We start from the raw sequence: 266,210 nt of genomic DNA, 5'->3' as shown, positions 1-266,210 counted from the left end.
ACACTTGCTCTCTTTTTTAAATTTCTTTATTGATTAAGGTGTTAAGAAAAAAAGAAAAGACTTAGTGAGCTGTTTTCCTCCACAGTGCATTCTCTTCTTTACCAGTAGGAGGAGCTGTGATCCCTCCTCCATCTTTCCATGACCTGAGAAGGAAAGAAGTGCCTATGTGAAGCCTACAGCTGGAAAAGCTACCTTCCAATAGCAGAGCGCCAAGGAAGAAACCCTTCTTATGTGTACCAGTACTAGGGGAAGGTGAGGAAAGGGAGAGGCACGTGGCCTAAGCACTTGAGACAAGTCGCAGCGTCCGCATTACCTGTCCTGGGCTCAGTGTAACCACATGTCTTCGAGCTTTCTGGAACTGAGGGAAACGTTTTACATCAGGATTGACAACATTGACTTTACTAAACACACTAGATTCTTCATAAGGGATTCTAGTTGGATAAAGGAGAGGAGTGTCTTCAGGGGGAAAGAGATGCTATCTTTTCCTAATTTAAACAAAGAAGACATAAATTAGTACTCTGGACTTGAGACAAAACATGTAAGAGGGCCGCAGTAAATATTGGTTTTTACTCATTTTCATTCAATCCATAAAGCAATAGAGGAGCAATGTCAGTAAGTGCTGGCATCTCTGCTGAACCTGGTGGAGGGAGGGCGGGAACAAAGGAATAATCTCATGATGCCCTGCGGCATCCCTTTCCTGGGACAGGATCTAGTTTGAAAGGTCATTCTTTCTTATCCCAAATCCAAGTCCTCATAAATTGTTCCCATTCCTCATTCTAGAGCAGTGATGGCGAACCTATGACACGCGTGTCAGCACTGACACGCGTAGCCATTTCTGATGACACGCGGCCGCATGCCGAGGATGAAACATTTGCTGCTCCTGAGGATGAAACATTTGCGACTAGAGTCTTGGAGTTAGTTTTTTCCTCAAAGTGACACACTACCTGAGTTATGCTCAGTTTTTTGGCGAAGTTTGACACACCAAGCTCAAAAGGTTGCCCATCACTGTTCTAGAGCTACTCAGAACAATCCCCACCCTTTCAGATATCTGTATTCTTATCTTGTCCAGAGTAACCACCTGTAGTTTTATCCTCCAAGTAGTTTCAAGACTTTTTCCTGTTTGGGTTGTAAATTTTTTAAGTTAAACATTTGTTATGTTAATCCATTAAGGAAGACAAATGCATAAATGATGCCACATAATTAATATAGTATAGTATAATAGAGGAATTTTCAAAAAGAAAAAACTAAGAAGTTTCAGTCACTTTAAAAATTTTTGAAAAACTGAGATGATAAATTTTAACTTCTACAACACCAGACACACCCATACTTTGAGCCAATGGAGGGAGGACATGGGAGGTAAAGGAGGAGCAAGTGTCAAAAAGGAAGAGACACACAAATACACTGGTGGGGAAGCAAAGAGAAAGGTAGAAAAACACACCAAGTTCTGAGAAAAGCCCGAAGCCCTCTCATGACCCAATGCAGTTCCACTGGGGCCATCATGTCCTTTCAGAACTGGGAGCAGCCCTAGCTGGTTTGGCTCAGTGGATAGAGCATCAGCCTGTAGACTGAAGGGTCCCAGGTTTGATTCTGGTCAGGGGCACATGCCTGGATTTCAGGCTTGAACCCCACTAGGGGACCTACAAGAGGCAGCCAATCAATGATTCTCTCTCATCATTGATATTTCTATCTTTCCTCTCTGAATTCAATAAAGATATATTTAAAAACAACAACAAAGATCTGGGAAGCAGTTGGCTGCCATTTTCAAACTAGGGAGTGTACACTCAGGTCTCATTTTGCCTTAGAGATGATAAAGCTGCTCCATTCCACTGTACCTATGACCAGTTTAGAAAAATGTTGGGTATTTAGTATGATTAGAATGTTGGAAGGACTATTAAGAAATCATCAGTCTAATTTCACTTGCAAAGTAGTGGTATTGTGGCAGAATGCACAGGAGAATGATCAGCCAGAGCTCTGAAGGAGGAAAGTTAACCTTTATTCCCCAGATCTGCTAGTCCAGGGGAATTCTGGATCCAAAGCCTGAACTGAACTTGTGCTGAGGCTCTGACCTATATATCTCCTCCTGTGGTGGACCCCTGAGGATCCCCACACCTGGCTGGGCCCTGGGGGTAGGCTCTGCAGCTCTGCCCAGGTCAGAGTGGGGAAGTAAGACTACAGTTTTAACCAGATACTGAACTAGGTTGCAAGCCCCGCCCCTCCATTTTCCTTTTCATTCCCCCCTCTTGTTCCACAAGCTATTCTTAACCTTGGGGATTACAAAAGACTCAGAAATTGGGGATAAAGTTGACGACCACTCTAGCTACTTTGTGCTGAAGGTGGGGGAGGGAGGAGACGAAAAAGGGGGCTCAGTATCTGGTTAATGCTTGTCTTGAGATAAATGCACGTGTGTCTGATTCAATGGTTACCTATTAGATCACCAGGAAGGATCTTCATTTCACACAAATTTGGAAAGATCTAGTTTATTCTGGACTCTTCTGTAGAAGCCTCCCTCCACTTCCCAGCCAATGGTAGTATTAGTGAACCTAAATGACTTCTGTGGGAACATGTACATGAGGAATTACTGTACTGGCAGAGTGAAATGTCTGAGGACTGAACTTGGAGTGGTAACAGACAGGGCGGCTTACTTCACTTCTTCTAAAGTCACATCCTATTCAGGGGACCTAGGCCAGGACTTTCAGGGACAAGGACAAGAGGTGCTCACAACTCGCTGGTTCAGAACAGATGGGAAAACCACCCTTTCCCAGTGTACATTGCAATGGGTGAAATGGGGAGGGTTTGGAAAGAAGTCTATTGAGAAGTTGAAAGGAGCCTGATGCTAGAAGTTTGCAAAAGAGAGAACCTGCAAAAGGAAATTTAGATGAAGCAGGGAAAGGGAAGTTTAGCTCAAAAATGCAGCTGTAAATTTGATATTAAGATCAGCTGTGGCTCCCAGTTGGCGTGGCTCAGGGGTTGAGGGTTGACCTATGAACCAGGAGGTCAGAGTTTGATTCCCAGTCAGGGCACATGTCCACATTGTGGGCTCAATCCCCATTGTGAGGTCTGTAGGAGGCAGCTGATCAATGATTCTCTCTCATCACTGATGTTTCTATCTCCCTCTTTTCCTATCTGAAACTAATAAAATATATATTTTAAAATGATCAGCTGTGGCTATGAGGTGAAAGGAGAACCTAGATCAGCCATGTGAACATGGCCACTCCTATGTTGGAGGGCCACCGTCCTCAGGCCTGGAGTGGACCCTTGCTTCCCTGGAAGGAAATGAGTTTCAGGAGGTAGACACCCGTTGGAGACAGAGAATTGAGAGAGGATAAGCACTGTGGGAAGGGGGAGGGTGAATAGGTTCAAAACAACTTAGGAGAGAAGACAAAGTACTTCAGGGGCTGATGACAGTCAACAACTTCCTTCTTGTAGAACTTCCTTTCCTTGGCTTTCAAGACCTGCCCTCCTGGTCCTCTGTTAGCTTTTGCCCAATCCACCCAGGGATGATGAGTGGACCTGAGTGGCGAGGCACACTGCTGATAATGAAGTAAGTCCTTGAAAGAAAAACAGAAATGGATGGTTAAAACTTCTACTGGGCAAAAAGAAAAACTATTTGCCCAATTCTGGCACCCCAAATTCTAGTGAGAAGAGGATGTTGATTTTACTTGTGACTTGGGGTGAGACGCCTTGTGGGGAATCAGTCACTGCTGTGTGGCTGAGAGCTATGACCTGCCCTTCTGGGCCCTCCCCATTTCCTGGACTCTGGACCAAGCTGGTTGGAACTGGATGATGAGCACCACCTGCAGGTAGAAAACTGGAGGAAAAAACCTGAATACAGTTCAGCATTCTTATGGATCAGAACAAAAGCCCAGTGAACTCTCTTTGGCCCATCTCTGAAATTTAGTTTCTTTTTGACTAGGGGACAATATGTCAGGTCCAGTCTTGTAAGGGAAAGCAGCCCTAATTTTGGCAGAATCTGAGACACCTCACTACCTCCTTCACAGAGGAAATAGAATCCACCAGGGAAGGACTTCCATACCAACAGTCATTCAGAATTCCCACTTCTCTACTCCATCTCCACCTGTTCCTGGTGCGTGGGAAAAGTGTCCCCTCCTCAGGTTACTACTGCCTCCAGGATTCCACCCCACCTTCTCCCACAACCTGATCTTCAACCTTCCCTTCACTTCTTTCTACCAATATTTAAACATGCCTAAGACTCTTCCATCTTAAAAATATTTTAAAAGCCAGAAAAAAAAGACTTAACAACTGCATGATCTTATAACCCCATAAACTGCTGCCTAACTCCTTTTCCCCTTCAGTCACACTTCTGGAAGAGCTGACTTTGCTTGTCTCCACTTCCTTCCCTTCCTTTCCTCCGTCCAGGGCCATCTCCATCTCCTGCCCCGACTAGGAGACAGTGCTTGCAAGGTCCTCAGCAGTCCAAGAGACACGTCTCCGACCTGATGCACTGGTAGTGTTTGAATGATAATCGCTCCCTCTCACTGGGAACACTCTTTTATTATGGGCCAAGGATACACACAATCCTAGCCTCCCTTCCACCTTTCTGGCCTCCCCTGGGTGTTCCTACCTGGTAGATGTCAGTATGATCTAGCCCAGCGATTTTCAACCATTTTCATCTCATGGCACACATAATCCAATCACTAAAATTCTGAGGCACACCAAAAAAATATTTTTTGGCAATCTGACAAAAAAAAATAGGTATAATTTTGATTCATTCACACCAGACGGCTATTGTTATGTCGGCTGTTGTCATATTTTTACTTGACAATCTAAGAGAAGAGATGTCAATGTCCCTGACTAAATACTCAGGTATTGCATGTTTTAAAAATTCTGTGGCACACCAGTTGATAATCACTGATCCAGCCAGTAGCTCACGCCATCTGTCATCCCACATCCTTCATCCAGTCCCCCAGCTGTGCCTTCAGTATGGATTTGGAATCCTACCTTTTCTCAGAAGGTGCTCCTCTGCCAGCACCCTGGTCTCAGCCACTCCCATCGCTCACCTGGGACAATACAGTAGCTGCTTGGGGGTCTCCCTGCCTCTTCTCTAGCTGCCACACAACAGCCAGTGGCTCTGTGCACGTACAACACAATGGCATGCCCTCTTCTCAAACCTCCAAGGTTATCCCCCATCATCCTTAGGCCACAGGTTACATCTCACCTCCCCATAAGCCCTCCCCAGCCTCTCCTAATTTGTTCCATTCCGTGAACACCTATGTGTTCCTTCAAAGAGCACTCATTCCGCTGTGTCCTAACTCCTCTGTCCTCTGTCCTCTGTCCCTCTGTCTGTTTTATAGTTGTAAGTACATGAAACAGAGTTTATGCATCCTGAGCTCAGAGAGGGCAGGAACTGTGTCCATCTGTTGAATCCATCCCAAGTGCATGGCACCTTGTAAATATTATGTAAAAAACCTGTGGTTGTACTGTCCTCTCCTCCAGCCCCCCATTTCTAGACATACAATATTAGTAAATCAGGGAACAAACTGCAAAGGGAGGAAAACGAGGTACAATTCAGACAGTTAATTGATTGTTGAAAGTTCCCAAATGGACCCCAAATATTCTAAAGATCCACAGTTTGATGAGCCATTTTATTTCCTTGTCAAACGTACTGTTGAGGAAAAAATAAAACTGCAGGAAATCTTTTGACACAAAGCTGCTGATTTCACCTGTGGCTTATGTGTGTGGCAAATGAGCCCTGAGTTTAGGGACCCCTGTACACCCAAATACCTGGATGGCCTTTGCCCTGGGCCCCAGAGGAAAGTGAAGACTTTGAGGGGGTGACTCATCAAATCTGGGGTTGCTATTTACAGCCAAAGGCAGTAACCTTAGAGCAGGGAGGAGTCCCCTCCCCTCCCCCCAAACGAAAGCGAAAGAGGCAAAGTTAACTGCCTTGAGCTGGGGTAGCACTAGCAGTCTCGCCTCTGAACAGGGCTGAGGATGGCTGCGCCTGTCAAGCAGGGCCCGAAGAGATTGGGAGGCGGGGAGTGTGAGGTCGGACAGGAACACCTCAGCCCGGCCCGCTTCCTGGTGCTCTTCCACCTGCTTGATGGTGAGCGGGACCCGGGCGGGGGTGAGGGGAGACCATGGGGCTCTCCCTGCGGGGACAGGAGGACTGGGGCGCGCAGCGGACCGGCTCCAGCTGCAGCAGCTGGGGGTGGGCGGGTGGCAGAAGGGACCAGAAATGCGCGGGGTCCCTGCGGTTCCTCTGCCCCGCGCTTCTAGGAACTCAGCGGTGCGGCCTCTGCCCGGAGGTGGCAGGTGGGGGCAGAACCGCGCCAGGTAGAAGGAGAGGCGCTGAGAGCCCGGGCACTCGCCTCCTTTGACAAGGCTACAAGGTGCGTTAACGGGTTAATACACATGTGCAATGGCAGCGTTGCATCTCCTGTGCTTTTGGTCTTCTGCCTATTAAGGCAGCAGTTGTAGAACTCCCCAGGTTGATGGGAACACGATTTTAAGGGAAGAGAAAGTTTCCCAGGATAGAAAGTCCAAATAAACGTTAGGGAGATACATTTGGTTGAAAATAGGTACGTTGATTCTGTTGGGAGAGACCATGGAAATCAGACCTTTGAAGAGATTCCTGCAGTTATTCTGAGTGAGGACAAGGGAGTCCTTAACAATGAAAGTCAGTGGGGATGGAAGGGACATATGTGTGTGCTGTTCTGGATTTGGTGACTGATCCTGTGGGAATGGGCAGTGCTCCATTGTGCTCCATTTGAGAGGGAGGGAGAGGGAGAGCCCCTCTTCTTCCTGTTAATTTTTAGGGGGAGGAAAGGGGCTAAGCAATGGGAGGAGTCATGAGATTTCCCCATGGGTCAGGGAGCTGCCCAGTGGTTCTGGGGTCACCTGGGGAGGGGCAGAGGCCTGCTGAAAATCACATTGCCTGGGGGAAATAGAGGGGGTTATTGGAGGGAGATGGCAGCTTGCTCCTGATCACCTATGTCTTTGTTGGAAGTTTGCTGGTACCTGTCCCTCCGTTTCAGACTGGTCCTCAGACTGGGTTGAAGGAAGTTGAGAGATTTGAGCTTTTGAGGGGGAAGTTCCATCCTCACAGGGAGTTGAGCAGCTGAGTTCTCTAGTCCCGCTTGTTTTTGCTGTTGCAGAAAGGGGAGGCCCTGGCTGGTGGGTTCATTGGTTAGAACATTGGCCATTGCACCAAAGGGTTGCAAATTCAATCCCCTGTGGATGTGTCTCTCTCACATCCAAGTTTCTTTCTGTCTTTCTCTCCCTCTCTCCCTCCTTTCCACTCTCTCTAAAAATAAATGAAGAAATATCTTCTGGTGAGGATTAGCAACAATAACAACAACAACAACACACAAAAAAGAAAGGGGGAGTACAAATACCAAACATCTGCTTGCTTAAGATACTCACTATGTTCTTTACGGGGAGGCAGGTGAGCAGACACTCCCAGAGCTCACACCTTTTCCATTGGAATCTCACAGGAGAGGATGTGGACAACCCCTAGTCCCACTTTCCTTCCCTGGATTTGAGAAGCATTTGGGCCAGAGGAGAGACAAGGAGGCTTACAAGGCCATGAGAGCAATTGGAAAGCTTTAAGCAAGGATCCTGAAAGGAAAGAGGAAACCCAGCGAGGAAAGGGGTGCACAGGTTGTGTGAAAGAAGTGAGGCAGACAGGGGGCAGGAGACAGGAGACTTGCTTGGCTCAGAGCTTTATGGAAACAAGGTACACAGTTTTCCAAGGATCAATTTCACCAAGGAATGCACAGAAGGGCAGCTGCATGATGTCAGTCATTTCCTCAAGGATGTTATCACTTTGATTCCAACTGTTAGCATCACCATGGTTCTGGCCTTTAGCAATGCTTCTTTCTTCTTTAGCATCTGACTAACCCTCAGCAGGTTAAACAGACACAGCCCAGCTTTGTCCTAGAGACTCAGGAGCCCTGAGTGTGGGTGGGTGAGAAGGCATCAGCTCTTTGAACCAGCACCCTCGGTGATTAAAGCACTGAAGTTTGAGAATGCTGGTTGTTGATGTCCCTGGATGAACAAAATGGGAGCCCATTATAGGAAATACACACAGCATAAAAATACAACCAGTGCAAAATATAATTCTGTGATGATAACATCATTCTGTTCTAGCCCTCAAAGTAGAACCAATTTCAGTCTCCTGTCAGGCTTCTTCCTTCACCTGTTCTAGCCCAGGACCCCCTACCTCCACCCCCAGGCCGCCCCAATGGCCCCTTTGTGTTACCCCCAGCACAGACATCTCATAATCTGTGCAGCTGATGACCTTTTATGGTCAAAGTTCTTGGAGAGTGGAAAATCCCAGTCAGTTTTGGTTTCCTATCCGAAGACTCTTTCTCAGCAGCAAGTTGCCAGGAAATTGCTAACAATGAATGACCTGCCCTGGCAGTCCTAGGGCAGGAGATCTTGTCTTTACAGGGAGACCCATCCCCTCCACACCAGGAAGTGGCCTCAGCAGGTGCAGGCTGGTCCTGTAACACGACTTTAGTCATATAATTCACATCATCAGGCTGAGCCCACCGCCATTTTTCTGTGGAAATTACGGTAGAGCACACACGAACTATTGAGAAGCTGCTGCTTACTTTTATATAGTTAATTGAGTTTCTGAAAAGATGAGTGTAAATTGACTGGAAGATTTTTGGATGTGTACATTTATCATCCTCTCTGATCATAATTTGGCTCCTGATTATTGTCAGTCTCTTTGGGGTGAGGAAACCCATTAATAAAAGCAAATGTGGATGGTTTGAGATGAGTGCACAAAGGACATAGGTCCGGGTGGCTGGACATCAGAGATTCAGCCTTATTCCTCCCAGGTTCACCTTTTCCTTGTTGGGGAGCACTTACTGATCTTGCTGACATCTGCCCTCTTGAAGTAGTGGTGCCCATGCATATTGCACACACAACAGGAAGGCACATTTATTTATTTTTAAAATAACTTAATTGATTTCAGAGAGGAAGGGAGAGGGAGATAGACATATTAATGAATTGGGAGAATCAAAATCCAGGCATGTGCCCTGACCTCTTGGTTCATAGGTCAATGCTCAACCACTGAGCAACACCAGCAGAGCCAGGCTAGCACTTTTATTTTATTTTATTTTATTTTATTTATTTTTGTTAATCCTTATTCAAGGAAATTTTTTTCATTGATTGGGAGGGATGGAGGAGAAAGGGAGAGAGAGAGACAGAGAAAGGAACATAAATGTGAAAGAGACACATTGATTGGTTGCCTCCTGCACTCAACCCTGAATGGGAGGAACAAACCCACGACCTATGCCCTTGACTGGGAATCGAACCCATGACCCTTTGATGTGAGGGCTGACACTCTAACCATTGACCAATACTGGCCAGGGCCAGGCTGACACATTTAAATGTGGATATCCAGATATGGATATAACTCTACCAAAGTGTGGGGAATAATAAAAGGAGGGTTTCAATCACAGAGGTCCATGACTCTGGAGAACCTGGCTTACAAAATTTAGCTTCCTCTCTGGCACTGGGTTCTTCTCCAGCCCTTTCTCAAGCTTAGGGCAGCCCCTTAGGAGTCTCTGTGAAGGTATCTTCCCTCCCATAAAGAGTGAGATTGGAGTCCGGCATTTCTTCTTATATAGTTTCTGAGGTACTGTTTCATCCAGTTGGCATCCTACCCTTCCATGGGTGGTTGAGGTGGGAAAGCTATTTAAGCCCCTCTTTTGGAAAGATTTCTATCTGTATCCTTGGCCTCATCAGGCCAACCGTATCAGAATGCAACATGGTAACCCAACATGCATGGCAGGGCTGAACTGTGAACAGTAGGGAACTCTCAAAGGTTCCCCTTCACCCTGACATTTTTGTACCATCTGACTATGTCGACCACATCTCCTCTTCTAAACTCACTCCCTATTCTCCACAGTCGGAGATACTCTAACTTTGCCTTTCTTTCTCTGCCTGCCTCTTCTTATAACGTACATTTGCATACCTCTTGTGTGTGTTACAAAATTCATTCACAGACCACTGGTTTGAGTGAGAAAACAGATGTAAGAGAAGTTCAGATAGTTTCTCAATGTCACTCATCTAGAGTTGGAATTCTAATCCAGATTTTTGAATGCTCATGTTCACTGTTCAGTTTGTTTTTTTTTTCACTACAGCCCAGTTGCCCGATGTGCTATTTTTTAAAAATCTCTCTATCCATTTTTTCCTTTTCCTATCAGATGTGAGGCTTTTTTCTTCACAAGTTAAGGTTTTGATTGAAAAACTTTTAAACTATGCTCCTGGCCATTCTGCTCCTGGTTAACTGAGTCACCTTCCTAAAACATGGCTTTCATCATGCCATGTCCCAGCACCCAATTTCCACTGCTCACCATGACGTAAACGACTTTATTTCCTTTACTGTGCAATAAATATCACTCCTTTTCTTAGTGCCCACTGAGCATCAGGTACTATACTAAATTCTTTATGTTTCTTCAATTTAATCCATGTAACACCCACATAATACAGTCTTTATTAATTGCTTATTATACAATAAGACTGAGGCTTTAGAAATACTTAAGGTTAAAAAAATAAGTTTAAATATAGAATTCAAATTCATGTCTGCTTGCTAAACTTTTCTATTTATTTTTTTTTTTACCACATAAGGCCTCTCTTGAGGAAATGACTGAGTAATCGATGAGGACAAAGCCTTGGGAAATACAGAATAATTTTGTGAATAAATATTGCTTGACAGTTCTCTTTCTCCTCCTTCTCCTCCTCCTTCTTCTTTTTTGATATTTCACTTCTGCAGAACGTTCTGGAGAGAGAGAACCACGAGTAAGAGAGAGAGAAAAAATAACAGGGATTTCCCACCGACCACCACGTACACTTTTCAGACCATAAGGGCCCCTTTCCCGGGATGTTCTGGACAGAAATACATAATGTCTCTCAGAGCTTTATCTCCCTGTGATGCCACCATGGAGTTCTGCAACTGGCGCCACCTTGTGGGCAGGGCTGGATTTAAAAAAATAAATATGGAAAATAAGGAAGATCCCTGCCATACACTTCAGCTCACAGGGCCCCCTTTTCTCAATCCTCTGGCCCCACGCAGGGATCCTCTGAGTGTTTTGCTGCCTGTGCTCCTTGTGCAGTTCCAAAGCTGGGAGAGACAAGAGGAAAATTTCAAAACTGCCCTCTTTACAGGTCGCCTCTTCAGGTTTTGACTCCCTTCCCCAATCTGCCTGCTGTTCTTACTTTTCAGTCCTCAGTCAGTAGATATTGTATTTGCCCCTTGTTTTAATTGTACTCAGTTGGAGAGATAGGCTCTTGTGGACTGACTTCACCTTGGCCAGCACCAGAAGCCCACGTTTGATATGTTTTGTTTAGATATTTTTATTTATTTATATATATTATTTTTTTAATATAATAAATCTTTATTGTTCAGATTATTACAATTGTTCCTCTTTTTTCTCCCCATAGCCCCCGACACCCTGTTCCCACCCCACCCTCTGCCCTTACCTCCCCCCCGACTGTCCTCATCCATAAGTGTACGATTTTTGTCCAGTCTCTTCCCGCACCCCCACACCCCTTTCTCACTGAGAATTTTCAGTCCAATCCCTTTCTATGCCCCTGATTCTATGATATTCACCAGTTTATTCTGTTCCTCAGATTTTTAATTCACTTGATTTTTAGATTCACTTGTTGATAGATATGTATTTGTTGTTCATAATTTTTATCTTTACCTTTTTCTTCTTCTTCCTCTTCTTAAAGAATACCCTTCAGCATTACATATAATCCTGGTTTGGTGGTGATGAACTCCTTTAGCTTTTTCTTATCTGTGAAGCTCTTTATCTTACCTTCAATTCTGAATGATAGCTTTGCTGGGTAGAGTAATCTTGGTTGTAGGTTCTTGATATTCATCACTTTGAATATTCCTTGCCACTCCAGTCTGGCCTGCATAGTTTCTGTTGAGAAATCAGCTGACAATTGTATAGGTGCTCCCTTGTAGGTAACTAACTGTTTTTCTCTTCCTGCTTTTAATGTTCTCTCTTTGTCTTTTGCTCTTGGCATTTTAATTATGATGTGTCTTGGTGTGGTCCTCTTTGGATTCCTTTTGTTTGGAGTTCTATGCACTTCCTGGACTTGTAAGTCTATTTCTTTCACCAGGTGGGGGAAGTTTTCAGTCATTATTTCTTCAAATAGGTTTTCAGTGTCTTGCTCTCTCTCTTCTTCTGGCACCCAATTATTCTGATGTTGGTATGCTTGAAGTTGTCCCAGAGGCTTCTTACACTATCTTCAACTTTTTGGATTCTTTTTTCTTTTTGTTTTCCGGTTGAGTGTTTTTTGCTTCTTTGTATTTCAAATATTTGACTTGATTCTTGCATTCCTCTAGTCTGCTTTTGGGTCTCTGTATAATATTTTTTATTTCAGTCAGTGTATGTTTAATTTCTAGTTGATCCTTTTTCATATCCTTGAGGGTCTCGCTAAATTTATCGGCCTTTTCTAGAAAATTCTTGAAAAACCTTATAACCGTGGTTTTGAACTCTATATCCAGTCGTTTGATTTCCTCCATTTCTTTCATTTGTGATCTGTTTCTTTGTCTCCGCATTTTCGCTGCTTCCCTGAGTTGGTAGGGCAGCTTTGTGTGCTAGGTGTCCTATATGGCCCAGTGGCTCAGCCTCCCCAGTTACCTGAGGCGGACACTCTTGGTGCACCCCTTTGTGGACTGTGTGTACAGCCTTGTTGTAATTAAGTCTTGATTATTGTTGGTATCACTGGGAGGAATTGTCCTCCAGGCCAATTGGCTGTAAGGATCAGCAGTGACTACTCTGGAAGAACTTCTGTGCTGGAGACAGCCTTATGAGACAAGACTTGCAAAACTGCAAAAGCTTCTGTGTTCAGCTTGGATGGGGCGGAGTCTCAGGGCTGAGCAGACAGTCTTGGTTTCCCGTCAGCCCTGCCCTCTGAGGCTCCTGGGTCTCAGTGTCCCTCGGTAATCGCTGCAAGCACCTCTAAGAGTAAGCCGCGCTCGAGTTTTGCCAGCTGCCAGACAGTCCAGTTTCTCTTCCAATGAATCTGGATTCCCAGATTATCGCCCGGAACTGGAGTTCATCGCAGTGGGGAGCTTCCGTTTCCCACCCGCTAGAGAAAGCCAGAAGTACACTCAGCAGTCAGTCCTCTCTTCATGCACTCAAACACGTGCTTCCAGACCTCTGCCTCTCACAGCTCCCCTGAGTTTCCGCCTGGCAGTCCAGATTCCCCCCCATATAAGCCTGGGTCCCCAGAGTCTCACCCGGAGCTAGGGTTCAGTGCAGTCAAAACTGGGGTTCAACATAATCGGGAGCTTTTGTCTCCTTCCCGCTAGAGAAAGCCAGCCAGGCACTCAGCCGCCTGCGCGCATGTCTCCATACCTCAGCCCTCTGATTCTCTGTGTGCTTTCCTCTTTCCTTCTAGTTGTAGTGTTTCCACTCAGCCAGCTTTCCTGTGGTTCTGGATGATGTTTGTTTTGTCTTTTAGTTGTAGTTTTGAACTTGTTGTGCGAGGCAGCAGTTTAGGTGTTTACCTATGCCGCCATCTTGGTTTCTCTCTATATTTATTTATTTTTATTTATATATATTTATAAATAAGTGACTGTCTGACCATCCAAACGGTAGCTATGATGTGCAAAATGACCACCAGGGGGCAGGTGCTCATTGCAGGAGCTACCGAGCTGCAGTGACTTGGCAGTGTTGGTTCTCAGGTGACACACCCCACCTGGAGCCAGAGAAGAGGGAGCCCTGATTCCGGGGTGTGTCACCCAAGTACCACCTTCTCACAATCTGGGACCTCTCTTGGGATGTGGGAGAGCTAATTTTGGCCCAATCCCCGCAGACCAGGCGGAGGGACCCACCTACCAAAGGGACCCCGCTCACTCTGCAGATGCCCTTCAAGTCACAGCGCTGCCCCAGGTGTGGCTGGCCTGGGAGGGACCTGGGGAGGTTGGCTCCAGGGTATGTACAACCCATCTTGCCCAGTCCCGCCTAGCTAGGCTCCTTCTAATTAATTTCCTTTCAATGTGAACAAATCTGTGCACCAGGTAACTGGTATTTTATAATGCTTTTTCAGAAACAGACCATCCTTGAGGCTAAGGGTCAGGACCATGTCAGAGGCTAGAGATACAGGGTTTGGTATGAAGAGGGAGGAAGTATGGGAGGGACACATGTGAGGAGCATGAGACTTAAGTCATTCTTGCTATTGTTAACTTCATTATTAACTCCATTTTTTTTTCTTTTCAGGTTTGTATGGGACTGTTACCAGCCCTGCTTCAGGAGTGCATGAAATGAAAATTGGCCCCATCACCTTTCAGTTGGCCACTGGAGATATAGCTAAGGAAGAGGCAGATGTGATTGTAAATTCAACAACAAAGACATTTGATCACAAAGCAGGTACTTTACTTTTAGGTTTTTTGCTACAGTAATGGTCGCAGTAGATCCCATGGAAGAGGGTTTCTTTCTATAACCAAACTATTTTACAGTTACTATAGCCAAACCGGTTTCTACAACTTTGGCTTAATAATATGAATTAATAAGTTTAAAATTATTTTGACATGGTTTCTTATAATTGTTAACAGATATTTCATGAATTTTTCTTCCTTTGATCAGAAATGTCCAGGTTGTAAGATTCCTTTAATGATGGGGAAAGCATTTAGATAATGAGGCAATCATTCTGATCCAAGTGTATTGTACTGAATTTTTACTCATGTTTGTAAATATGTTGATGTTTTCTTGTAGGGGTCTCCAAAGCAATTTTGGAAAAGGCTGGAGAAAATGTGGAAATAGAATGTTCTCGCCTAGGTAAGGCACAATGCTGCTTTTCAGTCCTAAAGTATAAGTGGAAGGCTGAATGTGGGAGGCTGTAGAGAGGGAGACAACATATTAATCTTAAAATCATACATTTTACTAAAGAATTCCACTCATAGAGAATTAGAAATGAAGAGGAGTGAAAAGTGAGATCATGGCTAAACAGAGAAGGTAAGCAAGAAAGATTCATCAGAGGTAGTATTTCAGGAGTCTCTGATTGGCACAAAATGCTTTATTTGCCAAAGCAGACATTTTGCTTTGTAAACAAACAGTAAGTTCAGCATCTGATTTTGCATCTTTTTTTTGTGTGTTTCTTAGCTCAACAGCACATCAATGGTTATATAATTACTGATGGTGGAGCACTGAAGTGCAAGAATATTATTCATGTCCATGGTGGAGCTGATGTCAAGAGATCAGTTACCTGTGTTTTGAAAGAGTGTGAACAACGGAATCACTCGACCATTTGCCTCCCAGCCATTGGGACAGGTTGGTGGCCTCTCAAGGCTAAATTCTTAGGTGTCCCTTTTCCCTTTGATCTCCTGCTGACCTGAATGTAGTTGATGCTGAGTCTGAGGAAGGGCATCTTCCTCACCCCAAGGCAGTCACTGAGGGAATGAGCAAGACATCTGCTCTCTAATATGGAGGGGAAGAGAGGAGAAGAGAAAGGAGCAAAGAGAAGGAATGGCCATCCCTCCTCTTTTCACCTGTTCCTTTATCTTTTTTCCATCTCCTATATACCCCCATTATTTAGTACTTAACCTTCCCCTCCATCCCTCTTCAAGGAGAACATCAGTGCATCGACTTCTGACTGACTCCCAGGTGAGCATTGCCAAGCCTCTTCTCTCACCTGTTGAGCAGTGGCTGTGCAGGTTGGCCTTGGGGCATCTCTGCACAGAAACCTTTCAATCACCTTAACCCAGTGGGTTCTAATGGGTCAGACACTCAACTCACCACCTTGCTCTTCTCAGCCTACTTTCCTCTTTCTAGTTTCCTGTTTTCCTCTGACTATATAATGATTGAGTGATTGATTCTCCATATACAAAGGTGTTCTTTGGGTTTATCATTACTAAGGTTGTGTTCTTTGAGCTTTTTTCCCTGGAATCTGAGATCTACTAGTATGCATTGAGTTCTATGCATTGATTAGGAATTTTTGCTTGGTCTCCCTTAAGAGAGCTGGTCAGGGGAGGCAAATTCCCTCAGGCTTGATGTGGAATGAAGCTGACTGGTTCCAGAGAGGGACCACTCAGCACTGGATTGATCATTCCATTGCACAGGAATCTAAGTTTGAATGTCTGCACTGGCCTGGTAGGCCCTCCAATGAAAGTTTAGCCTCAGTAAATTCACCCATCCTTGTCACATTCTGGACCTTCTTCTAATCCCGTGTCCCACGTTTTGATTTGTGTAATTCCTCTTAAAGTTTCCAAATGGAATGCTACGTCTACTCTATTACTTTCCTATTTCTAAAAGTATAATCTATTGCCTTTTTATGTTTTCATCCCCCTGTAGTGTCATCCAACCCTAGCACACTAGCCAACATGTTATTTATTATCTATCTATCATCTATCTATCTACTATCTATCTATCTATCTATCTATCTATCTATCTATCTATCTATCATCTGTTATGTCTTGTGGAACCCACTAATGATTCTCTAGTCTTTGTCTCCATTTGCAATTTCCTCTTTATTCTGGTCTTGTGTTTGTATCTTAACTTTATTTGGGCCAAAAAAGCAGGCAGCCCAGCGTTAGCATAGACCTGCCCAAGGGAGTGCCCAGGTAGAGTAAAAAAAGAAACAAGGAAATGAGGCTGGTGTAGATTTGTATACATATGTATGCATGTTTGAGTATTTCTGCGTTACTGCAAACCTTTTGTTTCTTCTATCGACCTGATGGCAGTGTTGTTCTGCACAAATAACTGCACATTCCAGGTTCTCCTTGCTTATCTTCTTTACCTATCTCTATCACCACCTGTGCTGGTTCTTAGACTAATGGATGGCGATGCTTTCTCCCTTAGTTGTGTTTATGAGTTGAGTTTGACTGGAAGGGATCAAGACAGCTTCTGGCTGTAAAGGAAGCCCTCTACCTAGTACCTTCAGATATCTGCCCTCAGGGAGAGAATGGGTGGTCAGTGATTCCTGCAAGCACCTCAAGTTCAATGAAAACTCCAAACCCAATTCACTGCCTTCTCCCCCAAAACCTCCCGTTCCTGTTATACCGCTGATTACATCACTTTCTACCTAGAATCCTTGACTCTACCCTCTTTATCACTTCCTTGTTTATTAGTCTCTTAATTAGTTTGATTAAGTGTTTTCTGAGTGACTGCCATGTGCCAGGCACTGTGCTGAGGCCTGGAGGATAGAAAGATGCCCATGAAAAGGATCCAGTCCACAAGAAGCACCTAGCTCATTGTGAGACAGACATGTAAACAAACAACCGCAGTACTGGGTGCCCGTGATATACACACGAAGGTGTGTGGGTGAGAAAAGAAGGTACATGTATACTTGAACAAAAGGTCAAGTATACAGGCAGTTGGTCTCTCGCTCCTGCTGGCTTTATTTCCTAAATATCTCATTGCTCTGGCCTCTTTTTCTTCAATTCTTGTCTTTGCCTAACTTTTTATTATAGCCTCCTATCTAGACCTGCGCTCTCTGCCCCAGTGCCTCCTATCCCCCCACCACTGGCATGGTAGGCCTTGCAGACTTATTTTTCTCAAAAACAGATCTATTTCCCTGAACACACCAGGTGAGCTTGCACATATCACACCCCTATTACACAGTTCTAGGCTTTCCCTCAGTTTTCCATACTTCACCTATTGAACACCATTTGTCTTTACATATTATATGCCATGTGTTCTAAGTACCTAGATGAGCTTTTAGCTTTTGATGGGACACATTAAATATTTGTTGAAAGTGAGTTACTATATCTAAACACTCCTATTTAAATTCTTCTAGCTATCATGAGATAACCATAGCTTTGCAAAGGATAATTTCCCTCTTTCCCTGCTCATCTCATTAAAAACAAAACCAAAAAAACAGAACAAACCTTCTTGGTTAGTTTTATGTGGGGTTTATCTACATTCCCACAATTGTCCACGGAGCCAAGTCTATCTTATTTCTGCGATAATGGTGGGCACCATCAATGGGATAAACCTAGTGGGCCCTTAGTCTGTCACACCAGGTTTGTCAGGGGACTTTTACTTTGTTACCTGCCCTTCCCCACCCACTGTGATAGCTGCTGATCATGTGGGACTGCTTCCATGGTTTTTCATGAGAATTTTCAAGGAACTTGCCATGATCTTACCAAGGCAGTAAGCTGGAGTAAAAAAGGTATGGAGCATGCTTAATTAGGAGACGACCCGCTCAGGTGGTAACCTTGAATCCTGATAGTCAGCTAAAATCTCATCAAGTGTGGGAAGAAAGACTTTCTGGAGGTTCAAGGATAACTTGCATGTAAAAAAGTATAGATGATAACAAATAGCTTAGAGCTCTAGGTGTCTTACAAAATTATCTTAGCATAAATCAAGTCCCCAAAGAAAAAGGACTTTGGGTAGAGTCAAGTGATGATAAAGCAAAAACCAACCAAACATAAAAAACAGTTATTGTCTTTAAAGAGTATGATAACTCAATATGTATTAGTATCTTTTACTTTGGGTATTTTGAGAACACTAGTGAGCCAAAAGGATGAACTGTGCTTTGTAACACAGAGAAACACAATGAGCTGGAATCTGCTAAATAGAGCAGATATGAACGTCAGACATCAAAAGTTAGATTTCCTTTTCTCATTGTTGGGCTGTTGGCTTCTTGACATCCTGGAACAAGAACTCTCCACTGCATCTAGGGCTTCAAAAGTGTTTGCTGATGGATTGTTAGAAAAGTCCATGGAGGTGAAAAATTTGGGGTGTGTGAATTCTTTCTCTGAGACTTGGAATCCCTAATTTATTCCTCAGCCCTTTCCAACTGGATCCTTATTTTTCTAGTCATTTTTGTTTGCCTTTCCAGGAAGTGCTCAACAAGACCCAGACAAGGTTGCTGAAGCCATAATGGATGCCATTGAAGACTTTACCCAGAAAAGACTTGTACGGTTTGTGAAGAAAGTTAAAGTTGTTATCTTTCAGCCTCAAATAATGGATGTTTTTTGTGCCAAAGTGAAAAAAAGAGAAGGCTCCCAGGCTCCCTCACAGTCTATAATGTCCAAAATTGCATGTGAGTTGTTGATTTTTATGAAATGCATGTTCCTAATATTGAGGTCACATGAGAAATAGCTAAAATTCTACATTATTTTTTGTGGTTTTTTATTAGCTTCCCCTGGTTTTATTGGGATATAATTGATATACATCACAGGTTAAGGTGTACTGCATAATAGTTTGACTTTACATATGTTACTGCAATATGTTTAGTTAGTATCCATCATTCTCATACATCTCTTAAAATGACAAAGCAAAATGGTTTTTTTTCCCTTGTGATGAGAACTTTTAGAATTAAGAGCTTTTGTGTATATTATACAGTTATGTTAACTATAGTCATTATGCAATACATTATATCCTTGGTAATTATTTATCTAGCAACTGTAAGTTTGTACATTTGACCTCTTTTTTTCAATTTTCCCTTCCCCCATCTCTGGTAACCACAAATCTGTTCTCTCTGTGAGTGTGAGTTGTTGTTGTTTTTTTAGCTTCCACATGTAAGTGAGATTTTTAAAACATATATTTTTATTGATTTCAGAGAGGTAGGGAGAAGGAGAGAGAGAGAGAGAGAGAGAGAGAGAGAGAGAGAGAGAGAGAGAAACATCCGTAATGAGAGAGAATCATGGATCGTCTGCCTCCTGCATGCCCCCTACTGGGGATCGAGCCCACAACCCGGGCATGTGCCCTTGACTGGAATCCTCTGGGGACCCTTGGTCTGCAGGCTGATGCTCCATTCACTGAGCCTAACCGGCTAGGGCTGCAAGTGAAATCTTACAGTATTTGTCTTTTTCTGTCCACCTTGCGTCGGTAATCTTTAATGAACTATCAGAAAGAAAAATTAAGAAAATAATCCCATTTACAATTGCATCAAAGAGAATAAAATATCTAGGAATAAATTTAACCAAGAAGGTAAAACTGATAAGACACTGATGAAAGAAATTAAAAACGACAAAATAAATGGAAAGATATTATGTGCTCATGTATTGTAAGAATTAATATGTAAAACTATCCATACTTCCTAAAGCAATCTACAGATTCAGTGCAATCCCTATCAAAATTCCAATGGAATTTTCTCAGAAATACAACAAACAATTGTAAAGTTTGTATGGAACCACAAAACACCCCAAATAGCAAAAGCAATTTTGAGACAGAATAAAAAAGGTAGAGGCATCATGATTCCTGATTTGAAAGTGTATTACAGAGCTATAGTAATCAAAAAAGTAGGGTATTAGTATGAAAACAGACACATAGATCAATGGAATAGAATAGAGTGCCCAGAAATAAACCAATGCATCTATGGTCAATTAATTGATAACAAAGGAGCCAAGAATATACAATGGGGAAAGGGTAGTCTCTTTAATAAATAGTGTTGGCACTTACTTCAGTAACACATATCTATATAAATAAAAGTCTAAGTGACCATTATGACTGGTCCACTGAATGACTGGTTGACCAGTTGCTATGGTGCGCACTGACCACCAGGGGCAGACGCTCAACACAGGAGCTGCCCCCCGGTGGTCAGTGCACTCCCAAGGCCAACCTCCTGCAGTCCCTCCCTGCGTCTGGCCTCCCCCATGGGGACCGGCCCCAATTGGCCCCGATCAGGACTGGGTGAGAAGGCCCTGATCGGCCCTGATCGCTGGCCAGGCCAAGGGACCCTACCTGTGCATGAATTCATGCACCGGGCCTCTAGTGCTAAAATAAATGGTGTTGGGAAAACTGAACAGCCATGCAAAAGGATAGATCTGACCACTATCTTACACCACACACAAAAATCCACTCAAAATAGATTAAAGACTTAAATGTAAGACCTGATACCATAAAACATCTAAAAGAAAACATAAGGGGTAAGCTTCTTAACATCAGTCTTGACAAGTGGGAATATATCAAACAAAAAAGCTTCTGTAGAGCAAAGAAAACCATCAATATTTTTCTACAGAATGGGAGAAAATATTTGAAAGTCATATACCAGATTAGGGGTTAATATAAAAATATATGTAAAGAACTCTTACAACTCAATAGGAAAAAACCCAAACAATCCAATTTTAAAATGCACAGAGGATACGAATAGACAAATTTTTCCCAAAGAAGATATAGAAATGGCCAATAGGTACATGAAAAGGTGCTTAGCATCACTAACCATCAGGGAAACGCAGATGAAAATGATAATGAGGTATCACCTCACACCTGTTAGAATGCTGTGATGGAAAAGACACTTTTGGCTCGCAGGAGCCCATTCTCTAGGCCTCTCCCCAGAGACAGTGTTCTCTTGGCGGTTAAGTTGCCTGTTGTGTTGCCGCATAAGTTTGTGTGATCAGGGTTGTCCTTGGGCAAAATGAAGAGAAAGAAAAAAGAGAGAAAAAAATAACAGGGATTTCCCACCCACTGCCATGTACACTTTTCTGACCACAAGGGCCCTTTTTTCCGGATCGTCTGGACAGAAATACAGAACGTCTCTAAGAGCTTTAACTCCCTGTGGTGCCACCATGGAGTTCTGCAACTGGGGTCACCTTGTGGGCAGGGCTGGATTTAAAAAGATAAATATGGAAGATCCCTGCCATACCCTTCAGGTCACAGATATTGTATTTGCCCCTTGTTTTAATTGTAATTAGTTAGAGAGATAGGCTCTCGAGAGCTGATTTCACCTTGGCCAGCACCAGAAGCCCACATTTGATATGTTTTCTCTATGTATGTAAAAGGCTAAGTGCCCATCTGACTGTGTCTGACTGGTAGCTATGAAGTGCAATGACCACCAGGAGGCAGGCGCTCAGCGCAGGAGCTGCCGAGTTGTGTTGACTTGGCAGCGGTGGTTCTCCGGTGACACGTCCCAGAACCAGAGACGAGGGAGCCTCATTCCGAGGTGTGTCACCCAAGAACTGTCCTCTCACAATCTGGGACTCCTAGGTAGATGTGGGAGAGCTAGTTTAGGCCCAATGCCCGCGGGCCATTCCGAGGGACCCCACCTATTGAAGGGGCCCCTCTCACTCTGCAGATGTCCTTCAAGTCACAGCGCTGCCCCAGGTGGAGCCAGCCTGGGAGGGACTTTGGGAGGTTGGCTCCAGTGTATGTCCAGCCCAGCCCATCTCGCCCAGTCTTGCCCCCCACCCCCCACCACCTTCTAATTAATTTCCTTTCAATGTGCACAAATCTGTGCACCAGGGCACTAGTGTTTTATAATGCTTTTTCAGAAACAGACCGTCCTTGGGGCTAAGGGTGAGAACCATGTTAAAGGCCAGAGATACAGGGCTTGGGACGGAGAGGGAGAGAATTATGGGAGGGACACATGTGAGGAGCATGAGACTTAAGTCATTCTTGCTATTGTTAACTTCATTATTAACTCCATTTTTTTTTCTTTTCAGATTTGTTTGGGACTGATACCAGCCCTGCTTCAGGAATGCACGAAATGAAAATTGGCCCCATCACCTTCCAGGTGGCCACTGGAGACATTGCTAAAGAAGAGGCAGATGTGATTATAAATTCAACAACCAAGACATTTGATCACAAAGCAGGTACTTTACTTGTAGGATTTTTGCTACAGTAATGGTCACAGTAGATCCCATTAAGGAGGGTTTCTATAACCAAACTATTCTACAGTTGCTGTAGCCAAACTGATTTCTACAACTTTGGCTTTGTAGTGTCCCATATAATAAAGCAGTAATATGCAAATTAACCCTCATGCCCTCACAAGATGGCTGCATATGACCAGGCTGGCTGGGGGGTTAGTGAGGGGCGACCAAACGACAGAACAGCAGGCTGTATGGGGCGATGAGGCTGGCAGGGGGGCTGTTTGGCGCGAGCAGGCCGGATGGCGGCCGCAGTTGGGGATGCAGTTGGGGGCGCTGAGGGGGGGGCAGTTGGGGGCAATGAGGCTGGCGGGGGAGGAAATAAAGGGTGACCAGATTTGCCGGGTGGGGGGCAGTTAGGAGTGACCAGACCGGCAGAGAGGCAGCAATTGCTGGAGACCTGGCTGAAGGGGAGGGGCAGTTAGGGGTGATCAGGCTGGCACACGGAGGGAGTTAGGGACTATCGGGCCAGCAGGGGGAGCAGTTAGGGGCATCCAGGGAGGCAGGCAGGTGAGTGATTAGGAGCCAGCAGTCCAAGATTGTGAGAAGGATGTCCGACTGCCGGTTTAGGCAAGGGGTCCAGGATTGGAGAGGGTGAACGTTGGGCTGGGGGACCCCCTTCCGTGCACAAATTTTGTGCACCATGCCTCTAGTGAATTATTAATTTTAAAATTATTCTGACATGGTTTCTTATAATGGGTAACAGTTATTTCATGAATTTTTCTTCCTTTGATCAGAAATGCCCAGGTTGTAAGAATCCTTTAATGATGGGGAAAGCATTTAGATAATGAGGCAATCATTCTGATCCAAGTGTATTGTACTGATTTTTTACTCATGTTTGTAAATATGTTGATGTTCTCATGTAGGAGTCTCCAAAGCAATTTTGGAAAAGGCTGGACAAAATGTGGAAATAGAATGTTCTCGCCTAGGTAAGGTACAATGCTGCTTTTCAGTCCTAAAGTATAAGTGGAAGGCTGAATGTGGGAGGCTGTGGAGAGGGAGACAACATATTAATCTTAAAATCATACATTTTACTAAAGAATTCCACTCATAGAGAATTAGAAATGAAGAGGAGTGAAAAGTGAGATCATGGCTAAAAAGAGAAGGTAAGCAAGAAAGATTCATCAGAGGTAGTATTTCAGGAGTCTCTTACTGGCGCAAAATGCTTTATTTGCCAAAGCAGACATTTTGCTTTGTAAACAAACAGTAAGTTCAGCATCTGATTTTGCATCTTTTTGTTTTGTGTTTCTTAGCTCAACAGCACATCAATGGTTACATAATTACTGATGGTGGAGCACTGAAGTGCAAGAATATTATTCATGTCCATGGTGGAGCTGATGTCAAGAGATCAGTTACCTGTGTTTTGAAAGAGTGTGAAAAATTGAATCACTCCACCATTTGCCTCCCAGCCATTGGGACAGGTTGGTAGCCTCTCAAGGCTAAATTCATAGGTGTTCCTTTTCCCTTTGATCTTCTGCTGATCAGAATGTAGTTGATGCTGAGTCTGAGGAAGGGCATCTTCCTCACCCCAAGGCAGTCACTGAGGGAAGGAGGAAGACATCTGCTCTCTAATATGGAGGAGAAGAGAGAGGAAGGGAAAGGAGCAAAGAGAAAGAATGGCCATCCCTCCTTCTCTTTTCACCTGTTCCTTTCTCTTTTTTCATCTCTTCTATATCCCCCATTATTTAGTACTTAATCTTCCCCTCCATCCCCTCTCCAAGGAGAACTTCAGTGCATCGACTTCCACCTCCCTGTAACTGACTCCCAGATGAGCATTGCCAAGCCTCTTCTCTCACCTCTTGAGCAGTGGCTGTGCAGGTTGGCCTTGGGACATCTCTGCACAGAAACCTTTCAATCACCTTAACCCAGTAGGTTCTAATGGGTCAGAAACACAACTCACCACCTTGCACTTCTCAGCCTCCTTACCTCTTTCAAATTTCCTGTTTTCCTCTGACTATATAATTATTGTGTGATTGATTCTTTATATATAAAGACTAGAGGCCCAGTGCACGAAATTTGTGCATGGTGGGGGGGGGTCCCTCAGCCCAGCCTACACCCTCCCCAATCTGGGACCCCTCGAGGGATGTCTGACTATCCAATGGGATCGGGCCTAAACGGGTAGTTGGACATACCTCTCACAATCCAGGACTGCTAGCTCCCAACTGCTCACCTGCCTGCCTTCCTGATTGCCCCTAACCTCTTCTGCCTGCCAGCATGATCACCCCCTAACCACTCCCATGCCAGCCTGATTGATGTCTAACTGCTCCCCTGCCAGCCTGTTTGCCCCAACTTCCCTCCTCTGCCGGCCTGGTCACCCCTAACTGCCCTCCCGTACAGGGTTAATTGCCTCCAACTGCCCTCCCTTGCAGGCCTGGACCCTCTCAACTGTCCTCCCTTGCAGGCCTGGTGCCTCCCAACTGCCCTCCCCTGCTTGCCTGATTGCCCACAACTGTCCTCCCTTGCAGGCCTCGTCCCTCCCAACTGCCCTCCCCTGCTGGCCATCTTGTGGTGGCCATCTTTAGTCCACATGGGGGCAGGACCTTTTACCACATGGCGGCAGCCATCTTGTGTGTTGGAGTGATGGTCAATCTGCATATTATTCTTTTATTAGATAGGATAGAGGCCTGGTGCATGGGTGGGGGCCAGCTGGTTTGCCCTGAAGGGTGTCCTGGATCAGGGTGGGGGTTCCCTTGGGGCGTGGGGCGGCCTGAGTGAGGGGTCTGTGGTGGTTTGCAAGCCAGCCACGCACCCTGGCGATCCAAGCATAGACCCTGGTATCTGGAATTTATTTACCTTCTACAATTGAAACTTTGTAGCCTGGAGCGGAGCCAAGCCTCCTGCTCGGTCCGTGGTGGCAGCCATTTCTGTTGGAATTTATGTATCTTCTACAATTGAAACTTTATAGCCTGGAGTGAAGGCCTGGGCCCGCCAGGGTGTGTTGAAAACTTGCTTTCCTCCATTGCCAGGGAAGCCCAAGCCTCCCTCCTGCTCTCTGTGGCGGTAGCCATCTTGGTTGGGGTTAATTTGCATATTCGCTCTGATTGGCTGGTGGGCGTGGCTGGTGAACATGGCTGGTGGGTGTAGCGGAGTGATGGTTAATTTGCATATTACTCTTTTATTAGATAGGATGTGCTTTGGGTTTATCATTACTAAGGTTGTGCTCTTTGAGCTCTTTTCCCTGGAATCTGAGATCTACTAGTATGCATTGAGTTCTATGCATTGATTAGGAAGTTGTGCTTGGTCTCCCTTAAGAGAGCTGGTCAGGGGAGGCAAATTCCCTCTGGCCTGAAGTGGAATGAAGCTGACTGGTTCCAGAGAGGGACCACTCGGCACTGGATTGATATTTCCATTGCCCAGGAATTTAAGTTTGAATGTCTGCGCTGGCCTGGTAGGCCCTCCAAAAATTTAGCCTCAATAAACTTACCCATCCTTGTCACTTTCACATCAGCCAACATGTAATGTATCATCTATCTATCTACCTATCTATCTCTCTATCTATCTACCTATCTATTTATCTCTACCTGCCTATATATCATCTGTCAAGTCTTGTGGACAGCCATTAATGATTGTCTAGTCTTTTTCTCCATTTGCTATTTTCTCTTTGTTCTAGTCTTATGTTTCTATCTTAACTTTATTTGGGCCAAAAAGCAGGCAGCCCAGGGTTAGTATAAACCTGCCCAAGGGAGTACCCAGATAGAGTAAAAAAAGAAACAAGGAAATGAGGCTGGTTTAGTTTTGTATACATATGTATGCATGTTTGAGTATTTCTGCATTACTGCAAACCTTTTGTTTCTTCTATCGACCTGATGGCAGTGTTGTTCTGCACAAATAACTGCACATTAGTAGGTTCTCCTTGCTTATCTTCTTTACCTATCTCTATCACCACCGGAGCTGGTTCTTAGACAAATAGATGGTGATGCTTCCTCCCTTAGTGTTGTTTATGAGTTGAGTTTGACTGGGAGGGATCAAGACAGCTTCTGGCTGTAAAGGAAGCCCTCTATCTAGTACCTACAGATATCTGCCCTCAGGGAGAGAATGGGTGGTCAGTGATTTCTGCAAGCACCTCAAGTTCAATGAAAACTCCAAACCCAATTCGCTGTCTTCTCCCCCCAAAACCTTACCTGTTATATTGCTGATTATATCACCTTCTATCTAGAATGCTTAACTCTACCCTCTTTATCACTCCCATGTTTATTAGTTTATTAATTAGTTTGATTAAATGTTTTCTGAGTGACTGCCATGTGCCAGGCACCGTGCTGAGGTCTGGAGGATAGAAAGATGCCCAAGAAAAGGAACCAGTCCACAAGAAGCACCTAGCTCATTGTGAGACAGACATGTAAACAAACAACCGCAGTACTGTGTATCCATGATATATACATGAAGGTGTGCGGGTGGGAAAAGAAGGTACAGGTATACTTCAACAAAAGGTCAAGTATACAGGCCTTTGGTCCCTAGGTCTTCCTGACTTTACTTCCTAAATATCTCCTTGCTCTGACCCCTTTTTACTCAACTCTTGTCTTTAACTAAGCTTTTATTATAGCCTCCTATCTAGACCTGGGGTCTCTGCCCTAGTGCCTCCTATCCCCCCACCACTGGCATGGTAGGCCTTGCAGACTTATTTTTCTCAAAAACAGATCTATTTCCCTGAACACACCAGGTGAGCTTGCACATATCACACCCCTATTACACAGTTCTAGGCTTTCCCTCAGTTTTCCATACTTCACCTATTGAACACCATTCGTCTTTACATATTATATGCCATGTGTCCTAAGTGCCTAGATGAGCGTCTATCTTTTGATGAGACACATTAAATATTTGTTGAAAGTGAGTGACTGTATCTAAACACTCCTATTTAAATTCTTCTAGCTATCATGAGATAACCATAGCTTTGCAAAGGAGAATTTCCCTCTTTCTCTGCTCATCTCATTAAAAACAAAAACAAAAAACCTGACCAAACCTTCTTGGTTACTTTTATGTGGGGTTTGTCTACATTCCCACAATTGTCCACGGAGCCAAGTCTATCTTATTTCTGCGATAATGGTGGGCACCATTAAAGGGGATAAACCTAGTGGGCTCTTAGTCTCTCACACCAGGTTTATCAGAACTTTTTCATTGTTAACTGCCCTTCCCCCACCCACTGTGATAGCTGCTGTTCATATGGGACTGCTTCCATGGTTTTTCATGAGAATTTTTAAGGAACTTGCATGATCTTACCAAGGCAGTAAGCTGGAGGGAAAAAAAGGTATGGAACATGCTTAATTAGGAGACAACCCGCTCAGGTGGTAACCTTGAATCCTGTTAGTCAGCCAAGATCTCACCAAGTGTGGGAAGAAAGACTTCCTGGATATTTAAGGATAACTTGCATGTAAAAAAGTATAGATGATAACAAATAGCTAAGAACTCTAGGTGTCTTACTAAATTACCTTAGCATAAATCAAGTCCTCAAAGAAAAAGGTGTTTGGGTAAAGTAAAGCGATGATTAAGCAAAAAAAAAAATTGTTGTGTTTAAAGAGCATGATAATTCAATATGTATTAGTATCTTTTACTTTGGATATTTTGAGAACACTAGTGAGCCAAGAAAGATGAACTGTGTTTTGTAACACAGAGAAACACAATGAGCTGGAATCCGCTATATAGAGCAGATGTGGACATCAGACATCAAAAGTTAGATTTCCTTTTCTCATTGTTGGGCTGTTGGTTTCTTGATATCCTGGAACAAGAACTCTCCACTGCATCTAGGGCTTCAAAAGTGTTTGCTGATGGATTGTTAGAAAAGTCCATGGAGATGAAAATTTGGGGTGTGTGAATTCTTTCTCTGAGAATTGGAATCCCTAATTTATTCCTCAGCCCTTTCCAACTGGATCCTTATTTTTCTAGTCATTTTTATTTGCCTTTCCAGGAAGTGCTCAACAAGACCCAGACAAGGTTGCTGAAGCCATAATGGATGCCATTGAAGACTTTATCCAGAAAGGACTTGTCCGGTTTGTGAAGAAAGTTAAAGTTGTTATCTTTCAGCCTCAAATAATGGATGTTTTTTGTGCCAACATGAAAAAAAGAGAAGGCTCCCAGGCTCCCTCACAGTCTATAATGTCTAAAATTGCATGTGAGTTGTTGATTTTTATGAAATGCATGTTCTTAATATTGAGGTCACATGAGAAATAGCTAAAATTCTACATTATTTTTTTGTGGTAGTTTATTAGCTTCCCCTGGTTTTATTGAGATATAATTGATATACATCACAGGTTAAGGTGTCCTGCATAATGGTTTGACTTTACATATGTTACTGCAATATGTTTAGTTAGTATCAATCATCTCATACACCTCTTAAAATGAGGAAGCAAAATGATGTTTTTCCTTGTGATGAGAACTCTTAGAGTTAACAGCTTTCATATATATCATAAAGGTGTGTTAACTATAGTTATCATGCTGTACATTATATTCTTGGTACTTATTTATCTTGCTCATGTATTGTAAAAATTATTATTGTTAAACTATCCATACTTCCTAAAGCAATCTACAGATTCAGTGCTAAATTCAAATGGAATTTTCTCAGAAATACAACAAACAATTGTAAAGAATGTATGGAATCACAAAAGAACCCAAAATAGCAAAAAAATTATCCTCTTTAAAAAAAACCAAGTGAGAAGCATCACGATTCCTGATTTGAAAGTATATTTCAAAGCTGTAATAATCAAAACAGTAGGGTATTGGTATAAAAACAGACACATAGATCAATGGAAGAGAATAGAGAACCCAGAAATAAATCCAGGCATATATGGTCAATTAATTTACAACAAAGGAGCCAAAATATACAATGAGGAAAAGATAGTCTGTTTAATAAACCATAAACCATCTAACATCAGTATTGACAATAATTTTTTTTAATTTGACACCAAAAACACACACACCAAAAGCAAAAATAAACAAGTGGGAATATATCAAACAAAAAAGCTTCTGTAGAGCAAAGGAAACCATCAAACTACTGAATGGAAGAAACTATTTGCAAGTCATATACCTGATTAGGTGTTAATATAAATAAAATATAAAGAACTCATGCAACTCAATGAAAAAAACCCAAACAATCCAATTTAAAAATTCGCAGAGGATATGAATAGACATATTTTTCAAAGAAGATATACAATTGTCCAACAGGTACATGAAAAGGGGCTTAGCATCACTAATCATCAGGGAAATGCAAAACAAAATAATAATGAGATATCACCTCACACCTGTTAGAATGCTATTATGGAAAAGACAAGAAATAAGTGTTTACAAAAATGTGCAGAAAAGGGAACCCTTGTGCACTGGGAATGTAAACTGGTACAGCCACTATGGGAAATAGCAGGAGGTTCCTAAAAATATTAAAAATATAACTAACACATGATCCAGTAGTTACACTTCTGGGTATTTATCTGAAGGAAATGTAATCATTATCTCTAAAAGATATCTGCTCCCCCATGTTCATTGAAACATTATTGAGATAGCCAAGACATAGAAACAACATACTGTCCATTGGCAAAATAAATGGGTAACGAAGATGTGGTATATACAGGGTATGGCAAAAATAGGTTTATAGTTGTGAGTATGTGAAAGTGAAGTTTATTCTTGCATTATTACTTATAAATTATGGTATTATTTTCCATATGAGCAACTGTAAACCTTCCTTGGCCTGATCCTGCATTAATGATGGAATATTATTCAGTCATAGAAAAGGACATCCTGCCATTTGCACCAACATGGATGGTCCTTGAGGGCATTATGCTAAATGAAATGTCAGACAGAGAAAGACAAATAATGTATAATAAATCTAATATGTGGACTCTAAAAAAACCTGAATTCCTATACAGAGAATAGATTGGTGGTTGCCAGAAGTGGGGTGGTGGGAGGTGGGCAAATGAGTGAAGGTGCACAAAAGGTACACACTTCCAATTATAAGATTAATAACTCCTAGAAATTCGATATACAGCACAGCGACTATAAAAGAAGAAAGAAGGGAAGAAGGGAGGGAGGGAGGAAAGGAGAAAGAAAGGGAGAAATAGCTAAGAGCTAGATTTTTTTTCCTTTTTAAATCCAAAACAATTGTTGCATTCCCTTGTGTTCCTTTTTTAGCATTTTTGGGCTTCTCAGGGCAACCTCCCTCCCAAACGAAAGCCTTTGGTTTTGGAGAAGAAAACAGAATCAGCAATTTTTCAGGTGAGTGGTGAAAATGAAACATGTGTACAAAACTCCATTTCCTGCCTACAGAATCTGATGGAAAGGAACAAAGCTTTTACACCAGTGCAGAGGAATGTATGAAAGACTGATGAAAAGGAATATCAGGAATTGAATAAGCTGCAGAAGTACTTGAATATTATTTTGGTCTTGGATCATCAGAAACCTTTGATTAAGGTTTCAGGAATTAGCAGAGATGTGGAACAGGCTAGAAATGCAGTTGAGGAAATGATCAAGACAGTTAGATCAGCCAAAGAGCAGGAATCCAGAGCAGATTGTATTACTGGCTTTGTAGAATGACAATATGACAACAATAACACTTTTCATAGTTTTGACAAATTAACCAATATGAAATTGAAGGAGGCAAGAAAAAAAAAACAGGGAAAAACAGTTGATGTCTAAATTAATAATGAGCACTACACTGTAGACATGAAACATGCATTGCTACAGGTGCAAATGGACACAGTTTACAACAAATTCAGTGCATCACGAAACCTCAAGGTGAGTCACACTTTCACACTTGTTATCCATTATTTTACACTTACTTTGAGCTAACACTATTTTGTACATCTATCAAAATTGTAGTCAAGTAGATAAAATTCAAGTAACTCTTATGTATTAAGATAGAAAATTTACGGAGTTGAGTTGAAGATGGCTGCCGATGGGAAGGCAGACTGCAAGATAGTGCGAGAGTGAGAGAAGGAAAGGAGAGTGTGTGGTCACACAGGGAGTGTTTATTTGTGAGTCGTGGGAAAGCCATATTCCAAGGGTCTGTAGGGGATTGCCAGATGGGGTTCCCCTGACAGGCAGCCTCCACTACTGCTGAAATCCCTCCCGGAGCAACCGGCTCTGATGTAGAGACTGCACCATCTTGATGTGGATGCTATCGGAAGCCTAAAAATCCCGGGAATCTACAACAACACCACAGAGTGAACAGCTGCAAACCCAGGAACACCGGTCCCCAGGCAGTGCGAACACGCGGATTCCCTGCACCTCCTCACGAAAGGTCAGATTTTGCCTAGGATAAGGTGAGGTCTGTGATCCAGGCAGGAGAGAGAAAAGCACACAATGGGAGTTAGAGGATCCAGGGAAACTGTGCCCAAAAAGTTCCGCGGCTGTTGGGGCTAGCATGATCTGCAAATGTGGAAGGGGATCTGCAGGGCTGCTAACAGAAGGGAACTCTGAAAAGCAAACCATAGCAGAACTGGGCGCAAAAGGGCAGCCTATAAATTTTAACAGTGTGCCGGCTGCTTAGACTCAAGGGAAAAAAGACTGCACAGACTTGTGCACAGCACCAGAATTCACGCACTTCCTCTGGCTCTTTTTTCTTTTATTTTTCCTCTTTAAATACTTGCCCAATACATAGGATCACCCATTTGGGGACACACTAAGAGACTGCAGGGAAAGTTATTTTTGTGGGACCTGGGGATCAGAGCAGGGAATAACTATCAGAGAACCAGCTCTGGGGCAGCAGCCCATTCCCCCAAACCGGTATTAAGTGCCACAGGGAAAACAAAACCTAAACAGTAGCTAGAGAGGACCTATAGACCTGGAGGTCAATCCAGAAACACTGCCACCCAGGGGTTGAATCAAAAATTGACTCTTGTGTAAACACAAATAAAGGAGTATAAGAAACAAAGAAGTACTGCCTGCTTGAAAATCAGGACTGTGGCCTACAAAACTGAGGAGCAGTGGAACGCAGGGAGCTTCAATACTGTCCTGACTAGGAAACAGATGTGCCAAACAGAACAGTAGAGGAAGTGAATGACCTTCACTACAGCACTTTTTTTTTTCATTTTTTACTTAAGAAACTAATTTTTTTTCTTTTTTCCTCACATGATTTTACCTTTTTAATTATTACATTTTTTATTTTTAATCAGTATTATTACTACTACTATTTTACTTTTTTTAAAGTGTCATTTTATTTTCTCTTTATTTTACTTTGGGATTAGTGTTCTACATTCTATTTTCATCTTTCCTTTAGCCTCATTTTACTCTATCTCAACTTTACCTTTATGCCAACACTCTCTTCCTCACTTTTCCCCTTTTGTTGTCCTGTTTCTCTTACCATATTCTTGCTTTAGATTTTCCCTATTCCTTCTTTTTACCCCCTGTTAAATTTCACCCTACTTACATATCTAATTTCCAATCTCCTGCTCTAAGTCCATATACACCTCTCTCTTCTCTTTCTTCACTATCCAAATTTTTTGCCTCTCTATCCTTTTGTTGTTGTTTGCTTTATTGTTGATTAGATTGTTTTTTTAAGCTTGTTTGTGAGATTGTTTTGCTTTTTCTTTTTTTTTTTGTTTGCTCTCTTTTTGTTTGTTTTTTGCTTCTGTTTTCCCTCGCCTCACTTGATATTAGTTGTTGTTTGTAGTTTGCATTTATCTCTAGGTATTTGTTGCTTGCATTTGTTGGGATTAGTGGCTGTACTATTGGAGTGTTCTCCCTATATAAATACTTTTTTCCACTCTTCTTTTTTATTCTCTTTCTTTTTTCTCTTACTTTTTTTTTTCCTTTTCCCAATTTCATTTTTGCACTCTTTTTTTTCTTTTTTTCTTTCTTCTTCCTTTCTTATCCCCTAATTATCTTTTCCCTGGTGGTCACCTTTATATGGGGTTATTAGTATTGTGAATACATTTGTGTTCAGTGCCGTGTGCATTGTGCCTTGTTGTGTTGTATTTTGTGCCTTTAAATCAATGAAGGAGAGAGAGAACTACATAACCTGACACCTGGAGAAGAGATATGTTGGGGAGACAAAGAAACAGCCCACATATGAAAGAAAAGGAGGCATCACCAGAAAAGGAAGTAAACAAAATGGAGGCAAGCAACCTGTCAGAGAAAGAATTCAGAGAAATGGTCATAAGGTGATGAAAAGAATGGAAGGAAAATTCAACAATATGTGTAAGAACCAAGAGGAAATGAAGAAGATCCAAGAAGAAATGAAAAATGACATTGTTACTATAAAGAACTCAATAGAAAGATCAACAGTAGACTAGAAGAAGCAGAGGACCACATCAGTGAGCTAGAAGACAAGGTAGGAAAAAATACCCAAGCAGAGTAGCTTCTAGAAAAAAAAAAAATTAAAAAGCAGGAGGAGAGCCTAAGGGAACTTTGGGACAACACAAAACAAAACAACATCCACATAATAGGGGTGCCAGAAGAAGAGGAAACTGAGCAAGGAATAGAAAACTGGTTTGAAGAAATAATGACAGAAAACTTCCCTGATATAGGGAAGAAAAAACTCATACAAATCCAAGAAGCTCACAGAGTCTCAAACAAAATGACCCCCAAAAGACCGACATCAAGGCACATTATAATTAAATTGGCAAACACCAACGACAAAGTAAGAATCTTAAAAGCAGCCAGAGAGAGAGACAGAAAGTTACCTACAAAGCATCCACCATTAGACTAGCAACTGATTTCTCAACAGAAACACATCAGGCCAGAAGGGAATGGAATGAAATATACAAAGTCATGCAAAGGAAGGGTCTGAATCCAAAAATACTGTACCCAGCAAGGCTATCAATCAAAATTGAAGGTGAAATCAGGAGCTTCACAGACAAAAAAGACTAAGGGAATTTATTACCAACAAACCAGCAATGCAAGAAATGCTAAAGGGTCTGCTATAAAAAGAAGAAATAGGAAACAAAGAAGGAACACAGAGGTAAGGAATAAAAATGGTGACAAACAAATACCTATCAATAATAACTTTAAATGTAAATGGATTAAATGCCCCAATCAAAAGATATAGGGTAACTGAGTGGATAAGAAAACATGACCCACATATCTGCTGTCTACAGGAAATCTACCTCAGAAAAAAAAGACAGAGACTGATGGTGAAGGGATGGAAAAAGGTTTTTCAGGCAAATGGAAATGGAAAAAATCTGGGGTAGCAATACTTATATCTGACAAATTAGATCTCAAAGTGAAGGACATAAAAAGAGATAAGGAAAGCCACTTCATAATACTAAAGGGAGCAATTCAACAAGAAGAAATAACTCTGGGGAACATATACGCACCCAATACAGGAGCACCCAAATACATAAAAAAAACTTCTGCAGGATATCAAAGGAGAGACAGCAATACAATCATAGTAGGGGACTTTAATACCTGACTATCACCATTGGACAAATCCTCTAAACAAAAAATCAGCAAAGAAACATCAATTCTAAATGACTCACTAGATCAGATGGAATTAATTGACATCTTCAGAACATTTCACCCCAAAGCCACAGAATATACATTCTTCTCCAGTGCACATGGGTCATTTTCAAAGATAGACCATATGTTGGGTCACAGGCAAAGTCTCTTCAAATTCAAGAAGATAGAAATCATATCAAGCATCTTCTTAGATCACAGTGGCATAAAACTGGAAATCAACTACCATAAAAACCATCCAAAAAAATCAAACACATGGAGACTAAATAGCATGCTATTAAACAATGACTGGGTTACCAGAGAGATCAATGAAGAAATAAAAAACATCATGGCAACAAACAACAATGAATACACCACAATCCAAAATCTATGGGACACAGCAAAAGCAGTCTTGAGAGGGAAGTTCATAGCTCTACAAGCCTACTGCAAAAAAACAAGAAACAATGGTAATAAATTACCTAACCCTACAACTCAAAGAGTAAGAAAGAGAGCAACAAGAAAAGCCCAGTGTAAGCAGAAGGAAGGAAATAATAAAGATCACAGCAGAGATAAATGACATAGGGACCAAAAAAACAATACAAAAGATCAATAAAACCAAGAGCTGGTTCTTTGAAAGGATAAATAAGATTGATGAACCTCTAGCCAGGCTCACCAAGAAGCAGAGAGAGAGGACCCAAATAAAAATCAGAAATAGGAGAAATAACAACAGACCCCATAGAAATACAAAGGATTGTTAAAAAAAAAAATACTATGAACAACTCTATTCCAACAAACTGGACAACCTGAAGGAAATGGACACATTCTTAGAAAAATACAACCTTCCAAAACTCAATCAGGAAGAATCTAGACATCTCAATAGGCCAATAACTATGGAAGAACTTGAAGCAGTCATCAAAAAGCTTCCGGCATGTGGATTCCTGCAACAGAGAGGAATTGACAAGATTGCTCCAGCCATGAAGACAGAAGAGAAACAGTCCAGAGATGGAAGACGCTGACCATACCTTGCCATACTAGCAGTCAGCAGATGTGCGTCACTGCGGATTGCCCAGGACCAAACCAGAGAGGGCCGGACCTGCATTACCACCATTTGTCCACCATCCAGAACTGAAATGTCATTGCTGTTATGTACACATAAACAACTGTTGGACATAGAAATCGGGACTCAAAAGAACTGTTGGGCCAGAAAGAAACTCACTATAGACTGATTCATTTGCCTCTCAGCATAACCATTATTGCTTGTCTCATTTTCGGTTCCTATAAGTGTATTCCTAGTATCACATGAGCTCACTCATCTAGGGGAAATGATGAACAACATAGACTGAAGAACAAGAACAGCATTGATCAGACTGTCAGACCTCAGAGGGAAGGTAGGGGAGGGTGGGGACAAGGGAGATAGATCAACCAAAGGACTTGTGTGCTTGCATATGAGCCTAACCAGTGTTCATGGACAACAGGGGGATGGGGGCATGCGTGTGGGGGGGCTTGGGATGGGAATAGGGGGGGGGGTTGATGACAAATATGTGATACCTTAATCAATAAAGTAATTTTTTAAAAAAAAGCTTCCGGCAAACAAAAGCCCGGGGCCAGATGGCTTCACAGGGGAGTTTTACCAAACATTCAAGGAAGAACTAAAACCTATCCTCCTTAGACCAATCCAAAAAATTCAAGAGGAAGGAACACTTCCAAGCTCCTTCTATAAAGCCAGCATCACCCTAATACCAAAACCAGATAAAGACAACACAATGAAAAAGAATTACAGGCCAATATCCACCATGAACATAGATGCCAAAATCCTCAACAAAAATTCTCCAAATCGCATCTAGCAGTACATCAGAAAGATCATACACCATGACCAAGCAGGATTTATCCTAGGGATGCAAGGATGCTACAATATCCGCAAGTCAATAAACGTGATACATCACATAAACAAATTGAGAGATACAAACCAATTTATGCAGAAAAAGCATTTGACAAAATCCAACACCCTTTCTTGATAAAAACTCTCAGCAAGGTGGGAATAGAAGGATCATACCTCAACATCATAAAAGCCATATATGACAAACCCACAGCCAACATCATACTCAATGGGCAAAAACTAAAACCATTTCCCCTAAGAACAGGAACAAGACAAGGATGCCCACTCTCACCACTCCTGTTTGACATAGTACTGGAAGTATTAACCATTGCGATTAGACAAGAAGAACAAATAAAAGGCATCCAAATTGGAAAAGAAGAAGTAAAACTGTCCTTATTTGCAGATGACATGATATTCTACATTAAAAAACCCTAAAGACTCTATAAAAAAAACTATTAGTCTTAATAAATGAATTCGGCAATGTAGCAGGATACAAAATTAACGCCAAGAAATCTATGGCATTTCTTTACACCAATAGTGAACTTACAGAAAGAGAGACTAAAAAAGCAATCCCATTTACCATTGCACCAAAAAAATTAAGATACCTAGGAATAAACTTAACTAAGGAGGTAAGAGACCTATATGCAGAAAACTACAGGACACTGAATAAAGAGATAGATGAAGACATAAACAGATAGAAGAACATAACATGTTTATGGATTGGTATAATCAACATCATCAAAATGTCCATAATACCCAAAGCAATCTATAGACTCCATGCACTCCCCATTAAAATACCAACGACATATTTCATAGACCTAGAAATAAATCTCCAAAAATTCATCTGGAATAAAAAAATACCCCAAACAGCTGCAGCAATCCTGAGAAAGAAGAACAAAGTAGGTGGGATCTCAATACCAGATTTCAAGCTGTATTACAAAGCTACTGTTCTCAAAACAGCCTGGTACTGGCACAAGAACAGACATATAGACCAATGGAATAGAATTGAGAATCCAGATATCGACCCAAACCACTATGTTCAATTAATATTTGACAAAGGAGGCATGAACATACAATGGAGTCAAGACAGTTTCTTCAATAAATGTTGTTGGGAAAATTGGACAGATACATGCAAAAAGAAATGAAAATAGACCACCAACTTAAACCATACACAAAAATAAACTCAAAATGGATAAAGACTTAAACATAAGACGGGAAACCATAAAATTACTAGAGGAATCCACAGGCAGCAAAATTTCAGACATATGCTGAAGCAGTTTCTTCACCGATACCGCTCCTAGGGCAATGGAAACTAAAGAGAAAATAAACAAATGGGACTACATGAAAATAAAAAGCTTTTGCACAGCAAAAGAAACCATCAACAAAACAAGAAAGCCCACTGTATGGGAGAACATATTGCCAATATTATCACCAATAAAGATTTAATCTCCAACATTTATAGGAAACTCATACAACTTAATAAAAGGAAGATAAATGATCCAATGAAAAAATGGGCAACGGACCTAAATAGAAACTTTTCTAAAGAAGACAGAAGGAAGGCCAAGAGACATATGAAAACATGCTCAAAGGCACTAATTATCCGAGAGATGCAAATCAAAACGACAATGTGGCACCATTTCACACCTGTCAGAATGGCAATCATCAACAAACAACAAGTGCTGGTGAGGATGCGGAGAAAAAGGAAGCCTCGTGCACAGCTGGTGGGAATGCAGACTAGTGCAGCCACTGTGGAGAACTGTATGGAGTTTCCTCAAAAAACTAAAAATGGAATTCCCATTTGATCCAGTAATCCCACTTCTAGGCATATATCCCAAGAAACTAGAAACACCAATCAGAAAGGATATATGCACACCTATTTTCATAGCACAATTCACCATAGCTAAGATTTGGAAACAGCCTAAATGCCCATCAGCAGATGAGTGGATTAGAAAAATATGGTACATCTACACAATGGAATACTAAGCTGCTATAAAAAAGAAGGAATTCTTACCATTTGCAGCAGCATGGATGGAACTGGAGAGCATTATACTAAGTGAAAGATGCCAGGCAATGAAAGAAAAATACTACATGATCTCACTCATTTATGGAAAATGAAGAACATTATAACCTGATGAACAAAAATATACAGAGGCAGTAAAGCATCTAACAGACTGTCAAATTACAGCGGGAAGGCTCTGGGAGTGTTGGAGGGGGGTGGGCGGGGGTTGGAAGAGATCAACCAAAGGACTTGTATGCATGCATATAAGCACAACAAATGGACACAAGACACTGGGCCGGGGGCGGGGGGGGGGGGGGGGCGCGGAATGAGGGCACGCGACACGGGGTAGGAGAGGCTGGGGGAAGGTCAATGGGGAAAAAAAAGGAGATATATGTACCACTATGTGTAATACTTTAAACAATAAAATAAAATAAAATAAAATAAAATAAAATAAAATAAAATAAAATAAAATAAACTTAGGGAGTTTACATTAAGGTCGGAAAAATACAGCCTGGGTGAGCCCAACATCCTGAGGATGGCCATCTTAGTGGTAACATAGCCAAACCTTGCCTTTTTGTAGTTCACAAGCTCCCTAGAGCCAGTTCTTCTAGGAGGTAATGGCTGCTCCAGTCAGGAGAGGGACAGCTATGGGCTTTAAAGAAAAGGAACCCAAGGTTTTATTTAGAACAAAAGGGAGAAGACAGCCTGTCAGAAAGTGGGCACTTTCTGCCTCTGTGATTGGTACCCAGAGAGGCCCAGGAGCCTGCGGGATCTCCCAGAAGTCATTTCCTCCTCTGCTCTGAGAATAAAGTTCCTAGACACACACATAGGAAGCAGCCTCAGATTCTGTGACTGGATCTGCTTCCGAGAAGGGAATGCTTGTCTCCTATGGAGGTAAGATAGACTTCAAACCACAGAAGTCCCCCACTGAAAACTAGTAAAAATGGCTTCCCTTTCAGTACCTTCTCTTCATCTTTTGGGAGATCAGTGTGAATGAATTCCTCACACCCCAAGCAACCGTGGGGCAATGAGAACTCAAGAATAAAACTTTGTTTAACAGAAGAGGAGATAGAGCTGCCACCACAAATTGCCACATAACAAAACTCATCACCCACTAAACTCCTAAGGATGTTATGCAGAATAACAAGAGAACCGATGTGGATGGCCTTGTGGTGGGAGCTCTAGCAAAAATCCATGCATTTGTAAACAAGACAATGCATTTGTAAACGAGACAAATAGTGACTATTTAAAACATCATAGGGAAATAATTGATTGTTAAATTATTGAATTATTACAGATTAGACACTGAGCAGAATATGCAGTCCAATCACACTACACCAGCAGTTCTCAAATCTGGGCATGATCAAAACTTGTGAAGATGTAGGGACACAGGTTCCACCCCTGAGGGATTTTGATTTGATAGATGTGTGTGTGTGTGTGTGTGTGTGTGTGTGTGTGTGTGTGTGTGTGTGTCTGTGTGTTTTAATAAGCATTACAGTTGGTTCTGTGGTGGTCTGTGGTCCACGCTTTGGAAAACATTCTCCTAGAAATATAAGAAATATATTTAATACGTTGAATCAGGAGGTTGTAAAACAAGAACACACATGTTATTCTGTTTTTTTAAGCATACCAGGGAGGGGGACTGTGTAAATGAGCCTTCCCGGGTACAGAGTGTCCTCAAATGTCTACTTTGCAGTTGAGATCCCTAGACACTGGAGTGATATGAAGCAGCAGCGTGTCTGTCTGGTTGAGCTACAGCCTGGTCAACCAGAATACAGCAAAGTGGCAGATGCCTTCAATCTGACCTGCTCACAATTCAAGATAGAGAAGGTAAGCATTCTGATGACATGGCGTTTCTTAATGGTGGAAATAAGGGGTATCGTGTTCCTGGAATAATACAGTTATATTTACTTTACTTCCTAACATATTTTAACCCAGAATTAGAATATTTCATGGTAATTAGATTTTATATTCTAGATTTTACTTATCTCCCCATAATTCCTGAGACATTAAGACTGAGATTTTTGAGTCAGTTATTACAAGACTAGAGGCCCAGTGCACAAAATTAGTGCACTGGGGGGGGGGAGTCCCCCTCAGCCCAGCCTGCACCCTCTCCAATCGGACATCCCTCTCACAATGTGGGACCACTGGCTCCTAACCGCTCTCCTGACTGCCTGCCTGATTGCCCCTAACTGCCTCTGCCTGCCTACCTGATTGCCCCTAACCCCTCTGCCTGCCTGCCTGATCGCCCCTAACTACCTCTGCCTGCCTTCCTGATCGTCCCTAACTGCCCTCCCTTGCCAGCTTGATCTTGTCCCCAACAGCCCTCCCCTGCAGACCTGGTCACCCCCAACTGCCCTCCCCTTCCGGCCTGATCACACCCCCAACTGCCCTCCCCTGCCAGCCTGATCTCACCCCCAACTGCCCTCTCCTGTGGGCCTAATCGCCCTTACCTGCCTCTGCCTCGGCCCCCACCACCATGGCTTTTTGGAAGGAAGTGGGACATCTGGAAGATGGACAATCGACTGGGTCTAATCTTTTATAAGTGTAAATAGATTATGTAGGACTAGAGGCCCAGTGCATGAAATTAGTGCATGGGGGCAGGGGGGTGTCCCTCAGCCCAGCCTGCACCCTCTCCAATCTGGGTAGGATCGGGCCTAAACGGGTAGTCGGACATCCCTCTCACAATCCAGGACTGCTAGCTCCCAACTGCTCGCCTGCCTGCCTTCCTGATTGCCCCTAACCTCTTCTGCCTGCCAGCATGATCATTCCCTAACCACTCCCATGCCAGCCTGATTGATGTTTAACTGCTCCCCTGCCAGCCTGTTGGCCCCCAACTTCCCTCCTCTGCCGGCCTGGTCACCCCTAACTGTCCTCCCCTGCAGGGTTGATCGCCTCCAACTGCCCTCCCTTGCAGGCCAGGTCCCTCTCAACTGCCCTCCCTTGCAGGCCTAGTGTCTCCCAACTGCCCTCCCCTGCTTGCCTGATCACCCACAACTGCCCTCCCTTGCAGGCCTGGTCCCTCCCAACTGCCCTCCCCTGCTGGCCATCTTGTAGTGGCCATCTTGTGTCCACATAGGGGCAGGATTTTTGACCACATGGCGGCAGCCATCTTGTGTGTTGGAGTGATGGTCAATCTGCATATTATTCTTTTATTAGATAGGATAGAGGCCTGGTGCATGGGTGGGGGCCAGCTGGTTTGCCCTGAAGGGTGTCCTGGATCAGGGTGGGGGTTCCCTTGGGGCGTGGGGCAGCCTGAGTGAGGGGCATGTGGTGGTTTGCAGGCCAGCCATGCCCCCTGTTGACCCAAGTGGAGGCCCTGGTATCTGGAATTTATTTACCTTCTACAATTGAAACTTTGTAGTCTAGAGCGGAGCCAAGCCTCCTGCTCGGTCCGTGGTGGCAGCCATTTCTGTTGGAATTTATGTATCTTCTATAATTGAAACTTTGTAGCCTGGAGTGGAGGCCTGGGCCAGCCAGGGTGTGCGGAAAGCTTTGCTTCCTCCATTGCCAGGGGCAACCCTAGCCTCCCCCTCTTTCCAGCTCTGTGGCTGCCACCATTTCTGTTTGGATTTGTTTACCTTCTATAATTGAAACTTTGTAGCCTTGAGTGGAGGCTTAGGCCGGCAAGAGCAGGCAGAAAGCTTGTCTTCCTCCATTGCCTGGGAAACCCAAGCCTCCCTCCTGCTCTCTGTGGCTGTAGCCATCTTGGTTGGGTTTATTTGCATACTCGCTCTGATTGGATGGTGGGCGTGGCTGGTAGGCATGGCTTGTGGGTGTAGCAGAGTGATGGTTAATTTGCATATTACTATTTTATCAGGTAGGATAGGATTGCTTAAATGGGGAGGGGAAGAGAAAACATTTTTCAGCAGGAAGAGATACTCTTGGCAGACAAAAATACATAATCCCTATATCTGGACTGATAGCCAGCCATATGCACTATACTGCCAAACCGGTCATTAAAAATTGAACCTCTTTCTTACACCTTACACCAAACAGCTGTTGCCCTTAAAACCCCTCCTCAGCACCCACCTTAGGTTCTGCCTTCACACTTCACCCAAATTAGATTCTGATTGGTCGGTTTGTATGCCAGTCAGTGTCTCTGGGCCTATCTCCGGGCCTCTCTCCTGGCCTTTCTCTGGGCCTGATCTGCAGTTGCGGAGCAGCCCTTTACTCTCTCTCTCTCCAGCTGTAGTGGCTGTGGATCAGGCCCTGCCTTTCTCTCCAGGCCTTTCTCCAGGCCTGATCCATAGCCGAGGAGGCAGCGGCGATATCGTTAGGCCTCCGCCTGGCCCCGGGCCAGAGGCTAAGGACCTCACTGCACCCACCTTGTCCCGCCCTGCCAAGCCCCCTGCCGCCCCGCCCATTCCCCGCCTCCCTGCCTGTCTGGTGACCCGTCGTCTGTCTGGTCATTTAGGATGTGTTGGCCCCTGGCCTTTTATAATGTAGATGATAGATTACAATATATGTTAGTATACTAAACACATATATTTTCTTTGTGAAGCAAGCTAATAAAAATTCAAAGATGTAGCTTCAAAGCAGGAGGAGGCAGATCAATGATTCCCTCTCATCATTGATGTTTCTCTCTCACTCTTCCTTTCCCTTCCTCTCTGAAATTAATAAAAATATTTGTTAAATAAAAATAAGGATCATGTTTCATTTTCTGTATCTTGCCACAGGCACTTGGCACAAACAGAATATTTTTCCTTATTGATTTGCAGATTGAGAGAATCCAGAATCCAAGTCTCTGGAAGCAGTACCAGACAAAGAAAAAAATTATGGATGACAAGAATGGCCATATACAAAATGAGAAGCTGCTCTTCCATGGGACAAATGCTGACTCCTTGCCACATATCAATCAACATGGCTTTAACCGCAGTTATGCAGGAAAGAATGGTAAGGAAGTAAGTCACGTGGCTGCTCCAAAGGAGGCGTCAGCCATGAGAAGCCAAGCTGGCTCAGGGATCCCGTGGATTGCACTGTGTTCCCTCATGGCTCATGGCCAGGGTACAGCCAGCGATTCAGGTCAGACTCACTAAGTTTCATCCCAAAGGGACTGACTGGCCCTTTGAGGTGGAGGAATGATTAAAATTAAAAACATACTCACAAAATTTTTTTAAAGAGTCTTTTGAGAGAACTGAACATTATATTAACACTAGAGGCCCAGTGCACGAAATTCGTGCATGGGGGGTGGGGGTCCCCTCAGCCCACTCTGCATGCTCTCCAATCTGGGACCCCTTGGGGGATGTCCTACTGCCAGTTTAGGCTCGATTCCAGGGAAAGGGCCTAAACTGACAGTCGGACATCCTGCTCACAATCTGGGACTGCTGGCTTCTAACTGCTCACCTGCCTGCCTGCCTGATCGCCCTCAACTGCCCCCCTTCCCGGTCTAGTTGCCCCATGCAGCCTGCTGTTCAGTCGTTTGGTCGTCCCTCACTAACCCCCCTGCCGGCCTTGTCACTCCACACAGCCTGCAGTTTGGTTGTCACTGTTACTGTGACAGCATCCCAGACAATTTGCATATTCCTCTATTATTAGTATAGATTATTTGATTGAGTCAATACATCAAATTATAGACAAATTGAAATTCTTAAAAATGTTGTTTTTCTTTTCACAGCTACAGCATACGGAAAGGGAACCTACTTTGCTGTCCAGGCCCTTTATTCTGCCCATTATACTTACTCCAGACCAGACGCAAATGGGAAAAAGCATGTGTATTATGTCCGCGTGCTTACTGGATTGTACGCACTTGGAAATCAATCATTACTTGTGCCTCCTCCAAAGAATCCTCAAAATCCCCTTGACCTGTATGACACTGTCACTGATAATGTGAACAGACCAAGTTTATTTGTGGTATTTTATGACTACCAGGCTTACCCAGAATACCTCATTACTTTTAAAAAATAACATTTTGGCATCCTTCACTGAAGACATTTATCTACACAAGTGATTTTCAACCTTTTTCATCTCATGGCACACATAAACTAATTACTAAAATTCTGTGACACACCAAAAATATATATTTTGCCGATCTGACAAAAAAACCACCCGTATAATTTTTATTCATTCACACCAGTAGCTATAGTGTTGGCTATTGTCATTAAAAATATATTTTTATTGATTTCAAAGAGGGAGGCAGAGGGGGAGTGTCAGAGAGAGAGAGAGAGAGAGAGAGAGAGAGAAAGAGAGAGAGAGAGAGGCATCAATGATGAGAGACAATCATTGATCAGCCTACCTCCTACACACCACACACTGGGGATTGAACCTGCAACCTGAGCATGTACTTTCTCCAGGAATCGAACCACCGTGACCTCCTGGTTCATAGGTTGATGCTCGATTGAGCCACACCAGCTGGGTGGCTGTTGTCATTTTATAACTTGACAATCTAAGGGAAATGAGGTCAGTGTCCCTGACTAGTCAGGTATTGCATGTTCTAAAAAGTATTGTGGCACACCAGTTGAAAATTGCTGATCTATACTATGTATAACACGATTTAGATTTTTTCCTCTTAACCGCTTATTCAAAGATCAAAGGGTCCTTGTCACTGAAATCAGACTTTCTTCAGCTTTGCTTCCATAACTGCAGCGACCTTTTCTTGAAATCAATAAATTTGAGAATTTAAATTAATTTAGTTACAACTGTGTGTTTATGGACATCAAAGCTGTAGAAGAAGAGAACAGGTTTATATTTCTAGGAAGGGAAGGAAAGCTTTAATCTTAAAGGCCGAGGGCACAGCTATGCAATTTCAGCTGCCACTGAAGGGGACAGCTGTTACCATGTGAGGATGCCATATTACTGTGGGGAGCACAACTTCCTGAGTGAGTGGACTGCATTCTTTCCTGGGGCAGAGATGGTGTCTTATTCAATTTATTTTATCCCTGGACTGAGGTCTGAAGTCCAATGGATTTTCCAATGAAATGTTTCATAAACAAATTAAGAGTAAAAAAGTCGATCTAGTCAGTTTGGCTCAGTGGATAGAGCATCAGCCTGCGGACCAAAGGGCCCTGGGTTTGATTCAAGTCAAGGGCATGTACCTTGGTTACAGGCTCCTCCCCGGCCCAGGCCCTGGTTGGGTGAGGATTAACAAAAAAACAAACAAATAAACAAAAGGACTGAAAAGGTCTAGTCAGACTCCTATCCAAGTAGGAACCATTTCTTCTACATCCTTGACTTATTGTCATGTTGCCTCAAATCGAACAGATTCCGTGATAGGGAACTTCGTTTTCATGAGCCAGCCCCTGACAGAGGGACTGCAGTTGGGGCTCTGGGCCTGCAGTGCAGCTGGGCCCTGCCCAGCCCAGGGCTGGGGTCTGCCTTGTTGTGTAGATGAATCGTGGCCCCTGGAGTGTGCAGCACAGCAGGCCTGGCCCAGTTGGTCCTTTCAATGTTGAATCCAAATCTGCCTTCTTATCTCCCCTCATTGGTGCACATTTTGTCCCAGTGGAAACAGTAGGATAATGCCTGCTGCATTTTTAGTGTGAAACCCTCTGTTACATTAAGATGAAATGAATTCTAAGATTGTTAAATGGCATATTTTCTTTGGCAGCCTAGCTTTTGATGATTTAAAGCAAATACACGAAAGGAATGAAAATAATGCTAATTTGCTAACTCAGTATCTGTTGGACGTTAAAGGAAAGTTTCTTTGTTAACTTTTCCCTAGGTAAATTTCAGGCTCAAACACTGCTTATTGAGCACTTAGCTTGTACCAGATAGTATAATAGATGCTTTCATATACAGTACTAATTTTATTCCCCAAACAATCCTGTGAGGTAAGAATTATATCCCCATTTTAAAGCTGAGGAAACTGATGCTCAGAGTGCAAGCAGCTTCCTTGCCTGAGATCAGTCACCTAGGTAACGGCCCTCAGAGCCAGCAGAATCAGGTCCCTGTGTCATCAAGCCCTCTGCTCTTCTCATGACAGAACATGGCCTCTAGATGAATGTTACTAATCCAGGAACATCTCAGCTAATCTGCGAACCGCTTTTATATTTCCTTCACTTTTTCCTTCTGGCTCTGGTTTCTATCCTAGTTTTCATTTGAAGCTCTGTAGGCTGAGGTCAGCTGAGGCTAGGCAAAGCCTGTGCAGATGGTGCACTCTGACACCAGGGGTCGCTCTTCCCTTGCCATGGGGAACAGCACCTGAGCTTCAAGTAGAGGTAGGTGGTTGAGAGGGCCACAGTGGCTGCTTCATTAACATAGACATCTGGACATTTCTCTTGCTGTTGTTCTTTGTTTTGTAAGGGGATTGGGCACTGGCATCTCAACTAGGGCTTGACCGTGAATGTAAGAAATAAAAAAGGAGAGGCCTGCTCTCTATTGCTGTTCCTCCAGTGGTTTGGTTAACTGAGGGCAAGGCTGACTGTCAGGATGCATTGAATCAAGGTATAATGATCCAGTCAGTAAATGTTAAGTTATCCCCAATGAAGAGAAATATGTCACGTATCAGCTTTTTGAATAAAAGACTTGGAAAATGTCATTTGGTGGTGAACATTTTTATCCTCAAGGGCAGATACAGGAGAGCTTGGTGATGAACACAGGCCACTGCTGAGAAAGACCACAGTTAAATATGACAGCATCAGAGGATCCTCAGAATAGTAATACTATTCGGCTGAGCCCTGGCAGGGTGGGTCAATGGGTTCGAGTGTCGTCCCGAGTACCAAAAGGTTCCCGTTTTGATTCCCAGTCAGGGCACATATTGAGATTGTGGGTTCGATCCCTGGTCAGGGTGCATACAGGAGGCAACTGATTGATGTTTTACTTTCACATCGATGTTTCTCTCTCTCTTCCCTCGTCTCTCTCTAAAATAAATAAATAAATAAATAAATAAATTTTTAAAAATCAATAAAAAGCATATCCTCGGTTGAGGATTGAAACAAAATAGTCTCTCTTTAAAAAATAAATCGGCTAAAAATTACAGGAAGGGCACAGCGCAGGTTTAGTTCAGTAACCTGAAGGGCAAACTGACCCCAGCAAGGGGCCCCCACTGCAAGAAGCCCACCTTGAGCCTGTGATAGGTCACAGTGGCCGACTCTTGGTCAGAGGTTTTGGGTATTTAAATCACCTGGGGTGTCTGCTGAGACTGTAAATCCTGGCCCATCCCAAAGGAGTCAGATTCTGTAGCTGTAGAGGGCGCCCAGAAATCTGCATTTTCGGCAAGCACCTCAAATGCTTCTGAAACCCCGGGTTCCCACAGCCACTTAGGACTTTCATGGGCCCAGGCACTTTAGCCTTTGTGCGTCTCTTACTCTATTAAGAATTAAAACTTGTACATTGCAACTGCATTGATATAAACATGAATGTAATTGAGGATGGATTATATTCTTTTTTCTTTTAAAGAAGAAACTAAACATTTTTGTGGACCCCTAAAAGCTCAGAGACCCTAGCACTGTGCCTACTGTATAGGTCAGCCCTACTGTGTCTTTAGGCACAGGATGAGCTTGTATTCCTTAAGGAAGACAAATGCATAAATGATGCCACATAATTAATATAGTATAGTATAATAGAGGAATTTTCAAAAAGAAAAAAACTAAGAAGTTTCAGTCACTAAGAATTTTTGGAAAACGGAGGTGATAAATTTTAACTTCTATAACACCAGACACACCCATACTTCCAGCCAATAGAGGGAGGACATGGGAGGTAAAGGAGGAGCAAGTGTCAAAAAGGAAGAAACACAGGTGGGGAAGCAAAGAGAAAGGTAGAAAAACACACCAAGTTCTGAGAAAAGCCTGAAGCCCTCTCATGACCCAATGCAGTTCCACTGGGGCCGTCATGTCCTTTCAGAACTGGGAGCAGCCCTAGCTGGTTTGGCTCAGTGGATAGAGCATCAGCCTGCAGACTGAAGGGTCCCAGGTTTGATTCTGGTCAAGTGCACATGCCTGGATTTCGGGCTCGATCCCCACTAGGGGACCTGCAGGAGGCAGCCAATTAATGATTCTCTCTCATCATTGATATTTCTATCTTTCCCTCTCCCTTCCTTTCTGAATTCTATAAAGATATATTAAAAAACAACAACAAAGAACTGGGAAGCAGTTGACTGCCATTTTTAAACTAGGGAGTGTACACTCAGGTCTCATTTTGACTTAGAGACGATAAAGCTGCTCCATTCCACTGTACCTATGACTATTTTAGAACAATGTTGGGTATTTAGTATGATTAGAATGTTGGAAAGACTCTTAAGAGATCATCAGTCTAATTTCACTTGCAAAGTAGTGGTATTGTGGCAGAATGCACGGGAGAATGATCAGCCAGCACTCTGAGGGAGGAAAGTTAACCTTTATTTCGCAGATCCGCTAGTCCAGGGGAATTCTGGATCCAAAGCCTGAACTGAACTCATGGGGAAGCTCTGACCTACATATCTCCTCCTGTGGGGGGCCCCTGAGGATCCCCGCAGCTAGCTGGGCCCTGGGGTTAGGCTCTGCAGCTCTGCCCAGGTCAAAGTGGGGAAGTAAGACTACAGTTTTAACCAGATACTGAAGTAGGTTGCAAGCCCTGCCCCTCCATTTTCCTTTTCATTCCCCCCTCTTATTCCACAAGCTATTCTTAGCCTTGGGGATTACAAAAGACTCAGATATTGGGGATAAAGTTGACGACCACTCTAACTACTTTGTGCTGAAGAGGGAAGGGGGGTGGCGACGAAAAATGGGGTTCAGCATCTGTTTAATGCTTGTCTTGAGGTAAATGCACGTGTGTCTGATTCAATGGTTACCTATTAGATCACCAGGAAGGATCTTCATTTCACACAAATTTGGAAAGATCCATTTATTCTGGACTCTTCTGTAGAAGCCTCCCTCTCCTTCCCAGCCAATGGTAGTATTAGTGAACCTAAATGACTTCTGTGGGAACATGTACATGAGCAATTACTGTACTGGCAGAGTGAAATGTCTGAGGACTGAACTTGGAGTGGTAACAGACAGGGCGGCTTGCTTCACTTCTTCTAAAGTCACATCCTATTCAGGGGACCTAGGCCAGGACTTTCAGGGACAAGGACAAGAGGTGCTCACAACTTGCTGGTTCAGAATAGATGGGAAAACCACCCTTTCCCAGTGTCCATTGCAATGGGTGAAATGGGAAGGGTTTGTAAAGAAGTCTATTGAGAAGTTGAAAGGAGCCTGATGCTAGAAGTTTGCATAGAAGATTGTAGAGAACCTACAAAAAGAAATTTAGATGAAGCAGAGAAAGGGAAGTTCAGCTCAAAAATGCAGCTATAAATTTGATATTAAGATCAGCTGTGGCTCCCAGTTGGCGTGACTCAGGGGTTGAGGGTTGACCTATGAACCAGGAGGTCAGAGTTTGATTCCCAGTCAGGGCACATGTCCACATTGTGGGCTCAATCCCAATGTGAGGTCTGTAGGAGGCAGCTGATCAATGATTCTCTCTCCTCATTGATGATTCTATCTCTCTCTCCATTTCCTTTCCTCTCTGAAAGTAATAAAATTTATTTTTTTTAAAAGATGAGCTGTGGCTATGAGGTGAAAGGAGAACCTAGATCAGCCATGTGAACATGGCCACTCCTATGTTGGAGGGCCACCTTCCCCAGGCCTGGAGAGGACCCTTGCTTCCCTGGAAGGAATTGAGTTTCAGGAGGTAGACACCCGTTGGAGACAGAGAATTGAGAGAGGATAAGCACTGTGGGAAGTGGGAGGGTGAATAGGTTCAGAACAACTTAGGAGAGAAGACAATGTACTTCAGGGGCTGATGACAGTCAACAACTTCCTTCTTGTAGAACTTCCTTTCCTTGGCTTTCAAGACCTGCCCTCCTGGTCCTCTGTTAGCTTTTGCCCAGTCCACCCAGGGATGATGAGTGGAACTGAGTGTTGAGGCACACTGCTGATAATGAAATAAATCCTTGAAAGAAAAACAGAAATAGCTGGCTAAAACTTCTACTGTGCAGGGTGGGGCAAAGGTAGTAACTTTACATTTGTTTATATGGAAAAATAATAGAGTAATTAATAAATAATAATACAAGAATAAACTTTGTGATTCTTGTCCACATTGGCTCAGTAGATGGAGCATAATCTGTGGACCGAAAGGTGCCAGGTTCAATGCTGGTCCAGGGCACTTCCCTCAGTTGCAGGCTTCTCTCCAGCCGGCAACCAACCCATGTGTTCCTCTCACATAGATATTTCTGTCTACTCCTCTCTCTAAAAATCAATGGAAAAATATCCTCAGGTGAGGATTAAATCAATCAACCAACCAATCAATCAATCAATAAAAATTTAAAAAGCATAAACTCTGTGTTTCAAGTACTTACAACTATAAACTCACTTTTGCCTCACCCATAGATAGTCAGTTTTACTCTGGTTTTATTTCTTGAAAATGATGATGTGGGGAAAAAACAACAACTATTTGCTCAGTTCTGCCGCCCCAAATTCTAGTGAGAAGAGGACGTTGATTTTACTTGTGACTTGGGGTGAGACGCCTTGTGGGGAATCAGTCATTGCTGTGTGGCTGAGAGCTATGACTAGCCCTTCTGGGCCCTCCCCATTTCCTGGACTCTGGACCAAGCTGGTTTGAACTGGATGATGAGAACCACCTGCAGGTAGAAAACTGGAGGGAAAAACCTGAATACAGTTCAGCATTCTTATGGATCAGAACAAAAGCCCAGTGAACTCTCTTTGGCCCATCTCTGAAATTTAGTTTCTTTTTGACTAGGGGACAATATGTCAGGTCCAGTCCTGTAAGGGAAAGCAGCCCTAATTTTGGCAGAATCTGAGACACCTCACTACCTCCTTCACAGAGGAAACAGAATCCACCAGGGAAGGACTTCCATACCTCCATCAACAGTCATTCAGAATTCCCCACTTCTCTACTCCATCTCCACCTGTTCCTGGTGCGTGGGAAAAGTGTCCCCTCCTCAGGTTACTACTGCCTCCAGGATTCCACCCCACCTTCTCCCACAACCTGATCTTCAACCTTCCCTTCACTTCTTTCCACCAATATTTAAACATGCCTAAGACTCTTCCATCTTAAAAATATTTTAAAAGCCACAACAAAAGACATAACAACTACCTGATCTTATAACCCCATAAACTGCTGCCTAACTCCTTTTCCCCTTCAGTCACACTTCTGGAAGAGCTGACTTTGCTTGTCTCCACTTCCTTCCCTTCCTTTCCTCCGTCCAGGGCCATCTCCGTCTCCTGCCCCGAATAGGAAGGAGACAGTGCTTGCAAGGTCCTCAGCAGTCCAAGAGACACGTCTCCGACCTGATGCACTGGTAGTGTTTGAATGATAATCGCTCCCAGAAAAAGCTGCTGATTTCACCTGTGGCTTATGTGTGTGGCAAATGAGCCCTGAGTTTAGGGACCCGTGTACACCCAAATACCTAGATGGCCTTTGCCCTGGGCCCCAGAGGAAAGTGAAGGTTTTGTGGGGGTGACTCATCAAATCTGGGGTTGCTGTTTACAGCCAAAGGCAGTAACCTTAGAGCAGGGAGGAGTCCCCTCCCCTCCCCTCAAACGAAAGCAAAAGAGGCAAAGTTAACTGCTTTGAGCTGGGGTAGGACTAGCAGTCTCGCCCTGAACAGGGCTGAGGATGGCTGCGCCCGGCTACTTCCCGCTGCTGGTCGAGGGGTCCTGGGGTCCCGATCCCCCGAAGAGCTTGACCACCAAGTTGCAGTTGTACTTCCAGAGCCCGAAGAGATCGGGAGGCGGGGAGTGTGAGGTCCGACAGGAACCCGGCAGCCCGGCCCGCTTCCTGGTGCTCTTCCACCCGCTTGACGGTGAGCGGGACCCGGCCAGGGTGAGGGGAGACCATGGGGCTCTCCCTGCGGGGACAGGAGGACTGGGGCGCGCAGCGGACCGGCTCCAGCTGCAGCAGCTGGGGGTGGGCGGGTGGCATAAGGGACCAGAAATACGCGGGGTCCCTGCGGTTCCTCTGCCCCGCGCTTCTAGGAACTCAGCGGTGCGGCCTCTGCCCGGAGGTGGCAGGTGGGGCAGAACCGCGCCAGGTAGACGGAAAGGCGCTGAGAGCCCGGGCACTCGCCTCCTTTGACAAGGCTACAAGGTGCGTTAAGGGGTTAATACACATGTGCAATGGCAGCGTTGCATCTCCTGTGCTTTTGGTCTTCTGCCTATTAAGGCAGCAGTTGTAGAACTCCCCAGGTTGATGGGAACACGATTTTAAGGGAAGAGAAAGTTTCCCAGGATAGAAAGTCCAAATAAACGTTAGGGAGATACATTTGGTTGAAAATAGGTACGCTGATTTCTGTTGGGAGACACCATGGAAATCAGACCTTTGAAGAGATTCCTGGAGTTACTCTGAGTGAGGACAAGGGAGTCCTTAACAATGAAAGTCAGTGGGGATGGAAGGGACATATGTGTGTGCTGTTCTGGATTTGGTGACTGATCCTGTGGGAATGGGCAGTGCTCCATTGTGCTCCATTTGAGAGGGAGGGAGAGGGAGAGCCCCTCTTCTTCCTGTTAATTTTTAGGGGAGAAAAGGGGCTAAGCAATGGGAGGAGTCATGAGATTTCCCCATGGGTCAGGGAGCTGCCCAGTGGTTCTGGGGTCACCTGGGGCGGGGCAGAGGCCTGCTGAAAATCACATTGCCTGGGTGAAATAGAGGGGGTTATTGGAGGGAGATGGCAGCTTACTCCTGATCACCTCTGTCTTTGTTGGAAGTTTGCTGGTACCAGTCCCTCTCTTTCAGGCTGGTCCTCAGACTGGGTTGAAGGAGGTTGAGAGTTTTAAGCTTTTGATGGGGGAAGTTCCCCGCCCCCCCCCCACCCGCCCCCGCAGGCAGTTGAGCAGCTGAGTTCTCTCCTGAGCTTCCTTTTAAGGTTTACGAAAAGGGGAGGCCTTGTCTGGTGTGTTCAGTAGTTAGAACATCGGCCGTTTCACCAATAGGTTGCAGGTTCAATCCAGTGCTGATGTGTCTCTCTCACATCAAAGTTTCTCTCTCTCCCTCTCTCTCTTTCTACTTCCCTCCCTCCCTTCCACTCTCTCTAAAAATCAATGGAAAAAACATCATCGGGGAGGATTAACAACAAAAGAAAAAAGGAAGGGCGAGGACAAATACCAAACATCTGCTTGCTTAGGACACCCACCAGGTCTTTACAGGGAGGCAGGTGAGCAGACACTTCCAGAGCTCACACCTTTTCCATTGGAATCTCACAGGAGAGGATGTGGACAACCCCTAGTCCCGCTTTCCTTCCCTGGATTTGAGAAGCATTTGGGCCAGAGGAGAGGCAAGGAGGCTTACAAGGCCATGAGAGCAATTGGAAAGCTTTAAGCAAGGATCCAGAAAGGAAAGAGGAAACCCTGCGAGGAAAGGGGTGCACAGATTGTGTGAAAGAAGTGAGGCGGGCAGGGGGCAGGAGACAGGAGACCTGCTTGGCTCAGAGCTTTATGGAAACAAGGTACACAGTTTTCCAAGGATTAATTTCACCAAGGAATGCACAGAAGGGTAGCTGTATGATATAAGTCATTTCCTCAAGAGATGTTACCACTTTGATTCCAACTGTTAGCATCACCATGGTTCTGGCCCTTAGCATGTCATTAACCCTCAGCAGGTTAAACAGACACAGCCCAGCTTTGTCCTAGAGACTCAGGAGCCCAGAGTGTGGGTGGATGAGAGGGCATCAGCTCTTTGAACCAGCACCCTAGGTGACTCTAAAGCACTGAAGTTTGAGAATCCTGGTGTTTGATGATGACCCTGGATGAACAAAATGGGAGCTCATTATAGGAAATACAAACAGCATAAAAATATAACAGTGCAAAATATAATTCTGTGATGTATAACATCATTCTGTTCTAGCCCTCAAAGTAGAACCAATTTCAGTCTCCTGCCAGGCTTCTTCCTTCAGCTGTTCAGCCCACGACCCCGTACCTTCACCCCCAGGCTGCCCCAATGACCCCTTTGTGTTACCCCCAGCACAGACATCTCATAATCTGTGCAGCTGATGACCTTTTATTGTCAAAGTTCTTGGGGAGTAGAAAGTCCCAGTCAGTTTCGGTTTCCTATCAGAAGACAGCCTTCTCAGCAGCAAGTTGCCAGGATATTGCTAACAATTAATGACCTGCCCTGGCAGTCTTAGGGCAGGAGATCTTATCTTTACAGGGAGACCCATCCCCTCCACACCAGGAAGTGGCCTCAGCAGGTGCAGGCTAGTCCTGTAACACGACTTTAGTCATATAATTCACATAATCAGGCTGAGCCCACCAGCATTTCTCTGTGGAAATTACGGTAGAGCACACCCGAACTATTGAGAAGCTGCTGCTTACTTTTATATAGTTGATTGAATTTCTGAAAAGATGAGTGTAAATTGACTTGGAAGATTTTTGGATGTGTACATTTATTTATCATCCTCTCTGGTCGTAATTTGGCTCCTGATTATTGTCAGTCTCTTTGGGGTAAGGAAAACCATTAATAAAAGCAAATGTGGATGGTTTGAGATGAGTGCAGAAAAGACATCGGTCCGAGTGGCTGGACATCAGAGATTCCGTCTTATTCCTCCCAGATTCACCTTTTCCTTGTTGGAGAGCACTTACTGAACTTGCTGCCATCTGCCCTCTTGAAGTAGTGGTGCCCATGCATATTGCACACAAACAGGAAGGCACATTTATTTATTTTTAAAATAACTTAATTGATTTCAGAAAGGAAGGGAGAGGGAGATAGACATATTGAGGAGCTAGAATAAAAACCCAGGCATGTGCTCTAACCTCTTGGTTCATAGGTCGATGCTCAACCACTGAGCCACACCAGCCCGAACCAGGCTAGCACTTTTATTTTATTTTACTTTATTCTTATTTTTCTTAATCCTTACTTAAGGATATTTTTTTCATTGATTGGGAGGAATGAGGGAGAAAGAGAGAGAGAGAGAGAGAAAGAGAGAGAGAGAGGAAGAAACATAAATGTGAGAGAAACACATTGATTGGTTGCCTCCTGCATTCAACCCTGACTGTGGGGATCAAACCTGCAACCTATGCCCTTGACTGGGAATCGAACCCATGACCCTTTGGTGCGAGGGCTGACATTCTAACCATTGACTAATACTGGCCAAGGCCAGGCTGACACATTTAAATGTGGATATCCAGATATGGATATGACTCTACCAAAGTGTGGGGAATAATAAAAGGAGGGTTTCAATCACAGAGGTCCATGACTCTGGACAACCTGGCTTACACAACTTAGCTTCCTCTCTGGCACTGGGTTCTTCTCCAGCCCTTACTCAAGCTTAGGACAGCCCCTTAGGAGTCTCTGTGAAGGTATCTTCCCTCCCGTAAAGAGTGAAATTGGAGTCCGGCATTTCTTCTTATATTGTTTCTGGGGGACTGTTTCATCCAGTTGGCATCCTACCTTCCCATGGGTGGTTGAGGTGGGAAAGCTATTTAAGCCCCTCTTTTTGAAAGATTCCTACCTGTATCCTTGGCCTCATCAGGCCAACCATATCAGAATGCAACATGGTAACCCAACATTCATGGCAGGGCTGCAACTGTGAAGAGTAGGGAACTCTCAGAGGTTCCCCTTCACCCTGACATTTTTGTACCATCTGACTATGTCAACCACATCTCCTCTTCTAAACTCACTTCCTATTCTCTATAGTCGGAGATACTCTAACTTTGCCTTTCTTTCTCTGCCTGTCTCTTCTTATAACTTACATTTGCATACCTCTTGTGTGTGTTACAAAATTCATTCACAGACCTCTGGTTTGAGTGAGAAAACTGATTTAAGAGAAGTTCAGATAGTTTCTCAATGTCATTCATCTAGAGTTGGAATTCTGATCCAGGTTTTTTGATTGCTTATGTTCAGTGTTCAGTTTTTTTTCCCCCACTACAGCCCAGCTGCCTGATGTGCTATTTTTATTTTTAATCTCTCCATCCATTTTTTCCTTTTACTATAAGATGTGAGGCTTTTTCCTTCACAAGTTAAAGAATTGATTGAAAAACTTTTAAACTATGCTCCATGCCATTCTGCTACTGCTTACTCCAGTCACCTTCCTAAAACATGGCTTTCATCATGCCATGTCCCCGCACCTAATTTCCACTGCTCACCATGATGTAAACAACTTTATTTCCTTTACTGTGCAATAAATATTGCTCCTTTTCTTAGTGCCCACTGAGCATCAGGTACTATATTAAATTTTTTATGTTTCTTCAATTTAATCCATGTAACACCCATATAATACAATCTTTATTAATTGCTTATTATACAATAAGACTGAGGCTTTGGAAATACTCAAGGTTAAAAAAATAAGTTTAGAGGAGAAACCAAGATGGCGGCATAGGTAAACACCTAAACTGCTGCCTCGCACCACAATTTCAAAACTACAAGTAAAAGACAAAACGGACATCATCCAGAACCACAAGAAAGCTGGCTGAGTGGAAATTCTACAAGTAGAAGGAAAGAGAAAAGCATATTGAGACTCAGAGGAGCTGCAGAAGGCTGAGGTATGGAGACGTGCGCATGCGGAGAGGACTGGTAACTGAGTACGCAGCTGGCTTTCTCAAGCTGGAGGGAGACAAAAGCTCCCGACTGTGCTTAACTCCAGTTCCAGGTGAGACTCTGAGGATCCAGACTCATACGGGGTGAAACTGGACTGTCAGGAAAGAGAAAAGCACACTGAGACTCAGAGGAGCTGCAGAAGGCAAGGTCTGGAGGTGCAGGCGAGGAGAGGGAGGGCAACTGAGTATGCAGCTGGTTTTCTCAAGCAGGAGGGAGACAAAAGCTCCTGACTGCACTGAACTCCAGTTCCAGGCGAGACTCTGGGGACCCAGACTCATTTGGGGTGAAACTGGACTGTCTGGCAGCGGGCGAGACTCGAGGGTGGCTTTCTCTCACAGGTGCGTGCAGTGATTACCGCAGAACACTGAGACCCAGGGGTCTATTAAGGCAGGACTGACAGGAAGCCAAGGCTGTCTGCTGCACCCTGAGATTCTGTCCCATCCAAGCTGAGCACAGAGGCTTTTGCAAGTCTTGTCTCATAAGGGTGTCTCCAGCACAGAAGTTCTCCCAGCGTAGATACAGCTGATCCTCACAGCCAATTGACCTGGAGAGAAATTCCTCCCAGGGACACCAACAACAGTCAAGGCTTAACTACAACAAGACTGTGCACACAGCCCACAAAAGGATGCACTAAGAGTGTCCACCTCAGGTAACTGGGGAGGCTGAACCACAGGGCCCCATAGGACACGTAGCACACAAAGCCACTCTATCAACTCAGGGAAGCAGCCAAAATGCGGAGACAAACAGATCACAAATGAAAGAAATGGAGGAAAGCAAATGACTGGATATAGAGTTCAAAACCACGGTTGTAAGGTTTTTCAAGAATTTTCTAGAAAAGGCTGATAAATTTAGCAAGACCCTCAAGGAAATGAAAAAGGACCAACTAGAAATTAAACATACACTGACTGAAATAAAAAATAATATACAGAGATCTAATAGCAGACTAGAGGATCGCAAGAATCAAGTCAAAGATTTGAAATACAAAGAAGCAAAAAACACTCAACTGGAAAAGCAAAAAGAATCCAAAAAATATGAGGATAGTGTAAGGAGCCTCTGAGACAACTTCAGGCATACCAACATCCGAATTATGGGGGTGCCAGAAGAAGAGAGAGAGCAAGATACTGAAAACCTATTTGAAGAAATAATGACAGAAAACTTCCCCCACCTGGTGAAAGAAATAGACTTACAAGTCCAGGAAGTGCAGAGAACCCCAAACAAAAAGAATCCAAAGAGGACCGCACCAAGACACATCATAATTAAAATGCCAAGAGCAAAAGACAAAGAGAGAATATTAAAAGCAGCAAGAAAAAAACAGTTAGTTATCTACAAGGGAGCACCCATAAGGTTGTCAGCTGATTTCTCAGCAGAAACTATGCAGGCCAGATGGGAATGGCAAGAAATATTCCAAGTGATGAATAGCAAGAACCTATAACCAAGATTACTCTACCCAGCAAAGCTATCATTTAGAATGGAAGGTCAGATAAAGAGCTTCACAGATAAGAAAAAGCTAAAGGAGTTCATCATCACCAAACCAGTATTATATGAAATGCTGAAAGGTATTCTTTAAGAAGAGGAAGAAGAAGAAAAAGGTAAAGATAAAAATTATGAACAACAAATACATATCTATCAACAAGTGAATCTAAAAATCAAGTGAATAAAAAATCTGATGAACAGAATAAACTGGTGAATATAATAGAATCAGGGGCATAGAAAGGGAGTGGACTGAAAATTCTCTGGGGGAAAAGGGTGTGGGGGTGCGGGAAGAGACTGGACAAAAATCGTACACCTATGGATGAGGACAGTTGGGGGGCGGGTAAGGGCAGAGGGTGGGGTGGGAACTGGGTGGAAGGGAGCTATAGGGGCTAAAAAGAGGAATAATTGTAACAATCTGAACAATAAAGATTTATAAAATAAAAAAATAAGTTTAAAGATAGAATTCAAATCCATGTCTGTTTGCTAAACTTTTCTTTTTCTTTTTTTTATCACATAAGGCCTCTCTTGGGGAAATGCCTGAGTAATTGATTAATGATGACAAAGCCTTTGGAAATACAGAATAATTTTGTTAATAAAGATTGCTTGACAGTTATCCTTCTCTTTCTCCTCCTTCTTCTCCTCCTTCTTCTTTTTTTGGTATTTCAGTTCGGCAGAACGTTCTGGAGAGAGAGAACCACGAGTTAGCATGGCCAGGAAAAGGAACCTTGAAGTTAACCGTCAAGTTGCCTCCAGCTCCAAATGAAGTCCATGATGCCTCTAAGGAGAAAATTCCAGCAAATGTAAGTAAAGGAGCGAGTAGCCAGGAAGTAGGCTGTTCTCCCAAGGTGTGTGGGATGGGAAGCACAATGAGGCACACCTGGTGGAACAAAAAATACAAATCAAACTGCATGAGAAATGCAACTTACAGATGTGGTGGGATAGGTATGGGATAATGAAGGAGGTGGCCCTTTTTCTTCGATGTTAGACACTTTTGGAAAAGTCAAGATTTGGCTTTTATAATAAGGGAAGTTTGAGACATAAAATTTTGGGTTGCTCTTAACCTGGAACTTGCTGTATTTGTTTTAATTTTACATTGTTTTGAGGAGATAGCAATTCATACTGCATGTACTAAATATTTCCTAAAATGGTATAGTAATAGTATCTACCTTGTTGGTTTGTAGGATTGTTGTGAGGGTTGGATGAGACAACCTGTGTAAAGCAAATGGTACAGTGTTCATAGGAAAGACTCAATAAATGTTAAATGGGGGAAAGATGTAGATCTTACCCCATGCCCCGGACACTTGGTATACATTGTTCTGAGTAAGTGGAGGTGCCACTACATCTGGGGGACATTCAAAAGCATTATTGCTGGATTTTTTCACTATTGTGTCTGTTGACCCTATATCTCCATGCTGGTCTCAGGCACATTTTCTTAATATAAAAAACTTTTGCATTATTGGTAATTTATTAATGCTACTTTATTGTTTGAATTTCAGGAATCCAAGACCAAAGAACATGCCAAAGAACCAGGTAAAGTCTCAATTGAGATGACTGGCCTTCACGAGGCAGTTTTGCTTTGATTAAAGATGGCACTTGTAGACATCATCCTTATCTTCTTTACTTCACCAGGCAGGTTTTCCTCAGCTTGGCGATGGCTTGGGATGCATCCTCTTTATACAGTACTCGCAGCCACTTGAGCTAAGGCTCAGGTCAGGAGGATGGAAACAGGTCTCTCTGTGGGGACTGGGAGACAACTTGCAATTGAGGGGAGGGCCAAGAGATGCCTGGGGGAAGGTGATGAACTGACCTTTAGAACCCCTTGTGCCCAAGCAGCTATTGAGAAGCAAGTACATGATGTATCAGTGGGTGCTGTGTGTGGCTAAGTCAGTTTCTGAGCACTGGGTGTGGAAAGTGCTGTCCTCAGGAGCCACTACAGGAAGGTGTGGGTCCTCCATGGATAAAAGCTTCTGATGCTGGGTGCAGGTTGGGGTGCAACCCTCCAGACCAGCAGCAGCTCTTCTGTCCCATCTGCTGTAAGATAGAGCCCGACACCTAGTGGCTGTTGTGGAGTTTGTTGCTTAACTAGTGTCTGGGTGTTAGCCTGTAGCACCTGACATTTACTAAAGAAGCCACTGGTTTTCTGGGTTAAGCATGGTGTTATAAAGGGGAGGAAATGGTGAAATGTGTTGAATGGCTGAGCAAGAGAGATAAAGTGATACATATTCAGATCTTAGGGAAAAGAAAATTCCAAAAAATGCGTAAATATGTTCTTCTAAAGTGGAAGTTGTATTGAGAACATGTTTAGATTTTTGCAACTTCCTCTTTTTGAAAATGGCACTCAGATGAGAACATGGGGCCATTGTCAGGGCTCTTGGGGCCATTGTCAGAACTCTAGAAATTCATTGGAATGGTGAGCAAAATGAGGGTGGAGGGTGGTTACCTTGTAGGTCCCATATCTAAGGGATGAGGAGAGCAGAGGACACAGCACCATGAAGGCACCAGGCATGCCTGAAACCCATAGCTTCAAGTTAAAGATTGACAGGCAGTGACAGAGCAGGGAAAGGCACACACCAGCATCAGGGGATATGAGCATTAAGCCAGTATCCTGTTTCAGGCCAAGCTGATCTGGGTTGGGCCTCAAAGGTGGAAACCAGCAAGTGGAAGAACTAGAAGAAAAGAGACGAACAAGTGCAGAGAAATGCTGGTCACATGTGTTCAGCAAATTCTGTTTATTCCAAGTCTGTATTTCAAGCCTGGACCCTCTTCTAAATCCCAGAGCTGTGTCTGACCTTTCTGTTGGAAAATTTGTTAGCGCCAACGTGTCATCTGCCTCCAAACCAGTGCCCTCTTCTGTCTTTTTGACTTCTCTTCAAGTACATAACCAGTTTGCCCATCACCTACTAGAAATTTGTCTTTTCTTTAAGCTTTCACAAATGTTGGTCTCATTCATTCCTCCCTCTGCCCAGGCCGCCATTATTACTTTACAAATCCATCATGGCAGGAATACCCTGCTTGGACTCTCTGTACCTGATGTCCTTCTCCTTAAATCTGACCAGTCCTGTGTATTGCTGGATATCTGGTCATCTTTTTCACAGAAACCTTCCCTGGCTCACCTTACCACCAACTGCAAGATAAAGTCCAGACCACATTCTGGCTGAAGCTGACATTTCTGGCCTCATTTTTTTCATCTCTGTACATGAGAGCTCCTTGAGCTTTATTGGTCAGATCACCATTTCCTAAATAGTTTGGCACAACACCATACTCTGCCTGTACTCTGTTGCTCACAGTACTTACTCTCTACCCCACTTTTCTCTGCCTAAATTCAATAGACCCTTCAAGATCTACTCAGATTCCTCCGCTTCTCTAAAGCCTTTCCAAGCCAGCCAATCCCTTTATCTCTCTTTCCTGGAATGTTGACTTAATTATTGGTGCTGTTTATATGGCAATGCCTCTCTTGTGACAAAGTTTCTAATAGGGGGATGATAAAACTATATTGCTAACAAGGCTCTTATCATTCACTCAATCCAATAGTCTCATTTTTAAATTAAGAGCTGTGCCCAAGGTGACTTGGCTAAAGAGTGGTGGAGTCAGGGGTTGAACTCATAGAGACTCACCCCCAGCCTAGTACTCATTCTGGTTTGTCACACCTGTCTCATTGCATGCTAGTTTATGTTGCTATTGAATCCTCAAGCTATTTTTTATTTGGCATGTGTGTGTGTGTGTGTGTGTGTGTATTTGTTGGCGTGATCTAACTGCTCTAACTAACAACTCCCCAGATCACAGTGCAGTGTAGTTGGCAGCTAGGGTGGTGGGTGGCATCCAGAGTGCTTTATGCAGTCATTTGGGAATCCAAGGCTCCTTGACACATGGCCTCTAAGGTCACTGCAAGAGAGAATGGAGATTGGGAAGATGGCTGCTGACTGGAAGGCAGACAGCAAGATAGTGCGTGAGTGAGAGAACGAAAGGAGTGTGTGTGGTCATACAGGGAGTGTTTATTTGTGAGTTGAGGGAAAGCTATACGCCAAGGGACTGTTGGGGATTGCCAGACAGGGTTTCCCTGACCGGGCAGCCTCCACTGCTACTGAAATCCCTCCCGGAGCAACCAGCTCTGATGCGGACACTGCGCCATCTTGGAGGGGAGAGTGTTTGTTATCAGAAGTCTAAAAATCCCGGAATCTACAACAACACCACCCAGGGAACAGCTGCGAAACCAGGGACACGGGTCCCCAAGCAACGCGAATACGCAGACTTGGAGGAGCTCTGCACCTTCTTATGGAAAGGTCATAGTTCACCCAGGAAAAGGTGAGGCCTGCGATCCAGGCAGGAGAGAGAAACGCACACAATGGGAGCTAGAGGATCTGGGGAAGACTTCGCCCGCAAAAATCTGTGGCCATTGAGGCTAGTGTGATCCGTAAGTGTGGACAGGGATCTGTAGGGCTGCTAACAGAAGGGAACTCTAAAAAGAAACCCATAGCTGAACTGGGCACAAAATGTCAGCCTAAAAATATTAACAGTGTGCTGGCAGCTTAGAGCCAGGGGGGGAAAAGACTGCACAGACTTTTGAGCAGCGCCGGAGGGTAAAAGTCGCGCATTTACTCTGGCTCTTTTTTCTATTTCTTTCTTTTTTCCCCCTTTAAATCCTTGCTTTTGATTACTAAGCCCATAACATAAGATCACCCAATTGGGGACACTCTAAGAGACTGCAGGAGAAAGTTGTTTTTGAGGAACCTGGGGATTAGAGCGGAGAATAATGATCAGAGAACTAGCTCTGTGGCAACCCATTCCCCCAAACCCATATTAAGTGCCATAGGGAAAACAAAATCTAAACAGTAGCTAGAGAGAACTTATACCTGGAGGTCCACCCAGAAACACTGCCACCCAGGGGTTGAATCACAAATTGACTCTTGTGTAAACACAAATGAAGGAGTATAAGAAACAAAGAAGTACTGCCTCCATGAAAATCAGGACAGTGGCTTACAACACTGAGGAGCAGTGGAGCACAGGGAACTTTAATGTTGTCCTGACTAGGAAACAGATGTGCCAAACAGAACAGTAGAGGAAGTGAATGACCTTCTGTACTGCATATTTTTGCTTTTATTTTGTTTTTTTCAGCTTTTGCTTAAGAAACTAATTTTTTTCTTTTGTCTCACTTGATTTTACCTTTTTAATTATTAAATTTTTATTTTTAATCAGTATTATTACTACTACTATTTTATCTTTTTTTTTTAAGTGTCATTCATTTTATTTTCTCTTTATTTTACTTTGGGATTAGTGCTCTACATTCTATTTTCATCTTTCCTTTAGTATCATTTTACTCTATCTCAACTTTACCTTTATGCCAACACTCTCTTCCTCACTTTTCCCCTTTTGTTGTCCTGTTTCTCTTATTCTATTCCTGTTTTAGATTTTCCCCAAACCTTCTTTTTACCCCCTGTTAAATTTCACCCTACTGATATATCTAATTTCCAATGCTGTGGGAGCCCCTTTCATGTCCCACGTGTTTCAGGGTTCCCGTTCAGGTCCGGTTTCTGGAGAAGGCCGCAATCAAAATGAAAAGAGACTGGAAAAGAGTTAATTTGGGTCAATGGGGGGCCAGGCAGGAGCCCACCTCTAGTGGAAGGACTACTCACTGCTCTGGCCTTTGCCATCCCTTTTATTGGGGTTCTGAGATACACCCATATCCTTTAGGCAGGAAATTCCAATAATAGACAATCAGCAAAAATTTACATATGATTAACAGGTGAGAGGTACTTTAACTACCAATGTCTCAACTAAACAATGAGTGACTAGCTCTGACCATTCAGAGCGATTAAGGTTGGCCAAAGCATTCCGGATTCCCTTTTCACATTTAACTTCCAATGTCTCAACTAAACAATGAGTGAATGGCTCTGACCATTCAGAGCGATTAAGGTTGACCAGCCTTCCGGATTCCTTTTTCACATTTAACTACCAAGTGTCAATGTTTGGTTTCTAGCACAATCCCCTGCTCTAAGTCCATAGACACCTCTCTCTTCTCTTTCTCCACTACCCAAATTTTTTCTCTCTCTGTCCTTTTGTTGTTGTTTGCTTGATTGTTGATTATATTGGTTTATTTTATGTTTGTTTGTGAGATTGTTTCGCTTTTTACTTTTGTTTTTTTGTTTTGTTTTTGTTTGTTTTTTGCTTCTGTTTTCCCTCGCCTCACTTAATATTAGTTGTTGTTTGTAGTTTGCATTCATCTCTAGGTATTTGTTGCTGGCATTTGTTGGGATTACTGGCTGTTCTATTGGAGTTTTCTCCCCATATAAATAGTTTTTTTCCTGTTCTTTTTTATTCTCTTTCTTTTCTCTTACTTTTTTCCCCTTTTCCCAATTTCATTTTTGCACTCATTTTTTTCTCTCTTTTGTCTTTTTTTTCTCTTCTTTCTTTATTATCCTCTAATTCTATTTTCTCAAGTGGTCACCTTTATTTGGTGAATATTAGTATCATGAATACATTTGTATTCAGTGCCTTGTGTGCTGTGCCTTGTTGTGTTGTATTTTGTGCCTTTAAATCAACGCAGAAGAGAGAGAACTACATAACCAAACACCCGGAGAAGAGAGATCATGGGGAGACAAAGAAACAACCTGCATATAACAGAAAAGTAGGCATCACAAGAAAAGGAAGTAAACAAAATGGAGGCAAGCAACCTGTCAGAAAAAGGATACAGAGAAATGGTCATAAGGTGGATGAAAAGAATGGAAGACAAATTCAACAATATGTGCAAGAACCAAGAGGAAATGAAGAAGATCCAAGAAGAAATGAAAAATGACATCGCTGCTATAAAGAACTCAATAGAAAGCATCAACAGTAGATTAGAAGAAGCCGAGGACCGCATCAGTGAGCTAGAAGACAAGGTAGGAAAAAATACCAGAGCACAGCAGCTTCTAGAAAAAAAAATTAAAAAGCAGGAGGAGAGCCTAAGGGAACTTTGGGACAACACAAAGCAAAACAACATCCGCATAATAGGGGTGGCAGAAGGAGAGGAAACCGAGCAAGGAACAGAAAACCTGTTTGACAAAATAATGACAGAAAACTTTCCCAATATAGGGAAGAAAACACTCACACAAATCCAAGAAGGTCACAGAGTCCCAAACAAAATGAACCCCAAAAGACTGACGTCAAGGCATATTATCAACACCAATGACAAAGTAAGAAACTTAAAAGCGGCCAGAGAGAGATAGAAAGTTACATACAAAGGATCCTCCATCAGACTAGTGACTGATTTCTCAACAGAAACACATCAGGCAGGAAGGGAATGGAAGGATATATACAGTCATGCAAAGGAAGGGTCTCAATCCAAGAATACTATACCCAGCAAGGCTGTCAATCAAAATTGAGGGTGAAATCAGAACCTTCACAGACAAAAAAAGACTAAGGGAGTTTATTACCACCAAACCAGCAATGCAAGAAATGCTAAAGGGTCTGCTGTAAAAAGAAGAAATTTGAAGCGAAAAAGGAACACATGGGTAAAGAATAAAAATGTTGACAAAAAAGTACCTATCAATAATAACTTTAAATGTAATGGATTAAATACCCCAATCAGAAGATATAAGGTAACTGAGTGGATAAGAAAACATGACCCATATATCAGCTATCTACAGGAAACCCACCTCAGAAAAAAAGATGCACACAGACTGAATGTGAAGGGATGGATAAAGGTTTTTCAGGCAAATGGAAATGAAAAAAAAGCTGGGGTATCAATACTTATATCTATCAAATTAGATATCAAAGTGAAGGACATAAAAAGAGATAAGGAAGGCCACTTCATAATACTAAAGGGAGCAATCCAACAAGAAGAAAAACTCTGGTAAACATATACGTACCCAATACAGGAGCACCCAAATACGTAAAAAAAAAAACTTCTGGAGGATATCAAGGGAGAGATTGTCAGCAATACAATCATATTAAGGGACTATAATACCCCAATATCATTATTGGACAAATTCTCAAAACAAAAAATCAGCAAAGAAACATCATTCCTAAATGACTCACTAGATTAGATGAAATTAATTGACATCTTCAGAACATTAAACCCCAAAGCCACAGAATATACATTCTTCTCAAGTGCACATGGGTCATATTCAAAGGTAGACCACAGGCAAATTATCTTCAAATTCAAGAAGATAGAAATCATATAAATCATCTTCTCAGGTCACAATGGCATAAAACTGGAAATCAACCACAATAAAAACAATCTAAAAAAAAACAAACACCTGGAGACTAAATAGCATGCTATTAAACAATGACTGGGTTACCAGAGAGATCAATGAAGAAATAAAAAACATCATGGCAACAAATGACAATGAAAACACAACAATCCACAATCTATGGGACACAGCAAAAGCAGTCTTGAGAGGGAAATTCATAGCTCTACAAGCCTACTGCAAAAAAACAAGAAACAATGGTAATAAATTACCTAACCCTACAAATCAAAGAGTTAGAAAGAAAGCAACAAGAAAAGCCCAGTGTAAACAGAAAGAAGGAAATAATAAAGATCAGAGCGGAGATAGACGACATAGAGATAAAAAAAACACAACCCACAATAAAAATGATCAACAAAGCCAAGAGCTGGTTCTTTGAAAGGATAAACAAGATTGATGAACCTCTAGCCAGGCTCACCAAGAAGCAAAGAGAGAGGACTCAAATAAACAAAATCAGAAAAGAAAGAGGAGAAATAACAACAGACCCCACAGAAATACAAACTATTGTTAAAATATACTATGAACAACTCTATTCCAACAATCTGGACAACCTGGAGGAAATGGACATATTTCTAGAAAAATACTACCTTCCAAAACTCAATCAGGAAGAATCTAAAAATCACAATAGGACAATAACTATGGAAGAAATTGAAGCAGTCAACAAAAATTTTCCAGCAAACAAAAGCCCAGGGCCAGACAGCTTCACAGGGGAGTTTTACCAAACATTTAAGGTGAACTAAAACCTATCCTCCTCAGATTATTCCAAAAAATTCAAGAGGAAGGAACACTTCCAACTCCTTCTATGAAGCCAGCATCACCCTAATACCAAAACCAGATAAAGACAACACAATTAAAGAGAATTATAGGCCAATATCCCTCATGAACATAGATGCCAAAATCCTCAAGAAAATTCCAGCAAATCAGATCTAGCAGTACATAAGAAAGATCATACACCATGACCACGTAGGATTTATCCTGGGGATGAAACGATGGTACAATATCTGCAAATCAAAAACGTGATATATCACATAAACAAATTGAAGGAGAAAAACCACATAGTCATATCAATTGATGCAGAAAAAGCATTTGATAAAATCCAACACCCTTTCTTGATAAAAACTCTCAACAAGGTGGGAATAGAAGGATCATACCTCAACATCATAAAAGCCATATATGACAAACCTACAGCAAACATCATACTCAATGGGCAAAAAGTAAAACCATTTCCCCTAAGAACAGGAACAAGACAGGGATGCCCTCTCTCACCACTACTGTTGACATAGTACTGGAAGTATTAGCCATTGTAATTAGACAAGAATAACAAATAAAAGGCATCCAAATTGGAAAAGAAGAAGTAAAACTGTCCTTATTCGCAGATGACATGATACTGTACATAAAAAACCCTAAAGACTCCATCAAAAAATTATTAGACTTAATAAATGAATTTGGCAATGTAGCAGCATACAAAATTAATGCCAAGAAATCTATGGCATTTTTATACACCAATAGTTAATTTACAGAAAGAGCGACTAAAAAAGCAGTCGCATTTACCATCACACCAAAAAAATTAAGATACCTAGGAATAAACTTAACTAAGGAGGTAAAAGACCTATACGTGGAAAACTACAGGACACTGAAAAAAGTGATAGAGGAAGACATAAACAGTTGGAAGAACATACCATGTTCATGGATTGGTAGAATCAACATCATCAAAATGTCCATACTACCCAAAGCAATCTCTAGATTCAAGGCAATCCCCATTAAAATACCAATGGCATATTTCACAGACCTAGAAAGAACTCTCCAAAAATTCATCTGGAATAAAAAAATACCCCTAATAGCCGCAGCAATCCTGAGAAAGATGAGCAAAGTAGGTGGGATCTCAATACCAGATTTCAAGCTGTATTACAAAGCCACTGTTCTCAAAACAGCCTGGTACTGGCACAAGAACAGACATACAGTCCAATGGAATAGAATAGAGAACCCAGAAATCAACCCAAACCACTATGATCAATTAATATTTGACAAAGGAGGCATGAACATACAATGGAGTCAAGACAGTCTCTTCAATAAATGGTGCTGGGGAAAATTGGACAGATACATGCAAAAAAATGAAACTAGACCACCAACTTACACCATACACAAAAATAAACTCAAAATGGATAAATAACTTAAACATAAGACAAGAAATCATAAAAATACTAGAGGAATCCCCAGGCAGAGAAATCTCAGACATATGCTGAAGCAATTTCTTCACCGATACTGCTCCTAGGGCAATGAGAACTAAAGAGGAAATAAACAAAGGGACTACATCAAAATAAAAAGCTTTTGCACAGCAAAAGAAACCACCAACAAAACAACAAGAAAGCCCACTGTATGGGAGAACATATTTGTCAATGTTATCATGGATAAAGGTTTAATCTCCAACATTTACAGGGAACTCATACAGCTTAACAAAAGGAAGATAAACAATCCAATAAAAAAAGGGCAATGGACCTAAATAGATACTTTTCGAAAGAAGAGAGAAAGAAGACCAAGATATATATGAAAACATGCTTAAAGTCACTAATTATCCAAGAGATGCAAGTCAAAACGACAATGGGGTAACATCTCACACCTGTTAGAATGGCTATCATCAACAAACGACAAGTGCTGGCGAGGATGCAGAGAAAAAGGAACCCTGGTGCACTGCTGGTGGGAATGCAGACTGGGTGCTGGCACTGTGGAGAACAGTATGGAGTTTCCTAAGAAAACTAAAAATGGAATTCCCATTTGACCCAGTAATCCCACTTCTAGGAATATATCCCAAGAAACTAGAAACACCAATCAGAAAGGACATATGCACTCTTATGTTCATAGCAGCACTATTTACAGTAGCTAAGATTTGGAAATAGCCTAAAATGCCTATCAGCAAATGAGTGCATTAGAAACTATGGTACATCTACACAATGACCTACACAATGGAATACTATGCTGAATATATATATATATATATATATATATATATATATATATATATATATATATATAATGAATTCTTACCATTTGCAGCAGCATGGATGGAACTGGAGAGCATTATGCTAAGTGAAATAAGACAGGCAATGAAAGAAAAACATCACATGATCTCACTAATTTATGGAAAATAAAGAATATTATAACCCAATGAATAAAAAGATAGATACAGAGGCAGTGCAGCATCGAACATCCTGTCAAATTACAGTGGGAAGGCTGGGGAGTGTTGGGGAAGGTGGAGGAAAGAGATCAACGGAAGGACTTGTATGCATGCATATAAGCACAACTAATGGACACAAGACACTGGGTGGGGGGAGGCGGGGAGATGAGGGCATGTGCCAGGAGATAGGAGAGGCTGGGGGAAGGTCAATGGGGGAAAAAAGGAGATATATGTAGTACTATTTGTAATACTTTAAAGAATAAAATAAAATTTTTAAAAAGAGAGAGAATGGAGATCCATATGAAGGAGACACGATTGGTTATGCTTGGAAGTGGAATTCACCCCTTCTTCCCATATTCCATTAGCCACACCAAGCCTACTATAGGAATTTAACTGTAGGAAGTCTGGTCAATATATTCCAGAAAGAAAACAAAGTAGATTTGATAAGCATATGACATTTTACTCTGCCATAATAAACATTTACAAACGTCAATTTCTCTTCTCATTTTTCTTGAATACCTCCATTAGAAAAGTAAGTTCCTTATCTAATGCTTTTTGTATGTACCCCTCTCCACATATCCAGTACCTTCAACATAACAAGGGTTCCAACTGAATAGTTGTGCAGAGAATGTCTAAAGATCCAATTATACCCATCATGCTTCACTGCACTGGATTAAGCATAATGTGAGACTGACTTTATGTATATGTATAACTCACTTATGGTCAACAACGGGGAGGAACAAGCTGGCTGGAGTGATTGCTATTCACTGAGTTTGATGTGCACATATAGCCCTCTAAGCCATTTTAATTTCTCTGTGTATCTCCTAGTCATTCAGCGCTAGCATCTTTTTTCTCTTCAGTGATGGGAAGTACTGCTTTTCAGAGCATGAAGTGTTAGATCGTGCTCATGTTCGGCATCATCAGATATTCTTGCTTTCCTCCAGTGGTCCAAACACTAAATCTCCAATTCAACGAACATTCATTGAGCCTCAAGTATATACCATGTGCTAGCAATACCAGGATGCATAAACATGTTCCTTGCTTTTGAGAAACTGAGTTCAATAATTATACTATGGTGCTGTGATAGAAGTATATGTCAGCAGGAAAAGGTGTAATAAAATTGAATATCATCATCATAATTCATTTATGCTAAAAACCTTTTAAGATCTGTTTTTATTTGAGTTAGCTAAGAGGTTGGGAAGGAAAGAAGACAGTGTCTTATGATAATTTACTTTGTTAAAATCACAGTAAAGAAATATAACATCTTGACCTCTGTTTTATTCCTAAAATCAGATGCATCAGAAGATACACAAATGTCTGTCAACAGAAGATCAGAAAAAAAGGAAGATATCCCAGAGCAATGTGAAAATATTCCCTCTTTGGTTGCATTTGAAAATCTCAAAGCAAATGTGACTGACATTACGCTAACCTTGTTGGTGCAGAACATAAGTGGCCTGTCCAGTGATGATTTTCAAGTGGAAGTAATACGAGATTTCGATGTTGGCGTAGTTACCTTTCGAAAATACATAGGTAAGATGAAGTGACCCTTCTTTTCAGTCTTCTTTGCACAGCACGTTTGGGATTTGGGACACCCAGCTAATGAAATGTCTCGGAAAGTTTGACTCTTGTTAGAAGCTGGTAAGAGAGGACTCCAAGTTAATATAGATCCTTTTTTATTTGAAAGAGAAGCAATTTTGTTGTGAATCCTAATTATGGCATGTTTAATAAATTTAATTTATTGTATGAGTTTTGTGTGTATGTGTGTGTGTGTTTGTGTGTGTGTGTGTTTGTGTGTGTGTGTGTGTGTGTGTGTGTGTGTGTGTGTGTGTGTGTGAGAGAGAGAGAGAGAGAGAGAGAGAGAGAGAGAGAGAGAGAGAGAGAGGATACACCCAAATGAAAATCTAAGTGAAGTCCAAGGATCTTAAAGTGAGTGTTTCCACGTGTTACTTCATTGAGAGAAGTAAATATTGATCTGTGTTACCATGAAGTAATAATTATAATACCAGCAAATACTCAAATGCTGTTACTCTAAGTCGGGGACTATGCTAAGCTCTTTACATGTATTAACTGATTTGTTCCTTTTAACAATCTTTTGAGATGATTATTATTATTTCTCATTTTACACCTGAGGAGACAGAGGTGCAGAGATGCTAATAAATGAAGAACTGGATTTGAACCCTGGCAGCATACCTCTATCCAGGCTGTACTGTTATCCCCTTTACCATATATCTTCTCAGTGTTTTCATGGTCATCCACATATGCAGGGAGAGTAAGTGCATGTGATGCAGAAAATGAGTGCTCTTTGAGGTCTGTGGGAGGAGTCTGTGAGTTGGAAGAGCCATCTCCAGACAAATGGGGACATTTTCAAGTTCCAAGCCCTCACTATTCCATAGCTGTGGCAGTGGAATGGTTCATAAAGTGCACAGGTCATGCCCTGGCCAGGTGGCTCACTTGGTTGGAATGTTGTCCCGTGCATCAAAAGGTGGGTTCAATGTTGATGTTTTTCTGTCACATTGATGTTTCTCTCACTCTTTCCCTTCCTTTCTCTCTCAAGTCAACAAAAACATATCCTGGGTGAGGATAAAAAAGAAAGTGCAAGGCCATGAAGTAAAAATTCTAGCTTCAACATTTAAGTAATTATCTGAGGTTGGCCAAGTTACTATCACCTGTGTGCTTTGCTTTCTTCACCTGTAAAATGGGGATAATAATACCTACCTTATTCAGTTTCTGTTAATGAAATAATGTTTGAGAAGCTCTTAACATAGTTCCTGGTAAGGACATGGTAAGGACTCAATAAGGGAGTTATTCTGAATTCAACTTTATGATTATTTCTCATACAGGTAGAACTAGATGGACTTGATTTTGTGTGTGTTTTTGTTTGTTTGTTTGTTTTTGGGTTTTTTTTGGAGCAAAAATTATTGAATGCCTACTATGTGTACATGTCTAGGTGCTGTAGTAGTAATACGAGATTTTGGTATTGCCGAGATGAATAATTCTTGGTCCCTGCTTCTGAGGAACTCCTATGGGGCAGGGTGGAAACCAATACATTAATGAACAGTGAAGATCAAGAGAAGCTGCCTCCCTTGGCTGTGAACAGCAGGCTGTGGGGAATGGGAGGAAAGGGGATCCAAACAAGGCAGCGTGGCTTTGCCCTGCCTACGTCCTTCTATGAAGCTTAGACTCCAGCAGTACCAGGCTGTCAGGTCCCAAATATACTATGTTCCATGCCATTGCTGTTCTCTCTGCCTGAAATGCTTACTCCCTTATCTATCTGGTAAACTCTTCTTCATCCTTCAAAACTTAGATTGGTGACTACTTACTCTGGGAATCCTTGTCTGAGTGCCAATGTTAGTCTTCCGGTCTCATGTGATACCACAATAGACCACTTGCTTGCTTTCAAGACTTCCTCCCTCCTGGAAGGTGAATGTTCAAGAACTTGATATATTCCTCATTCTCTCTCCCCAGCTCCTAGCACAGTGCCTGATACAATGTAGGCCCAGCATCAATGTTTATTTATTTGAAAGATATAATTGGGTTGAGTCCTGAAAGAGGAATAGGACCAAGATAAAAAATTGTAGGAGGGCATTTGAAGCACAGGAAACCATATAAACAAAGGCAAAGGAGAATGGGTTTTCATAATAATGACTAGTTTTTGTGGCAGTATGAAAATAAAATGAATGGCACGGAATAACCAGAGGGGATATTTAGAAATTAGTTTGGAGTCAAATAGCAAAAGACATATTTCACCTAGCTCAGGAATGTGAACTCATGCCTGCAGGTAATGGGGAGCCATTGAAAGACTTGAGAAAGTGGTGAAGTGAGGAATTTGAATAGTAGAGAGTACTCAGGTGGTTATAACAAGGAGGGTTGGAGTGGGCTATGAGTGGAGGTAGGGACACAACTCTGTGGTAAGACATTCATAGATGCATCATTGTTCAGAGACTGGGAATTTTAGGCAAGTAAATTCACATTTAAGAATTAAAATCTTGCACCTAAAAATTGAGTGCTTAGCTCCCCTTTTTATCTCTATAAATTCAGATAGTTTTTTGTATAATATCCTATATAATAAGAGGTAATAGGCAAATTGACCATCACTCCAACACACAAGATGGCTGCCCCCATGTGGTCAAAGATTGGTGCCACAAGATGGCCAGTAGGGGAGGGCAGTTGTGGGAGATCAGGCCAGCATGGGAGGGCAGTTGGGAGGGACCATGCCTGCAAGGGAGGCCAGTTGTGGGCGATCAGGCCAGCAGGGGAGGGCAGTTGGGAGGAACAAGGCCTGCAGGAGAGGGCAGTTAGGGGTGGCCAGGCCTACAGGGGAGGGCAGTTGGGGGCAACCAGGCCTGCAGGGGAAGGCTGTTGATGGGGACCAGGCTTGCAGGGGAGGGCAGTTGAAGGCAACCAGGCTGGCAGGGAGGGCAGTTAGGAGTGACCAGGTTTGTAAGGGAGGGCAGTTAGGGGCGACTAGGCCAGCAGGGGAGGGCAGTTAAGGCAAGCAGGCTGGTAAGGGAGAGAAGTTAGGGAAGACCAGGCCTGCAGGGGAGGGCAGTTGGAAGCAACGAGGCTGGCAGGGGAGGGCAGTTAGGAGCGACGAGGTTGACAAGGGAGGGCACCTAGGGGTGACCGGGCCAGCAGTGGAGGGCAGTTAGGGGCAATCGGGCTGGCAGGGGAGCAGTTAGGTGTCAATCAGGCTGGCAGGGGAGTGGTTAGGGGGTGATCAGGCTGTCAGGCAGAAGTGGTTAGGGGCAATCAGGAAGGCAGACAGGTGAGCAGTTGGGAGCCATCAGTCCTGGATTCTGAGAGGGCAGTTGGACATCTTTCAAGGGGTTCCAGTTTGCACAGGGTGCAGGCTGGGTTGAAGGACACCCCCCACTCCATGCATGAATTTCATGCACCGGGCTTCTAGCTTCTAGTAGATATAATCATAATTTTCTGATTGATTAATTTTGGTTTGCAGATGCCATGAAATTTGTTGAAGATTGTGTTATGCACCATTCAGTGACTCAACTTCAGCTCTCTCCAAGACTTCTGGAAATGACAAAAACAATCAGAGTTGAAAACCTGCCACCTGGTGTTGACTCCTATAATTTGAAATGTTTATTTGAAAATCCTCAAAATGGAGGGGGAAGAGTTGTCAGTATTGAATGTTTTCCTGAAGAGAGTTCAGCTCTGATAGAATTTTTTGACAGAAAAGGTAATGTCTATAAGCCTGATTTTGTACACCTTACCTGGCATAATTTAAATATGTTAGCAGATCTTATTATTATAATTATCAGTTGAATTCTGATCTATTTTATTTTTATTCATATATTTCCTTGGTAATCCAATTAGGCATCCTGTTCATCTGGGATATTTTACTTAATGTGTCCTGTGATTCAAACATTAAAGAAGTAATGTCACATTTTTGAAAGATATAAAGTTTCTTTCATAAGTCTCTAATTATGACAACTGAAAAATACATAATTCTTAGAATCCTAGAAATACTGTGTTAAAAAAGAGATTATCTTTTTTTTTTTTAGCTGTACACTTGGCAAAAATTCTCAAGTTAATTTCAACAAGTTTAGGTAAAGAAATATTCAGAAACGCATAAGCTCCTAGAAAGTATCACTACTTCCCCTTTCCCCTGTCAGGGCCATCATTCAGAAGTTAATAGGGGCAATTTCACATGATCAGTGGGTACAGTGACCTTGTGGAAACTTTGTCCACCTGAACCTCAGAGAAGCACTCCTGAGGGATTGGTAGACATAAATTGCCAGTTCTCTGAGATACTTGGAAAGCCGGCTTGGAGATTCCATTCATGTTCAGAGGTCAAGGCTGAAGAATCAGGGAACCTGACTTCTTAGGGAAAGAAGAAACCTGTTTGGGATTAAATGGGGGAGCATGAGATAGGATCATGTGATATGCCACCCACTTAAGATAAATTGCTTCATAGGGTGCTTGGAGGAACCTCCCTTTAGCTTTTATAAGTTGGAGAAAATGGGGTGAAGGTATGGTTTAGCTTAAAATAGAATGAAAGACCTAGTGTTCCTTGAGCAAAGGTAGAGAGCTACATAAAGCTATCTACCCTAGAACTTAGCTCCCAACCAATAGTGGGAGTTGACAACTTTGGGGCTTTTGAACATCTTGAGGGCATGGGGTAGTTGGGTGTATCCTCAGAATGCCTAGTTACCTGGGTACCACTAATAATAGGAAGTATTTAATTGAGGCTTATTTAAAAATATTTTATTGGTTTTTTACAGAGAGGAAGGGAGAGAGATAGAGAGTTAGAAACATCGATGAGAGAGAAACATCGATCAGCTGCCTCCTGCACACCCCGCACTGGGAATGTGCCCGCAACCAAGGTACATGCTCTTGACCGGAATTGAACCTGGGACCCTTCAGTCCACAGGCCGACACTCTATCCACTGAGCCAAACCGGTTAGGGCGAGGCTTATTTTACACCCAAGCTACATCTGTGAACAGTAGGATCCTCTCAAAGGTTCCATTTCATTTGACATCTTTGAACCATCTGACTATGTTGGTCATGCCTCCTCCCTAACCTCGCTCATTCCCAGTTTTCCAGGGTCTGAGATACCCTGACTTTCCCTTTCTCACTCTGGACATTTGCAGAGCTCTCAGAGTGCTACAAAGTGGATTTATAGACATTGCTTTACAGGCATTTCTATTATTGTAATCCTTATTTTACAAATGAAGAAACTGAGGTACAGAAAGGTCAAATCACTTGACCAAGGTTGCACACCTAGTAAGTGGCAGAGGCAGGATTTGAACCTTGGCAGTCTGGGCCCATAATCAATGCTTTTAAGTTCTCCACTTTCCCCCAGTTTTCTGTTCTCCTATAACATGAATTTTTCTTGTGGGATATTTCATTACTTACGGTGGGTTATCAATAATGAGGCAAACTGTAGATAAAGATAGGTTTAAGAAAAGAACTTACTTAGCAGCATTGTTTTATATGTAGATTATTTGAGATGAATGTTAGGCGCTTCACTCTGAAATTATTTGGTTCAATTTCCCCAAATCTGATTCACAAAATCTTAAGGAAGGGAACCCTTATTAAACACCTGTTGCACGTGAGATTTTTTTGCTGTTTTCTGCCATAGTATCTGACTGATTCCCCATAATAACCTGCATGGTTAGATTTAGTTACTCTTTCTTTACAGAAGATGAAATGGGATGGAAAATTAAGATCTCTTTGATGGTTCTTGGATCAGATAGATCCAAGTTCAAATCTGGCTTTGGTGCTTACTAGCTTTGTGATCTTGTACAAGTTACTTAACCCACCAAATCCTCTGTTTTCTCATGTGTAAAACAGAGTTCCTGCTATTACTTATCTCACAGGAACATTATGAGGATTAAAGGAAATTATATCTGCAAAGTGCTTGGCAGATGGTGGGTGCTCAGTCAGTTTGTGGTCACTGGAACTGCCCAGGCTTGTAGCTTGTACGGGGCCACATGGGGAAGTTGAGGCTATGTGTCTGGATCTCTGAAGGCCATGTTCTTTTTATTATGTCTGGCTCAAAGCCTAGGATCCAATAATCACAAGTGAAGTTATTTTTAACATCTTTTCACAAGGATGCTATTTTAATCCAAATTGTTACTGGAATTCATTCTAATTCCTTTCTTTCTTAGATTCCTTGTACCTGTCTAATAACTACCACAAAATGAGTTTTGGGGAGATGAATATCCTCCCACCCACACACAGACATGCCCAGTAAAAGTGGCAAGAGACTGATTGTAGCAGGGATGGGGGAGGTGCAGGACTTGCTGAATCAGTCTCTGGGCTGTGCTCAGATGATTTTGAGGATGACCTTGGTTTGGAACCCCTGGTAGAAGGGCAAAGGTGTGGGCTTTGGGGTCAAACAGACACTGATTGGAATCTTAGCTCAGACATTTACCGTCTACAGGACCCTATTTGATTTATCTAATTTTAGTAGCCTAAAAATGAGTTTTATCATTTGCAAATAGTGATGATAATAATAGTGTCTCTATCTCAAAGGGTTGTCATGAGGATAAAATTAATTAAATATATGTAAAGCACTTAGAATGGTGTCTGACACTTAGTAAGCTATGAAAATTATTATTATGCTCCTCCCCTTGGAAGTAATAATGGAATCTAAGTCATCTATGAAGCCTAACATTGTGAGAGGCACAAGAAACAGCACATAGCATGATTCTTAGACAAGGTTGGCTTTAAGCACCAGAATATTCTTTACACTGCGGCAAACAGTACCCCCATGCTGGTGACCAAAGTCATATCCATTTCTTAACCTGTTGGTGATACATCAGTGTTATCAGAAAAACAGAAAATAGAATTTACATAACAGAGTTTCACCAGACAGTGATCTTGGCCAGAAAGTAATTACTCCATTACACAAGGGAACCTGTGCAGTGTTAATACATATCAACTTACATTTGAGCACTTTGAGAGTAGAGCTGCTCTTTTAATACTATGTTGTAACAGCAAAGTTCTACAGACACTAGGATTCCCCCTTCTCTGACCCCCACACATACACAGGAGAATTTTGTTTGTTTGTTTTCATTTGAAACATATTACCCTGGGATTACTTTATTTTATTTCCTTCCTTTTAAGTGTTAGACACCATCATGACCAAGAAGCTTGACCTCAATAATATGCCGCTCTCCGTGTTCCCATACTATACCTCTTTGGGCACAGCTTTGTATGGAAAGGAGAAGCCTCTCATCAAGCTTCCAGCACCATTTAAAGAATCTTTGGATCTTTCTTTATGGAAGTTCTTACACAAAAGGAGTCATCTGATTGAGGAGATAAATGAAGAAGTGAGACGTTCTCACTGTGAGCTAACATGGTCCCCACTCAATGGTGAAGTTACCATCAGACCTGCAGCCACCTTAGTCAATCAAGGAAGAAAAAGAATCAAGAACTGGAAGAAAGACGCTTCCACAGCCTTCTTCGGCATCAGGTCTAGATTTAAAGTCACCCCATTTAAAGTGGATCCAGTAGTGTGGGACATCATGAAAAATGACTTAGAAGATGAAAGAATTTTGATTGAGTTTGATACAGATATGGGTATTGTAACCTTAGTGGGGAAATCAGAGGATGTAGAAAACTTTGAGCCACAAATCAAGGAATTAATAGAAAAGGCCACTCAAAAAATTAAAAGAGAAGAGGAAAGTCTGAAGGAGAAAGTGGCCATTTCTCCAAGAAAGTATTCTCTTTTGTGCCACAGCGGTGTACAGGAGCGTCTCCGCAGGGAGTACCCAGAGATGGAGATCTTTTATGACGAAGCCACCCAACACATGTGCTTTAAAGGACTCGCTATAGATGTGTATAAAGCAAAGTGTGAAGTCCAGGAAAAGATGTACACCATGGTTCAGAAAAGCATTCAGCTTCCCCCGGAGGTTTTCCAGTTTTTGCAACAGGTCGACTGTTCAGAACTCTCCAAGTCTCTTTTGATAGCTAAGAAAATACTTGCAGTTTATGAGCTAGAGGGCACAACTGTTTTCTTAACCGGCTGTTCTTCTGAAGTTCTGGTAGAAGCTGAAAAGCAAATGGTCAGTGCCTTAAGTTATAAGCGCATAGACATTGAGGACAGGGAAGTTCTTAACAGCAAGAGATGGAAAGCCATTGCTAACAATTTGCCTAAGAAACATAATTCCTCCTCAAAGACTGTAACGATCAATGAGTTAACTTCAGGAACCACAGCTGAGGTCATTATTGCAGGCTGCGTGAGAGAAGTAAATGAAATCTACAACTTCCTTTCTGACTTTGTGGAAAAAAACATGAAAATAGAGAGATTCCTTGAAGTAAAGCCTCCCTTAGTTATTGATTATTTAAAGGCAGAGAAGAAGCTATTCTTGCAAAAGATAAAGGTGAACAAGCTAAATGTTCAGGTAGATTTCAATCCTAGGAATAAACCAAAAGGTATTTTACTAACTGGCTCAAAGGCCGAAGTCCTGGAGGGAATGAACATCCTCAAGCAAGCCAGGGATTCAGTTTGTGTTAAAAGCATCAGTATTGATAAGCCAGGAGCCAGCCAGTCCTTCCAGGATAAGTCATGGTATTACAAACGTGAGGTACGGTCATTTGGTTGTTTTGTGGAACTACTGCAGAATGAAGAACAGAAGGAGGGAGGTGGCAGTGATGGGCAGAAATGCTCCTGTCGGACAGAATTGGCCCCTGGAGTCTCGCTGATTGTACAGCAAGGCGACTTGACACGGTTTCCTGTTGAAGTGGTGGTGAATGCCGCAAATGAGAACCTCCGTCTCAGTGGGGGCCTGGCTGCTGCTCTTTCAAAGGCAGCTGGCCCTGAGCTCCAAGCAGACTGTGACCGGATAGTGAAAAAAAAGGGTAAGATCCCAACTGGCCATGCTACCATCTCGAAACCAGGGAAGCTCCCATACCACCAGGTGATCCACGCAGTAGGACCCAAGTGGGACAGCAATGATGTTCCGGGGTGTGTGTTACAGTTAAAGAATGCCGTGAAAAGAAGTCTCCATTTGGCTGATAATTTCCAGTACCAATCCATAGCCATCCCTGCCATTGGTTCTGGAGACGGTGGTTTTCCCTTATCCCAGTGTGTGGAGACCATTGTTTTGGCCATCAAGGAAACCTTCCAGTATAACTCGGCTGGATGCACCTTGAAAGAGGTTTACCTTGTGGATTTAGCTGAGAAGACTATTGAGGCCTTTGCTGAAACTGTGAAAACTGTATTTAAAAACAACAAGCCTGATACTGCTTCCCTGCCCAGTGTACCAGCAGGAGTCCAGCCAGGCCCGAGAAACAATGATGGAAACAGACAAATGCTGCTGTGCCCAGGCGGTCTAAGGATCTTGTTGGTGAAAGGAGATGTGCAGAATGCTATGGTGAGTGTCCCTTTTTACAGAACACCCACTAGGTGCTGCAACTCTAGGGAGTCTGTTGCCAAAGGAAGATTAGGATCAAGGGAGAATTAGGGGGAGAACCCCATGCTCTCCATGCTGACCTGGAAACAAGTTTCCTTAGAAAATTGGGCCACTTCACCACAGCATTTACTGATAGAGAGTGGCCAGTTATGTGTGGGACCTGGAAGTGTATTCAGATCAACAGGTTCCCAGTAAATGTGAAAATCCACAATAATAGCTTACAGTTACAAGGCTCTCTATATTTATTCAGGGCCTTCGTTCCTGTCATATTTTGGCAAATCTGAGGTTAACTTCCTATCAAATTTACTGATAGCAGATATAGAAAGTTAGAGTGTAGAGTGGGGACAGAAGACGGGAATCTTGTCAATGGAGCTGAACCAGGTTGAGCCTGGAGGCCTGAGTCTGAGGGCCAATCAGCACTCAGCACCAGTAAGAAACTGTGGGAAGGCAAGTCCAAACTGCACCTGGAAGTGGTGTGAGTATTATGTGGGGACAGTTATTGTAGGTCTGCCAGGGGGTGATGTGTTTTTTAAAAACATTTTTAACAACCTTTCAACACAGGCTCTAAGTAATGGGAATAGCCCTGGAAGCCCCTGCTGTGCCTGATGTTACTTCCTTACTTTGAGGATTGTGGGCAGGCCTGGGGAGAGATTCCTAGGGAAGGCCATTTGCCTATCTTCTTTGGAGAAATATCTACTCAGATCCTTTGTCCTCTTTTAAATTGGGTTATCTTTTCTAAAAATTTTTTTATTGATTTCAGACAAGAGGGTAGAGGGAGAGAGAGAGATAGAAACATCAATGATGAGAGAGAATCCTTGATCACTGCCTTCTGCATTCCCTCTGCTGGGGATGGAGTTTGCAACCTGGGCATGTGCCCTGGACTGGAATCGAAACTGGGACCCTTCAGTCCACAGGCTGACACTTTGTCCACTGAGTCAAACCAGCTAGGGCAATTGGGTTCTTTTTTTATTACTGAATTTTAAGAGTTCTTTTTGTATTTTGGATCCCTTACCAGATTATCATTTGCAAATATTTTTTTCATTATGTGGGTCATCTTCCTTATATAATAAGCTTAAATTATAATTACAAGAATAATTGCTAATAATGATTACTTAGTATGTGCCAGGCAGTATTTAAGTACTTGGCTTGCGTTTTCTCATTCAACACCATGAGGTAGATTTCAGGATTATTATTCTCCTCTAAGAGATTAAGGAATGAGACTTAGAGGGGCTAAGTAATTGGCCCAACTCTCACAGCTAACAAATGGTAGAGGCATGATTGGATTTTGTTCAGGCACTATTTCAAAAATATTATAAAATGATTTTATTTCTCATAAAAAACAAAACAAATACATACACAAGAAACTCTTTGTCCGCGAGTCAGTAATGGGATGAGTTCCCATTCCTTTTCCATCTTGAACACTAAATAATAAGATATTCCTTCCATTCCTTTTTTCCCCATAGATGTTTGAGTTCCCATGCCACAGTACCTGCCGTGTGTTGTTCATCCGTGACCCATGCAGGACAGCTTTGAAAAGGACTTAGTCACATGCCTTCTCCTCTCTTCTCTTGGTGTCTTACTCTAGCTGATTAATCTGCTCACATGTCCTCTGGAAAAGCTTTCATAGCTTCTCACTGTCTGTCGGGAAGTCCAGGTGGCCTGGCACTTGAGGTCCTCTGCAGTCTACCCCCACGGTAACATTGCCACCATGGCGTGCACCATTTTGCTGCGGAACCACTCTATCAGTTCAACAGCTCACACCCTCCATGCATGCGTTCCCCCTTCTGAATGATTTCCCCATCTCTCCCTGCCTGCTTCAACTATTCCCAAAGGGCCCCCATCACGCAGGGGGTACTCACTGGCCACCGATGGCACTTCCTCTGGCTCCTTCAGTGACCCCACTTTTTGACAGCTCTCTTTTGTCCTGAAGTGTAATTTAAATAAGTATCTAATAACACATTGTCTTGGGTGGTATTTGTCTCTGAAAACAGTCATCTTTAGTTGTCCCCATTGTGCCAAGTCCAATGGCTCAAATACAGTAATCCCTGATGAATGCTTTTTGTTAGAATTTGAAACAAATTGTTGGTTTTGATTTTAGGCTGATGTTCTTGTCAACTCCATTCCTCGGGATCTGAACCTTAATAGTGGGCCCCTTTCTCAGGCCCTCTTGGCAAAAGCTGGGCCAAATCTCCAGAAGGAATTGTACGAAGCTGCACAAGGGATAGCTGTTGATGTGGGCACGATTCTTCAAACCACTGGTCAGAATGTGTCCTACCAAGTGCTTCACGTGGTGGTTCCGAGCTGGAAAGATGGCGATACATCTTCATACAAGGTGAGGCCTGGTTTTAAATTCTCCGCGAAATTGGGTACCTTTTTTGTTCTCTTTTCAATAAAATGTAGATGCACCCTATTTCTCTTCTGCAATAACTTCACATTCTTGGCAGTTTCCATCATTATGGCCCTTTCTTTTAGTGTAACTGACTGCTTCTGAAGAGTAGTCATTGAAGATAAGGAAGAGTTATTGAAGATAGCACATCTTTTAAAAAAAAAATTTATTTCAGAGAGGAAGAGAGAGGGAGAGAGAGAGAAAAACATCAATGATGAGAGAGAATAATTGATCGGCTGCCTCCTGCATGACCTCCTACTGGGGATTGAGCCTGCAACGCAGGCATGTGCCTTGACCAGGAATTGAACCATGACCTCCTGGTTCATAGGTCGATGTTCAACCACTGAGCCACACTGGCCAGCCGAAGATAGCATATCTTTAGTGAGCAAGGCAGGGTGCGGGCATGAAGAATGGAAGAGCATGAAGGATTAGAACAGTAGTTGCTTTGCTTTCTTTCCTTCGTTGCTGAGTGCATGTGAATCTTTTTGAAGGGTTTCTTACATTCTCTTTTCCTTTTCCTGTATTTTTCTTTCCCCTTCTGACTGCCCATAGCCTGCCTTTTGTTGAAAGCAAAAAGGAGTAGAAAGAGATCACAGTCAAAGTTGCTAAATTCTTTTTTTTTTTTTTTTTTGGTCCTAACTCCCATATCTAGGCAAAAAATAAAATAAATAAAAATGTATAATGATGTGCTTTGTACTTTTCAGATCATGGGAGACATAGTCAGAAAATGTCTGGAAATCACTGAGAACATGCGCTTAAACTCAATTGCGTTTCTAGCCATAGGAACAGGCAATTTGGGGTTTCCTAAGACTGTTATTGCTGAATTGATCATTTCGGAAGTGTTCAAATATAGTAGCAACAATCAATCAACAGCTTTACAGGAGGTTTGCTTTCTGCTGCACCCGAGTGATCACGGGAATATTCAGGTACAGCTTCACTCTTTTCTGGTTATTTTGTCAACTGAGCCCTAATGGTATCCAATGTCTTCTTAGTCGAACAGGTTGTTTCTTTCATGTATTTCCCATGCAGGAAAGTAAAAGAGCACTGTAGACTAGTTGTAGCATGGCAATCTTCAAGCAAAGTTATGGATATAGAAAAAAATTTTAGCTTCTTATTTACAAAAATTTCAAACATGTACAAACATAAACAAAATAGTATAATAAACTCCCTTATAGCCATCACTCATCTTCACAATTATTAACCTATGGCTAATATGTCTTATCTCTATCTCCATTTATTGCCATTCTTCCCATATTATTTTTAAAATTATTTATTTATTTTTAATCTTTTTATTGATTTTTGTTTTGAGAGAGAGAGAGGAAGGGAGAAGAGAGAGAGAGAGAAAGAGAGAGAAAGAGAGAGAAACATTATACACACACCTACTAGGAATCGAGCCTGAAACCTAAGTATGTGCCCAACCCATAAACTTCTGGTGTAAGGACGACACTCCAACAAACTAAGCCACTCTGCCAGGGCCCCATATCATTATTTATTTTTTTGCATTTTAATTTCTTTATTGGTTAAGGTATTACATATTTGTCCTCATCCCCCCATTACCTCCCCCCTCCCATTCATGCCCTCATCCCCCTGTTGTCTGTGTCCACCGGTTAGGCATATATGCATGTATACAAGTCCTTTGGTTGATCTCTCCCCCTTACACCCACCCTCCCCTACCTTCCCTCTGAGGTTTGACAGTCTTATCGATGATTCCCTGTCTCTGGATCTGTTTTTGTTCATTAGTTTATGTTGTTCATTATTTCCCATAGATGACTGAGATCATGTGATATTTATCTTTCTCTGTCTGGCTTATTTCACTTAGCATAATGCTCTCCAGTTCCATCCATGTTGTTGCAAAAAGGAATTCCTTCTTTTTTAGCACAGCATAGTATTCCATTGTGTAGATGTACCACAGTTTTTTAATCCACTCATCTGCTGATGGGCATTTAGGCTGTTTCCAAATCTTAGCTATGGCAAATTGTGCTGCTATGAACATAGGGGTGCATATATCCTTTCTGATTGATGTTTCTAGCTTCTTGGGATATATTCCTAAAAGTGGAATTACTGGGTCAAATGGAAGTTCCATTTTTAGTTTTTTGAAGAAACTCCATACTGTTCTCCACAGTGGCTGCACCAGTCTGCATTCCCACCAGCAGTGCACGAGGGTTCCTTTTTCTCTGCATCCCCGCAAACATTTGTCGTTTATTGATTTGTTGATGATAGCCATTCTGACAGGTGTGAGATGGTACCGCATTGCCGTTTTGACTTGCATCTCTCGGATAATTAGTGACTTTGAGCATGTTTTCATGTCTCTTGGCCGTCCTTTTGTCTTCTTTAGAAAAGTTTCTATTTAGGTTCGTTACCCATTTCTTAATTGGATTGTTTATCTTCCTTTTGTTGAGTTGTATGAGTTCCCTGTAAATGTTGGAGATTAAACCCTTATCAATGATAACATTGGCAAGAATGTTCTCCCATGTAGTGGTCTTTCTTGTTGTTTTGTTAATGGCTTCTTTTGCTGTGCAAAACTTTTTATTTTGATGTAGTCCCATTTGTTTCTCTTTATTTTCCATCGCTCTAGGAGCAGTATCAGTGAAGAAGTTCCTTTGGCATATGTCTGAGATTTCGCTGCCTGTGGATTCCTCTAGTATTTTTATGGTTTCCTGTCTGATGTTTAAGACCTTTATCTATTTTGAGTTTACTTTTATGTATGGTGTAAGTTCGTGGTCTAGTTTTATTTTTTTGCATGTATCTGTCCAATTTCCCCAACACCATTTATTGAAGACACTGTCTTGACTCCATTGTATGTTCTTGCCTCCTTTGTCAAATATTAATTGAGCATAGTGGTTTGGGTCAATATCTGGATTCTCTATTCTGTTCCATTGATCTATATGTCTGTTCGTGTGCCAGTACCAGGCTGTTTTAAGAACAGTGGCTTTGTAATACAGCTTGATATCTGGTATTGAGATCCCACCTACTTTGTTCTTCTTTCTCAGGATTGCTGCAGCTATTCAGGGTCTCTTTTTATTCTAGATGAGTTTTTGGAGAGTTCGTTCTAGGTCTGTGAAATATACCGTTGGTATTTTAATGGGGATTGCATTGAATCTATAGATTGCTTTGGGTAGTATGGACATTTTGATGATGTTGATTCTACCAATCCATGAACACAGTATGTTCTTACATCTGTTTATATCTTCCTCTATCTCTTTTTTCAGTGTCCTGTATTTTTTTGCATATAGGTCTTTTACCTCTTTATTTAAGTTTATACCTTGGTTGTAGGTTCTTGCTATTCATCACTTTGAATATTTCTTGCCATTCCCGTCTGGCTTGCATAATTTCTGTTGAGAAATCAGCTGACAATTGTATGGGTGCTCCTTTGTAGGTAACTAACTGTTTTTCTCTTGCTGCTTTTAATATTCTCTCTTTGTCTTTTGCTCTTGGCATTTTAATTATGATGTGTTTTGTTGTGGTCCTCTTTGGATTCCTTTTGTTTGGGGTTCTGTGCGCTTCCTGGACTTGTAAGTCTATTTCTTTCACCAGGTGGGGGAAGTTTTCGGTCACTATTTCTTCAAATAGGTTTTCAGTATCTTGCTTTCTCTCTTCTTCTGGGACCCCCTTAGATTATTTTTTCATTTTGCTTTTCCGGTTGAGTGTTTTTTACTGTTTTATATTTCAAATCTTTGACTTGCTTCTTGCAATCCTCTAGTCTGCTTTTAGGTCTCTGTATAATATTTTTTTATTTCAGTCAGTGTATGCTTAATTTCTAGTTGATCCTTTTTCATATCCTTGAGGGTCTCGCTAAATTTATAGGCCTTTTCTAGGAAATTCTTGAAAAACCTTATAACCGTGGTTTTGAACTCTATATCCAGTCATTTGTTTTCCTCCATTTCTTTCATTTGTGATCTGTTTCTTTGTCTCCGCATTTTCACTGCTTCCCTGAGTTGGTAGGGTAGCTTTGTGTGCTAGGTGTCCTATATGGCCCAGTGGCTCGGCCTCCCCAGTTACCTGAGGTGGACACTCTTGGTGCACCCCTTTGTGGACTGTGTGTACAGCCTTGTTGTAATTAAGTCTTGATTATTGTTGGTATCACTGGGAGGAATTGACCTCCAGGCCAGTTGGCTGTGAGGATCAGCTGTGTCTACACCGGGAGAACTTCTGTGCTGGAGACAGCCTTATGAGACAAGACTTACAAAATTGCAAAAGTCTCTGTGCTCAGCTTGGATAGGGCGGACTCTCAGGCCTGAGCAGACAGTCTTGGCTTCCCGTCAGCCCTGCCCTATGAAGCCCGTGGGTCTCAGTGTCCCTCGGTAATCGCTGCAAGCACCTCTGAGAGAAAGCTGCCCTTGAGTTTTGCCCGCTGCCAGACAGTCCAGTTTCTCCCCCAATGAATCTGGATTCCCACATTCTCACCTGGAACTGGAGTTCAGCGCATTTGGGAGCTTCCAGTTCCCTCCAGCTAGAGAAAGCCAGCGGCGCAGTCAGCAGTCAGTACTCTCTGCACGCACTTGCACGTGCGCCTCCAGACTTCTGCCTTTGATGGCTCCCCTGAGTTTCCGCCTGACAGTCCAGATTCACCCGGAACTGGGGTTCAGTGCAGTCGGGAGCTTCCGACTCCCTCCCACTAGGAAAAGCCAGCCGCAACCTCAGCAGTCAGTCCTTTCTGCGCGCACTTGCACGCGCACCTCCAGACCCCTGCCCTCCGCGGCTCCCCCGAGTCTCCGTGTGCCTTTCTCTCTACCTGACAGTCCAGACTCCCCCTGTATGAGCCTGTTTCCACAGGGTCTCACCCAGAACTGGGGTTCAGTGCAGTCGAAACTGGCATTCAGTGCAGTCGGGAGCTTCCTTCTCCCTCTTGCCAGAGAAAGCCAGCCAGGCACTCAGCCGCTCTTCCTCTCTGCTCGCGCGTCTCCGTATCTCCGCCCTTTTCAGCTCCTCTGATTCTCCGTGAGCTTTTCTCTTTCCTTCTAGTTGTAGAATTTCCACTCAGCCAGCTATCCTGTGGTTCTGGATGATGTCCGTTCTGTCTTTTAGTTGTAGTTTTGAAATTGTTGTGCAAGGTAGCAGTTTAGGTGCTTGCCTATTCCGCCATCTTGGTTCCTCCTTAACCTTCTTTTAATCTATAGGATTTCCTTCCATATGAACACAGAAATTTTAATACATAATATAAAAGCACAGTTGTGGTCCTATAAATAGAAGATTGTCAGGATGAAATACAACTGAAGGATGTGGTAAGAATGAAGTCAGCACACCCCCTACCTCCTGGAATAGGAGAGTTTAATTTAATAATGTAAAATGAGTACTTCCCTATTCCAGTAACTACTCTTTGAAAATGTAATTCCTACTGGCTGCTAAATATTTTAACACAGGGATATACTAAAGTGTATTTAACTATTTCTGTACTGGTTTTAAACTGTTTTATTTTCTTCTTGATTTTAATAAATAGCACTGTAATGAATATTTTTGTATTTATATCTTTGTTCCCATCTTTGATAATTTTCATGGGATGCATTTGTAGAAATAATATATGTATTTTCATAACTTTAACCCTTTGCACTCGCTTGCTTTTTTCTCGATTCCTTTATTCTAATGTTAACTGTGTTGAGTCCCACTCGACATCCGAGTGCAAAAGGTTAAAAATATATAATGATAATAACAATACTTTGAGAATTGTTCTCTCATCAGTATTTGTGCATGCATGATCAAAAGCTGTGATGAATCAAATTCATTCATCCACTAAGGATTGTAGTAATGAAAACTGTCTTTGTGTTTCCAGGCATTTTCAGATGAATTTCACAGAAGAGCTAATGGAAATTCCATCAGTGACAGCATTCCCAAGGCTCAGAACACACAAGGTTCAGTAAAGATATCTTTTCATTTTTCCTATATTTCTTTTATTCTTTTTTTGTTGTTCTTTTTTTGGGGTTCAGAAAAAATATTAAATTAAGAAATTATTTCTAGTTGTTAAATGACTATATAGTGATAAGTGAAAGATGGCAGTGATGATTTTTATGAAAAAAAATCTATTTGTGAGAAAGGAGATATTAAATCATATTCCATATACCCAGGCATGCAAGACACTGGCCATGATTGACAATCTTGAACAGAAGATTAAGCAATCCAAGGTAGATGATCTGTACAGAGGGCTTTAAGTAGTGATGAGGCTACTATTTTCTAAGGATGGTGTGACCTGTGTTTTTGGAAATAGACACATTTAAAGAGACAATACCAACCAAATGCTTCTTCTCTGTCAAATTTGCTGTTACATGATTGGCTTTATCCTATTTGGAGTTTTCTGAGGCTTCTTGAATCTCAATATGTATGTCTTCCGTCAAATTTGGGAATTTTTCAGTCATTTATTCAAATACTTTCCCTGCATTTGTCTCTCATCTCCTCTGGTGCTCTAATAACATGAATGTTAAACATTTTGATAGTATCCTGCCAGTCCCAGAGGATCTGTTTTTGTTTGTTTTTTTCCTTTTAATATTTCTTTTCTCTGTTCTTCTGATGGGATAATTTTTATTGATCTTCCTCCAAGACTCATTTCTCTGTCTACTGTTGAGTCTATCCAATGAATCTTTAAGATTTCAGATATTGCATTTTTAAGTGCTAAAATGTTCATTTAATTCTTAATTTATAATTTATATTTCTCTGCAGAGACTCCTATTTTTCCACTCATTCAAAATCATTTCCATTCATTCAAATATATTTACTTTGACCTCAGGGAGCATACTTATAGTAGATACTTTAAAGTCTTTGAAAAGTCCAACATCTGGATCATCTTGACATAAGCATCTATATTGAGTTTCTTTACCCTTGAGAACTGCTCACATTTTCTTGGTTCTTTGTATGACAAGCAGTTTTGGATAATAGGCTGGTTATTTTCATTTTTATGTTGTGACACTTGGGTCTTATTAAAAATCTCCTAGAAAATGGTAATTGTTTTAGCAGACAGTCAGGCAGTTAAGTTCATCCTAACAGTTCTGTGTCACCTTCTATGGGCAGCGTTCCCATGTCACTTCAGTTCTCAGGGCCTTTGCTGTGCTGCTGGGGACGGCTCCCCCATGTGCAGCTCCGGGGTGGGCTTAGGATTTATTCCCGTTTGTCACAGGACAGGGGTCACCTTCTCCAGCTATCCCCTCAGCAGAACTCCCCTCACACTCTTGGCTCGCAGGAGCCCATTTTCTAGGCCTCTCCCCAGAGACAGTGTTCTCTTGGCGGTTAAGTTGCCTGATCTGTTACCACATAACTTTGAGTGATCAGGGTTGTCCTTGGGCAAAGTGGGGAGAGAGAAGAGAGAAAGAGAGAAATAACAGGGATTTCCCACACCCAGCCATGTACACTTTTCAGACCACAAGGGCCCTTTTCCCTGGATCTTCTGGACAGAAATACAGAACGTCTCTAAGAGCTTTAACTCCCTGTGGTGCCACCATGGAGTTCTGCAACTGGGGTCACCTTGTGGGCAGGGCTGGATTTAAAAAAAATAAATATGGAAAATAAGGAAGATCCCTGCCATACACTTCAGCTCACAGGGCCCCCTTTTCTCAATCCTCTGGGCCCACACAAGGATTCTCTGAGAATTTTGCTACCTGTGTTCCTTGTGCAGTTCCAAAGCTGGGAGAGAAAAGAGGAAAATTTCAAAACTCCCCGCTTTACAGGTCGCCTCTTCAGGTTTTGTCTCCCCTCCCCTATTTGCCTGCTGTTGCTTAGTTTTCAGTTCTCAGTCAGTAGATATTGTATTTGCCCCTTGTTTTAATTGTACTCAGTTGGAGAGATAGGCTCTCATGAACTGACTTCACCTTGGCCAGCACCAGAAACGCACATTTGATATGTTTTCTCTATGTATGTAAAAGGCTAAGTGACCATCTGACTGTCCAACCATCCGATCGGTGGGTATGACGTGCAATGACCACCAGGGGGCAGGCACTCAATGCAGGAGCTGCAGTGACTTGGCAGCAGTGGTTCTCAGGTGACGCACCTCGGAACCAGAGACGAGGGAGCCTGATTCCGGGGTATGTCACCCGAGAACCACCCTCTCACAAACTGGGATCCCTTGGGGGATGTGGGAGAGTTGGTTTTGGCCCAATCCCCACAGGCCAGGCGGAGGGACCCACTTACCAAAGGGACCCCGCTCACTCTGCAGAAGCCCTTCAAGTCACAGCGCTGCCCCAGGTGTGGCTGGCCTGGGAGGGACCTTGGAAGGTTGGCTCCAGGGTATGTCCAGTGCATCTTGCCCAGTCTTGCACCCTCTTCCCCCCGGCCACCTTCTAATTAATTTCCTTTCGATGTGTACGAATCTGTGCACCAGGGCTCTAGTGTTTTATAATGCTTTTTCAGAAACAGACTGTCCTTGGGGCTAAGTGTGAGAACCATGTTAAAGGCCAGAGATACAGGGCTTGGGACTGAGAGGGAGAGAAGTATGGGAGGGACACATGTGAGGAGCATGAGACTTAAGTCATTCTTGATATTGTTAACTTCATTATTAACTCCATTTTTTTTTTCTTTTCAGGTTTGTATGGGATTGTTACCAGCCCTGCTTCAGGAGTGCAGGAAATAAAAATTGGCCCCATCACCTTCCAGCTGGCCACTGGAGATATTGCTCAAGAAGAGGCAGATGTGATTGTAAATTCAACAACAAAGACATTTAATCACAAAGCAGGTACTTTACTTGTAGGATTTTTGCTAGAGTAATGGTCACAGTCCATCCCATGAAGGAGGGTTTCAATAACCAAACTAATCTACAGTTGCTATAGCCAAACTGGTTTCTACAATTTTGGCTTTGTAATATCCTATACTAGTAGCCATGTGCATGAATCCATGCACCAGTAGCTCTCTGCGGGGCCTGGAAACTCCACGCCTGCTGCCGAGAGGCTCTCCGCAGCCCAGAGGTCCATTTGCAGCCAGGGCACGGAACGCTTGGCTTGTCACTGTGGCAACGAAGCAAGCATTCTGCCAGGCTGCTCATGCTGCCCGCTCTCAGCAGCTGCCCGCTCCCCACCCCCGGGACTGGGGGACTCCGGCGGGGCTGAGAGGACTGGGCACCACCATATTTGTGATGGAGTGAGGGTTAATTTGCATATTACCCTTTTATTAGATAGGATAATAAAGAGTCAATATGCAAATAACCTTCATGCCCTCACAAGATGGCTGCCTATGACCAGGCCTGCAGAGGGATTGGTGAGGGATGACCAAATGACTGAACAAGCAGGCTGCATGGGGCGATGAGGCTGGTGGGTCGACTGTGAAGGGCAACCAGGTCGGCAGGCGGGGCAATTGGGGGCGACGAGGGAGGGGCAGTTGGGCGCGATGAGGTCAGCAGGGAGGGGGGCAGTAATGGATGACCAGACTGGTGGAGGTGGCAGTTAGGAACAACCAGGCCTGCAGAGAGGGGGCAGTTGGGGGCCACCTGGCTGGTGGGGAGGGGCAGTTAGGGGCAATCAGGCCGGCACGCAGAGGCAGTGAGGGGCTATTAGGCCAGCAGCAGAGGGGCAGTTAGGGATGTCCAGGCAGGCAGGCAGGTGAGCGATTAGGAGTCAGTGGTCCAGGATAGTAAGAGGGATGTCTGACTGCTGGTTTAAGCCCGATCCCCGGGATTAGGTCTAAACTGGCAGTCAGACATCCCCCACGGGGTCCTGGATTGGAGAGGGTGAAGGCTGGGTGGGAGACCCCCTTCCGTGCATGAATTTTGTGCACTGAGCCTCTAGTGAATTAATAATTTTAAAATTATTTTGACATGGTTTCTTATAATTGCTAACAGTTATTTCATGAATTTTTCTTCCTTTGATCAGAAATGTCCAGGTAGTAAGAATCCTTTAATGATGGGGAAAGCATTTAGATAATGAGGCAATCATTCTGATCCAAGTGTACTGTACTGATTTTTTACTCATGTTTGTAAATATGTTGATGTTCTCATATAGGGGTCTCCAAAGCAATTTTGGAAAAGGCTGGACAAAATGTGGAAATAGAATGTTCTCGCCTAGGTAAGGCACTATGCTGTTTTTCGGTCCTAAAGAGTAAGTGGAAGGCTGAATGTGGGAGGCTGTGGAGAGGGAAACAACATATTAATCTTAAAATCATACATTTTACTAAAGAATTCCACTCATAGAGAATTAGAAATAAAGAGGAGTGAAAAGTGAGATCATGGCTAAAAAGAGAAGGTAAGCAAGAAAGATTCATCAGAGGTAGTATTTCAGGAGTCTCTGATTGGCACAAAATGCTTTATTTGCCAAAGCAGACATTTTGCTTTGTGAACAAACAGTAAGTTCAGCATCTGATTGTGCATCTTTTTGTTTTGTGTTTCTTAGCTCAACAGCACATCAATGGTTACATAATTACTGATGGTGGAGCACTGAAGTGCAAGAATATTATTCATGTCGATGGTGGAGCTGATGTCAAGAGATCAGTTACCTGTGTTTTGAAAGAGTGTGAAAAACGGAATCACTCCACCATTTGCCTCCCAGCCATTGGGACAGGTTGGTATCCTCTCAAGGCTAAATTCTTAGGTGTCCCTTTTCCCTTAATTTTCCTGCTGATCAGAATGTAGTTGATGCTGAGTCTGAGGAAGGGCAGCTTCCTCACCCCAAGGCAGTCACTGAGGGAATGAGCAAGACATCTGCTCTCTAATATGGAGGGGAAGACAGAGAAAGGGAAAGGAGCAGAGAGAAAGAATGGCCATCCCTCCTTCTCTTCTCACCTGTTCCTTTCTCTTTTTTTCCATCTCTTCTATATCCCCCATTATTTAGTACTTAATCTTCCCCTCCATCCCCTCTCCCAGGAGAACATCAGTGCATGGACTTCCACCTCCCTGTAACTGACTCCCAGGTGAGCATTGCCAAGCCGCTTCTCTCACCTGTTGAGCAGTGGCTGTGCAGGTTGGCCTTAGGGCATCTCTGCACAGAAACCTTTCAGTCACCTTAACCCAGTGGGTTCTAATGGGTCAGAAACAACTCACCATCTTTCTCTTCTCAGCCTCCTTGCCTCTTTCTAGTTTCCTGTTTTCCTCTGACTATATAATGAATGAGTGATTGATTCTCCATATACAAAGATGGGCTTTGGGTTTATCATTACTAAGGTTATGCTTTTTGAGCTATTTTCCCAGGAATCTGAGTTCTACTAGTGTGCATTGAGTTGTATGCATTGAATAGGATTTTTTTGCTTGATCTCCCTTAAGAGAGCTGGTCAGCGGAGGCAAATTCCCTCTGGCTTGAAGTGGAATGGAGCTGACGGGTTCCAGAGAGGGACCACTTGGCACTAGATTGACCATTCCATTGCACAGGAGTGAAGTTTGAATGTCTGCACTGGTCTGGTAGGCCCTCCAAAAGTTTAGCCTCAATAAACTTACCCATCTTTGTCACTTTCACATCAGCCAACATGTGATCTATGATCTATCTATCTCTCTATCTCTCTGTCTCTCTATCTCTACCTATCTATCTATCATATGTCATGCCTTGTGGACACCCATTAATGATTGTCTACCAGGGGTCCTCAAACTTTTTAAACAGGGGGCCAGTTCACTGTCCCTCAGACCGCTGGAGGGCCGGACTATAGTTTAAAAAAAACTATGAACAAATTCCTATGCACACTGCACATATCTTATTTTGAAGTAAAAAAAGAAAACGGCAAAAACACGCGCATGTGGCCCGCGGGCCGTAGTTTGAGGACGCCAGGTCTAGTCTTTGTCTCCCTTTGCTGTTTCCTCTTTGTTCTAGTCTTGTGTTTGTATCTTAACTTTATTTGGGCCAAAAAAGCAGACAGCCCAGGGTTAGCATAGACCTGCCCAAGGGAGTGCCCAGGTAGAGTAAAAAAAGAAACAAGGAAATGAGGCTGGTTTAGTTTTGTATACATATGTATGCATGTTTGAGTATTTCTGCATTACTGCAAACCTTTTGTTTCTTCTATCGACCTGATGCCCTGATGGCAGTGTTGTTCTGCACAAATAACTGCACATTAGCAGGATCTCCTTGCTTATCTTCTTTACCTATCTCTATCACCACCTGAGCTGGTTCTTAGACAAACAGATGGGGACGCTTTCTCCCTTAGTTGTGTTTATGAGTTGAGTTTGACTGGGAGGGATCAAGACAGCTTCTGGCTGTAAAGGAAGCCCTCTACCTAGTACCTTCAGATATCTGCCCTCAGGGAGAGAATGGGTGGTCAGTGATTCCTGCAAGCACCTCAAGTTCAATGAAAACTCCAAACCCAGTTCACTGCCTTCTCCCTAGAAAACCTTCCCTTCCTGTTATATCGCTGATTACATCACTTTCTACCTAGAATCCTTGTCTCTACCCTCTTTATCACTCCTATGTTTATGAGTTTATTAATTAGTTTGATTAAATGTTTTCTGAGTGACTGCCATGTGCCAGGCACCGGGCAGAAGCCTGGAGGATAGAAAGATGCCCATGAAAAGGATCCAGTCCACAAGAAGCACCTAGCTCATTGTGAGACAGACATGTAAACAAACAACCGCAGTACTGTGTGCCCATGATATACACATGAAGCTGTGCGGGTGGGAAAAGAAGGTACATGTATACTAGAACAAAAGGTCAGATTTACAGGTATTTGGTCTCTAAGTCTTCCTGACTTTATTTTCTAAATATCTCCTTGCTCTGATCCCTTTTTCTTCAATTCTTGTCTTTGCCTAAACTTTTATTATAGCCTCCTATCTAGACCTGTGCTCTCTGCCCCAGTGCCTCCTATCCCCCCACCACTGGCATGGTAGGCCTTGCAGACTTATTTTTCTCAAAAACAGATCTATTTCCCTGAACACACCAGGTGAGCTTGCACATATCACACCCCTATTACACAGTTGTAGGCTTTCCCCAGTTTTCCATACTTCACCTATTGAACACCATTCATCTTTACATATTATATGCCATGTGTCTTAAGTGCCTAGATGAGCTTCTAGCTTTTGATGGGGCACATTAAATATTTGTTGAAATTGAGTGACTGCATCTAAACACTCCTATTTGAATTCTTCCAAATAGCATGAGATAACCATAGCTTTGCAAAGGATAATTTCCCTCTTTCCCTGCTCATCTCATTAAAAACAAAACCAAAAAACCTGAACAAACCTTCTTGGTTACTTTTATGTGGGGTTTGTCTACATTCCCACAATTGTCCATGGAGCCAAGTCTATCTTATTTCTGCGATAATGGTGGGCACCATCAATGGGGATAAACCTAGTGGGCCCTTAGTCTCTCACACCAGGTTTGTCAGGGGACTTTTACTTTGTTACCTGCCCTTCCAACACCCACTGTGATAGCTGCTGATCATGTGGGACTGCTTCCATGGTTTTTCATGAGAATTTTCAAGGAACTTGTCATGATCTTACCAAGGCAGTAAGAAAGGAAAAAAAGGTATGGAGCGTGCTTAATTAGGAGATGACCCTCTCAGATGGTAACCTTGAATCCTGCTAGTCAGCTAAAATCTCACCAAGTGTGGGAAGAAAGACTTCCTGGAGGATCAAGTATAACTTGCATGTAAAAGAGTATAGATGATAACAAATAGCTTAGAGCTCTAGGTGTCTTACAAAATTATCTTAGCATAAATCAAGCCCTCAAAGAAAAGGGATACGTGTGTAAAGTCAAGTGATGATGAAGAAAAAAAAATTGCGGTTGTGTTTAAAGAGCATGATATTTCAATATGTATTAGTATCTTTCATTTCGGATATTTTGAGAACACTAGTGAGCCAAGAAAGATGAACTCTGCTTTGTAACACAGAGAAACACAATGAGATGGAATCCGCTAAATAGAGCAGATATGAACATCAGTCATCAAAAGTTAGATTTCCTTTTTTCAATGTTGGGCTGTTGGCTTCTTGACATCCTGGAACAAGAACTCTCCACTGCATCTAGGGCTTCAAAAGTGTTTGCTGATGGATTGTTAGCAAAGTCCATGGAGGTGAAAAATTGGGGGTGTGTGGATTCATTCTCTGAGAATTGGAATCCCTAATTTATTCCTCAGCCCTTTCCAACTGGATCCTTATTTTTCTAGTCATTTTTATTTGTCTTTCCAGGAAGTGCTCAACAAGACCCAGATAAGGTTGCTGAAGCCATAATGGATGCCATTGAAGACTTTATCCAGAAAGGACTTGTCCGGTCTGTGAAAAAAGTTAAAGTTGTTATCTTTCAGCCTCAAATAATGGATGTTTTTTGTGCCAACATGAAAAAAAGAGAAGGCTCCCAGGCTCCCTCACAGTCTATAATGTCCAAAATTGCATGTGAGTTGTTGATTTTTATGAAATGTATGTTCCAATATTGAGGTCACATGAGAAATAACTAATATTCTACATTATATTTTGTGGTAGTTTATTAGCTTCCCCTGGTTTTATTGAGATATAATTGATATACATCACAGGTTAAGGTGTACTGCATAATGGTTTGACTTTACATATGTTACTGCAATATGTTTAGTTATTATCCATTATCTCATACATCTCTTAAAATGAGAAAGCAAAATGATTTTTTTTCCTTGTAATGAGAACTCTTAGAATTAACAGCTTTCATGTATATTATACAGGTACTAGTGGCCTTGTGCACGAAATTCCTGCACAGAAGGGTGGGGTGTCTCTCAGCCCGGCCTGCACCCTCTCCAATCTGGGACCCCTCAAAGGATGTCCAACTGCCGGTTTAAAGGGATCGGATCTCAACTGGCAGTTGGACATCCCTCTCGAAATCCGGGACTGCTGGCTCCTAATCGCTCACCTGCCTGCCTGCCTGCCTGATTGCCCCTAACGACTCTGCCTGCTGGCCTGCTCGCCCCCACCTCCCCTCCCCACTGGCCTGTTCGCCCCCAACTGCCCCGCTGCTGGCCTACTCATTCCAAACTGCCCCCCTCGCTATCCTGATAACTGCCAACTGACCCCCACTGACATCCTGCTAGCCCCCAACTGGCCCCCTGCTGCTCTGCTTACCCCCAATGGCCCCACCCCCCACCAGCCTGATCACAACTGCCATCCATCCTAGCCTGATCACCCACAACTGCCCTCCCCTCTTGGCCTCTAACCACCTCTACCTTGGCCCCGCCACCATAGCTTTGTACAGAAGAACATCCGGAATGTCTCCTGGAAGGTCTCCCAGTCTAATTAACATATTACCCTTTTATTATTATAGATGTTAACTATAGTCATCACGCTGTATATTATATCCTTGGTAATTATTTATCTTGCAACTAGAAGTTTGTACATTTGACCTCTTTTTTCAATTTCCCCTTCCCCCAATCCACCTCTGGTAACCACAAATCTGATCTCTCTTTCTATGACTGTGAGTTGTTATTTTTTTAGCTTCCACATATAAGTGAGATTTTTAAGAAATATATTTTTATTGATTTCAAAGAGGAAGGGAGAGGGGGAGAGAGAGAGAGAGAAACATCCATGATGGGAGAGAATCATGGATCAGCTGCCTCCTTCACGCTCCCTACTGGGGATCGAGCCCACAACCTGGGCATGTGCCCTTGACTGGAATCCACCCAGGACCCTCCGGTCTATAGGCTGACGCTCCATTCACTGAGCCAAACTGGCTAGGGTTGTAAGTGAAATCTTATGGTATTTGTCTTTTTCTGTCCACCTTTCATCGGCTAATCTTTAATGAACTATCAGAAAGAAAAATTAAGAAAACAATCCCATTTACAATTGCATCAAAAAGAATAAAATATCTAGGAATAAATTTAACCAAGAGCCGAAACCGGTTTGGCTCAGTGGATAGAGCGTCGGCCTGCGGACTCAAGGGTCCCAGATTCGATTCCGGTCAAGGGCATGTACCTTGGTTGCGGGCACATCCCTGGTGGGGGGTGTGCAGGAGGCAGCTGATCGATGTTTCTCTCTCATCGATGTTTCTAACTCTCTATCCCTCTCTCTTCCTCTCTGTAAAAAAAAAAAAAAAAAAAAAAAAAAAATTTAACCAAGAAGGTAAAACTGATAAGACACTGATGAAAGAAATTAAAGAAGACAAAATAAATGGAAAGATATTATGTGCTCATGTATGTAAGAATTAATATTGTTTAACTATCCATACTTCCTAAAGCAATCTACAGATTCAGTGCAATCCCTATCAAAATTCCAATGGAATTTTCTCAGAAATACAACAAACAAGTGTAAAGTTTGTATGGAACCACAAAAGACCCCAAATAGCAAAAGCAATTTTGAGAAAGAATAAAAAAGGTAGAGGCATGATTCCTGATTTGAAAGTATATTATAGAGCTACAGTAATCAAAACAGTAGGGTATTGGTATAAAAACAGACACATAGGTCAATGGAAAAGAATAGAGAGCCCAGAAATAAACCCATGCATCTATGGTCAATTAATTGATAACAAAGGAGCCAAGAATATACAATGGGGAAATGGTAGTCTCTTTAATAAATAGTGTTGGGCACCTACTTCAGTAGCACATATCTATATAAATAAAAGTCTAAGTGACCATTATGACTGGTCCACTGAATGACTGGTTGACCAGTTGCTATGGTGCGCACTGACCACCAGGGGCAGACGCTCAACACAGGAGCTGCCCCCCGGTGGTCAGTGCACTCCCAAGGCCAACCTCCTGCAGTCCCTCCCTGCGTCTGGCCTCCCCCATGGGGACCGGCCCCAATTGGCCCCGATCAGGACTGGGTGAGAAGGCCCTGATCGGCCCTGATCGCTGGCCAGGCCAAGGGACCCTACCTGTGCATGAATTCATGCACCGGGCCTCTAGTGCTAAAATAAATGGTGTTGGGAAAACTGAACAGCCATGCAAAAGGATAGATCTGACCACTATCTTACACCACACACAAAAATCCACTCAAAATAGATTAAAGACTTAAATGTAAGACCTGATACCATAAAACATCTAAAAGAAAACATAAGGGGTAAGCTTCTTAACATCTGTCTTGACAAGTGGGAATATATCAAACAAAAAAGCTTCTACAGAGCAAAGAAAACCATCAATATTTTTCTACAGAATGGGAGAAAATATTTGAAAGTCATATACCTGATTAGGGGTTAATATAAAAATATATGTAAAGAACTCCTACAACTCAATAGAAAACACCCCAAACAATCCAATTTTAAAATGCACAGAGGATATGAATAGACATATTTTTTCCAAAGAAGATATAGAAATGGCCAATAGGTACATGAAAAGGTGCTTAGCATCACTAACCATCAGGGAAACGCAGATGAAAATGATAATGAGGTATCACCTCACACCTGTTAGAATGCTGTTATGGAAAAGACACTCTTGGCTCGCAGGAGCCCATTCTCTAGGCCTCTCCCCAGAGACAGTGTTCTCTTGGCGGTTAAGTTGCCTGTTGTGTTGCCGCATAAGTTTGTGTGATCAGGGTTGTCCTTGGGCCAAGTGGGGAGAGAGAAGAGAAAGAGAAATAACAGGGATTTCCCACCCACTGCCACGTATACTTTTCAGACCACGAGGGCCCTTTTCCCTGGATGTTCTGGACAGAAATACAGAACGTCTCTAAGAGCTTTAACTCCCTGTGGTGCCACTATGGAGTTCTGCAACTGGCGCCACCTTGTGGGTAGGGCTGGATTTAAAAAAAATAAATATGCAAAATAAGGAAGATAGTCTTCAGCTCACAGGGCCCCCTTTTCTCAATCCTCTGGCCCCACGCAGGGATCCTCTGAGCGTTTTGCTGCCTGTGCTCCTTGTGCAGTTCCAAAGCTGGGAGAGAAAAGAGGAAAATTTCAAAACTCCCCTCTTTACAGGTCGCCTCTTCAGGTTTTGTCTCCCCTCCCCAGTCTGCCTGCTGTTCTTACTTTTCAGTCCTCAGTCAGTAGATATTGTATTTGCCCCTTGTTTTAATTGTACTCAGTTGGAGAGATAGGCTCTTGTGGGCTGACTTCACCTTGGCCAGCACCAGAAGCCCACGTTTGATATGTTTTCTCTATGTATGTAAAAGGCTAAGTGACCATCTGACTGTCCAACCATCCGATTGGTAACTATGACGTGCAATGACCACCAGGGGGCAGGCGCTCAATGCAGGAGCTACTGAGCTGCAGTAACTTGGCAGTGGTGGTTCTCAGGTGACACACCCCAGAACCAGAAATGAGGGAGCCCAATTCCGGGGTGTGTCACCCGAGAACTGCCCTCTCACAATCTGGGACCCCTTGGGATATGTGGGAGAGTGGTTTGGACCAAATCCCCACAGGCCAGGCTGAGGGAGCCCACCGTCCAAAGGGACCCCGCTCACTCTACAGATGCCCTTCAAGTCACAGCACTACCCCAGGTGGAGCCGGTCTACGAGGGACCTCGGGAGGTTGGCTCTAGGGTCCAGCACATCTTGCCCAGTCTTGGGCCCCCAGCCACCTTCTAATTAATTTCCTTTCAATGTGCACGAATCTGTGCACCAGGGCTCTAGTGTTTTATAATGCTTTTTCAGAAACAGACCGTCCTTGGGGCTACGGGTCAGGACCATGTTAAAGGCCAGAGATACAGGGCTTGGGACGGAGAGGGAGAGAAGTATGGGAGGGACACATGTGAGGAGCATGAGATTTAAGTCATTCTTGCTATTGTTAACTTGATTATTAACTCCATTTTTTCTTTTCTTTTCAGGTTTGTATGGGACTGTTACCAGCCCTGCTTCAGGAGTGCACGAAATGAAAATTGGCCCCATCACCTTTCAGTTGGCCACTGGAGATATTGCTCAAGAAGAGGCAGATGTGATTGTAAATTCAACAACAAAGACATTTAATCACAAAGCAGGTACTTGTAGGATTTTTGCTACAGTAATGGTCACAGTAGATCCCATGAAGTAGGGTTTCTATAACCAAACTAATCTACAGTTGCTATAGCCAAACTGGTTTCTACAACTTTGGTTTAATAATATGAATTAATAAGTTTAAAATTATTTTGACATGGTTTCTTATAATTGGTAACTGTTTTTTCATGAATTTTCCTTCTTTGTGATCAGAAATGCCCAGGTTGTAAGAATCCTTTAATGATGGGGAAAGCATTTAGATAATGAGGCAATCATTCTGATCCAAGTGTATTGTACTGATTTTTTACTCATGTTTGTAAATATGTTGATGTTCTCATATAGGGGTCTCCAAAGCAATTTTGGAAAAGGCTGGACAAAATGTGGAAATAGAATGTTCTCGCCTAGGTAAGGCACTATGCTGTTTTTCGGTCCTAAAGAGTAAGTGGAAGGCTGAATGTGGGAGGCTGTGGAGAGGGAGACAACATATTAATCTTAAAATCATACATTTTACTAAAGAATTCCACTCATAGAGAATTAGAAATGAAGAGGAGTGAAAAGTGAGATCATGGCTAAAAAGAGAAGGTAAGCAAGAAAGATTCATCAGAGGTAGTATTTCAGGAGTCTCTTAATGGTGCAAAATGCTTTATTTGCCAAAGCACACATTTTGCTTTGTAAACAGTCAGAGAGTAAGTTTAGCATCTGATTTTTCAACTTTTTGTTTTGTTTCTTAGCTCAACAGCACAACAATGGTTATATAATTACTGATGGTGGAGCACTGAAGTGCAAGAATATTATTCATGTTGATGGTGGAGCTGATGTCAAGAGATCAGTTACCTGTGTTTTGAAAGAGTGTGAACAACGGAATCACTCCACCATTTGCCTCCCAGCCATTGGGACAGGTTGGTAGCCTCTCAAGGCTAAATTCTTAGGTGTCCCTTTTCCCTTTGATCTCCTGCTGACCTGAATGTAGTTGATGCTGAGTCTGAGGAAGGGCAGCTTCCTCACCCCAAGGCAGTCACTGAGGGAAGGAGCAAGACATCTGCTCTCTAATATGGAGGGGAAGACAGAGAAAGGGAAAGGAGCAAAGAGAAAGAATGGCCATCCCTCCTTCTCTTCTCACCTGTTCCTTTCTCTTTTTTCCATCTCTTCTATATCCCCCATTATTTAGTACTTAATCTTCCCCTCCATCCCCTCTCCCAGGAGAACATCAGTGCATGGACTTCCACCTCCCTGTAACTGACTCCCAGATGAGCATTGCCAAGCCTCTTCTCTCACCTGTTGAGCAGTGGCTGTGCAGGTTGGCCTTGGGGCATCTCTGCACAGAAACCTTTCAGTCACCTTAACCCAGTGGGTTCTAATGGGTCAGACACTCAACTCACCACCTTTCACTTCTCAGCTTCCTTGCCTCTTTCAAGTTTCCTATTTTCCTCTGACTATATAATGATTGTGTGGTTGATTCTCCATATTAAAAGATGGGCTTTGGTTTATCATTACTAAGGTTATTTTTTTGAGCTATTTTCCCAGGAATCTGAGTTCTATTAGTATGCATTGAATAGGAATTGTTGCTTGATCTCCCTTAAGAGAGGTGGTCCAGGGAGTCAAATTCCCTCTGGCTTGACGTGGAATGGCGTTGACTGGTTCCAGAGAGGGACCACTCAACACTGGATTGATCATTCCATTGCACAGGAATCTAAGTTTGAATGTCTGCACTGGTCTGGTAGGCCCTCCAAAAGTTTAGCCTCAATAAACTTACCCATCCTTGTCACTTTCACATTAGCCAACATGTAATCTATCATCTGTCAATCAATCTATCTATCTATCTATCTATCTATCTATCTATCTATCTATCTACCTACCTACCTCTCTTTCTATCTCTACCTATCTCTCTATCATCCGTCATGTCTTGCGGATACCCATTAATGATTGTCTAGTCTTTGTCTCCCTTTGCTGTTTCCTCTTTGTTCTAGTCTTGTGTTTCTATCTTAAATTTATTTGGGCCAAAAAAGGAGGCAGCCCAGGGTTAGCATAGACTTACCCAAGGGAATACCCAGATAGAGTCAAAAAAGAAACAAGGAAATGAGGCTGGTTTAGTTTTGTATACATATGTATGCATGTTTGAGTATTTCTGCATTACTGCAAACCTTTTGTTTCTTCTATCGACCTGATGCCCTGATGGCAGTGTTGTTCTGCACAAATAACTGCACATTAGCAGGATCTCCTTGCTTATCTTCTTTACCTATCTCTATCACCACCGGAGCTGGTCCCTAGACAAACAGATGGGGACGCTTTCTCCCTTAGTGTTGTTTATGAGTTGAGTTTGACTGGGAGGGATCAAGACAGCTTCTGGCTGTAAAGGAAGCCCTCTACCTAGTACCTTCAGATATCTGCCCTCAGGGAGAGAATGGGTGGTCTGTGATTCCTGCAAGCACCTCAAGTTCAATGAAAACTCCAAACCCAATTCACTGCCTTCTCCCCAGAAAACCTTCCCTTCCTGTTATACCGCTGATTACATCACTTTCTACCTAGAATCCTTGTCTCTACCCTCATTATCACTCCTATGTTTATTAGTTTATTAATAAGTTTGATTAAATGTTTTTTGAGTGACTGCCATGTGCCAGGCACCGGGCAGAAGCCTGGAGGATAGAAAGATGCCCAAGAAAAGGATCCAGTCCACAAGAAGCACCTAGCTCATTGTGAGACAGACATGTAAACAAACAACCGCAGTACTGGGTGCCCATGATATACACATGAAGGTGTGCGGGTGGCAAAAGAAGGTACACGTATACTTCAACAAAAGGTCAGGTTTACAGGCAGTTGGTCCCTAGGTCTTCCTGACTTTATTTCCTAAATATCTCCTTGCTCTGACCCCTTTTTCTTCAATTCTTGTCTTTGCCTAACTTTTTATTATAGCCTCCTATCTAGACCTGGGCTCTCTGCCCCAGTGCCTCCTATCCCCCCACCACTGGCATGGTAGGCCTTGCAGACTTATTTTTCTCAAAAACAGATCTATTTCCCTGAACACACCAGGTGAGCTTGCACATATCACACCCCTCTTTCACAGTTGTAGACTTTCCCTCAGTTTTCCATACTTCACCTATTGAACACCACTCATCTTTACATATTATATGCCATGTGTCTTAAGTGCCTAGATGAGCATCTACCTTTTGATGGGACACATTAAATATTTGTTGAAAGTGAGTTACTATATCTAAACACTCCTATTTAAATTCTTCCAAATATCATGAGATAACCATAGCTTTGCAAAGGAGAATTTCCCCTTTTCCCTGCTCATCTCATTAAAAACAAAAACAAAAAACCTGAACTAACCTTCTTGGTTAGTTTTATGTGGGGTTTGTCTACATTCCCACAATTGTCCACGGAGCCAAGTCTATCTTATTTCTGCGATAATGGTGGGCACCATCAATGGGATAAACCTAGTGGGCCCTTAGTCTCTCACACCAGGTTTGTCAGGGGACTTTTACATTGTTACCTGCCCTTCCCACCCACTGTGATAGCTGCTGTTCATGTGGGACTGCTTCCATGGTTTTTTATGCGAATTTACAAGGAACTTGCCAAGACCTTACCAAGGCAGTAAGCTGGAGGGAAAAAAGGTATGGAGCATGCTTAATTAGGAGATGACCCGCTCAGATGGTAACCTTGAATCCTGCTAGTCAGCTAAAATCTCACCAAGTGTGGGAAGAAAGACTTCCTGGAGGTTTAAGGATAACTTGCATGCAAAAAAGTATAGATGATAACAAATAGCTAAGAGCTCTAGGTGTCTTACAAAATTATCTGAGCAGAAATCAAATACCCAAAGAAAAAGGACACATGTGTAAAGTCAAGTGATGATGAAGAAAAAAAAAATTGCTGTTATCTTTAAAGAGCATGATATTTCAATATGTATTAGTATCTTTCACTTCGGATATTTTGAGAACACTAGTGAGCCAAGAAAGATAAACTGTGCTTTGTAACACAGAGAAACACAATGAGCTGGAATCCGCTAAGTAGAGCAGATGTGAACATCAGTCATCAAAAGTTAGATTTCCTTTTCTCATTGTTGGGCTGTTGGCTTCCTGACATCCTGGAACAAAAACTCTCCAGTGCCTCTAGGGCTTCAAAAGTGTTTGCTGATGGATTATTAGAAAAGTCTATGGAGATGAAAAATTTGGGGTGTGTGGACTCATTCTCTGAGAATTGGAATCCCTAATTTATTCCTCAGCCCTTTCCAACTGGATCCTTATTTTTCTAGTCATTTTTATTTGCCTTTCCAGGAAGTGCTCAACAAGACCCAGACAAGGTTGCTGAAGCCATAATGGATGCCACTGAAGACTTTATCCAGAAAGGACTTGTCCGGTCTGTGAAAAAAGTTAAAGTTGTTATCTTTCAGCCTCAAATAATGGATGTTTTTTGTGCCAACATGAAAAAAAGAGAAGGCTCCCAGGCTCCCTCACAGTCTATAATGTCTAAAATTGCATGTGAGTTGTTGATTTTTATGAAATGCATGTTTCTAATAATGAGGTCACATGAGAAATAGCTAATATTCTACAATATTTTTTGTGGTAGTTTATTAGCTTCCCCTGATTTTATTGAGATATAATGGATATACGTCACAGGTTAAGGTGTACTGCATAATGGATTGACTTTACATATGTTACTGCAATATGTTTAGTTAGTATCCATCATCTCATACATCTCTTAAAATGAGAAAGCAAAATGATTTTTTCTCCTTGTGATGAGAACTTTTAGAATTAACAGTTTTCATATATATCATACAGGTGTGTTAACTATAGTCATCATGCTGTACATTATATTCTTGGTACTTATTTATCTTGCTCATGTATTGTAAGAATTATTATTATTAAACTATCCATACTTCCTAAAGCAATCTACAGATTCAGTGCTAAATTCAAATGCAATTTTCTCAGAAATACAACAAACAATTGCAAAGAATGTATGGAATCACAAAAGACCCAAAAATAGCACAAAAAATTCTCTTTAAAGAATAATCAAGTTAGAAGCATCACGATTCCTGATTTGAAAGTATATTTCAAAGCTGTAATAATCAAAAAAGTAGGGTATTGGTATAAAAACAGACACAGATCAATGGAAGAGAATAGAGAACCCAGAAATAAATCCATGCATATATGATCAATTAATTTACAACAAAGGTGCCAAAAATATACAATGAGCAAAGGATAGTCTGTTTAATAAATAGTGTTGGGCACTCACTTCAGTAGCACATATGCTAAAATAAATGGTATTGTGAAAACTGGACAGCCATGCAAAAGAATGAAACTCGCCACTATCTTACACCACACACAAAAATCCACTCAAAATAGATTTAAGACTTGAATGTAAGATCTGAAACCATAAACCTTCTAAAAGAAAACATAAGGGGTAAGCTTCTTAACATCAGTATTGACAATAATATTTTGGATTTGACACCAAAAACACACACAAGAAAAGCAAAAATAAACAAGTATGAATATATCAAACCAAAAAGCTTCTGTATAGCAAAGAAAACCATCAAACTACTGAATGGAAGAAACTATTTGCAAGTCATATACCTGATTAGGTGTTAATATAAAAAAATATATAAAGAACTCATGCAACTCAATGAAAACAAACAAACAATTCAATTAAAAAATTTGCAGAGGATATGAATAGACATATTTTTCCAAAGAATATATACAATTAGCCAACAGGTACATGAAAAGGGGCTTAGCATCACTAATCATCAGGGAAATGCAAATCAAAATAATAATGAGATATCACCTCACACCTGTTAGAATGCTATTATGGAAAAGACAAGAAATAAATGTTGACAAAAATGTGGAGAAAAGGGAATCCTTGTGCATTGGGTATGTAAACTGGTACAGCCACTATAGGAAATAGTAGAAGATTCTTAAAAAAATTAAAACGATAAATAACACATGATCCAGTGGTTACACTTCTGGGTATTTATCTGAAGGAAATGAAATCATTATCTCTAAAAGATACCTGCCCCCCCCCCATGTTCATTGAAGCACTATTGAGATAGCCAAGACATGGAAACAACATACTGTCCATTGGCAAAATAAATGGGTAAAGAAGATGTGGTATATACAGGGTGGGGCAAAAGTAGGTTTATAGTTGTGAGTATGTGAAAGTGAAGTTTATTCTTGAATTATTACTTATAAATTATGGTATTATTTTCCATATGAGCAACTGTAAACCTCCTTTGGTCTAATCCTTCATTGGTGATGGAATATTATTCAGTCATAAAAAAGGAAATCCTGCCATTTGCACCAACATGGATGGTCCTTGAGAGAATTATGCTAAATGAAATGTCAGACAGAGAAAGACAGATAATATATAATAAATCTAATATGTGGACTCTAACAGAGAACAGATTGGTGGTTGCCAGAAGTGGGGTGGTGGGAGGTGGGCAAATGGGTGAAGGTGCTCAAAAGGTACACACTTCCAATTATAAGATTAATAAGTCCTAGAAATTCTATATACAGCACAGTGACTATAAAAGAAGAAAGAAGGGAAGAAGGGAGGGAGGGAGGAAAGGAGAAAGAAAGGGAGAAATAGCTAAGAGCTAGATATTTTTTTCTTTTTAAATCCAAAACAATTGTTGCATTCCCTTGTGTTCCTTTTTTAGCATTTTTGGGCTTCTCAAAGCAACCTCCCCCCAAACGAAAGCCTTTGGTTTTGGAGAAGAAAACAGAATCAGCAATTTTTCAGGTGTGTGGTGAGAATGAAACGTGTGTAGAAAACGCCGTCTCCTGCCTACAGAATCTGATGGAAAAGGAACAAAGCCTTTACACCAGTGCAGAGGAATGTATCAAATATTTTGATGAAAAGGAATATCAGGAATTGAATAAGCTGCAGAAGGACTTGAATATTATCGTGGACTTGGACCATCAGAAACCTTTGATTAAGGTTTCAGGAATTATCAGAGATGTGGAACAGGCTAGAAATGCTGTAGAGGAAATGATCAAGACAGTTAGATCAGCCAAAGAGCAGGAATCCAGAGCAGATTGTATCACTGACTTTGTAGAATGGCAATATGATGACCACAACACTTCTCGTAGTTTTGACAAAATAACCAATATGAAATTGGAGGAGGCAAGAAAAAAACAGGGAAAAACAGTTGATGTCCAAATTAATAATCAGAACTACACGGTGGACATGAAAACATGCATTGCTACAGGTGCAAACGGACACACTTTACAAATTCAGCGCATCATGAAACCTCAAGGTGAGTGTAATTTTCATGCTTGTTTTCTACTATTTTACACTTACTTTGAGTTTAACAGTATTTTGTAATCAAGTAGATAAAATTCAAGTGACTCTTATGTATTAAGATAGACAACTCATGGAGTTTACATTAAGGTCGGGAAAATACAGCCTGGGTAAGCCCAACATCCTGAGGATGACCATCTTAGTGGTACCATAGCCAAACCTTGCTTGTTTGTAGTTCACAAGCTCCCTAGAGCCAGTTCTTCTGGGAGGTAATGGCTTGTCCAGTCAGGAGAGGGACAGCCATGGGCTTTAAATAAAAGTGGCCCAAGGTTTTATTTAGAACAAAAGGGAGAAGACAGCCTGTCAGAAAGTGGGCACTTTCTGCCTCTGTGATTGGTACCCAGAGAGGCCCCAAAGCCTGCAGGATCTCCCAGAAGTCACTTCCTCCTCTGCCCTGAGAATAAAGTTCCTAGACACACACATAGGAAGCAGCCTCAGATTCTGTGACTGGATCTGCTTCTGAGAAGGCAATGAATGTCTCATATAGAGGTGAGACAGACTTCAAACCACAGAAGTCCCCCACTGAACACTAGTAAAAATGCTTCCCTTTCAGTACCTTCTCTTCATCTTTTGGGAGATCAGTGTGAATGAATTCCTCACACCCAGAGCAACCCTGGGGCAATGAGAATGCAAGAATAAAACTTTGTTTAACAGAAGAGGAGATAGAGCTGCCACATAGCAAAACTCACCACCCACTGAACTCTTAAGGATGTTGTGGAGAATAACAAAAGAACCGATGTGGATGGCCTTGTGGTGGGAGCTCTAGCAAAAATCCATGCATTTGTAAAGAAGACAATAGTGACTATTTAAAACATCACAGGGAAATAATTGATTGTTAAATTATTGAATTATTAGGGGCCCGGTGCACGAAATTCATGCACTGGGGGTCGTGGGTCCCTCAGCCCAACCTGCCCCCTCTCACATACTGGGAGCCCTCAGGGGATGTCCTACTGACTGCTTAGGCCCTCGCCCCACAGGGAGCGTACCTAAGCCGCAGTCTGGCCTCCCTTTGTGGGAGGCAACCGGGCTGGTCAGGTGAAGGCACCAGCCCCATCACCCCACTGCTGCAGCCACTGTCAGTCAGCGCAGCCACCAAGGTGTTTTCATCAACATGGACTCCAGTCCCTTCACCAAGAAAAAAATGACAACTTTCTTTAGGCATTTTCAAGATGTGTCTTTCATAGGATATGGATTTCTTTCTTTATTTTTTATCCTCACCTGAGGGTATGTTTCCATTGACTTTTAGAGAATGTGGAAGAGAAAGAGAAAGACAGAGAGAAACACTATGATTGGTTGCGTCCTGCATGAGCCCTGATCTGGGCCCTGGCCAGGGAGGAGCCTGCAACTTAGGTACATGCCTTTGATCAGAATCAAACCCAGACCCTGCTGTCTGCAGGCTGAGGCATTATCCACTGAGTCAGACCAGCCAGGGCAGGATATGACATTTTTTAGCCTTCCAGCAGCGGACCTTCATTTTTTTCTCCAGAAGTGTGGCGGAAAAACCCTAGATCAACTTTTTGGATTCTTATTACCCAAGTTACTAAGAATATTACCAGTGGCATACAGGAAGCTTAGCCAATGTGCAGTCAGAAAAGGGTTTCCTCTATAGTTCACACCAATGGAGGGCTGGGCCCTGCCCAGGCCTAAAGCCTCTGGCCAAAGTTTTAGGCCTGGGCAGGCCTCTCCAGCTCCCTCTGATCACCGGCTCAGCCCCTGCCCAGGCCTGCCCAGACCGAAAGCCTCTTGGGCAGGAGCAGACCCCCAGCTCCCTGCAATTGATGGCAGGGGGTCCGCTCGCCATGCCCACCATCCAATCAGAGCGAGGAGCTGGGTGTCCGCCATGCCCACCATCTATCTAAAGCGGGGAGCTGGGTGTCCGCTCCGGCTCCAGGCCAAAAGCCTCCTGCGGAGGCTTTCGGTCTGGTGTCAGAGAGGACCCCAGCTCCCTGCAATCCGACGCAGGGGGTCAGCTCAGGGTGCCTATGTATGCAAATTAACCGCCATCTTGGTTGGGTTTATTTGCATACTCGCTCTGATTGGATGGTGGGCGTGGTCGGTGGGCGTGGCTTGGGTGTAGCGAAGGTGCGGTAAATTTGCATATTACTGTTTTATTAGGTAGGATGACAGATTAGAGACTGAGCAGAATATGCAGTCTAGTCATACTACACCAGCAGTTCTCAAATCTGGGCATGATCAAAACTTGTAAAGATGTAGGCACACAGGTTCCACCCCTGAGTGATTTTGATTTGATAAGTGTGTGTGTGTGTGTGTGTGTGTGTGTGTGTGTGTGTGTGTTTTAATAAGCATTACCGTTGGTTCTGTGGTGGTCTGTAGTCCATGCTTTGGAAAACATTCTCCTAGAAATATAAGAAATGTATTGAATACATTGAATCAGGAGATTGTAAAACAACAGAACACATGCTATTCGGTTCTTTGAAGCATACCAGGGAGGGGGACTGTGTAGATGAGCCTTCCCGGGTGCAGAGTGCCCTCAAATGTCTACTTTGCAGTTGAGATCCCTGGACACTGGAGTGATATGAAGCAGCAGCGTGTCTGTCTGGTTGAGCTACAGCCTGGTCAACCAGAATACAGCAAAGTGGCAGATGCCTTCAATCTGACCTGCTCACAATTCAAGATAGAGAAGGTAAGCATTCTGATGACATGGAGTTTCTTAATGGTGGAAATAAGGGGTATCATGTTCCTGGAATAATACATTTATATTTACTTCCTAACATATTTTTAATGCAGAATTAGAATATTTCATGATAATTAGATATTAAATTCTAGGTTTTACTCATCTCCCCAAAATTCCTGAGACATTAAGACTGAGATTTTTGAGTCAGTTATTATAAAACTAGAGGCCCAGTGCACAAAATTTGTGCATGGGGGCGGGTTTCCCTCAGCCCAGCCTGCACCCTCTCCAATTGGACATCCTTCTCGCAATCTGGGACCGCTGGCTCCTAACCGCTCACCTGCCTGATTGCCCCTAACTGCCTCTGCCTGCCTGCCTGATCACCCCTAACTGCCCTCCCCTGCAGGCCTGATCACCCCTAACTGCCCTCCCCTGCAGGCCGGATCTCGCCCCCAACTGCCCTCCCCTGCCAGCCAGATCTTGCCTCTAACTGCCCTCCCCTGCCGGCCTGAACTTGCCCCCAACTGCCCTCCCCTGCCAGCTTGATCTTGCCCCCAACTGCCCTCCCCTGCCAGCCGAATCGCCCGTAACTGCCTCTGCCATGGCCCCCACCACCACGGCTTTTTCAGGAAGGAATTCGGATGTCCAGAAGATGGCCGATTGACCGGGTCTAATTAGCATATTACCCTTTTATTAGTATAAATAGATTGCTTAAATGGGGGGGGGAGAGAAAGCATTTTTCAGCAGGAAGAGATCCTCTTGGCAGACAAAAATACATAATCCCTATATCTGGACTGATAGCTAGCCATGTGCACTATATGTATATATATTAGAGGCCCGGTGCTTGAATTCGTGCATGGGTGGGGTCTGGCCAGCCTGGCCACAGGGAGGGGACATGGGTGGTTGGCTGGCCTGCCTCCTGGTCGAAGCCTTTTATTATATAGGATATACACTGAGTGGCCAGATTATTATGCGTTCAGAGATCATAATATTCTGGCCACTCAGTATACTTCCAAACTGGTCATTAAAAAATTGAACTGCTTTCTTACACCTTACACCAAACAGCTGTGGCCTTAAAACCCCTCCTCAGCCCCCACCTTAGGTTCTGCCTTCGCAGTTCACCCAGATTAGGTTCTGATTGCTCCGTTTCTATGCCAGTCAGCGTCTCCGGGCCTATCTCCCGGCCTCTCTCCGGGCCTCTCTCCGGGCCTGATCCATAGCCACTGAGGCAGCAGCGAAGTTATTAGACCTCCACCTGGCCCCAGGCCAGAGGCTAACGACCTCGCTGCACCCGCCTTGCCCTGCCTTGCTCCTCCCCCGCCACGCTACCCCACCCATCCCCCGCCTCCCTGCCTGCCTGGTGACCAGTTGTCTGTCTGGTCATTTAGGATGTAATTGCCCCTGGCCTTTTATAATGTAAATAATAGATTGCAATATGATATTAGTACACTAAAGACATATACTTTCTTTGTGAAGCAAGCTAATTAAAATTTAAAGATATGGCTTCAAAGTTGGAGTTGGTAAGAAGCAAACCACCACAGAGAGACCAGCAAAGGCTCCTCAGGGCTGGGTTATGTGCCTTTGCCCCACTGTTCACAGGCCAACAGTGCTTGCTTCCTTAGTAAACCCACTAGTCCTTTCACTGTTCATCTCATTTATTTTGACATCTCCTACTCTTAAAAATTAATATTGCTATTTGAAATTTGTTTTCTTTCTTTCCCACCTTCTATGGCAATAATATGTTGATGTTTTCTTCTTTATTAATTAATTTTCCTTTAATTATCACTGGTATCTGTTTCTCCTCCAAAACCCTCATCCTAGCTTTACCCACAGGGTTTATACTTTGGTCTTCTGTCTCTGCACTTCACCAGGGAATGTTTTTACGTTCATGGATGCAGCTATTATGTCAATGTAAATAGCTCTCAAATCAACATATCACCAACCTAAAACTTTGACTCTAGCTGTAGAACATATTTGCAGTAAAATAAAAATTTCTCCACTTGATTATCTGTCTGCTAAATCAAGTTCCTAAAACCTAACTCATGATCTCTAAGTAATTATCTTCCCCTTCCTTCTCTTTTCTGACCTTGGTTTCACCACTCTCTGAGTAAAGCAAGAACTTTTTTTTATTGTCTAAAGTTTTACTTATGTCTCCTTTTTACCCTATTGATCCCCAAAGTTAGAGATTTTTGTGTTCCTTCTGTTCATCCATAATAATGAGTATGCCAATAAGGTCTACAATTTCTTTCTTTGCAAATTTTCTTTTACTTTCTATTTGCACTGCCACAACTGCTCTTCAGAACTGGGGGCACGCCCCAAACACCAATGTGAGGGGATGCTCTGATGAAATCCAGCTGCTTCTCCCAAGAGATTCGGTCCAATGAGAGTGAACCTGGGACAAGTGCATTTATATGTTAAGTGACTGGAGAGCACCAACGTCTTAGCATCGCTCCAGACTTCAGAGGCCTAGTTTTCAGCCTGGCCTCCCTGGGCTGTGCAGCCAGACAACATTGCTATTTACTGCCCTGGCCCGGAATCCTGGTTTCCTCCATTATGTTGTCACCCTTCTGCTGCCAACTCAAGGGTGCCAGTGCCTCTTGGCCCCAGTTGTGGTACTCTCCCCCCATTCTGTTTACTCATGTAGTTAAGCACATAATAATTCAAACAGATTTGAAATGTCCTAAGAGATATATACCAGAGAGAAACCAAGATAGTGGCAAAGGAAAACGCTGGCACTTGCATCCTCCCACAACCACATCAAAATTACAACTAAAGTAAAGAACAACCATCATTCAGAACCACCTGAAATCTGGCCGACTGGAAGTCCTACAGCTAGAGAATTAACAAAGAAAGCACATTGAGACTGGTGAGATGCAGAACCGGCTGGTCTGACACCCACGTGTGGCATGCTTTTAATTGGGAAGGAGGGATATCTTGGTTGAGGAGGATTCCCATGAGGAGCAAGACGACCCAGCCCAATACCATGTTCCAAGCATGGCCACTTTAGTCTACAGTCAGATTCCCTGCCACCAGGATTCATGCCCCACTCTTCCAATTGGGTGAGAGATTCATTTTCATTAATTAATTTCCTTCTTGCCTAGACACTCTAGTGCTTCTCTCGTGGTTAGACCTTGGCTAGTTAAACCAATATCTTAAAAGGACTGAAGAGGAGAGAGGCAAAGGGACAAAGTGGGGTACACGGCAACAGGAGCAGTGATTACTGCCTTGGTCGCCCAAGATCCTAAATATTGCTTGCTGCATGTGGTGCAGAAAATATGTTAAAAATTAAAACAACATTTTCCCCAAGGCCTGATTTGTGAAGCACTGGGTGTAAAAAGATTTCCGAATGCAGAGAGCTGCCATCTGGCATTGAATTTGCTGTTTACAGTAATTTTTACTGATAAAAAATAGGATCATGCCCAGGCCAGGTGGTTCAGTTGGTTGGAATGCCATCCGGAACACCAAATGGTTTTTTGTTTGATTCCTCGTTAGGACCTTGGCACTGACAGAATATTTTTCCTTATTGATTTGCAGATTGAGAGAATCCAGAATCCAAGTCTCTGGCAGCACTACCAGGCAAAGAAAAAAACCATGGATGACAAGAATGGCCATATACGAAATGAGAAGCTGCTCTTCCATGGGACAGATGCTGACTCCTTGCCACATGTCAATCAACATGGCTTTAACCGCAGTTATGCAGGAAAGAATGGTAAGGAAGTAAGTCACGTGGCTGCTCCAAAGGAGGTGTCAGCCATGAGAAGCCAAGCTGGCTCAGGGATCCCGCGGATTGCACTGTGTCCCTCATGGCTCATGGCCAGGGTACAGCCAGTGGTTCAGGTCAGACTCACTAAGTTTCATCCCAAAGGGACTGACTGGCCCTTTGAGGTGGAGGAGTGATTTATTAAAATTAAAACACACACAATTTTTTAAGAGGCTTTAGAGAGAACTGAACATTATATTAACATTATTTGACATATTGAGTCAATACATCAACTTATAGACCAATATAGACATATTAAAAATGTTGTTTTTCTTTTCACAGCTGTGGCATACGGAAAGGGAACCTACTTTGCTGTCCAGGCCCTTTATTCTGCCAATGATACTTACTCCAGACCAGACGCAAATGGGAAAAAGCATATGTATTATGTGCGTGTGCTTACTGGATTGTACGCATGTGGAAATCATTCATTACGTGTGCCTCCTCCAAAGAATCCTCAAAATCCCCTTGACCTGTATGACACTGTCACTGATAATGTGAACAGACCAAATTTATTTGTGGTATTTTATGACTACCAGGCTTACCCAGAATACCTCATTACTTTTAAAACATAACATTTTGGTATCCTTCACTGAAGACATTATTTATCTACACAAGCGATTTTCAACCTTTTTCATCTCATGGCACAATAAACTAATTACTAAAATTCTATGACACACCAAAAATATATATTTTTTTGCTGAACTGACAAAAAAACAACAACAACACCCAGTATAATTTTTATTCATTCACACCAGTAGCTATAGTGTTGACTATTGTCATTAAGAAATATATTTTTATTGATCTCAAAGAGGCAGGCAGAGGGGGAGCGACAAATAGAGAAAGAGAGAAAGAGAGAGAGAGAGAGAGAGAGAGAGAGAGAGAGAGAGAGAGAGAGAGAGAGAGAAAAACATCAATGATGAGAGAGAATCATTAATCAGCCTACCTCCTGCACGCCCCACACTGGGGATCAAACCTGAAACCTGGGCATGTGCTTCGACCAGGAATCGAACCACCATGACCTCCTGGTTCATAGGTTGATGCTCAGTGATTGAGTCACACCAGCTGGGTGGCTGTTGTCATTTTTTAACTTGACAATCAAAGGGAAATGAGGTCAGTGTCCCTGACTAGTCAGGTATTGCATGTTATAAAAGTATTGCAGCACAACAGTTGAAAATTGCTGATCTATAGTACGTACACACGTTTTAGATTTTTTTTCTCTTAACCGATTATTCTAAGATCAAAAGATCCTTGTTACTGAAATCAGACTTTCTTCGGTTTCGCTTTCATAACTGCAGCGACCTTTTCTTGGATTCAATAAATTTGAGAATTTAAATTAATTTAGTTACAACTGTGTGTTTATGGACATCAAAGCTGTAGAAGAAGAGAACAGGTTTGTATTTCTAGGAAGGGAAGGAAAGCCTTAATCTTAAAGGCCGAGGGCACAGCTATGCAATTTCAGCTGCCACTGAAGGGGACAGCTGTTACCATGTGAGGATGCCATATTACTGTGGGGAGCACAACTTCCTGAGTGAGTGGACTGCATTCTTTCCTGGGGCAGAGATGGTGTCTTATTCAATTTATTTTATCCCTGGACTGAGGTCTGAAGTCCAATGGATTTTCCAGAAATGTTTCATAAACAAATTAAGAGTAAAAAAGTCGATCTAGTCAGTTTGGCTCAGTGGATAGAGCATCTGCCTGCAGACCAAAGGGCCCTGGGTTTGATTCAAGTCAAGGGCACGTACCTTAGTTGCAGGCTCCTCCCCGGCCCAGGCCCTGGTTGGGTGAGGATTAACAAAAAAAACAAACAAATAAAAAAAAGGACTGAAAAGGTCTAGTCAGACTCCTATCCAAGTAGGAACCATTTCTTCTACATCCTTGACTTATTGTCATGTTGCCTCAAATCGAACAGATTCCGTGATAGGGAACTTCGTTTTCATGAGCCAGCCCCTGACAGAGGGACTGCAGTTGGGGCTCTGGGCCTGCAGTGCAGCTGGGCCCTGCCCAGCCCAGGGCTGGGGTCTGCCTTGTTGTGTAGATGAATCGTGGCCCCTGGAGTGTGCAGCACAGCAGGCCTGGCCCAGTTGGTCCTTTCAATGTTGAGTCCAAATCTGCCTTCTTACAACCCCTCATTGGTGCACATTTTGTCCCAGTGGAAGCAGTAGGATAAGGCCTGCTACATTTTTAGTGTGAACCCCTCTGTTATGTTAAGATGAAATGAATTCTAAGATTGTTAAATGGCTTATTTTCTTTGGAAGCCTAGCTTTTGATGATTTAAAGCAAATACACACAATAAAGGAATGAAATATAATGCTAATTTGCTAACTCAGTATCTGTTGGACGGTAAAGGAAAGTTTCTTTTTTAACTTTTCCCTAGGTAAATTTCAGGCTCAAACACTGCTTATTGAGCACTTAGCTTGTACCAGATAGTATAATAGATGCTTTCATATACAGTACTAATTTTATTCCCCAAACAATCCTGTGAGGTAGGAATTATATCCCCATTTTAAAGCTGAGGAAACTGATGCTCAGAGTGCAAGCAGCTTCCTTGCCTGAGATCAGTCACCTAGGTAACGGCTCTCAGAGCCAGCAGAATCAGGTCCCTGTGTTATCAAGCCCTCTGCTCTTCTCATGACAGAACATGGCCCCTAGATGAATGTTACTAATCCAGGAACATCTCAGCTAATCTGCGAACCGCTTTTATATTTCCTTCACTTTTTCCTTCTGGCTCTGGTTTCTATCCTAGTTTTTCATTTGAAGCTCTGTAGGCTGAGGTCAGCTGAGGCTAGGCAAAGCCTGTGCAGATGGTGCACTCTGACACCAGGGGTCGCTCTTCCCTGACCACTGGGAACAGCACCTGAGCTTCAAGTAGAGGTAGGTGGTTGAGAGGGCCACAGTGATTGCTTCATTAACATAGACATCTTGACATTTCTCTTGCTGTTGTTCTTTGTTTTGTAAGGGGATTGGGCACTGGCATCTCAACTAGGGCTTGACCGTGAATGTAAGAAATAAAAAAGGAGAGGCCTGCTCTCTATTGCTGTTCCTCCAGTGGTTTGGTTAACTGAGGGCAAGGCTGACTGTCAGGATTCATTGAATCAAGGTATAATGATCCAGTCAGTAAATGTTAAGTTATCCCCAATCAAGAGAAATATGTCACGTATCTGATTTTTGAATAAAAGACTTGGAAAATGTCATTTGGTGGTGAACATTTTTATCCTCAAGGGCAGATACAGGAGAGCTTGATGATGAACACAGGCCACTGCTGAGAAAAACCACAGTTAAATATGACAGCATCAAAGGATCCTCAGAATAGTAATACTATTCGGCTGAGCCCTGGCAGGGTGGGTCAATGGGTTCGAGTGTCGTCCCGAGTACCAAAAGGTTCCCGTTTTGATTCCCAGTCAGGGCACATATTGAGATTGTGGGTTCGATCCCTGGTCAGGGTGCATACAAGGAGGCAACCGATTGATGTTTTACTTTCACATCGATGTTTCTCTCTCTCTTCCCTCCTCTCTCTCTAAAATAAATAAATAAATTAATTAATTTTAAAAAATCAATAAAAAGCATATCCTCGGGTGAGGATTGAAACAAAACAGTCTCTCTTTAAAAACAAAATTCAGCTAAAAATTACAGGAAGGGCACAGCGCTGGTTTAGTTCAGTAACCTGAAGGGCAAACTGACCCCAGCAAGGGGCCCCGCTGCTAGAAGCCCACCTTGAGCCTGTGATAGGTCACAGTGGCCGACTCTTGGTCAGAGGTTTTGGGTATTTAAATCACCTGGGGTGTCTGCTGAGACTGTAAATCCTGGCCCATCCCAAAGGAGTCAGATTCTGTAGCTGTAGAGGGCGCCCAGAAATCTGCATTTTCGGCAAGCACCTCAAATGCTTCTGAAACCCCGGGTTCCCACAATTAGGACTTTCATGGGCCCCAGGCACTTTAGCCTTTGGGGGCCTCTTACTCTATTAAGAATTAAAACTTGTACATTGCAACTGCATTGACATAAACATGAATGTAATCGAGGATGGATTATATTCTTTTTTTTTTTTTTTAAAGAAACTAAACATTTTTGTGGACCCCTCAAAGCTCAGAGGCTGTAGCCACTGTGCCTACTGTATAGGTCAGCCCTACTGTGACTTTAGGCACAGGATGAGCTTGTATTCCTTAATCCCTCTAGCCTCTAAGGCAGAGGTTCCCAACGTGGGGCACACCCCCCACAGGGGGGCAATTTGACTTTTAGGGGAGGCAATTCGAGAATGAGTCATTAACAGTGAATTTTTTGCATTTCTTATGGTTCTAGGGGCCTCATACACAGTATATAAATATATATTGTGACATATTTATGCATTTCAGTTGTCTTTGTTTTGAAACTTCATTTGCTATTTTTTTCATATCACTTCATATTATTTTTATTTTTTAAACAATTTCTTCCTCAGTACTTCCATGGTCCTTTCATTCTTTTGTTTTTCTCTTTCATGGATGCCATGTTCTTAGGCAGCTAATGGCTTTTTAAGCTTCCTCCATGTGAATAGGAGTTCACTTTTTGAATAATAATAATTATATGTCACGATGGGGGGGTATCAGGTTTTAGAGATGCTGAGGTGGGGCATGGCCAAAAAAGGGTTGGGAACCACTGCTCCAGGGTCAGTGCTTTAATAACTGATTTCACTCACACAGGCAGATTTCACTCACCTGAGAAACAGAGCATGAACGGGACTGAGGTATCCAGGTGGCTGACAGCCTCCCCCTTCACTCTCTTCTCTCTCAGGCTATCCTTTTGCAGATAGCCAGGATCTCTTGCTGCATCATAATATCTTTATTTGAAGTCAGGAAATTATCTCCCATTACCTATTTACACTTCCAGTCCATTCACACAAATGTATTTTTTTAAAACTGTATTTTTTTATTGACTTCAGAAAGGAAGGGAGAGGGAGAGAGAGAAAGAAACATCAATTGATCAGTTGCTTCCTGCACACCCCACACTGGGGATCGAGCCTGCAATCCGGCCCGGGAATCGAATCATGACCTCCTGGTTCATATGTCGAAGCTCAACCACTGAGCCACACCATCTGGGCCCAATGTCTTAACTGTTTCCAGCTCTGCATGTCAAACACTATAACCTCTGAGTTAAATGCTTTGTCTCAGAACAACTTTCAAATGTTTCTGACCTACATTAAGAATTACACTTTATATTAGGCTCAGTACACACACAGATATAACTGAAAAGTTTTATGAAATATATTTACCCTGAAAAAAATACTTTTCCTGCAAAGTTTCACAGAATACTTGCATTCACTATTGAATTCACTGAAATTATCTATTATGTCCCATTTAAAAAACACACGCTGGTCTCACCCACTAGATTGATTTATGACTCACTAATGGGTCACAGCCTGCAACTTGAAAAACAGTGGTCAAAGGAGTAACAAACATAAAAAATAAAATTTTTGAAGACAAAGATATGTTTATTTCTGCAATAGAGATACACATATCACCCTAACCGGTTTGGCTCAGTGGATAGAGCGTCAGCCTGTGGACTGCAGGGTCCCAGGTTCGATTCTGGTCAAGGGCATGTACCTTGGTTGCGGGCACATCCCCAGTAGGTGGTGTGCAGGAGGCAGCTGATGGATGTTTCTGACTCTCTATCCCTCTCCCGTTCTTTCTGTAAAAAATCAATAAAATATATATTTTTAAAAATAGAGATACACCTATTAAGGTTCATGGACATAATACCCTTGACTAAAACATCCTTTAACCCATTGTATTTGAGGGATTATTGCCAACAAGGCATCCTTTTAAGAATAACCCACTTAGTCAGATATTTAATGAACACCTGCCATATTCTGGTCACTAATCTGGCTCTGTGAATACAGCAATAATCAAAGTCTAAACCCTCATGCTGTGAGGTTCTGGTTGGGGAAGATAAACAACAATCAAATAAATAGGTAAATATATAGTGGTCAGATGGTGGCAAGTGCTACAGAAGGGTTTTTTTCTAGATCCTCCTTTCCTGTCATGTTCACACAACACCTCCCTCCCCGGCTCTCTCCTGGAAGGCAGTTTTTTTGTTTGTTTAATTTACAGATAGTTTCAATCTGAAGACTGAGAAGGATGGGACCAGTAGTGAGCTCATCAAAAAGGTGACTTTATCTTTGGTTATGTATTTGTTTCATAAGTGGTTACGCAGAGATCAATATGGTTTCTAAGTTGTAAATTCTTACTAAGAGAGTAATGACAATAATTATCCCCAGATCTTGCAAATGTAATGAGTGGGATCAATTTCACCAAACCAAGCTTTTAGTCAGTTTCGGGCATCAGTAGCATCCAGGCCTTTTTGTTCCCAGGACTGGTGTTCCTACATTTCCCAGTTCCTTCCATGTTGGACCCCCACCTACTTTTCTCCCGACTGGTATCCTGCCCTGGATGACAGGGATTAACAGCGAGAATTCTGCAGGTGTTAGAAGTGTGATCACTTCAGGTCAAGGCTAGAATCTACCCAGTGGATGCATTAGGCCAGGAGTTGGCAATTTTTGTTTTCTGTAAGGGGATAGTGAAGATTTTCAGCTTTGTGGGCCATAATGTCTCTGTCACTACTCAACTCTGCCGCTACAACCCTAACCACCATAGACAATATGTAAACAAATCGCATGGCTGTGTTCCAATAAAACTTTATTACAAAACAAGCAGTAGGCTGATCCCTGCTTAAGGCTGATGGAGAGATTATTCCCTGTTGAGAACACTTGGGGCTTACATTTGAAATAGGCTGAGGAGAAATAGGGATGGGAGAGGGGAAAAAAAGGCTCAGAAAGAAGGCCTCACAAATAACAAAGAGTCAGTTTGGGCAAAGAGCAATGTGCATGCAAGAAGGTGGCAAGAGGTTGAAATTTAACTAGGTAAGAACAAGTACATTTACAAGCCGATGCAAACAAACTTTTCATTGTTTCATCTTTTATTTAAAAATTATACTATTTAAAAAATATGTTTAAAGTATTATTTAAAAAGTCATTTTCTATTACAATCACAAGCTTCTTCCTTGTATCAAAAGTTGTGCCACTATCTTGGTTACTTGTGGATTCACCAAGCAGTCCAGTAAGTCATCTGTAGAAATGAATGTTTGGGAAGGGGCCATAGTACTATTTGAAACAATCTGTTCAACAATTTCATTCTCACGTCCACTCACCATTCGTTGCTTCTTGGTAAAGTGCAATTTGTCAAAGTGCTCTCCGTCTTTGCCAACAAAGCCTTTACCATCATTTTTAAACATGCCTCCTGTTTCTGCGGGAGGTGCTTCAGAACTCGGTAGTACGGGAACCAGATCAGGGCCAAAGGGACTTGCTGCCTGCTCTCCTACTGTTCCCAAGGTTAAGTTCTGGCTACCTGTTTGTTCTACCTCCATGAGGGTGTGCACGTTGAATTCTTCCTTTTTCATGTGCTCCCCGTTTGTTCTGAGTGCTTGGACTTCTGCTGTCTTAGATGTTCTGTAATGATCAAAAAGGGCAGAAACAGCTCTATTTAAGTAGCGACAATTGACTTCATGGGATGTTTCCTCAACCTAAGGAAAAAGAGAAGTCTTTTAGAGTGGTTACATAAATTGGAAAATAAATCTAGCCAGGGTTGATTTATTACAGAATACCAACTGCCACGATGGAAACGAGGAGCGGCCTACCTCCGTTGGGTTTAACCAAGCCCTGGTGCTGTGTGGGTCCTCTGCAGTTTTCAGGGCGCACACAAGCATGCGGGTGATGGCCTCTTCTACCCGAGCCTGGTGGTCCTCTTCCTAAGTTGAGATAAAAACATCATTTTTTCATTTGTCTCTCTATCTCATGGCTTACAACAGAGAGTCCAGTCCCTTAATTGTGTGTTCTGTTCTCGTCAACATAAGCTTTGTTACAGAAGGAATGGCAGACCACAGTTTTTTATGAGTTCACTATCATCTGACATCTAGAGGAGCTGTAGAATATTTCACTAACCGAATTTAAGTATATATCCTGTCTATAAGGCATAGGCCTTGAGTATGAACTGCCTTGTGATGTTTTTTTCCAATCTTTTCCATTCTCTGACATGTCTCAAGCAAAAAAAAAAAAAAAAAAAAAAAGAGTGTTACATATGGAGGAATAATCCCTATAGAGCAGGCGTCTTCAAATTACGACCCGCGGGCCACATGCGGGTGTTTTTGCCGCCGCTGCCTGTCCTGCTTCAAAATAAGATATGTGCAGTGTGCATAGGAATTTGTTCATAGTTTTTTTAAACTATAGTCCGGCCCTCCAACGGTCTGAGGGACAGTGAACTGGCCCCCTGTTTAAAAAGTTTGAGGACCCCTGCTATAGAGGTTGATATGCTAATTGTTTGAGGAATGGGAGAAAATGTCATATAAACTTGCTTAGCCACAAGAATGTAAATATGTAAAGATACAATAAATATAAACTATAGCACTAATGAGAAATTGTATTAAAATTAACTTCTGTTCCTCAAACACATAAAAGAAAAAACAAACCAGATGCCTGTAACATTTAGTATAATCGATATGAGATTAATATCTAGAATATATAAAGAATCTGCACAGTTGAAAAAGAAAATGACCCAATTTTTTTAAATGGCAAAAGACATGAAGATAAGCATTTCAATAAAAAACAATTATATGACTAATAAACATAAAAATATGCTTAACTTCATTAAAAACAGGGGAAATATAAATTATGAAACTAGTAAAAGAGGGTTTGATAATTGCAAGTGGTAGAAAAATGTGCACAGACAGACAGAAATCTTACACACTGGTGATGGAAGTGCAAATTGATAAAAGCCATTTGGAAAACATGTTGGCATTATCTTGTAAGCTTGAGTATTATATACCCTACAGATCAGCAATTCCACTTTGAGATACACACATATTCTCTAGAGAAACTTGTACTTTTGTACAAGAATATTCTATTTATAAAAGTAAAAAATTGTAAACAACCCAATTGTCCATCAATAGAACAATGAGCCAATAAATTGTGGTATATTAACACAAGAAAATGTACCACAGTGAAATGAATGAACAGCTACATGTGACAACACAGATGAATCTTAGAACCATAATACTAAATTTTAAAAAGCAAATCCCCACAATGAGACACCACTTCACACTAGGATAGATATAATAAAGAAGATTGGTAAAATTGTGGAGGATCCAGAGTCTTCTTACACTGCTGGTGGGACTGTAAAGGGTGCTGTCCCTCAAAAGGTTCAACGTAAGAGTTGCCATATGTGATGGTTATTTTTATAAGTCAACTTGATTGGGCTATGGTGCCAGGTGTTGGTCAAGCACTGGCAGAGATGTTGCTGTGTAGATATTTTCTAGATGTGATTGATATTTATAATCAGTTGAATTTAAATAATGAAGAGTGTCCTCAACAATGTGGGTGGACCTCATCCAATCAGTTGCAGGCCTTAAGAGAAAAAACTGAAGACAGTAACATAATCACAAATGAAAAGGATTCTGTCATGATGGCTACTGAAAATAGTACTCTGTATCCAGTTAGTAGGATATAGTCTAACGATAAAAAGGATGCAAGAAAATATTAAATTTTAGTGACAAGTTTTAGTTTTTGAAAAGAAAGTCACGTATGAGTACTAGAATTTGGAATTGTAAATCTGACATCTGAAAAAACATTGGTGGATAAAACAAAGAAGTAAATACGTTACTGTTATTAAGGACCCAGAAATTCAGCATAAGAGAAGAGATAAAAGTAAAGAAATAAAATAAGAAAAATCCCTATAATGTTAACTTTGAATTAGAAGTATAGGTATATCTCTATCTATCTATCTATCTATCTATCTATCAATCAACTAATCAATCATCTATCTACCTATATCACATTCTAGCTTCGCCACTTAAAGAGTCTGGAAACAGTGACACCAGTAGCAATGAGCAGCCGTAGAGCACAAATCTGGATTTCTAAATACCATTCCCACTAAAAGGAACCTTGGCCATTTGGAGAAATTATTGACTTCCAAGTTTGGGGCACGGCAAGTACAAAGCAATCCTTGGGTGTCTATTATGTACCAGAGAGCCAGGAGAATCTCAAAGATTAATGGTGACATACCAAAAGGGCACAAGCCAGCCTGAAGGAGTTTCACTAAAAGCATCAATAAGACTCAATTTCAAAATTATCTTGGGAAGCTGGAATGCTCAACCGAATCGACATGATGAAAACCAAGAGAGATGACTAAAGAATAGGACTTAGGTTTAAAGAACCAGCTTTACAAGTTCAGGATGAAGGGCAATCTGATGTGGCAACTGATCATGTAAGAAAAAGCATGGGTATTGTAGAGCTGGATATGAACCGCAAGTGAGATAAGATTACTAAAAAAGTTAATGTAGTATGATCAGCAGTACTGAAGAAATTGAGGATCTGAGTCAGGTGAGGTAGAAATCTTATGCTGTACCAAATGAGGCCCACTGGTTTTCAGTTTTAGGTGCTGAACATTAAGAGGGCTAGGCCTGGCATAACAGCTCTTTCTCCTCCTCATGGAAATTTCTATTTTAAAATACTTCCCATCTAATACACTGTATTAGATTCTTATACATGTTTTGCCCAATTTATTAGGTAAACCTCACAGCCACCCTATTGAAGTGAGTGCAATTATATTCCCTGTTCTACCAGTGAGGAAACTTAGGCTTCATGGCATTAAGTAACCATCTAGGTTAGACGGCTAACAGAGGTGTAGACCTATGTCTTAAGTCTACCTAACTCCAAGTCTACAGCCCAAATGGTGGAGCGTCTGAAAAGAAAGTCACGTAAAAACATCGTGCAATAAAGCAGAGCCCTTGAAAAAATTAAGGGGACGCATCGCATGTATCCTCAAATATTTAGAAAAGAAAAAAGTGTGTATAGTTTCAGAAATAATGGGAATGGCTATAAGCAGGCAGATGACAAGCCCACTGTTCAACCACAGGATGAGCGGCCTCGGGAGAAGCGGCATCTGCTGGGGCCACTGCAGATGTGACTGGACAGGGAGTGGACGCGGACTCCGTGGACTCTGCCCTGGCATGTGCTCCAACTCCAATTCACCACGCCACAAGCAGAACTTCGGTGAGTCTACTGACCTCCTGCCCCACCTCGCACCGAACTCCCGAGGGCGACAGCTCTGCTCTAAGCTCACACAACACAGCTTCCTACTACTGCGTGTTCCACCAGAGCCCTTTCCGGTACCCAAGGGTAAGAAGAGCCCGACTGAGGGGGGAATGCAGCTGCCAAAGAGAGGAGGTGCAACCAAGGCCGGAGAGCACAGAGAGATGGAGTGAAGGCCGAGGTTAAAGAGGGCACAGGTGCAGTCAAATCCTCTGGTGAGAGAGCGTATAGATGCAATCAAGGCCTTGGGTAGAAGAGATAGACTTGAGCCAAATGGGCAGCCATTTTAATTGCCGAGTAGAACAGGCAACCAGGACTAAGCAGAGCGTATTGGAAGGAAAAGGCTTCAGGCAGAAATGAAATGATAAAAACCTAGCACCGAAAGACTCTGCTTTGAGAAAATGCATAAGCCAGGACTGGGGATTGTCCAACTAGTTATGAGAGCCCTAAATCAAGCAGCAGTATTTCTGGTCCAGATGGTGTGAGATGGGACTGGCAACATGAGACATGCGTGGCAGATCCAGCCAGGCCCGCACAATCTAACAACACTGGTCAAGGAAAAAGACCCTGCAAGCCAACCTCAAGGCCCAGTGTGTGCCCTTAAAAGAAAGAATGGTACATCACTAACAATCCTATTTCCACCTTCAACATCCATCCACAGAGCACAGAACACATAATTTATGATACAGCAACACAAAGCAATACTGGAATGTTGGTTAAAATTAATCACCACGTTTTAGAAACAGGCTTTGTGTATCTTAAAAGCAGGGAATACAATTATTAAGAAAAATAAAGTACCAATTCAATCCACGAGTTTATACTGACAGTGACAGGATCAATGGATTCTACGTAATGCCACCAGTGTCTGGGAACAAACAGAACCTGAAAACCAAATAAAGAATGGTTAGCACAAGCCCAGGACATTTTATTTTTATATCAGAATCAAAATAAAAGCCCAACTGAAGATACTAAAAAAAGGAAGTAATACAAATGAATTTATAGTGATATTTCTGTGATAAAGGAAAACAAGAAAAAACCCACAATCCTTTTATTTCCTTTTTTATTGACAAATTCATCTTTTCTACAAAGGACACTGCTAGCTCCTCCAGTTTCTACTCTCCTTAATCCAAGACCTCATCTGTTTACATCTAAGACTTAGTAAAGAATTCTGAGATCTAATATTTCCTCCTTTCCATTGCAAAGTAATGGTATGAATTCTGAGAATGGGCCTCGGTAAAAATATAGGACATAGTTTCTGCCTCTTCAGTCTAAAACCTAGCCAGTGGAAAAGCAGTACATAGAAAGGTGGTATACTAGTAAGTGGTGAATTAGATGAGTGGACACTGGTGCAAGGGAACTTCAAAGGTGGGAGACGCAGGCACGAACTAAGGTCAGGGGCATCCCGGATGGAGGAAGTGTGATTTGAACCAGGGCTGGTAGAGAGTTTAGACAGAGAAAAGGATGAGGACGTATCAGGAGGGAGGAGTGGCGCAGACAAGGGAGGTGGGGCTGTTGAGGCACAGCAAGTAGGGCAGTCTTACCACTGCAGAAGGAGTAATGAGAGGTGAGGTGGGAGAGCTAGTTAGGCGAGGGTCTGTGGAGGTCTCTGAAATGAGAACACACAGTCTGGATTTTATCCTATGGGCACTGGCAGTGCCTAAGAAACTTTGAGTAGGGGGATGGTTAAAATAGAGACATTATAGCAGAGTCTGGGAAGGAGGAGAGATTCTTGCAATAGTCCAATTATTAAATGTTAAGATTTAAATAGGAAGTATAATAGAAAAAAGCAACGGGCAGAGTCAAGGAGGACTACACTTGTCCAGACTCAGTACGAGATTTCCTCCGGAAGGAGGGCCTCAAGCTTGTGGGCTTCAGATTTAGGAAAGTGGTGGCACTCGCTGTGGACAAGCAGAGCTGGGATGTGGGAAGAGAGCCCCTTTCAGTGGAACAGGACTAAACACAACCCCTGGATTCCGTCATTAGGAGGTCATGCATGTCCCATCACAGAGTACTTTCAGTAAGGTAAGAAGAGAGAGAGCCAGTTTGTAGTGGATTAAGAAATAAGCACGATGTAAGGAAAATGGATATGATAGACAAAAACACTCATTCAAATTTGGCTATTAAAATCAAAGAAGAAAATGAATTATAACCACTCACACCCACTAGAATCTTTATAACTATAATAAAAACAGTAAAGGGAAATAACAAGTGTTGGTGAGGATGTAGAGAAATTGGAAGCGTCAGATGTTGCTGGTGGGAAGATAAAATGAAGCAGATGGTGTGGGGAAAAGTTTGTCAGTTCCCCCAAAAGTTAAACACAGAGTTATTAATATGACCCAGCAATTCCACTCCTATATATGTACCCAAGAGAACTGAAAAGTAGGTATGTACAAAAACTTGTCCACAAATGTTCATGGCAGCATTACTTATCATAGCTCAAAAGTGGAACCAACCCAAATGTCCATCAACTGATTAATGGATAAACAAAATAGATCTCCATACAGTGGAATATATTCAGCCATAAGAAGGAATGAAGTACTAATAACATTCTACAGCATGGATGAACCCTGAAAACATTATGCTAAGTGAAAGAAGCCAGTTCTCAGAGCTCATATGCTGCATGAGTGCACTTATGTGACATGTCCAGAACAGGTAATCTACACAGAAAGAAAATAGGTAAGTGGTTGCCAGGGGCTGGGGGGGAAGGTGAAGGGGAGTAACCACCAATGGGTGGAAGCAACTTAGTCACATTGTTCGTGTTGGAGTACTCAGGTAGGAAGGAGGCAGGAAGGGAGCCAGGGAAAGGGACAACGGAGGGAAACAGGCCGGAGGGAGGGATAAGGGAGGGAGTAAACTCTCTGTAAGAGACTAAGCAGACCTTCCAAGTTGTTAATAAGACATCAGACAGCCAATGCCAGTGTTGTAAAGGTGACTTTCCCCACTGGGTAGCAGCACTAGGTACCATACTTTGGAAATGTTTCAGAAACAGTTACAAAAGCAACATCCACTCTTGCTTAAAAGCACATCATTCTGCCTCTGTAATGCCCCTGCCCCTAGATGCACTGCAACGGTATGTGTCTGGGTTCGAGCACGGTTGAACAGATATGAACTGTGAATAAAGGTTCCAGAAGTGCTCAAATACCCATGCCTTGACACTTGCTCTTAACATGAAAAAAAAAAGGACTTTGAAAGCTGCTTCCTGCACAGTGCATTCTCTTCTTTACCAGTAGGAGGAGCTGTGATCCCTCCATCTTTCCATGACCTGAGAAGGAAAGAAGTGCCTATGTGAAGCCTACAGCTGGAAAAGCTACCTTCCAATAGCAGAGCGCCAAGGAAGAAACCCTTCTTATGTGTACCAGTACTAGGGGAAGGTGAGGAAAGGGAGAGGCACGTGGCCTAAGGACTTGAGACAAGTCGCAGCTGCCGCATTACCTGTCCTGGGCTCAGTGTAACCACATGTCTTCGAGCTTTCTGGAACTGAGGGAAACGTTTTACATCAGGATTGACAACATTGACTTTACTAAACACACTAGATTCTTCATAAGGGATTCTAGTTGGATAAAGGAGAGGAGTGTCTTCAGGGGGAAATAGATGCCATCTTTTCCTAATTTAAACAAAGAAGACATAAATTAGAACTCTGAACTTGAGACAAAACATGTAAGAAGGCCGCAGTAAATATTGGTTTTTACTCATTTTCATTCAATCCATAAAGCAATAGAGGAGCAATGTCAGTAAGTGCTGGCATCTCTGCTGAACCTGGTGGAGGGAGGGCAGGAAGAAAAGAATAATCTCATGATGCCCTGAGGCAGCCCTTTCCTGGGACAGGATCTAGTTTGAAAGGTCATTCTTTCTTATCCCAAATCCAAGTCCTCATAAATTGCTCCTATTCCTCATTCTACAGCTACTCAGAAAAATCCCCACCCTTTCAGATATCTGTATTCTTATCTTGTCCAGAGTAACCATATCTGTATTCTTATCTTATCCAGAGTAACCACCTGTAGTTTTATCCTCCAAGTAGTTTCCAGACTTCTTCCTGTTTGGGTTGTAAATTTTTTAAGTTAAACTTTTGTTATGTTAATCCATTAAGGAAGACAAATGCATAAATGATGCCACATAACTAATATAGTATAGTATAATAAAGGAGTTTTCAAAAAGAGAAAACTGTAAGAAGTTTCAGTCACTTTAAAAATTTTTGAAAAATGGAGATGATAAATTTTAACTTACACACCAGACACACCCATACTTCCAGCCAATAGAGGGAAGACATGCGAGGTAAAGGAGGAGCAAGTGTCAAAAACAAAGAGACACAGAAATACACTGGTGGGGAAGCAAAGAGAAAGTCAGGTAGAAAAACACACGAGTTCTGAGAAAAGCCTGAAGCCCTCTCATGACCCAATGCAGTTCCACTGGGGCCGTCATGTCCTTTCAGAACTGGAAGCAGCCCTAGCTGGTTTGGCTCAGTGGATAGACCATCAGCCTGCAGACTGAAGGGTCCCAGGTTCGATTCTGATCAAGGGCACATGCCTGGGTTGCAGGCGGGCAGCCAATCAATGATTCTCTCTCATCATTGATGTTTCTATTTCTCTTTCCCCTTCCCTTCCTCTCTGAATTCAATAAAGAGATATTAAAAAGAACAAAAAAAAGAACTGGGAAACAGTTGTCTGCCATTTTCAAACTAGAGAGTATACACTCAGGTCTCATTTTATCTTAGAGATGATAAAGCTGCTCCATTCCATTGTACCTATGACTAGTTTAGAAAAATGTAGGGTATTTAGTATGATTAGAATGTTGGAAGGACTCTTAAGAGATCATCAGTCTAATTTCACTTGCAAAGTAGTGGAAGAGGGACCCAGTACGTGCTCGGGTCTTCCACTGGGCTAGTGTCAATGGGAGAGCCAGAACTAGGTCACAGCTCTCCTGACCTCTCCCGGTACCAGCTCCTAGCTCTGCTCCATAGCTGTGTTTACCGAAGGAAGAGCGATAATGATAACCATGCCATAGAATTTGCTTGGCTTGGCTTAAACTGTAACATATATGCATCCTTCTTTTGCTAATCAGAAAACATCAATCAGCATGTCAAACCCTGCTCAAAAAGCTCTCGTGGTTCGGCATGCTGAAAGAACAGAGAATAAGCAGTATTTGCCTGGGAGGCAAGACCCTTATGACTCTTTTTGCTTTTCCCTCTGTGCTGCCCTATAAAAGCCCTGAAAGGCCAGGAGAAGAGAACGGGGAATCATTAATTAGGGGAATAAGGCTGCACATACAACAGCCGGAATACATCTCCCCAACGGCAGGAACACTTACATTCCTACATAACTCCTAGAACCAAGGGCTATCAAAAATATTACCTGACTTAGCTCTTACGTCTCTTAGGGTCCACAGATAGATGAAGATATAAAACTGACCCAAGTTTCAAAAAAATACTTCATTGTGTCTACAGGTAGGCACAAACTAAGAGGCAGTTCTGGCCCAGCAGTTCTCAAACCAGGCTCCCTGGCATTGCCTCAGGGGCCTGGGGGTGGCAGCGGTCTCTTCCTTTCAGCAAACTGCTCAGCTCTTACTTGTTTAGGCTTGAAGGAAAGGTGTTCCTGCTTTTAAATAAAAGCTTAAACATCATGCAGACTCTTACGTAAAAGAGCTAAGCAGAGCACTATCTCACTGAATTGAGATTCTAGGATCAGCTTTCTGTTGTTAATCCTCACCAGAGGATAGTTTTTCATTGATTTTTAGGGAGAGTGGAAGAAAGAGGGAAAGACAGAGGGAGAGAAACATCAATGTGAGAGAAACACATTGATTGGTTGCCTCCTGCATGAGCCCCCGGCCAAGGAGGAGCTTGTAACCAAGGTACGTGCCCTTGACCGGAATGAACCCAGGACCCTTTGGTCCACAGACAGGCGGACGCTCTTTCAGCTGAGCCAAACCGGCTAGGGCTAGGATCAGCTTTCTGAAGGCTATCCTGAACATGGCTGAGAGACACACATGGAAACCACCATTTCAACTGCTCCCCTCACTTCACAAAGGAGGAAACAAACAGATGTCAAGAGATCTGCCCTGGTCATGAGGCAGGCTGACAGGACGGGGCTGGGACTAAAACCTTGAGGTCCTACCGCCCACTCTGTACTGGTTCCTCTTCCTGTGCAACACACAGAGGTACACTAGGCACACAGTCATACACACACTCTCATGCATGGGCATGTGTGTTACCTTCCTTGTACCTGGAATACCAAGTTGCAACCATATGAATCCAGATGACAGGGTGTGTGAGCCCCCAGAGAGCCAATCCACAATGTACTTTCCCGTCCATTTCTTCCACGAAACCCGAAGTCAGACCATATCACATCCTGTTTTGAAAATAAAGTTATAGTCCATGAAGAACCAACCAATTCCTCTTATGGTAGTGCTGCACATTAGTTTGACATAAAACCAAATCCATGGAATTAAAAAATATATATAAGCTAGAAGAGAGCAAATTAGTGAACCTGCTTGCAGGTTTGGTTTTATTCATTTTTTCAATCATGAATATTTCCTACTGAGTATAAGAAAACAAAAGAAAAAACACTTCCATGGGCAGAACATGGTCCTAAATGCTGACACTTCTTTTTATCAGTATCTTCAATCTATGTTTTCTATTTTTAGAGGCAAACCATTAACAGCTGTATTCAGAGAAAGAATATTTTGGGGAGACATTTAATGGATGGTTTTGAGGAAGATTAGAATGAGCATTTCCATTTTTGTTCTGAGTGATGAAAATAGCGGAACATGAGAATACAACAAACGTCTGTTACAGAAGGGGGAATTTTTGCAAGGTCAGCACCACTGTAAATGCCTATGGCTCACGTGCAGCCGCTCCAGGGAGTGGCAAAAGTCATGTGTCTTCTGGTTATAGCCCATAAGCTCCATGCAGTGACTCAGCTCTGCATTCCCAGAGCCTAAAATTACACCTGCCTCAGGGTAAGAGCTCATAACACTGGCTGCTTGGGAAGAAGAGAAGAATCTGTGGCCTGATTATGAGTAAATGGTTCAGGCCAGGAACATTTATAAGCATCTATCTCATAGTTGGTATGACACTGGGTGTTTGGGATACAAACATTAATGCAACACAGGCCCAGCCTTCAAATCTAATAAAGAAAGTTGCCCCTTCAGTGGAACCTTTCACTATAATGTGGCAGATGCTCTGACAGAAGTGAGCAGATAACAGAAGAAGGATGCCTGGTCCCCAGCAGGGAGCTTGGGGAAGGCTTCCAGTGAACCTGGGTCCCTGTTGAACAAGTCACCACACCTCAGTCTGGAATTTAGCTAAAGGCAGCTTAAAGACATGCAGTATAAAAACAAAAAGCAGGGGTTTGCCTTAGCTAAGAAGCTGCTGGTTTAAGTGATTCTTAATCTTCTAGATACACTCCCTTGGGAATCTAATGAATGCCAACACCCCTATCCACAGAGAAATGCAAGCACACACAAAATTTCTTATGTTTTGAGGGAGTCGAAGCACTGACTGCAGGTGAGAAATTCTGTTCCACAGCATTGCTTCAGAAAGAATCACAGAAAAAAGATTTTCTAAAGGATGGGGGCTGAGGGGAGTTAATATACGAGAAACTGACAAGAGGTCTCCCTGACCTCTTATCTACCATAATAATGACTAAAAAAGGAAAATTGTTTGGGAATGATTAGATCAGTGGTTCTCAACCTTCCTAATGCCACGACCCTTTAATACAGTTCCTCATGTTGTGGTGACCCCCAACCATAAAATTATTTTCGTTGCTACTTCATAACTGTAATTTTGCTACTGTTATGAATTGTAATGTAAATATTTGATATGCAGGAGTCTTAGGCGACCCATGTGAGATATAATTGATATACAATAAACAGAATATATATATTAAGTGTACCATTTGGCGAATTTATATATATATATATATATAAATATATATATATTTATATATATGTATTTATATATATATAAATATATATGTATATTTATATATATAAATATATATATATACACATATATATACATATATATATAAATACATATATATACAATATATATATATATATATATATATATATACACACACACACACACTAGTATGAAACCATTACTACAATCAAGATGAGAAACATTTTGATCATGTCCAAAAGTTCCCCAGTGACTCTTTGTAACCCATATCTCCCTACTCCCTCATTCTTAGACAAGTACTAATCTGCTTTCTGTCTATTTATTTGTGAATTCTACAATCTACACTAATAAAAGAGTAAGATACAAATTGACCATACCCTCGCAACGCCCACCAGCCAATCAGGAGTATGCAAATTAACCCAACAAAGATGGGGGGTTAATTTGCATACACAGGCACCAAGCAGTGGGGGTGGGTGGGACGCTTTCATTATCGCCTTGGCAACGACGCAGGTGTTCTGCACCGCCCCAGCCGCTCCAGGCCTCTGGGCAGCGTGGGAAGGCAGAAAGGCGGCTCTGGCTGGAGCGAAGGTGGTGCCAGCAGCCAGGGGAAGGAAGGCCCATTCTTGCATGAATCTTCGTGCATTGGGCCTCTAGTTCCATATAAATGGAATGTATAGTAAGTACTCCTTTTTCATGCTAACATTAATCCAAAGGCAAATAAAACAAAGTTGAATTCACACAAAGTAGACATCAAAACAAGGAAGAACCCAGAAGAGACGGTCATTTCATCATGATGAAAGCTCAATCTATTAACAGGAAATAATCACCCTAAATGTGCATGAATCTAATAGTTTCAAAATACACAAAACAAAAACTGACCAATCTTAATTGAAAAAGAAACAAATATACAATTACAGTTGGGAAATTTCAACACCTTTCTCTATGTAATGGGCAGAACAAGTGCACAGAAAATTAGTAAGGATACAGGAGACTTGAACAATCAACGTAACTGATATTTATAAAATACAACAACAATATACACACTAGTTTCAAGTTCACCTGGAACATTTATCAAAACTGACTATATTCTGGGCCATAAAACCATAAACTTAAAAGGAGTGAAATCATACAAAGTATATTCTCTAATTATAATGGAATTAAATTGGAAATCAGTAACAGAAAGCTAGAAAACCTCCAAATATTTGGAAACTAAACATTATACTTCATAAGTCTAAGAATAAATCACAAGGAAAATTAGAAAATATTTTGAATAACAACTGCCTTCCTCCATTTATTCCTTTTTGGAAATTCACCACCAAACTGGGGGACTGCATACCAACAAAATTGTAAGCACTGTTAGGTTTTCGAGTAAGACTCTTGCTGTAGTGTGGATAGCTGTGATTGGTGAGCCAACTGTCTGTGGCTTCCAGTCACACCAAAATTGTAACAGCATTTTTACCTTTTGTACAACAAATCAGCTTTGTAAATAAAATTTTAACATGTAAAAAAGAAAAGAAAAAGGAAATATTATGAACAGAATGATAATGATTTTGGAAACTTGTATCCTGAAACCCATAAACTTGAAAGCTTCCTAATACTTAAAAGTCTTTCTGATGAGAATGGTAATATTAGCAAATCACTTTTTTTTGATGATGCATACAGAAATGTGTCAATAGTTGGAACATCTACATAACACAATAAACCAGTATCTTCCAAATGGCTGATGAACAGTATTATAAAAGCTCCATTCTATACAAGATAGACCAATGGAGTTTATTGTGAGAGTGCAAAGAGTTCAGTGATTATGGGTTCAGACTCTACTGCAACAAACAAATCTTTTGAGAAACTACTCCTTGTCAAGTTTGGTAGACTATTTTTAAAAACCCACAATATCTAAAAAGGCTGCTAAAAAACTATTTTCAACTGCATATGCATGATGTAAGATATTCTTCATATTCTTCAAATCAAAAAATTACCAAAGACTGAATGAAGAAACAGATAGAAGAATCCAGCTGCCTTCTATTAAGGCAGACATTAAAAAGACTTACAAAAATGTAAAATAATACCACTCTTCTCAGAACATACTAAAAAAAGTTTGAATATGGTTATTTTCATTAAAATGTTACTTATGTTCACATATGAGTTTATTCAAAATGAATTAATACTTTAAAAATTGATGAGTTTTAATGTTTACCTACCTACCATGACAGACAGATGAATGCTTGAAATAATAAGTAATAAGACTAAGTGGCCAAATGAGTTATAGCGGTAAAAGAAAAATGGTAACAACTTTGGTATCTGATGTAAGAAGACTTGGTACTCAGAAAACTGAGCTAAAAAATAATATAATCTCAATAGACTTGGTTTTTCATAGCAGATTTGCCTGTTCTAATCCAGAGACTTAATCAACATAATGTGAACTGACAGAAAACTCATTCAACTAAAATGATCAGATTTTATAAGGGCTCAATTAGAATTCCAGCACATTGCCAAAAGACTGCTTTTATGTCCACACTTAATGGACTGGATACATGTATGCCCAGTGCTGTTATGCCTGGGCTGAGACAGATACAACTGATGGGGTCAGATCAGAGATTTATCCAAAGCAGAGTGAGCCTAGACTGAGCATAAATGGAATTCCTAAAATCTGTAGAGTTCCCACTGAACTGAATATATTTTCTGGAGGCATACAGTGAAGCAGTTAAAGGTTGGAGGGCAGACAGCTTGGGTTACTCTTTTCTTAGTTGTATATTTTCAAAAGCTTTTTCACTTAACCACTTTGTGCCTCATTTTTCTTAAAATAAAGATAATTATTAAATCATAGGGTTACTGTGAGGATTATAAATGTAAAGCACTTAGAAAAGCATCAATTATAAGTACTTGAGAAGTATTACTATTACACAACATTTCGCCTGAAATTTAGAGTAAAAAAGTACTAATCTAATCTACAGATTGGGTGGGGGATATGAGAAATAATAATGAAATACTCTAAAAGTTCACTATGATATATAAAAGGTCTAGGGTTAAATATCCATAAAGCGATCACAACTAAAATTGTAAGAAAAAAATTACCTCAAAATTATCATTTAAAAATGAGTAAAGAGTAGATTTGGTATAGACTTTGGATTCAGACAGCATCTACAAAATGTTTTTAAAACTGATGGATTTATTTCATGGTTATGAGAATAAAAATATATCCTCACCTAACAATTATGAAACAGCTGATATAGTTTTCATTTTTAAAATAAAAACCAAAAGGCATTTAAAATTTTAATAAAGAAATCTACAAAGTATTAACAATTGTATCATAGTAATTATGTAAGCATCAGCATCTACACCTTGATTCAAAGTGGAAAAAAAAACACACACACACACACACACACACACACACACAGGCTGAATTAAAAACTTCTCACGAGTCCAAGGGCTACAGCCTATGTGAGAGGGAAGTCCAGAGAGGGAGTGGTGGTAATGGGCAGGAAGGGAGGAGGGGGGTGAATAGCCTGCAGTTATGGCTAAGACTTCTCTCCACAAAGGCTGGGCAGGGTAAAGGACTCTGGAGCCTTGACCTGATTGTGGGCAAGGCAAAGTCATCCTAACAACTTCCAGGGACTACTCCCATTCATGGCCGAGGCATAAGACACCCAGAAATCAGAGCAGGGAGTTTGCAAAACCACTCCACAAAATAAACTGGCAGTAGAAAACACTTAAAAGGATATTGTAGCCTGCAAACTCTGCTGTCAATTATGTCAACACATGGCAAAGAACTTCCACATTCTTACTTCTGCAAGTACGCCCACACTTCTGCAGGACTCCTACAATCAAATACAACAATAAAGTGGGAGCCCAGCACCTGACCCAGGCCTTAAATCTGCACTACACCCTCCAAACAGGGAGAGATGGAAGCAGCATCTTGGAATGCTTCTTCATGTAATCAGTTCTGTACCTCTGTCTCACCAACAGAATGAAAACTTCTATGTAGGTCAGAGGAAATGAAGTGTTATACATAATCTGTGCTTCTAATTGACTCCAAACTAGCTCAGGAGCTGTTTAAAGGCACAGGAGAAAGTGCATAGGAAATTTGGTGAGTAGAAAAACAGTGAGAAGGCTGCTCGTGTGTGTGCCCAATATTCCGCTTCTCTTGAACAAATATTTTTGGCTAGAGTGGATAAAATACTCAACACCCACAGTGAACCTCTTTTGAGAGAAAATGACAATGAGGGAAATGGGACCAGGGAATTTCTAATTTGTGATCTTTCCTCAAGAACAAATTAATATCATGATTAAAAGGAATGTGTTGACTTACCTGGAAAATATCTGTCTTGTCTTCAAATAGACTGACAACATATTTATAGTCAGCATAAGCCCAGAATTTGGAATAATCATAATCTATAAATGGTCCAGAAATACTAGAGTGGTCACAGTTCCAGGTCAGAAACTCTTCAAGTGTAGCTTCTACGTAACTACATGAAGTTTCAAATTGAGGAACTGCAAAGTAAGAGAACCAAACTTTAAATGTATTTGAAACAGTTTTCCAAAATTGTTTTTTAAAAAATAAAGATAATTTCAACCAAAAATGTTAACTATCTTTTCAATTAATAAAAAATTAATTTTGCACTTGCTATATAATTAAAATCACTTATAACTTTCACAATACTATTGTGGTACATATATACAATGGAATATTACTCAGCCATAAGAAAAGATAAAATACTGTCATTTGCAACAACATGGATGAGTCTTGAGAATATCATGCTAAACAAAATTAGTCAGACAGGAAAGTCAAGAACCATATGAATTTAACTCATATCTATAATAATAAAAGCATAATGTGCAAATCGACCGAATGACCGAACAGCAGAACAACTGTCCAGACGATCTTCCAGATGACCATGCTAAACACGCACTGGCACCAGGCCAGCCAAAGCGGGTGCGATGTGATTGGTCGGGGCCCATAATCGCCCTACGATCGCCTCAAAGAGGGAGGCCCAGGCCACCTACTGTGGGACAATCGATGGGGGGGGGGGGGAGGGGGCGCTCCGTGATCGCTCCAAAGAGGGAGGCCCAGGCTATCCTCTGTGGGAATGATTGATTGGGGGGCGGGGGGGACTCTGTGGAACTGGGGTTCCAGGGGGGTGTGGCGGCGGATGCAGGCAGCGCCAGGCAAAAGCGGGTGTGGCTGGGCAGCCAGGGCCTCCGAGGCAGCCGGGGCCGCCCCGGGACTACGAGAGCCTATCCTTGCATGAATTTCGTGCATTGGGCCTCTAGTACAGGATATAAAACTAGAAGCAACAAATGAACAAATAAAACAAACAAACAAAAACTTCAAAACACAGACAATGGTATGGTGGTTACCAGAGGAAAAGGGAGGTGGAGGGGAGGTATCAAAGGATAAAGAGGATCAAACATATGGTGATAAAAGAGATTGAACTTTGGGTGGTAAACACATAATACAATATGCAGATAAATTATAGAATTGTAATCTGTATAATTTTATTAACCTATATAATTTTATAACCAATGTAACCCCAATAAATTTAATAAAAAATGTTTAAAAACACTACTAAATTAACCACTCATTTTTATTTTTTTTATTTTTATTTATTTATTTTTTTTAAATTTCTTTATTGATTAAGGTGTCACAGCCTCACCTGGACCCGGGATCCAGCCTCACCCGGACCCAGGGGCACGCGGCCTCACCCGGACCCGGGATCCAGCCTCACCTGGACCCAGGGGCGTGCGGCTTTACCCGAACCTGGGGGCGCGTGGCCTCACCCAGTCCCAGGGGCGCGCGGCCTCACCAGACCCGGGGGCGTGCGGCCTCACCCGGGACCGGGACCCAGCCTCACCCGGACACAGGAGCGCGTGGCCTCACCCGGACCCAGGGGCGTAATCACTCATTTTTAAATAAAATAGTAAAATATTCTAAGTTTTTTTTATAAAAAGACACAGTTTTAACCTTAAAACTAAAAACTATCCTTACTATTGGCTGATTTAGTTGTTAAACAACAAAGTGAAAAGCTCTTCTGAAAGAAAGCTTTTATTGAGTAAGATATAAAAAGAAATCATTAAGCTATTAAAAAATATTAGAATATTTATTTTCAGACCTGGCTGGCATGGCTCAGTGTTGAGCGACAGCCTATGAACAAGGAGGTCACGGTTTGATTCCTGGTCAGGGCACATGCCCAGGTTGGAGGCTCAATCCCCAGTGGGGGGCATGCAGGAAGCAGCTGATCAATGATTCCCTCTCATCATTGATATTTCTCTCTCGCTCTCTGAAATACAAAAATATACATATTTTAAAAAATATTTATTTTCAGGATACAAGAAGAAATTTCTAAATAAATAAGATTAAAAATATTAATGAATTATATGATTTGACTATATAAAAAAGGTAAAAAAAAAATGAAGCAAAATCAGAAGGCAAATAATAACGTGGGAAACACATTAGTGTATCCAGGTAGAAACTGCATTTCTTTCACATGATCCATTCTCCTTTCTGCCAATCCTCTCTCTTTTTTTTAATGCTTAAGCCCTTAGGACATCAGACTCCAGTCAGCATCAACTGTCTTAAGAATGAAGCCTCAAGTCTGTTGACCACAGAAACAGAGCTGTGGTAAAACCAACCACACATCTTGACCTCAGTTGTATTTCAGTCCCCAGCCCATAAAAGCAGGAGGACTCCACTGGCCACACCCTCACTGAGCTAGGCAGAACAACACAATGGCTGACCTCAGGACCTGAAACAATGATCAACTACTCCCTACGTTGCCCCCAACCAATCAGAAGAGCCTACAACTCCAACTCCCCAAATCACCATGATTACTAATTTTCCCCATACATAATCTGTCCCTGTGTGGTCCCTCCTGGAGCCAGGTTTTAGAGCACTAGCTTACCTGTGACTGCGGGCTTATGCCATTTCCTTAAATAAATCTTTACTTTCTTTGCTGTAAACTCTTGGTCACATCTTATTGGGTTTTGATGGGTGCTGGCAAATGGACCCCTTTAGTCTGGTAAGATCAGTAACAAATACAGTGTTCTTAATATGTAAGGAATTTATTTAAAAAAAAACAACCCTCAAAAACATGAAAGCCCAATAAGGAATAGTCAAAGAACAATTACCAGAAAGAAAATACAATTGCCACTAAACATGAATACATGTTCAATATCACCAGCAACCAAAGAAATGTTAATTAAACTCATGAGATGTTATTTTTCACCTATCAGCAAAATTGTTTTCATTTCTTTTTAACTGAATTTATTGGGGTGACATTGGTTAATAAAATTATATAGGTTTCAGCCTGCCTGGCATGGCTCAGTGGTTGACCTATGAACCAGGTCAGGGTTCGATTGCGGTCGGAGGCACATGCCCGGGTTGTGGGCTCAATCCCCAGTAGGGGGTGTGCAGGAGGCAGCCAATCAATGAATCCTTCTCATCACTGATGTTTCTATCTCTCTCTCTCCCTCTCCCTTCCTCTCTGAAATCAATAAAAAAAAATATATTAAAAATAATTATTCAGGATACAGTCTATAATATATCATCTGTATGTTGTATTGTGTGTTCAGCATCCCAAGCAAGATTATTTTTTAAAAAGTGCCGTCTGCAAAGAGCTGGGCCGTAGTATCAAAGGTCTTTCATTCTTCACCCCACACAAATATCTGAATGTCCATTAGGAGCTCAGTCCACCATGAGAAAGTGAACTTCTTCATGGGAAGAGAGACTTTAAAACAGTTCATTACTGACATAACTAATCAGTTATTATAACTATGCTAAATGTTACTAAGAAATAGTGGGTGATCTGAGATAATTTAAGAATCACACATTTGGGGATAAGGGGGGAGATGTGGTCAGGAAAGACTTCCAGGAGAAAATGCCATTTGAGCTAATATCTGAAGGAAGAAGAGAAATTAACTAGGTAAAGGTGGAGTAAGGGGAAAGAGGAACAGAGAGAAGCATGGCTAGACTACAGACACAAAGGCCCTGAGGTAAGAAACAAATCTCTGGAAATACAAAAAATGCAGAAATGCTTGTTTGGCTTGAGCTCAGGAAGAGGGATTAAGCTGATGAGACAAATACAGCTTTCTACACCAAAACAAAATTTTGACCTTTAGCCTAAAGGTAATGAGAAGCCATTTAAGGCTTTAAGCAGAGAAATAAGATGAGTTTAAAAAAAAAAAAAACAAAAAAAACCTGTCTCTGGTTTCAGTATGAAGAAGAATAGCCTAGGTAGGGAGAGCAGGAGGTGCAGTGGTGCTATAGATGAGGCTACTGGAAGGAGAGAAAGCAGGGTAACCCCATCTAGAGGATGGCCATGGAGAAAGAGAGAAGCAGGTTGCTACTAGATATTTAGGGTGTAAGTCATCAAATCACCGGACACCACTTAAGAGAGGCATTCCAAATGACTCAGAGGGTTGTTGTGTTAAGAAGATTCATGAGTATTGTTGCTACTGATGATAATGGTCATATCCCTTTCATGATCCTTTTAGAAATCTATTCTAGAGAAATAATCACAAACTTGGACAAGATTTATTTTCAAAGTTGTTTACTACAGTCCTATTTAAAAATTTAAAACTTCTAAGCAATCTAAATATCAAAATAAAAGAATTTAAAAAATACATCATGGTATTATCATATAATGGAATATTAGGTGGCCATTTAAAAGTCACATTTAATGTTAAGAGAAGCTGCTCAGAATATGTTAAGTAAAAAAGAAAAGCAGGCTATGAACATTAATACATTATTTTTAAAAGACAAAAAGGCGCATATGGACATATGTACACTTTGGTAATAGGACCAAGTGCTTTTTAATTTCTCTGGATCTTCCTTTTTTTTTCAATATTCTCTACAATAAGCGAGTCATATTTTTATTTTTAAATTATTTATTTTTAAATAACATTTATTGAGCATTTACTATGTGCTAGGCACTGTTCTAAATGTATTATGTACATGAACACACTTAATCTATTACAGACAAGTTAAGTTACTTACCCAAAATCACACAGTAAGCCAAAATTTGAATCCATGCAAGCTGACTCTGAGTCAGCTCTCTTATTGCTTGTGGCAGAATTGCATTTATACTCAAAGAATAACTTTAAGATTTAGTATCCAGAATATATAAAGAACTCTTTTATAACTCAACAAGACAAAAAAAAAAAAACCCAAAAAACAAAACACACAACACAACAAACCACCCAAAAGCAAAAAACATCTCAATTAGAAAATGGGCAAAGCATCTGAATAGGCATTTCTCCAAAAAAGATACCCAAGTGGTCAATAAGCATATGAAAAGATGCTTAACATCATTAGTCAAGGGAAATGTGTATCAAAAGCATAATGAGATAATAATTCACCCCACTAGAATGGCCAGAATAAAAAATGGAGTAAGTGTTGGCAAGGACAGAGAACTCGGACACTCATTTTATTGGGGTGGGAATGTAAGATGGTTCAGCTGCTTTGGAAAACAGTTTGGCAGTCCCTCAAAAGGTTTAATACAGAGTTACTGTATGACTTGGCAATTCCACTTCTAGGTATAAACCCAAGAGAAATGAAAACATATGTCCACACAAAAACTTGTACATAAATGTTCATAGCAGCCTAATTTATGATAGCCTAAGAGTGGAAACAACCCAAACGGCCAGAAACTGATTAATGGATAAGCAAAATGTGATACATACACATAATGGAATACCTATAAATATAAAAGCCTAATATGCAAATTGTCCCTGTGGAAATTCAGCCAGGAGACTGATCACTCACTATGACGTGCACTGACCACCAGGGGGCAACGTGGAACAAAGGAAGGCCCCGGTTGGCAGCTGGAAGGCCCTCATTGGCCCTGATCGCTGGCCAGGCCTAGGGACCCTACCTATGCACGCATTTTGTGCATTGGGCCTCTAGTTCAGTAATAAAAATAAATGAAGTTCAGATACATGCTACGACAAGGATGAATCTTGAAAACATGCTATGTGAGTGAAAGAAACTAGCACAGAAAGCCACAATATTGTATGATTACATTTATATGATGTGCCCAGAATAGTCAAATCAATAAAAACAGAAAGTAGATTAGTGGTTGCCAGGCACTGGCGGTGAGGTAGAATAGAGGGTGACTGCTAAAGGGGTACTGGGCTTCGTTATGGAGCGATGAAAATGTTCTAGAATTAGATAGTAATGATGTTGCCCAACATGGTGAATATGCTAAAACCACTGTATACTTAAAATGGTGAAATTTTCATTATGTGAATTTTATTTTAATTTTTAAAAAGAACAAAATATCTTTAGTAAAAACTCAAAGGAGTTGTCACAACCACAAAGACTTTCTACTTTCTTTTATGCTTAAGTATCAACTTGAAAATGTCAAATTACTGTGACTCATCTATAAGTCTGAATAAGATTAAGAGTTAATATCCATAGAGCACTTAGACCAGTGACTGACACAATAGCTCTCAATAACTGTTAGCTATTAGTAGTAGTATTGTATTTAGAGTCTAACCAGGATGGGGGAAAAATTATGTCCTATTTCTCTCCAAATTATTGTCTTCAATGAGTGGAAGATTTATTTGACTACAATCAAGAAGGAAAAAGCACATGCTGATTTTTATGTGGCTGCTGCTGGTCTAGCATTTAATTTAAAAAAATACAGCAAAAACATTTCGTTCTGTCATAGGAATACAAGGAGAGTCTAGACACCAAAAACCGAATAATTCTATGAGATCTACTAGAAGGTCAACATGAAAGAAAGAAGCTTTGAGAAGACGGATAATTTTTTAAACTCTGTCTCAGTTAGTAGATTCATAGGTCACCTCACAGCAATACTTAAAACGCTCAATTTCTAGACTACCAAACCTGCCCATATTTAAATATAAGTTAAACACACATTCTGAAGCCAGACAATGTTGTGGACTCCTTTAGATTAGAAATGATATCCTTCTCTTACATTAACTGCTAGAGACCCAGTGTACAAAATTCGTGCACTCATTGGGGGGGGGGGAGGGTTTCCCTCAGCCTGGCCTGCACCCTCTTGCAGTCCAGGAGCCCTCAGGGGATGTCCTACTGCTGGCTTAGGCCCGCCAGGGGGAGCAGGCCTAAGCTGGCAGTTAGACAGCCTTAGTACTACTGTGGAGGCCAGAGAGGCTCCTGGCACCACCACTGCTCTCACCAGCTGTGAGCCCAGCTTCTGGCTGAGCGGCGCTCCCCCCGAGAGAGCTCACTGACCACCAGGGGGCAGCTCCTGCGTTGAGCGTCTGCCCCCTGGCAGTCAGTGTGCTTCAGAGCCACCGGTCCTTCTGTCGTTTGGTCGATTTGCATATTGGCCTTTTATTATATAGGATTCTGAGAGGTAACAATAATTGTGCTATCTGACTATAAGGCAAACAAATCAAAACATTACAAGTCTTCAGGGAAGAAGAGGGAGCTGGCAAAATCTAATTGCTTAAGAGAATAAGAAAATAGCTTTACATATTAGCTGCAATGGAGGTCAGGCAGCTGATAAGGCAGAGAGATAAAATTTCAACCAAGACTGAGCACTATAAAATAGTGCCTGAAGCCACACATAAAAGGACACATTCTATGCAAGTCAAAATTGGGAGCAACTATTAGATTACTATTGGTCATTTTCAGTCATGTGGGAACAGAAATAATAGCAGATTAACAAATATTTATTAAGCACTTGCCACATACTTGAACAAAAACATTTTATACTAGAGGCCTGGTGAACAGATTCCTACACTGGTGGGGTCCCTCGGTATGGCCTGCGAGGATCGGGCCAAAACCAGCTCTCTGACATCCCCCAACGGGTCCCAGATTGCGAGAGGGCGGTTCTCGGGTGACGCACCCCAGAATCAGGCTCCCTCCTCTCCAGTTCCGGGTGTATCATCCGAGAACTACAGCTGCCAAGTCAACACAGCTCAGCAGCTCCTGCATTAAGCGTCTACCCTCTGGTGGTCATTGCGTGTCATAGCTACAAGTCGGATGGGCAAACAGTCAGACGATCACTTAGGCTTTTATATATGGAGATGAGGATAGGTTGTTTATTCTTTAACCTTTTGCACTTGGATGCCGAGTGTGACTCAACACGGTTAGCATTAGAATAAAGGAATCAAGAAAAAAGCAAGCGAGTGCAAAGGGTTAAAAAAAAAATCTTAACACAAACTGTCCTAAAACTTCTAATAAAATATTCTCTATCTGAAAATGGTCAAAAGGAGAATTAGAAATAAAGGATTTTCTAGAGATAAAGAACACACTGCTGGGAATGTGGAAATGCTATTGAAGAGACATTATTATTATGATTACTTGTGGTAATCATACCTACCTGTATCTGTACTTTTCATTCCCATCCTAAATCGTATCTGCTTGCCATGAAGGACCTTGGAAAGGTGCTCAGCAGTCCAGTGTTGTGCTGGCCAATCAAAAACCATATTACAGAAGACTGCAGGTTGCTGTAAAGACATGATAATTTCTTTTGCTTTCTCTGGTGTGAAAGGTTTGACATATTCATCTAGGAAGAGAAATAAATAGAGCAACAGATAAGTAACTATAGTTATTTCATGTAATAGGAAAAATAGCTAGTATCGTTTTTATTATAGCAAATCTTTTGTGTAATTACACTTCACTTATTACTGATCATATAAACCTATACTAATAAAAGGGTAATATGCTAATTAGACTGGACATCTTCCGGACATCCTTCTGGACAAAGACACAGTGGCGGGGGCCAAGGCAGAGGCGGTTAGGGGTGATCAGGCCAGCAGGGGAGAGCAGTTAGGGGCGATCAGGCCTGCAGGGGAGAGCAGTTAGGGACAATCAGGCCGGCAGGGGAGAGCAGTTAGGGGCAATCAGGCAGGCAGGCAGAGAGGTTAGGGGTGATCAGGCAGGCAGGCAGGCGAGTGGTTAGGAGCCAGTGGTCCTGGATTGCAAGAGGGATGTCCGGCAGTCGAACATCCCCTGAGGGGTCCCGGATTGGAGAGGGTGCAGGCTGGGCTGAGGGACTTCCCGCCCCCATGCATGAATTTTGTGCACTGGGCCTCTAGTATAAATATAAATATCAAACAACCATAATTCATCAATGAATTATATTAAATTTTAAATGTTAGAAAATACAATTTTTAATGTCAAAATGTTTTTTAAAAAGGCTTTCTAACTATTTAAATTTTAAAAGATGCAATTTTTTTGAAAATATTATTTTCTAAACAGAGGATAATGCAAGAAAAGCTGATATAAACTACTCTAGAACAACCAGAATTGCTGGAGTCAGCAACAATTCTACGTGCTCTATCACATATCTATGCCCCCAAAACCAACTGAATTAATAAAAATATATCAGTCAGTGGGAAAAGAGAAATTACTTTTATTGAAAGATTTTAAAATAATTTTTAAAATGTGCTAGGAAGAGTATCAGGGTTAATCCTTGACCAGTTTGGCTCAGTGGATAGAGTGTCAGCCCATGGACTGAAGGGTCACAGGTTTGACTCTGGTCAAGGGCATGTACCTCAGTTGTAGGCCCAGTTGGGGTGTGTGTGAGAGGCAACCAATCGATGTGTCTCTCTCACATAGATGTTTCACTCTCTCTAAAAATCAATGGAAAACTGTCCTTGGGTGAGGATTAACTAAATAAATAAATAAAATATTTGTAAAAATAAAAAAATAATCATTGGCTTCAATTACATTTATAAAGAGTATAGGTGCTAAGAACTGAGTACTTCAATAAATTCCACAGAATTATATGATGTTAATTCTGGATAGGACAGTAAATATTAGTATCCTATCTAATAAAAGAGTAATATAGAAATTGACCATCACACCAAGACACAAGATGGCTGCCCCCATGTGGACACAAGATGGCCACCACAAGATGGCCTGCAGGGGAGGGCAGTTGTAGGAAGTTAGGGGTGACCAGGCCAGCAGGGAGGGCAGTTGGGGGGGGGGGACCAGGCCAGCAGGGGAGGGCAGTTGGGGGGGCAGGCCTGCAGGGGAGGACAGTTGGGGGGGACCAGGCCTGCAGGGGAGGACAGTTGGGGGGGACCCAGGCCAGCAGGGGAGGGCAGTTGGGGGGGACCAGGCCAGCAGGGGAGGGCAGTTGGGGGGGACCAGGCCTGCAGGGGAGAGCAGTTGGGGGGGGGGGGGGGACCAGGGCTGCAGGGGAGGGCAGTTGGGAGCCAGCAGTCCTGGATTGTGAGAGGGATGTCCAACTGCCCGTTTAGGCCCGATCCCAGTGGGACATCCCTTAAGAGGTCCCAGACTGGAGAGGGTGCAGGCTGGGCTGAGGGACACCCCCCCCCACCCCGTGCACGAATTTCATGCACTGGGCCTCTAGTTTGCTAAATAAAAGAGTAAGTAAATTTATCTTTAAAGATATGTTAAACACATTGCGGACCAGTAGTTTTATTGCTAGCTTTACCCAGTAGCCAGATAAATTTCTATTGAACAAGTACAAAAACGTTTTTACATAAATGTTAAAGGCACACTTTAAAATTAAATACCCATTGCATTTTGAAGTTATTTATTACATGTGCTTACAAGCTAATATCTTTTTAAAGAATGATACTTTGTAAAACACTGTGTAATATGAATCGAGAATTCTCAAGATCCATCCGCAATGTGTTAAGATGAAAGTGTTCTGGGAAAGGTAAAAAAATGCTTCATACTTTGACCCCCAAAACATATATTTATGATTCTCTGAATCAGCTAAATTGTGTATTTCAGTTATGTAATCTGTAATTATACTTAATTCAAAAAAATTTAGAAAAGCTCATAACTAATCCAAATTCTCCCATCATCCAACTTTTTATAAACTTTCTGATAAAAGAATGAGGAATGGGGCAGGACTCATTGAGGAACTTGAGTAATTTGTCTGAATATAAGACTTACTTTGAAAGAAAATGAAAATTTAAGTCAATTTGATTTCCTTTCTTAGACAAGGGCAAAAACTCAGAATCCTTTCCTAAACCCGTGGTGAAAGTGAGCAAGCTCTAAGCCTTCAACAGCTGACATTTGATAACAGTGTGTCACCTTCTCCATACTCAGGGCTTCCAAGTGAGGAGGAAATCGGTATGGAAGCTTAGAGAGGTAAGGGCAGGTAGAAGAGCTGGGGACTACATGGAGGGAGGAAGGAGAGACACTCTTAGGTCTCGATGTAAAAAAAGCCCCAACTCTATCTTTTTAAAATATTGATTTATTTATTTTGATTTTAAAATATATTTTTATTTATTTCAGAGAGGAAGGGAGAGGGAGAGAGATAGAAACATCAATGATGATTCCAAATCTTAGCTATGGTAAACTGTGCTGCTATGGACATAGAAGTGCATATATCCTTTCTGATTGGTGGTTCTAGTTTCTGGGATATATTCCTGGAAGTGGGATCACTGGGTCAAACGGGAGTTCCGTTTTTAGGTTTTTGAGGAAACTCCATACTGTTCTCCACAGTGGCTGCACCAGTTTGCATTCCCACCATCAGTGCAAGAGGGTTCCTTTTTCTCCGCATCCTTGTCAGCACTTGTGGTACATCTACACAAATACTACGCTACTGTAAAAAAGAAGGAATTCTGACCATTTGCAACAGCATGGATGGAACTAGAGAGCATTATGCTAAGTGAAATAAGCCAGTCAGAGTCAGAGAAATATAAATATCACATGATCTCACTCATTTGTGGGATATAATGAACAACATAAACTGATTAACTAAAACAGGTCCAGAGACAGAGAAGCATCAATCACACCATCAAACCTCAGAGGGAAGGTAGGAGAGGGTGGGGGTAAGGGGGCGAGATCAACCAAAGGACTTGTATGCATGCATATAAGCCTAACTAATGGACACAGACACCAGGGGGGTGAGGGCATGACTGGGGGGTTGGAGGGCAATGGGGGGGGGCGGTAAGGACACATATGTAACACCTTAGTCAACAAAGAAAAAAAAAAAAGAAACAAGGTACTAATACATAGTACAACATAGGTGAACTTTTGAAGAAAACATTATGCTAAGTGAAAGTCAGTCAGTCATAAAACACCACATATTGTCTGATTTCATTGATATGAAATGTCCAGAATAGGGAAAATCCATAGAAATAGAAAGTAGATTAGTGGTTGCACAACTCTACATATACTAAAAACTATTGAATTATACATTTTAAATAGGTGAATTGTGTGGTATGTGAATTATATCTCAATAAAGCTGTTACAAGAAAAAAAAAGAAACATCAATGATGAGAGAGAATCATTGATTGGCTGACTCCTGCACGCCCCATATACTGTGGATCGAGCCTGCAATCTCGGCAATGTGCCCTGACCAGGAATCGAACTATAACCACCTGGTTCATAGGTCGATGCTCAAACACTGAGCCATAGCAGCCAGGCCCCAACTTTATCTTCAAATGACCTTGAAGTACCCTGTTAAAGAAAACAGGATGTTATGAGGAATAAAAAAATGTTTCTATCTTTCCTTGAGATGTTTACCACTTTTGACATGTATGATAAATGCACATTTAAGGTCTGAACTCATACTGGCCTATCCATACAAGGTTACCAGATTGCAGTGCACCAAATCTTCCAGGACTTGTAGGGCCAGATTCCATGTGCGTGAAAATGGACAAGCTGCATTTTTATTATATTTTAAAACAATTTTTAAAAATATATTTTTATTGATTTCAGAGAGGAAAGGAGAGGGAAAGGGAGAAAGAAACATCAATGATGAGAGAGAATCATTGATCAGCTGCCTCCTGCACGCCCCACACTGGGGATGGAGCCTGAAACCCAGGCATATGACCTTGACTGGAATCAAACCCAGAACCCTTCAGTCTGTAGGTCGACGCTCTATCTGCTAAGCCAAACCAGCTAGGGCTATTATATATTTTTAAAGTTTTGCTAGACTATGTATGAAAAGCTATTAATACATTCATAATACTCTCTCATTTGTGGCATAAAAATTAGAACTATCCTTTGAGAAATAACTGGGACAATGAAGCAGAAGTCTCAAAGAAACACCCACTAACCTAGTAACTCAGGAATTTACTTTTAACAAAATAATCATGAGATATACATTTGTAATATATGTATGTACATACATATAAAATATCTACTACCGCAAAATAAATCGGAAAATATAAACCTAGTGTCTAAGAGTAAAAAGTATAACTAAATATTTCCCCCATGGTACATATGTCCAGTAACAATAAAAATGAGGGGAGAAACCAAGATGGCGGCATAGGTTAAACACCTAACCTACAGCCGGGCACAACAATTTCAAAAACACAACTAAAAATCAAAACGGACATCATCCAGAACCACAGGAAAGCTGGCTGACTGAAATGCCCACAATTAGAAGGAAAGAGAGGACCACAAGGAAAATCAGGGAAGCCGTAAAAGCTTGAGGTATGGAGACACGGGCGGAGACACGAGCCCGCGCGCGTGCGGGGAAGACGGAGCCGGAGAGGAAGGGGCGGCTGACGGCCGGGCTGGCGTTCTCTGGCGGGAAGGAGATAAAAGCGCCAGATTGTGCTGAACCCCAGCTCCGACTGCACTGAACCCCAGTTCCGGGCGAAACCCTGGGAAGCCGGGCTCATGCTGGGGGAGTCTGGGCTGTGGGGCGGAGACACGGAGGAGTTGCGCCGGAGCCGCGCACGGGAATGTGCGCAGAGGAGGGTCTGTTGCCTGTGCCGCTGGATTGCCCTAGCGGGAAGGAGACAAGGGCTCCGGACTGTGCTGAACCCCCAGTTCCAACTGCACTGAACCCCAGTTCCGGGAAAGACCCGGGGAAGCCAGGCTCATGCTGGGGAAAGCTGGGCTGTGGGGCAGAGGTGCAGAGAGGCGGCGAAGAGCAGAGCACCGGAGGCGCGCACGGGATTGTGCGCGGAGGATGGGCTGTTGACTGTGCCGCTGAATCACCCTGGAGGGAAGGAGACAAAAGCACCAGACTGCAGTGAGCCCCAATTCTGACTACACGGAAACCCAGTTCCGGGCGAGAATCTGGGAATCCAGATTCATTGGGGGAGAGACTAGACTGTTTGGCAGCGCGCGAAACTCCAGGGCGCTTTTCTCTCAGAGGTGTTTGCTGGGAGTACAGAGGGACACAGGAACCTCATAGGGCGGGGCTGACGGGAAGCCAAGGCGGTAGGCTCCGCCCTGTAACTCCGCCCCATCCAAGCTGAACACAGAGGCTTTTACAATTTTGCAAGTCTAGTTGAATGGGGCTGTCTCCCGGCATAGACACAGCTGATCCTCACAGCCAATTGGACTGGAGGTCACATCCTCCCAGTGTACCAACAGCAATCAAGGCTTAACAACACCAAGACTTTGCACTCAGCCCACAAAGGGGGGTATCAAGAGAGACCACCTAGGGAGATTGGGGAAGCTGAGCGATAGGGAGGCAGCCAAAAGGGGAAGACACCGAAACAGGTCACGAATATAAGGGATGCTGTAATTCATGCTGAGGGGCCACAGGCAGTAGCTGACCTACACTCCATTGGAGACCCAGAAACGAAGGCATCTAGTGGTCGGTGTGAGATGACACCAGATTTCAACCACTCCCATAAGGGACACATTCAAGAGGCAGACGCAGGGAGCGCCAAAGCCTTGCTGCACCAAGACCCGGCACATAAACGTGTCTCCGGCACAGCAACTCTTCCTTTATAGACACAGAGGGTCCGCACGGCCAATTGGCCTGGAGGACAATTCCTCCCAGTGACACCAACAACAATCAAGACTTAACTATACAAACAAGGACCAAGATGGAGGCATAGGGCAGAAGCCTGATTGCTGCCTACCACAACAATTTTGAGACTACGACGGGAGAGCAGAGCAGACACCATCCAGAACCACCGGAGGGCTGACTGAGCAGATGCTCTACAACTAGAATAAAAGAGAGGGGTACGCGGGATGAAGCTGATGCCGGTGACCCAAAGACCACACTTTAAAAACTACGGCTCAGGCGACACAATGGCGGCCTGGATCGTGCTCGGCGCAGTTCCCCCAGCGGTCTCCGGCTGAGGGGAAGGCTTCACTCGCTGCCGAGCATGGACAGACGAGCCCCTGGGAGACATGGGGTGGGAGACTACGCGCTTGCTGACCTCCGAGTCCTTCAAGAATCTCAACGCCCCGGAAGCGGCCAGGTGCGCACGCTCGGCGACCGGCCACCACTGCAGACCCAAGGGCCGACGCAGCCACCCCGGACCAGCCCGCCGCCGTGCACCGGGCACACCGGAGCTTCGCTGAGCCCGCCGCCCAACGAGTTCTGCGGTGGCTGCCCTGGAACTCTGAGAAAATGGCCGAAGGAATTGCTGAGAGGGAATTGACCAACAGGAATTGGGATCAAGAAGATGAAACCCCGCTGGGTCCCGGATCCGGGTGAAGCCGCGTGCCCCTGGGTCCGGGTGAGGCTGGGAACTGGATCAGGGTGAGGCTGGGCCCCGGGTCCAGGTGAGGCCACGTGCCCCTGGGTCCGGGCAAGGCCATGCGCCCCTGGGTCCGGGTGAGGCTGAATCCTGGGTCTGGGCGAGGCCGTGTGCCCCTGGATCCGGGTGAGGCTGGGTCCCGGGTCCGGTTGAGGCCGTGTGCCCCTGGATCCGGGTGAGCCTGGCCCCGGGTCCGGGTGAGGCCGTGGGCCCCTGGATCCGGGTGAGCCTGGCCCCGGGTCCAGGTGAGGCCGTGGGCCCCTGGATCCGGGTGAGCCTGGCCCCGGGTCCGGGTGAGGCCGTGGGCCCCTGGATCCGGGTGAGCCTGGCCCCGGGTCCGGGTGAGGCCGTGGGCCCCTGGATCCGGGTGAGCCTGGCCCCGGGTCCGGGTGAGGCCGTGGGCCCCTGGATCCGGGTGAGCCTGGGTCCCGGGTCCGGGTGAGCATGGCCCCGGGTCCGGGTGAGGCCGTGGGCCCCTGGATCCGGGTGAGCCTGGCCCCGGGTCCGGGTGAGGCCGTGGGCCCCTGGATCCGGGTGAGCCTGGGTCCCGGGTCTGGGTGAGGCCGTGGGCCCCTGGATCCGGGTGAGCCTGGCCCCGGGTCCGGGTGAGGCCGTGGGCCCCTGGATCCGGGTGAGCCTGGCCCGGGGTCCGGGTGAGGCCGTGGGCCCCTGGATCCGGGTGAGCCTGGGTCCCGGGTCCGGGTGAGGCCGTGGGTCCCTGGATCCGGGTGAGTCTGGCCCCGGGTCCGGATGAGGCCGTGGGCCCCTGGATCCGGGTGAGCCTGGGTCCCGGGTCCGGGTGAGGCCGTGGGCCCCTGGATCCGGGTGAGGCCACGCGACCCTGGGTCTGGGAGAGGCCACGCGCCCCTGGGTCCGGGTGAGGCCATGCGCCCCTGGGTCCGGATGAAGCTGAATCCTGGGTCTGGGCGAGGCCGTGTGCCCCTAGATCCGGGTGAGGCTGGATCCCGGGTCCGGGTGAGGCCGTGGGCCCCTGGATCCGGGTGAAGCCGTGCCCCTGGATCCGGCCGAGACCAAACCAGAGGGAGTCGGACCTGCATTACCACCATTTGTCCACCATCCAGAGCTGAGGGGTCAGTGCAGACATGTACTCATAAGGAACTGGTGGACATTGATATTGGGTCTCAAAAGAACTGTTGGACCAGAAAGAAACTCACTACAGACTGATTCATTTGCCTGTCAGCATAACTATTATTGCTCGTCGCACATTCAATTCTTATAAGTATATTTCTAGTGACACATGATTTCGCTCATCTAGAGGAAAGGATGAACAACATAGACTGATGAACAAGAACAGAACCAGAAACAAGGAGGCATCGATCGGACTATCGGGCCTCAGAGGGAGGATAGGGGAGGGTGGGGGGAGGGGGGAGAGATCAACCAAAGGTCTTGTGTGCATGCATATGAGCCTAACCAATGCTTAAGTTCAACAGAGGGTTGGGGCATCCATGGGGAGGGGTGTGGGATGGGAATGGGGGGATGAGGACAAATATGTGACACCTTAATCAATAAAGAAATTAAAAAAAAAAAACAATAAAAATGAGAGCTATGTATAAATCTGTAGAGTTGTAAGGACTGGAATTGACTCAGAGAACTATTGCAATAGCCAAGAGAGAAGTGTGATAACAAGGCCCTGAACAAGAAGTGGCAATGAGGAAGGCAGAGATGGTAAAGATGGAGAAATATGCCACATAGTTCTATATACATTGAAATAAAAATGCACATCTGATCCTCTAAGAAGGCAGAGGAGATATTTTATTACCACTACCTGAAGAAATGGAAGCTCAGATGTCAAAGGGCAACACCCTGTTGATGAACTGAAACTATAGGTCCCATTCCCGATTCCCAGTCCAGGGCTCTTTCCACTGCACAATCCTGATACCAGAGAATTAAAACGGAGGGGCTTACACTGGCACCAAAATCTCAGGAGAGATAATATAAGCTGAAAAGATAAATAGGTGCAGGAAAGCTTTAGATCGACTGATAGATAATAAATCCGTATGAGCTGTTGGGGAGGGAGGAATGGTTTGGTTCGTGCATCGTATATGTGTTGGGGGAGGTGTTAATAGTAGAGGCTGCTGGCTGCCTAACTTACCATTCTCTTCTTCCTTCCTAGCAGAACTTTGGTCATTGGGAGTAGCTGAAAAATTACATTTCTTAGACCACCTTTGCAGAGATACATCTGGAAGTTGCGAGTCATCCTTTTTCCCCTTATCCTCCTCTCCTATCTTTGGCTTGGGAAACAGACATAAGGGTTAGCCATCACGAGAGATAAAAGAACAGCCCAGGAAATTGCAATGTCAGCTGAAAGAACGCAAAGATGTCCATCTTTGTGCCACTGGGCCACCAGCCAAATTCCACTTCCTGAATCCTTTCATATTAAAAAAATTAACTCTTATAGTCAATACACTGTTATTAGCTCATAACTGGTATAACATCTCGCCTTCTGAAGCTATCGTTTTCAAGGACAACCATATATTCTCTGTTAGAAAACAAGACACCAGGCTCAAAATGGAGTTGCTTATGTTAAGCCCCAAGTCACCAACCTCAAACTTAATTAAAGTTTCAGCTCTCATAGAAATGGAATATTGAACCAATCAAGAATCACCTGGTTAGTACTAGCAAGGCAATCTGCCTGACAGACCCTGAGATCTCTAAAGGAAAATGACCCTGATAGACCCTGACATCTCTAAAGGAAAATGACCTTGCCACAGCCAATCCACGTTTTGCTAGTGTAACTTCCTGTTCCCACTCCCCTGTGCCTATAAAAGTCTTTCATTTTGTACAGCTTCTTGGAGCTCCTTTCTATCTGCTAGATGGGATGCTGCCCGACTCATGAATCTTTGAATAAAACCAATAAGATCTTTATACTTTACTAAGTTAATTTTTTTTTTTAACATTCCTATAAAGTGCCCTGTGGCTTAAGTTGGATGAATCATGGCTGGTCTAACCCACTGTAGCATTCTGTCAGTTCTAAGGTTGTAAGATATTCAAGCTTTGAACATTTTACTTCTAGGAATTTGAAGGACAGAGATAAATAGAAGCACCAGTCTGTTTGGGGTTGGGTTTTTATTAATTCTGCTTATCTTAAATCAGAGGTGATAGATCATATGGCTTGAAAGTTCCCAAAACATGTCTAGTGTTTTGACAGAACCGTTTCAAAGAAAATAAGTACATTTCTCTCTAACATAATGTTAAAAATTTTAAAACTATTTAATGATCTGATCTTAAAAAAATCCCAGAAATTATTAAATAGGAGACTCTAAAAACTAAAACACCTGGCCCAGTGATTGGAATAGATTAAATGTTCCAATATTTGCTAAATGAATGAAAAGTGCTATAAAACGTATACAGTGCAGAGCAATAGGATGCTCCCTGTAATAGGAAATCAGCATATTTACAGAATTTCAGGCCTATCAGTGAAATAAGACAACCAGCTGGTTGTGAGATAAAACTACTTTGGTTTCTGATAGTTTAGTCAACAATGAACCAGGTCATTAAATTAACAAATTTAAGTATTACAATTTCCTTTCAGAAGAATGCAATCTATACTTTATTAATTAAGCAGCTTAGAGATGCACCAGTTACTCCATGCCAACAGTATTTGCAAAGAGCTATATAAATTGTGAAGCAACCTTGACAGCCTTTAAAGGATAAGTGTGTTTAAGTCTAAAATTCTAGGAAGCAGCAACGTCTAATTAGATGGCTTAGAAACTGCTGAAAAAGCAGATCAGGGATCTAGGTGTTGCACAACAGTCTCTCTTCCCTCTAAATGTAGCATGTTATTCAGACAATTTATTACAGCTTGGTTAATAACTAATTTCTTGGAGAGAATGACACACCATCAAAAAGCAAATTGCCTTTTTCTCAGTAATTTTTTTCTTTAGTTAATGGAAAGTACAAGATAATTTGAAATCTAATTTCTCTGAATTTGTTAGCAATTTGGCTTCAGCCAATAGCTGGTGTGGATTTGTATCTGAGATTTAGAATTCAAGACAAGAATGCGGAAAATGTACCACGTTGTGGAGGAGAGACTGCTCCATGATGTGACCACTGCAGGACCTGAGAGCTGGACATGGGCCAGAACAGAGATTGCTTAGCACAGACCCCCCTTAGAGGCCGTCTGATTGTAACCCATGTTCATTCTGATGTAAGTCAGCACCCCTCCCCTGCCTCCCACTTGGTGCTGGTTCCTGGAACAGGCCATAGTTCTGAGCACATAAAGTAATTTTCTGTACCTGGTAGCATTCAGGCTTTCCCTGCCCTCTGCTTATAGAGGTAGATTTTCAGTCAGGGACCTTTACCTGGGTCTGTGTGTAACACGTTTCCAGAATACTCTCCTAATGTTAATAGAATACAACAAAGACAAAGATCCTGAAATTAAAATGAACTCACATATAATTTTAATAAAAAATTTAAGAACTATTAAATTTAATAGTTTTCAATCTTATTCAAAAACTTTCAGAAGGTGATATCAGAGTAAGTCAAAAGTTACAATACAGCTCTAGCTGGTTTGGCTCAGTGGATAGAGCGTCTGCCTGTGGACTGAAGGATCCTGGGTTTGATTCTGGTCAAGGGCACATGCCCAGGTTGTGGGCTCCAACCCCAGTCGGGGGGCGTGCAGGAGGCAGCCAATCAATGATTCTCATCATTGATGTTTCTATCTCACTCCCTTTCCCTTCCTCTCTGAAATCAATAAAAATATGTTTTAAAAAAAGTTACAATACACAGAATCACTGGAGTGGTACAGTACATATATATATATATGTAGATAGATATATATAGATATAATGTATATGTATATACATACACACACATACATATACACACATGATATATATATATATATATATACACACACACACACACACACACACACACACACACACACCTATGACGGTTTCATCAGTCTGACAACTACTGTATATACATACAGGAAACTTTAAAACCTCTGGAATGGTAGATATTAGAAATGGTAGATATTAGGGTAACAAATCATGAACATTGGGCCATGTCAGAAAAATACTGAACACTAATGGAATTATGCAAGTACTACTTAACAAAATGACTAAATACCAAATGGTAAAATTTACACCAAAGGTAATTTTTCATTTTATAGTCACTATTTTAAAATGTCAATACAAACTAAGATAATTCTCCTGAAACGTAACATAATGGTTAAGTAAACTGATGTATAGTTTAAAAACCCTTTGAATTTCAAGGCCTAGAAGATGGTGCCACTGAAGATACCACAAGCAGAAATGTTGAGCTGTTATGACTTCATCTTGCCAATAACAACACTTGATGTGGTAGTGAACTCCCAAGCAAGTTCACCTGGGGATGGGAGACAGTAACATGCTGGACAGCTACCATCCTCGTCCCATCTTCTTACACTTAACACTTTTGCCCAGTTACCCCTCTTCCTTACTTTAATCCATTCATTAACCAGAAACTGGCTCATAAATACTAGATATAAGTTCAAAAGTAATACTGGTCTTAAACCTAAAGCAAGGAATAGTAAATCTATATTTTAAGTGAAGTTAGTACTAGAAAAAATGGTGTCTCAATAAAGCTCTTCAAAATGTTCCAAAATATTTTTTAAATTTCTACCAAAATGTTTTCATCTCTTCAGATTTCACTACATAAATTTTTCATAATCCAAAAAAAAAAACCAAACAACAAAAACACCACCTGGTTATTTTATCTCAATTTTCATCAAAAATATTCAGCAGGAGAGTCATGAAAAGATATCTGCACATCCATATTCACAGCAGCACTATTCACAATAGCCAACAACGGAAGTAACCCAAATGTCCATTGAGAGATGAATGGACAAGCAAAATATTTACACATACAGTGGAATTTTATTCAGCCTTAAAAAGGAAAGAAATCCGGTCACATGCTACAACATGGGTGAACCTTGAGGACATTATCCAAGTGAAAGAAACCAGTCACAAAAAGATAAATACTGTATTATTTCACTTATACAAAAGAACTAATATAGGCAAATTCGCAGGAACAGAAAGTAGATTGACAGTTACCAGGGCTGATGGGAGCAGGAGTGTGGGGGTCAGGGGGACAGGGAGTTTCAGATTTGCATGATGAAAGGTTCTGGAGATCTGTTTCACAATAATGTGAATATACTTAACACTACTGAACTGTACTCTTGAAAATGTCAAAGGTGACAAACTTTATATTATTTGTTTTTTTACTACTATTAAAAAATCAATACTAGTCTTTTTCTAATATTCATCATTATCAAGTATGAAGTACTTTACCTACATATTAATTTTTTACTCTTTATCATACAGGTGTTTGTTTTTCTTTAAAATCTTGTGCCTCCCCCTGACCTTTTTTTTAAAAGTGAGAATAAGAATGACACAGAGAGTATGGCATCTCTAACTAGAGAGTAAATCTAGTAGAGGAGGGTCAGCTATATATGAAACTCAAATCCATACAATGCTAAAATGAGATATTTCCTTGGGCAAGACTGAAAGAACAGTAGAAAGAATAAATCATTCTCTTCACAAAGGTATAAACCTAGCTATAACTAAAACTATGAGAGCCTAATAGAAATAAACATAATAACCTCAGTCTGAAAGACAGAATCAGATTTAAAGAATTGTAATTTTTAATTTCACTAAATGCTTTAACCAATGTGTGATCCTGGAAGTAACATCTTACACTCAAATTTTAAGTTGATTCTTTTTTTTTTATTGTCTAAAGTTTTACATAAATCTCCTTTTCCCCCAATTGACCCCCCCCCCAGGCCATTCCCACCCCAGGTAAGCCCCCACCGCCCCAGGGTTTGTGTCCATTGGTTATGCTAATATGCATGTGTACAAGTAAGTTGATTCTTAACAAAGTAGTTTTATATTTATTTGTTTAGGACTATTACTTAGATTAGTTTTAGGCTTACAACAAAATTCAGAGGAAGGTATAGAGATTTCACACATACCCCTTCCACTCACACATGCGTACTCCACCCCCCATTATCAACATCACTCACCAGGATGGTACATTTTTACCAGGAATGAACCTAAACTGATCACATTTTACCCGCTCCTTAGGACTTCGAGATGAAGAATAACCAGTTTCTTCAAAAAGCTAAATATGGAATTATCATATGACCCAGAAATTCCTCTCTTAGATATTATGACCAAGAGAACTGAAAACATATGCTCATACAAAAACTTGCATATGAATGTTCATAGCAGCATTAGTCATAGTAGCCCAAAAGTGGAAACCCAAATGCCCATTAACTGGTGAACTGATAAATAAAATGTGGTATATCCACACTATAGGTGGAATATTATTCAACCATAAAAAGGAATGAAGTACTGACACATGCTACAATGTGGAGGAACCTTGAAAACATTATGCTATGTGAAAACAAACATACACAAAAGGCCTCATATTATGATTCCATTTATATGAAACTAGAGGTCTGGCTCACAAATTCATGCACAGGTGGAATCTGGCTGCCCTTGGTGGGCCGGCCCCACCCCCTGGTTGAAACTCAGGTGGAAGGGACAATTTGCATATTAGCCTTTTATTATATAGGATTATTATATAGGAAGGATGTCCAGAATAGGCAAATTCATAGAGACAGAGAGTAGATTAGTGGTTGCCAGGAGTTGGAAAGAGGGGTGGAGGGGGAGTGACGCTAATGGGTACCAGGTTTCTTTTGGGTGTAATAAAAATGTTCTGAAATTATAGTAGTGATGGCTGCACAACTTTGTGAAAATAGTAAAAACCAGTGAACTGTACACTTTGAAAGGATGAACTTATGGTATGTGAATACCATAAAAAATAAAAAGCTCATCTTCCCCTCCTGCATGCTTGACATCTTCTTTGGCAGTATCCTTCCAAACCTAAACTCTATGCATTCATACGAAAACTCAACGGTGCTCTCCCAACCACCTCCTTTTTTCTTCAGGTTCCTAATTTATATGTCATTTCTCAGACTGGAAATTTTCAGATATCTCTAATTTATTTTCTCTCAGTTTCAACATCAGTCAGCAATGCCAGCACTTTCTATTAATAATACAAATGGTTACCTTTATTAAATACATAATTCCTGCCAGATACTGTGCTCAATGATCTATAAGTATTTTGAACTTTCACAATAATTATGCATTTTACAGAGGTAACTAAAATTAATGGGGATTAAGTACTTTGTCCTTTAGTCTTTCTCCCTTGAATCTATGTTCCATCCTTCAGCCAGAGTGATGTTCCTTAAAACTAAATCTGATCATATTACTCTCCCAGATAAGCTCTTCAAAGGCTTCCCACTGTCATAGAAAGTCCAGACTCTTTAACTTGGTATAAGGTGCCCTTTATGATCCTTCTTCTTTTCTCACCACTCTTCATACCAACTCCTTTCAGTTCCTGGACCAGGCCAAGCTCTTTTCCCTCCTGCTCTGGACTTGGCACAGGGTTCCCTTATTCATTCCCTCAACAAATATGTAACAAGTGCTCACTATGCCTGGCATTGTACTTGCTGCTTGTGGTGAACAAAACAGATATAGGTCCTGCCCTCAAGGTACTTAAAGTCTAATGAGAGGGAAAAAAATAAACAAGTAATTGCAGATTGTGATAAGTGAAACAAAGGAAGAAGCATGCTGTGGTATAGAACATTTAGGGTTAGAGGTCGTGGAAAACTACAAAGAATGTTTTAAATAGGTTTGTTCTAGTAAGGTCTCAGGTGGTGACATACTCTGAAACCTGACGATTAAGGAACCAGCTATGTGAAAAGCGGGTAAAGGAAGGGGGTAAGTGACAGATGTTCTTAAGAACACAACCCAGACCAAGGATTTTTGTAAGCCGTGGTTAGGAATTTGGATTTTATTCTAAGTTCTAAGCGCAATGAAATTCATTGAAGAATTTTAAGTAAGGAAGTGTCCCTTTTTGCTGCTGAACAGAGAAGTGATTGGAGGGGTACAAGACCTGAAGTGGTTTAGGTGAGAAATGTGGATGATCTGGACAAGGATCTGATAGTGAAGGAGGAAAAAGTTGACAGACTAGATGCAGAACTGACCTGACTTACAAAGAACTCATCAGCTGAAAATGAGAAAGAGATGAAGAGAGTATACAGAAAGTTTAGGGAATTGTCATTGGAAAAAGAAAGGCTCACCACAGAAACAGAGGATAAAAAGGATCTCATGCCCATACTGAGTGAATCTTCAAGTGGTTGACCATTTTCATTTTACAGTGTCATCAATTTATCCAGGACTTTTCCCAGCAAAGTTAATCCAGATCGGTGCAGGTGCAAAAAGGGCAAAAAGATTGGATTCATCCAAAGTATAGGTTTTGCCAGAAAATGGAAGGATCAGTGAATCAGAAGAATAGATGAAGTTCAAGAATTGTCCTCTTATCTTTACCGACAGCTCCTAGGGCAAGGGAGACTAAGGAGAAAATAAACAAATGGGACTACATCAAAATAAAAAGCTTCTGCATAGCAAAAGAAACCATCAACAAAACAATAAGAAAGTCCACTGCAAGCATAGGAGAACATATTTGCCAATGATATTTCCGATGATAAGGGTTTAATCTCCAACATTTAGAGAGAACTCATACAACTTAACAAAAGGAAGATAAACAATCCAATCAAAAAATGGGCAAAGGACCTAAATAGACACTTTTCCAAAGAGGACATACAGAAGGCCCAGAGACACATGAAAACATGCTCAAAGTCACTAATCATCTGAGAGATGCAAATCAAAACAACAATGCGATGCCATCTCACACCTGTCAGAATGGCTATCATCAACAAATCAACAAACAAGTGCTGGCGAGGATGTGATGAAAAAGGAACCCTCGTGCACTGCTGGAGGGAATGCAGACTGGTGCAGCCACTGTGAAAGACAGTATGGAGTTTCCTCAAAAAAACTAAAAATGGAACTCCCATTTGACCCAGTAATTTCACTTCTAGGAAGATATACCAAGAAATCAGAAACACCAATCAGAAATAATATATGCACCCCTATGTTCATAGCAGCACAATTTACAATAGCTAAGATTTGGAAATAGCTTAAGTGCCCATCAGCAGATGAGTAGATTAAAAAACTGTGGTACATCTACACAATGAAATACTATTTGGCTATAAAAAAGAAGGAACTTTTACCATTTGCAACAACATGGAACTGGAGAGCATTATGCTAAGCGAAATAAGGCAGTTGGAGAAAGATAAATAAATATCACATGATCTCATTCATATGTGGGATATAACGATCAACATAATTTGATGAACAAGAATAGATCGATCTAGAGACAAATGGTAGGGGAGAGGGGTTATAAAGCAAACAAAGGACTTGTATGCATGCATATTAGCATAACCAATGGACACAGACACTGGGGTGGTGGGGGCTTGCCTGAGGTGGGAACGGCTGGGGGGAGGGATGGTCAATTGGGGAAAAAGGAGACATATGTAAAACTTTAGACAATAAAAAAAAATTACTTTTTATCCGGAATCACATCCATCCTGTCCCCTGCTGTCTTCCAAAGACTCCCCATTACTAGCACCTGAGTTTGTCACTATCTCATCCAATCAGAAAGGCCCACCTCAAACTATTCCCACCTTGAAGCATTTATCTCACCCTACTGGGATCTCTCCTCCTGGTGACAGACCTAACCCAGTGTGTACTACTGACAGTATTCACGTTACCACATATGTTAGTCATTGTTTTTCCTTTCTATACCTCTTTACTCGGTTGGGAAAAGGCATTGTTATAAACAGTCTCTGGTCCTGTGGCAGTCCCCATAACGGTACCAGGAACCGAGCAACCATTCCATAAATGCTAACAGGGATCTCAGGCTAATGGGCTTCCAAACCTCACCCGTTCTTTAAAACACCGAAATCAAACAAAAGCTCATAATCCCTGTTCGCAAAGGCCCCAGATATCTCCATTTGCCTCAAGAGTGGGCTCCAATTTCACACATTTAATTTTAATCCACTGTAACGTTCGAAACACCGCCAGGCATGCAACAGCACTGGTAGGATGCGGGGATATAGGGCCTGTGCGAGGATCGAAAATCTGGATGCCACAACTTGAGAACAGCCACGTTCACTAGAAAACAACTTCCCTCACAGCTCACTGCAGGACCAGAGAGGCCTGGGACAGAAGCTAGACCAAATGGCCACATGGGAGGTGCCAAGAGAGTCAACTGGCACAGGGGTGCACCCAGGGCCTGACCTCAGGCTGGCACCTACCTTTCTGCTCTCCGGTTCCAGCTGCAGCGCCGGTAGCGGTGGTGGCCCCCGAGCCTGCCGCCATGGCCAGCACGGCTCCAGCTCCGCCCGAAACCCAAACGCGGAGTGGAGAGTGAGGGGGGTCCCAGGGGGGCCAAGGCTCTGGCCCTGCAGCCGGCTACCGGCTCTTCCGGAAGCGCCGCTCACGTGCGAGTCATGTGACCGACGCTGGGCGGGGCCACGCAGGTTTGTTTTGATTCCGTCGGAGCTGTAATGTAACCACGTGGTCTCGGTGGTGGTTCTTTTTGCCTTCCGCGCTTTTATCCTTCTTTCAATGCAGTCTTTTCTTGGCTTCGTTTCTGCTTCTCCTCGTTTTCTAGTCAGATCCTTCCTTTCGGCCTTGGTGATTTCCTCTCTCCAATTATATTGGAGTTTTAGGGGATGTTGGCTTTTTTTTTTTTTGGTGGCGCTCGGAGCAGTGGAGTAGCCCTGCGTCCCTTTACTCTGCTAACTCTCTTACCAGCCTTGGATACTAGATCTCACGCTTCTCTCCCTTTCTTCTCTCCCTTTCCCTTCCCACCTGTTTTGCCCTTCTGGCAGCAACATGACTCCATTTGGTTTTCGTGGCTGCCGGGGAATATGAACCTCGATCAGATGTCCTTTAATTGTGCTCCCTGTGACTCATTTCCCCACCCAGTCACGCCAAATCGCTTAAGGTTTTCAAGGGCACTAACCGGCAGCTGTCAGGCTTCTGGATTTGTACAGCAAAATAAACAACCGTCAGCTTGATCAAGAGATCAACAACCCCCACCCTTCTCGTTTACTCTTCCTCAGGTCAAAATCATAATTGGATATGGAGCTGGGTCATTTGGGAACAAATCTTCCAGTGCATTTTTTTTTTTTTTTTTTGCCCTCAGCCGAGGATATATACTAGTAGAATTGATTTGAGAGAGAGAGAGGAGAGAAAGAGAGAGAGAGAGAGAGAGAGAGAGAGAGAGCGAGAGAGAGAGAGAAAGAAAGAAGGAAAGAAAGAAAGAAAGAAAGAAAGAAAGAAAGAAAGAAAGAAAGAAAGAAAGAAAGAAAGAAAGAAAGAAAGAAATCTGCTTCCTCCAGTAAGCGCCCAGACCCTGGATGAACCTGCAACCTAGTTATGCGCCCTGACAGAATGGAACCCGCAACCTTTTGGTATACAGAAGGACCCTCCAACCAAATTGGCCACCGGGCCAGGGCACAAATCTTCCAGTTTAATGATCATATCTTTATTGCTCGCTTATTGATGACAGGAAAAAGTAGAAACATTATCTTTTATATAGGAGTAAAATTGGCTAGTTTATAATCTCATTGGATTTTTAATACAAAAAGCTGATAAAACTAGGCAGTACTTACTGTACATTAAAAAATTTATTTTTCAAGTGGCAACATTTGGGTCCCTACTACACCTCAATTTTATTCTACCGCCCCCTATAACTTCTGAAGTTAAAAAAACAAAAACAAAAAATAAAAAGAAACCCAATATAGAAGCAAGCATTAGCTTAAGTGACTAGAGGTCAACAAGTTGTTTACTGGGCACATGATGTAAAACTTGGACACTTCCTCAAGCAACCCGGGTTCTTTGCCCAACCTCCTCTAATACAGCCTCTCCGGCATTTTCCCGGGGTCAGCCGCCTCCTCCCTGCCTTCCCAATTCCTCACGGTCCTCCTTCTGGGACGCCAGCTCCTCTCCATCGCTTCCCCACCCGGGGCGCCGTCCCCCTCCGGCACCCCAGCCTCCTCCAGGCGCGCCGCACCTGCCACCCCTCCCAGCCCGGGACCCGCTCGCGCGGCGCAGGCGCACCAGGCGCGGCCGGGAGGCCCAGGGCGTCCGAAGCAGCTCCGGCCTCCGCCTATTCCCGTCGCCTCCGCGCGGGGCTGGTCTGCGGCCACACGGACCGCGCTGGGCAGGGGCCCCGCGGGCCGCGCGTCGCCATGGGCTCCGGCTGGAGCAGCGAGGAGGAGCGGCAGCCGCTGCTGGGGCCGGGCCCGGGGCCTGCGCCGGGCGCCGCCTGGAGAAGCCGGGAGGTGGCGGCGGCGGCGGCGCTGCCCGTGGCGGCCCCGGGTCTCGGGCGGGTGTACGGGCGCCGCTGGCTGGTGCTTCTGCTCTTCTCGCTGCTGGGGTTCGCGCAGGGCCTGGTCTGGAACACCTGGGGCCCCATCCAGAACTCGGCGTGCCAGGCCTACGGCTTCTCCAGCTGGGACATCGCGCTGCTCGTGCTGTGGGGGCCCATCGGCTTCCTGCCCTGCTTCGCCTTCATGTGGCTCCTGGACAAGAGAGGTGAGGGGTCCGGGGGACACCCGCCCGCGCCGTCACTCCTGGGGGAGCCTCCGGTCTCGGTTTCGTCTTAGGGGTTGTCAGAGGTGACGGGAGTATTGCTGGCATCCCATTCCTGGCTAGGAACCCTCTGGGCCCAAAGCAGCAAATACGGGAAGGCTTCTTCGCAGCTGTTATGTTTTGTTTTGTTTTGTTTTTTATCAAGGCTCATTATGCAACAGCAGAGATAAAGCGTTCTCTTCACGTTCACGTTTTTGCATAGTGCGGACCTCAGAGCATTCCCGTGCACGTGCGGTGTATGTTTTTTTTACACCTCACAAAAATGACTGATGCTTTGACTTCATATGAACTTGGGGATGTTGAGGGTGAAAGGTCAGGAAATAGCTGATGCCCAGATTTAAGGCTTTACCTATTGATGAGTTGGCTTTGCATAATGAGTTGGCTTTGCCTAATAGATGACTCCAGGCCAGCAAGAGCTGTTGGGAAACTCCGGATCTGACTCTGGTTTCTGGGAACCGATGCACCTCAGCTTTAAAGTGTGTGAATGGACTAGGTGGCTGTGTGAGTTGAGATTTTTAATGCTCAGATGAAACTTGCAGGTAATCGAGTCTCTCTCTTCACAGAAGAATACTCTGGTCAGATATCTCACTTGACCACTTGCCAGTATGATTCTTTGAGGAGGAAGGAAGGGTCATAGGATCGAATGATAAGGCATTGATTTATACCACACAAGCACAAGCAAATGATTCATGATAGATGTGATATAGCTGCTGAAAAGGGGCAGACGATTTTAGGCAGAGGAGCATCGTGTCAAACACAAGAAGAGAAAACACTTGATAGGCTCTACTCCGGTGTTCCGTTCTGAACATTAATTTTAAGAAGGCTGTTGACAAGCTGGAGTACCTTAGAAGTTGTGTGGCAAGGATAATCAAGGATGTAAGAATCATAATGTGTAACATGAAGGGAACTGGGTGAGTCAGGCTTCAAAGAGAAACTTGAGGCAGAATATAAAGTATGTGGAGATCAAGTGAAAGAGGAATTAGACTTAATGTGCGTGGGTCTTAGAAGGAAGAACTAAACTGAGTGAAGTTACAAAGGGAGAAGCCACAAAAGGAAGAACCTTCTAACAATGAAAGGGGCCCAACCCTGGAAGGTGTGTCTTGGTTGGTGTGGAACCTCCTGGTAGAGCAGGCACTTGTGCAGAAGATGTGCACTAGGTACTGAGATAGGGTTTTTGTTCTGAATGGAGGTTTTCTTTTTCTTTTTAAAAATTTTTTTAAATTGATTTCAGAGAGGAAGGGAGAGGGAGAGAGAGAGAGAAACATCAGTGATGAGAGAGAATCATTGATCGGGTGCTTCCTGCATGCCTCAGGCTGGGGATTGAGCCTGCAACCCCGGCATGTGCCCTGACCAGGAATCAAACCCTGACTTCCTGGTTCATAGGTCGATGCTCAACCACTGAGCCACAAGGGCCAGGCGGAGGTTTTCTTTTCATTTCTTTTTTCTTTTTGTTTTGTTTGCTTTTAAACTAAATTATAGACTTTATTTAGATTTCACTAGTTTTTTCCACTGTCCTTTCCCCTCCCCGCCATTCCAGGGTTTCAGTGGAGGGTCCCAAATTGTGTTTAGTTGTTATTTCTCCCTAACCTCCTCCAATCTGTGACAATTCCTCAGTCATTTCTTACAAGGTTGGCTAACTTGAGAGGGAAGTGCTCTTTTGTTGTTTCTTTTTATGAGGAGCAATTTTCAATATTGTTCACTGAATTTAGCCGACCTTATTTTTATGATGGAGAAATGTTAATTTTTACCCTTATTATTATAATTCTATCTGCTATCTCTGGCCAGATAAGTTAGGGATTACCTATTTGCTTCATAAAACATGTTACTTTTAAGAGTTGTTTCAGAGTTCCCGTGAATATGTAGTGAGTTCAATTTTATGTTTTCAGTTGGTTGAAGCAATAAAAAATAAATTTAGAAATTCTCTCTTTAGGAAGTGGTTTTCCTTTTCAGTAGCAGAAGGCTAATAAACGTTGATATGTTGGTTGTCCTGCTGCAGAGGGTCCATCTGCATACATCGAAAGCGAGTTCTTGCTATTGTTGGGTTCTAACGTATCTTTCTCCCTAGAAGGCAGAGGTAGCTGTCTGGCCTTCCTGCTCCCATGGGTCACAGCCAGCTTAGCGTAGAAGACTGTTTCTCTTCCTGAGGCCGGCTTTGTACTCCTTTACCCCTTTTCATTTTCCAGCAAGGAGATCAAAAGGACTAGCTAGTGAGATATTAGGAGAGCCAAAAGCTAGTGTGCCCCAGAAGCCAAAGGAAGAAAGGTTTAAGAAGAGGTAGCACCTACATGTGTGCTAAGCACTGGGGAGATAGCCCTCACAGAGTCTGCATTCTAGTGAGAAGACCCAGGCATCATGCAACAATAAAATTCACTATTTTCTATGTCAAATGGCGAATAGTGCTTTGGAAAATAAAGTAAGGCAAGGGAGAACGGGAGTGTGATTGGATAATACTCTGTATGGAGTGTCAGGGAAGGCTTTACTGATGCGTGTGTCTGAGGAGAGACCTAAAAGGATGCTTGGCTTGTCAGTTCTGGATAAGACTGTTTTGGGAAAATGCAAAGGTTTAGCATATCCAAGAGCAAACAAGTTTGGCATATCCAAGAGCAATGAGATCTGTGTGGCTGGAGTTGATCCATGAGGGAAATTGCAATTTTGTCATGGATACAATCATGGCAAACTTAAGGTCAGAGTGTAACCAACAGAGAGGAGGACTAAGCTGGGGTAGAGGACATGATTGTGGAATAAGAAGTCAGGGGACTGAAAGGGCAAGATATTGAAAGGATCTGCACAAGAAATCACCAGACTTATGAGAGAAGTGGTGTCCTAAGGAGTAATAATGAGCCAAGGCATTTTCAAGTAGTGAAGGTGAATGACCTGGAGGCAGGTATGTGGTGGTCTGTAGACATGCAGCCAGGAGTGGTGAGTATTACAGTCAGATAGAATGAAATCAAAGGCTGTTCTGGCCATGGTGGAGTATCAAGAACTGCATATATCGTTCCGCCTTAAACAACTAAAAACAAAATCAGTGTATATGAAACTGGTTTTTAGACATTGAACAACTAGCAGAGCAAGACAGTGATTCCTGTGGTTGCTTCAGCTTACTACCTGGAGAGAATTTCCAAGCAGCACTGAAGAGATGGCAAGCCAAACAGAGTCCTGCAGTTTTCATTAATTAATTAATTCATTTATTATTGATTTCAGAGAAGAAGGGAGAGAGATTGAAACATCAATGATGAGAGAGGACCATTGATCAATTGCCTCCTTCACTCCCCCTATGGAGCCATTGATCAGCCTGCAACCCCAGCATGTGCCCTTGACCGGAATTGAACCCGGGACCCTTCAGTCCACAGACGGACTCTCTATCCACTGAGCCAAACCAGCTAGGGCACCTGCGGTTTTCTAAAGTTGAGGAGACAATTGAGGATTCAAAGAGGCTAACATAGCTAGAATTCTTAGTGTAGACTACCAGAGAGGGGAAACGCTTCATAGAGAGCAAGGTCTAGATCTACAGGGAGTTCCTCTTGAGTCTTCAGCTATCTACTGGTCAGTAGATACTTGTAAGGAAACTAAGTCTGGAGAAAGGACCACCAAAAAGGAGCAGGCAGAACAATTCCCAAAGTTTATACAAGGCTCAGAATAGTTTACTTTCCTGACAGCCATCAGCTTATAATATATAGGAGGTTGGGTTGAATATTCAGAAGGGCATTGCCTCAGTAGTAAAGGTAGATGATCCCTAGACCAGTGGTCGGCAAACAGCGGCACTTGAGCTACATGTGGCTCGCGAGCCGCGGTTTGCCGCTCTGTTGACTAATGAGTTTGCCAACCACTGGGATAGGGGAGTAATCACAAGGAACAACAACAGCCTGTAATTATTGGAATCGAGAGTCTAGGTCAGTGGTCGGCAAATTCATTAGTCAACAGAGCGGCAAACCGTGGCTCGAAAGCCGCAGTTTGCTGACCACTGCCCTAGACTAAAGGATGTTCTGGTTCCATCTAGTAAAGCTTAAACAATCAAAGGTAACTGTATCTCAGAACATTGTTCAAATATATTTAAAGGAGTGAAAAAAAATCTATCGCAAAGAAGGTAAAAATCAGAATACCCAACATCCAAATCAGAAATTACCAAACATGCAAAGAAGCAGGAAAATTCAAACTCATAAAGATGAGAAAAATCAATCAATAGAAACAGACCTGGAAATGTCGCAGATAATAGAATTCGTAGACAGGGACATCAGAACAACTAGTTTAAATATATGATATATGTTCAAGAAGATAGAAGAAAGCAAGGAGAGACACAGAAACAAAAGACCAACATTAAACTTCTAGAAATGAAAATGTGATCTATCTGAAGCCAAAATAGATACTCTTTAGGATTTAAGAGCAGATTAGATGTTTCAGAAGAAAAGGTAAGTGAACTTGAAGACAGCAATAAATGCTATCCAAACTGGAACACAGAGAATAAAAGGCTAAAAGCTAACAAAAACCCTGACAAGCATCAGTGGGCTGCAGGACAATTTTAAGTAGTCTAATAAAGAAGAAGTGAGAAGTAATGGGAAAGGGTATGGAGTGAGATGAGATGTGTGTGTGTGTGTGTGTGTGTGTGTGTGTGTGTATGGGGGTGGGGGTGAGGTGGAATGAAGAAATAATGGCAGAAATATTACCAAATTTGATATCCAAGAAATTAAAAAATCCTAGCAGAAGAAACATGAAGAAAGCTATACCAACACACATCATAATCAGATTGGCTAAAACCAGGGAAAACCTTAAAAGCATTGAGAGAAAAGAGATTAGGGAGCTTAAGGGATGAGAGAGTAACAATGAGCTACAAGTGGCTGGGGAAACAATTTTCTCAGGGGAGAGGTTTCAGTGGGAGTAAGAAGGTGAAGAGAATCTTTAGAGAAGAGCTTGAGAATATAGGGATTCCACTGACCCACTGATTCTGAGTACCTCAGAAGGCCGGCACAGTGGAAAGGTTTCAGGAGTTGGGGAGGTGGCAGGGGTGAGGTTAGATTAGGGGGTATATGAAGCCATACTGGGATATGGCTTGGATCCCATCATGGGATCTCTCTTGACTAATGCAAACAGGAATAACAGGCACAATGTAATTAGTCCTGATGGGCTCCAACACCGATTGTGCTGGCCAGGCTGTGACTGCTGGGGATAGGGAGGCTAGAGGTCTTACAAGGAGCAAACAGGGCTTGCCTTCACTCCAGCTGATAGAAGTGTGGAGCCTGGAAAGAGCAGTCTTTCCAGATAAACTTGGAGGCCATGACTGCTTTCTTTCCCAGGCACCTGATGTGGAGACTCCATTCCTGCACTGAGTAGGTGCCCAGCAAAAAAAGGAGTAATCTCCTCTACTGCAAGGAAGCTTCCTGCAGTGCCTGGATTCCATATAGGAATAGAACTTATTTTTATTTTCAGTCATGTTTAGTTTTCCAAAATCGTTCTCATACCTCTCATCAAATGGTGTTTGCACCCACGTCCTAGTACTACTGTAATCACTTGGGATCTAGTTATTTAAAGGTGTGAGATGTCTCTCAAGCCTATTTTCCTGGGGTCCTCTTGATATCTTTTTGATTACATGCAGTTATAGAATCCTGCCTCGTCAGGATTTGAATGAGGTAAAGAAAGCATCCTATTCAAAACTGAACATCAGCTGGGGTGGATTAAGTAATACTTAGCAACAATTAAAAATAATCAAGAAAGCCACAAGCTGTACTTGCGAGGTTGCTTTAGTAATTAGATTTTGACAGCTCTTTATTCTTAAATGTTTGTATTAGATGTTATATTATCATTTGTTTGATAAAAAGCATACTTGAGTAGAAACGTGTGCTAGCCTTGAACAGTAGTAATAGGGAACCTGGTTATTTGGGCCATATTGCTATAACCAATGCTCTGCTGCTCACTTACAAGTCAAATATTTAAGGGGAAAATAAATATCATGTAGAATGTAAGCCTTATAGTCCCAAATCTGTAAAATCTTATTCAGTATCTCATAGGGTACCCTTTTTGAAAGTTTAGGTTATTTATGATCATAAATGTACTTTCTATTAATTACATTCTATTTCCTGTGGCTATCGTGTAATATTTTTAAAGGGAGAAGGAGAGGGGGGGGGGAGAGAGAGAGAGAGAGAGAGAGAGAGAGAGAGAGAGACACATTGATCAGCTGATTTCTGCACATCCCCTACTGGGGACTGAGCCCACAAAGCTAGCATGTGCCCTAACTAGGAATCCAGCCAGCAACCTTTTGGTGCATAGGACAACACTTAACCAACTGAGCCACACCATCCAGGACTATAATGTGGTTTTAAAATATGTGTTCTGTTAGTAGAAGCAGTAAATGAGCAATGTGTATGCATTGCTTGATACCGAGAAGCGCCATTTTCTGTGCTATTCCTTCTGCCAAATTGCATTAATCATGTTCAGCTCATAAAGAATATTATAATGTTCATATCACAAATTGTCCTCAATGTAGTGTCTACGTGTGCCTGATCTGGATATCAAGTTTATTTTCCTCATTTATGTTTAATCTGAATAATTATAGTTTTGCTGATTTTCAGTTTTCTTCGAGCAGAGAAGCCCTTTGAAAAAACCATTAACCATCTCCCCTTTGCCAAAAAATGAGAAAGATATGAAAAGAGAGAAAATTTTGCATTAAACAGTTTGTCTACTCGCTGTGAAATGGTTTCAAAGAGGTGTTGAGTTTGGGAGAAATTGGAAGAAATTTTGCCCCCTCTGCCACATGCTCACTATGAGCCACTGTGTGATGTGGCTGCTGCAAACAAGAAGATGGCATTCGTTTAGAAGCAACAGCAGCTTTCCAATGGTAGGATGATATAGTCCCACTTTATTACTTAGGTTATTGTGTCTATCTTTTGGTACCTTCTTTTTATATTCTCTCTTACCCTATTATCCGAATTTGACCAACCAGAGGCAAACATTTTAAAAATAATTGTTCATATTGTGATATAAAAGGGAAAGCTATCTGACCCAAATTTCTTCTAAAGTCCTAAGCTATGTTTTCTTTTTTTTTAAAACATCTTTCTGTAAGTTGAAAGCCATCTGATAAATCAAGAAAAATAAAAAGAAAGACCATTCTTGTGTTACTAATCAAAGGATTCTCAAGATCACCTCCTATGACCCTATAACAAGCATTAGCTTATCTATACTAATAAAAGGGTAATATGCTAATCAGACCAGGAGACCTTCTGGACTCCTTCCAGACAAAGCCATGGTGGTGGGGCCGAGGCAGAGGCGATCAGGCCAGGAGGTGAGGGCAGTTGGGGATAAGCAGGCTGGCGGGGGTGGGGGGCAGTTGGGTGCAACCAGGCCAGCGGGAGGGGGCACTTGGGGGCGAGCAGGCTGGCAGGGGGGCACTTGGGGGTGAGCAGGCTGGCCGGGGGGCAGTTGGGGGCGAGTAGGCCAGCGGGGGGGGGGGGGCATTGGGGGCAATCAGGCTGGCAGGCAGAATGGTTAGAGGCATTCAGGCAAGCAGGAAGTTAGGAGCCAGTGGTCCCGGATTGTGAGAGGAATATCCGACTGCCGGTTTAGGACATCCCCTGAGGGGTCCCAGATTGGAGAGGGTACAGGCCGGGGTTAAGGACACCCCCTTTACCGTGCACGAATTTCGTGCATCGGCCTACTAGTCATGATTATAATATAAAATACGTAATTAGCCAGTTGTCATTTTTGGAGAAAATTTAAAGCAATAATATATCACATTAAACAATGTTTTAGCGCCCTGGCCAATTTGGCTCAGTGGATAGAGCGTTGGCCTGCGGACTGAAGGGTCCCAGGTTTGATTCCGGTCATGGGCACATGTCCAGGTTTCGGGCTCAGCCCCAGTTAGGGACGTGCAGGAGGCAGCCTATCAGTGATTCTCCCTCATCATTGATGTTTCTATCTTTCTCTCCTCTCCCTTCCTCTCTGAAATCAATAAAAAAAATTTTAAAGTTAAAACTACCACTCTTTAAAAATATATATATTATAGTGAAAGTTTAGAGTTTTTGCAGTTTGTATTTAAAAATTAGAAATTTTATATTGGAGATATAAAACTAAAATACCTAGTCCTTTAAATTTTTTTTAATATTTTTAGTGTTCCATATGAACAAAACATTCTAGCCATTTATTTTGAAAAAACCAGAGCTAATGGAACTTCTTTTATCCTTGATGTGATCATTAAATTTTCTATTAAAGTTATACAAATTTCATTTTCAGCATGTAGAGGTCTTTTGTCCATGTTGGGTGTTATGGGGAAAAGCTATAATATTTGGTTATAACATTATTATGATGGAATAAAAAAATCTTTATTCTTAACACTGGACTTACTTGAAGAGAAAATAGAAAATAATCCGGATGTTTTTGTTTCCTTTTAGGTCTTCGGATAACTGTGCTCCTGACATCCTTCCTCATGGTTTTGGGAACTGGTCTAAGATGCATACCTATATCAGACTTAATGCTTAAAAGAAGGTAACTCCTATAAGTAACTTAAAACTCTTTCCCCAATTTTTTCTTTTGTTATGAGTATGTTATGTATGTTTGCTTATAAACTTTTAGTGAACAGTTCTACTTTTAAGATGATCAATAGAGGGTCATACTTATAGTAGCATTTATTTCCCCCCCTATATAATGATTAATTTAGTATACATTTATTAGTTGTTATATGGAAGACATTATACTAGTTATGTAAATAAAAAGAGAACAAGTTCATCTTCATGCTATCCAGGTGCTATAATAACCACAGGAAAATAATAGTGTAACATAAGGAAGAATGACGTAATTAATGTCATAGAAGAGGTTAAAATTGCTCTGAGAGACTGAGAAGTTCTGTCTGAGGGTATGAAGAAGAAGAGTTTGTGAAAGAGCTGATAATTAAACGAGGTATTGAAGGATGAGTAGAATTCTGGTAACTATTGTCAGGGGAAGGATATTCCGGGATAGCGGAACATGAGGAACAAAGGCATGGAGGCAGGTAAGTGTAGGCCTCTTCTGAGCTCGGTAGGAGTTTCATTTCTGCCACTGGGGTCCATGGATTTATTCTCAGGGGATGTAAAGTATAAGAAGGTTTAAAATTTTTTTTTCCTTTTGTTTATAATACTGTATCAAGAATTATTTTACCAGTAACAATCTATATTTAAAAAAACATTTTTATTTATCAGAACTTCAGTTTCTTAAATTAGTGTTTCTTTTTTTTTTTTAAATTTCTTTATTGATTAAGGTGTCACATATTTGTCCTCATCCCCCCATTCCCATCCCACACCCCTCCCCACGGATGCCCCATCCCCCTGTTGAACTTAACCATTGGTTAGGCTCATATGCATGCACACAAGACCTTTGGTTGATCTCTCCCCCCTCCCCCCAAATTAGTGTTTCTTAAATGGTGTCCTTAGATGTGACCTTGTAAACCATTAAGAAATTTTTTCCCTTTAAAAAGGACCCATAAAATACTCGATTTTGGGAGACACTGGTCTATAGAACAAGGTATAAGAATGGAATGTGAAGAGATGAGTTGACAAAAGAGCATCCAGGTTATGTAGGATCTTGATGCCACCCTATAGAGTTGTATTTTCCTCAAAGGTCAGTTGCGAGCCACTTAGGTTCTTAATCAGAGCAGCATTAGAGTCAGACCCATGTGAGGTAAACTACTGATTGGAGGTGTATAGGATTAATTACAGAGCCTGCCAGCAGGAGACCAGGAAAGATGCAGTGAGAGCCCAAGCTGGAGTCATTCTTTTGTTTGTTTATTTATGTATTAGCTCATTTATTGAACAAAGTTAACTGAGCTATTATGTGTTCTGGGCGTGGGGGATACAGCATGGAACACAGTAGACAAATCCCTGCCTCATGGAGTTTACATTCCAGTTGGGGAGGCTGGCAATAATCTAGGTAAGTAAGTAAAATATGTAGTATGTGCTATGGAGAAAAAAAAGTAAAATAAGAAAGCTTTGAAATGTCAGGGGAAGGATGGTAAAATTTCATAAATAATGAAAAAACCTCATTGGGAAGTTCACTTTTTTGGATAAAACCCTAGGACGGAATGATGCATTATCTAGGGGACAAGAATTCTAAGCAGAGAGATTAACAAGGGGAAAGGGTGGGAAGGGAATGACATGGCTTGGCAGGGAGATAATGGCTGGAGTTGAGTGAGAGACTTCATGGGAAGAATAGTAGGAAATGAGACCAGCACAGTTATGCGTGTTGGTGGGAGTGTGAGCTAGGAAACCACTGGAAGTTTTGAGCCAAGGAGAACCAGAGTCATAGTCTGCTTTACTTAGAATAGACTCAAGCTGGAGGTCAAGGCAGGAGTAAGGAGACCTATTAGGAAACCAGTGCTATAAACTAGGTAAGAGAAGATGGTAGCGTCGGCCATAGTGGTGGCAATGGTGGTGGTGAGAAGTGGTCAAATTCTTTTTAAGTATATTTTTATTTATTTCAGAGAAGAAGGGAGAGGGAGAGAGAGATAGAAACATTAATGATGAGAGAGAGTCATTGATTGGCTGCCTCCTGCACACCTCATACTGGGGATCAAGCCCGAAACCCAGGCATGTGCCCTGACAGGGAATCGAACCGTGGCCTCCTGGTTTATAGGTTGACGCTCAACCACTGAGCCATACCGGCCAGGCTAGAAGTGGTCAGATTCTGATTATGTTTTGAAGGATTTGCTGATGGATTGGATAAGGAGATAAGAAAAAGAGTAGAGTCCAGAAGGACTCTGGGAAGTTGTGAGAATGAAAAGAATGGCACAGATATGAGAGAAAGAAATTGAAGGCAGAGTGTTAAGATTTCACTCAAAGAATACAGGAGGAGGGAGGAGTGAATTTTAAGGACAAGATGTTGACTTTCATTTGGAAAAGAATTTTTCCATTTCAAAATAAATACTGTTCATTTTCAAATTTTTAAATATGTTATCTTTCCAGAAAATATAAACTGCAAGTATTTCATATTTTAAAAGGAAGACAGCCAAATCATTTGGGTTCCTATGGAGAGCTAGTCTTATTTCCTATCCCGAGTGAGGTTTTAATAGATTAGTTTCATTATTGTATTGTGATTACTTTAATTATCATTATGGTCTTAATTTTTCAAACATCCAGTTTTTTTTCTAAGCATCCTCAGCTTTTAAGTACAAATTTCAGGGTAAGCTTAAATTCTACAATACATTCTTGTAAAATGCTTATTAATATATTTGTTAGCTTTTCTTCTGTTTGGGGCCATCCATATTATTACTTCTCTCTGGTTTTATATCCATCCCTTCATATACTTTCCAGATATAAAATTTCAGGAATAATAAAGTGTTGACTCTGTTTTGGTGGAGAAAGTGGTATGAAAAAGAAATAAAGCTCATAAAGGAATGTAAACAAAGCAGGAAAGGGAAGAAAGAAATAAAATAGAATTCAGAGAGATTGAATCGTTTATGAAAAAACTTGAATTTTCAGTCCTTGTGTGTTCAGTTATAAAGAATTTAGTAATATTATCCCCTTGGAATTAGATTTCATTTTATGTCTATACAGTATTTCTTTTAAGCAGTATTATTTATTAACAGCTGTTAAAATGAATATGCTACAACTGGAATATGTATTGTTGACTGGTAAGTTCAATACGTCACCACTTTGAAGCTTCGTCTGACACTCAGTGGGAAGGGATAAAGACTGTTAATGTGCATTTGCCCAGCACTGAAACAGCATTTGGCAGTCTGTGTTTTTGTGGCCCTGTTTCACTTGGAGCTGTTGAGTTACTGACCCAGCCTGTGGAATATGGTCCATGCACCTAATGGCTTCCTGTATCTTAGCTTATGTAAATCTCAAGAACAGTGGCTTTCTGACAAGCCCTTCCCTCAATCAAAACCAGTCTTAACCACCTTCCAAATGGTGTTCCACCACTGCAAAGTATCAATTATTTACTTTAGGTACATCGTATCAATGAAAATTCAAGAAAAATTATTTTACCATTTTTCTATTAATATCATAGACAAATATGGAATTTAGAATAATGAAGTATAAGACATTTCTCCTTTTATGATCCGGAAGCAAATCAAACCTAAAGAAATTATATATGGCATTGCTCTATAGTGTGAAATGTGATATTGCATACCCAGTGAACAATTTAAAGACCTAGAAGGTGAACTTATATAGTAAGTTATACCTGCTTTTAATCATAGATGTATTCAATAATTCCTATAACACATTGCCATACCATTATTTTTCAATTCAGTATAATTTTCATTAATATTAACAATAGATAACATTTACTAAAATGTATTATATAGTTAAATACTATGCATCTAGTTAACATAGATTTTCTAGAAATATACTCCATTTTGAAATGCTTTGCAGCTGGCAAAACTACATTTAAATTGATCATAACAGAAAAAAATGATTTGTTTAGTATATGGTTTTGTGACAACTGCTTATCTCTCTGGGGGAAAAAAAATAAAAGTTGAACCTTAAATCTCTGCCTCAACAGTTAGTAAATTTCAGTTGGATCTAAGATTTAAATGTAAAAAATAAACCATAAACATATGAGAAAACCAGACTTTTTTAATAAGACTGTTTTTTAATAACCTTAGAATGGAGAAGGCCTTCCTAAAACACACATCCTCAAAGCAATAAAAGAAAAGCTTAATATATTTGACTACTTAAAATTTTTAAATATCTGCATGATTAAATATACTATAAAATAAAGTCAAAGACAAGTTAAAAACCGGGAAATATTCTCGACAATAAGAAACATAGCAACTCAGTAGGAAAATGGGTGATAGATATGAGCAAGTAATTATAGAAATTGAAATACAAATGACATAAACTTAAGATGTTCAACTTTCCAGCATAATCAAGGAAATGAAAATTAATACAGCAATTAAATGTCTGTTTATTAGCAAAAGTGAAAAAGTATGATAATGTGCTGTGTTGTTGAAGTATAGGGAAAAACAGAACCCTGTGATGGGCGAGTAGTTTGATGCATCCTATTTGGAGGGCATTTTGGCAGTATTTACCAGATTCAAAATGTACATGTTCTTTAACCCAGTATTTTCATGTCTAGAAAATTGGCTCACATATAAAGCTCTACCAGTTTGTAAGAACAACCATGTTTATTCAGCTTTGCTTATAATAGTACTAGATGCCCAGTGCACAAAATTCATGGATGGGTAGGGTCCCTAGGCCTGGCCCGTGATCAGGGCCAATCAGGGCTGATCGGGGACTTGCGGCTGCCAACCAGGGCCTCCCTTCCCTGGCTGCTGGCTAGGGCCTGCCTTCGTTCCATGCTGCCCTCTGGTGGTCAGTGCACGTCACAGCGAGTGATCAAACTCCCAGTCTCCGGGTCAAACTCCCGAGGGTACAATTTGTATATTAGGCTTTTATGTATATAGACTAGAGGCCCGGTGCACGAAATTCGTGCGGGGGGGGGGGGGGAGTCCCTCAGCCCAGCCCACGCCCTCTTGCAATCCAGGACCCCTCGGGGAATGTCGGACAGCCAGTTTTGGCCTGATCCCCGCAGGCCAGGCCAAGGGACTCCACCAGTGCATGAATCCATGCACTGGGCCTCTAGTATGCATATAAGATCTTTGGTTAATCTCTTCCTGCCCTCCCCCTTTCCCTCTGAGATTCACTAGTCTGTTCCATGTTTCCATGCCTGTGCATTGAGGGTCTGCCCCCTGGTGGTCAGTGCGCATCATAGCTACCAAACAGTTGAATGGTCGCTTATGCTTTTATATATATAGATTGTGTTTAATATCTTCTCACATAGAAATAAGTGAGAAGGAGATAGTATATGCCATTGTTTGGCAAGGGCTATTTATAAAAGAAACCATTACCATTGGTTATTTTTTGGGAGGAGGCTTAGGAAACTAGAAGTCTAGATGGAAAGGAGATTTACCTTTTATTTTGTACTCTTTTCTAGTCTTTGAAATATTTTTACTTTTGCATATATTACCTTTCTGACTGAGAACACCAGGTAAGTGAAATAATTAGAGCGTCAATAATGAAAATAAGAGAAGGAGAGGTAAGCGTTATATGTAAATTTCCCTAGTACAGAAATATAAACCTTTTGATGTAAAAATGAACAATTGGTAGATTTAAGAACTAAGACTCGTCTCTGTTTTTACATAAGATTCATATTCCCCTAGGTCAATATTTTTTAGAAGTATGGTCCATAGACTACATGATGATTAAAAATACAGATTCTTGGGCCTCACTCCAATCCTACTCAGTCTCTGGAGTGAATCCCAAATCAATAATTTTAACAAGTTCCTCAAAGGTTCAATTATTGCATCTAATTCAAAATCCAGGATTTCTGGCTTCTGCGGAGTCTTTGTGGCTCTCTGGGAGTAATTTCTTTGTTGTTTGTGGCTTTGGCTTTGTCCTCCGCAAGGCTCTTTTCTTGTCCAGCACCCTCATTGTCCACGCCTGCGAATGTTGGAAGAAATGCTCTTTGTGAGGGCTACACAGCTTTGCGTTTCCCTTTCTGCCTGGTGCTGATTTGGGGACCTGAGGATTGCTTTAGGCATCTGCAATCATAAACGCTTCTAGAACTGTTTTGTAATGTCTTCCCTCTAGAAAGGAACACAGCCATGCCGACACCTTGATTTTACCCAGTGAGACCTATGTTGGACTTCTGATTTATAGAACTGTAATATAATAAATTAGTGTTGTTTTAAAGCTACTGAGTGTGTGACACTTTGTTATAAGAGCAATAACAAACTAGCACACCAAGTTACTTTTGTGTGTGTGTAGCTGTGTGTGTGTGTGTGCACGCGCACATGCGTGTGTGCATGTGTGCGTAATTTTTAGTGATGTTCAGTGCTGGTAAGGCACGTCCTGTCATGCACTATGGAAGGGAATGAAAATTACTGCAAACTCCTTTGAAAATCAATTTTGAATTAAGTTTCGTGAGGGCCGAAATGTTCATACCTTTGTTTCATTGATCTTAAAGAAATAATTTGGAAAGTGGCAAATATTTACATACAAAGATGGTCACAACAGCATTATTAATATTATCAAATAAGCAGCAAACGTTAGAAAAATGCTTAAATGGGTTTTTGTACATCTGCATAATAGACTGCCATGGAGCCATTATAATTATAATAATAAATTATGAAGAATCTTTAGTGAAATGATAAAATGCTTATGATAAACTGTAAATTTAAAAATATTTAGTGCATAAAACTGTATATTCTATATGATATCTGTGGTTACCTATGCTTAAGTATTGATTGGGGGGGAAAATGAAAGAAAAAAAAAGATTAAAAACCCCAAAATATTAATAGTGCTTGTGTGAGTTATTTAATTGAATTATTGAATGTGTTCATTTTTTCCTTCTCTTTGTACTCCTCTACTATGAGTATATATACTTTTAAGCTAAGAGTACAAGATATAAGGTAGGAGACAAGAAAAAAGTTATGAGACAAATGTGGGGAGGTTGACATCTCTCAGATCAGTTCATTTCCCCTCTGTACCTTGCCGAGAGATTATTGCATTTGGCCTTAATAAAAACTCTGTGAGATAGAACAGAAAGGGAATAAGTGATTCAACAAAGATTACATGGTTAATAAATTTAGCTAAGACTAGAAGCTGAGTCTTCGGATATCTAATCCAGTATTCTTTTTCTGTACTTTCTATAACTGGTACTTGATAAATAATTATAAGATTCTTTAGGGACAAGACTGTAATCCTCATCTTTGTATTCCCTTTAGTGTCTAGCTGCAGGTGCCTTCACTATAATAGATATTCAATAGATATTTTTAATTAAATCTTAATTGGCCAAAATTATTAAAGATAGAAAAGTGAAATCGATTTTTATAAAAGAAAACTGAGGCTGTGATAACGGTCTTTAGAAGGCTCACTTCCTTTCCACCATTATCTCTCTTTCTTCCTTCCTAACTTCCTTTCTCCTGTAATTGATTCATAACATCTCTGATCCTTTTTATTGCCCTATCTTTTCTTGGGCTACATAAAGGAAAACTCTTTCTAGCACTTTTGACATTTTCAATATCCAGGAATTCTATAACACATGAGTTTATTCTGACATACAATGATTAAGAATTGGAAAAAATGTGTGTGAACCATTGGCATATTGAGCCTTAGAGGGAAGTATTTTATAGATTCTAAATTATTTCATATTAAAAATACATATCATTTAAGTTAAGATTGCTGTACTTACACTAATACTGTATCTGCTAAGTTTCTAAAAAGCTGACTCTCCAATGTTATCACCAATGCTAGTCATAATAAACTGAAGGTTTATAAAGTAGATTTATGCACAGAATAAAAATATACTAGCTACTGTATGCCTTTGGATCTGAGAATCTTAGGTTGTCTTAGCAATCAATGATTTTTATTATTACTATTGTTAACAGAGAACCTTCAGAATGAGACCATGTGGAAGAACAGAAAGATGTGTAGGCTGATGAAATCATTTCTAATTTTACTTACTAGTCCTGGCTCGGCCATTAGCTAATTGTATGACTTTGGAGCTCCCCCCCAATACTTTTAGGGGTAGGGAAGTTATAAAATTATGAGTGTGATTTAAAACACGGTAATAGCCTTTCTGGAGCTCAGTTTTTCTATAGAACGAGAAGAGTGGGTTATCTAGGTGAGGTTTCAAGTCTCTTCCAGCTATAAAAATCTAAGGCTAAAACATATTATTCTAAGTAGAAAATAATTTAGGAATGATAGGTGTTTGTTCCAGGATATCAGAAAGCAAAAGATTAGGATATCAGAATACCATTAAATACAAACGGAAATGTCAGGTACATTCGAAAACGTCAACTAGAGACCTTCAGTTTGAACTTTTGCTATTGGCATTTCTTTGAAAAGCTGTGGTATATAGAATAATACGAGAGGGAGTGCAGCTGTGCACAAATACCACACGGACCACCAGGCCTGAGCCTCTACGGGCAGGGGCACTAGTTGAGGGCAGAAAGTACACAGGCAAGGCCAGGACTTGGTGAGGCCTGTTTAGGCGTCCCCCTGGCCGGCCACAGGCCAGCAAACCTCAGCAAGACTGACCCTGGTGGGCAGCATTCGGCCTCCCCAGTCTCTGCGGTATAGTTCTGCTGGTGCTGGAGAAATTCACGAATCTTTAATCTTCCTCTCAGCCGCTATGGAAATTCCCCTATCTCTTATCCACTTTCCTCCTGGGCCTATGGGGATGGCACAAACCAGACCTCAGAAGTAGGCAGAAGCTAGGTAAGGAGAAAAGGAAAAAGACCGGAGGGAGGAAGGGAGGAAAGAGGAGAGGGTGGGAGACTGGGAGAGGGAGTTAGTTTAGGGGTCAGTGAGAGGAGAATGGGATGATCTGTCACAGATTGGCCTGCAGAGGTCAGTCTTGCTATCCCCTGACTCTGAATAACACCTGCTTCATCAGGCGTGGAGTTTCAGGTGAGGAAGCAAGAGTTCACTCCTTGAATTAGTCAATTTCCTGGGTGCTCCCTTTCTGCTACAGAGCTTATTGCCCAGGAGACAAAACTGCCTCCTCACACTCTTAACTTCTCACCCTTCTCAAGTCCACTGTGCTTGGGACAGTACTAAAGTGTTGGCCTTGCTTTTACCACCCTGAGTGTCTTTTTTGAAAATGTTTATTTCCAAATATTTGTTAATCACCTTGTTTTTCATATCGCTGATTTTGAAACTTTTAAAATCTACAAGTGGAACTGACATGATGCATGTGTTGGGTAACGGGGATTTTTAAAAAATATATTTTTATTGATTTCAGAGAGCAAAGAAGTGGGAGAGAGAGAAACATCAGTGATGAGAGAGAATCATCAATTGGCTGCCTCCTGCATGCCCCGCACTGGGGATCGAGTCCACCACTCAGGCATGTGCTCTGACCCGGAAACCATGACCTCCTGGTTCATAGGTCCATGCTCAACCACTAAGCCACGCCGGCCGGGCACGGTAACTGAGATTTTTAAAGGGCAGGTTCGCTATGTATCTCAGTGACCCCACCTGCCTCTACTTGAATCGGTCCCTGCATTCCTAGAGAGCATCCACACTGCCTCAGCTCTTCATGAAGCACTCTGGGAATTCAGCAACCATGGTCCTTACCCACAAGGAATTGAACTGTTACTTGCAAAACAAAACTGAAGCACGTAATGACACACAAAAATAGACATTAAGTTACACGATTCGCTTCACTTCACTGGAGATTGTGAATCACTCCTCTTTTTTTTATCTGCATTATTTTTAACAGTCAGCTCAGATCACTAAGTATTAATTTCTGAAAGCCAGCTTCTTTCCACGCGTGCTTAGAGAGCATGAAGACTATCATAATGAGGTGCATTTATCTTTCATGACACGAAGGCAGAGAGACTTTTCAGTCCAGACTGTTCATTTAAGCTGGGTGCTTTTTCCCCTCCCACATTGCTAAGCTTATATACCTAACTTCTGTTTTGGCATCTGTTTCTAGCTATCAGTATGAATAGTCTAAATTGAAATGTCCATTTCCTCAGGAAGCATACTGCTTTTATTCAAATCAGGAATAACCTCCTTGTTGCCGAATCCAGTGGTTACATTTCAGTTAAACTATCTGTTAATTTTGATGCTATCAACCACTCTTATCTTCTTGATACCCTTTTCTTCTCAGTTGCTATAATGTTCATCTTTCCTTTTATTTTTCTCCTGGCTCTATAATTGCTCCTTCTCAATCCTTTTTCTTGACTCTAGCTGGTCAGGGCACATACTTGGGTTTCGGTTTGATTCCCAGTTAGGGGAGGGTGTGGGTGTGGGGCGGGGCGGTTGGGTGGCCAGTTGATCTCTCTCTCTCTCTCTCTCTCTCTCTCTCTCTCTCTCTCTCTCTCTTTCTCTCTCTCTCCTTTCCTTTCTCTAAGCATGTCTCCAGTCATTCACCTAGCCATATTGTGTGGCTAGGACCAGTTCTCCGAACCATCCTCTCCTCTGTAGCCCCACTCTTGTTGCCAACACTGCCAAAGGGTCCTTGTCCTGGACTCCACGCTTGAAAGTGTCCCACTCTGGTTTTCCTTTAGTTTTTTTTTTTTTTTTAACATTTTGCTTTTTTTAAATTTTTTAATTGTTTTTAAAAAATATATTTTATTGATTTTTTACAGAGAGGAAGGGAAAGAGATAGTTAGAAACATGGACGAGAGAGAAACATCCATCAGCTGCCTCCTGCACACACCCTACTGGGGATGTGCCTGCAACCAAGGTACATGTGGTTTTCCTTTAGTTTTGCCCTTCCCTATGAGCTGAGGAGTCTGTAGGGCCAAGGAAATGTGTGATGTGTGTGTAGTCCCCTCACCCCTGCCCACCGCTATCTAGCTACACAAGACCCCAGAAATCCCTGCAACAGGCCCCCTTCCGGGTCTCTTCTTCCAAGAGTAGACTGCATGCCTCGTGTGTGGTCCCTGTGCCTCAGGGACAGCTGTTCTGAAGGGGATGGATGGCGCTTGGGTGGAGTTGGTCATGTGCATGCCTGTGAAGCCCTGGGTGCTGTAGATCAGAGCCAGAGGTCGGAGGAGGAGGAGGAGGAGGACATGGCAGGGACCTCCACTGGTACTCTAGTCAGAGGCCCACAAGCATTAGGGGTAGGACTAATTATTGCCTTACTTTCCTTTCTATTCCTGGTACAGTGCTTCAACTACTTTTAGAGATTCTTAAGGGCAGGGGCTTTACCTTTTTAACTTTATGTTCCAGTATACATAGGCCTATCACAATACCTACCCCAACACACGGTGAATACTCAGTATGTTTGTTCAAAGAGTTAACAACACAGCTTATAATTTAACATTATTCATCTTCTTCATTGTCCTTGTAAGGTTTATATGGTTTTATTATGTCTTAAGGCCAGCATTTTTCCAGAAAACATGCCTCTAATTTTGCATTACTGTTTTATGGGAAAACTAGATTTTATATATAAAACTGAATTTTATTTTTAAAGGTATTTTTACAAACAATATTATAAAATAGAGTTAATTAATGGTAGGTAGCATAAAATGGTGTCAGGCAAACATAAAATTCTTGATAATACAAGTTAGTGTTATATCATGGTTACCAGGACAACAGTGCTTATAACCAGTTATATGAGTAACTACCAAGCCCTAAGGGGCTCTGGGATACTAGCGTGAGAAAACTTAAAGATGCTGGGAAGAATGGAATTGGATTTCCCTGCCAGGTTTCCCATGAATTCAGAGGGTAACCCCAAGATCCTGTAGGTCCCAGTCCTACTGAGCTCATTTGTGAGGGGTGTGTTTGTGTGTGATTACTTTTAATACAAAACACACCAATAATTATTTAAATTTGAGTGATTTTAAAGTACCAAATCAGCATGTTTTAATTCGAGATGACTTTTCAGTGTGATAATACACACTTGTTCTAGGTTCACCCCCAACTTCAGTGACCTTGGAGACTGAATGCCCCAGTATCATACCTGCTTTGGTTTCTTCTTGAGCACATGCACCACATTGTAGTGAGGAATACTCTGATCTGAGAATTGAGTAAACTGGATTTGGATGATCCTTACATTATTGCAGCTCACATGATCTGACTTCTAGGTTTGCTATTTGGAAAATAGTCTATTCATGATTCCACAGAGGAGTACCAAAACGTTAAGCCATGGCAATAATCTTAGTTTTAACCTTAACTTTGACGATTCATACTGTTTTGTCATGTTTTTTTTGTTTTGTTTTGTTTTGTCTTTTTAATGGGTTGTTTCTTCCTTATTCTCCTTCTATTCTTAAAATTTTTAGGCCTAATAAAATGTACTCTTCCACCCCTCATTTCTAGGTGAGATGAGTCTTTCAGGAACACCTTATTAAAAGTATTAAATATCAAAGCAGTTACCTGTATGAGCCATCCTGTGCTGTCTGATTGTTGTGCCATCATGAGTTATGATTAAGGGAGTCATGATTAAAACCACTTAGTGATTGTTTCAAGAATACTTTTATGATGAAATTGCGGTGTGACAGCTTGGGATCCACTGACTTTTGGAGGAGGCATTCAGTTTATAAACACTAAATTGTTTTTGTCATCTAGAAAATAGTTCCCCTTACACAAGAAGATTTTAAAATGTCTTTAGTTGCTTTAATTTAATAATGACACGTGAAATTATTTTGCCTTAAAATAATTTTTCCAACATTTACAAAGATGTGAGCAGACCTAATTCACATATTTTACCTCCTACTCACTTATGCTTCTACATTAAGGCCCTACTTCTTTTTCAAATACTTGTTTGTTACTTCCTTCTGCATTCAGAAACCTTTAAGTAAGTAACTTACGGTGGCAATTGCTTCATTAAGAGGATTTGACGCCCATGTGATTAAAAGGCAAAACAAGCACACAAAAAAGTCATTACTATCCTGAATATGTCACATATACTGTCCCTGCCCTTCCCTTTACCTTTAAGGCAGAAGAGGTGGACTCACCTCCTTTTTTGGACTTCTGGCTTCTTTTCTTCTTCAAGGCTATTCATGAATGTGAATGTATATGTTGGGGATGGAAAAAGAAATGTTGAAAAAGGGTTTGCTCAGCAAAGAGCAGGATGAAGCACTGAATAGAATGCTGAGAAAAGGTGGGCAAGAGAACACGTGGAATGGAAGCAAGAAACTACTCTTCACCAACCCTTACAAGTCATGTCAGTCAGAGAACTAGAATCAGAGGGACCTAGCGATCCTGTGATGACAGTCCCTTAACCTAACAGGCGCTTAGTACCTGCTTGCGTAACTTAACCCCTCATTTTACGGGAGAAGAAAGGGACTCCCACAAAGGTTACCCGGTGCCATTCAGCTAGTTAGTTGCACATCACTTCATCTGATTCCTCAATTAATTCCTCTTCTATTAGAAGGTACTGTGATGACTTTTTATGTTTGTAATTCTGTCACTTGGTACAGAGTAGGCATGAAATGTGGAGCTCATTAAATAACTGTGTTATTTGTAAGGCTGGTAGTACTTACTAGGTCTCTTTATGAGTATGAGTTTTGGAGTCAGACTTAAATCTCAGCTTTGCCTGTTAGCACGTGGGCAAGTTTCTTATTCTTTCTAAGTGAAGCTCTCACATCTCAATAAATGGGGATAATAATAGCTTCCACATAGTGTTGTTGTAACAAATGAAACAAGATTATTTGGAAGTCTTTAGTTTGGTGTGTTGCACAAATCATAGACTTCAATAAATATTTGTGAAACGAATAAGGGGTAACTATTACTGTATTTAAACTTCCTCAGAGAGAGTCAACATTCTTTACCCTTTAGATGTGGGATGTTATTTACAGATATGTATTCTTATTGCCCTAGTTAACTGCTGTTTGGCTACTGTCTTGTTTAGAAAATGCCTGCTTCACCTACCTCACACCCTTTTAATTTGTTTAATTCCAGACTAATCCATGGAGGACAGCTTTTAAATGGATTGGCAGGCCCAACCGTAATGAATGCAGCTCCATTCCTGTCCACAACATGGTTTTCTGCGGATGAACGGGCCACGGCCACAGCTATCGCGTCCATGCTCAGTTATCTCGGTGGAGCATGTGCATTTTTAGTTGGACCACTTCTTGTTCCAGCTCCCAATGGCACGTCGCCTCTTCTTGCATCTGAGAATAGCAGGGCCCACATTAAAGACCGTATAGAGACCGTACTATATGCAGGTATTTTGAAGTTTATTTTCTTCCTGTTATACTTTGTCTTTTATCCCAGTCATCTTCACTCTGCTTTTGTATACCAGATCACTTATGGAATACTTAAGAGGGCTAATATATACATATGCATATATGTGCTTTCTTTGTTACATAACACTAGACATTTGTGCCCTGCGGGGAGGGTCCTTCAGCCCGGCCTACGCCCTCTGGCAGTCCAGGACCCCTCGGGGGATGTCCGCCTGCTGGCTTAGGAGCACTGCCTCGGAGGCGGAAGAGGTTCCCGCCACTGCCGCTGCGCTCTCCAGCCATGAGCCCAGCTTCAGGCTGAGCAGAGCTCCCCCTGTGGGAGCACACTGACCACCAGGGGGCAGCTCCTGCATTGAGCGTCTGCCCCCTGGTGGTCAGTGCACATCATAGCGACCGGTCATTCCATGTTTCGGTCAATTTGCATATTAGGGTTTTATTATATAGGATGGAGAGGCCTATCTGAAACTTACCCTTTCTAGGAAGTTAAGTTTCAAATGTATTCTTGCTACATGGAAGGTTAGTCCTTACTCTTCCCACCCGCTTACAATTAAGCTCAGTGTAAAACTTTGAATCTCTTTTCTAGATATCTTATCTACCTAATAAAAGAGTAACATGCTAATTGACCGTACCTTCATGATGCCCACCAGCCAATCAGGAGTGAGTATGCAAATTAACCCAACAAAGATGGTGGGTTAATTTGCATACGCAGGCGCCGAGTGGCCAGGGGTGGGACGCTGGCATCATCGCCATGGCGACGACTCAGGCGTTCCGCACCACCCCAGCCACTCCAGGCCTCTGGGCAGTATGGGAAGGTAGAAAGGCTGCTCTGGCCAGAGCGAAGGCAGTGCCAGCAGCCAGGGGAAGGAAGGCCCATTCTTGCACGAATCTTCATGCATCAGGCCTCTAGTCCTATATAATAAAAGGCTAATACGCAAATTGACTGAACAGCAGAATGACTGGTCGCTATGATGCGCACTGACCACCAGGGGCAGATGTTCAATGTAGGAGCTGCCCCCTGGTGGTCAGTGTGCTCCCCCAGGGGGAGTGCCGCTCAACCAGAAGCCAGGCTCGCGGCTGGCGAGCACAGCACAGCTGGCGGTGGTGGGAGCCTCTCCTGCCTCTGTGGCAGCACTAAGGATGTTCCACTGATGGCTCCCGGAATGTGAGAGGACACAGGCCAGGCTGAGGGATCCCCCACCCCGAGTGCACGAATTTCGTGCACTGGGCCTCTAGTCAGTATATAAAACTAAACATCGTGAAAAACAATGAACATTATTTAAGCATTTATTGGTAGGTGTTAAGCCCATTTCTTCCTTTGCAATTTCCCCTTTATTGGCCATGTTCTCTAATCTAATAAACCTAGGTCACCTACAATTTATTCTCTTCTTCATTTCCTACTTTCTGTATGTTTAGTCTATTAATAAGGGATAAAGACCTTTCCAAAACATTCTCTTAGATCGTTTTTCTTTATTTCTAGAGCCAAGCTGTAATCCACTCTTACATTACAGCAGGTGTCCTCAAACTACGGCCCGCGGGCCACATGCGGGTGTTTTTGCTGTTTTGTTTTTTTACTTCAAAATAAGATATGTGCAGTGTGCATAGGAATTTGTTCATAGTTTTTTTTAAACTATAGTCTGGCCCTCCAGCAGTCTGAGGAACAGTGAACTGGCCCCCTGTTTAAAAAGTTTGAGGACCCCTGCATTACAGTCTCCTATAGGTCTCCTTAAATATATTCCCTTTCCCCATATGTATGTTTATTGTTTCCTTCTGCATTCAGAAAACTTTTAATAATAAGTGTGTACTATATACCAAGCACTGTGCTAAGCACTTGTAATTGGTAAGATCATTGATGAAGGAAATAGAGATGTGCAGAGCTTGGAGGGCCTAACCAGCCTGAGTTTGGATAGAATTTGAGGAGGCAGGGAAGCCTTCACCAAGATTGTGATAAACAAAATTAGGAATTTTATAGGAGTTCACCAAATGCTTTAGTTAAGGGTATTGTGCATAGAAGGAACAGCAATCACAAAGATAAAGTATTAGAGAAGGCAATATGTCTAGGGAACTGCATGTAATTTGGTATGTCTACAGTAGGTTCAATATTTGTGATTAGGTGTAGATAGCAAGTGGCAGAAAATGAGACTGGAAAGATAAGGGACCAGATTATAATAAACTTTGAATTAATTTATTCACTTATTAATTTGACAGCTATATTTTTAATTCCTATATATCTGTCACTGTGCTAGGCACTGAGGCACTGAGGAAACATGGTTCCTCTTCTCTTAGAACTTATAGTGTCCTAAAGGATACAAGCAGGAAAGCAAACAGTTGTAAAAGAGGGTGGTAAGTACTATAACCAAAGGCCTACCCTTGTTCTAAGAGCTGAGAAGTGGAACACCTAACTCAGATTTTGGAGGTCAAGTAGAGCTTCCCAGAGATATAGCACCTAAGTTGGAACCTGAGGGATGGCAGAGAGTTAGCCAAGTATAATGGGCAGGAGGAAGAATATACCAGAGAGAACCATGGAGGAGAAGCCCAGTAAGGGGAGAGAGTATACTACATTCAAGCAACTTAAAGCCCAGAGTGGCTTAGGTGTGGTGAGAGGAGATGAGGTAAGCCAGGCCCTGTAAGCCTTCTAAATAGGACTAAAGGGTTTGAAATTCACCACGTTTTCCGTAGAGGCCATACTCTGAAGAATTTATGCTAGAGAATTACATGATGAGATTTACATTTCAAAATATGGTTTGAAGGGAATACAAGTGAAAACAGAAATAGTGACAGCATATAAAGCATTTAACCCACCTTACTCCTACTAAAGGGAAAAAATTGAAATGTAAAAATTAAATAAGTAAATAAATAAAACACAAAGCAGGTGAAACAAATTTTAAACTTTATTTCAGTTATATCATTCTTTTTATTGAAAATGTAAGCAATGATTATATCTTCAAATGATTTTATTTTAGGCACTTTTGCGTATAGCAGATTACCTACTCAGAACTTCACAGTTATTTCTTCATTGCTTTTATATTTGCCAACCTGCCTTCCTGAAATATTATCCCAAAACCCTCATTCCATTAAAAACATTTGCTAGAATTGCTACCTTAACATTTTGCACTTGGATGTCGAGTGTGACTCGACACGGTTAGCATTAGAATAAAGGAATCGAGAAAAAAGCAAGCGAGTGCAAAGGGTTAAAACATTAATGATTCTTACATGGAATTATTCCAAACACATCATAAGTGAAATATAGACTAATAGACCAATATTTCTTAGGTATATAGAGCCACAGTCCTGAAAAAAATACTAGCAAACCAAATCCAGCAACATATACAAAGGATTATATGCCATGACTAAATAGGATTTATTTCTGGAATGCATGGTTGTTTGAACATTCAAAACTCAACTAATGTAATGTGCCATATCAGTAGAATAAAGAAGAAAAAACATGCAATCATCTTAAAAGATGAAAAAAAAAAGCATTTGACAAATCCAACACCCTTTCAAGATAAAAACACTCAACAAATCAGAAATAGATACAGGAGCTCTCTCAACCTAATAAAGGGCATTTATGAAAAACCCACAAATACGATCATAGTTATTGGTCAAAGATTGAATGCATTCCCCCTGAGATCAGGAATAAGACAGGGATGTCTATTTTTTCAATGTCTATAAAGGACATACATGAAAAATCCACAGATAAGATCATAGTTATTGGTCAAAGACTGAATGCATTTACCTCGAGATCAGGAACAGGATAAGTATGTCCACTCTTGCTACGTCTGCTTAACATTGGGTTGGAGGTTCTAACCAGGATCACTGAGAAAATGAAATAAAAGGCATTTAAGATCAGAAAGGAAAAAGCAAAGCTATCTCTTTTGAAAATGGTATGATCTTGAATATAAAAAATCCCCTGTAATCCATTAAAAACATATTAGATCTAAAAAACAAGTTCAGTAAGAATGAACAAAGTTTATTCTAAAAAAAGTTTTAGGATGCAAGATTAATATATAAAGATCAATTGTATTTCTGTACATTAGCAATGAATAATCCAAACATGAAATTAGGAAAACAATGCAATTTACAATAGCCTCAAAAAGAATAAAATATTTATGAATAAGTTTAACAAAATAAGGTAAAACTTGCACTCTGAAAGACTACAAAACACTGTTGGAAAAAATGAAAGAAGACCTAAAGAAATGGAAAGAGATCCCATGTGAAAACTTAGTGTTGTGAAGATGCTAATATCCCCAAATTTATTTACAAATTCAGTGCAAGCCCAAATAATATTTGGCTGCCTTTGTTGCAGAAACTGACAAGTGATTCTAAAGTTTATATGGAAATTCAAGGAACCTAGAATAGCCAAAACAATCTTGAAAAAGTTGGAGAACTCACACTTCCCAATTTCAAAAGTTACTACAAAGCTATGCCAATCAAAACAATTGTACTGGCATAAGGATAAACATATAAGTCAATGAAACAGAAGTGAGATTCCAAAAAATAAACTATTGTATAATTTATGTGCAATTTACTTTTCAGAAGAGTTCGAAGACAATTCAATGGGGGAAAGAAAAGTCTTTTCAACAAACAATACTGGAATAACGATATCCAAATGCAAAAGAATCCATTTGATCCCCTTCCTTACACCATACACAAATGAACTCAAAATTGATCGTGGACTTAAATGTCAGAGCTAAAACAATTAACTTATATAAGACAAGATAGGAGTAAATATTCATGTCCTTGGGTTAGTCAAAGCCTTTTTATAAAGGACACCAAAAGCACAAATGACAATAGAAAAAAATATGTAAATTGGATTTCATCAAAGTTAAAACTTTTGTGCTTCAAAGGACACCATCTATAAACTGAGAAGACAATCCATAGAATGGAAGAAAATAGTTGCAAATTACGTTTCTGATAAGGAGCTTTTAACCAGAATATATTTTTTAAAACTTACAATTCAACAACAGAAAGATAAACAACCCAATTAAAAAATTGGCAAAGGACTGAATAGACATTTCTCTAAAGAAAATATGTAAATGGCCAACAAGCACCTGAAAAATATGCTCACTGTCATTAGTCATTGGGGAAATGCAAATAAAAGCCATAATGAGATAAACCTCACACCCAATAGGGTGGCTATAATCAATCAAATTGAAAATAAGTGTTGGTGAGAAAGTGGAGAAATGATACATTGGAACCCTTATACCTTGCTAATAGAAATATAAAATGCCACTTTGGAAACATTTTGGCAATTCCTCAAAATGTTAAACAGAAATTGCCATATGACCCAGCAATTTTATTTCTAGATATATACCCAAGTGAGATGAAAACACATCTGTATAAGAAATTGTACATGAATGTTCAAAGTAGTGGTATTCATAACTAGAGGCCTGATGCACGAAATTTATGCATGGGAGGGGGTCCCCTCAGCCCAGCCTGCACCCTCTCCAATCTGGGACCCCTCGGGGGATGTCCGATTGCCGGTGTAGGCCCGATCCCACGACATCCCTCTCACAATCTGGGACGGCTGGCTCCCAACTTCTCGCCTGCCTGCCGGCCCGATTGCCCCCAAATGCCCTCCCCTGCAGTCCTGGTCGCCCCAACTGCCCTCCCCTGCTGGCCTGGTCACCCCTAACTGCCCTCTCCTGCTGGCCTGACTGCCCACAACTGCCCTCCCCTGCTGGCTATCTTGTGGTGGCCATCTTGTGACCACATGGGGGCAGCCATCTTGTGTGAGGGCGTGATGGTCAATTTGCATATTACCTCTTTATTATATAGGATGACCTAAATGTAGAAACAGTCTAAAATGTCTGTCAAATATGTGGATTAAGAATGTGGTATATCTACTCAGTGGAATATTACTTGGCAAAAAATAAAGTGCTGATATATGCTCCAACATGGATGAACCTTGAAAACATGCCAGTGAAAGGAGGCAGTCACAAAAAAACACACAAATTATATGATTTCGTTTATAAGAAATGTCCATAGTACTCATCCAGGGATAGTGAAAGTAGATTAATGGTAACCTAGGCCTGGGATATTTGTGCAGGTAATGAATACAGAGTTTCTTTTCTGGGATGATGAAAAAGTTCTAAAATTGATTAAGGTTATGGTTGCACAGTTGTGAATACACTAAAAACCACTTAATTGTGCACTTTAAAAGTGTGAATTGTATTATTATGTGAATTATATCTCAAGCTGTTTACAAAAATGCCAGTTGAAAGATGGGCAAAGAATATGAACAAGGCAACCACAGTAGAAGAAATACAAGTGGCCAATAAGCATATAGAAGACTAGAGGTCCGAGGCACGAAACTGGTGCAAGAGTAGGCTTTCGCAGGCACCGCGGCTGCCTGGTTCCCTTCCTCGCAGCCATGGCATGGCGGCGGCCTGGATCCTCGATCCCACGCCTGCGGAAGGATGTCCAATCTAATTAGCATCTTATGCTTTTATTATTATAAATTATTATAGATGCTCATTCATTGTTACTAATAAATAAAAGATCTGTAAATTAAAACAGTTCATTAACTTTAGTTGCTTCTCAGATTGACCTAGAATGAAGATATTATCTGTGGCTAAGTGTCATAAGAATGTTGTATTTTTTTTGCTAAGAATATAGCCCTAGAATTAGAATTATCCTACTGAAAGGTCCTCTGGAAATCACTTAACCCAAACCCTTTATTGGCCCAAAAGAGTAAGTGATTCATTCAAATTCCGAGTTAATTAATAGCATAGACAGGTATATACTTTAAGGCTTCAGACATTTCGACTAAATGAAGCACAGCTAACAAAAGGTGGGACTTCTAGGAGACAGATCTCTGGAGGGAATAATCGGGATAGCTAGAAACCTTCCCTCCTGTGATAATGCCAAACTAAGATTGTTGCGATATTCATTTTAATTCTGATTGTTTAATATTCTGCAGTAGCTAGTCTTGTGTTTATAAATTTTACTTTCTGTCTCTTGGTTTCTTATTTTGTACTAGAGGCCCGGTGCACGAAATTCGTGCACGGAGGGGGGTTGTCCCTCAGCCCAGCCTGTACCCTCTCCAATATGGGACCCCTCAAGGGATGTCCGACTGCCCGTTTAGGCCCGATGGGATCGGGCCTAAACGGGCAGTCGAACATCCCTCTCACAATCCAGGACTGCTGGCTCCCAACTGCTTGCCTGCCTGCCTTCCTGATTGCCCCTAACCACTCTGCTGCCAGCCTGTTTGCCCCCAACTTCCCTCCTCTGCCGGCCTGGTCACCCCTAACTGCCCTCTCCTGCAGGGTTGATCACTTCCAACTGCCCTCCCTTGCAGGCCTAGTCCTTCTCAACTGCCCTCCCTTGTAGGCTGGGTGCCTCCCAACTGCCCTCTCCTGCTGGCCATCTTGTGGTGGCCATCTGTGTCCACATGGGGCAGGATCTTTGACCACATGGGGACAGCTATATTGTGTGTTGCAGTGATGATCAATCTGTATATTACTCTTTTATTAGATAGGATACCTCCAAAGCACAATGAGTAAGAATCTGAAGGTTTATGTGGCTTCTATTTGGTTTCTAGGACAAAGTTCTTTCCTTTACCCACCACTCACTTCTCTCCTTTTACTCTTGAATGTTAATTTCAACATAATTTTTGTAACACCTCTTGAAAAGGATCCCACCAAGTTTTTGATAGTCCACATGATAAAACTTACAGAATAATACAGCATGAGACTTTCATTCTCTCACTAAGTTCTTCATATAACTGTAATTCCTCAGCCTCTAAAGAATGAAAAAGGAAAATAAAAGTGCCTTCTCTCATTCCAAGGCCTTTCTCAGTCAGGCAACCACAAAAAGAAAGAATGAGCCTACAATTCATGTCATGTAATCTCTATCAGGCATAATTCAAATCAAATCCCATCAGGCAAAGTCTGGGATACTTAAAATGTATAAGAGAACAGTGGTGACCTGGGGGAGAACTTATGAAACCTCGTCTCCTGCTTTTGCTGACTATTCTTTTCCTTATGCTAGACTCCAAGTCCCTATCGGGGACTTGGTCAGGCGGCTGTGGGTGCTAACCCACGCCACCTGGATCCGTGATCCGGGACCTGGGCAGGCGTCTGCGGGTGCTAACCCATGCCGCCTGCCATGGTCCGTGATCCATGATCGTGGACCTGGGCAGCCTGCTGCAGGCATTAACCCACGCCGCCTGCCCTGCTCTGAGATCGATGATCACGGACCTGGGCAGCCGGCTGTGGGCTTTAACCCACGCTGCCTGACCTGGTCCATGATCCCTGATAGGGGCTTTGAGTCAGCTGCCACTGGCGATGGCTGACTCGAAGCCCTTATCCAGGACCTGGTCAGGCGGCTGTGGGCGCTAACCCACGCTGCCTGCCCTCGTCCGAGATCGGTGATGGCGGACCTGGGCAGGCAGCTACGGGCGCTAACCCACGCCGCCTTCCCTGGTCCGTGATCCCTGATCGTGGACCTGGGCAGGCGGCTGCAGGCCTTAACCCACACTGCCTGCCCTGGTCCATAATTGGTGATGGCGGACCTGGGCAGCCGGCTGCAGGCCTTAACCCACACCGCCTGCCCTGGTCCATGATCGGTGATCGTGGACCTGGGCAGCCGGCTGCGGGCCTTAACCCACGCCGCCTGCCCTGGTCCATGATCGGTGATGGTGGACCTGGGCAGCCGGCTGCGGGCGTTAACCCACACTGCCCGCCCAGCTCTGAGATCAGTGATGGACCTGGGCAGGCAGCTGTCCTGGTCCGTGATCGGTGATGGCGGACCTGGGCAGCCGGCTGCGGGCGTTAACCCACGCTGCCTGCCCTGGTCCGTGATCCCTGATCGTGGACCTGGGCAGGTGGCTGCAGGCCTTAACCCACACCGCCAGCCCTGGTCCATGATCGGTGATGGCGGACCTGGGCAGGCGGCTGCAGGCCTTAACCCACACCGCCTGCCCTGGTCCATGATCGGTGATCGTGGACCTGGGCAGCCGGCAGCGGGCCTTAACCCACGCAGCCTGCCCAGCTCTGAGATCAGTGATGGACCTGGGCAGGCAGCTGTCTTGGTCCGTGATCTGAGATCGTGGACCTGGGCAGCCGGCTGCGGGCGTTAACCCACGCCGCCTGCCCAGGTCCGTGATCGGTGATGGCGCCTGCCCAGGTCCGCGATTGGTGATGGCGGACCCGGGCAGGCGGCTGCAGGGCCTTAACCCCTGCAGGGCCTTAACCCGGGTCCGCGTCCGCGATCGGTGATGGCGGACCCGGGCAGGCGGCTGCAGGGGTTAACCCCCTGCAGGGCCTTAACCCGGGTCCGCGTCCGCGATCGGTGATGGCGGACCCGGGCAGGAGGCTGCAGGGGTTAACCCCTGCAGGGCCTTAACCCGGGTCCGCGTCCGCGATCGGTGATGGCGGACCCGGGCAGGAGGCTGCAGGGGTTAACCCCCTGCAGGGCCTTAACCCGGGTCCGCGTCCCCGATCGGTGATGGCGGACCCGGGCAGGCGGCTGCAGGGGTTAAGGCCCTGCAGCCGCCTGCCCGGGTCCGCGTCCCAGATCGGTGATGGCGGACCCGGGCAGGCGGCTGCAGGGGTTAAGGCCCTGCAGCCGCCTGCCCGGGTCCGCGTCCCCCATCAGTGATGGCGGACCCGGGCAGGCGGCTGCAGGGCCTTAACCCCTGCAGGGCCTTAACCCGGGTCCGCGTCCGCGATCGGTGATGGCGGACCCGGGCAGGCGGCTGCAGGGGTTAACCCCCTGCAGGGCCTTAACCCGGGTCCCCGTCCGCGATCGGTGATGGCGGACCCGGGCAGGCGGCTGCAGGGCCTTAACCCCTGCAGGGCCTTAACCCGGGTCCGCGTCCCCGATCGGTGATGGCGGACCCGGGCAGGCGGCTGCAGGGGTTAAGGCCCTGCAGCCGCCTGCCCGGGTCCGCGTCCCCCATTGGTGATGGCGGACCCGGGCAGGCGGCTGCAGGGCCTTAACCCCTGCAGGGCCTTAACCCGGGTCCGCGTCCCCGATTGGTGATGGCGGACCCAGGCAGGCGGCTGCAGGGGTTAAGGCCCTGCAGCCGCCTGCCCGGGTCCTCGTCCCTGATCTGTGATGGCGACCCGGACAGCCGGCTGCGGGCCTTAACCCCTGCAGCCGCCTGCCCGGGTCCGCGATAGGTGATGGCGGACCTGGGCAGCCGGAGCTAACCGCCTGCCCCAGTCCACCATCATGGCTTGGATCTCACTGGCATGGGTGCTGCCCTTTCCCCGGCCATCTTTGCTGGTTTAACGTGTATATTTGCTCCTGGTTGGCTGGTGGGCGTGGCTGGTGGGCGTGGCTGGTGGGCGTGGCTTATAGGTGTAGCGAAGGTGTGGTCAATTTGCATATTACTGTTTTATTAGATAGGATGCTTTCCTGTTCTGCTCAAATTTCCCATATAGCCTGTAAATTGAGTCTGTCCTACATCAGAATATCATATCATTGATCAAACAAACCTCCTGATCTCTTCTTACATATTTTCTCATATTTTTTATTTATGAGGACCATGTTTATTAGACAACCATCCCAGACCTGTTTCAAAATCTCTTACAGTTCAGTACTGTGGGTTTTTTTTTTTTCTTTAATTGTATCTATATTTTTATTTGAAATATTCAGAAAAGGCAAAGCCACAGGGATAGAATATAGATTAGCAGTTTCCACAAGCTGGGGGGGGATGAGGGTGGGGAGGAGAGTCACTGCTAATGGGAAAGGTGGTATTTTTGGGGAGATGAGGAAAACGTTTGCTGTTGTTGTTGGTGACACTTACAGATGTTCCCCCTTCCTCCCTCTTTGCCCCCCTCCACCCAGCCCCCCTCCCTTTTCTCCATAGAGCAACCTTTGCTTACTGCCTCAATCTTTTTGTCTGTATAGTGCACCATAGTACCACCATACTTCATTGCTTACAGTAGGACTTCTTACCTATGACCTGCTGAAATGTGTGTCTTGACATACGATGTTTCTCACAAGGCTGAGCTATTTTGGTTAGGTACTATATTTCGCCTATTTTCATATGCCTAGTGCTTAGTTGATGCTCAGTAAATATTTGTTAGATAAGTAATACTTGAAATGTTGAACTGTTTGTGTCATCTGGTTAACATTTCACTTTTTTTTTTTTTTCCAGAATTTGGAGTGGTCTGCTTAATATTTTCTGCAACTCTTGCTTATTTTCCACCCCGGCCTCCCCTTCCTCCCAGTGTTGCTGCAGCTAGCCAACGACTGAGTTATCGGCGGAGTTTTTGTAGATTATTAAGGTAAATGTACTTAGAATTACTGAGTGGTTTTGACTAGCACCTTTAAAAATAATTCCACATTTATTTAAGATAATTTAAAGTAGTAATTTTTCGGCAATCTATTAATCAGTTTGTAAATAATAGATAAAAAAATGGATTAAATACTTTAATGGAATTTCCTATCAGAAATCTATCTTAAAAAGTTGCCCAAAACAAAAACCTCCATAATTTTTCCCTTCTCTATCTCTATTGTTATTTATTTAACATTTTAAAAATTAAATCTTTCATTTAAATAATTTCTTTTATAAGGAGCCATATCACATAATAGTATCTGTGAAATCATGGGTTTTATGTGTTTATTATATTTTTCCTATTATGTAAATTATTTTTATTCATTTCATATTTATTTTTTTTAAATATATTTTTATTGATTTCAGAGAGGAAGGGAGGAGAGATAGATAGAAACAGCAACCTGGCATGTGCCCTGACCGGGAATCAAACCATGACCTCCTGGTTCATAGGTTGACACTCAACCACTGAGCCACACCGGTCGGGCCATTTTGTATTTCTTAATACACATTAAAATAAAAAGTGAATAAAATAAATAGTGCTTATTTATATGCCTCCAATAGGATCATACTTTCAGAAACTTAACATTTTATTTTATTGGAATAATTTAAATATAATTAGATTAAATTCTGCCCTTGAAGGCTTAAATGCTACAGTACTGAACTGGATTCTTTGGATATATAGACCATCACTGGTGATTATGATTTGCAGTTGGGCCATTAGAACTTATCTTTGGAATTTTTCCCCCAGTTTGTTATAATAAGTTTTTAGTGATTCATTAGCAACTCTCTCTGGTTGGTTCTTTCTTTTCTAGTCCTCCTCTCCCACCAGATGGTAAGACCTTGTGGTCAAGAACTATGTCTTTTTGTCCACAGTAATATTACCTAATCCTATATAATAAAAGGCTAATATGCAAATTGTCCCTCGGGAGTTTGACCGGCCAGGAGTTCTACCGCTCGCTATGACATGTGCTAACCACCAGGAGGCGGCACGGAACAAAGGAAGGCCCTGGCTGGCGGCCAGCAGCCAGGGGAAGGAAGGCCCCGCCAGCCCTGATTGCTGGGCAGGCCTACGGACCCTACCCTCACGAATTTCGTGCATCGGGCCTCTAGCAGGATTATAATACAAGCAACATAATAGGTAATTTAAAATTTTCTAGTAGCTGCATTTAAAAAGATTAAAATAAATAGGTAAAAATTAATTTTAGTAGCATATTTTATTTAAGCCAGTATATCTAAAATATTATTTTAACATGTAATTCATATTATAAATTATTGATGAGGTATTTTATATTCTTTTATTCATATAAAATCTTTGGAATCTGGTGTATATTTTACTTATAGCATATCTCAATTCAGATGCTAGATTTCATTAGAAATACTTGATCTGCATTTAAATTTTATTATATTAACAATTGAGCAGTGTCTCCCATATTGCACTATTTTATCTAAAGTTAAAAATACGTACCTACAATTTTTCAAGCTTAGAATCATTACATCTGTGATATTATTTTAAAGGTTTTATATTCTACAGACAATTGTTTGGGCCTTAATTGAAGATCTTTCACTTTACTTCTGTGGAAACTTCTTATAAAATTCACTGTGTATTTGTTGAACATGTCTCTTAATTATCTTAAAATTTGTTTTACACAGCAGACATCATTTTGCTCTGCTGCAGCAAGTTGCAATTGCTATTCATTATGAAATTTGTGACGTATTTTATTCCAGTCTCATATTTTTCCCCATAAAACATTTAGATAAGCAAATTACAATGTTATATTAGTATGTAAAAAATATTTAGAATTGAGTTAGTTTACTGACACCAAGAAGGTCAGTGACAGGTTATAATACTAGAAGCAACACATACTACAACATGCACACTACAATATCTTACCCAGTGCAGCAGTTAAAGTGGATTGTAGTTCTACCAAAAAAATAAAGTTGCATTTAAAATTTTAAATTAGTTCTAAAGTTGCACTAGCCACATTTCAAGTGTTTAATAGCCACATCTGGCTTGTGACTACCATGTTAGCATAGCTATGTAACATTATTTTTCAACTTTAGTTCACATTATTTTTCAACTAATGAAAGAAGGTTGACCACCTTTTTAAAAAAAGTAGAATAAAATCCTATCTAATAAAAAAAGTAATATGCAAATTGACCATCACACCAAGACACAAGTTGGCCACCCCCATGTGGTCAAAGATGGCTGCCCCTATGTGAACACAAGATGGCCGCCATAAGATGGCCTGCAGGAGAGGGCAGTTGTGGGAAGTTAAGGATGACCAGGTCAGCAGAGGAGGGCAGTTGGAGGGGTCAAGGCCTGCAGGGGAGGACAGGTGGGGGGGCACCCAGGCCTGCAGGAGAGGGCAGTTGGGGGGGGGGGGACCAGGCCAGCAGGGCAGGACAGCTGGGGGGGATCATGCCTGCAGGGGAGGGCAGTTGGGAGCCAGCAGTCCTGGATTGTGAGAGGGATGTCCAACCATGTCTAAACGGGTGATTGGACATCCCTCAAGAGGTCCCAGATTGGAGAGGGTGCAGGCTGGACTGAGGGACAACCCCCGCGCCCCCATGCACGAATTTCATGGACCGGGCCTCTAGTAGAATAATATTATTGCATCATTTATAGTAATGATACATATCTTTTGTGAGGGTTTCAGTCTACCTATGTGTACATATACATGGGTAGGTCACAAAGTAAAGATATGTTTCTTACTCTAGAGCACTGTAAAAGGTTTTTGAAAACCATGTCTCTACAGCACCTCGTACATTGCCTTCCACATCATAGGCAACAACAGAAATATTAGTTAAATTGAATTATTATCAATGGCACACATTTATAAGATGAATAGTTAAAATGATAGTGGGTTTTTTGGAAATAAAATGCTATTTAAGTTTTTCTTTATGCCAAGCCAGAGATCAGATAGCGATAGATAAGGCTAGAGAGGTAGATTAGGGTCATATTATGCCATATTAGTAATTTTGGACTATTCTGTGGGAAATGAGGGGTCATTGAAGGGTTGATTTTAATGAAAGAAGTTATATAAAAGATTGTTCTGACAAGGGAAAACAACTTAAAATTATCACTCTGATTGCCCTGTTTGCTTCTAATTGCCCCAGAGTCAAGATCTTTATTTCCTGTATAAACCATAAAGTGTAAGATCTTTTTTCTCTATTAAAAAAATCATTTTCACTAATGCTTAACATTCCTTTGTCTCTCCCATATTCGACTGTTTACTCTGCAGAATTGCTTGCTTCTACTTTTGGCTCGCCAGGGGAGTTCTTTGGGCCTGCCATGCTGTATTCCCCTAGCCTACCAATGTAATTTAAATTTTCTCTGGTCCTTCAAAGAAGCCCTGGTTACTTTATTATTTCCTGGATTCATTGGAATAACTGGTTTTTTTCCTAGATTAATTGCATTATCTGGGGTAGGGGGTGAGGGGAAGCAATGGTTATATGCTAAAGTTTCCACCACAATTTTTTTTTCTATTCATACCATTCCCATCTCTTAATATGCATTTAAACTGTATAACCTAACGTAAACATTTCTCTCCCTTTATGTGTTGGTTTAATGTTTGGTGACGGTGGTTGTTGTTTTTGCCTTTCAAACTTCAAAGGTGGAGAGTTGAGTTGAACATGTTCTTTACTTCAGGACACATGAACACATTTACTCATTTATTTACTTGTTCATTCTTTTATTTATATTTCCCACTTTCATTCCTCTCCCTTTTCCTTGCCCAGGCCACCTTTCAAATGCATTTAATGTGTATCTGTCTGTGTGCTTTTTCAATATGTGTAATTTTTAAATGCATCTGTGTTTAACTTATCTAAATGATGGCACATTATGTATCTCATTATTTTTGACTATTTTCACTGAACATGGTAAGGTTTGTTTTTTAAAAATAACTTTATTTGGAGAATTTATAGAAATATCCAAAGGTAGAATAGTTCAACTTTGATATCCCCATAACCCAATATTAACAATTGCCTATTTATAGCTAATATTGTTTCAGCTCTACTTTACCTACTTCCCCCATTCCTGTATCATGAAGCAAATCCCATATGGCAAGTCATTTCATCCATAAATATTTCAATATGTGTAATATATGTTAAAAATATAAGGACACTTTAACACAAATATAGTATCATTATCACACCTAAAAACTTAAAAAAATAGTTTACTAATATTACATCATTGTTTATATTTCCAATTGTCATAAATGTCATAAATTTTTTTTAACAATTTGTTTGAATCAGCACCCAAATTAGGTTCACATATTGCAGTTGGCTCAAATCCATTACAATCTATAGGTTTCCTTTCTTCTCTCTCTCTTACCCTTGTAATTTATTTGTTGAGGAGCCAACTCTTTTGTCTCCAGGGTCTAGATTTTGGGGATTGCTTCTTTTTAGTGTAGTTTGCCATGTTTCTTTGTTCTTTGTATTTCCTGTAAATTGTAGCCAGAGCTATGTTCTAACTCAAGTTTTTGCTTTTGCTTTGGTTTTACAAGACTACTTCATAAATGATGCTTCCTTCTTCCAACAGGAAGAGCAAAGGAATAAAATTATGTTATAAATATAAAAATATAAACTATATATTATATAAAATGTAAAATTATATGTCTATATTACAGTATGGAGCTGGATAAATAAATTATGATATACCAACATAATGGAATACTATGCAGCTATGAGAAAGAATGAGGAAGCTCTGTATGTATTGACTAAGATGGAAGAGCTTTAAGACTTAAAATGAAAAAGTAAAATTCAGCAAATGGTTGTACTATGCTATCATTTATGTAAAAAGATTGGGGGGGAATATATTTTTTTTATCGGCTTGTATGTTTTGTAATATTTCTGGGCAGTTACCAAAGAAAGTGATAACATTGATAATTGTGGGAAGAGGGCAATAGGGATTTGAGGGAGATATTTTCCCCATGTTTTTATACCTGTTTGGTTGTGAGCCATTTGAATTGTATTGCCTATTAAATAATTATTTTTAAAAATAATAGTAAAACAAATGATAATAATAAAAAAAAACATTAAAACTACTCTCTGAAAATGGTAAAACTAACAAATTATGTATTTGTTTTTAATCTTTTTTTCTAACTTGTTCAAGGAGAAAGTATAATTTTTAACATTTGAATTTTTATTTTTCAATTACAGTTGACATATATTAGTTTCAGGTGTACAATATAGTGATTAGAGATTTATATAACTTATAAAGTGATCACCTGATAAGTCTAGTATCCATCTAAGCAACAGTAATTTATCCTTTCAAATAGAGCTATTTTTTAACTGAACCTACCTACGTCATTCTATGAAATAATGTTGGTAATTCATCGATATAATAAACATTGACAATTTTAAATAATATGAACAAAAAAGACTATTCTTATAAAAATAAAACATTTAAAGAACTTTGATTTTATTAACAACTGACAACTATTTTTTATTTCTGATTCGAATGTTCCAATTTTCAAATGACTGTTTTCATGAGTAAGTTTAAATTCTAGAGTTTGAATCTGCAATAATATTTTTTACTTCTCTTTCACAGCAACGTGAGATTTTTGATGATTGCTTTAGCATATGCCATACCGCTCGGTGTATTTGCTGGCTGGTCTGGAGTTCTGGACTTAATTTTAACACCAGTGCATGTCAGCCAAGTAAGCATTTTATCTTTATATTTGAAGGTATTTTTAGTTCATTTAAATGATAACTATTGTCTACATGTTCTTAGTTTTAGCTTCAAGGCCTGGATAAAACAATAGTCCATACCATTATTGCAAAAGCAAGGTCCATGTGAAATAGTTATAAACAATATTTATTTTCTTCCTGGATTTTGTTAAGTCATGAATTTCACATTTATTTGGGTGTTATTAATGATGCTACTAAGCAGAAAAATAAAGAAGGAAAATCTTAGTTTTGTTGACTCTGTCCTTTATATTCTTGCTTTATGCTTTATGAAGATTAAGATCCCATTCTCAAATACATGGCTATTCCTACATCTAATTTCTCACTTTCTCTCTAGTCTCAGGATAAGGATATCTCATTTATTTAAAAGTAGCCATTTCACTGGTGGTGTGGGGTCCTCAGCAAGTGAGAAATGCACTGCACATGTAAGGGGCAAAGCTACCAGTGGTTTAACAGAGAGACTGTTACAGGGTTGAAAGCAGAACACTTACAGTAGAGGGCAAGCAATGCTGGGCTCTCGGAGTTCGGGCCCTGCCGGAGTGGAAAGGCCTCATTAACATCTTGGACTTCTGCTGAGACACCAGAAAGGCCAAACTCTAGAATGTAGGACTCTTCCCGAGATTGAGTAAGACCTAGCCTACTTAAATCCAGAAACAAAGCCCCAACGAAAATCTGCAGAGGAGACAGTTGAGTCCTACCAAGTGAGAGGGGGCTTGGGAAACACCTTGGTGTCTACTTCTCGGCTATTATAAAGCACAAAATCAAGCCTACCCAAGTGCAAGGTGATCATTTAGTAATTGAACTGTCTACTAACATAAAAATCAACCATTTTAAAGAAAGATGAAAGAGTCTGGAATCTTTATATTGTATTTTCCATGACCTATACTATACAATTAGAAAAACAGAAACCACACCAAAACATTAGGCATACAAAGAAACAGGAAAATGTGACCCATATTTTAAAAACAAAAGTAAAAAGAAAAGTAGCCAGTAGAAACTAACTTGGAGATAGTCTAGATGTTGGATTTAGCAGACAGAGACTGTAATGTAAAAGAGAGAAATCTTTGCTTCAAGTTCATAAACATATTCCCTCTGTTAATCTTGTAGAACTGAAAGTATAGTAGCCACTAGCAACATGTGCCTGTTTAATTTAAATCAGTTGAACTGAAATAAAAAATTCACTTCTTCAGTGACACTTTTCAAGTGCTTAATAGCCACTTGTAACTTGTGGCTACCATATTGAACAGTTCAGATATATTACATTTTCATCATCATGGAAGGTTCTATTGGACAGTGCTGTTCTAAGCTTTATCGTTATGCCTGTCATATTTAAACCTAGAATGGAATTTTGTGCTTGTTATAGTTAGGAGTTTATTTTCCCCCAATATAAATAAATATCCATTAATCTAATTCAGTCTTTGAAAACATCATGCTTTCCCATTGCTCTCCAGTGTCATCTTTGTCATAATGAAGTGCCCTCGTGCACATGAATGTGTTTCTAAATTATTTTTCCCCTCTATTCTTGGTGCCATCCATTCCTTCCTCTTGTTTACGGTTTTTGTGTCATCTTTAGTTTAATTGTGTCAACCTCTAGTCTATTTGTCTTTGTGCCAATACCAAATTGTCTTAAGTATTCTAATGTTACAAGTTTTGGTATCTGGTAGAATAATACTCTTTTTTATTCAGATTTTGATGAAATATTTTTTGAATGAATAGATCAGCTTGAGAATTAACTTCTTTATAATACTGAGTCTTCCAAGCCATGATCATTGTCTTTCTCTTCATTTACTTAGGCCCTAATGTCTCTGAATGATGCTTTATAAATTTCTGCAAAGATGCCATCTGTATATTTGTTAGATATATTCCTCAGTATTTGATATTTTTTGAAGCTATTGTAATGGGTAATTTTAAAAATTACCAGGAGGCCACAGTTCAATTCCCGGTTGGGGAACATACCTGGGTTGTGGGCTCCATCACCAGTGTGGGAGAGAAGGAGGCAGCCTGTCAATGAGTCTCTCTAACCACTGAGCCATGATGGCTGGGCTATGCTACATTTTTTCTAATTTTACCTTTAGGAACTCTTAACTATATATGTTATACCTTCGTATTGTATTCCCTAAGTCTCTTACTTTCGATTCTGAGTTTTTCATCCTTTTGTATTTCTTTGCTTCAGACTGGATATTTTATCCAGCCTTTCTTCCAAATCCAATTTTAGTTTTCAGTCTAATATGCTATTAAACCTATTAATGAGTTACCAATTTCAATTATACTTTTAAGTTATAAAAATTTTTTTGGTACTTTTTCATAGTTTTGAAATTTCTGTAAAATGCTTGAGCTTGTCTTTTATTTTTTTTTAACTTTTAAAAATAGTTATTTAAAGTCTGTATCTCACAATTCCCTTTTTCCGGATCTCCTGTGGGTATTTTTATATTTGTAGTATTCATTGATGTTTTCTAATCTCCTTATGTGTTCTATTATTTTTGACTGAGTGCTAGACATAGTAGCACTATGAAAAGTTGTAGAGTTAATTTAAGCTCCAAGATGATGTTATTTTTGTCCAAAAAGAACTTATATTTTTCTTGCAGGAGTCTAGGGATCATTTAATCTAGTTCCAGAAATAGGGATTATTTATAGCTGGGCTTCCGTCCCTCAGAATATAGTTTCCAGGTCACAGTACTCTTAAGTATAGCCTTCAGAGCCCCCAACTAAAGCCTGGGATATTTTACAAGGCCACTCATCCCACAGTAAGCCTCAAACTCATTTTTTTCTCCATGTGTCAATGAGGCTGTTGATAACTTCTCAGCACCTTAGCCACTTTTTCTAAAATCAGCAGACACCCCACCCCTAAGGGAAAAGAGTCCTCAAGTACGAGGTTTATCTCTCTGGGTTTCCTTCCCATTCTACATAATGTTTCCATAATTAGGTATTACCTTCTGGGCTCTCTGATGCCATCAGATAGATTTCCTAGTTCTCAATCAGAATATTAATCCAGATTACTTAGTATACTTTCACCATAAGAACTAAGCCTTCTTTAATTTCCTAACCTATTTTCTGGATGGCAGGTATTTCAAGCATGTTCACTTTCAAGAAGGAAAAGTGTAGCACTCATTTAAATGATTCTGATTCTGAAAATCCTTTTTCACTTTTATCCTCACCAGAGGATATTTTCCCATTGACTTTTAGAGAGAGTGGAGGGTGGGATAGAGACAGAGAGAAACTTCATTGTGAGAGAGACACCTGGATTGGTTGCCTCCTGCACACACACCCCAACCGGGCGGGCAGCGTGAGTGCCCTTGACTGGGAATTGAACCTGTGACCCTTCAGTCCAGGGCTGACACTCTAAACATTGAGCCAAACAGGCAAGGACTGACTTTGCAAGATTCTATGCTTCATCTTATAAATCCTTCCAAGTATCTGCCTCTGTACAAACTCTGAGAGGTAGAGAGACCATAAATCACACCAGGTATTAAGTAAAGCGAAATCTAAAATTAAATGAAAGCAACAGATCAAAACAAAGAAAATGTTTTAATTATTGTGTAGAATGTTATTAACTAAAGCAATTGCCATGAGCGAAGGAAGCAGAAAAGCACAACAGCCTGGCAGGACCAGGGTCAGTATGGTCAGAAGCATGGTGGTTCTGCCCCGGTACAGGACCCCACTCGCCTAGGGGACAGATGGAAATGTTAGCGGGAGCCTGATAGCGTTATGTGGGCCTTAGATGATGGATGCAATGAGAGGGGCAGTTCTGCAGAACAGAGAATTCTCTTGCTCCAAAAACCAATAGTATAAAAAAAAAGTAGAGATAATTTAAGCTTCAGGGTGTTCTCTTTTTCCAGAGAGTGTTTATCTTTGCTCTGGCACCAAACACTGGTACAACAAAGGACTTGTGTAAAGTATTGTATTACTTGGAGCAGAATCCCAAAATTCTGAAACTTAAGAAGAAATCCATTTGTCATTCACATAGCAATCTAGGACAGCTGGCCTGGTAATGTAGGACAGTTGGGACAGGTCTTTTCCTCACTCTTATTTAGAGACCTGGGTTGCTTCCACTTTGCAGCTCTTCTGTCTCCTAGGACCTTGTCTTTATAGGCATGGGTGAAGCTGGGTGACCACATCTGGATCCCAGCTGGCAGAAGGGAAAGGAAGCTTGGAGGAGGCATATAACTGTGTTCCAGGTTCTAGCCCAGAGGTGGCACACCTCAGTCTGGCCACTTCCATTAATGAGAACTTAGTCACGTGGTCACATGGAACTGAATGGGGGCTGGGACATGTAATGTAGCCAAATGCCCAGGCAGAAGAAGATGATATATTTTAGGACAGCTGAACATTTCTGACACAGGTGTAATGAAAAATATGACTAGAAAAAAATAAAAGGTAGAAGTTAGTTTGGGCGGCTCTCAAATGCCGGTTAGATTTGGACTTCTCCCAGTAGCCACAAGGAAAGCCAGGAACTGTTTCTGAGAAGCGAAGTGGAATGATCGGGATAATTGTTCTGGCAGTATGGGAGGAATAGATTGTGGAGACCATTCCAGATGCTATTACAGGAGTCTAGAGTGGGAAATAAGCAAGTGTGGTGGACGTGGGAAGGGGAAAGAGGAGACAGAATGCGTCTTTATTGTTAGGGGCACAGGGATTTCAGTGGTAACAACAGCTAACATGTACCAAGCATTTTACATTTATTAGCTTATTTAATTCTAAAAAAAATTCTCTATCATCCCCACCTACTAGTGAGAAAACTGAAACTTAAGAGTGTGAGTTGAGAGAGAAGCCAAGTCATAATAAGAGTTTAAGATACAGGCATGATGAGCAAATAAAGGCAGCATTTGTAGATTGCTCTGAATAAGTTTGGCCATGAAGGTAGGAAAGCGATTAAGACATTAGGTAGATAGAGAAGCATCATCAGGTAATGATGACAGCTCTGACTTTTATTGAGCATTTCCTCTGTGCCAACCACTGATCTAAGATCTATACATATATTATCTCATTTAGTCTATTTTATAGGTAAGAAGGTGTCATATAATTTTCCCAGGGTCACAAAGCTAGTACATGGCAGGGCCAGAAATGTTTTCTCAAGAGCTGATTGAGCTATACAGTTGAAACTCAGCTCAAATTCTCTTGCTCTATCCAGTCTCCCCAGGTGCTCAACCCTCAAACCTACATTGTCTCCCCCTTTTGTGTTCTGTTAATACATTTTTAGTTGTTGCTAGGTGTTTAGCACTTAATTATTTCCTAGTAGTTGCCTGTATGTTGGCTATTTTTAAACTTTTTTTCCGTCAGTGACCATCTTTTGTCCTTTTCCTATTTTCTTAAGGGTTCCTATTATAATGCTAGGCATGTAGAATATATTTTTAAAATATTTGTTGTGACATTGATTATATGGTGTGACACTGATAAGTTAATCGAGGACATATTTACTGAGATACATTTGTATTACTTAGTCACACACAAATCCTTTCATTTGATTCGTTTTCTTAAATGGCATTTCCTAGATTTTTTGTCATTTAGCTATTAATATTGATTATAGAGGATTTTTTTTTCAAGCCTTCTAAATTGCAACATGATGGTCTTATGTGTCTGCCATTTTCTTAACAGGTAGATGCTGGCTGGATTGGATTTTGGTCCATTGTTGGGGGCTGTGTTGTTGGAATAGCGATGGCAAGGTAAGAACATTTTATGTTAAACATGTGAGTAGCCAGAAACCAACAAACAAAAAGCCCAAAGGGATAATCAGCTCCCCTAAATAAACGTTAAAATTTAAGGAAAAGTAAAATAGGCAAAGGTCAGAGAAGGGGGCTACAAGAAAGTCGACATACAGTAGGGAGAATTTGCTGCTAGAAGAAACCTCAAGAGTGGTCCGTCCTGAAATGTGTTTGTAGACTGGCGATGTATTTCCAGTGTAATTGAGCTGCCTCTTTCCATGTTATTAGAGAACAACATCTACAAATGGAACCCAAAGGTGATAGTGTAATAGAGGCAAATGGATAGTTACCGAGAATTGAAAACAATCATTTGTAAGAGCATGTCTAGAACTTTCCATGAAAAGGCACTGTCCTGATTAGCATATATTTACTTCTGGGGTTTTTGGCATGTATCTCAATGGTTATTCCATTTTGATTAAAAATGTCCATAAAGACTTCCAGTTCCATCAAACTGCCTATGATCTTAACACATTTTGACAACACATTTTTAGAATGAGTCAGGAGAGGGAAAAAGTTTCATTTATTCTAAAAAAAGGAAAGAATGAAAATGTCACTCATGTATGTGACTGCCTATAAAACTACTCTTGGTCTTTCCAAAGAGATGATATTCATTCACTTCCCAAATAATTTTACCCTAGTTAATCAAAAACAAAATTAGGCAGTCAACTTTACCAGGAAAGGAAGAATCTAATTACATATTTGGGGAGATAAATAAGATGGGTAAATCACCTCAATATATAAACACTAAAGCATAATTGACACAGGATAATATTATATCTAAATCTTTTGTTTGTTTGTTTGTTTGTTAATTCTCACTCGAGGATGTTTTTCCATTGATGATTAGGGAGAGTGGAAGAGAGAGGGAAAGACAGAGAAAAACATCGCTGTGAGAGAAACACATCGATTGGTTGCCCCCTTCATGAACTCCAACCAGGGCTTCGGGGCTGAGGAGGAGCCTGCAACCAAGATACGTGCCCTTGACCAGAATTGAACCTGGGACCCTTTGGTCCGCAGGCTGGCAGTCTATTCACTGAGCCAAACCAGCTAGGGCTATCTAGATCTTAAAGTTTGCAAAGTGTTTCTTGGATAATGAAAGAATAAATTGACACTAATTTCAAAATCACTTTATGAGGTTTTTATAAGTTAAGAAAATCCTCTCTAATAAAATGGTAATATGCAAATTAACCATCACTCCGCTACATAAGCCACGCCCACCAGCCAAGCCACGCCCACCAGCCAATCAGGGCGAGTATGCAAATTAACCCCAATCCAAGATGGCTACAGCCACAGAGAGCAAGGTTTCCCAGGTAACAGAGCAAGCCCAGCTTTCCATAGCCATTGCAGGCCTAAGCCTCCACTCAAGCTACAAAGTTTCAATTATAGAAGGTAAACAAATTCAAACAAATGGCGGCAGAATGGAGCTTGAGAGAGCAGGCCAGGGTTGTCGGCGGCAACAGGGGAAGCAAAGCTTTCCGCACACCCTGGCGGGGCTCACCCGCTTAAGGCTACAAAGTTTCAATTGTAGAAGGTGAATTAACTGCCACAGAAATGGCTGCCGCCCCAGGCTACAAAGTTTCAATTGTAGAAGGAAAATGAATTCCAGATACCAGGGCCTCCCCTTGGGTTGCCAGGAGGCGTGGCCAGCCTGCAAACCACCACAGGCCCCTCGCTCAGGCCGCCCCACACCCCAAGGGAACCCCCACCCTTATCTGTGACACCCTTCAGGGCAAACCAGCTGGCCCCCACCTGTGCGCCAGGCCTCTATCCTATCTAATAAAAGAATAATATACAGATTGATCATCACTGCAACACACAATATAGCTGCCCCCATGTGGTCAAAGATCCTGCCCCCATGTGGACACAAGATGGCCACTACAAGATGGCCAGCAGGAGAGGGCAGTTGGGAGGCACCCGGCCTGCAAGGGAGGGCAGTTGTGAGGGACCAGGCCTGCAAGGGAGGGCAGTTGAGAGGGACCAGGCTTGCAAGGGAGGGCAGTTGGAGGTGATCAACCCTGCAGGAGAGGGCAGTTAGGGGTGACCAGGCTGGCAGAGGAGGGAAGTTGGGGGCAAACAGGCTGGCAGGAGAGCAGTTAAGCATCAACCAGGCTGGCAGCGGAGTGGTTAGGGGGTGATCAGGCTGGCAGGCAGAAGCGGTTAGGGGCAATCAGGAAGGCAGGCAGGCAAGCAGTTGGGAGCCAGCAGTCCTGGATTGTGAGAGGGATGTCCGACTGCCCGTTTAGGCCCGATCCTAGTGGGATCGGGCCTAAACGGGCAGTCGGACATCCCTCCAGGAGTCCCAGATTGGAGAGGGTACAGGCTGGGCTAAGGGACACCCCCCCTCCGTGCACGAATTTCATGCACCGGGCTTCTAGTATAAGAATAAAATCTAAAAGATAGTTATTTGTAGCAAATCACTACATTGATACTGAAATGCATTGACCTATCACATTTGACAAAAATCATACCTAATTATTCTAATTAAATCTCTAAGCCAATTAGAGTGAGTCATCATTTACCAAATTCTATTCTGAGCACCGAATAGGTTAGAGGGAACCATTATACGTATAACAGAAATGACATCTCACATTCTCCTTTCTCTTTATTTTCTTTCCATAAACCTTTCATTTTAACTCTATAGAAATAGAATTAAGGGAAAAATTAGAATGAGAACATTTTTGTTTTTAATATGTTGAAATCGAAGTTCTATAAAGTACTACCCTTACCCTGGGATCTGAAATCAATTATATGTGTCTCCTAGACCTTAAATAAATTTTAAAATTACATTTATAACACCAATTTTTGGGACCCCTAGATTGCAGTCTCCTTATAGACATGAGTGCTTTGGATGATTATTTTATAATTATGTTGGCAAAGGCCACTCCTAAATGTACTACTTTGGTCCTAGCAGTATATTTTGATAGTATTAGCCCATTTGAAAGGTCTAGGTCTCTAAAAAGAGCAGATCCCAGTGGTCAGTTTGTTCTTGGGTCATCTGGCCCTGTGAAACTGTCTCCCAGTTCAACGTCACTCAGCTCTGGTTGTACCAGAGAACTCTTCTATTCTCTCATACCTGGCCACCTGCCTATCTGACACGTATGTTCAGGCAGCATACCAAAAATATATGTCAGAAACATGTGTGATTTTTAGATTTTCTTGAGGGACGTTTCTATCAAGCTGTGGAACCGTTTTTTAGAATTTTCAAGATCAAAATTTTTCTGTCTGTGAACTTTCATAGTTAAGAACAAACCTGTCACTGGGCAAAGGTGCAGTCATTTTTCCTACCAAAAGATGGCATCAGCTCTCAGAGGAAGTTATTTTAGTCTCGATAACGCTTACAAACATGATTAACCATATCATGCCAAATAACTGCAATACAAAAGATAGTATTGAAAGTGTTGATAGGGGTGGACACATAAGTACAACAGAAACTAAATTTATTTTTAAAGCTTCAAAGAGAAAACATGGTAAATGCCATATTTAGGGTGGGGTCTGTTTTTCTGCAATGGAAACAATTCTGAAGGACAGAGAAAGTTGTATGTTGGCACAGCCAGAGGATTGTGCCTGTACAATCAACAGTTAGTCGGCAGATGAGGAAAAGCAATTAACAAATGGAAAAGGTTCTGGTCATAACTAAATGGTAAGCATTTAGATGCCTTTTAGTTTCACATTAACTCAGAGGGAAAAGCAGGGATTTTAAGAACTTAAAATGCTAGCAAACGTAGTCACAAGGTTTAAACAATAGTATTCACTGCTCTCACAACGCTTACAGTCTGATAGGAAAGACAGAAAACAAATGCAAAAACAGGAGGAATTACAGTAGAGGTAAATGATATGAAGAAAATTAAGAGGTGGCAAGGGGAGGTGTTTTAAATGAGCCTTATTCAACTGACACCTGAATGACCTGAGGAAGAAGCGGGAGTAGGTCATGTGAAGAACAGGGGTACAGCATTCCAGGCAGACAGGACAGGTCACTGCTGGGGGAAACAACACTGCATGTATGAGAAACAGAAACAGGCCTGTTCAGCTGGAGCATAGTAAAGCAAAGGGAAGGTGGAGGCAGAGACCAGGTCATATAGGACCACAAAGACTCTAGTGTAAGCATTAGAATTTGTTCTCTGAGTCTGAATTTTGGGAAAGCCATCTCTACAAGTTTATGTCAACAAGTTAGCCTGTTTTCTAAAACTAGAACAATATGTACTCATTAAAGGATATTTAGCAATTAAAGAAAAAACATAAAGAAAGTAAAAGTGGTATTTAAAAGCTCAGAATCCATCCTGTGAGTTATAGATCCTGAACAGAAATCACCTTTTGTGAGCTTGGTAAGAGAAAAAAATCATTTATCACGAAGTAACATTTATCACTTATGCACACACGCGCACGCGTGCGCACACACACACACACACACAATGTATCAGTTAAAAAATTTAAAACTTACTTTTAAAAGAATGTATGGAAATTTCTTTAAGAAATTATCTATCTTCTATATAAATAAAAGGCTAATATGCAAAGTGTCCCCTCGGGAGTTCAACTGGGAGTTCAATTGCTTGCTATGATGTGTGCTGACCACCAGGGGGCAGCATGGAACGAAGAAAGGCCCTGGCCAGCAGCTGGCAGCCAGCAGCCGTGGGAAGAAAGGCCCTGCTGAAGGAAGGCCCCGATGGGCCCTGATCGCCAGCCAGGCCTAGGGACCCTACCTGTGCACGAATTTCATGCACCGGGCTCCTAGTCCTTAAATAAAAGTGTATCATAGATTTAAACAGTATTTTTTTAAATTCAGCTAGGATTAATAGACTGTTGTGTGTTTTTTTGTTTGTTTGTTTGTTTTTAGGTTTGCAGATTTTATCAGGGGTATGCTGAAATTAATTCTTCTCCTCCTGTTTTCTGGGGCTACACTATCATCCACGTGGTTCACCCTCACCTGTTTGAACAGCATCACACACCTGCCTTTAACCACAGGTAAACACTTACTTTTGAACTTTGAATAAATATTTTTAGTTCATAAGAGTATGTATATTTTGACAGTAGGACTTTTTTTTGCTTTCTAGAAGTAATTGTTTAATATACAAAAAGGTTTCCCTTGCCAGCCATCAAACCATTATCCCATCTAAAGAAACTCAATAAATAACTAAAAATATTTTCACTGGTATTTTACATATGAAAAAGAAGTATTATCTTTAACCCAAGCTGTATAACATGGAAAAGCTTATATGCTTTGAACATTCATATCAGTGCATAATATAAAGATTTTTTATCTTCTTTATAGCCATTACATCATTGTACAACAGTAAAGAAAATGAACAAAGGCAAAAAGCTATGATGTTTGTAGTACACTCCAGTAAAATCCTTTGAGCCAGCAACTATAATTTACTTTATATTTAGTATAATTACATCATCAACACAAAACAAAACTTACTGGAAATATCTATTGGAAGTATATTAGAGTCAGCTTACTTAGCTCATCCAATTAACCTGAAACATTTATAGTTGTTGTTTTTATTGTGGTTATTAGTATCATTGGGGGTCTGTGTTAGTTTTCTGTGGCTGCTGTAATAAGTTACCGCAAAGGTAGTGGCTTAAACCAACATAGACTTACCTTACATCTCTGTACGTTAGAAGTCCAGTTTGGATCTCCCTAGGCTAAAATGAAAGTGTGGGCCGACTCAGGAAGAATCGTTTCCTTGCCTTTTCTATCACATTCCTTGGCTTGTGGCTCCCTTCCTCCATCTTTAAAGCCCAGAACAGCCTGTTACATCCTTCTCACGTGGTATCATCTGTGCCTCTCTTCCAAAGCCACCTCTTCCTCTGAACTCCCATCTTCTGTCTCCCTCTTCCACTTTTAAGGATCCTTGTGATTGCATTGAGCCCATCCAGATAATCTGGGATAGTCTCCCAATTTTAAAGTCAGCTGATTAGTAACCTTAATTCCAAAGATAACATGTTCATAGATTCCAGGGATTAAGACATAAATATATTTTGGGTTAGGATTGGGGGACATTGTTCTGCCTACCACAGGATCATTGTGAAATTACTATGACAGCCCAGCCAGTGTGGCTCCATGGTTGAGCTTCAACCTATGACCTTCAACCAAAGGTCACAGTTTGATTCCCAGTAAGGGCACATGCCCAGGTTGCGGGCTTGATCCCTAGTGGGGGTGTGCAGGAGGCAGCTGATCAGTGATTCTCTCTCATCATTGATGTTTCTATCTCTCCCTTTCCCTTCCTCTCTGAAATTAATTAAAACATTTTTTAAAATTACTATGACAAATTATTCTGTTCCTTTTTTTTTCCACTTTAATCAAAGATTAAGATGCATGCACTAGTCCTTCTTATCCATGGGTGATATGTTCCAAGACCTCCAGTGAATGCCTGAAAGTCCAGAGAGTACCAAATCCTAGATATACTATGTTTTTTTCCTATACATAAGTACCTTTTCACTTAAAGAAAGCTCTTTATGGCTTCTATTTGGCATATTCTAATTGCAGAATCTTTTGTGCTTTTGGACCATTATTAAGTAAAATAAGGGTTACTGGCACAATCCCTGAGCTACCATGACAGTTGATCTGATAACAGAGACTACTCAGTGAGTACCGGGCAGGTAGCATATGCATCATATGCATTGTGGATGTATGGGCGAAGGGATGATTCATGTCCCAAGCCGGATGGAGTTCGGGAAGGTGACAATGAGAGATTTCATCACCCTACTCAGAAAAGTGTGCAATTTAAAACTTACAGATTATTTATATCTGGAATTTTCATTTAATATTTTCAGACTAAGGTTGACCTCGGGTAACTGAAACTGCAGAAAGCAAACCCACAGATAAGGGGGGACTACTATATTTTTTACTTCATTTGCAATTAATATTCGGCCACCTGTTGGATTATGTGTTTAATTGTAGGATTATTTGTTGTAAAGGTAGATTGTAGGATTGTAGGGTTATTTGTTATACCAAGCACTTATGTGGGTAGGCGTGAATAATCTGAAAGTGGCTCTGTAGCCACCTATTACCCAGTGGCATGCATGTTCCCTGGGACTCCGTGAGAGGAGGGCTCCTTGTCTATAGATAATTGAGGAATACTGTGCATCCCAATTTGGACTTATACTGTCCATAATAAAAGGACCAACACTTGACATGTGACGGGGGGAAGAGGGTGCAAATCTTCCCAAGGCACTCATTGATTTGGGAGTTCCTACCACTTTCATGGTAATAATAGGGCAACAGGATACACTTGTCCTATAACCATGATTACCAAACTGTGCCAAGCGAGCTGCCCTGGAGTGCCACAGCAAACTCACGAGGCAACACGGGCTATTTTAAATTTCCAAAGGAAACGGATATTCCACATCTGCCAGACACTGTGCGAGCCTCTAGTTCCAGGCAGTTTCCACTTTCAGCATGGATCCTGCTACGTTATTTTTGATGATGTCTTGGCAAAGTTAGGTTTTCTGCGGTTGCTGTGATAAAAAGCAAACACTGCCAAAAATCAGTGTGGAACAGGAAATGAGAGTGGTGGTGTCAGTCTGATTCCAAGATTTGAGAAGTTGTACCCTGCCCATCAGATGCACACATCCCATTAGTAGGTAACTGTGGTTATTTAAGAATGAAATAAAAACATATGTATTTCAATATTTGGGTATTATTTTTTTAAATAGCTACTAAACTGTTAGGACATATATATTCTTTAAATTGTTTGGCTCTAACTGTGTAATTAACACAACTGTTAGCTGTTTCTTTTGGCTTTGGAGCACCATGAAAAATTTACTGAGACAGAGGCTGCTGAGAGGGGAGGTTTGAAACCTCTGCTCTATACCACCCTGGGAATCCTCTGTAATGTTTATCGCTTTGTCTATAAAGCCCAGTGTCCAGCGTAATCATTTTTGGGTATTATGTACTTTTTATACATTAACATTCCTACTTTAGGGTTTTAAGCAATTTGGGAAACTATTCTGGGCCATAACTTTTATTTTATTCTGGTATAATTTCATAGTTTAGCAGTTGTACAACATTCTGGTGGAACAGTTTTGGTTTATAACTTTTCTTATTCATGGCATTATGCTCAGATTTTTGTGTGATATTGTATGTCAAGTATGCATCTGTTAGATTTTACAAGAACATGGTCATGAGTACCCAGCGAACAGATTTCTTTCCCTTGAATTAAGTGTAAAATATTCATTATAAGATAGTACATTCATTAAATTATATGTATTTTCTAATTAACATAAATTAACAGTTTTATCTCTGGATGGAGGCACTAGGTATGAATTTAACTTCTTACCTCCTTTTTTGGGGGTCTGGGATTTGTATAATGAATATACTTTTATAATCAGAAAAAAAAGTATATATTTGAAAACAATACATCTTTTTTAATCTTAAAAGAAAATTGATGGAACTGAACCTGGTCACGACTGTTTTCCCAATTTGTCCCTGAAAATAATTATGTTGGACAGAAAGGAAAACAGAATTCTAAATTAAATCAAGACCATAATTGAAAGGTTGAGTTTGATGTGGCCATCTTAAAAACTACTGAATTTATAAATTCTACTGTTGTTTTCAACTGCAAGTCAGTTTTTGAATGTCACTTAGATACTCCTGAAAGATGCAGTTTCAATATTTTTTATATTTATATTTTATACATACACTGGGTTAAGGACTAGATTTGTTCACATTCCTTCTCTTGATTATAGTATATTTTTTTCACTTTCCTGATATCACTTAATAGTTACTTGAGTGTATGTTTTATCTCCTCTAAAAATGTGGAGTATGAATTTGTGCCTTATTAAATTCTGACCTCAACTCCTACCACAGTACCTACCACAAGCCCTGAGGAATGAATGAATGAGTGAATGAATGAATGCAATGTATATATTATCTCCATTTTGAATCTCAGTAGATATGACTTATTGCAAGTAGTAGTCAGCAATCATGCCCACTCTGTTATTTAGCACTAGCTGTAGGAAGGCAAAGGGCACATTTTAATGGAACAATGGAGCATTTGAATAAATCTGTCACAGATACTCTTACCACCTTTGTAAAAATCTGATCTCATTCTTCTTAAGTAAAAGAGGTTTCACGAAAAGGAACTTACTATAAAACCTAATTATAGACAAAGTTAGACCTTGGAGCTATTTAAAGGCAGTAATGGCAAATTCATGTTTCTATTTTTCTTTTTCTTTTTTTTTTTTTTTTTACCACAGTCATTCTTTTTTTAATCAGGAAAATATCTAGCCCTATTCCCCATTTCTAGCAAACTTAGTATTTCTGTTACTGCTTTTTCTATATCAGAAGAATTTACATGAAAAGCACTTGAAAATATATGCGTTAATTATAACAGTTGACATAGTAAATTAAAAGCTAGTTAATTTTGTTCAACCCATGTGTTGTAAGTGCTACTACTACTAAAACCTTCTAATGCAATCTTTTTGTAATCCACTGATCTTGACATTATTGTGCCATACAGAAGAAAACTGGATCATTTCAGTTGTGTAAAGGCATACTGCTTTGCTATATGTACTTGCTTGCACACATCTTCTTGTAGGCTATCAGCAATATCCTTTTATTTCCTTAAGGAAACTTAATATTTAAAATTGCGTTATATCTTTATTAATTGAAGCATCTACAATAGGGAAAATAAATAAACTCATGACTAGATAATGCAAGTTTCAAAACCTTGAAGCTATGCCATGAACAAAATTATGAAAACACATTATTCACCTTATCTGAGAACTTGATGTCTAGCCCTGTTAGCCACAACTCAGTCATTTTTCACAGAACAGATGAATACTTCGAAAATGGCATTTTGAAAAATGTTAGCACTTTGGTGTTGAGTTTCCTGAAACAATATAAATTTGCGTGTTTAACAGAAGTTGCCTTGGGAGACATTTTTCCTCTAATTCAAGTTACTAGAATGCCATGATGGTGACGTCAGAAACAGATAGTGGGAGGGGAATAAGGGGGATAATTAGCTAGACATGAGCCCCTTGAGAGTGATACCTGACTACAAGCTGACTTCAAGTGATATTTGAAGAAAGAAAACATATTTGGTTGTACTGAAGGCATGTGACATAAATAGGGGAGAGCTTTATTCTCTTAATATATTTTCATGTATTTTTCATTTATTAAGATAATTATGTCCCATTTTAATTAGCATGTAAAGAAGTAAAAACATAATTGCCAAAAAGGGTGGTAAATAAGAAAATTCAGGCCCTGGCCGGTATGTCTCAGTTGGTTGAGTGTCGTTCTATACACTGAAGGGTTGCCAGTTCGATTCCCAATCAGGGCACATGTCCAGGTTGCTGGTTTGATCCCCAGTTAGAGTACGTATGGGAGGCAACCAATCGATGTTTCTCTCTTACATTGATGTTTCTCTCTCTCTCTCCCTTCTTTCTTTAAAATCAATAAAAATATATTAGAAAACAGAACTACTTTAAAAAAAGGAAATGCAGAAAAGAATGATGAACATGATGAAAGAAATGCATATTATTAAGGAAATTAGGGGTATTAAGGGATAAACTAGGGATATTAAGACTAGAAATGACTTAATTATTGTTTTCAATTTTTATGAACTAAAAATGATTATTACTAATGTTCATGACTGATCAAGAGTGAAAAAAATAGAACATAGATTAAAAGAAGAAAATGAATTTGTGAAAAACCTTAAATGTAGTCATGAAATGCTCAAAGGGCCTATTGTGGAAGACCATATACTGTTTGTTTATCCATGAGATTGTCAAGAACAAATAATTTTCCAGGCAGAATCTGTATTTCTTGAAGGTAGAGGGCTTGACCAGGTGATCAGTGTTTCATGATTTAATAGTACATCGCCTTCTTCAGAACCTTAAGTAATTTTTTGGGAGCTTGAAAGTTACTGATTAAACCTTTATCTACGATATCTGATTTCACACTAGTCTCTATTCTGGGACCATTGTTACAATGGATTATTAGTTGTGCCTTGTTCCTTTGAGATAATCACTTCTAGCCCTTAGAGACTCTAAACATAACCATGAACCTTTGGAGGACTAGCCTGTGTCATCAAAGAGGCTAAACAAGGGACACCACAAATTAATGACACAAAGAAAGAAACTCATCTCCACTGCCAAATATTGCAGCAAAATATGCCCGTCCTCTTTTGGAGCCACAGTTTCATGCACTGCATATTTTAATTACGGTAGATTATGAAGGCCTCAGCAGTCACTTTTAGGAAGAAAATATGAGGCTGAAAAGAGAGGCACAGCTCAGTGACATAGGAATGTGTATTGGTGTGTGTGTATCTGCATACATATGTATTCTGTGTGTTCCACATGCTCAAAAATCTATGAAGAAAGACTATGTAGTTAACAATGTGGGTGTTTGCTCTTTCTCTTTATAGGTATGTCTTTATTTCCAAAAGGATTTTAGATTGTAGAAATATTTTTAGCAAAGATTTAATATCATAATTCACAGTTATGTTCTTAACTTTGTCATAAAATAAAAATCAATCAATATGCACAAGAATAAAAGTTTATCTAATAAAGAATCCTAATGTTATAAACCTAGTCTTTAGGGAAATTTCTTGATTCTGATTGTTAATAATGCATAATAAAAATGTATTATTATTTTGTAATCCTTATTTCTTATTTATAATGCTTTTTAATAAAACCACAAACAAATTCTCTATTATTCTTATCTATCTAGAAGCACCTATAAGATTTTTGTTTTTAATATCCTAGTTAAGCTCTCTTACCTACATCTTTTAATTTTGTTATTGATCTACTTAAATGAATCCTGGTCATCATCTGATATAACTTATCATCCCATAAACGTATCAGTGTATCTCTTTCATTACCATCCAGATAGATCTTCATCACACACTGAAGTTTGAATACCTCCCCAAAGAGAAAGCACATTACCAGTTCTGTTGTTAGTCAGCTCTGAATCCTGGGAAATGCTTCCTCCTATTGAGATAACTGATGTGAAACAACACGGCTTCCATAGAGCAAGCCAGCTCCCTCCCTCTTCCATTAATGGCCCTCAAAACATTTGAAGACATGTATCATGTCTGGCCTTAGCCTTTTAATCTAACCATTCCCCAGTTCTTACAACTCTTTCTCATTGGACTTGGATTCTACACCACTGACCAACATAGTCACTCTCTTCTAAACCTACCATTGCTTGTCATTGTCCTTCTCAAAATGTACTGCTAGAGTTTAGCACACCTTTCCTGCTGCACTCAGCACTTAATATTAGGAGGCTCTTATTTCTCATGATTAGACATTGCTTTTTCTAAGAGAATGAAGAATAATTATCTCCTGAACTCTTCTTGTGCGTGTAAATGGCTGCTGAGCCAATAGGCATCTATCACATTTCTTTAGATTCGGAGTGATTTGAGGTCAGAGTATGTCCTATTAATTGTTCTAACAGAGTGGCTTACATATAATAGGCTCCTGATAAATGATTTTGAAGAACGACTTAAGCTAAAGTTTTCCCTGTTATATGCCTAAGCAATAATTTTTGGACTCATTTTGCATTTATCATGATTAAAGTTCATCTCTTTCTTGGTAACCTTTTGGTGCTCTATTTTTGATTTCTGTCATCTGTCTTATGTGCAGTCACTTCCAGCTTTGTGCTGAATACAGATTTGAGGAGCATGCCTGCTGTGTCAATACCACTGAGTAAAAGAAATACCAAGCCTTGTTTGTTTTTTTCCAACCTGACACAGTTGCTTGATGGAAAACATGCTAGATTCTGTAGGCCTTAATTACATTATTTTTACCACTGCTAACTCACATTGTTTCTAAATAAGTCCTTTTGACCTTCAGAACTTTGGTCAGTTCATCTGTAAAACACCTTACCTGCCTCAAAGAGTTGATAGGATGATGAAATATGATAATATATTTGAAAGTATTTTAAAAGATGTTTTCAAAATTATGTAAATCTAAGATTTGAAATTGTTCTTGTTATTGATGATATCTTGAGAATCTCATTAGATGTTGAGTAGAAATAGTTCTTATCTGAAATTTTGTGATTTGTTTTATAACTGCTACTCATCTAAGGTTTGAATATTTTGGTTAAAAAATGTATTTATACATAGTTTTATTTCCCTAAAGTTTAGTAATTTGGTTTGTCATTGGGAGCAGGGTTGGGGGACCAGACATTCAGGGTTATGATCCAATTAATGTTCTTGAAACACATCCATTGTAACTGTATTTTGTGCTACACAGGACTTTGTGTTTTTATAATTTAAATTATGGGCCTATGAATTTTGTTAGCTTCTTTGAAAGAACTCTACATCAGCATTGTGTTTGTTCTGCTAAATTACCTTGGCTTTTTAATTGAAAGGCAGTCTGTTATAATTTTAGTATGAGTACTATAGAAAGTCATGGAAATATTTAATGATCATGTAGTTTGAACCCTCTCTGACGAGCAGGAAATTATCTTGTCTGCCTGACTTTTAATAGATGACATTCACCCACTAGATCTGCCAAACCAGTGTATAAAGACACTGTATCAGGCTCTAAACTGCAAACTCAAATGGAAGTCAAATTCAGGCTCTTAATAATCAGCTTCTACTTTCGGCATTCCCCAGAACACTGGGGAGGAATATTTTAAATCAGTCCTGACAGCCACCTTCCCCCATTCTGCTTATGGAGATCTTAATTTAACCCTTTCCTGTGCAAATTACTTTGATTCTTTAGTTTCTACAATAAGAAGTGATTTCAGCATATCCATTGAGTGTAAAACAACCTTTTGCTCATCTTTTTTTGTTTTGTTTTGTTAATCCTCACCCGATGATATTTTTCCATTGATTTTTAGGGAGAGTGGAAGGAAGAGAAGAGAGACAGAGAGAAACATAGACATGAGATAGACACATCGATTGGTTGCCTCCTGCATGCACCCCAGCCAGAGCTGGGGAACCTGCAACCAATTTATGTACCCTTGACTGGAATAGATCCCCGGACCCTTCAGTCCTCAGGCTGATACTCTATCTTCTGAGCCAAACCGGCTAGGGCTTGCTCATCATTTTTATAGTAATACTAGTGTTCCGGTGCACGAATTCGTGCACATTGAAAGGAAATTAATTAGAAGAAATATTTTAATATCGCTATTCGCCCTTTCTCTATAATAGAAGTGTTAACCAAATTCACGATCAACAATGACAGATCGAAACACACGCATGCGATTAGTGCCAGCGAGAGCTTTATATATATAAAAGAGGCCTGGTGCATGAAAATCCATGCACTGGAGGAGGGGTCCCTCAGCCTGGCCTGCCCCCTCTCACAGTCCTGGAGCCCTTAGGGACAGGAGGTGACCCGACGATCAGGGGAAGGCAATGCTCCATCGCACCTCTGCTGCTGCCACTGCTGGCAGTGCAAGCCTTGGCCAGCCCTGGTTACCTGAGCCTCGGGCGGCCCTGGGTGGCTGAGCAGCCACCATCCGACGCTTGCCTGCACCTCAGGCCCACCCTGGGCAGCTAGGCAGCCACCATTCGAGGCTTGCCTGTGCCTCGGGCCGGCTCTGGGTGGCTGGGGGGCTAAGGGCACTGGAGGACTCCGGAGGCAGGCATGCAAAGCGGCCGGATCCGCCTGGGGGTGGACCCAGCTGTGCCACGTGCCTGCTTGCCCCGGCAGGACTGAGGGGACTGAGCGCCACCATCTTGTGGCTGTGGGCACCGCCATCTTTGAGGGTGTATATTTCCCTCTTTATTAGATAGGATAGAGAAACTTGCTTAATTAGACCTGCTTTCTGATTTAGCTTAACTTTGTCCAGCCCAGTGAAGCACCCCAACTTCTCTTTCAGGTAATTGTCAGCAACACAGCAATAAATATCAACACGAAACAGATTATTATTATAGATCATGCAGGGAGAACAAAGGGTAAAATATTTAACTGCAGCAGTGTTTGACTCTGTTCTGCACAGTGAGAAGACCTGAAGTCATTTTCAAGGTCCACCATTTCTTATTTCTTTTTAGTCAGGTCAAGTTTTTAAGCTTTCTAAATCTCCTTTTCTGGCAAATGAAAAAAAATAGGATTCCACCAAGTCTCCTATGTACCTACTCCAGGACTTCTGTGAGGATTATTTAAGATGAGGCACGGGAAAACACTTCCCAGGTGTGAAATGTTTCCACCTGCCTATAAAGCAAATCGTGTTCTTGAGATGAAGAAACTGCAAGGAGGCTGGTCACTAGGGAGAGGAAGCCAGGCATTGCTATGTGACATCATTACCCAGAACCAACACCCACCGTTTTGGGGGGCACATGTTGCACTATGGGGTCCCGGCAGTGTCGGCTGCAGTTTGGTGGGGTGTCGCTCCGGGGTGGTGGCAGGGCCTCTGTCCCACTTGGGGGAAGCCGAGTGTTGCTTTGTGGGCGCCAGGTCCGTGGTGCCATTTCTCTGTGCACGTCATGGCAGCACCAGTTGGACACGTAGCATATTAGCCTTTTATATATATAGACTAATGACCTGGTGCATGGATTCGTGCACATTGAAAGGAAATTAATTAGAAGGTGGCCAGCAGGGAGGGACTGAGCAAGACAGGCTGGAAATGGTCTGGAGCCAACCTCCCATGGTCCCTACCCAGCTGGCTGCACCTGGGGTGCTGCTGTGGCTTGAAGGGTGTCTGTAGAGTGAGTGGGATCCCTCTGGCAGGTAGGGTCCCTTGGCCAGGCCTGTGAGGATCAGGTCAAAACCTGCTCTCCGACATCCCCCAATGGGTCCCAGAGTGCAAGAGGGCACTCTGCAAAGTTGCTGTCATGCAGGGTGTGGAATGCAAACGCAAGTGTGCAGTAAACCAGATTCAGGGCCGACAGTGCCCCAGCAACAACATAACCCACGGCCAAAGGTGGAATCACGCAGCCTCACGAGCAATCGGGCTCCCTCCTCTCTGGTTTCAGGGTGTGTCACCCGAGAACCGCCACTTCCAAGTCACTGCAGCTCGGCATCTCCTGCATTGAGTGTCTGCCCTCTGGTGGTCAGTGCGCATCATAGCTACCGGTTGGATGGTCAGACACTTATCATATTAGCCTTTTATATATATAGATAAGAAGCAAACATCGAGAGTAAGAGAATTGAATGGAAATACTCACTTTTTTATTATTGGCCTCTGAAGTAATACATTATACATCACAGCATATTTTTCCTGTGTATAACAGGAATTCTAGTAAATGAAATGGGAATGTTTATGTCAAGGCTCCTGCACCAAGACTGGGCTATGTGGCTCCCAAGTACAGACATCATTGATGAGTCAGTGAGCTAACAATTTTGCATGAAGGGTAGTTGGATGAGCTACCAAGTCACTATTTTGTTACCAATGAAATTTTCCTTTTTACTTTGTCAAATAGGCAAGATATACACATAGTTTAAAAAAAAAACCCTCAAATTCAAATAGTAGATAAAGGGTATGCAATGAAAAATGTCTATCTTCCTGTGCCCCCAATTTCCCTCTCTAGAGGCAACGCTGAAGGTCAGTTTCTTGGGTATTTTCCAAGAGAATTCTATACATTTGCAAATATGTGTATATCCTTTTTAAAAATATAACACTTGTACCTTTTTTACTTACATATCTTAGATGTCCTTAATATCAGTACATATAAAGTTAATTCATTTTTAATGGTTGTATAATGTACCTTTGTTTGGATGTTTGATAAATTTTTTAACAACCAGCCTCCTATTGGTAGACATTTGGCTTGGTTTTAATATTTTCATGCTACAAACAATATTTCAGTGAGTCTGCTTTATATACTTGGACTTGCAGGATAAATTCCTAGATCTGGAATTGCTGGGTCAAACAGTGTGCATTATTTATTTTGATAGACATTTTCAATTACCTACCAGAAGATGAATTATTTACAGCTCCATCAACAAAGTTTAATCACAATAAAAATTTTATTTTTCCAATGACCAAGATTTCCTCTTCCCTTCCCACAATTTAGATACCTAAGAAACCAAAACTGGGAGATTTATAATGAGCGTAAACTGAAGCCACGGGAGCTGGGTGGCCATGAGGGATTTTCAGAAAGGGCTCCTCCCCTGCATCACCAGGCTCTCCTATGAGACATCCCAAGTCCATGTCTCTCTCTCTCGCTCTCTCTCTTCCTCCCTCCCTCCCTTTTTTGTATCATGATTGATAAAAATCAGCAAACTCAGATGTCTTTTTTCAAGACTCCATACCAATAGATGGTCCCTTTTCAGTATGTGCGCATCATTACATTATCTTTCTTTTTTTAACAACATGCAATTGTTCTATTATATAGAGATTATGATGATTATTTTGTAGGTACTACTTTTTAATTTGCCTGAATATACATTACATGTGAGGGTATATTTCCTTCAGAAATATAAATGTCAAAAGGATTATTTCCAAACATATTTCCTAAAAAATACTAAGTCTGTCACTGGTTTATGAATTCTTAGCAGTAGCACTTTCTAGTTCTTAAGGGTTTACTTTTTCCTGTCACTTACTTAAGTGTTGTCTTGTTTTAAACTCCTAGGCCTGTCTGTGTTTGGGTCAATAGCCAAATCTGCTCTGATTACCATTAACTGCCCAATAAATTATTATAAAATGTTTTATAGATAGAATATTCTATAAAGCTACCAGTGATATTCCATCCCTGGATTTCCTAATGGGTCACTAGTGAGTCATGTGTGGGTAGAATTGGTGATTGAATTACATGATCTATGTCTAGTAAATATACAGTGAGCATGCAGTGTTAGGTTTTGTTGTTTCCAGGAATCTCTTGACAATTACTTCAGGATTTAAATGGTATTTATTGTAACCATTAGATGCTTCCCATTTAATTCTGTGGGTAATTTGGTCACTGCTTTAGCCAGCAGTATGTCCTGTAGTCACTGTCATGCCTTTGTTCTCTATTTTCATGTGTCGTCTATGCAAAGAAAGTCAAAGTAATCACCAGCTATTTATGTTATTAGAAGGCACTAAATATTTTATAACCCTGAAAGGGCAGTATAATTGGAAGAGGAAGTGGGAGTTGAGGTTAATTGGAGAAACTCTATTAGAAAACAGTGGATATTATTTTTTTACCCCTTCAACAATGTCTTAGACTGTTAATTATAGTAATCAGTATGATAAATTGTGGTAATTTGCTATGTCCTATGAATAATACATTAACAGATTTAGGATAACTCCTTCACTTTCTGTACAGAAATTTTTTCCTTAACAAATATTTTTATTAAAAACTAGAGGCCTGATGCACGAAATTCATGCTAGGGCCTTGGCGCCGGCCCCCGCCCACCGCTGCTGCGCCCAGGGGCCTCTGCCGCCTCTGCCTCGCCCCTCGCCCGCCCGCTGTGGCTTTGTCCGGAAGGAAGGACATCTGGTCTAATTAGTATATTACCCTTTTATTATTATAGGTATTTTCCTGGTAACCTTAACCTTAGAATAAGTTCTATTCAGTATCACTAGTGGGTATGATATACTTATTAGTCTATAGGAGACATGTTTTAGATTTCTAAATAGGATATAATTTTTTCCTCACTGGTTCCATTTTTATCTTCAAATTAAAATTTGTGAACGTTTGTATGTAAGCAGTAGCAAATGATATAATTATTTGGAGTGGGGTGGATGTCTCTAAACTTTATTCTAAGAAAAAGAATAATGCCCTTATTCAAAAATTTCACTTACAGAACAGGGTTAATAGGCTTTTTATTGGCTAATCTAGGGTTCTAACTGCTATTTTTTTTTTTTTTACATCAATGATGAGAGAGAATCACTTCCTGCACACCCCCTACTGGGGATCAAGCCCACAACCCAGGCATGTGCCCTTGGCCGGAATCGAACCTGGGACCCTTCAGTCCACAGGCTGATGCTCTGTCCACTGAGCCAAGCCGGCTAGGGCCTAACTGCTATTTTTTGTTGTTAATCCTCACTTGATTTTTAGAGAGAGTAGAAGGAAGGCAGGGAGGGAGGGAGGGAAAGGAGGAGAGAGAAAGAGAGAGAGAGAGAGAGAGAGAGAGAGAGAGAGAGAGAGAGAGAAGCATCAATGTGAAAGAGACACGTCGATTAGTTGGACACGTTGATTAGTTGCTTCCTGTATGTGCCCCAACCAGGGTTGGGGATCAAACCTACAACCTAGGTATGTGCCCTTGACCGCGAATCGAACCCACAACCCTTCAGTGCACGGGCCGACACTCATTGGCCAGGGCTCTAATTACTATTAATTATACATTTCTGGATAGAATTGTTTTGTGTTCCAAAAAGTTACAAATTTTAAAACACTAGTTGATACAAAACTCATTCCAAAATTGAGGACTAATTCTAGTTTAAGTGTTTCTTCTGGAATTACATACTGAATAATTTTTATTTTGTACTGGGAGGGTTGTTATTAACCAGTCTCTTTAAAGATGTAACTGTCAGTAATAATGTTTCTTATATTTATTCTTAAATTTTAAGTTCTCTTTAAAATGATAGAATGAGTCTAGATTTCAAATTTAGTTGCTATATTTTATCTATCTATTTGCCAGGAGTGTAGGACTAAGGAGGAAGAATCCTTTTACTTATATTATAATGGTAAAATTGTTTCTGTGCTTTGGAATAAGCCACCAAAAAAGATAAAACAGTTAAACTGGTAAGCATCTAGCAACAAAACTTCTCCCTATCTGCCCATGGAGCAAAGAGCTGACGGATGTATGATGCCCTGTCAAACATTATCAGCTGCGTTGGAAAGAGATGGAACTGCAGAGTCAATACTCATAAGAGAGAAGACCCAGAAGACCTGCCTGCTGTGACTGCCTGCTGCCACGGGAGCCTGACCTGTTTGTGTTTTCCTTTCAGTGACGTTGTATGCCTCCTGCATTCTCCTGGGAGTGTTCCTGAATAGCAGTATCCCTATATTTTTTGAGCTCTTTGTGGAAACTGTCTACCCAGTTCCAGAAGGAATTACTTGTGGAGTCGTCACTTTTTTAAGTAATATGTTCATGGGAGTGCTTTTACTTTTTCTCACATTTTATCACAAAGGTAAGAAATGTGGCTTCTTGTTTACCTAAATGTGTTATGAGAGGGGTTTGTGGCACCGCTATGTAGGGAATTTATATGGAGAATTTTCATTAAGACCAGTTACTTTAGTTGAGCTTTTACATGCTAATAAAAGAAAATACCTTCAGTGTTGTTGTTTTTTCAATGCATCCTAACCTGATCTAATGTACCCTTACCCCCTCCTCAAATTTCTGATTTAATTAACCTGGACCAGGGCCCAGCATTTATAATTTTTATAAATTCTAATATGCAGGCTCCCATTGAGAACCACTGGTATATTACTTTTTTAAAAAAATATTTAGAATCTCCTATCTTAACAGAGGTATACATTAATGTCTGGGGTACATAGTTTAAAGCCTTGGAATGAATGAGAGGTCATCCAAGGAGTGTATAGAGTGTATAGAACAGCACTCTCCAAACATTTTATGATAATGAAAATGTTTTTATCTGCACTGTTCGGTACAGCAGCCGCTGGCCACATGAAGCTAGTGCAGCTAAGGGGCTGGATTTTTTATTTCATTTTAATTAATTCAAGTTTAAGTAGCTACTCATAGTCATGCAAGTATAGAGTGAAAAGAAGGTTGAAGTTGGGGCCCAGGGGTACACATTTGAAGAAGAGGGAAATCCGTACAAAGGAGGAAGGGATGTGGTCCTGAACCCACGTGGAGGAGTCTGCCTTGCACAGAAGGAGATAGGAGGGGAGGCTGTGTCGGTGGGCATAGAGGCAGATGCCTTTGCTGGGCGGAATATTGAAGGAGTTCATTCTTATTGGCATCACCGTCCTGCTTAGAAGCCAGTTCATCTATTAAGAGTTGGTGGGAAGAAGGTGGAGAACGGGCTTCAGGAGAGAATGAAGCTTTCACACAACCTCTGAGGGGCGGGAGGAGGCGCTGCGGGGACCGCTGGAGAGGTCGCTGGGCCTGTTGAAGGCAGGCCCGCTGGTGTTCGGGTTCATGGTTTATATGTTTCTGTACAGTTGTTTGGTTTTCTCTGATGTTCTCTCTGCTGCAATCCAGATTCTGTTTTACTATTTCAGAAAATTTGGGCATAATTATCTAGAATTGTTTTTGCCTGTTAAAATAAGAACTTAGGCTTGTGACTCTTTGAATAGAAAGCTTTTATTAATTTCTACTAGATTTATATCTCATTTTATTTCTCATCTTAATCAATCTAATATTACTACCCTCCCACACTCCGGTTGCTATTCTCTTAACTACTCATCAAATCCCAGTAAATGTGAATAACTTGTACATGGAAGAATCTTTAAGATTCAAATGTAAGAAGTGCTCTAAAATGTGTTGCTCCAAGAAGCCTAATTGTTTATAGGAAGCTTTCTGACAAGCTTATAGTTGAAATCGTAGCCACGATAACCTGCTTACCTGGAAAAGACATTTTTGAAACTTTCAAAGCTGATGAAACAGAATTTGCCCTAAGTTTTGGGCAGCTTTCGGCATCATACTTTCACCTAACAGCAAAAGTCATACAAATGGAACGAGAGGAAAAAGATGGCGACCGGCAGGAAGGTAGGGAGAGAGAGAGTGTGAGTGAGGAACCCATAGAGGAGAGTGTAGACGTGTGTGGTGTGTGTGTGTGTGAGCTAGGGTCAGTTAGATTCTGCAGGTCTTCCAAGGGGCTCCCGAACAGGGCAGCCCTAGACGGCGGAGCCCCGCGCACAAACTGGACACTTCTCTGCGGCTGGTGCGGACCCGGAGACCACGCCATCTTGAGAAACAGAGCTGCCTGAGACTCGGATCCTGGCTTCTGACACAAACCAGGACCCTGCAGCCACTGGGGACAGAGAACTGCTATCACAGCTTCAGACCAACAGACAACAAGAATCCAGACTTCCCGGCAGATTTCCGTGAGTCAAAGAGCCTATCCCCCTCCTCGCAGGCGCTGATAGCGCCATAGTAACTGATAGACCCGCCTCTCGCCTAAGCTGCTCACAGGCGCGCGCACAGACAGCGCCATAGCAACTGATAGACCCGCCCCTGGCCCAAGCTGCCGAGCTTTGCGCAGGGATGCGCTCCCTCTTAGGGAACTTGGCGCGCGCTCGCGCGCGGGACAGAAGCAGCTCCCTGTCGGGGAAATCTGTCAGTGCGCACAGAGGGCTCCCCTTCGGGGAATTTGGGGGAATTTGGCTCGCGGGTCACAGCTCCCCCTTCGGGGATTCTTAAGAGCGTGCACAGAGGGGCTTCCCTTTGGGGAATTTGGCGCGCAGGACAGACTCCGCCCCCCTTCCGGGACTTTGGGAGAGTGAACTGAGCCGGCTCACCTTCAGGTTTTTAAGAATGTGTGCTCTAGCCGGTTTGGCTCAGTAGAGAGAGCACACACAGGACGCAGCTCCACTTCAGGGAATTTGGCACGCCGGACACAGCTGCCTGGGATCCCTGACTCACAGCGCATTCACACTAAGAGCCAGCGACCCCAATTGTTGGTGCGTGCACACACAGGGACCCTGATTCTCAACGAGAAACCGCACAAGGCAACAGAGACTTTGACACTCGAGTCTTGGTGCAGACACAGGGAAACTCTGACTCCTGGCACATGCTAAGGATCTCATTCTCGGCACATACCAACAGTGTGGTGCAGACAGGGCCCCTGATTCTAAACGTGCACACGAGACCACACGGAACACTGGGGACACTGATCCTGGGCAAGTCTGGTTCCCACCAACCAAAGGCAGCCACACGTCCTAGTGTCAGAGCACTTCAGTGAAACTAGGGTGGAGCGAAGTCCCCACAGCACACGGCCCAGGTCCACGCAAACGGAAGCTTGAGCTTTCTGGTAATAGCCAGAATGGGGAAACGAAATAACTCACAGAGGAAAGAAAATGTGGAGTCGCCAAGAAAGGAAATTAGTGAAACTGAAGCTTGCAACATGACCGAAAAGGAGTTCAGAGTAATGGTCATGGAATTTATACATCGGATGGATGAGAAAATCAACAACTTATGCAAGAATCAGGAAGAAATGAAAAGTGATATAGCTACAATCAAAAACACCATGGAAAGTTTCAACAGTAGACTACAAGAAGCAGAGGACCGAATTAGTGAGTTAGAAGATCAGGTACAGAAACAAGCTCAATATGAACAGCAATTGGAGAAAAAAATTAAAAAGCAGGAGGAAAGCCTAAGAGAGCTTCGGGACAACCTGAAACGAAGTAACATGCGTATAATAGGGCTGCCAGAAGGACAAGAAGAGCAGCAGGGATTAGAAAATCTATTCGAAGAAATAATGACAGAAAACTTCCCGGATATGGGAAAGATAAAAGTTACGCAAGTACAGAGAGTCCCAAGCAGGATCAACCCCAAAAGACCCACGCCAAGACATGTCATAATTTCAATGGCAAATATAAATGATAAAGAGAGAATCCTAAAGGCGGCAAGAGAGAGACAGAGAGTTACCTACAAAGGAACACCCATCAGATTGTCAAATGATTACTCAACAGAAACACAACAAGCTAGAAGTGAATGGAAGGAGGTATACAAAGTGTTGCAAAGCAAAGGACTGAATCCAAGAATACTATATCCAGCAAGACTATCAATCAAAATTGAAGGGGAAATCAGGAGCTTTGCAGACAAAAAAAGCCTCAGGGAGTTTAGCACCACCAAACCAGCAATGCAAGAATTGCTAAAGGGAATACTGTAAAAAGAAGAAATAAACAGGTAAGAAGGAATACAGACACAAAAATAGATATGACTACAAACAAATACCTTTCAGTAATAACTTTAAATGTAAACGGACTAAATGCTCCAATCAAAAGACATCGAGTAGCTGAATGGATAAAAAAACACGACCCATATATATGCTGTCTACAAGAGACCCACCTCAGAACAAGAGACTCACACAGATTGAAAGTGAAGGGATGGAAAAATATCTTTCAGGCAAATGGAAATGAAAAAAAAGCTGGGGTAGCAATACTTATATCTGACAAAATAGAACTCAAAGTAAATGCCATAACAAGAGATAAGAAAGGCCACTTCATAATACTAAAGGGAGAAATCCAACAAGAAGAAATAATTCTGGTAAACATATACGCTCCCAATATAGGAGCACCCAAATACATAAAAAAACTCCTGGAGGATATCAAGGGAGAGATTAATAGCAACACAATCATAGTAGGAGACTTTAATACCCCACTATCACCACTGGACAAATCCTCTAAACAAAAAATCAGCAAAGAAACAGCAATCCTAAATGACTCACTAGACCAGATGGAATTAATTGACATCTTCAGAACATTTCACCCCAAAGCCACAGAATATACATTCTTCTCAAGTGCACATGGGTCATTTTCAAAGATAGACCATATGCTGGGTCACAGGCAAAGTCTCTTCAAATTCAAGAAGATAGAAATTATATCAAGCATCTTCTCAGATCACAGTGGCATAAAACTGGAAATCAACTACAATAAATATAATCCAAAGAAATCAAACACATGGAGACTAAACAGCATGCTATTAAACAAGGACAGGGTCACCAGAGAGATCAAGGAAGAAATAAAAAACATCATGGCAACAAATGACAATGAAAACACAACAATCCAAAATCTATGGGACACAGCGAAAGCAGTCTTGAGAGGGAAGTTCATAGCTCTACAGGCCTATTGCAAAAAAACAAGAAACAATGGTAATAAATTACTTAACACTACAACTCAAAGAGCTAGAAAAAGAGCAGCAAGAAAAGCCCAGTGTAATCAGAAGGAAGGAAATAACAAAGATCAGAGCGGAGATAAATGACATAGAGACCAAAGAAACAATACATAAGATCAACAAAACCAAGAGCTGGTTCTTTGAAAGGATAAACAAGATTGATGGACCTCTAGCCAGGCTCACCAAGAAGCAAAGAGAGAGGACCCAAATAAACAAAATCAGAAATGAAAGAGGTGAAATAACAACAGACCCCGCTGAGATACAAAGGATTGTTACAAAATACTACGAACAACTCTATTCCAACAAACTGGACAACCTGGAGGAAATGGACATATTCCTAGAAAAATATAACCTTCCAAAAATCAATCAAGAAGAATCTAAACAGCTCAATAGGCCAATATCTATGGACGAAATTGAAGCAGTCATCAAAAAGCTTCCGGCAAACAAAAGCCCGGGGCCTGATGGCTTCACAGGAGAGTTTTACCAAACATTCAAGGAAGAACTAAAACCTATCCTCCTCAGACTATTCCAAAAACTTCAAGTGGAAGGAACACTTCCAAGCTCCTTCTATGAAGCCAGCATCACCCTAATACCAAAACCAGATAAAGACAACACAATGAAAGAGAATTACAGACCAATATCCCTCATGAACATAGATGCCAAAATCCTCAACAAAATTCTAGCAAATCGGCTCCAGCAGTACATCAGAAAGATCATACACCATGACCAAGTAGGATTTATCCCAGGAATGCAAGGATGGTACAATATCCGCAAATCAATAAACGTGATACATCACATAAACAAATTGAAAGATAAAAATCACATAGTCATATCCATTGATGCAGAAAAAGCATTTGACAAAATCCAACACCCTTTCTTGATAAAAACTCTCAACAAGGTGGGAATAGATGGCTCATACCTCAACATAATAAAAGCTATATATGATAAACCCACAGCAAACATCATACTCAATGGACAAAAACTAAAAACATTTCCCCTAAGAACAGGAACAAGACAGGGATGCCCACTCTCACCACTCCTGTTTGACATAGTACTGGAAGTATTAGCCATTGCAATTAGACAAGAAGAAGAAATAAAAGGCATCCAAATTGGAAAAGAACAAGTAAAGCTGTCTTTATTTGCAGACGACATGATATTGTACATAAAAAATCCGAAAGACTCCGTCAAAAAACTAATAGACTTAATAAATGAATTCGGCAATGTAGCAGGATACAAAATTAACGCCAAGAAATCTATGGCCTTTCTATACACCAATAGTGAACTTACAGACAGAGAGGCTAAAAAGGCAATCCCATTTACCATCGCACCAAAAAAATTAAGATACCTAGGAATAAACTTAACTAAGGAGGTAAAAGACCTATACACGGAAAACTACAGGACACTGAAAAAAGAGATAGAGGAAGACGTAAACAGATGGAAGAACATACCATGTTCATGGATTGGTAGAATCAACATCATTAAAATGTCCATACTACCCAAAGCAATCTATAGATTCAATGCACTCCCCATTAAAATACCAACGGCATATTTCACAGACCTTGAAAGAACTCTCCAAAAATTCATCTGGAATAAAAAAAGACCCCAAATAGCCACAGCAATCCTGAGAAAGAAGAATAAAGTAGGAGGGATCTCAATACCAGATTTCAAGCTGTATTACAAAGCCACTGTTCTCAAAACAGCCTGGTACTGGCACAAGAACAGACACATAGATCAATGGAACAGAATAGAGAATCCAGATATTGACCCAAACCACTATGCTCAATTAATATTTGACAAAGGAGGCATGAACATACAATGGAATAAAGATAGTCTCTTCAATAAATGGTGTTGGGAAAATTGGACAGATACATGCAAAAAAATGAAGCTTGATCACCAACTTACGCCATACACAAAAATAAACTCAAAATGGATACAGGACTTAAACATAAGACGGGAAACCATAAAAATACTAGAGCAATCCACAGGCAGCAAAATGTCAGACATATGCCAAAAGAAATTCTTCACTGACACTGCCCCTAGGGCAATGGAAGCTAAAGAGAAAATTAACAAATGGGACTACATCAAAATAAAAAGCTTTTTCACAGCAAAGGAAACCATCAACAAAACAACAAGAAGGCCCACTGCATGGGAGAACATATTTGCAAATGGCATCACTGATAAAGGTTTAATCTCCAACATCTACAGGCAGCTTATACAACTTAATAAAAGGAAGATACATGATCCAATAAAAAAATGGGCAACAGACCTAAATAGAATCTTTTCAAAAGAAGACAGAAGGAAGGCCAAGAGACACATGAAAACATGCTCAACGTCACTAATTATCCAAGAGATGCAAATCAAAACAACAATGCGGTACCATCTCACACCTGTCAGAATGGCTATCATCAACAAATCAACAAACGACAAGTGTTGGCGAGGATGCGGAGAAAAAGGAACCCTCGTGCACTGCTGGTGGGATTGCAGACTGGTGCAGCCACTGTGGAGAACAGTATGGAGTTTCCTCAAAAAACTGAAAATGGAACTCCCATTTGACCCAGTAATCCCACTCCTGGGAATATATCCGAAGAAACTAGAAACACCAAATAGAAAGGATATATGCACCCCTATGTTCATAGCAGCACAATTCACCATAGCTAAGATTTGGAAACAGCCTAGGTGCCCGTCAGCAGATGACTGGATCAGAAAACTGTGGTACATCTACACAATGGAATACTATGCTGCCATAAAAAAGAAGGAATTCTCATCATTTGCAGCAACCTGGGAGGAATTGGAGAACATTATGTTAAGTGAAATAAGTCAGTCAATGAAAGAAAAATACCACATGATCTCACTCATTTATGGATAATAAAGAACATTATAAACTTGAACAAAAAGATAGATACAGAGACAGTAAAGCATCAAACAGACTGTCAAATTACAAGGGGAGGGTTAGGGAGAGGTGGGGGAGATAAGAGATCAATCAAAGGACTTGTATGCATGCATATAAGCATAACCAATGGACGCAAAACTCTGGGGGGTGGGGGCATATATGGGAGTGGGGTGTGGGGAGGGCAATGGTAAGATATGTACACATATAATACCTTAATAAAAAAATTGGAAAAAAAAAGTCATACAAATGATATATTCATTTCTGATTATAATTAACAACAAACTAGATTATTTCTACCCATCAGCAATGCAGGTAAAGTAGGTTTTAGCTTTGCTAAACCTGATGTGTGCTTGAAGGAGAGTGACGTTAATGACGTCAGACCACTCCTGACTGTCCTGGGAACGTGTTTCCTTTGGAGAAAATGCCGTCACCACCTGCTGGACTAAGGCGTTTGCTTCCAGGGAGTTTTCTGAACAGAATCACGGGATAATGACTACCTATCCGCTTTCATCTACTTCAGTTATGTCACAGTTGCAATTAAGAGGCTCCGAACCTCTCCTTTGCCAGGTAAAGTATCAAAGATGGCTGTGTTGCCTCTCCGGGTGATAGAACCCATTTTCCAGCTCATGGGCACAGGTTTGGTAGTGATCCTTGCAGCCCAGTAGAGCGTGGTTTTTCCTGTCTGCTGGAAATAGAGTTTTGTCCTCCCAAACAGTCGATGCCAGATAATGTTTCCCCCCAACAAACCTCTTGTGTGCGGTCTCTGGACTGAAACACGTATTTATTGATCAGTTTAGGGCAGGGACTATCCCTACACTCTCTGACTGGAGAGCCCAGGGCACTCCTGACCATTTGCTTGGCCAGCAGAATATCTGTGTCACGCCCGAGACCCGGACACTCCCCCAATGTTTGTTTTGTTTCCTTCTAGATAACTAGCTAGTTGGTGTTAGTAATTTAAATATCTAGGCTTCTATTTTAAAGAAATACTTTTATGTGTTTGTTTTTGAGTGTGTCTGTTGAAGGCACATGCACATACCCCACATCTCTCTGAGGCTGCAGTCCTCAGAACTATGAAAACTGTGTTGAGATTCTCTCACATACAATTAATTGGTATTGTCCCAAAGGGCAGCAAAAGTCCGCATGCCTTATAACTGAGGCATGATGATACAGAAATTGCAAATCTGAAAATTCGGTAAAATTATTTCCTAAAAATATCTTTTAGCTCCACAGCCTAGTACCCTCGGCCGTTTTTATGATGATACATTGAATTCCCTTCCATTAGAGCCAGTGTTCAAATGTCATAATTTAGTCATTTAAAAACTTGAAAAATTCACCCAGAAGTTAAGTGGTATGTCAGAATCCAGCTGGTAGTTACATGATTGGGAGGCCAGCTTTTTAATCATCATCAAGATCTGCGGCTCTTTAGGTCTCTTCTCAAAGAAGCACTGCACTTCCTGACGGGAGTTGTCTCCCACAGTGTGCTGCCCAGGAGCGATTACGTCAGACAGACTTTCAGGGCACACCGACTGGCCCGCGGTGAGCCGGTGAGCCCTTAGACTGGCTTGCCCAGCAGGAAAGGCTCCACTGGCGATTTGCCTCCAGCTCATGGCCATCGCCACCGTTGACAGCAAATGGCACTCAGGCTCCTACACCGACGTCTGGAGCCCTGGGTCACAGGGCCCCCAGGTCCTGTTTTGATTCTGCTTTGGGTACCTGGGACCGTGTCACAAGTTTCTTAGAGTTGTTCTGACTTGGCTTTTTCATGGTCAGTTTTTAAAAATTGTTACATGCTCTCTAATTATAAGCATATTTGTAAAACTCAGGTGTTCCTATAATATTTGCTTTGAGAATCTCAGTGAGTTATTTCACACAGCACAGTGATGCTTTACTCCAGTAACTTCACTTACAGCATCATCAGGGAATGCTGTTACATTCTTTATATGCTCTGAAATGTATTCCAACGTTCTATTGTATGGTTTGTAACTTATTCTGCAGTTTGTATTATCTGGTTTGTTGTTGTTCTAGAAGCTTTGCAGCAGGTTTTGGCTAAAAGCCTTAAAGGGGTGTGTTTTTTGTTTGTTATTGTTATTTTACCTCAGTCCTTTCATTTTTGAAGCAGCTGACCATGAATTTGAGGCTACACTGTGGCTCAAAAAATTCAGAGGTCTGGATGAGGTGGGAGGCATTGACTAGTGGTTACAACAGCTTCAGCATATGTGGGCCTGTGAGAAGTGTTCTTACATCTAAGGGGTAAAATCAGGCAGTGTGTTTGATGGTCAGATCTGGTGGGTAATTAATGTGGAGTGAAGGGAGCAGGGTGTTACACTGTGTGTGAAACCATGATATCAGCTGGATCCTCACAAATGAGAATGGAGGCAGTTTTGCTAAATCATCATAATTCTGGTTAAAGCACCAAAGACAAATAGAAGGTTCGTTCTGGAGGGTGGTATCTGGATTCAGAAAAGTGCCTGAAGGTGGTAGAGACGAAGCCATGGCATCATTGAATGGAAAGAGCAGGTGGAAAGCACAATAGTGCTTCTGGTAGAAAAAGGTGAGAAGATGAGCAAAACCCTAATTAGTTCGGTCCCAACAAAGCATCACCATTTGGGGCAGAGCCACTACACCGAGTGAAATATAGCACCTGTCCACACTGTACATCGGCAGAGAGAGTCTCAGGTTACAGTGTGCATAATAACTGACAGAGAACCAGCAGAAGCAGAGAGGCAAATTGCGGAGCCTTGGAGTATAGATCTGTATTTTCTCTAGTTAAGAGCAAAGGGAAGGAATGTTAGAAAACAGTGCTCACTTTAAGGATAAGAATAAGTAAATCCAATGGATTAGGACTCTGTTGGCTCAATTGCGTCCTATGACATCTGGCTCGAAAGGACAGCAGTTGACTTTGCTACTGCTAAGTTAAATGACACCTTTACACAAACCACTTCCTGACTGTTAGAGCTCCTACATTGTGGTTTATGTGAGTGGCTTCCAGTGGGAAAATGTACAGGTTCACGTCTCTGACCTTTTGCTTTCGTAAAAGGCAAAGAATTTCAAAGAACCTTATAGTTAACTGAGCCAAGTGAACTTACCGAAAGGTGGATTTGAATTTTCAGAGAGAAGCATAATAGTAAACATGGACCAACCCACCATGACACTAAAGAGTAATTATGAGGCATTTTTAAAGACTTCATCCAAACATAGGTAGAGTGAATAATTTACAACTCTGATAAACTAGAAGGTCCGCTTTGGCAATATTTGACCAAGTTTTGCTTAGTATTGACAAAGTTTTGCTTTGGCAAACACTTAGCTAGGTTTAAGAAGAGCAAGGACAAGTTGATTGTTGCTGCATGTGTGTTTGCTCTAGATCCCCATAAAAAACAGCTGAAATTTTCCCCTTAAAGTCAAAATACTCACTACAAATGGTATGCTGTTGTCAACTGTTTTGCTGCTTTTTCTCTTCTTATTTTTTTACTGCTTTCTTTTTGCCTGTTAATATTATCATCAGAAATCCAGAGGCTATATGGTTAATATTAAAGCAGAAGACACCTGGTGTGTCATTTCAGGGAATATCCGAATAAAGACAAGATCCCAGAGGTCACAGCCTCTCCGAGTGTTTAGATTATATTCAGCCCAAGTAAAGCACAGAAAACAGCTTTGCATGAAATATGATTGAAATACATGTCTTTGTTACATGCCATCTAATAGCATGTCTGACTTTTAAAATGTAGAAATTGAGAGGTAAGGAGGTGGCTTTTCTGAGCATATTACAGGGAAAAAAAGTATTTCAACACCTTCTCTTACCAGTTGGTTTTTTAGTTTCCATTCCCGAGCATAAAATTGCTCTTTTAGCCATATGAATTATGGGTTAAACTGTGGACATCTTTAGGATGATTTTTTAAGATCGGGGCAGTATTAGCATTCGGTAGAAGTACAAAGGGAAAATATAAACCGATAGCAGTGCCCATAGAAACAATGCCCAGGGAACTTCTTTATCTCATTTGCTGTTTCTTTAAGTTGAAACTGCTACATGGATATTAAACTACAGAAGTTATCCCCAACCCTACCACCAGCCTCGTTATGCCAAGAAGCTGCTCCCTTCTGCACCCAGCACCTCAGGACTGACTGGTAAAGGGGTCAGGGTAGGAGAAGGCTGAGCAGATGCCTCGCTGAAGGGCCACGGGAGCTGGAGGAAACAGCTGGCAGCAGCCACGGTGGGTGGTGTGTATTCGTAGCGAGAAGCCCAGGATTGGCCTGTTGGCGAGTCCTGAGTTCAGGAGCAAGCCTTTTTGAAGAAGCATATTTTTAATTCCATTACATCAGATCATAACATAATTGTCTGTTTAGGTGATTCTTGTAGGTTTTCTGGTAATTGGCATCATATGTAACTATGATGCCAGTAGGAAAAAAGAAGAAATAAATAAGCCAACATATGCACAGTAGTTTCTGTGAGAGTAGAATTAGAATTAATTTTTTATGTTTTTCTTTAGTTTTTACATATTTTCTCATCTGTTTTACAATGAATTACTACTTGATGTTTTTGCTGAGAATTAGATGTTTCTATCCAAAAATAAATAAATAAATGTATGTGTTATTTCAAAGTTCAGGTGATTTTCTTATTTGTCTTTCTAATCCAGCAGCTATTTCTAAATAAGGACAAAAGTGAGAGTGATAGAAGGCCCTTAAAAATAATTAACAAACTAACATTTGAAGGTGATTGATTTTTTTCTTTGAAGTTAATAGATTCTTTTCTGCCACAAAAATCAAGGTGGATTAAATTGATAAAAACTTAATAACAATACTGATTAAAAATACTCCACATGAAAGCCCTGTAGTATATTACATGCATCACTTAGACCCCAGACTCTCTCTGTGTATTGAAAGCCAGTTGCCAGGCCTTCCAGGGCAAGTTTATCGAAAGTGCTTTTGTATGTAGAGCAGCTTGCCCCCGGCCTACAGGTGGCGCTCTGCTGGTGACACATGGATGCTTACAACTGCGTGTTTTTGTCTTACAGAGTTGTCTTGGTTCAACTGGTGCCTTCCCGGGTCGTGTTTGCTCAGTCTCCTCCTCATTCTGTGCTTCAGGGAATCCTATGACAGACTCTATCTTGATGTGGTTGTCTCCGTGTAACAGCACAGACTCGAAGGAGTTTACAGAGAGACTGGAGATCCACACTGCATCCTGCACATTTGCTCGGAATTGCACACCTGACGGATAAAAAGGAGAAGACAGAAACTTCATTCGGAGTTCTTGTGAAGTTACCGGTGATCACATTAATTTAATTACTACTAGGTAATGATAATGTGGGACTCAAATAATAACCGGGGATTTAAAAAACTCTCTAAATGGCATGCCTGTGCCCGCTGCTGGGATTGGCAGTGTGCTGTCTTACACACAAGGCACTACCTAAATAATTCCCTCTGTGCTCTGTGCCAGGGCCACACGGCTGACGGATCCATTGTTACTATGGAGAGAAAGAAAGGGCGTCTATCACGTGGAGATAGCTCCTTCCCTAAGTGACATATCAGCATAGGAAGAAATGCCACTAACTTCTAAAGAAGTTTAAACCTTATATCCGATTTTAATCAAAAAATAGCCAACAGGTATATCCAGGACAGAAATTAGCCACATGTACACTACATTTTTTTTTCTAATAAAGCCATTTCTTCTATGACTCCTTATTTCTAATTAGGTCAGAAACCCCTGGCCATCTTATTATGGCGACCAACCGCTTTCCAGTGACTTCAGAACACACACTTAGTGTCTCGACCTAAAGTTATCCTTGTTTCTGTGAAATACAGTTTCATCTATTAGGCTCTTAAATGATTATATTAAAGGTGACTAAACGTTTAATGTAGTCTCATTAAAAATTGTATGACAAATGTAATTCCATTCTGATTTAGCACTTTGTTAAAAGAGAAATGACAAATCACATAGGAAATTCTATGTCTTCAGTGTGTGTGTGTGTGTGTGTGTGTGTGTGTGTATACATACATATATATATATATATATATATATATATGGTGGCATGAGGTGTAAGTCCAGCACCAGCTATTATTTACAGGGATTACATTTTATTAAATGACCCTTGTTTGAAAATAACAATTTACAACATCGAGACTTCTGTTAATTACATTCTTGTATTTCAATTCAGGTTGTAAAATATTCAGTTCTATATGGAGTCACTGTATTTGAGAGGGCAGTATTTTACCGGTACCCATTTTCTGTGTAAGGAGGATAGCTTTGTAAAAAATAACAGTAACTCATGGAACAGCTCTCAGACATGTACTTCACTGCCACATGAAATATGCTGTGGTGGGATTATTTCCACTATTCACATTTACATAATTCCCCTCACACAGGAAAACCAAACATTTCCCCCAGAAGTCAAGAGTGATACTTTGCCTTCATTATTCTCAGTTTCACTCAACCCTCTTTCCTTTTTCCTCACTTGAAATTGTGTCTTCCTTGTCAGCTAAATATAACTTATATTTGTTCTTTTTTGGGGGCAGACAAGGTGCAAGCCAGCTCTTTCTGTTAGCCACGGCGGTGACGTATGGTTAAGGATAGCTGGTCAGCACTTACTTAACGTATTTTCCAGCGTATAAGACGACTGGGCGTATAGAAGATTTTCCTGAGTTAAAAAGTCGTCTTATATGCCGGAAAATATGGTACTCATCTCTCCATGTGTGCATATACCATCACACACACTCATCCATAGTTCCAACCCTTAGTAAGTTCAAGGCTATTCATTAACTCACGTCGGTCCTGGAGAAAGAGTCTATTACTTCTGAGCCTTCTTCTAAAATTTTAAATTGTTCAACTTGGAAAGTTTCTTACAGAAACCCTGAAATTTAACATCTGTAAGTCACCTTTAAATCATCTCCCTTTTATAACCACTCTGCTGACTTAGCAACAAGAAACAAAGGAACTAAGGAAGTTGCTGAAAAGTAGAAGAAACCCCATGAAAGCTAGACTTATTTCCAATGAACTCAATCATTCTTCTTAAATAAAAATAAAATAAAACCAGAATTCTTTAAGATGATTGAAAGCCAGCCACTAAGGATATCAGTAGTTCATGTCCCAGAACCTAAATTAACCACCAGCCCTTCTCTTTAGAAAGAAGATAGAGAGCAGAGGGAAGAATTCTTAAGTATTTGGTTTTAGTCCAATCTATTGTATTTGAGGATGTTGCTGTATAAAATTTTGTTCTAATGCTTCTGATATACCAGTAGAACATTTTCATTATGGTTAATTCTAGTTTTAAAACAAAGTAAAGAATAACACTTATTACCTAAATGACTAATTAGTTAACAGCTCATTAGTTAACTCAATATCTCAAGTGAGTAGTGATTAAAAGTTCTCGCATGTGCCAGACACCAACCATTGTTTTTAGCATGAGATGAGGCCCTCATTTATATCCACTTACCACTCCTGCAGATCATTCATTGTTCTCATCACAAATTGCAGCTGTTTTAAGTGATTAAAATTTCATATACAAAATCTGATAGAAAGAGAACCAAAAAGCTTTGGAGTGGGGGAAGATTACACACTATTTATTTACCTGAATATTTCAAATCTTATTTTTTTAATCTTTGTTTTTATTTCTAGCTTGCATTAAAATAGGCCAGCTGCTATCTTTGTACTTTCTAAACAACTGTTATAGAATCCTAATGAAATTTTATAACTGAAAGAAATCTTAACTTTCCACTAACCCAAGCCTTCATTTTAGAATTTGTAGAAACAGTCCCAGAGAGGTCAAGGATCTTGCCAAAGGTCACACTCTTAGTTAGTGGAAAATGTAGAACTAAAACCCACATCTTCTGACTTCCAAAATACTTTTTTCCTACCTCACAGAATTGCAGCTTAATTTGGACACTTTGGGGAGTTTATGAATACTCTTCCATGTTCACAAACAATAGGACCTAAGAGTAAACTGCCATTATTTTGTGTGGAAAGTACAGGGATTAAATTGAGGTGATTATTTGGTTTTTAAGTAAAATCATTCTGTTTTCTTCTTCACTCTCCAGTTGGTGCTCTAAGTCTTAGTTTGCAATGGCATGATACAGAAAGATTCTGATGAATAGTTCAGTCCTCATAAACCAAGTCCACAACATTATTAATTGGTAAGGACATGTTATAGTCTAAATTCCCTGTGGCTTATCAATGAACACTTAGTCTCTGGGAAGATACATTTTTTAATATGGTCCATGATGGAGGAATAGGAACAAGACAAGTGCACACATTTCCCTGGAGGATGTAGCTAATAAAAATAAAAAAAGAGGAATCCATGTATAATCTTGTATAGTTAAGCATATATGGCCTAAGGGCCAAATTTTATCGTAGATCACATATGCATGTTTAATTACTGAGAATGCTTACAACTTGTTGTTGATGAAGCTCTTCTAATGAAGGATTCAAGCTAAGAGCTTTTAAATTGAAGAGGTTAAATTCCCATCTACTTATCTTTTAATTAGTTTTTGTTGCTATTATATTTATTAAAATCTAGGCATTCATCTTCCTGTTTGCGTAAGTACAAACTTCATTTTAAGATCCAATACAAATGCATAGTAAATTTGCTTTAAATTAATGTTAACAGCCACATTTAATTCCACATTTGTCCCTGAAATAATAAATAAAGGAATTACTATGATTATACCATATTATCAAGCAAGTGCAAAAGCTGTGATAGGAAGAAAGTGCCGTATTAAAAAAGAAATATATAGAAAACTGTGAGAAAATGTTATCAGACCTGTTTGACCTAAATATAGGAAAACTAGAATTCCATTATAGTTGGGAATTATGCAGAAAGGAGAAAGATAAAGTTTATTTCCATAATATCAAACAGTTGCTACTCTGTTAGGAATAGAAGCAATACTTTGGGGAAAGTGTTGGACCACCCTAGAAGAACAAAACTTGACAGACAGGGGGTTCCCTTCTGGCAGCATCCATCGGGGAAGCAGACATCACGTTGGCCACCCTGCGCATTCATTTCCTTTCAGGCGTTCTCCCAGCTCAGTTAGAACCTCAGGTCCGGAGGTGAACAATACCAAGGCCCTTGAAAGTGTCACTTCTGGCCAGGGGATGGGAAGGATAGAGGCTGTGGGCAGTCTCTCCCCTGAACATGCTTCTTTTTATAACCACTTTCAGTTTGTTCTGGGCGGGACGGAAACATCAGCCTCTTGTTTCACTGAACAGTTTCTGGGGCTCTCCACTGTCCTCATTGCCTGGCACCTCAGCTTTCGGAACGCTTGCGTGAGTCAGACCTCCGCTCCATCCCTGCAACTCCTAGATGTCCGCTTCCTTGAACTGACTTCCTGGCACAGGGTTCTTCACGCCTTCTCCCCCTCCCCCAGCTCCCAGGCCAAAGTCCCAGGCTCAGTCCTGACTGGTAGTAGACCTCCCCTCTCCTGAAAGGATGCTAACATGGCCCAAACATAAGTAAATCCAAGTACTCCAGAAAGATTTAGCCATTCTTATGGTCAAGGCTCGTACGTTAGACTGTCTCCTGAGATGAGAATTACAAAGGTCTCTAACAAGTTCCTATACTTGTTATTTGCTGCTTGTTAGAATACGGACATTAGATTGCCTTACGTTGTCTTTCTGTTGTGCTTTGGAACTTGGTGGGCCTCAAACAGTAACTTTCCATCTCAGCCCTTACTGAGAAAGAGCAGAAAGTTAGCCCACCCCACCTGCTGTGTTCATTCAACAAGGGGGCATTTAAATAAAATTCTAAAAAACACAGCTAAAAAATGAAACAAAGCACAGAATTCATTTCAGCCACACTGGTAAAATGACTTTTTTTTTAAACCCCTCCCCCCCCACACCCACACACACACACACACACACATCAAACTCTTTTAGCTTAAACGTGCAGGGGTTGGTACATGTTGAGGGTTGGGGCTCCAGAGGGACTGCCAGGAGATCCACCCCATGTCACCGGCTCTCGGGATTCCCACCTAGCTATTCCATTTAAAAGGGAGGCGGCTTTAGGCTCCACCAAAATGGCCAGAATGACTTGGAGATACTTTTAATTTACCTCAAGGTTAGAAAATGATACTTCTTTAAGAAACTACAGTTTAATTTGGACTTCCTATAAGTCAGATTGGCTTTCTTCCCATTTACCCAGAAGGATCATAGAATAAAAAAGATGATCTAATCCAACCACCTCATTTTACAAGGAAGTAAAAATAGAACCTGAGAAGTTAATGACACAGCCAGGGCTTAGCAGGTCACCGCCTCCCAGACCAGCATTTCCCTCCATACATGTGCTAAACGGAAGTAAATTCTTACAGGTAAATTTTTTTTCATTTCTTTAAAATTTTTGAAAATTAAACAAGAAATACATGACTCATTATAAAATTCTTAGTTCAGAAGTATAAAGTGAACTCTACAAACAAGTGCTGGCCAATCCATTCTCCTTTCCAGAGGTCATTCCTCAGAGGCCTCTCAAATCTTTCTATGCAGTTTCATACAAATGCATAAAAACGTGGGATTTAAAATCAAGTGACCTAAGGAATGTTTCTTCGGCCACCTTGGCATTAACTTTGGGCAGAAGCAGGAGTTTCTGAGATCCTTATTTGTCTCCTCATGAGTCTGAATCAAATGTCACAGTGGCTAATATTTAACAGTGTTTCACCGGCCTCATTATATACCATCAAGCTCTATCATATTCTAAAATTTAGAGATGAATTCCAGTATGCAATACTCTGCTTTTCTTTTGGGAAATAGAGCTTCTGTTTTTAAGTCACCAACTAAGGTCCACGTACTGTGAGGGAAGAAGATGAGTGACCCCCAAAATCCAAACAGATTTCTTGACAGAGTTTCTTGGCTCCCCATCTCAGCAGAGGCAGCACGCAATGCTGCAGGACGTCTGGAGGAGGCGCGTATGTGATTCCACTTGTTCAAAATATAGATAAGGAAGATGTGGTAACCCTTACTGTTTTCCTGACCGGCTTCCTCAGCTCTCCTATCCTTCCCGCTAGCAGCGAAGCTGATGAGCTGCAGCCGGACAAGAGCTTAGCTTTGTGTGGTCACTTCCTTTCCTGCCTTCCCTCCCGTCCAGCTGTCCCTTCTGGTTGTGTTGTTACTTATTTCTGACTATGCTTGGAAGCAAGTTGTGTGAAACCCAGATTTTCTGAATTGCCAGCATCAGGGAGGCGAGCTGGCCAAGCGGTGTCTTGTTGAACTAGACGAGAGAGGACATAGAGAAAGCACGCTGGCTGAGGAGCCCCAGGCCTGGCTCAGGTCCCAGCCCTGGTGCCTTCAGCTGTTTGACCGTGAGCGGGTCACTTCGTCTCTGATTTATTCACATCGCTGAAATGAGGGAGGGAGCAAAGATGTTCGCTAAGGTTTCTTCCAGGAAATTCGGGTCCACTCTTATCTGAGTATTGGAAAATGACTGAAGGTCACGTGGTCTGTGAAAGTGCACAGCCTGCGGTACGGTCACGTCTATGGTCACGTTCCCGTTTGTGCAGTGGCCCTCCTGCTGTGCCTGCTGGGACGTGAACACGTGGGCTGTTCCCTCGCACTCACATGCAATAAGAAGTGGCTTCTTCATTTTCTGATAGGAGATGAACCACAGGTGCTATTTATTTCCCTGGAGGACTATATACATGAAATGTGGGTTTATTAAATTTATCAAATGCAATAAGATAAAATCTGCCATCTGATGCTGAGAGAGCATTCTGGTGCCAGGTCAGAGTACTGCGTTTGCTCATGGGAATCAGGCCTAACAGGAATGTCCTTTGGTTTGGTTTGATTCAGCGTGGGCCAGCAATGGGTTTGCACCTGCAGGAATCAAATTGTCAGATCAGATGGTAAAGCTGATCCTCGAATTGTGCGTTGATTTGCAAATACTCTCCTGAACTAGCAATTAAAAGGAATGGTGACAGTTTTTCCAAATACCTCATTATGCATAGCAGGAACCCAAATATTTGTCTCATAACATCATTGACTGTAACAGTTCAAGGAAGGATATTTTGTTCCATTGAAATTGCCATCACAGACAGAACCTGTACCTGTCTGGGAGCATAGGATCAATTTCAAGGAATCCCAGACCCTGTCATCATTCCATGACTGGGGGATGGGTGACTGTTCCTTAGGGAAGGTGGGGATACTGTTGGCTCCTCAGCTCCCCCTGGAGACAAAATGCGTACACATTGAAATACACATGCTCGGGAGGCCTTGTGAGTCTCCTTTCTGAAAGAGATTTGAGTTTTAACAAAGAACCAAGTCTAAACACCAAAAAGAAGGATTTCTAATGATAGAACTTGGGATACCAGCTATCCAGGTAGAGAAGGGCTACTCTGGGGGCTGGAGACGTGAAAGCCCTTCAGGCCGGAGCAACACTGGATGCCACACTGGATGCATTGCTAGTGAAGTCCTGGCCTTCCGAAGCCTTTGCAGAAACCCAAAGGGCAGGTTTTAGTTCTGTAGATGATTTTGTTTACTATGAATTCCCAATTTCAAACTTACTTCCCTCCCCACCAGAAATATATCATTTTTGGAAATGAAATATTAGGAAAATTCTGCCTCCATTATACCAAATTGCATCTACAAGTTTCAAACAAAATTGCTTCCTTGACATACACACATGTTTCTGTTTAGGTCTGTGATTCAGAGGAGGTGCCTGGAAGAAGTCCTGTGAGGTGACTGATCCCACCTCACCAGCCATGGGCAGAACCAGGCCACCCAGCGTAATCCACCCCAAATTGAGGGCTGTCTTCTCAGTCCTCCTCTGAACCCTCTAACCCACACTGCACTGCTCTTCCTGATCAATAAGTTATTGCTGAGAAAAGCGTTTTTGTAAGTGATGTAAATGTCTCCAATGGACCCGTCCCTGTCCTCCATGACCCCATGGTCCTTTCGGCTTGCGCTCTAGAATTCTTGCTCCATGTCCCAAAGAAATGCAGGTACCCTTGTCCTTTTCAGGAAAACGCAAAACATCAATTGATATCTTAGCCCTGATATTTCACCCTCTTCTATCTCGGAATAAAGAGGCCTCTCCATATTTGTTGTCATTTTTACACAAGCTTGTTTTAGTCCCCCAGTGTCCTGGGCAGGCAACTCTGTGCTACATTCTGTCACCCATAATTGTCCTTCCATCCAATTGGGGGAAAGGTTACTCTAATGAACCAGCCATTGACTCCCTGGCCTATTCACTCTTTTATCAGGATTCCTGTACCAGTCAATTCTTCGTTATCTAGGTCCTGAAATTTATTTCATTGTTTTTGCTTTAATTTTTGCTTACAAAGTTTGTTCTTTTGTCTTAAAGCAGACTGTGATCTTTTTTCCATCTGAGTACTTTATAATAAAACTGGGGTCTCTCGGCCTGGCCTGCGCCCTCTCGCAATCCAGGACCCCTTGGGGGATGTCGGAGAGCTGGTTTCGGCCCAATCCCCACAGGCCCAGCCAAGGGACCCCTTCTTGCACCCGGCCTCTAGTGTGCATATAAGATCTTTGGTTAATCTCTTCCCATCCTCCCCTCTCCCCGCTTCCCTCTGAGATTCATCAGTCTGTTCCATGTTTCCATGCCTGTGGTTTCTGCTCCTGCGTTGAGCATCTGCCTCCTGGTGATCAGTGTGCGTCATAGCTACTGGACAGTGGGCCGGTCAGCCGTTCACTTAAGCTTTTATATATATAGATGAGAACATAACAGAACACCCTAAAATAAAGTCAGGCAGGGATTTCATCAAAGTCAATACTAAATGCTAGGAGAAGCAGATCGTACTTAAACACACACACACACACACACACACACACACACAACAACAACAACAAACCTGGGATAGAGGAGGCTGGATCTTATAATTCAGCTAGACCAGTGGTCGGCAAACTCATTAGTCAACAGAGCCAAATATCAACAGTACAATGATTGAAATTTCTTTTGAGAGCCAAATTTTTTAAACTTAAACTTCTTCTAACACCACTTCTTCAAAATAGACTTGCCCAGGCCGTGGTATTTTGTGGAAGAGCCACACTCAAGGGGCCAAAGAGCCACATGCGGCTCGCGAGCCACAGTTTGCCGACCCCGGAACTAGTATATTTGAGTTCCTGCTGCACACTGGGCACTGGACTAGGCGCTGTGGCTACAGAAACAAGTAAGACAGCGTCCTGACCCTCAGAGACATTCATATTCTGAAGAATCCATTCATAAAAACTGATTCAAAGCCAGCAACACCACCTAAATGCTGTTGGAAGTTCTGCAGCTTATTTCTACAGCTGTCTATGGGATCCTTCCCTCCTTGGAAAATAGGTTCTAAATCCTGTTTTCTTGGTCTGTTAAAATTCCATGCCGCCTCTAATCAACGTGTAGCTGTGTGTAACCTTCATGGACAGTCTTCGAAGGGAAAGGCAGAGGACTCTGTTTTAATGGCTTGAAAAGAATTGGAGAGTTTAGGGGAAGACGACAAGCTTCCAAAGCGTTCATATCTGCTAGTGTTCGTTCAGACATGGGGTTAGGCAGAGGGAAGGGCCTTCAGCGCGGGGAAACCCAGGAGACCCCCGTGGAAGAGTTAGGGAGGCATGTGTAAGCGTGTCTGCTGAGCAAAAGTGGAGGAGGAGGTTGGAGGCAGGGAACTGTGGTGGAAGCAGGTTCCAGAAAACAAGCTTGAGCTGGCTCATCTCCTGACTCATCTGGCCCAGCCTCCTGCCTCCACACACATCCTGCCTGCAGTGCGTCTGGCCACCTGCTTTTGCAGCTCTTGAGAGATGGCAGTTCTGTAGTCGCCCTGTCGTCTGTTCCAGAGCCGGCCCCTTCTCACTTTGAAGTGCTTGCTTCCAAAGAGTGGCGGCAGGAGAGATGGGGTCAAGACACCGTGTGACGGAGGGAAGACAAGCAGCACGAGTCAGGGCAGAGGACCCGGTGACAAGGAATGGTGACCAGGAATTTCTCACTTCCTCCACACTCCAAAGCCCGCGGGAACACTGGAAGGTGGACCCTCGCTGCCCGGAGCCCCGCCCTCCCAGGTGCCCCATCTGGCACAGTGGAGGTGCCGGTGCTGCTCTGAGGAACAGTGGGAATATAGACCTGCACTGCCTCCCAGGAGGAACTGGGTTTTATTCAAAAGTCTGTAACTCTCAGTGCCCCTCCCATGTTTTAGGAATGTCTGTAAGGGAGGGAGAGCTTTCAGCTCCCCAGTATGCTTCATGCACTCGGCCTGAGGAATCACTTTCACACCTGAGCGTGGAGCAGAGGAATCGGGGCGTCCCAGGGGACCTAGATTCAAGTCAGGTTGCCATGTCTTACTCCATTCAGACTTTCCCATCTGCCTCCACCCTCTCACACTCCTAGAAGCAAGCCACAAAGCCTGCCCAACCAAGACCATTATCCCAACGCCCAAGCACTCTTGTTCTCCTGTTCTCAAGCCCTGGTGCATGTGGTTTGATTTTGCAGGGGCAGCAGGAGGAAGAGAGCTGAGTGGGGTGGCTGCAGTAACAGCAGAGGCAGCTGCTGGTGTGGGAGCCTTTAATAGTCCCATTGTCACCACTCTCCACACTAGGGGGCCTCACGTGCCAAACAGGGTCCCCCTCACCCCGTTCCCTGGGGTTCCTGGAGGTGACCCATCCCTTGGCTTTAGGCCTCCCTCTAGACCCTGAATGTCATGCCTTCCCCCTATTCCTCCTCCCAGTCCCGGCCACACTGAAGCCCCTAACTCCTTTTCAGTCTGTGGGAGAACAAACTCCTTACCTATTGGGGTCCTGGGAGTAGTTTGGGCTGAAACTGCAGCAATGGGACAGACACAAGAAGTTCCGGCTGCCCCCACGCCTGCCTCTGGGCTGAGTTAAGACCAGGCTAGGCCAGTCCCAGGGCACTGAGGATAGAGCACATGATGTATTGAGCTGCTCCCACCTCCAGGACCTGACTTTAAAATAGCACCTCTAAGTCCCAGGTGACGACAGGCTCCTGACAGCCGGTGCTCTCTTCCTGTGACTCCCCGCGTGCCCAGCAAACTGGTCTCCTGGCAGGAGGCGTGGTGCAAATATGAACGGGTGCAGGGAGGGGGCTTGACATCTGCCCACACTGAGACGATGCTGGGGGTCCCAGCTCTGTGACCTGGTGGGTCTATGCAACTGTCAGAACACGAGTGTATGGGATGAATTCTCTTAGGAAGGGTTCTGTGCGTTTTTAAATAATTCTTACCATGTAAAGGTTGTATTACATTTTAATAAAAGAAATTGTTTTTTCATTTTACTTTTCAACAGTCGAGGTTTTCTAGATTTTTATTTCATGGGCAAGTATACTTTTGTAAGGAAATGTTGTTCTTTTAAAACTATAGTTCATGTCAACTATAGGCACTGATAAATATTATTCATGTGCAATTTTCCTTCCTTGCCATTGGGCCTTTCTAAGAAACTGTGTTTTGGCATAGCTTTTTATTTAAAACTTCATTTTACATGTTGTGAATACTGACGATTCTAAAAAAATAAAGATGCATTTAAAATCTCTGTGCTGTTACATTGTAGAAATGGTAATGTGCTTTGCTTTGCCAAAGTGGTAATTAAATGTTTAATGGTTTAGAACTCCGAGCTCAGAATGGAGGCTCTAGTCATTACTCGCAGCGTGGGAGCTTCCACACAGGCCCGCTTTTGGGGAGAATTCACATTAGAATGGCGATCTCCTGTTCAGTCAGGAAATACGGTTATGTTGACGGTGTAGTGACTGTGCTGTGCTTTTGCAAATAAATGTGTATTGAAAGCACTTGTGCCAGCGTGGTCCACATTTTGTTTTTAACCAAACTCCAAATGGCAGGAGAAATGAAGACAAAGCTCCCTGAGCGTTTGGGCAGCGAGATGTGGTGGGAAAAACATGAGCTTGGGAGCAGGACAGGCTGGGCGGAACCCTGCCCCTCAACCAGTGAGGCCCGAGACTTGGGAACCCCTTCATCTCTTTCGGAAATCCTGTGTTCTCATCCATTAAAAATACATAGTTAAAGCCCTGGCTGGTGTGGCTCAGTTGGTTGAGCATCGTCTCGTGCACCGAAAGGTTGCTGGTTTGATTCCTTGTCAGAATACATCCCAAGATTTCGGGTCTGTCCCTGGTCTGAGTGCATGTGGGAGGCAACAATCGATGTTTCTCTCTCTCCCTCTCCCTCTAAAGACCAACAAAACGTAATTTTAAAAATACATAATTAAAATAAAGGAGGGGGGGGAATCATGCTTCCCTCCCATGAGTTTTGTGATGACAGCCTAAAGTGAGGAACATGGAGCACCTGGCACATTGGAACTGTTGAAGTCGCGAGTATTTTTATTCTTTTATATTCTTGTATTCTTTTTATGCCTGGTGTTACTTGCCTTCTCCCCTTCCTTCCCTCTTGTCTCTCTCCCAACGTCATTTTTATTTTTTTAATATTCAAGTTAAAATGTATTGGCCTCTGAGTAAGAAGATAGTGATTAGATGTTTACATATTTAATACTGCTTCTAATTTTTCATGGGAGTTAATTCCAAAAACTGTTGATCACAGCTGGATTGAAAGAGCAACTGGGGAATGAGGTGATGTTGTTTATATAAGTAGACAGTACCCTAAGTCTGCTGGAGACCCAGTGGGATTTGCCTTGTGGAACTTGAAACAAAAGAACAAGCAGCTACAGCCATTGAAGCAGGTCCAGACCCATTGCTAAAACATGGGGGCATTTCCTTTCTTAGTTTCAAAGCAAGCTCATCCACAAGCGAGTGGCCAGGAGCCCAGTCCTGGAAACACGTGGCGTTGTGAACGTCCTTTAACCTTGTGGAGGGAAGTTTTTCTTAATCTTTCCGGATTAGTTTCCAACTGTCCTGTTCTCCTCTTACAGGTTCCAAAGTCTTCATTTTTAAAAACACAGGAAAATATAATGCTTTCTTTATATCTCATTGTGAACAGTGTTAATATAGAACAGATCATCACTGCATTTTTGTTTTATATCTTTAACATTATGTCATGAACATTTTCCCATGACAAGGGACACTTAAATATTTTAAGGTTTTTAATTTTATTGTTGGACATTAAGGTTGTTTCTGAGGAGATGTATTCTGGGGAAATACATTGTTTGATATTTACCTTTGTCCTAGTTTCTCAATATTTTCCTATGAAAGATACCTAGAAGGAGAATTACGTGGTTCAGGTATGAAGACTTTTAGTTCCTGACACATATCCTCATATTAATTTAACTAGAGGCCCAGTGCACAAGGGGGGTCCCTCAGTCTGGCCTGCGCCCTCTTGCAGTCTAGGACCCCTCAGGGGATGTCCGCCTGCCAGTTTAGGTTCGATCCCTGGGGAAATCGGGCCTAAGCCGGCAGTCAGACATCCCTCTCACAGTCCCAGACCCCTCTCTCCTTACTGCTCCTTATCGCCCACCTCCAGCACACATGGGTGAGGCTTCCACCATCACCACTGCACTGGCCAGCCATGAGCCCGGCTTCTGGCTGAGCGGTGCTCCCCCTGTGGGAGCACACTGACCACCAGGGGGCAGCTCCTGCATTGAGCATCTGTTCCCTGGTAGTCAGTGTGAGTCATAGTAACCGGTTGTTCTGCTGGTCGTCCTGCTGTTCAGTTGATTTGCATATTAGGGTTTTATTATATAGGATTATTTATCCAGCGTCAATGGAAAAAGTGTTTCTTCTCTATACTCAGTATAGGCATACCTTGGAGATATTTCAGTTCCAGACTCTGCAATAAAGTGAGTATCACAATAAAGTGAGTCACACGAATTTTTGGGTTTCCTAGTGTATATAAAAGTTTAAAATATACTGTAGTTATTAAATGTGCAATAGGATTATCTAAAAATGTACATAATTTTAAAATGACTTTATTGCTAAAAAATGACTTTATTGCTAAAAAATTATGCTAACCATCAGCTGAGCCTTCAATGTGTTGGAATCTTTCTGCTGGTGGAAGATATTGCCTTTAATTTGTAAAAAAAAAAAAAAAAAGGCAGTGTCTCTGAAGCTCAATAAAATGAGGCATGCCTCTTCTCACTTCTGACACCAAATGTGTGGGGTTTTCCACACAAAGCAATTCTCCAATTCTCAGCAGACACCAACAATTTAACTCAATTTTGACACTAACTGCCAGAGTTAGGGTAGACCTCAAGGTTAAGGCCTCAGCCCCACAGGATGAGCCCCCTCCCCACTACGTCAGGTGCCAATTGCAAGCCAAGTTGTCACCTGTGTTTCTGACCAATGAAAGGCTATAAATCAGGGGTTCTCATGAGCCTTTCCTCAGGTCTGATAATTTTCTAGGATGGCTCCCAGAACTCAGGAAAACACTTTATGTACTAGGTCACAAGTTTATTATAAAAAGATACAACCCAGGAACGGCCAGGTGGAGGAGATGGACATATGGGGGAAGGGGCACGGAGCTTTGGTGCCCTCCAGGCACACCACCCTCTCAGCACCTCCGTGTGTTCACCAAAGGCTCAGGTCCCAATGCCTTCAGTTAGGGTTTTTGTAGGGGTTCATTAGCAACGATTGATTAAATCATTGGCTGTTCGAGATTAGCTCAACCTCCCGTCCCTCTGCCCTCCCAGGAGGTTTCAGATGGGACTGAAGTTGGGTCTAATCCCTGTGGTTGGTTCCCCTGGCAACCAGCCCCCGTCCTGCGGCTGTGCCCCCGTTTGTCTCATGAGCATACAAAAAGACACCGCACTTAGGAGGCTCGCCTGGTTTCAGGATCTGTGTGCCACAAAGTGGAGGCAGAGACCAAATGTCTATTTCTTATTGTGTCCCAAGCCCCATTAGGTCTACCAGCAAATGAGTTTGTTTCAGAGATGCTGCTCTGGTGGGAAAGTGACCAGTACGGGTGACAGGAGGGCGAGTCACACTGGCCTCTCTCCCCTCCCTCATCTTTTCTTCGCTTCTCATAAACTGCACACCCTTGGCATGTATGAGCCTTGCTTCAACCCTTTAGTTCTTTCTTACATTAAAACACTGGGTCTGCTGATCATTAAGATCCCGTTCAATTCTGAATTCCAGTAAGTAAGAGGCCAGAGGAGGCAGTATAGGAAGGGATGGAGGGGAGAAGAGAAATTGTCAAGTTTGGATAAATGGAGATAAATGGAAAACCCTATAGAGGAGAGTTGAGTTTTTCACTAGTGGTGTCTTGCAGAGCTGTTTCATGCATAATTTACTGGACTGGTATCTTTTGTCCCCAAAGGAAGCTAGGACATATTTTGGAATTTTGTCAACGAAGCAATTTTTGTGAAGCTCAAGACTATATTTTCCATATTTACTTTGACATACCAGTGACTTAGATTGCTGAAACAAACCTTAACCCCCACGCTTAGCTCAGTAACAATGATAACAACTTTGGGTGCTTGCTGGGTGCCTGATACTGTTCTAAGCACTTTCCATGCTTTAGCCCTCACAGCAAACCCAGAGTACATTCTATTATTAGCTCCATTTTGCATAAGAAGAACAAATTGCCCAAGGTCAAATCGCTGGTGAGCGGTGCGCTGGGTTAGAGCCCAGGCTGTGAGGATGCAGACCCGGACTCCAACCAGGAGACAGCAGGTCCTGGAAACTCTCTCTCTCTCTCTCTCTCTCTCTCTCTCTCACACACACACACACACATACACACACACACACACACACACACACACACACACACACACACACACACACGAAGGAGGTTTTTTTTAAGATCACTGTTTCAGGCTCTGGTCTATAAAATCTACTCTTCACACAAGTCCTGCCAGGTAGGTGTCACCGCTCCCACCTCACATTGCCCAGCCAGGAAATGGTGGGTCTGGGTCTACAATGCAAAGGTCCAGGGGTCATCCTTCTGCATCAGGGGCTTTCAGATCAGGGCGTGTGAGTGCAGGAGATTCACAGGGTGCTGGATTTAAGGAAACCGAGTGCGGCCTTTCCTGACGCCCATCTGAGATGGCTCCTGCCGACCTGAGGTGAGGGCTGGGTTCTACTTTTCCTACTTACCATTTCGTATTTGTCCCTTTTCTGCTTTATAAGTGATAGGCGTATCTCTCACACTTAGCAATATTACTATGGAGGTCCTGGGATGTGAAAACCTTCCCACTGCCCCATAAAAGGGGAGGAATCGGGACAATTAGAAATACACGTGTCCACAATGCCTCCTACAGTAAGTTATTATAGGGCTTCGTGTCTATCCCTTTCTTATACATATGACTGTTACAGAAAACGTGGCATTATAAATGGGGTGCTCTGGCTCAGAATTCAGATGTAGTATAGAGTGGGGGAGCAGGAGGGATGACAACTTTTGTTTTATAACCTCACCTTTTCTATCCCCCAACTATTGTCAAAGATCATGAAACGCCTAAGAAACAGTCCAAGAAAGCCAAGCAAGTGAGAGATGATGACGGTGGCAGGACCTTATCTCCCCCACGTGACACCCGTGTCTGGGCTGCGGGCCTTGTCACTGTATCTGTCTGAGAATCTTCAAGGTTGGAATAAAGCCCGCTGCGTGAGAAGGCCATCCCCTCTGCCTCTCCGCACTCCTAGCCCCGAGGGAGTGCTCTGAGAGGGCTGTCTCTCACCCAGGCCCGGCCTGAGTCCCAGGGGAAAATTGAGAGAGTTTCAAAGACCAGGAGGAAAGAAGTTCCCTATTTACTTCAGCCAGATGAATAGTACATCTTCAAGTAAAGGAAACACTGTCAGAGCTAAGTTATGTATTTTATGTTTTCTTGGACACTTATTCACATTTTTAACAGCTTTATTGAAATATAATTGCCTAACATATTTAAAGTGTACAATATACATTTTGATACATGTACATACCCATGAAACCATCACTACCATCAACTATGTGGACATATCTACTGCCCCCTTTAGTACCTCTCTCTCCTGTCACTATACCCCATCCTAGGCCAACACTGATCAGCCTTCTGCCACTATAGATTAATTTTAATTTTCTAGATTTGTATATAAATGAATAGTACAGTATGTACCCTTTATTTTTGGCTTCTTTCACTTAGTGTAATTATTTTGATATTTATTCAAGTTGCTGTGTGTATCAATAGTTTGTTCCTTTTATTGCTGTATAGTATTCCATTGAATGGATATACCACAATTTTTATCCATTCACCTGATGAGGGGCTGTGTCTAGTTTTTGGCTTTGCAAATAAAACCTCTATTTTTTTCTTTGTGTGGACATATACTTTCTTTTTTCTTTAGTAAATACCTAGGAGTGGAATGGCTGGATCATGTAGTAAATACATGCTTAACTATTTAAGAAATGGCCAGACCATTTTCTGAAGTGTTATTCTGTAAATAATGCACTTATACCCAGCATTAATACTTGTTTTGCAAGTCCTAAGATGGACTCTTTCTCTCTATTGTTAATCTTTCTCATTTTAGTAATAAGTAACATTTATTCTAAACCACTGTTGCCTAAAATTTATTTTACATTTAATATTAGTTAAAATTCAAGTGTCTCTATAATGTTTGATGTTAATAATAATTATATCTCAATTCCAAATGCTTGATTAACTTAGATCTTACAGTCATAAGAAATTTTTAAAAATTAACATTATAATCCATGTACACATTTTAGTTGCAGAGAAGTATGATAGTGTGGATATTAAGAGACTTTTGAGCTTAAAAATATATTACATTGGGGTAAAATTCTGTGGGGTAAGCGGGATGATATTCACATTCAAGGGTAAAAGGAACAACATGAATTTCCAATTGTTAAAGAACTCTTCCTGTATTTTTTTAAATGCCGTGCTTTTTAAATTCTATTAGTTACATTTAAAAGAACAACTTTATTTTTAAACTAGAGGCCCAGTGCATGAAATTCGTGCACTTGGGAGGGTTCCTTCAGCCTGGCCTGTGCCCTCTTGCAGTCTGGGAGGCTCCTGCCACCACCACTGTGCTTGCCAGCCGTGAGCCCGGCTCAGGGCTTCTGGCTTAGTGGAGCTCCCCTTGTGGGAGCGCACTGACCACCAGGGGGCATCTCCTGCATTGAGTGTCTGCCCCTGGTGGTCAGTGTGCGTCATAGCCACTGGTCATTCCACCGTTCAGTTGATTTGCATATTAGCCTTTTATTATATAGGATGCCAGTATTTAGAATATGCCAGAAATTACATCCTTTGCAGCTCTTTAAAGTATGTTGAAATATTCTAGATGTCAATGTAAAAATCTGAAGATGTAACTAAATTTTTCAAAATTCTTTCAGAAAGTATGTAGGAAAAGAAAAGATAATAATAATGGCCACTGCTCTACCCTTCAGGACCAGCAGGTGCATGCAAGTTGCTGGCTGGGTGCTGGCATGCCTCTCGGAGGCGAGAGAGAGAAGACATTTAAGGAATTGGATTTACCTGAGCACATCGACTGCTTCTGGATGTGGTCAGGCAGGCAAACATGACTATGTCAGACTCCTCTTTTCTCTGCAAGAAAATTTTAAAAGTAAAGACCATGAGCCAGGCCAGTCTTACACCCTGTGGGTAGAGAATCTCCTTGGCCGGATATTGAGTGGAGGGAGAAGGTGGGAGAGAAGGTGGACCAGGAGAATGAGTTCTGAGCTGCACCCATGGTTGTCCGTGAGATAGTGTGCTCCATGGTCACAGGAATCACAGTTACCTCCGCCATCCCAGCACGGCAAGATGTGTGGAGCCAAGAGAGGGCATCGCCACCCTTCCCCCATCTCTCTCAGTCAGCCCATTCTCTCTCTGTGGAGTCTCTGTGTGTCTGCTCCATTCTTCTATTCCTATTGGCCAATCTTATTTTTGTTCTTCATCCCAAATCCCACAGAGTTGCAATCTGATTGGCTTAGCTGATTTTCCTCTGGGCTTCTGATTCCTTCATGCCAGGCCACCCTGTGGCAGGTGGAGCCAATCAACGACCAAGGTTGCTTGTCTGATGGGAGGAGGCCTGGTATGAGGATGGGGCTGCTTCAGAGCTTTAGGAACAATAGACTTGACAGGACTAGGACTGATGCGTTCCTTTGAGTGTCATTCTGTGGGGTTGAGATGGAAGCCTGGTTCTCTCCATGCTTGCTTGTCCCAATCTCCTACCACAAATCAAGTTGAAATAATGCCTTTATATTGCTATTTAGGGACCAGGGTCCTATACAGACATTAAAATGAAGATCAAGAAAACACAGGAACCTTCTAAGTACAAAAAGATGCCCCAAGCAGCCAGAGAGACCCCACTCCTTGCGCAGATGAAAGTGCTCAGTAGAGGTTCAGGAGGAAGCCATGGAGGAATTTGAGAGAACCCCAGGCCTTTGCCCAGCTCCCGAAATATGGAAAGGGGTGGAAGAAGGAAATGTCAAGTGTCCCTCTACCTAAAATGTCAGTCTCACCTGCCAGTTAGTTCTCTAAAGTCCCAGCATCACTTCTTTTAGGTTAGGCCTGGAAAGCCTAATTATTTTAATGCAGGGAAATTATATGAAGCGGGAATCTGCTTATCCAGCTACTATTTTAGAGAACAGGGTCCTAGGACAGACAGAGTTTGATGGTGAAAGAACAGGTGTGGCAGGATCCTTAAGGGGGTCTGACCAGGTGCCTGAGGAACCAGGGCCATGCGGGGAAGGAGGGGACTCCTTGGAGGTGGAGGGACAATGAAATCACCTTGACTAACTCTCTGTAAAGTTGTTTAACATTTGTTGACTCACAAAGACTATCATGAATTATTCTCTCACAATGTTCTTTTAACTCTCAACCTTTTCCCATATTTATTTACTATTTTAAACTGCTTACTTGTGTTTGAAAATACAATTAGCAGTTTCACAATCATCAGTAATGTGGCATTTTACTCTTACAATACTAAATATACATATATAGTATTTTAACATATGAAGCATAAGGCGATTTCTATTTCAAGGTCCGGGTATACATTTATAGCACGTATCATCTATTAACAATAAATCTAAGTGGCGTGCCCTGTGCAAACCACTAGAGTTGATGTGCTGATTCGATACAATGGTAACCTATATAATCATGCCTGTAGACCAGGCACAAGCTCAGGAGTTCTATAAATGATGACAAAGTACACACTCAGCGATTTAGACTTCCAGAAGTTGAGAGTGGAGGCCAATTCACAGATTTGGGGTTGAATATCAAGGTCAAGCCAAACGTTGGTGCATTTTATGTACATTCACATAAACATACAGGTTTTTTGTTTGTTTGTTTGTCCTCCTCTATCTGCCTCAGGGAAGGGGAATCTGGGGCACAAGAACCAAGAATGGGAGACTCACTTGTTACTGGATATCTTTTTTGGACTGTTTGATTTTTTTTTAACCCATTGCATGTATTCTTTCTAAATACCCACGATGCTCATTAAAGAAATGTATTAAAAATATATTGAAGAAAGTTGTACACACGTTCAAGGAGAGAAATGCTGTTGGTTGAGCAGGAATTTGATGCTACCTGGTTACACCTAGGAGAGCTGTGTGGCAGGGCCTACTTAGAGCCTGCCTGCCCTGGGAATCTTGCAAACGAGATTTACTGGGGGGAGGGACGTGACCCTTATGTTTGAGAATGGCCAATGCTGGGCACAGCTGATTAGGAATGCCCCGAGTACTGCGGGGATCCTGTGTCCCCTCAGCCTGGGACACTAGGGAAAACGTTTCCCTGTTCCGACATTTGGAAGGACCACATGGATAGAGATGAGTTTTCCAATGACTTTGAGAGCTAGGAGTCCGACCCTCAGGCTGAGCACAGTCAACACAGACGTGGAATTAGCGGCCCAGGCCACGGGCACTGAGGGAGGGAGTGTCCTGTTGGCAGCTCAGGATGAGGACAAAGCTTTGCCAGGAGTCCTTCCCATGCAGGTTCTCCAGGAGTTCTGGGGGGTAACCTAGTGGTGCAGCTGAGGCCAGAGTGACCTGGGCAGAGGCCCAGGGCCAT

The 266,210-nt window shown here is 41.9% G+C and overlaps 4 protein-coding genes across 6 annotated transcripts; 3 read left to right on the top strand and 1 right to left on the bottom strand.

The window, feature by feature from the left end:
- The first annotated feature begins 5,947 nt into the window (after nucleotides 1-5,947).
- On the top strand, nucleotides 5,948-47,181 carry LOC307093836 (protein mono-ADP-ribosyltransferase PARP14-like). Its single transcript, XM_079762116.1, has 13 exons — nucleotides 5,948-6,064; nucleotides 14,214-14,363; nucleotides 14,709-14,771; nucleotides 15,096-15,263; nucleotides 18,775-18,978; nucleotides 22,319-22,468; nucleotides 23,389-23,451; nucleotides 23,776-23,943; nucleotides 28,422-28,625; nucleotides 30,632-30,715; nucleotides 40,445-40,578; nucleotides 43,470-43,644; nucleotides 44,366-47,181. The coding sequence occupies exons 1-13, from the start codon at nucleotides 5,953-5,955 to the stop codon at nucleotides 44,653-44,655; spliced, it is 1,965 nt and encodes a 654-aa protein (XP_079618242.1). The 5' UTR covers nucleotides 5,948-5,952; the 3' UTR covers nucleotides 44,656-47,181.
- Nucleotides 47,182-52,222: 5,041 nt separating this feature from the next.
- LOC307093815 (protein mono-ADP-ribosyltransferase PARP14-like) lies at nucleotides 52,223-118,863 on the top strand. The gene is made up of 21 exons (XM_079762088.1): nucleotides 52,223-52,465; nucleotides 59,329-59,462; nucleotides 60,159-60,192; nucleotides 71,350-71,586; nucleotides 75,014-75,250; nucleotides 78,647-80,898; nucleotides 83,036-83,269; nucleotides 84,028-84,249; nucleotides 89,091-89,169; nucleotides 91,824-91,973; nucleotides 93,232-93,294; nucleotides 93,619-93,786; nucleotides 97,326-97,529; nucleotides 101,852-102,001; nucleotides 102,339-102,401; nucleotides 102,728-102,895; nucleotides 106,268-106,471; nucleotides 108,643-109,242; nucleotides 111,797-111,930; nucleotides 115,453-115,627; nucleotides 115,961-118,863. Exons 1-21 carry the CDS (start codon nucleotides 52,279-52,281, stop codon nucleotides 116,248-116,250), a joined length of 5,985 nt encoding a protein of 1,994 aa, XP_079618214.1. The 5' UTR covers nucleotides 52,223-52,278; the 3' UTR covers nucleotides 116,251-118,863.
- A 3,126-nt stretch (nucleotides 118,864-121,989) lies between these two features.
- HSPBAP1 (HSPB1 associated protein 1) lies at nucleotides 121,990-165,368 on the bottom strand. Of its 3 annotated transcripts, XM_079764913.1 has the most exons (9): nucleotides 156,173-157,150; nucleotides 150,982-151,060; nucleotides 146,991-147,117; nucleotides 138,989-139,170; nucleotides 132,990-133,126; nucleotides 130,218-130,389; nucleotides 127,584-127,667; nucleotides 123,338-123,448; nucleotides 122,206-123,223 (listed from the first exon to the last, which is right to left on the bottom strand). In XM_079764913.1, exons 2-9 carry the CDS (start codon nucleotides 150,988-150,990, stop codon nucleotides 122,690-122,692), a joined length of 1,356 nt encoding a protein of 451 aa, XP_079621039.1. In that variant the 5' UTR covers nucleotides 150,991-151,060; nucleotides 156,173-157,150; the 3' UTR covers nucleotides 122,206-122,689. The 3 variants fall into 3 exon arrangements, with proteins under 3 accessions (XP_079621040.1, XP_079621041.1, XP_079621039.1); XM_079764915.1 differs by lacking the exons at nucleotides 150,982-151,060; nucleotides 156,173-157,150 and adding an exon at nucleotides 165,290-165,368 and having other exon boundaries at nucleotides 122,204-123,223; nucleotides 146,991-147,176; XM_079764914.1 differs by lacking the exons at nucleotides 146,991-147,117; nucleotides 150,982-151,060; nucleotides 156,173-157,150 and adding an exon at nucleotides 140,790-141,184 and having other exon boundaries at nucleotides 121,990-123,223.
- A 1,733-nt stretch (nucleotides 165,369-167,101) lies between these two features.
- Nucleotides 167,102-257,018, top strand: SLC49A4 (solute carrier family 49 member 4). The gene is made up of 9 exons (XM_079762161.1): nucleotides 167,102-167,579; nucleotides 176,012-176,105; nucleotides 189,953-190,218; nucleotides 201,344-201,473; nucleotides 207,075-207,183; nucleotides 212,804-212,871; nucleotides 217,739-217,866; nucleotides 232,670-232,852; nucleotides 245,422-257,018. The coding sequence occupies exons 1-9, from the start codon at nucleotides 167,234-167,236 to the stop codon at nucleotides 245,535-245,537; spliced, it is 1,440 nt and encodes a 479-aa protein (XP_079618287.1). The 5' UTR covers nucleotides 167,102-167,233; the 3' UTR covers nucleotides 245,538-257,018.
- Nucleotides 257,019-266,210: the final 9,192 nt, after the last annotated feature.

Source organism: Cnephaeus nilssonii (genome assembly GCF_951640355.1).
Source record: "Cnephaeus nilssonii genome assembly, chromosome: 3".
NCBI lineage: Eukaryota > Metazoa > Chordata > Mammalia > Chiroptera > Vespertilionidae > Cnephaeus > Cnephaeus nilssonii.
The sequence above is the reverse complement of the archived record's forward strand: the minus strand, read 5'-3'. Positions and strand labels throughout refer to the sequence as shown.

What these genes read in the sequence shown, in the direction of transcription:
- LOC307093815 (XM_079762088.1), top strand. Translation starts at nt 52,279, where the DNA reads ATGGCTGCGCCCGGCTACTTCCCGCTGCTGGTCGAGGGGTCCTGGGGT. An exon ending in TATAATGTCCAAAATTGCAT is followed by an intron (nt 97,530 to 101,851) that starts GTGAGTTGTTGA and finishes TTTTCTTTTCAG; the next exon opens with GTTTGTATGGGACTGTTACC. An exon ending in CAGTTATGCAGGAAAGAATG is followed by an intron (nt 115,628 to 115,960) that starts GTAAGGAAGTAA and finishes TTCTTTTCACAG; the next exon opens with CTGTGGCATACGGAAAGGGA.
- SLC49A4 (XM_079762161.1), top strand. Translation starts at nt 167,234, where the DNA reads ATGGGCTCCGGCTGGAGCAGCGAGGAGGAGCGGCAGCCGCTGCTGGGG. An exon ending in CACCAGTGCATGTCAGCCAA is followed by an intron (nt 207,184 to 212,803) that starts GTAAGCATTTTA and finishes TTTTCTTAACAG; the next exon opens with GTAGATGCTGGCTGGATTGG. An exon ending in GTTGGAATAGCGATGGCAAG is followed by an intron (nt 212,872 to 217,738) that starts GTAAGAACATTT and finishes GTTTGTTTTTAG; the next exon opens with GTTTGCAGATTTTATCAGGG.
- LOC307093836 (XM_079762116.1), top strand. Translation starts at nt 5,953, where the DNA reads ATGGCTGCGCCTGTCAAGCAGGGCCCGAAGAGATTGGGAGGCGGGGAG. An exon ending in AATAGAATGTTCTCGCCTAG is followed by an intron (nt 14,772 to 15,095) that starts GTAAGGCACAAT and finishes TGTGTTTCTTAG; the next exon opens with CTCAACAGCACATCAATGGT. An exon ending in AATAGAATGTTCTCGCCTAG is followed by an intron (nt 23,452 to 23,775) that starts GTAAGGTACAAT and finishes TGTGTTTCTTAG; the next exon opens with CTCAACAGCACATCAATGGT.
- HSPBAP1 (XM_079764915.1), bottom strand. Translation starts at nt 165,353, where the DNA reads ATGGCGGCAGGCTCGGGGGCCACCACCGCTACCGGCGCTGCAGCTGGA. An exon ending in GTATTCCAGGTACAAGGAAG is followed by an intron (nt 130,390 to 132,989) that starts GTAACACACATG and finishes TGTTTAAATTAG; the next exon opens with GAAAAGATGGCATCTATTTC. An exon ending in TTACACTGAGCCCAGGACAG is followed by an intron (nt 127,668 to 130,217) that starts GTAATGCGGCAG and finishes TTTGGTTTTCAG; the next exon opens with GTTCTGTTTGTTCCCAGACA.